General features: G+C 43.4%; 5 protein-coding genes and 2 long non-coding RNA genes across 12 annotated transcripts; 4 read left to right on the top strand and 3 right to left on the bottom strand.

The window, feature by feature from the left end:
• Positions 1-24,808: 24,808 nt before the first annotated feature.
• On the top strand, positions 24,809-38,339 carry LOC133262342 (uncharacterized). The gene is made up of 4 exons (XR_009741278.1): positions 24,809-25,128; positions 26,256-26,344; positions 34,948-36,452; positions 36,975-38,339. It is a non-coding gene; the product is annotated as an uncharacterized LOC133262342 (long non-coding RNA).
• Positions 38,340-54,698: 16,359 nt separating this feature from the next.
• On the bottom strand, positions 54,699-69,861 carry RBM38 (RNA binding motif protein 38). The gene is made up of 4 exons (XM_061441923.1): positions 69,486-69,861; positions 68,850-68,973; positions 68,203-68,257; positions 54,699-56,145 (listed from the first exon to the last, which is right to left on the bottom strand). Exons 1-4 carry the CDS (start codon positions 69,651-69,653, stop codon positions 55,845-55,847), a joined length of 648 nt encoding a protein of 215 aa, XP_061297907.1. The 5' UTR covers positions 69,654-69,861; the 3' UTR covers positions 54,699-55,844.
• On the top strand, positions 61,898-62,325 carry LOC133262599 (uncharacterized). Its single transcript, XR_009741359.1, has 2 exons — positions 61,898-61,999; positions 62,128-62,325. It is a non-coding gene; the product is annotated as an uncharacterized LOC133262599 (long non-coding RNA).
• An 11,091-nt stretch (positions 69,862-80,952) lies between the features above and the next one.
• RAE1 (ribonucleic acid export 1) lies at positions 80,953-90,884 on the bottom strand. Of its 2 annotated transcripts, XM_061442077.1 has the most exons (13): positions 90,830-90,884; positions 90,293-90,389; positions 89,796-89,900; positions 88,974-89,066; positions 88,460-88,546; positions 86,813-86,899; positions 86,476-86,547; positions 85,817-85,924; positions 85,369-85,475; positions 85,199-85,274; positions 84,472-84,666; positions 82,831-82,916; positions 80,953-80,965 (listed from the first exon to the last, which is right to left on the bottom strand). In XM_061442077.1, coding segments are annotated over exons 2-13 (1,107 nt in total). In that variant the 5' UTR covers positions 90,383-90,389; positions 90,830-90,884; the 3' UTR covers positions 80,953-80,964. The 2 variants fall into 2 exon arrangements, with proteins under 2 accessions (XP_061298061.1, XP_061298059.1); XM_061442075.1 differs by lacking the exon at positions 80,953-80,965 and having other exon boundaries at positions 81,614-82,916.
• A 1,155-nt stretch (positions 90,885-92,039) lies between these two features.
• SPO11 (SPO11 initiator of meiotic double strand breaks) lies at positions 92,040-133,698 on the bottom strand. Of its 4 annotated transcripts, none has more exons than XM_061441463.1 (14): positions 133,493-133,698; positions 105,952-106,069; positions 103,320-103,433; positions 100,382-100,470; positions 99,648-99,714; positions 99,325-99,433; positions 98,712-98,798; positions 97,337-97,373; positions 97,008-97,117; positions 95,994-96,093; positions 95,372-95,409; positions 93,363-93,439; positions 93,054-93,165; positions 92,040-92,419 (listed from the first exon to the last, which is right to left on the bottom strand). In XM_061441463.1, exons 2-14 carry the CDS (start codon positions 106,038-106,040, stop codon positions 92,300-92,302), a joined length of 1,149 nt encoding a protein of 382 aa, XP_061297447.1. In that variant the 5' UTR covers positions 106,041-106,069; positions 133,493-133,698; the 3' UTR covers positions 92,040-92,299. The 4 variants fall into 4 exon arrangements, with proteins under 4 accessions (XP_061297447.1, XP_061297448.1, XP_061297449.1 ...); XM_061441464.1 differs by lacking the exon at positions 133,493-133,698 and adding an exon at positions 106,231-106,328; XM_061441465.1 differs by lacking the exon at positions 98,712-98,798.
• LOC133262667 (foot protein 1 variant 1) lies at positions 106,117-107,433 on the top strand. The gene has a single exon (XM_061442070.1). The coding sequence runs from the start codon at positions 106,117-106,119 to the stop codon at positions 107,431-107,433; it is 1,317 nt and encodes a 438-aa protein (XP_061298054.1).
• A 163-nt stretch (positions 133,699-133,861) lies between the features above and the next one.
• Positions 133,862-180,850, top strand: BMP7 (bone morphogenetic protein 7). Of its 2 annotated transcripts, none has more exons than XM_061441248.1 (7): positions 133,862-134,372; positions 158,112-158,304; positions 169,203-169,351; positions 174,019-174,216; positions 175,977-176,053; positions 176,662-176,772; positions 178,023-180,850. In XM_061441248.1, the coding sequence occupies exons 1-7, from the start codon at positions 133,862-133,864 to the stop codon at positions 178,170-178,172; spliced, it is 1,389 nt and encodes a 462-aa protein (XP_061297232.1). In that variant the 3' UTR covers positions 178,173-180,850. The 2 variants fall into 2 exon arrangements, with proteins under 2 accessions (XP_061297232.1, XP_061297231.1); XM_061441247.1 differs by having other exon boundaries at positions 175,974-176,053.
• The last annotated feature ends 100,290 nt before the right edge of the window (positions 180,851-281,140 follow it).

The raw sequence follows: 281,140 nt of genomic DNA, 5'->3' as shown, positions 1-281,140 counted from the left end.
TTTTTTGTATTAGTTCAATAACAGAACAATACTCTGATATTATGGTTGTTTAGTTTCTGCCTTTTGTCACTTATTCAGCAACATCTACAGCAGTACTTTGTGCCCACCATTGATCTTGATAGGTAATTATAATTCATTCAGTGCCTATGATTTACACTCTTGAAAGTCTCCTCAAAGCTTTTGCTTGTGGGAAACTAACAGACTTACACCAGGCATATCTGTCGCTGCTAAAAGCTATTTGATGAGAGACTTTGAAAACAGCTTCTTAAAATACAGTATAAGAAAACTGCGAAAGTCAGAGTCTGTCTTCTTGAGACAGCTGCTGCACAGGAGCTCTGGCAGCTGTTTTTGCTGGGAGTGCTTTGGGTAAAAGACAAACATGGTCAAATTAGTGAGAACACTGAAGTTCAGTCCAGGATACTGCTTTAAATAGTTCACCCAGAAAAGGACAAAGCTTTCTTAGGGCAGCCCCTTCAGAATTCCAATTGCAGTAACAATTTTTAATAAGTGGATATCAAATGTAACGATTTTTCTGTGGTTTTGTTTTCACAACAGATTATTGGAATGTTCTGAGGTCAAATCCAGCCCTCCTAACTATGAAAAACTCACTAATGCAAAAATATATAGCTGAGAGCAGACCTTGATTAATATCATTGTTTTCCTATGCTGTGTTATTTTCTATTTGTGGCAATAGGTCACATAGCTGGGAAAAAAGGGTGATAACAAGATCCTAAAATTTAAAGGAAAATGTGTTCATTATTGGGCTTCTTTTACTGTGCGATGATGTTTACTTCTTGCCAGATACCTGCTATTGACCTTCTCTGGGCTATGGCAATATTGACCTAGAGAGCTAAGAGCTCCTATTAACAGTAGAATCACAGAATAGCAGGTTGGAAGGGACCTCAAGGGACTTCAAGGATAATTTGGTCCAACCTTTCATGGCAATAAAAGCCTAGACAAGGTGTCCCAGCACCCTGTCCAGCTGACTCTTGAAAGTGTCTGATGTTGGGGAATCCACCACTTCCCTGGGGAGATTATTCCAATGGCTGATTGTTCTCACTGTGAAACATTTTCATCTTGTGTCTAATCAGAATCTCCACGGGAGGGACTTGTGCCCATCACCCCTCGTCTTTCCCATGTGATTCCTTGTAAAAAGGGCGTCTCCATCTTCTTTGTAGCCACGCTTTTTACCCCTCAAATATGACAGGGGGAAAATGTGGAGGAGAAAAAATCAGTGTGCCTGATGCTGGGCATCCTTATTATTCTCTTCTTGTGCTCTCTCAAGTGTAATGATTGCCCAGCACCCAATTTTCTGGCTCAAATATTCCATGCTAGCTTGCCCCTGGTTCTCACATGCATCTTTCCTGCAGCGCCACTATTAACAGCCAGCGTAGTGCATACCTGACACTGTGAATATTCAGCCTTTCACTTGATCATTCCCATTCTCTCAATTCCCTTCAGCTGCCACAAAAGCTTTTACGGAAGTTTCAGTCTCCAGAAATGCCATATGTGTGAGTGTGACCCCCCGTCTGTTAATTAACATTTGCGGGCACAGACCAGTTCCTAATCATGTGGGTGCGCAGCCCACTTGTATGAAAGGGAACTTTTCAAATGTCAAAAGTAGACTTAATTCTGTGGATCATTTGTTGCGACCCCTTTGCAAATGCAGCCCCTCACTGTGGTTTTATGTTGGTCTATGTAAGGGTTAACACTGGCTTTGCACAGCCAGTCCCCTCACTGCCTCTGCTAAAGAAACATTAATTATAGAGAGCCCTGAGGATTCAGAGCTAAAACGGCTGAGTAGTATTGAAAACCAAGACAATAAAATAACTGGTTGGATTTGATCTCTAATAAATTACTATGTTCTGATGAAAAAATCCAGCGAGAGTGTGACAGTCAGATGGGGAGGTTGGCAGCAGAAGTTTTAAAAATAAATAGTCTTAAATTGCAGGAAATTACAGCAAGCGGCTCCTTGGAGTTCTTTTTCTCTGTGCATTGTATGTTGGAGAAGGCAGGCAGCCTGCTGGCAAGCTTCTGACCTTTTGTGTGCGAAGTAAAATATGCAGGTGCAATAGTGTGAACACACAACGGGTGACAGTGACTGAGCTGTGGGTCTGTGCGCTGAGGTCCCCACAGGGCTGCCAGGGGTGCTCCATTGAACTTGAGATAAGGACAGTGAAAGGCTATGGCTGTAAAGGATTACAGAATATGTTTCTTGCATATATACTCATGTTCAAAATCTGTACATCAGCTGATGGAAGGCTTGTTTTAAATTATCTTGCTGATAACTGATCTGATTCTTGTATTGTCCAATTCATATTTCAGTCTGGAGTAACTTCTGAGGGCAGTTGCTAGTTTAGCTCAATTACATTGCTGCAACCATGATCTAACTCCCAGTTCCTTTTCTGAAAGGAAATCCATACCTGCATGGTATCATAGAATCATAGAATAGTTAGGGTTGGAAAGGACCTTAAGATCATCCAGTTCCAACCCCCCTGCCATGGGCAGGGACACCTCACACTAAACCATGTCACCCAAGGCTCTGTCCAGCCTGGCCTTGAACACTGCCAGGGATGGAGCATTCACAACTTCCCCGGGCAACCCATTCCAGTGCCTCACCACCCTTACAGTAAAGAACTTCTTCCTTATATCCAATCTAAACTTCCCCTGTTTAAGTTTGAACCCGTTACCCCTTGTCGTGTCACTACAGTCCCTAAGGAAGAGTCCCTCCCCAGCATCCTTATAGGCCAGATACTGGAAGGCTGCTATGAGGTCTCCACGCAGCCTTCTCTTCTCCAGCCTGAACAGCCCCAACTTTCTCAGCCTGTCTTCATACAGGAGGTGCTCCAGCCCCCTGATCATCCTTGTGGCCTCCTCTGGACTTGTTCCAACAGTTCCATGTCCTTTTTATGTTGAGGACACCAGAACTGCACACAATGCTCCAGGTGAGGTCTCACAAGAGCAGAGTAGAGGGGCAGGATCACCTCCTTCGACCTGCTGGTCACGCTCCTTTTGATGCAGCCCAGGATACGGTTGGCTTTGTGGACTGCAAGTGCACGCTGCTGGCTCATGTTATGGACGTGACTACTTGTATGGACAATTACTACTTTTCAGTGTATTTGAAGAAAACCAGGGCAAATTTATACCAAGACATTTCAAAGCTCCTTTTACCACAGTAACTGAGAAGCTTGTAATCTTTTACATTATTTTCATCACAAAAAAGAAGCAACCTGTGAAATTGTGGAAGCATTGATGCCTTTTCTGTGTAGTTTTGGAGCTGATGAAGTGGAAGGCTGACTTACTGTCTAGAGAAGTTTATGGGAGGAAAAAGCCATGCCCAGCTGTAGCCTGCAGCATTTTTTCTCATTAAATCTTTGTCATAGCAAGCAAAATATAGGGATATCTTTGAGGGAAATAAAAGGTTAGCTGTTACTCTAATGCTTCCTTGCTTTCCTTACAGTTTTGCATGAGATGCTTTCTGCAAGGAGGGTAAGTTTTGTGTCGTTTTTACTTTGTAGAATCAGTGTTGTTCCGCCTATCCTGCCTCTTTTTTATGTGAAGGATATCGTGCTTTTTTTCCCCAAGACAAGTTTTAAAGATTAAACTGTACCAAATTAAACAAATTTATTGCATAGCTTGTATTAATACACCTGCACCCTAAAGAAACATTAGTTACTCCATTCTAATTGATATATGTCTAAAAAGAAAATGCATTCTCAGATAAGTTGTTGTTAAAGATGTAAGCATTTTAGGGCTATGTGCTAGTTGCTTAAATGAAGTAATTTCATTATTTATGTAACAGATAAGAATGTATCATTCGTTGGTTATGGTTTCTAAAATTCTTTCTTATGCGTTTCAGTCAAGTAGGATTTAAGCTTGTTCCTATAAAAGAAAGGGCAAATAACTGTATTTTACATTGTTAGAATTAATACAATAAGGCTTTCCAGCACTTCAGCAGAACAAGCATGAAGAATGCATTTTTAATGTATTCTTGTTTTAAAGGTGACTTGGGAAGCATTTTTGGAAGTTTTATTTATGACCTGAGGTCGTTCCTGTCTATGGGAGAATAGACAAACTCAGCTAGAGCAGGCTTTATTAGCATACCTGTTAATTTTGAATACCACAGTATGTTGTTTTTAATAGTTCATAGTTTTTGCTTTATGAAGGCTTTTAATATAACTATTTCTGAAATAACTCTACACATTACATATGGAAAACCTTACAAACAGCTGCTTTCTGCAAATATATTTGGGGAACTTTGTTCAAATGTCTTGCTTTTCCCTATTTCCCCATTGAGAGACCTTGCTGCACCAGGCTAGAAGGCTGGAGGTGAAGGAGGTGACTTTTTAAGACCAATCTTACAACAGCAAAGAAGCAGAGTGCCATCTCTGGCTGTCTAGATCTAGTCAGCAGGTCAGAGGTGGACCAGGCAGTGCCTGAGCTGGGAGCTTCCAAGAGGTATGACGTTTTGGTAGGGGAATGAAAGAGCACTGGTGAACTGTGGCAAGGTTCTGCACTGGGATTTAGTTCTGGCTTCCTACACAATTGAGCAGTGACACCTTTTAGTGTCTGCTTTCCTTTTTCACTTTTTTTTTGGGAATCCTTTATGCTTGCAAACCTATCTGAGCACGTGTTGGGTTTTATTGTAAATTCCTGAAGCAGCTAAGTAAATATGAATCAGAAATGACTAATTTTAAATGTAATAAAGCTGCTATAGATAGAAAGGTGACAGTAACATTGAGAATATCAACACTGTAGAAATGGGTACTCTCAATTCAGCCTCCCTTTGCAACAGAGGGTCAAAGAGTCCTGGGTCTCCCTGGAGAAAAGGAGTTGTTCCACTTGGATATTCAGGGTTTATCAGATCAATATTCACATAAACAACACTGAAGAGTTCCAGTCATTCAGTTCTCAGGGTTCGATGTAGTTGTTACTGCTCCAGTGTTTGTCAGTTGTTCAGGCATGAAAAATCACTAGTTTCTACTGTGGGGAAAAAAAAAACCCACCCTGTGCCACACACTTTCCCATCTTTATAAATCATAGAGGATGTCATAAGGAACTTACACAGGGAATTATGAATGTAAAGTTTTATCTACTGATAAATTACTGTTAGAACCACTTCTAGCTTCCGCGTTCTTATCAAAATATTGTTTTGAATAATTAAAGGCTATGGAAGTTTAAATAACCTATGTAGAGAAATCTGTATTCTTACCTAGTTTTTTCAGCTAAACCCAGTTCTAACTGTTATCTGCTGGTGGCACCATTACACCAGAAGAATTTCATATCCAAGTTTCAAACAGGAAAAATGACACAGAATACATCTTTCAACATGAGTTTAATGGGAGGAGGGAAGATTTTATTATTTCTTCATAGTCTGATGTCAGTTAGACTATTTAGCTTGTTGTTTGTCCTTCTCAACAACAGATGTTACTAAACCACGTGATTGCAGCAGATTTTGGACTGAGCATGCCAACACAGGTCAAACAGTTATCAAGGACAGGAAGAACAAACACTTGCGGAGCTGAATGAAGACACTGAGATTTTTATATGCAGGTGACGTTGCTGAAATCTGTCTGCTAAGAGCTGATGCCTCCTGGTTCTTGTGTCGGGACAGGACTTGCTCTTTCAGACCCAGACGAGTTTCAGGGTTGGTGACAGTCCTACACTGGTGAGCTTCAGAGAGGATCAGGTCAAAGAACTGCAGCACTGTATTGAAAAAAGGTTCACGGCCAAAGTATCTGGGAAGACAGACACTAGCAGCTGGCAAAGCTTTGCTTATCTCTACCCATATGTTAAAGTTGCTCGCCTTCAAGCTTTGAGAGCTGTTAACTCTGAAAGCACCACTCACTCCCATCCTCGATGCTCATCGCAGCCTTTAGACAGCAGCAGAGCCTGGACCTTGTCCCCACTAACAAAGCCTCCTGTGAATATGACATTTTGGTGCCATGGGGCCTTTGTGGGTGACTTATGAAGAAATGAGCTTAAAAAGGAACCTAATGGAGATGGAACAGGGAAGGAAATTGTCTGGCAGCATCACCTAAAGTGGGTGATCCTTTATTCAATCATACCCTCTGTTTTTCCTGCATCAGAAATATTTCTACATTGAGTTTTATTTCCCTTCTTTTTTTTTCTTTCAGGAATCTTGGCTAAATAAATAAAAAAAAATTGGAACTCGGTTCATCTTTCAAAAGGTGATGATTGTTCTGACGCTTGGCTTTCCTATTAAGTGGATAAGAACAAGACCCTTAATCTTATATTTCTCTCTAAATTTTGACAAGGGTTTGGTTTGTGGTATCTATTGATAAAATGCTTCCTGGAAGCTCTTAATTTGCTACAGAATGACTGAACACAGGTACATTAGCTTTTGTCTGTGGGGTAACCGCATCCATTGTTTTTTGTTGGCAGCTAAAATACAGCTGATTCTGTCTTTTTTTCACGAGCTTATGGCTGTGTGAAAAAATCTGTGGATTAAAAACAAGACCTCATTTTTTAAATGTATAGGTTGTGTTTGTATGTGCAGAGGGCTGCAGGGGGGTCGTTTTGTTTTTTATATAATGAATACTGTACATTCACAATCTTTTAATACGGCTTATATCCATTCTATATGTGGTATTTGTATATATGTGTATTTTATGCCCATAAATCTTTCTCCTACCTCAAGTTTAACTTCTAAAGACGATACTGCTTGCTGCAATTGCCCTGTTGTTAAAGTCAGTGAGGGTTTAAATGATTCTCTGGCTTAGGAAGTGCCAGCAGTGCTGCTTATAGCATGGAGGGGGTATTCCATTGTAGACTTGCATTGTATTTGTTTGTGATACTCCTCTGTGCAGATTGACTGTTGGCCACTGCTGGAAACAGGTTAGTGTGTGTGGTAGCTCCTCCTCCAGCAGGTGAATTCACAGTTAAATAGTTATTTTCTGTGTACTTTTCCATAGAAATAGATTACAGAAAGCGTATTGGGTGTACATGTGTATTTTGCAGGTGTTTGGGAGTTGTTAAGTTTCTGAGTCTGAATCTGCATTTTCGTTGTTTCTCCATTCCCTTTCTGACTTGGACAAAAATTTTAAGGTATGAAAATGCCTGACACAATATTTCCTGTTTTCTCTGTTTCACTGAGCTGTTCCTAATCCCTCAGGTAATTTCCTAGACATTTTCATCATTGATATATATTGATATGTAACTGTATGAGCCAATTGTATACCACAGTACACACTGCAGGTTGGCTTCTCCTGTGGCTAGGAGAGGCAATTGTTTCCAACACAGAGTGCTATTTCTCCATACCGGTTTCTTCCAACTTCAGTTTTTAGCTTAACGTCATGAAGATTGAAAACTTCCAGTAGTTACCCAAATTAATCTTCCTCCTCAAGAACACAGTGCTAATTAAGTGTGTAATAGATCCTATTAATTCTGTTTCTTACAAGGAACTAATTACTGTATTCTCCTTCCTTTACTCAAAAATGGGAGAATCACGCAACACTTCAGTTGGTTGTGAGTATCTTTATCCACGGCACAAGATCCTGTATGTTAGGATTAAATGAGAGAGAAAATTATGCAGTTTATGAATCCTCTTATAAACTCCAGTAATTTCCTCTCCCCCCCCCCCCCCCCCCTTTTAGAAAACACAAATTCATCCCATGTTGCCCTTCTCATGGTTAATGTTGCTTTATACTTGGGCAGAAGTAATTTGTGCAAGGCACATTGCTTATAGGACAGTGCCTAAAAATATTTCCAAAGGTCATTGCACATCAGACAGAAGGCAGCGCTTGTTCCAGCCACTCACTGAGAACTACGGGTCTTTGTTAATATTAATTGTGCATATTTTAAACAGGGCTTGTTTTAAAAATACATGGCACAAACATGCAGCAATGAGCATTTTGTAATCCCTGGGACTGGATAATGGGGGTCAGTTCTTCACTGATGATTTGAGGCATAAATGTTAGCTGTTCTTATTAACCTCAAGGTTTGTGAATTAGAGCTGTAGTGTGCATATGCTTCCAGAAAAGCAGGGTATGCTTCCATGCTCACTGTTTCCAAAAATACAAGTAGAATAAAAATAGTAATAAAGATGTATAAAGCACCAAGAAGATTCAGACCTAATCATTTGCACAAACATTCACCATGATTGTGCTTATAATAGTAACCATGTACACAGGACATGGGAAAAAATCTGCTGGGAGATCAAGCACATTCTCTAAGTGCTCAAAAGAAGCTGAGCTACTGCGGGGAGGTTTTGAGCTGCCGTGAGGAGGTGGACTTACAGGACAGCCTCTTGCTCCTCGTTGCCTGACCTGATGTCTACTGGCCCAAGGATACATCTCCTGGGAGGGCTCAGGCTCACAGTGGGGTTCGCTGCAGCTGCTGTCCCGGCCAGCCCTGCTCCCTCGGGTGGTACAGACAGCACGCAGAAGGCAGAGGTGGCAGCGTGCTCTGTGGGTGACGTTAGGATCCGGCTGGGTTGTCCCCACGGTGTTCTCTTCTTTCTGATGGGGGTGGTACAACTGGGAAAGGGCAAAGTGAAATGGAAAACTCGCTCCCAAAATGTGATACGAGCGGTCATCTTTTCTGACGCCTCTTCTTGTGAGCTCAGACAAAATCAAAAGACAGGTGGATATTACCTAGGAATTATGCTTTTATGGAAAAACACCATGATTCTGACACTTTTATATGTTTCCAGAGAAAAGGCTGCAATATTTGAAAGGCTGTATCAATACAAAAGAAAGAAACCACAATGCCTGCACATCATTCCCACCAAGGCCATCTCACTCTAGGATGCTTGGTTTGTTCTGTAATTTACCCTTAATAAGAAAATGTTGAAAAGTTCTGATTCTGGCTCTGCATCAAAGGCAGGGAAGCTGTACATGTACATCATTGTTTATGATGTGACACGGTGCTGCATGGCAATTTACAACCCACACTGGTGTTGCTGTTGAGTATTATTCACACAGATTTGGAAGAATGAATGGGGGAAGAATGAAGTGTGGTGAAAGTGACAGCATCGCGAGCCTCAGGGTGATGCTGTGCAGGTAAAATAATTTCAGAAATCCTTTAGATGTTACAATTATGAAGATAAATATTAGTTTTCTTTTGAAAGAAAGGTTGAGGTAGAACAGATGGGGGGGTGCCTATAAAATGGTTTGCAAGGAAGTAATGTGCACATATGGACATTTCCTGCTTTTACATCAATTTTATGGGTTTGTTGTTTTTTAAATAACTTATGAAATGGCCTTGAGTGGAATAATTGTCTTTATTAGTGTGGTATAAAGACAAGCATTTCCAGCATCTCAGAAGGGCTGTCTGCACTGCAACTCTCTTGTGTTGTATTTGACCACCCCATTTCATCTCTGCCCCACACATGCTTTTGGTTTTGAGAAAGTGAGATGCCACGATTTGAAAGAAGATTGAATGGCATCTTTTACTTGCCTTGTGTGCAACCTTTTCCACTTACAGAGGTTACATGTGACCACCTTCCCATGGTGGACAGTCGTTGGTCCTGCTTGCCCAGGGCACAGGTTTCCTCTCTCTTCCTCCAAGTACAATTGCAATTAATCAGCTCATTCCTACTCTCCCTACTGAGAATCAGATCCATGAAGCAGGTTTGGAAGGGGAGGCCATTGATAGGTTGAAGGCCAACGAGTATCTTCCTCCCTGGTCCCTCCCAGTATGCATCCATGCCGTCCCTTCACTGTGCACTCGATGTCCTCCACCTCTCTACTCCTGACAGATCCCCTGGGCTTTCCCTGTGAGAATCCCATTTTCCTCCCTGAGCATCCCCCTCCAAGCATCCTGTAGCTCTGCATATGATGTTCTGCTGCCTTTTCTTCAAGTAGCATTTGAACATATGTTTTATATGGAGATGCTGGTGGACAGCAACATCTGCTGCTCCCAGCCAGCTCATACCCTCTTATCTGGATTGTATTTACCTCATTGGCTGTGATCTGTGTCCTGTGTTTGCCCACTCTCTGTTCCTGTCAGGTCTTCATCTTCCACAAGTTACCCTTTAGGTAGTGATGATAGTTAAACCTCCCCTCCACCAGGCAGGTCTGAGCAGTGCAAGAAGGGCCCTCCTTGTCCATGCAGCTGCCAAAGAAGATGCAGTTTGTAATGATGCCTCAATCACCTGCCTGCTAGACAACAGCTGGAACCACCTATTTGTTTCAAGCAAGCTATTTGAGCAGCTTCCAGATGCGAATGGCTTTCAGCTGCTGACAACCTGTGGCCTGTGCAAACCTGGAGACATGTCATGGAAATGTGTATAAATATTCATGTGGGACTAACTAAACCAGAAGTGCAAGTATGGTTATCAGAGCTCTTGGGTCAATGTATTGCAGCCAGCCCTGTTGTGTTGGGTTGAGTGTGATGAATGCAGGGCAAATGTTTAAAAGTAACGTTGGTTTTGCATTAATGAGAAAAAAAACCTACCAAAGGTAATGGGGAACGTAAGAGCAGGATTAGTGCCTCTGCGTAATGGAGGCAGTTCTAGATCAGCATTACTGTCTGTTGTGGATGATGCACTGAAACTTGCTACTGAAGGAAAGGGGTTGCTGAGTTTAATCGTTCTGTTTGCATTTCTCTTCTGAACCTATGTATGAAGAATTCAAAGTTTCTCAGCAGATCTGCGCTAGAGCCTTAAGGGACACAAGAACCCAGTGATTGACTTTACTGTCTTAGCCTTTAAATTAATTAACTAATTTCAAGAAAAAGAAAGTGTCTGTTTTGGTCAAGACTTGATAATTTCCTACTGTTCTTGCACCCTGAAGCCTCAAAGCTTTGACATCAAAATAGAAACATTGTGACTTTAGACAGTCTCTTTAGACAAACTGCTTTACAAGTGAATTCTGTCAATGTGTCTGCATGGGATTATTGTTAAAAGATTTTGTTTGTAATGTGCTTTTACTTCCTTCAGATCCTGGGTAGCTGTGCTGAGAGGGGATGTTCAGATTAAAGTGCACAATGGGGTGATGAAGACTCTGTAACAACAAAGTCGATGGAAAAGGATGATGGTCCTCTGGAAACTATTCCTTGGTGGGAACCTTTAAGGTATGTAAGAAGCCAGTGATGCACATTTGCTTGTGTTTCTCCACCATATCAGTATGTTGTAGTATGTATCAGTATGTAACTTGCAGTAACATTCAAAATCTGTAAAATGTTTTAAATCAGTCTTGTAAAAGTAATCCATTTTGGGGAGACTGCTAAAGCTGTCTTTATACATCCCTCACCTCTTTTACCTCTACTGTCCAGAATGAAGTTCACTGTTAAGATTCACTAAAAAGTTGCTGGATTTAGGATAGCATAAAAATGTACAGAGCTGGACAGGGATTGAAAGACTGATTCCTGCAAGCTGTTGGAATACAACCAATTCTACTCATGACAGCTTCTGTGGGAAAAAATAACACTGTGGTTCGACTGTGGTCTGATTCTCATTTGCACTGGCTCTGCTATGTACTGCTGGGAATGGGTAGGATTCAGTCTTCAGTGGGACTGACCACATGAGAGATGTTTCTTGGGTATGTGTCAACAAGACAGACTCTATATAGTCATCTGCTTCACCTAAATCTGAAAATGATGATAGATTATTGGTGGTACCTCAATTCGCTTGCATAACTATCCACATAGACCGTGTATGCATATTCTTGTGGCGAAGAGGTCTTGTGAAAAATAAGTTAATGCGGTGCTTCAGATAAAGGATATTTGAGTTAGAAATTGTTGTCATAATAGTTACTCAAAAAGATTAAAATAGTCTGTAGCTTGGTATGATTAAAATATTAAAAGATACAGGTGTTGTTCACGAGCCATCAAAGAGTTTTCCATTGCCACTGTTTTATTAAACTGAAAAGGAAAAAAGAAAAAGAACAGAGCCATTTGCTAATCCCTTCCTTTGTTGCCTTATGGAAAATTTGGTATAAAGTAGCAATTTCCATATCATTTGAATAGCAGTTGCAAGCCATTGATGTTTAAAGTGAAATGTGCAGCTACTATAATCAACAAACCAGATGCAAATATCTTGTCTGTCTTTAAATGTAGCTCCCTCCTTGCCTTCTCAATTAGATTTAGAGTGGAAAACTCAATCAAATAATTAGAAACATAGAAGTGTTTCTTTCATTTCTTTCATAGTAATAGTTTCTTCAAGAGCAAGTTGGAGCAAGCTTGGCTACATGAAGTGGCAGGGTGAGGGGTGGTCCCTGCGGCATTGCAGCCAGCCCTCCCATCCTGGGCTGCAGAGGTGCCTCAGCCTGGGCTGCTTTGGAGGTGGGAAAGGGACAGTCTCCTACGTGACACCCTGTTTGCTAACCCTCTTCTGGGGACAGGAATGGCCTTTTAGTTCTGTTCATGCCCGGTGGCATCCCAGTGCAAGTCTCTGCATGTTTTTGTAAATAAGCAATAAAGAAAAATGGCATTTAGCGTTTAGATCCCAGAGCAGTGGTTTTGATTGTGCAGGGTACAGTGTAGCAGGTTACATAAAATCCCACTGAACTCCCTGAGCTCGGCCATCCCAGGCTTTGAGTGGCTGGAACCATTCCTCAGAGAGCTTTTTAACTCAAAAAAAAAAGCCTGTAGTGGTATGAAGAAAGAGTATACTTCATCCTTCACATTTCCAAATTGAACAATTCTCTGCTTGGTGTTTCTGAGCTGCTGGCATTAACGACTAGGGTTTTCCTTCAGAATGATTTCTGAGTGGAACAGCCCTTCTCAGGAAAGGGAAAACTTCTCAGGAAAAGACTTGGGTTTAATTTAAATTAAACTCCTGTTAGATAAATGAAATATGTAACAGCTTGGCTGTGCACCTGGGTTAAAGGGTCTTACCAGCTTCTGAAACATGAAATAGATGAGGCCTCCTACACAAATTGCTGATGGAATGAGAAACCCTGCTTTGCTTCTAAAGCACCTTCCTGGAAAAAAAGGCTGTATCTTTTTTAATTAGTATTTGTCCTAATCAGGCGATGTCTTGCGGAAAAGGATTTCCATCTTGTGGTCAGCTGTGGTACTAAAACACTCCTGGTAGGGTTTTTTGATAGCAAACCAAAATGCTTTTAGTAAGAAAGAGTACAAATCTGTTGTAGTTCTTGTGAAGGTAAATGTTGAAGACCTCACAGTCTGCTTGCATCCGTACTTGGGCGTATCTACTTATTAGGAGGTGAAAATGTTTCAGGGTTAGCCCCCTTCAGAAAGTCATCTTTGGGGCAAAACCTAATTAGAAAAGGAATATAAGCTATTCACAGGAGAATATTCAAATTTGGCAGATTATGCAGCATGTCAGGAGCTCTGCACAGGAGCCCAGACTCGGAATTATTTGTAGCCTTAGCAGAAAAGAGGCAATTACTCCTGAACTTCTGGGAAAATTTCTATCCAGGGCCAAATATCGTTGCTTGGATTGTTTTCTATTCCAGGATGACTCTTTGGCTTGGTGCAGCGTCATCATAACTTCATGCAGATATTTGTTCTTCAGGACAGATTCTGAAACTCATGCTCTAATCTCGAAATAGTAAAATGCTGCAGGGTTAAGTGCTGGGGTTCACTGGAAAATCCACTCGCTTCAGTGGGAAAGATTTTTTTAACGTATGAAAAACAAAACAAATTTGGAAAGGTCATTTTAAATATTGAGATCTGTGACTGGAGGGCAGAGCTGTGCGCTGGAGAGGTTTAGCGCTGCCGGCATGCAGGAACTGGTTAGGTTGTTTATCCGGTGCCCCTTAACTGACCTCTGTCGTACAAGCCAACAAACACAGGTGAGGCTGTCAAAAAGGAATAATTTGATTCTTATGTTGAATTATTATCTTATTTGTCCGGTTGCACACTGTGAGGCCACCACGGATTGCACTCAAGTTATTCTGACTTCAGTGAGAGCAGGACCAGCCCTGAATATTTATAAGGAGAGTTAAGTAAGATCTCAGATCAAAATTCTTACAGATGCATGTAGGAACTTTATAAGTTCTTTTTATTTTGAGGGCTTGTAACTAAAGGAGATGTTCCGTGTGTTCCTTAGTGGGTGCCAAAAAGCTTATTTTCAGAAGTGTTTGAGTCTCAAGGAAAATCAGTGACTGCTATATTTAATCTGCAGTCTATGCAGCTGCTGCCGAAATCAAACCATGTGCTTTTGTAGTAATAATAAGAAAAAAAAAACCCCTAAAAGATCAGCATTTATGTGGAGAATTGGGAACTATACATATGACTTACATGACACAGGAATGTACAACAAAACTGTCTGAGGTTGTGCTTTAAATGTTACTGTAAGGAGAGAAGAAAGTCAGAAAAAATTGTGGATTCTTTGCAGTATTTGGTAGTTTCCAGAAAAGCTTACTTCCAAAGTCTGCACATGGACCTTGTTCTACGCCTAACTGCAGTAGGTGGGAGTTTTTGCCATTGTCTCTACTGAAACAGGATCCGGTTTGGTTTTCTTATTCTTATGTGGAAATGTAAATCATAGAATCATAGAATGGTTTGGGTTGGAAAGATCATCCAGTTCCACTCCCCCTGCCATGGGCAGGGACACCTCACACTAAACCATCTCACCCAAGGCTCTGTACAACCTGGCCTTGAACACTGCCAGGGATGGAGCATTCACAGCTTCCCTGGGCAACCCATTCCAGTGCCTCACCACTCTTACAGTAAAGAACTTCTTTATATCTAACCTGAACTTCCTCTGTTTAAGTTTGAACCCATTCTCCTTTGTCCTGTCGCTGCATTCCCTGATGAAGAGCCCTCCAGCATCCTTGTAGGTCCCCTTCAGGTACTGGAAGGCTGCTATGAGGTCTCCACACAGCCTTCTCTTCTCCAGGCTGAACAGCCCTAAGTTTCTCAGCCTGTCTCAGACCTTAATCACAAAAACACTGAAGGAGAAAAATACTTAATTTTTTTATTTAAAAAAAAAAAGTAATCAGACTGCTGGTTAGTTAAAAGCATTAAAAATTTAAGGAAAAGCTTCCTTAAATCAATTATTTTGCTTTTAGATCTTCCTGGAGGATGCTGTGCTTATACCATTTATTTGAAGTGTGAGAACTTCATGTCTGATCAAACCATTCGCAACTCCCTGGGGAGCAAAGAGCAAAGCGCCAGCACTGCTCCGGGCCACTCTGAAGAAATAGAGTTTCTACACATTGCATTTCACCACAGGAAGTGAATGATGAGGAGAGACCAGGCAGAGAGGAGAGAGGCAGATACCTTGGCAATGAAGGGAGCAGCAGAGCCCTCCCAGGGTGGCTGTACAACAGCCGCTGGGGAAGGCAGGCTGGGCTGTCCGGCATCCCCAGCCAGCCCTGGTGACTGAGCTCCAGCAGACAATGTGGGATGTGAATTACACACCCAGTCCCTGGGGTCCTTCTCCCATTTTGGGCTATTCTGTGAATTGCAATATGTACATGGATGGGAGTTTTTTCTGTCAGAGTTTTGGGAGCTCATGCACCTTCCCTTTCCCATGGTAAAGCCAAATTTGAGGGGCTCTGCTGAGCCTGCTGGTGAAGATGCTGGCTGAGGGATGCACATCTTTTTTCTTCTATTTACTGGATTGCTTCCCTTCTCTGCTTTGAGTAATTATGTCCCTTGAAAAACTTTGCTTAATTTATCTAGTTCTTTGGACCTATAACGTTACCTGGTGCGCTGTATTTGTGTTGGTGTTTTATTGTCTGAAATTCATTGATAAATGTCCATTTGTATGTTTGGAGGTAAGGTTTGTGCACATGCTTGTGTTTCCATTTCAAAACGTTTGCCCTGCCCAAGTAACTTGTATGAGCTGTCATATACCCTGTGGTCCTAAGAGTGGGTGGGCACCATCCTCCCTGCTTTTGCCATTTCCAGCCTTGGAGGGGACTTTTTTGTACAAGTTTTCATTCCCATATCCTTATCTCTGAACTGTGACAAGAGAAGTAAGTTTGGGTGCTTTGGAGAGAGCTGGCTGACCAAATGGCCTGTTGTTTTTATACTTTCACTACTGGTTGCTAAGCTGCTAAGAAATGTCTGAAGGAAGCTGCCAAGCACACTTCTGGGGTGTTATTTTCCATACAAATGGCTCTAGGGTGACCAGAGTGTGGCTTCAAAGGACAGAGGTAGCAGCTCCCAAGGTCAGGAGCAGCAGGGAGGTATCCCAAGTAGGTACCAGCACGAGTCTTAAACTGGGAGGCACTTGTGACATGGGCTCTTCTGGGCATGGTCTATGCTGGGACACATTGTGGGGAGTTTCTCTTGCTTTGGAAGGGGCTTTCTTGGCTACCACTCTGCTTGGTTCCATTTGGATACCACATGGTGCCTCAGAGCAGGGGTTTCACCCACCCAAAACTTCGGTTGTTTCTGTGACCCAAATACAGTGTGGTTTTTTAACGGGGTTTTATGTTTTGCAGTTCTAAGCTGTGGGTGAATGCTGTGACACTAGGCTGCCAGCCTCCAACAGCAGCATCCCAGAAATACTGGTTAATCACTAGTTTATTCGCTTATGGCCTTAGGCAAACCTAAAATCATTAGCAGCCCATTTGTTGGGCTAATGACTCTTTTTTGCTAGATGTATAATTTAATATATGGTAACTTTCATGCTTAATTATGCTCTTCAAAGCTTCTTTTGAAGGAATTTCTTTTTCTCCATGCACATATATAACAGGGTTGGCGCTGGCTGGCTTTGATTGCATGCTACCCTGTTAAAATCTAGAGTTTATTCAAGAAGATTTTAATTTAGATATGGGTATTTCCTCCTTTCAATATTTTTATCTTTGAGTGCTTGAAAAATAACCGATGATGAATTACCAACATGTTTTAAGTGGCATCATTTTATGCCCCATTGTAGCTTGCTACATTGTTTTGGACAAGGCGTAAACCCAAAGTCCTGATCAATAGGGCCATTGTGGCAGCAGTTTCCAGATGAATGCGAGTCTTGATCTCAGTGTCCTGGCTGTGTTCCAGCCGGTTCACATTTTACTCAACGGCAAGTCCCACTTGTGTTCTCGCTAACCTCAGTGGGAACAGAGACAAACCACTGTAAAGTGCTGCTAATCCCACGTGCCATTTGCATGCAGCACTTGTAAAGCATTCTGGGATCAGTTTGGATGAAAAATGCTATGCACGTAAGATGTTTTTCACTGGCATCCCAAATCTGGTACTATATCAATGATAGAATATTATGACTTTGTCAATCAGGGTAATTTTTTTGAGCTAGGCAGCTGATTGAGAAGGATAATTAAAATGGATCTGATTTTCTTTCTGTGAGCTCTAGTGTCCCCTTCATGGAGATTAGAAATTACCCGGTACTGTTTTCAGCTCCGCAGAGCAAGCAATAGATAATCTCCTGCTTGGATATACTCACACTATTGCTATCCACTAATAGGATCGCCATGCAGTTTTGACTTAACAGGCACTGGGAGAGGATAATCCTGTTTATTCGGTCATCCAAAACACTGATGATCTGAGATAATCAGTGGGCTGAGAGCAGGGGAGGAGGAGGGGTGTGTGAGGTTCAATTGGTCGGATGCTTAGTGTCAGGGAATGGCTTGATCTCATTACTGCAGCCCCAACAGAGCTTGGGAGAGTACCGAAAACCTCCTCACAACACAAGCCGTGGAGAAGCCAACCTCTGTCTTTCTCAGAGTCTGATCCAGATGTTGTGCTCAACAATGTTCAATTGTTCTTTTTGTGACTGATTTAATATAGAAAAACTCAGATAAGAGTCTAAATGGCCACATGAGATACTTCATACAAAATGCCTTGTCTACCAGGTGGCAGTCCTTGCATGGTAAACGGATCATCCCCCCATTATTCACATTTGGAAAGTTAAACAAAGTTAGTATCTTGTACTTTGATCCAAATTTGCTAAAAGTACGACTAGTGCTATTTTTGCTAGACAGGAGACACTGCTTTTACATAGGACATTGGAATTGTATATGGCCACAGATCTCTGTGAATGTAGGAGCACATTCTGCAAATCTCTTTCCAAAACAGGTAATCTGCAAGACCCTTTCTCTAGTGATCTAGAGATATGCCTTGAAACTGGGGTGCACAGAATCTCTTGGGAGGGCATGCTAGGGAGCTTGCTTTCCCTGCTCTTGTGATCGCTAAAGTTTTCACTCTTCATATTATATCCTAATGACTTGCCCATTAATTTATTGGTTCGGGTTTCTGTGAAAGGCCCTATCTTCACTTCTGTTTTATCTTGGTCAACGTACATATTTATCAGATAATACTTTCCTATTGTAGATATTTTTGTATTTGTAACCTTTTACAACTGACATAAGCCATAGATTAAATTCGAATAGCAATTTTGACTTGTAAAGCATATTCTGTGGTCTCTGAGCTGTCATAGTCCAGCTGACAAGTTTATAGTTTGGGAAGCTAGTAGCAATAGCTGAGCAGTTGCTCACGAGTCTTTATAACCAATGCACTGTAACTAGGTGAAACTCCTCACCATGGTGACACTTGCAAATATTGAACGCACGTAAAATGATTCATGGGACCCAGTACGATGCTTACTGTAATTAATATTTTACAAGATACTAGCTTTATTTGACTTTCCAAATATGACATGGGGAGATGATCCAAAGGACAGAATGTGGCTCCGTAAAATTTATAGGCAGTCACATTTGTGTGCTTGGTTTTAGGAAGAAAAAATGAAAACAAATATGTATTGTTATCTCCTCTCCCTGCCGGCAGATGTTCAGGGACCTACAAGTGGCCCCTGTGGATTTGTGTGTGTGTATGTTGAATGATGAGCCTTCAGGGCGGTGTTCTTGCTCTCCTGCCTTCCTCCCTCCCTTTGTATTCAAACACAGTCAGTATTGCAGGGCTCTGGTCTTCCTGAAAGTTTCAGAATACCTTGTGCAGACAGCACCATGCTGTGGTACAGCTCTGGCAGAAGTGCACTGCATCCCTTGCTGTCTGCTGTAGGCAAGCACTGATGCACCCCAAGTGTCAGACCCGGCAGACTCAAGATTTAGCCATAATCTCCTGAAAAAAATGACATTTTGGGCAAGTAACACCAGATTCTTTACTAGAGCTGGCAGGAAATAATGGAGTGTGGCAGTTGCAGACCTCTGGGGCTCTGTGGATCTCTTCTAAAGAAACAGCAAGGGTGAACCAAGATTTACAAGCCTTCTGGCACTGGCTGTAAGTGGTTTTGTAACTACATGAAAAGCCTTGCAGGGTTTGCGGACTGGAAGTTTACTGATGGTGTTACTCAATGAGCTGGGGAGGTTTTGCTGGTGTTGGAACTTCCTGGATCAGCCCCATGGGAGCAGTAAAGCGGCACCGGCTTCATGTGCTCCGAGTCACTGCAGGAGAGAGGGGTGTCCCCTCTGCAAGCTGTGCACCCTGCTGGCTGCAGACCAGCCACGGCCTTGGGAGGCTCCGGGCAGCCCCTCTTGCAGGATGCTCCGCCGTTGTGGAGATGGCTGCCCCTCATCTTCCTTCCACCCAGCAGGGCCATGTGAGAACGGAGCACCCAGTGATGCCCGTTCGTTAGTGAGCAGTGCTGCCCAAAGCTGCCGTTGACGCAGAAAGCTGCTCTTGTGGCACCAGCCTTTGGCTGGAAATAAGCTGGCTGAAGATGACACCAGGTAGGTGATGCTCAAGATGTTGATCTGCGAATGCTGGGCTTCCAGGAGGTCCTCTTTAATGCTCCAGTGGTTTTTAATTCTCCAACGTTATGGAAATCCAAACAGCCATGGCAGCAAAATGTTCCCATAGAAAATAAGCCACAAGACTGTACTGAACTGGACTGCTGTGATGTGTTTATTCTGGATTTCCATGCACTTTTACTGGAATTCATTGCACCTAAAAAATATCAATCTACAGACCAGTAAAAAAAGTTTCACCTGACAGAGGAAGCATCAACCCATCTACCTACATGGTGGTCACACCAACCTTAGAAATGACTGTAACCAGGTACTTTCACTTTGGTTTATGTCCCAGCAATCTGAGACACCACATTCATAGCCATGACCTCTTACAGCAATGACACAATGACCAACAAGAAGGAGGCTTTTGACTGCATACACAGTATGGAGACCACTGAAGAAACACCATTTCTCAGTGCTTAGGTTTATATATAAATCTCCCTTCTACAAATAATAGTTTGTTTTGCAATTTTTCCAGTCATAACTATATATGAGCAAACATCAGCAGATCTTTTAAACTCGTGAGAATCCTTCTGTAAGAGGGAAAAACCAGCCCATCTTTACTCCTGTTTGTCACATGGCTCAAAGAAGTGCCCATTTGTGTGCGTCCAGCCCCTTTATATGAAACTGAGAGCAATGAAGATGCTGACAGCTTCTATTTGTCCATATGGAATCCTGCAGAGATGGCAGAGAAAACATCCAGCATTAATAATAAAATATACTCCTCTTCATGTTAACAAAAAAATACCTTTACAATGATGAAAAGATGTGGGTTCCCTCCAGTGTGGTTTTCTCTGCATGGTTGGTTTTTGCATTTCTTTCAGCTTGCTCCTTGTAATCCATTTCCAGTTGGGTTTTTTTCTTCCCAAGTCTAACATAAAGCCTGATGTTACAAATTTGGCCTGTGACAGCTTGAGGATCATGTTTATTTGTTTAGACAAAGTCTCTTTCCTTCCAAGTCTATTTTAAATACCATGGAAAGTCTCTTTGTCCTGAGGTTTTGTTTGTCATTGTTAGTTATTAAAAACCTTGCTCAAGGTCAGCAGTGACACAACCGTCCTTTGCAAAAGGCATCGTCCACAGTTCAGGGATGGCTTTGGGAGGCCCTGAGAGAACAAGGGAGAGGAGAGGAAGATCGAGAGGTAAGAACTTTTCCTAGGTGGTTTGAAAAGTTTCTTTTTCTTCTAAGAAGACTACTTGACCAGAAGTAACCACGAGGCAAGAGCTGAAGCATAAACTGTGCAACGCTCAGGCCTGGCTTGGCCCCATGTCAAGGGACAAACTTTGGTGGGCTGGGTTTTTTTCCCCCTGTCCTCATGGTTGGGAATGTGCCATGATTTAAAACCCCTGTAGCATTAGCTGCCCCATTACACAAAGCAGAAAGCTGAGTGACTGACCTCATCTGCTAGAACAAGTGTTTTAATGCTGTCCAAAGTTCGAATCAATCAAAAGGTCAAACTTGTTTAAGGCAGTGAGTGATAAGAGAGGGGATGGCTCATTCCCAGCCACTGGAATAGAGCCAGCCTGGCTGCAGGAAAAACTCCAGATAGCACATACCCTGGAGACCAGTGACAGCTCAGAAACAGAGGGCTGAGTCTCCCCAGTGGCTGGAGGGAATTCCCGTCAAATGCAATAGAAGCATTTAGGGACTGGTAAATAATAGGACCCCGGTGAATAGGACTTTAGGTAATTGTCCTGGCAAGCCTTGGTCAGAAGTCAAGCCATGGTTTCTCTAGTCCAGTGAGGTTTTCAGTCAGGTCATGGAATGGACAGTTAGAGGAAAATGTGATTTTCTAGCTGGAAGATTTGTTCCTTTTAAAGAAGGGAAGACCGAGGTTACGTTGGTAACTAAGTGTGCTCCCAGCACAGCAGCTCTCGGAAATGGCAGATCTCTGGTGGCCTCTCCATCAGCATGGGCAGCATGGTGGATAAAGAGAGACGTGCAAAACTTCTGGTCAGTATGAAAGGTTTGAGGACAGCTGATTCTAAAGAAAGAGGAGGACAGTTTACCTCCTTTGGGAGGGATAGGGAGGAAGAGGAAATTTGTACCTTGCTCAGCTGAGACGGGAACAGACCTTTTCCCCCACACCATCAAAGGCAGGTTTTCCCTTCCAGTGCTTGCTTCTGTGAGGGGGAGAACATGGTTTCTGTGGAAAACTTACCTTCTGGTGCTGTGTGGGGCTGCTCAGTAGCTCTTTGGAAAACTCTTTCCACAGGTTGAGCTGTTGCCTTCCCCAAGGATCTAATGGCTTAAAACAAAGGGGAAAAAAAGGAGGGGAAGCAGGCAGTGAGGTCTTCTTATGGTGTGCTCCTGCCATGTGAATTATGATGGGGGACATTGCTGGGGAGATAAAAATCCCATTAGCTTCCATAGCACATGGCCATGCCTTCATGGGCTTGCAAGGGATGGATTTTTTTATATATACTTTTTCTTTTGTGAGAGAAAGCTTTCTCCTAGGGCCAACTATAGAAAAATTCCCTGGCCTTTTTGGTGGGATTCCCTATTACTTACACAACCAGGATTTTCCGTGCTCCAGCTCTGGTGAGTGACCCATGCTTTCAACACATCCAGGGCCAAATGAGGATCTTTTGGCTCAGGGATGCATCTGTCCTGTTTTCTTGTACAGAAAAGATGTAAATAGTTCTATGGTGAAGAAAGATGATATTCAGGATAAGGAAAGGTGGCCCTGGCTACTGGCCTGGCATTAAGAAGAAGGATGGATTGAGGACCGAGTAACAGACCTGCTATATCACAGGACCACCATTGCTTATTAGATCTGATCTGAAGTGGGGGAAGAGGGAGGCTACAGCAGCTTGGGGCTGTGCTGGTGGATGAGCAGCAACTCATTTGTGTTATCATATCTAGCTGAAACTAAACAAGAACTGAAAGCAACTTTGCTCCCTCCGCTTGGTTCTGCAGAGGCACTAACACAGTGCAGAGAACCGGCATTTTGTGATGTTCTGGGCCTGCTTCTGTTGATGATGGCCTCTCAGCAGTGAGCAAGGCACCGGCCCCAGGTTTGCCAAGCCAGTGGCCACTGCACAGTGGCTGCATGGCAAAACCATTGACATGGTGATAAGAAATACAGGATCTCCCCTGGGAAAGCAGGAGGCATCAGAGGGCTGGGATGCAGGTGAAGACCAGGTGAAAGTTCCCTGCAGACCAGCTCCAGATTGCTCAACCCAGGTGGGCATCTGCACATCCTCCAGCCTCAGAGATTAGATCTGCTGTGCTTTTTACTAGCCTTCACCTTTGCTGTTGGCATAACCAGAAGCAGCAGCAGCAGTGTTGCAAAGAGAATGTTTTGTTGGTTTTTTTTTCTGAGCTCTGATTCATGAAACCAGATGCATCTGTGCTGGTTTTGAGCTCATTTGAATGTATGCAATGGACTTCTAGCTTTGAAAACTCATCAGTTACCAGGTGTCTTTTAAATTGCCTACCTTGTAAAATCATCGGTTGCCAGATGTCTTTTAAGTTGTAAACCTCTGTAGTCAGAGGTTAAAATTGTGTCAAAACAGTCACTGATAAGAGTTCATATTATACTTAAAAAACACTGTGATTTCTTCCAGCTCTTTCTCCTGAGAAGTTCTCTCATGGCAATTTTATGGCTCACAGAAGATTTGCTACCCACCCATCCCTATCGTTTCAGTCCCAGATTTAGTGATAAATGCTTTCACTAATTAACAGTTGCAGTGTCTCTGTACCTCTGTCTGGTAGATCTCTCATCTCTCTGACAATAGGAAAAAAAGGCCTATTGTAACTGGAAGAGTCGTGAGGGCTGTGTGCTGGTGGAAGGTACCTGCACCTGAACAGCCTGGATCCAAGTGCACATCTGGAGTTGTTTGTAAGCACGATTTTGCCCTGGACCTGGTTTTGAGCTCTAGGTAGCTGGAGGGGCAGGGATGCTTGCAGCGTTCCTAGGGTAATAAAGGGGGTTTGGCGCCATGTGGGGCTGGGAAGGAGCCATGGACGTCAAAAAGACGAGCAGGTTGAGCAGTGATTTCCTTTTTAACGCGGCCCTCAAGGGTCTCCTTCAGCCCCTGCGCTGTCTGCCAAAAGCTCATACTGAGTGACTATTTTGGGATAAAGCAACACCAAGTGCTACTTTGGAGATGTTTGGAGAGAAAAAAATCAGCTAATGAGGGCTGACATGCCGAAGATTAGAAAGAGCCATTCCAAACATCTGCCCTGACCTCGGAGGTGGGAGGCTTAATGGAGACATGGGTGTCCTGGGGCTGGGGTGCATTCTCCTGGGGTGGCTGGTGGGACGCAGCCCGCGCCGCGCTGCAGACAGCTCACCTCTTGTGAAGCCGTGTCTGACCTGTGAGCGCAGACCACCGGGGTAACTTGGCACTGCCTCTTTGCCTTGACAGAAGAAAAAGAAAGAGGAAAAAGCAGGCTCTGCGCTGCTGTGTGCTCAGGCTGGGAGCAGCCAAGCTCTGCATGCGGCTGGGGGTGGTAACTTCAGCAGTTGTCCCTGTGTACATCGGCCTGTCCCGGGATCGGAAGGTGCACGGGGGGAGCAGAACAGCAGAGCCGCAGCACTGCCCTCACCGCTTGGGACAGGCACTGCTGTGAGTTGCTCTGGGCTTCAGTTTCTGCCTTTGTTCTGATGTTGGCTTTTTTTCCCCTTTCTTTTCCTTTTTTTGTCATAGGACCAGCCCAGAACAGAATCACGGGATCAGTGTTTATCACGTTCCAAATAATCTATACCCTGTTTTTAGTGCTGACACTGTGTATGAAAGGCTATGTCACCGCTGCGCTCATGTTTCCATGTGACACTGAAGCTTACTGGTTTTTCCCATTTCATAACTAATAAGTGAAGTGAGCTTGACAGCCATGGTTTCAGCTTTGGCCCCTTGGTTCCCATGTCACAGATAGGCTCAGTTAGCAGCAAATTCTTGTCAGGAGAAGAGAATTACAGTTCAAGCTTGAAATGTGCTAGCGTCCAGTGCAAAGTTTTAAATTCTTGACCAAAGTTAGATAAAGCCAGCTGAAAGTGTGACGTTAGAAATACAGTATCTATTTATCCTCTCCTTCTGACCAAAAATACCTAGGGTGGAACTATGCGCCTTATTTGCATCTAAGCAGAGAACAGCTGAGCTCCTCTAAAGAGGCGAGTAAACAGCGCATCTTAAATATTCGATTTCCTAAAATCTGTGCTATTCTCCCTATACGTGTATGTATTACCTACATTTAAGAAATAGGAAAAAATGGTATGTTTGCACATATCTTTAAAGAAAAAAGAATGATTGGTTTTCAAGGTGCAGGAGAGCTTATTTATCTAGGAATTAGAAAACAATGTTAGCTCTCCCACAGTAGTCTTTAATAGCTCTGCATTCCAGCCTGAGTACAGATGGAGCTTTGATATTATCGCCGTTTTGCAGTGACTGTGTGCAGTATATCCTGCTGCTAATCCTATGGTGGAAATCAGCGCCTCTTATCACCTGGTGCCAAGACACAACCATTTGCCTGAACTTGACACAACTGATTTCAGCAACAGGATATGGTGTCGTGGGCTGGATTTGGACATATCCTACCTTGGTAAGTCAACACCAGGCCCCTTCTAGACTGGTGCTGTGTGCTGAAATCCTCCTTCTCCTCATCTAAAATTGCTCCTCCATTGCTGCCATTCTGGGCTGCCCTCCTGGGTCGCTTTCAGCTCAGCTATTTAGCCAAGCTCCATCTTTCTATGTTCACTGGGTACTGCTCCTCCCCTCCGGGCATGCAGAAAGAGGATTTGTTTTTAGACTATGGTTTAGTTATAGTTTCCAGCAGGATGAGCTGGATCTCGCATCACTGCTTGGGCAAGGCAGGAACAGCATGTGAAATACAGCAGCTTCTGGGGTCAAATGAGGAGCAAGTGCCTGGAGAGCTGGGAGCCCCAGGCTCTTTGCTGCAGCCCTGGGCTCCATCAGGGTGATGCTGTTTACTGAGTCTCCCTTCTGGCTGTGGAGCATGAGTGCTGTAATGGCTGAAGTCAGATGTAGAGTCCTGATGGTTTTGATCTCTATTAACTTTGGGCAGCCAGATTGTGTTCTTTGAGAGTTTTCTCTAAACTGAATGGAAGAACTTGTGGGTGGGGGAGAGAGGGCTTTTTGGTAATGGCTTGCTAAATTTATGGTAAATCTGAAGGTATCCTTAGCCTGACCTCTGGTACATAACATAAAGTATTGAATTTCGTGCACTTAACTCCCACAGTTTATCCAAGAACTGGCTGACCACAGTACTTTCCTAAGAAAAGAAATGCTTTCAAATGCAGCCATTTCAGCATGGTAGAGTTCCTAATTCTTATTCCTAAAGACATGCCAACAGATAGGAGTCACATAGATTTTCAAGAAGGCTCTTGGACAAATATCTCCTGACCAAGGCTCTCCCTGCCTTCCCCTTAACCCCATCTTTCTCCCCAGACCTCATTCTGTCTGCTTCTTGTCTCCTCTCCTGGTCATGCTGGAGGTTACAGACACATTAAATAAGCTAAAGTGGCAGAGGGGGAAGAGGTATCCATTTGGGGAATAAGAAAGGGGCAGGCTGAAAGTGAGGATCATTTAACGCAGCTCAGCAGCAATGGGGTTAATCTGACCCAGACTGGGTGGGAAACTGTCAACTCACAAGAGGTATTTCTTGTTCTGCACAGGTGTTTGCAATGATGTTACTTTGCCTTGCAGTAGTGCTGTGACACAAACCCTGTTGGGCTGGAGACTTCACCAGTGCAGACTGGAAAGCTGTCCCTACCCCAAAGAGGTGTCAGACTCCCAAGGTACTTACTTATCTTCACCCATTCATTTCCCTTTTTCTTTATTTCTTTTTCAGTACCCAGCCTCAAATACAATGACAAATGAATGATTTCATGTAACCTGAGATAGGGAGAACTGGGATAGATGTGTCGCCATCCGGCACTGACCTGCCTGGGATAATAGAAGATTGGGGGATCTGTGTGTGGGATGCACAGATTTGGAGAGCTGCAGCATGGCTTTTCTAAAGTGACACAGCCAAAGATATTCTAGAGATTATCCTCCAAAAACTCAATGGTCAAGGGCTAAATGACTTAAATAGCAGTCAAATGTCTGTTTACTATCAATCACTATTGCCAGTTGAACTGCATTAATGAAAGTTTTGTGATAAAAGCTGCCATATCATCCGGAACTGAGATACCAGACTAATGAGCTCCTGCAAGGCTGGAGGAAATGCTCCTTTGGGCAGCAAAAGAGACGATGTGTCGCTTTCCTGAATTAGGCTGAGTCAAACGGATGGTCAGGCTCTCCAGAGAGGAGCAATTTCTTTCACCTTTTGGTGTTAAAGGACTGCTTTATCCATGTGTCAGGAAAGATTCTGGCTACCTTGAGACAGTTTAGCGTCGAAGCAGATAAACCTTGCTGGCCATCTGCAGTGGCCTGGGCTGAAAGCCACTGCAGCAGCACAGGCAGTGCCATGGCTACCCTGAGGGGTAGCAGAGGGTGTTCACTGTACATCCCTCTGCTATAACAGCCTTCCTTCTTGGAGAAAATGGATTGAAAATTGTATTTAACATTGCTGATTACAGTTATTCCAGATTTATTACCTGTTTTTTTGTTCGCTGTTTGGCTGCCTGCTCCCCCTCCATCTGCCAGCCCTGTAATCCACCTCTTCTTATCTCGGCACAGTTTGCTCCACCTCTTGCTCATTTTCATTTTATTGCCTAGCTAATCTCATCCTCCTGCTTTTCCTGACACTGTTCCCCCCTCCCCATCTGTGGAGATTAAATCACTGCTCCTTTTGTTTAATGCCACTCAAAATTCCCTCATTCCACTCAGGCTTTGGGATGCTTCCAGGCACTTTGCTGTTGTTGCACACATCCGTTTTCCTGGCACAAAAAGGCCTGTCAGCATCTGATGGAAGCGTTAGTGAGTCCTCGCTTCAACCAGTTCTCAGAGATGTCCTGAATCCGAAATGGAGCTTAGTTCAGCCTGAAACATGCACAGTGCAGCAGAGGCAGCTGTATGTGTCCGGTCACCACAGGAACACCAGCAGGATGCTTATGACATGTCTGCAGTGGTGTCAGAGCCTGGCACTGGAATATTAGTTGAGAAAAATCCAGTTCAAAGGCATGGGTTAGAAAATCTCCAAGCTACCAAACGTGAAGATTTGGAAGTGGTTTCTCAGATTAGTAGGTGATGTGTCAGTGATGTATCACATCATCCCTATTTACAGCATCTAGAGGCATGCCAGTATTTATGGCCTCAACAGTCTCTTGCTTTAGTTCCTGCTGAGGATTTTAGGCTTGCAGTTGACACTGGCCTCCCTGCTGAAGGGTAGTAAGTGCATCCTGGTCTGGGGGCACAACTGCAGGTATGAGTGGGAGCACTGGGTGTTTCAAGCCACATGTTTCTGGCACCCTCCTGCCTTCCTGCAGCTATGAACAGTGCTGGAGACTCTCCTGCCCATACTCCCTCCACCTGTGTGACTGCGAGTCCACTGCCTACAGTGCTGCTAATGTCTGTCTCAGATTGGAACAGCAGAGCCTTTAGCCCCAGACAATGTCAGAATGGATTACAGCCGAGGGGCCAAGCCCATGGAAAGGACTCCTTGCAGCAGCCAGTCTGCTGTTCTTCCCTGCTGCAAGCATCCATGCATGTTTGTTGCCAGCAAGAACAAGTCCTAAAGTCCTGGTTCAAATAAATATCTCCTTCAAGTGTATGGGGGATACTCCTCTTAGTGAGGACCACTGCTGTTTGGCCCTAATCGCTGAGTCTGGTTATTTTTAATCTGCTTTTTATCTCTCGCCTCAATTCTCGATTGGCAGTGCCAGCCATGATGCATTTTCTGTATCTCCCCTCACTACTTCTATCCGCCAGCATGTTTTAAATAAGTCTAAAGAGTACAAGAGCTAAAAAAACAATCCAAATGGGCAGCTTAAGATAAAAGCCAGCAGCATGCGTTTAAAAATAGACTGGGCAGCCCTGCGAGAGGTGCCAAGTAAGTGGGTGCACGGGAGGGGAACAGCGCAGGCTGAAGAGGTTCTGTTTAAACAGGAGGTAAATAAGGGGCAGGGGGAGCTGCAGTTCATTTTGTTCACTTACGTGTTGCTCAGATAATGCAACGCATCTCCAGGCAGCTCTAAAAGTGGACACAGCTCTTGGGTTTCACCGGGTGACACTCAGGCGGCAGCTCTCCTTCAGAGCCTCCTGCGGAGCGCCCACGGGAGCAGTGCAAGTGCATACCAGCAAAATGGTATTTGGTGTTTCAGTACCAGCAGCAGCACCCAGGTCTCAGCACTGGTGCTTTAGGAGGAAGACTTTTGCAGGGAAGAATGTGCCTTTGTGTTACACCGAGGGTCCTGCTGCAGAAGAGGCTGCCTGTAAATCCTCTTCCCTGCTGTGGCTGACCTGTGAAAACAGCAATCGTCTGACTCTGACAATGCACTTAGTAACTCAGGATTAAAGTGCCGTGTCCAGCAAGTAATTTACAGAAGCAGAGGTTAGGATTGAAGCAGATTTAATACAGCACAATTGTCTTGAAAGTCTCCTTGGCATGTTAATGGTGTTTTTCTTCGCTCTACATATACATGAGATGCTGAAAGGATGTGTCATCCTGAGCAGAGGATAAAAGGGACAGAGAAAAGCATTCAAAGATCTTGTCCAAACTCCACGCTATTGCACAATTTTGTGAGCCACTGGCTTCCCTAGGATAGGGCATCATCCCACTAGGGCTGCACTAGTCACCATTCCTCTCTCAGTGCTCCAGGGTGAGTGTTAGTGTCTTTATCTCTCTTCTTATTCTCTCTCCTTCCTAGTTGAGCTCAGCTCACCTGTGAGAAAGGATGAATATTTGTTAACCTTCAGTGGCTGTGGCAATGATCAACCAGCCCTTCCCTGCTCCCAAGGAGACTGTGTTTGAATTGGGCATGTGTTGCTCACTGTCATGGAGAATTCTCCTTTTCTCTGCCAAATGAGTCTTCTCAGGCTGTCTCTGTTGTGTAAACAGCAAATTCAGGGGGGAAAGGACAGCAGTGCTCCTTGGCCAACCATGGTTGTGTTAGTTGTGTTCTCAAGTTGACAAGTAGCTGTGTTCTCATAAAGAAGGCAGCAGAGAGTGAAGCCTTCCTCCTGGGAATAGCGTTCCCCTGTAAAGTTGGTGCCTGTTGGGTGAACTGCTGTCTACAAGATTGATTAGCTTAGAAAGGAGATGGATAGAATACTTGGGAGAAATGAATCATAATGAATTGTTATATGTGAGGAGTGACAAGCTAAACTTATGCATGCTCTGGACTACTTGTTTTAGTCAGAATGAAAAACTGTCATGTATTTTGCTGTTGTTTTGTTTTCATTTCTGGATGTGGGGAAGTAAATCACTGTGGTTTGAGTTTGTAAGGTCTTGCAATTGTTGACTGCACAATGTTTAATCTCCCTCTTGAGTTCTTGAGCTGGTCTAGGAGCAGCAACTCCTCTGGAATCAATACATTTGCCCCTGCCTTCAACAAATGGGATTTTGACCTGTTCATAAGCATGAAACTTTTAAGCTAAAAGAGAAAAAAACCATGTGTTTTCCTGATACTATGAGTGGTAGTGTTCTATGACAGTTCTGATTGAGGTGTAGCACCCTCATCTAGGACAGTAGATTCGCCTCCCATGCCAAGGTGAGTCAAGGGAGCTGTTGGTAGCAAGATTCATCAGAACCTTCAAACTCCTGCACAGATTCCCAGAAGAATCTCTGGAGGTTTTCTATGGAATTAGTCCTGGCAAAAATAGCAGGCTAAGGGGTATGTAGGCATTGTAACCTTTGGAATACCTAGGAAATAATGATCAGCAAGCTACTCCTGGAAGATAGCTTCTGGAATCTGCATAAGATGAAGGACACTATGAAAAAGATGATCTTTGTGAGAATTTGTTCTTAATCCCCTTCAAGAATCATAACCCATCCATGGGTGAGCTGAAACCTATCCCAAACTGTTGTGCTCGATTTGGGCGTTTTTGGTGTGGTACCAAGGGTCGACTGGTTCAAGGTTGGAGGAGTTGTGAGCTGCAAACAGTAGGAGGATTTGAATCCACAGCCTTCCTTTTAGATAGATCAGTGGTTCCAGCAGAGTGAGTGGGACTGCTGCGGTGTTTAAGTTCTTTGCTGGATCGATGCCTCTGGAAGCATTTGGAGAGATTTGACAGATCTTTCTGTCTCTTGCAGGTTCACACTGGCGTTAGCCCAGCCATGACTGCGTGAGGCAGACCATTGTTTCTGTCACCGCTGGGAGAAGGCATTTTTCTCATCACAGAACAAAGAGCACTTCAGGGTTCAAAGACAAAAGGTACCAACTGACATTTAATATCACTACTAATTATATGTCAAAAACTAATAAAGGTTAGGGCTAAATTAGTGCATTTCTCCAGATGTTTTCACAGTTGCCCTGGCTGCAGCACAATGGGTTCTGTTCTGAGCTGTTAGGTACTCATACTGGCCTTTCTCACCTCCACTGATGTGGTTGCTCCTAGCACGATCAGATGCAGGCTCCCACTTACTAAGTGCTATGAAAGGCATCACTCTGACACAAAGTGGAAAATTCTCCTTGGGGTGCAGAGCTCTAACAGGAGGCAGGCAGTGGGGGTGACTGCTTATAGACCTGGCCCCATGCTTTGAGATGTGAATTCATATACAGTAACTTCTGTGAAAGCAGCTATTCTTGTTCCTGCCAAACTGCTCTGAAGACCCATACAATGACGTTAATTGTGAGCTACAAGCTGGCTCTTATCTCTGAATTGTTTTTCTCTAACAATTTTAAGAAGAGCTCAGCATGTTCTCAGTGGGAGCTGATAGATGCTGAGCACTTCTGAAATCCTGCCAACTTCATTTAGGTTCCTAAATGGGAGCTGAGTGCTTTTGAGCATATGATCCTAAGGGTGCATTTTATAACACTACAAGCTCTGTCCATATCACTTCTTTCCTCTTTTACTGTCCCCATCATGCTCCCAGCAGTGAAAATAACACTAACAGCACCAGGCTAGTCGAGGCTTGAGTGATGTCTCAGTTATTATGTCAGCTCAAGCGACACTGAACAGAATTAAATGACACAGTTAAAAGGCGAGTGCCTGTCTGCATCCTGTCTGCAGTAGGCTCCCCATCCTTGCTACTGGCAGTACAGATATAATTGAGATGGGATTTTATATATGTGTATGTATTTGAAAACAGAAAGGTAGTGAAAACTGCCTCATTTTTTAGTATTTCATCTTGCATTTCAGGCTGTACTTGACAATGCTCTAACTCCATTTTAGGATTCAAATTTTCTCCTAAGTAGATTCTTGGGGCAGATAAAAATGAATATATTTTAGTGATTGAATGGCAGAGGAGGAGGGAACACTGAAGCTTTTCCAATAGTTAGTGCATGGAAGGCATCTGTTTTGGTCCTGTGAGGCTAACATCCTCTCTTGGCAGTGAGTGGAAGAACCTGGGGGTCAGAAAATCTGGGGGGCCCATGTGCTGTGGACAAAAGTATGGCAATGAATTTAAACATGAGTGACTGGAGTGATGTTGGAGGGCCGGCTAAAAGCGATTAGCGTAGCGCTCTGGAATGTGGCCTTTCAATAGCCGCTCCAGAAGGATCTGCAGCCCCATTGACTTTTGCAGTGTCAGGAAAGAGCCCCTGCGCTCCAGCTTTTCCCAGTTGGAAAAGGTGAACGTGCAGGGCAATACGCACAGCAACCACAGAGCTCCCTGCTCTGCTCCCCACATGCCTGCTGGCTGCTTTCCTGGTGCTTTCCTTCACTCCAGAGAAATCTGATGCCCCAGAGATTCACAGGGCCACCAGGTCCTCCTGCATTGCCAGAAACCCCCTTGACGATATTCATCAATGTTAGTCCATAGCCTTGCTGTTTGTTTACCCTGGGCCAAAGCACTGAAAGCCACCTTTGGCTGTGATCTGGCTGTTGTTAGCTGTGCAGTCAGGTAGTGTGTCAGCGTGGGGTCTGGGTGTTCTGTTTCCACTGCTGCCTGGGTTTTGGTCTCTGGGAATGCACCCAGCAGGACTGAGCGTGTGTCTGCGGCCACATTCACTTGTTTCGTTTCCTTTTCTTTTCCTGTATCCCTCCCCCACCTTCTGATTTCTAGGTAGATAAATCAAAGTGTGGAATCAATTATTATAAAGCTCGCTGGAGTGCCTCGCTGATGTGAACACATACATTTTCAGTTGAGGTGGGAAAAGAATGTACTCATTCAAGCCCTCATCTAGGGCAGGGAATTCCCTAGCTTTTGTCTAAATATGGCATGCAAGAGCAGAGCACAGGCAACGCAATACTTCACTGAGTATTGTTTAAAAGGGTGCTTGGCACCGAGCAGCAAGTAGGATTCTTGTAAAAACATGGCACGAAGAGTTGTTTGACAGATTCTGACATAGCAAAGACTTTACAAGAGGCAGGAAAAAAAAAGAAAAGAGAAGGGAAAAAGAGAAACTGCAGAGTACATGAAGCCAAAAGCACACTCTCTGCCTAGGAGGAATGCAGAATAAAAGGCACTTAGGACTGAGTCATACCCTGCATGATATGTGGGTCTGATCCTATTAGTGATCAATGGCACTTAGTTAAAAACACACTCCTGAAAACACACTGCCTGTTGTCAGTCATTCAGGAGAGGTAATGAAGTAATGCGAGCTGGGGAAGAGACTGCTATGGGTTGAACCCACTGACCAAAGTCTCTGTCACAGACTTTCCTGGTTGAAGAGCCCCATTCTCTGCTGTCCTGATGTTGCTGTGCAGTGTTTCACCCTGCAGGTAGTAGCACTTCACTAACAGATCTTTGAATGCAGCGCTCAGTACCAAGGAATCCTGTGGTCTGGGTAGGTGTCTCCCTTTTTGCAGAGCTTACACTGAGCTGTGGGTTTGAATACCTATTGCAACAGTGAGCGACAATTCATGCCTGGAAGAAAACCCATCTCCCACCACCTCTGCCACATAGAATCATAGAATAGTTAGGGTTGGAAAGGAACTTAAGATCATCAAGTTCCAACCCCCCTTTCATAGGCAGGGACACCTCACACTAAACTGGTGACACTGTGAGTCTCTCAGAGCACAAAGGCCTTTACACATCTCAGCAATGGAGATTGACTCTATCACTGTCACCAGGCTCATACAGAGAAGGTCTCAGCTCAGCCTTCCCTGTCTGAAGTGAAGCCCTTCCCTGAATTCACCTTGAATGCAGCATCCATACTAGATGCATCACATCTGGAGCTTCCTCATATCGGGGATAAGACACTCTTCCTAGGTCGATTGGTTGGATGGTGTCTTGCAATGTAAACTAGAATGGCAGTCTGTAATTAGCATATAACCTCAGGCAGTTTTGTTGTTCCTGAAATGCAAGGACTAAATTTTGTTCTGCAATAGTGTCACTTAAGGTGAGTCCATTAGCTGCTCTGCGTTTGTACTAGTGTTACTGAAAGCTGTCTGGTATGGAATAGGAACAAGAAGGTCTCTATTGAGATGAGACCTGTGGGCATCTTCCAGGGAAACCAAAGGGAAGGCCATCACATATTTTACTGTGTCACCCATGAGCAAAGCAACAAAGTCCAAGAGTTTATGGGTCTTTTAGCAAAGCTCAGGAGAGAGCAAAGGCACACAAGCAGTCTCCCACCCTTTTTGAGCATTTCAGGTGATGTTATTAATTGTTGTGGAGCTGCTGCAAATATTTCTGAAAGCAAATATTTGATGTCCCCATCCACTAGAAAATAAGTGTAAGAACTGCCTGCCTGCCACTCACCTGGGCATCCCAACAAAACCAAGCCAGGCCTGAGGATAAATTGCAACGACTGCAGAGCTTTTGTTGTCAGCTTCTCTAGGAACAAGAGCTGGGATGGGAGAGCAAACAACACCTGCCTGGGAGGACCTGGGCTGAAAGGGGAGTGGAGGCTGGTGGGCAGAGGCTGTTTGTGCAGCCGTTGGTCTCCAGGGTGGAGCTGCTGGCAGAAGTGGGAGGAAGATGCTACCTCCATCAGCCCATGCTAATGCCATGCTAATGTAAGAGGCAGAATGGATGAGAGCCCTGCTTCCTGTACCCCAGCCAGTGATAGGTAGTGCTCTGCAGTGCCTGGCAGGAGGAAAGACTCTGGAGTGGACCTGCTCCTGGCTGCTGTGTGGGTCACACCAGGAGACACCTTGCAGGGATGGATGGTCCCTTATCTGGCAGAGGAGGCAGATCATTCACTGCTCACACCTCTACCCAAGGATGAATTTTGCTAGGGAAACCAGTAGCCCGAACTGGAAGCAGGGAAGATAGATGCGTTCTTTACGAGCTCTGGCTGGGCATAGGCAGGGCCCCAGTACCCAATGCCCAAGTGATCTGCATTTGGGTGCTGGGATTTTTCTTAATTTTCTTACTTTTCTTTTTTTTTTTTCCTTTTTCTGTTTTTAGCCTTTTAAAAACAAACTTCAGATCCATCACATGGAAGTGATCTCATCGCATTACAGATTCGCCTTCCTGGGAAACTAAACTTCTGGTGTAATCATGGGAAAGTCTCACCTTCCCTTTTTTAGTTTCCTTTAACCAAGTTTCTATTGAAATCGGCTTGGCAGGCTAACAACTCAGAAGCTAAGAGACAAAAGACAACTCTTCATTACTATTAGGATTTGTTTTAATCTTATGATTTGCTTACCAATCTCATGATTCTGGGGAGATGGCAAGTTGAGTTTTGAATACTTAATGACATATATCTAAATCTATAGAGAAGGTAGGTCCCCTCATAATATGTTTTACCAACACAGTAGTCTTTCTGTCCCACTGCCAACAGAAAAAGAAGCCCCCTAATTAATTATTGCTCCATCTTTTGTAGTCTTCTTTGAGCTGCAACAGTTTCTGTTCACTCATACTCTCATTCTAACTCTTACAAATCCTTTGCACAACTGGAAACCCGGCTTAGCAAATCCAATCTCGCCATAGTCAAGCGAGGAAGGACTTGGCTCCTCTTCAAAGGGAGCTTTTATCAAGTGTTTAGTGTGATGTGACAAAGCAGGGAAGTGTGCCATGGATGTGATGCTTCCAAATTCCCCCCTTCTACCGTGATTAAACTTAAGAGCAATTACCCAGGTTGATGAACCTGCCAATGTGCATCTTGTTTACAGCTCTGCTGAGTTTTTAACATGTTTTCCTGTTTTGGACTAGGACAGCACGCATCCACTTTATGCCCTGGATAAAATCCCATTTAAAACATAGAGTTTCTAATGTTTTGCCACTAGAACCATGGGAAGAAGAAAGCCTTTCCTGGGACGCCTTGGGACATCGCTGCTCATGTGCAGTCATGTTTGGGCCCCAGCAGACCTGCGAGGTCTTGCTGACAGAGGAGGAAAGCTTGGATGGGGCCAGGAGAAATGAAAAAGATTTATCCTGGGACTATTTTATTGTGCTTGGAACAGGCATGCACCGTTAGGTGTGAGCGGGCTCTAGATGCTGCTGTAAATCCCCGATGAAAGTTTCATGGCCTTTGCTGTTTCATTTTGCCCTGTTTTATTTTGTGTGTTTCCCTCTCATCCCTGGATTCCGCTTTATTCCTAATTTTGATAAATTTAGAACATCGGATCAAAGTCTTATTTGAAAAACAACAAAAACAAAACCCAACAGATTTTGGCAATAAATACTTTGCAAAACATACTTATTTTACCAATTTCCCAGTTGCCCAAAGCGGTCACTTTAAAAATGACTGCATCTGACTCATTTTACTTGAAAAAAATCTTCTTTCATTTTTCTCTCTTTTTTTCTTTTTTTCTTCACAAGAACCAGGACAATTTTCAGAGGAACTTTACCAGGAGGAATGCACACCAGCACCCACCAGCACCCTGTGAAATTTCCATGTTTGGTTTTGAAACTGTCAGGTTATGTGGAGAAAAACAAATATGTCGTGAATTTTCCAGTTCAGTAACTTTGTAGTTTGGTGTTCTTGCCTTGAAGTCAGGGCAGAATACACCTGGGGACAAGAGCTGCTCACCCTGGTCGTTCTGCCTCTGCCCTGTGTTTCATCCAGCTGGTCCCAGCCCATCGCTCTGTGCCCAAGCAGACAACTGTCTTCCTCCTCTTTCCTCCGGATAATCTTCCCTCCTTTTGTTGACTAAAATCATAGAATCACAGACTGGTTTGTGTTGGACAGGACCTTAAGATAGAATCATAGAGTCATAGAACAGTTAGGGTTGGAAAGGACCTTAAGATCATCCAGTTCCAACACCCCTGCCATGGGCAGGAACACCTCACACTAAACTATGACACCCAAGGCTCTGTCCAACCTGGCCTTGAACACCGCCAGGGATGGAGCATTCACAACTTCCCTGGGCAACCCATTCCAGTGCCTCACCACCCTTACAGTAATGAACTTCTTCCTTATATCTAACCTGAACTTCCCTTGCTTAAGTTTGAACCCCAAAATGACAGGAAACACTCTATTTCAGTTGCAGGACAAATCAAGATTATGACATGGCACTGGACCGTTCTTTGCCAAGGACTCACTGGTTGCCTGTGAAGCCATTTGTGGACAGTGGTGGGACACCAGGCCCAGCTCATGGTTGAAAATCACTCTGTGCCAGGACTCCAAATGAGGTACAGCGCTGCAGCCATGCTTGCTCCCAGAACTGACACAGTTCACATATGGCACGGTCCTGGATGCAAAAGCACCCTCTGCGCACTGAGGAGGGCTTTTCAGTGGGCCCGTGCTGAGGCAGCACCGGGTCAGCTCTTGGCTGCTTTGCCCACCTTGCATGCAGAGCAGAATGTTGGCTTAGCCTGGGTGGGATCTACCTTTGAGCACTTGGAAGTGGGAAGTGCCTGATTGCAGTCTGGGACACACTGCCAGGAAGCAGCGTTGGCCTTTGGCCAGCCCAAAACAGGGAGGTGGCAAAGCTGCCTTTGATGCCTCAACTCCTATGGAGTGGTAGCTCCTGGAGGGGTGGCCCTGCAGGCAGAGCCATGGTGAGGCTCTCTAACAAGCTGTTCCCGTTCCTGCTCGGTGTGGATGGGGCAGCCCATCGGCTCTCCGCTGTGCTGGAATATCAGCCAGCGCTGGTGCCTTGGCTCTGTTGTTTCAGGCCGCAATGGGTAATTTTTAATCCCTCTATTCAGAGTGTTTCAAGGAACAGGAGGAGAAACATACGGCATATGCTCACCTCGGCTGCCAGGAGGAGTGGGGGAGTGTGTCCCAGCAGCTGCTGGGGTAATGCTTGTCCTTCTGTCCACGACTGCATCCCAAAGATGTGCTCAGAGTGCTTGGGCATCACCCCCGTAAGCAGGCGGGCTCCACCAACTGAGCATGGCTTGGGGGGCAAAGTCCCTTCCTCCCCTCAGCAACCCCATGGGGTCAGGGCCTGTGGCAAGTGCAGTGTAGAGACTGGAGGAGGGACGTTTTCCTCTCCTGTGTCTCTCTCAAGCAGACCAGCTCCACAGCGGTACTGGGGCACTTCAAAGGTACAGGTTATCCCACAACAGTCACACTGCTGCAGAGGCTTTTGGGATACAGGTGCCTTCAGTGTCTGGAAATTGGTTGGGTTAAGGATTCATGTTTGACCACAGAGGGTCTATGGTGAGATCTGGGCTGAATGTAGCTGTGGCCTCAAAGCACATAAGATATCTGCAGCAGTAGTGAGTGGGGGCAGGATGCAGTGCTCAGCCACTAGAGACCTGGATCCTGTATCACCCAATGTCTTCCCTTGCCATCACATCTCCAGCACATCACTCCCTGATGTGCTGTCATTGCTCGCTGTCCTGGCCATCATCCTGACCCTACTTGCAGTAAATAAGAGCAGTGTTGGTGGCACTGGTGGACCTAACATCTCCGCCCTTCACTTGTTCTCTCCTGCATCCCTCCCCTGCCTACCCTGATTTCACTCTCGCTGCATTGCCTGCTCTGGGCACCATCTGGTGAATTTTGGGCTGTCTCATCTCACCAACTGTCATTTGTCCTGGCTGTGGTGTAAACGTGCTCACATTTTGCATCAAAGGACCCCTAAACCATTCACTTTGTGGACCAGCCGGCCTGTCGGAGAGGAGCCAAGCAGTTGGCACTCAAATAAGCAACAAGCATTAATGAAAGCATTACAGTGAGGTTAGTGCCTCATTAAAGTAATGCTAACGAACCGGCTGCCTTCCAGAAGTATGAATTTTTAACTAATGCTTCCTCCTTCTGATTTTATGTATAATTAAATCTTCCTAGGGAGGCAATATTCAGTTCTTCAGGCTGCTACAGCCTAAGCAAAGCCCAGTTCAGAGGATTTGCTCTGGAAATGCACTGGATCTGTTGGGATCAGTCTCTGGCCGCATCCTGCAGCCTCATCGTACACGGTGCACAATCTCTGTGTATCCACGCTGTACAGTAGTGGCAGCACCCTGGATTCATAGACACTGAAATGAAAAGCTGGGCACCTCCTGTTTGCTGCTAGTGCAAAGAGTCAGGGAGAGGGCCCATGCCATGCGGTCCATGGGCACTCGCTGCTCCACAAGCAGCATCTGAGCTTTGCTGGATGGAGACTGCTGGGTTTGGGGGCTGGGGACTGATGCATCTGCTCCTACGAAGCAGCAGAGATTTGTGCCGGAGGGGTTTTGCTCTGAGCCCTGCTTGAGCACCCTTAGGGCTGGCTCCACGAGGTGCTCCTGCCTCCCCATGCAGCCGGGGCAGACACCCGACTGCCCGCAGAGCCCCGCGGCTCCTTTGTAAAGCAAATCAGTTCTGCCTTGTGCAAGGAATGGCCTGTTCTTGGGCAGGCTTGGCAGCGCAGGGAGGAAAGCAGCTGCTGCAGGACTCACAGCCCCTTTTTACTTCATCTGCTTGGCTTTAGAAGTGCGTGACAGGCACGGGAGCGCCGGCGCTGCTGGGTACGCAGCCACTGGGGCATCTCGCTGGCCGGGGGCTGAAGCTCTTCCCCGCTCGTGTGAGCGCTCTGCCGGTCCTCCTCATACCTCCGACAGGCTTTTGTTCTCTTGCTCCCTCTGAAGCAAACTCGGAGGTTTCATTGTCGAAGGGCAGTGTCTGGAGGATGAATTCCTCCCTTTCACCTTGTCTGACGGGGAGGGTCAAGGGCAAACCTGGTGGTTTGAATGATAAATAATCACTTTCTTGAACGGAAACAACCACTCCAGATGGTTTCTGCTGCGTTTAGTAGCTGATTTGAATGGTCTGCAGGGGGAGAGGGTGTCATCAAAATGAATTTGGTATTACACCACGGGGTTACGTTTGGCTTATTGGAGAGACTGACTCAGAGCTCAAAGAAGCTGCAGGTTTGTGCTACGGCTGTTCCCCTGCTACTTCCTAGAGCTTATGGGTTACAGGGAGCTACACAAGCAATGACTGGGCTTTTGGGTGTGCATGCCTGGGGCTGGCAATGGCTCAGGGTGAAGGATGACCACAGCCTGGGGGAGTTCACGTCTCACTGATAACTATCCTCTTTGTTTCCGTGCAGAGTTTGCTCTTGCAAAGGCTTCAGCTCTGCAGACAAGCACTATCCTTGCTGCAGTGAAATTAATAGGGTGTCTAGGGGCAAAGGTAAAACTAAAGTACATAAGTAAATGTTTGCAGGATCAGGACCTTATTCAGGCATACATCAGGTAGCTCCAGCCAACAATAGAATTACCTAAGTATAAAATCCCATGTAAGCCAGTGAGATCAGCTCCAACCTGCTATGAATTTGCTTTTTGTTTCCATGCCAAGAATATATCACTTCTAACTGCTGCAATCAGGTCTGGTCCTTTTTATGTTTTTTTTTTAAGTGCTTTAGGCACATTTATTTCCCATCACCAGCAGATACGCACAGAGCCTGACCCTCCTTTTCTTGGGCATGTCCCAGCCTGCTTCACTCACAGTAAGTTGTCGCTATCAGGGAGCATTTTTTATTCCCTTGCCTTTTCTGTTGCTGCATTCAGTCAACAAAGGGACAGCAGCGACGATCCAAAACCGTTCTTTGTATTTGCCTGGGAACAGAGTCAACTATTTGTTGGTCTTTCGCTGGTGGGGAATTCTTTCTTTCTTAGCTGGTGACCGTTTAAACGGCTACTGGTACCTGTGGTGCAGCACATACTGGTGTTGCAGGATGTGTTCCAGATGGCACTGGGCAAACATGGAGCAGGAAGTGATGATGAACTGCATGCGGAAGGTATCAGATCAAACCAAAGGTCCTGGGTACAGTGGTCCCCACTGTTCCTCCCAGAGAACATGAAAACAGGCTGGTCATGGTATGTGCCTCAGTTTCCCCAGTTCTCAGCACACTGTTTTGAGATGGCCCTAAGACAATGTTTGCAGCAGTTGAGCCAGGATGAGACCAGTTCTTGCAAATGAGCTTGGGCAAAATACCTGGGAGAAGGAAGGCAGGGAGAGATGGGGGAGAGAGAAGGAAGCTGGAGGCTCTGTTAGAGTGAGGGCAAACTTATTAGTCCCTCCACCCCTAGGGCCATGCAGCAGCAGAGCAGGAAGTGAAGGCAGCTCCTGGACCAGGTCCCATTCCCTTCCCTGCCTGTTTCTCCAAGAACAGCCCATGAAAAGGCACTTGAAAGCCCAGGCAGAGCCTTCCCTGCCTGTTACACTGGGACACAGCAGTCCCCAGGTAATGCATTTCCCAAGTGACATTTAGGTCTTCCATTACTTCTGAAAATGGTCCAGACGGTCCCGATTGATGTGCTGTAGAAAAATGGTGCCTGTGACCTGCTTTGCTGTGACTGCCCTAGTTACTGGTGGTTTGGTTTTTTTTTAATAGGTTTTGCCTTCTCAGTCTTGTGTCTTGAAGCAGAAGCAAAACCCACCAGGTGACTGTAACTGCTGTTCCCACAGTTGTGCTTTCCTTGTGGCATAATCACAGCTCGGTATCTCAGGTATGCCAGAAATGGGAATCCTTCTCCCACACCACACAAGGGGCTGCTGGCTGGCACGGAAAACAAATCCCCCTGAGCTGCTGTCCTTTAGAAGCCATTATTTCAATAGACCTCAAAATGAAGAAGTGCTGGGGGGAAGCCAGGCGTCACTCGTGAGTGGCCACACTGGAGCACTTGGTGCTCGGCTGCCAGCATGCCTGTCCTAGTGCAGCGGCTCCCAAGTGGGGTCTGCAGCACAGCAGCCTCCTCTCTCCACTCTGGGCTGTTCCAGGGAATGTTTCGCAGTCCCATGAGGATTTCCACTTCCCCGTCCATTGGGGAAGGCAGTGATGTGCTGCTGCCCTTTACTGTTTCTGTCAGGGCTTAGTTTGGTTCAGCTCTGGAACAACCCCCAAGCCCTCTGAGGGAACACTCGGTGTCAAAGCATCTTCTTGCAGCCCTAGAGCAGTGCTTTCCTCCCACGTGTCCCCATGCTTTGGGCACTGGCGTGTGCTGGGGACATCCTGGTGTCATTAGAGCCATTTGTCACCCCTGGGTGCTCAGGGGCTGGGGTAGGAGTTGCTTCCCTGCCTGTGCCAGCCATAACCACTGCTGGTGCTGCAAAACACCCCCCCCCCACCACCACCACCACCCCCCGCAGCTGAACATCCCCGGGAGCCATATGGCATCGCTGAGGCTTTGATTGAATTGAACCAAACCCAAAGCAGCCCAGCAGGTTGGACTCCAAGCCACGGGGAGCTCCGAGGGGGGCCTGTCCTACCCTGCTTGGGGCATGCAGGCTGCCAGCTCGGGTGTTAATAACACACATTAGTGTCTGGATGGAGCTGCTGGGGGGGTCGGGGGTTTGCATACAGAGGATGGGTTTTCAGCCAAGTGATACAAGTGGAAGGCACAGCATCTCAGGGTGGTGTTTGAAGCAGCTGGCACACAGAAGGTGGAGCAGGGGGGGTTGGGACACACTGTGTTGGCTGTAAACCCAGGCCACAAAAGCCATGATTCAAACCTGTTCTTAGGACCATGACCGGCTCTGCAAAGCCACCATGAGCTGCAGGAGAGCCCTGACCTGAGCTCTGCTCTTTCAGGTGGGGATAAACAGTCCTGGAGCACATCAGTAGGAGAGGTGCATGTGGCTCCAGCCTGCTGGTGTCCACCAGAATCCCAAATCTACAGAGGCAAAAAGCCTTGCACCTCACTGCAGTACTTTGCAATGCTTTGAGTTTGCTATGGAAAATTGAGCAGTACAGGTTTGTTGGATCTCAAACACTGTATGGTCTGGTCTCCAGAGCAGAGCCATTCCCTGCTGTTGGCCGTGCCCAGCTCCCAGAGCTGCCCTGGTAGGACTGGGTACTTGTGAGCAGCATCTCCCCCCCCCAGGATGCACAAGCTGGAGGAGAGATGCATATCCTCCAGCGTGGAGCTATGGGGAGCCAGAGTAACTCACTGATTTCAGGGGACTGGCCAGAAAGGACAAGGTCGTGGTGAGGAGAATGGATGTTTCATATTGCAAAGGTTTCTGGAGGTTTGCTCTATAATTCTTATTATGTGGAAATGCCAGATTTCAGTGTTCACTCTACAGGAATAAAAGGGGTGGGAGAGGATAACAGAGTCTAATTGGTTTTTGGTTTGATTGAATTGGTTTTTAGTTGTGTACCCGTAATGTGATGTCATGAAAAAAAATCTAACCCTATAGAAACCCATTTTGAAATGAGTAACCCCAACATTATTTGTCATTGTCTAACAAGGATGTTGCAGTGTTGCTGGGACTTCCCTTCTCCCCAGCCCTCCTCACCTGAATACAATATTCTGATACAATTGATGGGGCACTTGGACTCTGATAGCATTTGCTTCCACCTTATTTCTGAGGCCATCCTCCTGTCACGTCACAGCTACATGAAGGTATGTAAGCTTTACTACCCCACTCTCTCCCTCCCATGAGGAGGATGGGAGCTGGACAATTCCTCCAGCTCCTCAGCAGAGGGGTTGAGGTGATCCGGCTCTGCACAAACCAGCTCTCACAGCTCAATGGGCTCTCACAGTGGTTTCATCTGCTTGCTGGGCTGAAAGTCGTGATCTTGGCTGTTGCAGCAGATGCTCTCTGGAAGTGCGCTGCAGTGAGATCTCTTTAAATAGCAATAGCAGAACTGTTGGGGTAACCTGTACATCTGAACCAGCCAAGGGGCTTTGCTTGGGCTTTCTACACCCAAACAGCTCTTAGGCCTGTGCCTTCTGCTTGTGCCTCACGGTGTGGAGAACACCCAGCATAGAGAGGCCACTTCTGCTAACAGGAAAGTTCGTGTTTGGTTCTGCTGTCAGTGGCCTTTAGCTTGGAGAGGAAGCTCCACTAAGCAGCTTGATTTGTAGCATTTTTACAGCAAAATAAAAGATGCCTGGAATTATTTGTTGGTCACCCAGCAAATGTTTTACTGCTGAAATGTTCCAGAGGCCATTTACAAAGTCTTGATTGATAAAAGTGCTGAAAACTTACAAACTTCCACTTGCCCTCCCCTCCCCATAGGCCCAGGCCTGGGATGGAAGATGGAGGTGATGGAGATGGAGCCTCCTCCTGCAAGGAGCCACAGAGGTCACCCAGGGCTGAAGAGTGGGGAGAAGCTCATTTGTTATGCAAATGTCTGCTTGAGCCTGGCGTAGACAGTGGAAAGCTCTTGAATTATTTTAAGCAGAGGACAAAAGTTCTTTCCCTCCCCCTATCAACTCGGATCCTTGTAAAAACAAAACAAACCAGAAACCTCTCTGTGAACCATCTGACAATGATCAGCGCTCGGCTTTCCTGGCAGGAGCGGGGCGGCCGGGCGTACGCAGGCGTGTGGAAATAGAACAATGAAGAAGAAAGCTGTATTGGCACCAGCCGGGCTTTATTTTGTCTTGATGGCAGCACAAAGTAATCGTCCCACAGCCTTATCTCTGTGAGCGCGCTGGGGCCGGGCGAGCGGCAGCGGGCTGAGGGGCCGGTCCTGGGTGACCAGCAGTGATGCTTTCCTGCTGCCTACCTGCAGTGAGGGTGGCTGTGGCTCAGCCCAGGCTCTCCAGGCAAGGGGGGGAGCAGGGGGGGCTGTGTTGGATGCACGGAGCACTTGCAGGTCAAGGAGGCAGCCTGGCCCATGCAGGGAAGCCGCCCGTGCGTGGTGGGGAGCTTCCTGCCCCAGTCGGCGGCTGGGCTTTGCATGAGCAGATGTGCGTTTGGTGCCTGCTAAGAAAACCCTGCTGGTATTTACACAGCAGGCAGGGCACAAAGCAGAGCCGCTGCTGTGCAGGGTGTGGGACGGTGCTGCCGCACACCACGCAGGTCCGTGTGCTCCTGGCTGCGCGACGAAGCGGTGCTGCCCGTGCTCTGCCCACCAGGAGCTGCAGCAAACCCTGGTTTCCAGACAGACCACACCTCTCCAGAGGAGTTTTCCCCTGAGCCAAGTTCTTCCGCAGCCTCTGCATCCCTGTGTCCCACAGTGCGGAAGCCCTGCTGGGCAGCTGAGCTCTGCCATGCAGAGGGCTGGTAAAACTGCGGATAAATCAGCTTTTACAAAGGGGCTTCAGACAGACCATTGCCTGCATCACTGGGTGCCAGCACCACACTGTCAGGACCCAGCCACTGATGGGGAATCATTCATGCAGCGCATGGCGTGTGGGGTCCCTTCTGGTGATTCCTGTGAGGGGCTTCCCTGCAGCCCCAAACCAAATACATCAGAGCAAGAGCTGCCCAGAGACACTTGGGTCGCTGAGGGAGGTGAGCAAGGCCAGGGAGGCTTGCGACAACCCTTGACAAACCTGAACACACCCCAAATGCCACATCCAGCCGGGCAGAGCTAAGTCCAAGCCAGTGTGGGCTCTGCTGACTCCTCAGCTTGGTGCCAGCTTCCATCCCAGGATCCCGTTGGCACACGTGGCATCCCTGCGAGATCGCAGCTCGCCTTGTCCCTGGCTCGGCTCTCTCCAGAGGCATGTGGTGTTATGTGGGCACTGGGTGCAGGGGCAGGGGATGAGCTGCTGTGCTGGTGGGTTCCCAGTGATATGCCATGGCCCCGCCTCACTGCCACCCATCCCACAGGAGCCTGTGAGTTGTGGGAGCGGAGGGAGAGCATGTGGCTCCCCACCATCACCTGCACAATGAGGTGGGAGCAAAAATGCTCATTCCAGGGCCATGAGTGAACCAGAGTGAGCTCAGCTGCTTTTATTGGCATCGTGAATAGAAGAATTAACATTGTGAATAAAAGAGCAAGTGTGGTGTGCCACTGCACCCCATCCCCAGAGCCAAACTGTGACTGCTGGGACTGAAGGTGACACTGAGCTGGGGAGGTCATGCAATGGAGGTGTGCAATGGTAACTGCAGGGCAGAGCAAAGGCCATGAGTCCCCTTGGCATGGCTAGGGATAGCAGCAGGGCATCCCCAGTAATCCCAGCGTGCCTCCACGGGGCTACCTGTTCCCAGCCAGGTGTGAGTTGTGATAGGAGCTCAGGTTTGTGCTATGGCAGTGTGTGGAGCATGTTTTCCTTTCTCTATAAAATGGTTCATTTCATTAGTGCCATTCCTGTGCTGCAAGTTCTCCACTGCAATTTCTCACTGCTTAACAGCAGTTGCTCTCATGGGCATTTTTGCAGCTGTTAGGAAAATCTGTGTGGGCATTACAGGGTTTGTTTTCTCTGGGGACTATTTTGAATCTTGTTTCCCATTAAAAAAAATAAAGACATCAGGTAGATATGAATTGAAACTGTGCAGGGTAATAGCATCACAAAACTCAATGCAAAATTAGGGAGAGGTGGGGTGAAATCTGTGAAAGCCTAAAGCTTGTTATGACCCTTGCTTGGCAGCATTGCCAAAGAGCCCAGGGACCAGGGCCAGAGCACTGCAATGGTGCCAGAGGGGTTAAAGAAGCAGGTTCACACTGCAAGGAGGGAGCTGGAGCTGGCTTTCTCAGGAGAGGATGCTGGCAGCAGGTCCCCCAGTCTTCTCCATGGCACCCAGCCTCAGAAAGCCACCTCGGTACCCAGCAAGGCAGACTGCAGCCCGGGCTGCAGCATCCCTGGGCATCAGGGGCTGGTGAAGGCATTGAGGGGGATGTTTCACTTTTATGCCCTGTTGGTTCCCAGCGTTGGAGAGGAGCTGTGCAGGGAGCTGTGCCCTCCCCCAGCCCCCGGCCTGGCACTGGGGCTCTCCGCTTTTGTTCCCAGGCTGGGGACTCGGCCAAGCAGTGTTCAACTGGAGCCAAAGAAGAGATGGCCAAGAGGGCAGGGTGCTCCCTGCAGCGAGCTGGGGACAAGGACAGGGGCCCTGAGCAGGGCCCTGCAGGAGCAGGGATACCCTGAGAGCAGAGGCAGAGTCTTGCTCAGCAGTGCTTGTGGTGTGATGTTGTGCTTGGTGCTGTGCTTCCCAGAAACCATGATGCCTGGGGACAGGAGCAGCTCTGCACGTGTCCTGTTTGATTTTAGGAACCCAGCCTTCCTGCAGGGGTGTTCGTGGCCAAAGCCGGGGCAGGAGGACGGAGGACGGCAGTGTGTGGGAAGTGCGGTGGCACAGCCCCTGGCCACTGTCATGGTGAGCTATTTTAAGACTTTTATCTTGTTGCCCTCTGACAAAAATGTGCTTTGGAGCAGAGCTGATCATGTGCAGCCTGGCACATGGGGGCTAGCGAGGGGTGATGCAGCTTATCCTCTGCGGGGGCAGGTAATGCAGAACCAGCGGGGCAGCAGCAGTGGGTGCTGTGGGTATGTGCTGTGGGAGATGGGCATCAACAGGCACGGGCCTGACCCAGCCAGCCCATCCAGCAGCTCCCAAAGGGGGCAGATAAAAGCCAGGTATCTGAGCCAAAACTCCAGCCCAGATCTGAATCAGGGGCATGCCAGGCTTTGCTGTGCTCTTGGCTTCCCAGCATCACCCAGCCCATGAGGCAGCCAAGGACGAACTTTGGCTGGGACCTTCCCTACCTCCAGTTTCTAAACGTTGGATCCTAAACAGGAGGATTTATCAGGTGAAAGATGCTGCCTGCTGTAGCTACCTTTCCCCATGGCTATGCCCCAGGGAGCATCTAGTGCAGAGGCAAGATGAGCATGGCAGAGTGCCTGCTCTATGGCTGCCACCACCACCAGCACCTCTGGTTCCCTGGAGAGGATGAGGGGATGCTGGGCTGGGGGGGGACACTGCATACAAACCCCCCTGATGTGAGGGCAACTCTGCAAGCACTCAAACCAGCAGCACCACCCCCAGCTCCTGCAAGCTGGGGTTGGTGTGAGTTATCACCCTTGGCCTCTTGGCTGCTGGGGCTGGAGATTAGGGAGCTGCTCCTTATCGGTTGCTGGCCCCGCACCCGGCCCTGCACCCATGGGGCTCCTCTTTCAGTCTTACTCACTAGAGAAATGAGTAAGCTTGTTGTAACCGTCACACTGTGATGCTCTTGGCCAGCAGGCTCAGGCTGCTCTTGGTTGTACTGGGGTGGGATTTTTCTTTTAAGCATCTTGGCACACAAACCTGCAGCAACCAGGATGAGCTGCAGACACCCGCAGGAGTTCAGTGCAGGAGCTCAGTGCCCTGCACGTACAGAGTTCACTGTGTCTGCCGAGGATGGAGGAGAAACCACTGTGTGTGTGTATGTTAATGTGTGTGCAAGAAGCGGGGAGGGGAAAGCCAGGTCCTCATTGTGCCAACAATCTGGCAGTGCCTCACTCATACAGAGACTCCCACATCTGCCCCCAAACCCACTGCCTGTGCACAGAGTGCTTGGCCCAGTCTCTGAACCTGGACCCAACTCCTGTGTCTGTCCATCCATCCATCCATCCATCCATCCACCTCCATCAATCCAACCACCCACCCATCCATCCATCCATCCATCCATCCACCCACCCATCTATCCACGTCCATCAATCCACCCACCCGTCCATCCATCCATCCATCCATCCATCCATCCATCCATCCATCCATCCACCCACCATCTATCCATCACCCACCCACCCATCCATCCATCCATCCGAGCAGGTCTCAGCCTGCTGGGATGCTCTGCAGTGACCATTTCTTGCAGTTTAGATGGCAGCTACAAGAAAACATTTGTGCACTCTCCATCTTTACCAGGCACATGACATGCACAGTGCCAATGGTATAAACATTTGGATTGAAGTTTTTGTTTGCTCTGTTGCGCTGGGTGGCTGCAGCGTGGGGCTGGGGCTGCTCCCGCAGGGAGAGGGGCCGAGGGCAGCCTTTACCCAAATCGATGGGATTGTTTTGTATTTTTCCATTCAAGCCCTCACAGAGGTGCTGGCAGGGCTGGAGCTTTCGTCCAGATTGCAGTTGCCCAGAATAGCTGTATTCTGGAGTGAGCAGACTGAGGCTGATTGAAGAGACCATGCGGGAATGCAGACAGACAGACAGAGAGACACCCACAGGCACAGTGCCCAAACTTGCTTGGCAGCAGTGGGCAAGAGGTGAGGGAACGTCACTGTGAGCTGCTCATCCCCTCCAGCAGGAGCCATGGACATCCCTGCGCTGTGCGTGCCCATCTCCCTGCCATGGCTCCCATCAGTGTGTGAGCTTTCCAGCCTGCTGAAACGCGACACAGTGCAGGACACCCTTTTGACCCAGTCTTGCTCATGCCTATCCCACCAATGCCTGGGCACAGCTCAAAGGCTGGGTTCTGCCCAACCTCATCCAGCCTCCCAGCAAACAGTCTGTGTTCATGCCATCTTACTGGGACAGAGATGGTGTTTTCCAGCCCTTAGGAAGTCAGGAAAAACAGTCCCAGATTTAGCCTGCAGGCAAGGGCCAACAGTAAGTGATGGGGATCCTGCAAAGCCTCAGTCAGCCCTTGAGTGCTTTACGGTGGACTCAGCAAACAGAAAGCCTGGAAAGGGAAAACAAAGCAGCACACGATGGGCAAGAGTTGAGGGAGCCCAGCACAGTTCTACTGGCACAAAATGTCTGAGCACCTGTAAAGTGGTCCTACCTGCTGTTAAATCTGGTTATATTGCTGTTACGTTCCTCATTTGAAGGTATTTTATAATCTGTGATTCGTCTGGCATCATCAGCAGCCAGGATTTATGAAATAAAATATCGGTTGAAATAAGGCATTCATGTGTATTCTTTCACACACACACACACACACACCCCATATGAAAATGCACAGCTGTTGATAGAAGACATGTTTTTCTACATACGTGTTTCCAATCAGATTTATATATAATAGAATTATATAAATATAAATGTTTTGTACATATAAAATTCACTGGAAACAGGAAACCAAATTAGTTTGCCTTGCTAAAGTGGCATGAAATAAAGAGTAGTGTGCACTGCTGAATATCAGGTAGGATATGGTTTTTGGATGGTTTTTCTTCCCCTGAGGGCTCATTCTACTGTGTTTAAGTCTAAAACCTGCTAATTTTAAAGCCAGCTCACAGAAAGCTAATGGTACAATTTCTTTCTTTCTTTTCACTTTCATTTTGCAAAGCTCAAGCTTTGCTTAATGTGCAAGCAAGTCAGCAGCTCATGTAAACTCAACCAGCTGATGCTACTGGAGAAAGCAAATGGCTTTTGGTATCTGCTGACCCCCTGGTGTTTACCTAGAGGTAGGGATTAAATGGGAGCCACTCAAGTGTGCTTAGTCTGATTTTAAAGGATCTTTTGAGTGTTAAACATGGAATAAAGTGCTTAGTGTTATTTCCAAAGCAGACATGTTCCTGGATGATTTACCAAAGGCCGCTGTCTTCAGCTTTATGTGGGTAAATGCTTTTAAAAGTTGGCTTCTGAGATGTGGGGGCTCATTGATTCGTTAGGACTTAATGATCAGTCTGCAGGAGCTGCTTCCTAAAGTGGGAGCTAAGCTCCTCTCTCAGTCCTTTAAATTATTTCACCTTATGCTCCTTTATCTCATTCCTGCTTAAAGATAGGTATGGTGGGTCTGAAAGATGCTGCAAAACATAAGGGCCCAGTAACACTAAGCATTTATGAAATAAAAGTTAAAATATCAGTTGAAGCAAGCATTCAAATGCAGTTTTGAATACTGCTTGTCTCTCCACTGCTGCACTGCCATAGTTTGGTTGTTGGGAGAAGGAAAAAATAGTGTTTATGCACATGTATTTTTATCTATAAGCTATATATGTGTGTTTAAGCACATCTGTATATAATTATATATTCAAATTATATATGAGTTAAATAGATCTACAAATAAATAAAGTTACTCACGTACAGGTATTTAGGGATCTCTAGAGAAAGGTGTGTACACCCTGTGCTCATGGGCAGCACTGCTCTGAGATCCTCCGTGGGCAGACACCCATGCCTGGGATTTAGCACTGAGACTGGGCACAGCCTGTACCCACTGCAGCTTGGTTCACCAGGGATGTGCTGTGCCTTTATTGCCCAGTTTCACCCTAAAACAGTGCAGCACTTTCAGAACAACAGTCTCTGACTTCTCCATTTCTGCCCTTCCCATCAACAACCTCTCCATCACCACCATCAGCCTCCCGAGCATGGGCACAGAGCTAATAAATCTGAGCCTTTAATTGCTCTCCCACACAGCATGGCCTTATCTGAGCCATCGTCCCTCTCGCTGCGCCTCATCACACCTTTGTGTTTCCAGGTTTGTGCTGCTGGAGTCAGCAAGAGGATAAACCCACAGCTATTTGCTTTGGGTTTAGTTACAAATCCCCCCCAACAACACGCTCCTGGTTGCGTGCTCTCATACAATGAGAGCCACCATGGCGAGGTGGCTCTGACTGGGAAGGATTTATCAACCCTCTGCTTTTATCTATTATCTCATGCAAGATCCCACTTTTTTGGTTGTTTATGTAGCTAAAACTATACAAAAATTCATGTGTGTGTGAAACAAAACCATAAATCCCATTGCTAAAGACATCAATAAGGGCCAATGGGGCTGCTAGTCCAAGATGCTGGTGCTGGACCACTGATGCTGGAGAAGCTCCAATCACCACTCACAGCTGGTTGCTATTCAGGTCACAAGCAGACCTGTCTCTGCTGCCTAAAGGAGATGGATTTATTCCCCTCTGTCCCCCTATAAGCTCAGGCAGTTTCCCGCAGCCCTCTGGCAGAATGGGGCCAGCACAGCATGGGCACAGTGGTATCAGCACCCGCAGGTCTATCAGGCTGAGCAGAAGCTTTTCCAGGAACTATCTAGTGCAACACATGATCGTGCTCCCGGGAGAAGGGCGATACGTGACAGGCATTCAGTGGGCTCCTGGCTGGTCAGTTGACTTTGTTATTGAAGCTATTTTAGTGATGGGTTTTAATCCCAGGCTTAAGTTTTTCTTTTTTCCCTTTTTTTCTCTCTCTCTGGACAAGGGAATCTCTGCACTGGCAGGATTCAGAGAGGCACAAAGGAGGGAAAAACAAGTTCCAGCCAGAAAAGAAGAAAAAACCCAAAGGTTGCTGTTAGCATTTGCTATAAGCAAGGGGGTATAAACATTTTGCTGTGAACTTTATTTTAAAGGGCAAGTGCCAACAGCAGCCCAGTCACCATGCAAATAAATCCTGCGCTCAGCCTTTCAACCGGAAAGTTCTGGCGCTGAGGCTCATTACCTGCAGGAGCTGGGGTGCCACTGCAGAGCCCTGTTGGGAGACTATGGGGTTCCCCACGTGTCTCCGCTAGATACCAGGGGGCAGTGGGGGCAGAGCACTGCAGAGACATGGGCTTGGTGCCCCACTGCCCGTTATCACAAGTGGCAGCAAAGCCCTCCCTCAGCTGTGCCTTTGTGCCAAGGGGACACCCTGGGGCACGGCAGTGCATGGGAAGGGCAGGAATATCACCCAAGACATCGCCTATCTACAGTGGGCAGGGGAGGAGGAGGATCTGGCACCAGACACGAAGCTCTGCAGGCAGCACAGGGCATGGGGCTGTCTCTCAGCTCTCTGTGGGCGGGAAGGGAGGTGATGCCAGACTGTGGCTGGGCTTGTCCAGACCCCAGCACTGGTTATTTGTGGTGATGCCGCCCCAGGGCAGCAAAGGGGCTGCATGTGCTCCAGCCCATGCAAAAACTCTCCCTGACAGCCCCAGTGTGATGGTTTCCTATGAAAAATACTTGAATTTGTCATGCAAATGACTGGCATGTGGGCACAGCTGCTGGGAGGAGGCCTGGCCTGGGTCAGCTGCCAGCATGGCTGTGGGGATGTGCCCAGGACAAGGTCTGGTCCCCCATGGCTGCTCCCACCCTTGGAACCTGCACCAAGCAGATGGTGCTGCCGGGGCTGCCCTGCCAAAACCATCCAGCTCTCACCACTCCTCCCTGCATCCCTGTGACTGCACATTGCCACACCACAGCTCTTACACCAGCATTGTGACTACCCACCTCATGCCCACCCAGGGCTCTCATTGCCCGGAGCAGTGCTGAGCTGCCTGGGGCAAGCATGCTCCATGCCAGAACAACGTAAGGCACAGGGTGCAGGTGTAAAAGGATGCTCTTACAGCTGCACTGCCAAGCAATGCAATGAAATAAGGAAGAAAACAACAGAAAACACTTTTAAGTAATTGCAAGTGATTTAAGCACTTGTCCTGTGCTACCCTGACCAGGAACCACTGCCTCTCAGCCGTGCTCATGCACTGCATTTAAATCTTGCCCTCTAACACAGCAACCCATCAGGCTCTTCCCACTATCCTAGCCTAGCACCAGGCCAAGGAAGCACTTGGGCTCCTTTTCAGGGGGCCACAAGCTTCTCCTGCCACCTGCCATTGCAACCTCACTTCCACCTGGGAAGCTGGATGGCGGATGTCATTGTGCTGCCTGGCCACAGTTTCAGTTGGGTTTGCAAACAGGAAGGCGGCAGGTTGAGCTGTTGTTCTGATGTGGTTGTGTCTTGAAACGAGCTCAGAGCAAAACCGAGTGGGATCTGGGAATGGCATTCAGCAGCAGCAGGCTGGGCATTGCTGCCTGCGCCCTCGCTTCCCGGCTGGTTTGGCCGCCCTTCAGGAAGTCAGAGTCAGCTAAATGGAAAATCATCATTCTTCTCATTTCAAAATGCACTGGACATGTGGCTTTTGTCAACAGCAAATTAATTTTTAGAAGCCTTGGTCTTCCTGTTAAGCAGGCCCTTGGTGAAAACAAAAAGCCAACGTTCGGCAGTGTTGGACCCAGGCAGAAGCACTGCCTGAGGATGGGCATCCCAACACCATGGAGCCAGCTGCTCCCAGCACTCACATCCACCTCCCAAGTTTTCCTTCCCCTGTCTTTTCCCTCTCAGAAAGACTCATGACAGGGAGAAAGAAGAATTGCTGAATGATCTCCGATGGTGCAGTACTTCAAAGGCCAGGCTGTGCTCCCTGCCAGCGCCGTGCTGGATGCGGCGCTCAGCTCTTACTCCTTTGGCAGCTCCACGGCTGTATCCAGATAGTAATTACTTAAAAAGGAAATAAATGTTACCCACAGGGCTATAAGCAAAACCCTGGGCAGGATGAACAGAGCCCCACCAGGATCTGCATGCTCACACAGTATGAGGAAGGGAGGAATGAGCCCTTTCCATTCATCAAAGCGGGGTGTTTACTCTGAGGCCTATCGATGACATTAGACCTGCCCACTGTACGCCTTTAAGTTCACAGGGCAGCTGATCAGACACAGTGCTGAACTGCGTTTGCTTTCACCCTACAGCACCCTGATCCCCAGGATGACTCCAGGCATCATCACTTTCAACAGCAATAAACGCAGGCACTTCCTGGCACCGGTTCTGCTGTAGCCTTTAGGGAGATGAACTAGAAAACAGGCAGGAGCAAATAGGATAATTTTATTTACTTTTAAAACTGATAGTTTGTAATGGTCAATATTTGAAAACCAAATTTCCAGATCAAGCTGGCTGGGTTAAGTCAAATGCAGCCACCTCACCAATGCAAAGGAGCCAGACCGGGCACTACTGGGCCCTTGAAGAGGAGCAGGCTCTGGCAGACCTCTATTCAATTCTGGAAAAAACCCTTCATCTAAGCAAATAAGAAGGAAAGTGATACCCTGAGGATTCTGGGATGAGACCAGATCTCAGCTGTCCTTGTTTCCACTGGAGCTGCATCAGGAGGGAGGTACTTTACAGCCTCTGCTCTACAAACACCATGCATGAGCAAGTGCCCCAGTGCTGGGTACGAGCACTGGGGACCACACTGCTCTGGTGCAATGCTCCAGGAGCTCAAAAACCCCCTTGGTGACTTGGGATGTGCAGAACAAGTAACAGCATATGGGACGTGCTGCAAGGGATGGGGGCACCCATAGAATGCTGGGTCAGGATGCACCACAGGACACACGCTCCCATGCGCCCTGGAATGCTCATGGGTGAAGGCCCAGCAGAGGCAATGGGAAAGCACTCCCTAATGGACTCCAGCCAAGCAAACATGGTACCATACAGTACTGGATAATTTTAAAAGTTAAAATAGTTTATTGCTGTTCTTTGTAGAAATGCACTTAACTTACATCATCCGTTCTCTTCCTTTTTTTGGCTGTTGGACTGGAGGCATAAAAAGGTTACGTTTACCCATTTGTTCAATGACCTAACACCTTTCTCTCTTTTGCATCACTCATGATATTCTCCTAAGTTTCACTGGCCAACAGCCCCAGATCTCTTTTACATAAATACTGTAAATGTCTCCATAGGTTGCAGCATTGTAACAAAAGATCTACCAAAGTAGACAAAATGTTCGGTATTCTTGGTTGGTTTTTTGCATTTAAAAATATACCTAAATTTGAGATAATCTTAACAGAGTAACAATTACAATAAGAAAATAGTACAGTGCGCTGACTAAAGGAATATTCTGCTCTCCTTCAAGCCAATATTCCCTTTTGCATGTTGAAGTGATTCAGCAATTACTTAAGAACTTTTACCTACATACAATAATTTAGTAAAATGAGAATTAAACAAGGCAGATACTACTCTTCTTCTGTCTGCAATTCACAGCTCATGCGAATAAAATCGCAATAAATATTAAAAAATAGTTTTTCTTTTTTTTTTCTTTTTCTTCTTTTCTGTAAGGCATCTCTGAGTATTACAAAGTTTTTGTACAACCAAAAAATAAGATTGCTTTTTTCCATGTTCTCCAAGTACCTCTGTACCTCAACAGTAAATAGGAGGATCGTAGGTTTGATGAGGAAGGGCAGGCTGATGGGATAGGGGTGGAAAGAAGACCATGGATGATGGAAGCAGACCAGCAGACCACGATGTGTGCAAGAATCTGTAGTTCTCCTGTGGAACATTTCAGTCACTTCCAGAACATCTTCAAGACAGTATCTGTCCAGATTGGGGTGGAAAAAGAAAATACAAACAAAAAACCTAACCAGAAGTCCATTTTTGTAAGCACAGTCAGACTGCAAGGGTTTGGGTTTGCCCTTAACACTATAAATAGCTTAGATATTGATATGCACCTACAGAAAGGGAATAAAGGGATAGGGTGATTTTTTTCCTTCCTTTTTCTGTTTTGATTCTTTTACCAGGTTTTTCTGTTGTTGCTTTTGTTGTCCCAGTCGTATCCTTCCATTGTAAGAGATTGTCCCAGGCAGCAGGGCCCTTATTGCATGCGGTCAGGCTGCAGCTGCTGGGGCTGGTACTGCACGAAGGCGGTGGCGGGTGCTGCAGGGTTGCTGGCGGTGATGGGGGGCTGGACCGTGCCTGTGTATCCGTATCCCACAAACCCGGCAGCGGGAGAGGCAGCGTAGGGATACTGATCGTAGGCAGCTGTGGTGTACTGGGAATAGGCTTGGCTGGCGGTGGTGTAGTCGATGTAGGGAGAAGTGATGGACTGCACGGGGGTAGGGATCACCACGCTGGGCTGGATGATAGCTTGGGGGTAAACATAGTGAGGCGTGAGTCTGTGGAGGCAACAGGAGAGAGTTAGCAAGGGGCTGGGCTCCCTCCAACCTGCATGTTCCCCTTTTTACTCCCCCAAATTCATGTGCATCAGCCACAAACACAGTGCTGCCCCCTGAGTGAGGGGTGCTGCTCAGGGTGGAGGGAATGAAAAGCAAAACACTCTTACACCGAAGGGTGGAAGTAGCGCAAGGTGAAGCATGGACTGCAAGAACGGACAACATCCTGGGCTCCGTGTCTTGTTCCTCCCACTATCCAGGCCACCAGTCCCCAAGATAAACTCCCTGGATGGCTGCGACACAGCCGCTGCCTGACTGGCTCACCAAATCTCCCTCGTCCCTGCCTATCCCTGCCTGCACTGGCAGCATAACTGCCTCCTACAGCCTCCAGGTCCATGCTCCCCACCACTACCCAAACCCTGGTGGAAGCTCCAGAGGACCCACAGCCCATGGGGCACTTCCAGGCACCAGGAACACTCCTCTGCTCATCCCACGTGGTGTGTCCCATCAGGGATGAACACTGTCCCTGCACCATAGCCATGGGCCTTCCAGCCTGCCAGCTGTTATCAGTGCTACACATTTAAGCCTGTTTCCATAACACTGAATGTTTAGGGCAATGCCACAGGGTGTTTGTTGTAAAACATAAGAGATTAATGCTCGTTTTCTTCCCTTCAATAACACTCACCAGTAGCGACTGTGCCAGCAGTCTCCAGTGCACCAGTGATGCTCGTGTGCCCATAAGCTTATACGTCCAGGCTCTGTGGCCAGCCAGCCCTGCCATTTCCTCTGCCTTTCAATGGAGCTCCTAAAGTGTTGCTTTTCATCAGCCAGTTTGCCCCTGCCCTGAGTGAGCTGTGCTGCTGAGAGGAACTGAGCACCACTGGTCAATTAAAGTCCACAGATCTGAAGATCATTAATGCAGGACTGCCCATTAATCTGGTTGATAAAAACTGCTAAAGAGAAGGAAAGGGAAAAGAAAAACCACCCAAAACCCCCAAAAAAGCAGCAAAATGAAAGAGCTGTATTTTCCAAAGGACCTCCAACAAGTCAGGCCTCAAACAAGATAAAACACTGTATTAACCAGAAGGTTTAGGTCCATCCACACAAATTGCCATAGGCCAGATGAAAACAAGCAATTGCACATCAATGCAGAGTGCAAATGGTATCTGCCTGCACAGCCCATAGCAGCACAGAGCTCCAACGTGCACAGGCTTGACACAGTTGGGGCTTGTTTAAGAAACAGGGGTGAGCAGACTGGTCCCAGCAAATGGCACGTGGTCACTGACAGATCAGAGCCACGTGCATCAAGAAGTGCACTTTGGGGAAAGGGTCCCTTTGGTGGCTGCTTGCTAAACCACATCAGACAACAGCACGAACCAGAACCCATCCTCTGGAGGGCTCGTTCCAGCCCGCCTCCAAACCCAGCTTGTTTTGGCAAACAGAAAACCCCAAGGTAACTGCAGAGCGCTCATGCAGATTCAGACGCTCCGGGGGTTTGTGTGTGGATGTGTGTGACAGCACAGTTTCAAACACAACCACTGCTAAAAGGCTCCCACAAGCTCTTCACAAGGCCTGTACGTGCCCACACTGCTCTTTAGAGCCAAGCTCAACTGCTACAGAGAGGGTATCTTGCCCACTCATCCATCTCTGGGGTTGGAAGCTCCAGGACTCTGGTGCTTATGGGGACTCACAGCAAGGGACCGGCCACTTCTGCTGGGTGGGTCACTGGCCACTGTCATTCCACCCAAGCGTCCATCCTAGGTCTCAGCTACCACATACAATATACTGGGTTTCACGTGGGGCTGGTCCCTCCAGTCCAGCCAAATGAGGCTATTCTCATTGGCTTTGCCAGCAGCACCAGATGGTTTAAGCTGTTCTTCAGGCAGGAGAAAGGCTCCTCAGAAACAAGTGTTCATCTGAACCAAGTTTTCTCTCCATTTCCCACTCACATACACACTATGGTTTTTCTTGAGGCAATTTGCATGATAAGAGAATTATTTTTCTCTTCCCTGCACACAGCAACACCACCTCTGAAGTCAGGGTCCTTAGATATAACAAGGCTAGCCCCAAAGGGGCAGCACCAAGGAGGATGGATGGTGGGAAGCAGCACCTCAGCCTTGGGCTGATTAAGTGCGAGACCATCTCCAGAGGCCAGAGCCATCCCTGGCATAGTACAGAGAGAGGGACCTTGCAGTCCTTCAGTCCATAAATGCACCATACCCAGTATCACCCTGTGACTAACAAGAATGAGATGAGGCAGCAGAGAGTGACTGGATCACTTTTGGCTTAGCTCTGATACAAGCTGAGGCTGCTACAACTGAATCAGAGCTAGAGCTTATGCATCAGTTCAGACCAAGGGCACCCATGTCCCCCACAGCAGGAAGCAGCAGCAGATGCCTCTGCTGAGGAGCTGGGCCTAATGCCGTGCTTGGTCACTTGGGGTTTGTTTCCTTTGTTTTGTTTTAAAGAACACAGAGGTGCAGTGCTGCTGTCTTGGCAGACCAGGGGCTGGGAAAAGGCTCTGCAGAGGCATTCCCTGGCATTAGCCCATGGAGCAATAGGAGTGGACCCCATGCACACCTCTTGCTCTACCCCCTTGTAAATCAGCAGCTCAGACAACAGCCTGCATCCCAGATTGGTGATGGGATGCTCTAGCTGCCTGTTGCCTCTCCCCATATGTAGTGTCCCACTGCTGGGTTCCTGCTACTCCAGGGCTTGATCAATTTAAAACCACCCCACAAACGCAACAAAGCCACACACACAGTCCTGACGCTCAGGATGAGCCAGCCACACAACACCCATCAGCAGGAGCAGAGGAGGGGCCTGAACTTCTCCTGCACACAGGCTTTCAGCCTGCGCCTGCAAAGCAACCAGCAGGATGGTCCAAGAGCCTCCAAGCAATCCAGCCTGAGCATCATCCTGTTTGAACAGCAATGCAGGCCACCCCCCAATGTCCCCTGCTGCCACCCAACTGCTCTTCAGAGCAAAGGGACACAGGGTGAGTGCATGCCCCCAGCTCATCCCTGAGAGACTCCACACACCAGCTTTGCTTTCATGTGTACAGCTCCTCCGGTGCAGCTCCTGTGGTGTATGCAAGAGCAAATCCATGATATCCTGCACTACTATTTCTTTTTCAGCACAGAAAAATTCCAGCTCTTCAATGCTACTTTGAATAAAAAGCACCATTAGCTAGGAATACAGTAAGTACTCCTCTACTGTATCCAGAAATACATCCCAGCCCAATACATACACATGTGCATATCACACACCATGGTTTACTGCACTAGAAAAATCACACTCGGCAACTGCAGAATGCACTTCTATGTAAAAGGGAAGGTTCTTTTGGCCTGTGGGGTGTCAACAATTTAGCCAGAAGTTTCTATCGAGATATTATGCAGTTGGGACTTCTGAATTAGGTGGACAGATGGCAACTCATGGATCAAAATGCACAATCCAAGGTAAGGTCACTTTGATGACTTGCAGCTACAGACAAAACAAAACAGTGCAGCGCAATAAAGTTCCCTGCAGGCTGTATTTAACATCCAGACTTAAAGTCCTTAAATATATTCCCCCCTGCCATAATTTCTGAAGATGATTTTTGGAGGTTTTTTTGAGTTGTTCTTCTAGAAAGCAGCAAACTCTAATCCGAATTTCTAGAGAATGAGTCACATCTGTGTGTTTTAAGATGCCTTTCCCTCCCTCCCTCCCTGCAGTTTTCCTCCATCCCCCACAACTGGCCCTGCCAGCCAGAGGAGAACTTCATCTAGAACATGCACAGTGTGAATGTAAAATGTCAACCAAGCCATCAACCATTGCCACCATACATCAGAGTCACTCCACGAGCAGATGTATGAGATGTTGTGATTAATCACAGGCAAAGGCCACCAAATGCAATCAGTGCAGACAAACCTAAGTCTAGAGCCAGCAGTGGCCGCAGCAGGGACTCGGGATGGGTGTTGCAGTGCAGGAGGGCAGATGGGATCACCACACTAGCCCACGTTCCTGACTATGAGGCACAATGGCAGCCAAAATTGAAAGACATAGAACAAAAGAGATGGTTACAGAGCCCCTGGCAGAGGAGACACGGGCTCAGCTTCTGCTCTTGCTGTGCAAAACACAAAGGACAGAGCAAAGCAGCAAGTTTTTGGTGCAGCCCTAAAACCTGTTCTCCCCATCACACTGCACTGGTGGAGCTGCTGGGGGTGAGCTGCAGGGCAGGGGAGGCTGGTGGGCAGCCAGGAAGAAGGGAACAGTCAGATGGCCATGTGTCCCACACCTCTTCCCAATGGCAAGGAAGAAGAACGAGCTAACCAGGCCCTCTCCCTCAACATCAGCTCTATCTGGTAGAGCTCATCTCAGAGGCACTTCATATATTTGATCTTTACCTATCAGATTTACAGCTAAAATGAGTTTTAGCTGCACTTTCTCAGCTCTTCCCCATCCTGCAGGGTTTCCTATGCATGAGCAGCTCTCGCAAGCTGTACAGGCCTGGGAGAGCAGCAAAGAGGAGTTCCTGACCCCCTTGATCTCTACCAGCCATGCTGGGAGCTGGTGTCATTGCTCCTGTAGATATAGGAGATAACTGCAACCCTCTGTCAAGAGACACAGCATCACACAAGCACTTGGGAAGCAAGGAGGAGCACAGAGCTCTTGGCAGTCTTGCAGAGATCAGGACACAAATGCCACTGCCACGACCAGGCTTTTATTCCTTAAAGGATAAAGGAACAGAGCCCTTTGTGTCTGCCAGCAAAGGCACAAATTCTGGCATTTGACTCCAGGAATTTGGCCTCCATTTCCACTAGAGTTTACCCATTAGCTGCTACAGGGACACCCACACTGCCACAACACGTGGTGCTGTGCTCCAGTTGGTAGGTGGTACTGCACAATGAGCTGAGCACAGCCAGAGCTGACCATGACAGCAACCTGACAACTACCTCTGGTCAAGCAACACCTCCCACCACAGCCTGGAGGAGAGATCTGAAGATGTATTTTGGAGTGGGTTCCAAGAGCACCAGACAGAAGCAGCTCTGGGAAGCATATCCCAGCAGCACTGGAGAGCAGCAGCAGACCAGGAGCTCTACACCTCAGAGCTGGTGATGCACAGACATATCCTGATGTGATTCTCACCCCAAGATGTCATTCCTGAAGGACACTCCCAAGCCAGCAAGCACTCACTTTGTGGAGCCATTTTAAGCAGTGGCAACATGCACCATAAGGGCCCCAGCCACAATGGCAGGCTGTAGGAACACGAGGAATTCAGGACCTGTTCTCAAATCCAGACATGATGAGGAGGAGCTACAGGCTGGAGCATGGCCAGGGCAGTCCCTGCCTGCCAACAAATGAGGAGATCACAGAGTTTATCCACCAGCAATTTGGTGTGGATCAGGACATTCATTGTGCCCCAACCACTCCACCATCCATCATCATTCACTGACATGGGCTGGGTTTCAACTACTGGTATGACAAACTTCCCAATCCTGAAGTGCTCCTACTAAAGCTGATTTAAACATGCATTGCAATGGCAATGACTTCTGCCTCACCAGCCAGCTCAAAGTAAGACAAGGATGAACCCTGCAACTCTATTGTACAGTGTTTATCCTCCCTACTACAGTATGATACAAACACAGAATAGCAAACGAACACCATCTCTGCTCATCTTGTAACTAATTTGCCTGTCTGTCTGCTGCTTACGCTCCTGTGGCCCTCTGAGGAGATTTACACAGCAGCCTATGCAAAGAGGTACACAGCTTAGCTTCCTGCTTCCCTGTTGGGACCAGACATCACCACACTTGTGGCAATTGCCAAGGATCAACCTGCCACAACAGACTGTCCCAGGCTGGAATCAGAAGAAGACAAAGTGAGTATGGTGCAGCATCCAGTGATAACTGGTTGCTGAGCCAATCAAAAACGTTGCTCGAGAAGCATTAATGCCAGCTGGAGGGTACAAGAGCAATCCATTATTTCAATTTTTTTTCATTTTGGCAGGAGAGAGAAAACTTAAGGAACTGGAGGAACTGCAGTAGTAAGAACCTATCATAGCCCAGCAACATCAGCATTTTAGTGTTGGTGCATCTTGACTTCACAATGCAACAAACTAATGGCCCATAGCAGAGGAAGGTGGATCCCACAAAAACAGAGTAAAAAGAAAGGCAATCAACACCTTCCCCATAGCCAGTGCAGGGGTGTGGGGGAAAATAAACCAACAACAAAACAAAAGTGTTTTAAAAAGAGGTTGCCAGCTACAGATGAGAGTACATCTTCTCACTAAGATCCAATCCTTTTTCTTAGCATAACCCAGCGCCCAAGATCAACATGCTGAGCTCTACCACGAGTTAACCAGGCTCAACAACTTACAGCTTTATCCTCTCCATCTGCTTTCCCCACACCCAAAGGAAAAAGGAAACAAAGAAAAAAGTTAATCCCAAACAAAGCATGTTGGGCCAGACCAAGAATAGTTTTGGAGAAGCAGGCTGAAAAACACTCAGGTAGCAGGAGATAACATCTGCCCGAAACAAGAGCCATCTGGCACTGAGGAAAAAGCCACATGGAAGTTAATCCGCAACTAGTCAGCTATCCAGAGGAGGAAAAACCCCTCCCCTTTCAAGTTATCAGCACAGCCAAACCAGAAATTAACTGACAGGAGAAACGGAAAATGCTTCACACCAGTACACTACAGGAGCCAGAGCCCTTCATCTGCAGTGTGAGAAACAAAGGACGATGCTGGATTCACCCTGTCCATGCAAGAGAAAAACCCAGGAAGCCCCAGGAATTCTACCTTAAACTAAGCTTTCCAATTTTCTTCTGTAATTTGGAGAAAACCAAAGGCTGCAGAAACATCTCTTGAAGTCTTCTCAACTACCCGACAACTTGTGGCATCATCTATATTAAATGGGCTACTTTCAACTGTTTTTTAACAGGTTTACTTTACACATGATCCCGTTCAGTGACTTTTAATTGAAACCGTCCACACATTTGATGTATGACAAATTCTCCTGGATAAACAAAGTATTTTGAAGTTGAATTATTTAGCTATAGAATAAGTGATGACATATCTATTTTTGACAGAAGAAAGCCTACACTGATGAAACAAGTGACTTCCCGGCCAACAAAGAAATTCCCTTTTAAGAGGTTCCGTGATGTCTACCGCCAGCTGTGCCTTTGTTGTTCTAGAGCATCTAAGACATCTCTCTCCACACCTTTCTGCAAGCAGGAATCCTAGGGTGGCTGCAAGCCTGCCCCTGGCATGGCTATCCCAGCCTCTGCTGCTTTGGCAAGAGCAGAGCCAGCAGCAGCTCAGCTACGATACAGGAGCGCTGAAATGCTCAAAGCTGGCAACAGGGAAATTGCAGGGGACAGCATGATCCTGTTTACAGGATTAAGAGACCAAGAAACAGGAGACTCAGTTTTAACTCCAAGGTCCACGACTTTCCATCTTTTGTGATCATGGAGTATATTTAGCTCTGGTATGTAGCTTGCTCCCATCCGTGGGGAACAAGTTCTTCATATAAGTCATATTTAGAAGTGACCCAGTGTCCTTGCTACCAAATTATCAGCACAACAACTGTCTAGCTCCCTCACTGGTGTCCTCAGCTCAGAGGCAGGCCAGCCAGAGCAACATTTATCATTCAAATTACTGGGCATGTGTTTAATACTGCAGAGTTAGGGACTGGTATGCCTGCAGCTGTGCAAAGGAAAGATGAGATCAAGTACAAGCCGGACCACTCTAAGAATTCAGACACATGCACCAATCTGCCACACTGGGACTATGTGGCACCAGCCAGACCAGAACAGGAGAATTTTGCATCTGCCACTCCCCAGCTCCTTTGGTCTCTGCTGCTATGGAGGCTGCTCTTGTACTGGCAAGGATGAAGAGCAAATCCACCGAGGGCAATGGAATCACACAGAGAAGGCAGCACAACTCGCGTGCTGTAAAAACAAAGCTAGAGCCAGCTCAGCCTGGCTCTTCACCACAGGCAGGCTTGTGCCCTGACTGCACTGGAGTGGCACATGGCACCCTTTACCCAGAGCCTGTCCCCTGCAAAAGGTCTACTACTGCCTTGAGCTTGATGCCCCTTACACAGCCAAGTGTAAGGTCAGTGTATCAGACCATGCTCTCCTTTCTTATTGTTCTATGGACCTATACTACATGCAGGACACGAGCAAATTGTGCCCCTAACCATAACACATTATACACCAAGCTGTTGGGTCTGACACCAGTGTTTGCCAGCTTGAGGCAGATATTCAGGAAGATTTCCAAAGCCACCTGATCTGCTTATAAATACACGTCTACTCTAAATAAATAAGTAAAAGAGCTCTTTCTGGATGACAACATTTGGTCTGAAGAGCAGTACCCATGCCCGAGAACTAGCAGCTGCAGCCATTTGGGAAATGGATTTGGATGTTTCTTAGGAAATTCCCCCCCACCCCCTGAAAAAAAAAGCTTTCATGTTACAGGCACACGACAAACAACAGGTGCCGGGAGCACATCCATCCCATGGGAGCTGCCTGGGGTCCAGGGCAGGCCAACTTTGAGCAAGTGGGAGCAGGGAATGCCAGCTGACAGGGGCTGAGCAGAGCACGGCCAGTGTGTGCCCTTTTATAAACATAACCACAGAAAAGATGAAAGTTTGTTTTATTTTTAACCCAATAGTGAAGGTTTAGGGGGGCGGGCAGACACAAAGGGACTTTCTTCACTTCCGAAATGCAGCAGCATCAACACATGAAATTTCAGAGATTTAACTCTTCCCAATGCTGCCCGACACCAGAATCAGGGGGCTGCTAAAACAAGCAGCTACGCAAGGATGGGCAGCAGGGTCTGTGGAGCAGCAATGGAAAGAGCTGGATCCTGCTACACGAGACAGCTGTATGTTTCCAAGGGCTCAGTCACTGGTAGATCTCCCACACAGATAGCTCCTCTGCTGAGGCACAGCCACAGGAATGCATCTGCCATACGCTGCTCATGTCCACAGCAGCAAGTACAGAGGAGAATGAGGGAATCCCTGCTCCCTGTACAGACTTAAACCTGTCTCCAGCACCAGATTCTCAGGGGAGAGGACCAAGACAGGGGCACAAAAACATTTGCCACATCACAATGTACTCCTGTTCGAGCAGTCTGCGCAGTTGCTCCTAGCAGCTGCCAAGAACTTTCAATATGTTTCTGAAGATTTCATAAAAGGGATGCTGCTGCAGTAATAAAGTAATGGTGTTTGGGGGGAGAGGGTCTCCCCCTTCTCTGGTCCCATAAACACAGCTCTGTGCTGGCCGGGAGCTGCAGGAGCACACCAGCATTACACCCTCCAAGCACAGCACACAGTTAGCTCCAGGCTGATGCTGCTTCCCTAAACTCAGAAGCCAGATCTCCAGCTCACCCTGACACAGACACATCCTTTGCCTTGCCTTACTATAAAGATCTCTGGTTACTACAATCTAGAGAATACTTTTCAAAGGAGGATTTACTACCGACTCCATGCTGTCTGCTGGGCGAGTGCCTCCCCTGCCAGGACAACAGGAGGAAGGAGAGAGGCTCTTCACGGTTTCTCTTTCTGTTCCACATACCCCAGGCAGTATTTACAGCCCCATTTGGGTGCCTGGGGCTGGGGGGGGGGGGGAGGGGGGTAGCCTTCAGTTTATAAATAATCCTCACTGATGGTTAAGTAATTTTCATAGTTTCCATTCATTTCATGTTTCGCCAAAACCTGCATTTTGTGGCTTGATAGCTGGAATATGGCTGGCTTTCCCCGATTTAACTACCTAGCAGTTGATGGGCTCATTCATTTCTTCCTTGCCAAGTCCAGCTTGCACACCTAGCACCCACGTCCCATAACAATCATCTTTTGGAAACCACATGCCAACCCCTGTGCACAAGCACTTTACAAAGACAGGAACTGCAGGAGGGAGAGCCTGGCAACATCTCAGTGGCAACGCCACTGAGAGCCATTGAGCTTGAGTTTGGTAGGGACCCACTCAGCATAGCGCAGAGCAAACTGACAGCAGCGATTCAGTGAAGCTTCCAAAGACAGACAGCCAGACCCTGATAAACTCTTCATCTACCCTCAAATCCCACAGAGGGCTGAGGAAATTGTGAGTTCAAGAAAATGCAAGAATGGAGCCTGGCAGGCTCTTAATTTTGAGACAAAGAGGAAACCTGGAGCCAAGCTCTACTGCTTGACTGAGCACCTGATGCTTTGCTCAGAAGCCAGAGCAGCCCCCGTCATGGTATTCAGGTGAACAGCTTTTTGCCCAACCCACGTTCCCAGTGACTGCGCTGCAGCAGTAACTGTGTGCAATGAAATTTTCATCTACTGATGCTTGCAAATGATGATATATAATCCCCTGCCTCCAGCCCTCCAGTCTCCTGGTTCCTGTCTCTTGGCAACTGATAAATAATTTATAGCGCTCTCTGCTGTATGTGCTAACTGTAGCTCCGCTGGTTTAATCTTGAAACCAATGCCTAAGATCTGGAACAGTAACTGTTTAGCTCACAAGGAACATGTAGTCAGTTGATCAACACTTCTCTGTATGTGAAACTAAAACCAAACTGTTCAAAACCTCTGTTTTCCTGAGCTGCACCCACAGGAACAGCAGATTATCTGCACTGGGGGCAGGCATGTGCTGGTGCTCCTGCCAACACAAGGAGTTTAACATGCTTCACCATTTTGCTCTTTTCTGTTCACATGCCTGGAAAAGCCTGAACAGGCTGGTTTTATCGTCCACTCTTGTGCACCCCTGTGCAATTTGGAAAGCCTCTGGGATTCACATCTCAAAGGCACCACTGCTGCTTACTTTGGGGGCTCAGGAAACTATTATAGCTCCCGTGAAAGGAGGGCTATTAAAAGGCAGCATCTTGCCTACATGGACTACTGTGCACACATGAGAAGAAAAAAAGAGACTCTTCATTTCATGACAGATGTTCTTCGGCTCTTTCCAACAGAGCCGTAACCACACATGAATACTGGCATGTTTGAACCATACACAACACGCGCACACTGGGTGTGCACTATTGTGGCAACACAGCCTCTCACATCCATAAACTCATTGGAATGAGATTACCCAGGCAGTTGGCAACTGCAGCCACGAGGGCAGAGGACTGAAAGTTTCTGTTTTGTTGCTAGCAGATTTTTTCTTTAGAAAAAAACCACCTACCCCAAAACCCATGGGCAGAGAGCAGGAAAGGGATGAAGTATTCCTGCTGACAAAGGCCAAAATCCCATCTATTTCTATGAGAGGCACACAAAACCCACAACAGAGCGGTGCTCAAAAGCTGTAAAAAATGCACCTTTCTAAATGCCCTTAGAAAATAATAATAAAAACCCCCTATCAATATTCACTTTCTGAAACGGTGTAAAAAAAGAACGGCATCAATCATTAAACAGTTAAATGAAGGCAGTATGACAGTCACTATTGTTCTCGTGAAGCACACTTGTCTTTTGCCGAGCAGCTGCCAGATCCTATTAGATGTATAAAAAGAGGACTTTTCTAACCGAGTAGGGATGGTATAAGCTATTGAAAACAGCAGACAAAAGCCCACTTTTGCAGACTATTCAAGCCTTGTATAACATCTGTCCAAAATCAATTTTTGACCTAATGTTACTTTCATTAAGTAACAGACTTTGTTTCTAATGCAATTTGTTTTCTAGGATAAAACTGTATCCTAAGCATTATTACGTGGGAAATGGCACGGAGGGAGTAGGAGATCTTATTTGAGACACATGAGAACAGAATTTGCTTAATTGTTTTGACACCTTAAGTACTATAATAGAGAAACTATTTTCCATTTATTTGAATTCTTGAAGTTGGCAAAGCAGCAAGTAATGCACTGGGTTTATTATGACTAAGATTTACTGAGGATAAAGGAGAATCTTTGGGAATTACATTAAAGCTGACAAAGGCACAAAACCTCCGAAATCTTCACCAGAAATGAAGTACTCTGAGCATTAACAACAGCTGCTGAAACTGTCCACTCTTGATGGCTAAAAGGCTTATTTCACGCATTTTAAAGCATGAGGAAGTTGATTCATGAATTTGATTTCAAACAGACTGTTAAGAACCATTTGCACTTACCCAAAGGGTCTCTGAATGAAGGCTGGATGTAGCTGCTGCACACCTATGGTAAAACCTAAAACATGTTCAGAAAAGAGAGAAATATTAATGAACGGCATCCACTGAACCATCTGCATTCAGCTCTTAATACACATGCATAATTCCACCTCGGACCACAGTACATGCATTTTATCTGCTATTCATGTGCGCAAATTTAGAGCCCCATTTAGAAGCAAGTTAATTTTAATACGTGTATGTGATACACAGGAGCAGCAGATGGGAATTCTGATTAAAGATGGGTGTGAAAGTGCTCTTATTGAACAGACAATGGGGTATCGTGCCTCATTTTACACACTGGGTACTGCGGTCATTAAACCAAAGAGCAGAAGATGAACTGGATTTTACTGTTAATATGGATGTAGTGAAGGGGTAACAGGAAAATGGACTCGTTTTAACTCAGTTATATGAACTTGGATGCATAACACTAGTGTAGCAGGTATGAGTAAGATGATATGGAAGAGATAACTGGACTGGACAGTGTCCTCAGTCAACAATCAGAACTACGAATGATAAGCACACATTGCCAGATCAGATGAACCCAGCCTGAGTAACTAGTTCCTTGTCTTACAAGTTATTCTAATAGAGATGGGATCTCCTGGGTGCCTCACCAGTTTGAATACTCCTTGGTTTTGCTCCCAAATAGGCCAGGTTCACATTCGCTTTCCTGCCATCAATGATGGGGTTTGGGTCTTTGCATGCTCTTTCAGCTGCAGCTCTGTCTGCCATAGTCACCTAGAGAGAAACACAGCCTTGTTTGTAGCACCAGCACTTTGTAAGCACTCCAGCAACAAGCACTACGTGGAGTTTATTTATTGTCCTATTTTGAATCGGGAGCTAAACTCCACTTGCTGCGGTCTCAAGACGGGAAGAGCTCCTGGTAACCTGATGGATAAGAGGGTTCCCCCCTCGCCAAGCTACCCCGTTGTGCTTACACCAGCCGGTCTCCCCCGCCTCCTCACTCGTGCTGTTCTACGGGGTTGGCGGCGCCCAGGGCTGAGGGGAGCGGGCAGGCGATGCACCGCAAGGCTGAGGCGGCACCGGCGGACGGAGATGCTGAAACCCGCGGCGCGGGGGGCTTCGGTCCGGGGACCCCCACCCCAGCCATTGTCCCGACACACGCACAGCCGCGACGGGACGGGCGGCAGCACCGAGCCGCTCACAGCGGGAACCGCCGCCAGCCCCTGCCCGGGGCCGGGAGCGGAGCGCGGCGGGGACACCGAGGCACGGCGCGGCGCGGCACTTACAAAGCCGTATCCCCGGGATTTGCCGGTCTGCCGGTCGGTGATCACCACCGCCTCCTCGATGTCCCCGAAGACCTCGAAGTACTTCCTGAGGGAGGAGTCGGTGGTGTGGTAGGGCAGCCCCCCGACGAAGATCTTGGTGAAGGTGGTGTCCTTCTGCACGGTGTGCATGGTGCCGGGCGCGGCCGGCCCCTGCCGGCATCCACCCCGCGCCGCCGGCCACGACAAGAAACCTCCCCCCGCGGCGGCCGAAGGGAGCGGAGTCGGAAGCTGGGTCCCGGGGGCCTACAGCCGGCTCATGGCCGCGCTTTGTGCCGGGAGCGCGGGCGGCCCCGCGCCCTCCCGCCCGCACCGGTGAGTAGCGGCCGCCCGCCGCCGCCGCCGCCCTTTGTAGGGCCGCGCCCGCCCCGCCCCGCCCCGCCGCCGCCGCGCAGGGGCGCTCGGGGCGCGTAGTCCGGCTCCGAGCCCGGCGGGGCGCTGCGGACGCGGCGGCCGTGGGGGGACTTGTGAGGGGCCCCCGGCGCTGCCCCTGGAGCAGCAGCGGAGCCGCCGCGCACCGCGGCCGCCTCGCCCCCCCGTGAGCATCGGGACCCTTGAGGGCATCGGAGCCGCCCCCGGGCCCCGCGGACCCCCGCGACAACGGGGGCAGCCCCTCGGGATGAGCCTGCCCCAGACTACAAGTCCCGGCGGCTCCCGGGAAGCGGCTACAAACGCCGCGGGCATACGGGGACGTGGGGGGAGGCGACGGTAGTGCTGCGGCGGGAGCCCGCCAAAGGAGCCCGCCTCGGGTGAGGGCTCTTTGCTCCCGCTTCCCGCTGTTGGGTTGCGAAACAATCTCAAGTGCAAACGTTGAATCCCTGCGGGTTCGGACCCAGGGACAAAGCCCTCAGGCAGTTTGCCAGCCCCTGTGGCAAAAGCACGTTAGGGAGCCAAGGCAGGAAGGAGGGTTGGTCTGGAACCAAGGCAATGAGGAGAAATCAGTGGTCCAAAAGTGTTTCCTCAGCAGGTCCCTAAGCCTCCTGCTTGTCCGCTGGCCACACAACATCTGTCTGTGCAGCCTGCCTCTGCGGGACAGGGATGTGTTATTCCCGTTTCCAGTGCAATGGGATTCTCTTCTGCTGTCCTCCCTTTGCATTTTGTTCCCTCTAAGGGAACAGGCAGCTTATACAAGGGAGGCTGTGAAATGCCCCTGCCTTTGATCTGATCTGAGCTCCAGCTTTCAGCCCTGACCTGGGAAAGCTGTGATTCACAGCTGGGAGTATTGTTCCTGTAATGCAGCCCCCCATCCAATTCATGTACCCCAGTCTATAACTGCAGGAAGACAAAAGCCGAAAAGCTACTTGGTGCCTCAGAATCCACTATCAGAGGCCATACCGATGGTGGAGTGTGCTTGCAATGCTTTAATCCCTTCCCTCCAACATGGGTTGGAGTCTGGGGTGTGGGAGGGGGTCCTGGAAATCACTTTTCATTCAGTTTCCATCTCCCAGATAGTCATCAGCCAGACCCTCAAGAACTGCCCCTGTGCCTTAGCTTTATCTTGCCTCTCCAGGCTTATCACTTTGCAGAGAAACAGAGAAGAGTTTTTTCCACATGATAGATGCAGAGGTAACGTTTTAGCAGAAAAGCCAGTGAGGTTCTAAATCACCATCTACTTTGGCTTCTACACAGCAGGTTCAGGCTCTGCAGACATTTTTCTTTCACAGAGCCCACAGAGAAAAGCCAGTTATTTCAAGAGAAAGGAATGCGTTAATGTCTGCGCTCCAGAGTTATTCATTAATATTTTTCTTGCACTGCTTCCATAGTTCTAAATACCCTGTGCTTTGTAAAAGAAGGAGAGAAAAAACAAACCCAAGGAAAGCCATTAAGTTTTTCATTCCTAAAGCACCATACTTCAAGACTAGGACACATTTCCATTGATTGCTGTGGGTGATGGAGCTGGGCCAGCAGCACCCAACATCACTGCAACATTAACAGCCTTCTGCAAAAGGGACAGTCACACGGGAATCCGCAGAGCTTTGTGTTATGCAGTGGGGTGTGTGTATGTGTGCAGGCACCGGCTGTCCCTGGTCCATACCAACAGCAAGCCCACAACACCCCTTTGGGGTCGGAATGCATCCAGAGGCCGGAGCCACCCCACCACCAGGTCATACCCCTTCTGTCTGCATGACTTCCACCACTGACTGCACATCAGCTGCTTCCTGGGCCTCCCGAGCTAATGACAACCCAGTTGGCATCCAGTCACTGTCCTTTCACAGAGCTTCATTCTGCTCCAAGTGATGACAAAGAGTCGAATTATCCAAACAGACCCCGGCTCTGCGAGGCAGGCAAGGCTCACAGAGCTCTCAGCAGCTAGCAGAGTATCTCAGTTCTCAATGCTTACACTGGTCGGGGTGGGAAAAATGACACATTCTTTTTTCCTCTTCAAACATGAGCCCCACATCTTTCAAAGGAGGAATCCCAGTTCCTCTTCTTTCCTAGAGGCAGGAACAGAAGTTCTGTTACAGGCAGAATGGAACAAGAAAGAAATCAGGGTAAGCCTGTATGAGGTGAGCATTGATGCTGGTGTGGCTGGGGGGGGAGTGTGCACTTGTTTTGCCACAACCAGGAAAGCAGGGTGGGAAATGACATCTCCTGTCTCATGATACAGCAATTACAAGCACAGAGTCTAATAAACTGATACCACAAACAGCAAGAAAGAGAAGAGAAAGCAAATAAGGATAACTGTATGGGAGTTGGTTTTGTTTGGATTTTTAACCCTTTCTTTTGCCTTATTGTTGTGATAAGCAGTCATCCTCCCCAAAACACCAACAGATTCAATCCAGCCGTCAGACCAAAACTGCAGGAGCTTGGCAGAGCTGGTTTGCTGATGCCTTCCTGTGCTTTTACTACAATGATAAGAGAGCTTGAAAATACCGCAGTCCAAGTTTCTCTGGCCAAAGAGAGCTCCTGCACACACAGATGTATCTCAAAGTATGAAGCTCCCTTGGAGAATGCTGGACAAGGCTCAGCACAAGTGAAAAAGAGAACATATATCTGATACTTGCTATTGTAGGGCTGTATTTAGTTCTTTTTGGCTATTAAGAAATAGAACTGCACTGGTCAATCAAGGAGGAGGCTGTGAGAAAAGTCGTCATTAGCAATGGTGTACAACCATTCATATTTTTAATGTATAGGATTTGTATTGCAAATCCAGACCATCTTATTCTTATACACATTGGGAAGATTAATGTTATGATAATTCAATACAGTTAAGAGAACTCACTGGCTCCTTACTTACTAATATATTCCTTGAGATCCAAACCTGATACACAAAGGCTCCTTCTGGTGAACTTCAGCAGCATTATCCAAGACATGAGATGGAGCAGCTGCAAATCACCAAACCAAGTGTCCTGGATTGCACTGAAAACCTTAGAGAAGGTGGCAAGACCAATACAGGTACAGAACAGTGTAGAAACGGTCCCTGTCTAAAGGAAGAAAACCAAGCTGTAGCAGAGGGAATTACACCTCTGTGAGCACAAGAACAGGACAGAGAGATGGGGAAAGAGTAGCAAATTCATTGCAGGGGAAAAGCTAACCCTGTTCTTTGCCCTTTGCAAAGCTGCAAAGTCTTTGTACTTGTCTCTCGCTAGGCAGGCAGGGGTAGAAGGCTATGGTGTTCTCTTTGTACACATGTTGAACATTTTCCTTTCTTCCCTTGGTCTTTGGGAGAATTGTGTTGAGACATCTCAGGTCTGATCTTAAAGCCATGGAAGAACCCCCCTCATTTCTTAGGGAACTGATGGGCTTTATTTTTAAAGTGGAGCAGGGCTACTGTGGAGCTCTGACCTTTTTTCGGTTTCTGCCGCTGCTTATCCAAGGCTTCATTGCTGCAGGGCAGCGCCCTTTGGTTTTGTCATGGATACCCGTGTACTGGTTATTGCAACAACAGTAGATGAAACATCCCTCTTAGAAGCAGTTAAATAAGTTAGCTGGAGAGCGAGGGACTTACTGTGGGAACTGCTTGGTTTGTTGGTTTTACTAATGCTCAGTCTGGATGCTGGCCACCAGCTAGGCTGTGAACACAACTGGAGCTGGGAGATCTTGAGGGAAGCTGCACTCAGTGGCATTTGGTTTAGGTTATAGCAGGAAATTCTGCATCTGGGCCCTTTGTCTCACATTATTTGCTTTGATGCCCTGCACACACCATGACCATTACTTAACTCAGAGCTGCTGCTGCAGCAAGAATTAAAAAATAAGAATTCTTCCTCTTTGGGCCACTTGTAAGTTATTTAAGTAGAGGATGTTCCTAATCAGGACTGCTCTTTGAATAGGACTTTGCTTCAGTAGGAATCTTCCAATAGGACTATTTCCTCTTCTGAAAAATTTCAGAACTGGGGATGCTGAGTAAGCAAAAAATTTCAGGCATTAATAATAATTTTTCTTTTTCTTTTTTTTTTTTTCAAATGTTTATTGAACTGTTAAGAAAACACCAGAAGGTTCCTAACAATCTCTGCCAGAGCTGTCAGGGCCAAATCCCATGACTTTTTCATGGGATCACATGTGACACTGGTAGCACAAACTGAGCAGAAACTGTCACTCCAACCAGTTAATAATCAGGACACAGAAGAACATTAAAGAAGACATCTCAGCTCTGGGACATACAATACATTTGTATGGGCATAACAAACACACCAGCTAAAGAAAAGTGAATTCAGAGCTGGAGAACATTGATAGCACCAGGGCTGACCTCAGGTGGGCCCTTTCTGTCCAGCTTCCCAACAGGTGAGCGTACCCAAGTCTCATCCATCTGGATTGCCTTCTTAACCCGGTACTTTCCTCTTCTCCAGGCTGCTGTATTTTAGACCTTACAAATATAGACTCTTTTGCCTTGTCACATCCAATGAGATAAACAAGCCATCTACTCTGATGTTACCCTTCCAATTTCTGACACTTTCAGAAGGTATTTAATGCCTGCAATGAACCTGGCCAAGTGCAGAATGCCATACACCAAAAAAACAGATGATCAGCATGGTATGTAATTAACTTCTTTAAAGGTTTAGTTAGAAACTGTTAGAGCCTTCCAGTTGCCATGTCTACTCTATTCAAACACAAGGCATCAAAAGATTCGTTGCAGTGGCTCTGAACAGGAAATGTACACAAATGAACTGTAAAGACATCAAAACAACAGATCAGCACTGGATACAAAAGCTTTATCCATGGAGCCTGGAAGGGTATTTAAAAACAGTTACCTGGACTGAAATCCAGTCAGAATGATTGCAGCTTCTACATGAAAGGCCTAAAATGTGGCTTTTACAAAGAACTCAGTTACTGCATGGCCACAGAAGGGCACAGTCGCAGCCTGCAAGGGTCGAAGCTTGCTTGGGTGATGCCAATCCTGTTCCTTACAGCACAACACCCACATCCAGTCAGCTGGAGTATTGCAGTCATTGCTGGTGGGGAAAGGCCATTGATAGCTCAACAGGCAATTGCCAGCAACATGAAGTCCCCAGCATTGCAGCAGGACAATGACATCAGCTGAACATGATGGCTGAAACAAAGGCAGGCTCTTTCCTGCTAAATCACATGGACCAGTTACTACACCATGCTTTTAGTTAGTGGAAAAGCACATAGAGAAGAGCAGAAGGAAGTAAAAAGGGGATGTATCACATGCAGTCTCACAAAGACAAAGAGGCTGATAGATCAGCCGATCTGTATTTTTGAAGTCAGCTCACAAGTGAAGCGTACGGATTGGTAGTAAATCAGGGAATCCATTCTGTTTCTTGGATGGTTTCCCTTTTGCCAAGGCCAGTCCTACCTCAAAGGACATTCTCATCAGCCTATCAAAAGAAAAAACAACTCTTGCCTCCTTACCAGAAGGGCAGCTTTGACAGCACTACCCGTGAAGTAATGGACATCCACGACGGATATCTAGTAAGAACAAGACAGTAGCAAGCAGGTTCTCAGATGACTCCGTGACAGGAATACTACTGTTGGTGAACTTTTCTGTAGGCCAAGCCATGTTCAGAATGGTTTGCAGAGTTCAATCATCTTTTCTTTCATTTCCCCGCCACTGCTGGCGGGACCACCAAAGAAAGGTGTTCAGGTGATGAACCGGATGCCATTGTAAAAGACACAGATCAGTATTATAGGATGACTTCAACTACATCGCACAGCCTATGGCTGATCAAAAGCTCGACAGGAGAAGGCTTCAGTGGAAAGGTTTTGCTAAGCTGTTTTCTCTTAACAGGTATTTCCCATCTGTGGTTTTGTGAAGAGCTGCAACAGTCCAGTGAGTGTGTTTCTGAAATGCTACTTGCTAATGTTTGAAGTCTGACAGCATGCGGCAGATGTAAAAGCTGTTCCTTACAAATCTATAGGTACTGTTCCAGAAATTAAAAGTTAATGCATGAACAATCAATTCCTGTCTGCATCCCTGCTGCTGCAGACCATGAATGAATGTTACACAGGAAAAGAGGATCTCCAGGGAAAAGAGCCAGGTATCTGCAGAAAACAACTACCTGTTAGTAAGTGATACCTGTCCTTTTGAGTCTATATAAATCTCACCCTGTGGTACAGCAGGAGCATGGCAGACAGCTGTCCTTCCAGAGAAAAAGGATTGTATTTTAAGCCTGGTTTTAGTCATTTGAGTATAGTTTGAGGTACTGCATTATCTCTGCACTTCACCAAGTACAATGTTCATGGTCTATTCTAAACAAAATACATCTCCCTTTGTTGTAGATTAGTTGTATTGCAGACTGCCAAAAGAAGGTGATTGAACTGGTTGACAGTGGCTCAGAAAAGGACCTCTGAACTTACACCCTTCTGGGAGATGGCACAAATGTGATGAAGTACCTTGGGAGGGTTTGGAGAAAATCCGTTACTTGAGTTTTGCTTCATGGCTTCCCAGGAACTGAACTTTATTGTTCTCCTTATCTGGTCCAGCAAAGCAAAGAATGCAGCACTAATGACCCGCATTTAAGAAACTTTAATGACAGAAAGCATTCAATATCAAACTACAAAGTTTGTTTGTTAATAGCCCATAAAGTAAGGAAGGGAGACTTAACTGACCCAGTTATTTAACATGCAGTTTACGTCATTTTCCTGTTGTCACAACAAACTCATTATTGGATCTCAGCATTGGATCTCACACTTCACTCGTATAAAGCAGATATACTGGACAGTAAAGGGTAAACTTTCCCTGTTCACAGTTAAGAGCATTGCCTTAATCTTTTATCTAGGCCTGCTTTTCAGTGGCACTTGATACAGGAGCTATACGAAACACTTCCTTGAATACATAAAGCCAGAGATTGAGTTACACATGATTGAAGATCTATGCCGCTAGTAAAACAAAAGCTCCTGTATTACCTGGCACATGCCTGCTAAATTATTGAAGCGTCTCTTCAAACTGAATATATTCACTGGATAATTAGTCAACAGAAGAAAACGGTCTCTCTTTACACAGCTAATGTTGACGGGCATTGTACCTTCTATGCACTGTAACAAAGAGTATTTGCAGAACTGATGCAACACAAACATTTGGAATGGCTCCGTCAGCATGCAAGTGGTCCTGCCGCACATGGTCCTCTTTGTGATACTGCCTCAGCCTTGTGTTACCTTACAAGCAAGTCCCGAACAGCCTGAATTCGTTTTTCCTCATGTAGCACTACCCCTGTTTCAGAAGCAGGTAAATGGTACAAATGAACAGAGGCTTGGTTTGCACTGGGGGGATGAAGGAGGTGTTTGCACACCTGTCACCAGCCCTGTGCTATGCCAGCCTGCACTGTGGCGGCAGGAGGGACCTCCCCGCATCACTGCCTCTTGTCATTCCTAAAGCCTGTAGCTGTGATATCCCCATCCACTCCAACAGCTGCATTCTCATGAGCTTGTTTCCCGCTGTGGATTCCTGGGAGCACAGGAATCCACGTGTACACAGAACATGTCACACCATGGAAATACCGGTTAGTGTCTGCCCACTGAAAGCATCTCAGCCAACCAGGTGATGTTGCTTTATTCTGACCTGGCAAGGGGAGAAGAGTAGCAGTTTCCATGCTTCAAATGGCTGTTCTATCGCTGAGAACAGTACAGTGGTCTCTGTAATGCCGGTATAAAAACCTAAGCTTATCTGGAAATAAGAATAGATGCCTTTCAGCTTTTTGTTTCAAACTATGCCTGTGCCCTGACACTAAGGGGACAGACAAGTTCTCTTAGGGACCCTTGACAGAATGGTGGCATTATATCATATTTACAGTTAAAGCTTTATTTTATTAACAAGATATAATGATTCTTATAGCACAGACTTTAGGATTAGAATGGCACACAATTTCTACAAGTAGAACCAATACAGTATAATACATAAGTAACATAATGGAGAATTTGTAATACAATGACTTATAATTTCTTATCACCTGGACCCTCTGCAGCTCAGGTCAGATCTTAATACATGGTTTCCTTTATCAATGTAACAATCTAGACTCAAAGATCATATAAAAGAATATGAGTCACTCACTTGATCCTCAAAGGAAGCAGAAGATGGTGTAATGGAAGCACCCCTGGCCACAGGGCATCATGGTCTCACTGTCCAGCAGCAGCTTGGGTCCAAGATGCCACTTAGGACCTGTAAGTGCTTGATTGTATAGACAGTGTGGTGTGTGCTGTTACGCTTCCCTGTTGTGTCCCCACCACGGGGCTGGCTGGGTGCCTGGGACCTTCAAGGCCAGTGAGGAAGGGAGGAATCGTCCTGGTGCCCGGGAGTCCTGAGGTGGGCAGGGAGGGGAAGAAGGAATCTGTTTGGTTTGTCTGCAGGGTTCACAGGACCTTCAGGACCTGATAGTGAGTTAAAGGGAGTGAATGCATGACCCGCTCGGCTGCAGAGGATGGCTGCTTGCCTTACAAAGTGCCTTTAGGCACACCAACCACATCCCTGGGGTCAGGAGCAGCGGGGGAACTGGTCACATATGCCCCAAGGACAAAACAGCTAGCTACCTGGGGTAAATAAGCGATTTAAAACCACACTCAAATCTTGTAATCCAAGACTATTTCTCTCTTTCATTATCTTGTGCATTTCCCAGCCTTGAAAATGAAAACTGCATTTCAAACTTCAGGAAAAAAAATACACTTGTTTTTACACTGCATATCACTGAGCCTACCTGTTTTGGAGTTATTTTAGTGAAGTGTTTTTACTGGCTTTTTTCTTTCTTCCTGCAAGAAATCCAACTTAGACAAAAACATAGCACTGCTTACCAGCTTTAAACCTATAGTCTTCTATGACAGCAGTATGAAAATTAGTCAAAGTTACTAAGATTTGTCTTAGAGGGGAAAATTACTAGAGCTCTAATAGCCCATAGTCCGGTTCATACAAAACTGACTCGGTTCCACTCGCGCCTAATCTTTAATTCCTTAAATGTCTGTTCTCCAAACATGCTACCAACACGTTTAACTGCTACCGAGGGCCCCAAAACTCGGGCCACCACACAGATGTCTGCAGGGAAAGCTTTGGTTATGAAGCCATCAACACTGCCATCCCCTGGCACAACAGGAGCTTTACAGCAACAGCTTTAAATTGCACGTGCGTACTGCAACTGCTGGGTAGAACATTTCACTAGGGAATTAATGTTATTCTCACTTTGTTCCATTCATTGGTTTGTGTTGCAGCAATAGATGATAATGCTCCATCCCTGGCAGTGTTCAAGGCCAGGTTGGACAATAGTTTGATTGGAGCTTCCCACATACCCTTAACCCCAGCTCTATCTCAAATCCATTCTCCTCTGGAGAATGACTCTAACCTGCTTTCCCAGCTGAAGAGCTAGGCTGGAGTACTCACCAAGCCAGCTATTGCATTTCATCTGACAGATGGTAAATTAAGATACTCTGCCTGCCTGGCTGCCATCGTGCAAACACGTCTGGCTTTCATTTGTGGAAGGCTTTAGCAGACAAGCTTTTTGTCAATCGCTTCATTTTCTGAAATACATTTTATTAAACCACTATACAAGACTACAGACAGGTGATACAGCAAGAGAAAGGTTAAGAGAACTGGAAATCTTTATGAAATGTCCCCATTTGGGGGCTTAGCTGAGTTCTTTATGCCAAAGATTATTTTTCTGCAATAAAACCACAAACATTGACAGCACTTTCCAAAAACTAATAAAGTTGTTCTATAACTCCAGCATTCCTATGGTTAGCTCTGGATATATGTTGGAATCTTACATTCTTCATTCTTTTCATTGTTTTGGACAGGTAAGTGCCATAGAATAGCAAGTTAATACATTTCCAGATCATGCACTAACACTTATTTGTGTGTGAGTAAGCTCTCACTGTGCTTGAAGGGATAGAGCTGCGTGTACTTTTTACACACGAATCTTGCAGTAAGTCCAGGGAAGAAAAGTTACCAATGCACTCTCTTAACTTGGGTAAGAAAACAAAACAAAGTTTGACTCTGTCCTCCCCATTGAATAGATCTAATGTGCTATGGTTGGATGCCAGGTGCCCACCAAGCCACTCTATCATCCCCCTCCTCAGCAGGACAAGGAGAGAGAAAGTAAGATGGAAACAGAATTGTGGCTAAAGACAAAGGCAGTTTAATAAAGCAAAAGAAAACAAAAGGTTTTATTCTTTACTTCCCATCAGCAGGCGATGTGTGGCCACTTCCTGGGAAGCAGGGCTGCAGCACACATAGCAGTTGCTCCGGAAGACAAACATCGTAAATAATGAATGCTCCCCCTTCCTCCTCCATCCTCTTAGCTTTTATTGCTGAGCAGATGTCCTATGGTATAGAATATCCCTTTGGCTGGTTGGGGTCAGCTCTCCTGGCTCTGTCCACCCCCAGCTTGCTCATGGGGGGGAATGCTGGAGCAGTGCTCAGCGATGGCCAAACCACTGCTGTGTTATCAACACCCTGCCTCCTACCAATTCACAGCATAGCACTGAGGGCTGCAATGGGAAACGTCAACTCCACCTCAGCCAGACCCAATATACGTGCACAGCATTGTAATGGAAAACACGCTCCTTCTGAAATTAGTCTGAATAACTCTAAAACATGACTGATAAAAAAAAAAAAAAAAAAAAATCGATTCCAACAGCAGAGTAAGTACTCTGCTCATTCATATAGAACTGTATTGCCAAACAAGAGACTTACCCAGTGCTCGCTTCATCATGAAAATAAACCTTGGCCAAACTTAATATCCGCTTCAGTAGGAGCGACTCCATTGGACCCAGCAGACATGTACTTGCTGAACTAGAGTGAATCTGTTTTCTAATCACTCATTCACACTGTTAAGTGTGTAAACAAAAGAAACACCAGGATTTCTTTTAAACAAGAAGCAGGTGCTACATCCCATCCTTCCCTGTTTACACCAGTGGGAGTTCTGCACCCAGGCGATGACTACGATTTTAATTTTTGCTATCAATGATCTTCACTTCATCTACAGCCTGCAACTGCTTGGTGCCATTTGACTGGGAAGTCTGGAAGAATGCACTAACAAGCAAAGGTTAGTGTTAACAATCACAACCTTTAAAAAAAATCAACCAAAAGATGATCAAACCCAAATGAAACATTTGCACAAATGACCAGCTATTGGTATAACTGCTGGGAACTCTTTCCTATCTTAAAGAAAACAAATAGCATATTAATGTGAAATCTAAAACCACATAAACCATAGAATTAGCAAGAAAATAAACATCTTGAGAAATAAACCCCAGAAAGCAGCATCCTTAAACGACAGCAAAGTGTGTTTCATGGACTCTCCTCAACTATACAACTGTGCCAAACAAAAATACACACCCAGCAACAACTGATGGAACACTTTAGAGAGAAGAGTCTTAAGTTAAAGGACCAGGTGGCTCTGGAGTTTGAAGACAGTACGATTCATTTCTACTAAAGACGAATTGTTAGGTGTTTGGCTGTTGAGATAGCAAGGAACTTGATTCATTCTTATAAAACAAAAGGCTTTTCATACCAGTCTTCTTCATTCTTTGACGCCAAACCAGGAATCATTCATAATGAAACAGCAACTGGAAAATGCATTAGATTTCCAGCTTGACCAGTGGAAGAAAAGTACTTTCAGAAAATGTATCTGAATTACAGTGAAAAGACAAGAAGCTGCTTTTAGAAGTGAAGCACACCACCTCCCCCGCGTTAATGTAACAGAACTTCAGAGTAAAAAAGCATTTAGTAAAAATTTTATTTGAAATGTAGCATGAACCCATAACCATAAGTGTTACAACATACAGTTTTACAGAGAATTTATTGTACAATATGACAGGTATTTCTATACATGCGCTCCCCCTGCTTTTATTTAGTCATTATATCAAATGAACAATAGTTAAAACAGGAATAACAAGCATTCACTTCTAAAAAGAAAACTTTGGCATGTATACAACTGGCTAGTTAGAAGTAAACAGTGGTAGATTCAAGTCAGAAAAAGACCCACTCATTTTGTTTCACAGCATTTTTGATCAGATGAAACTTACCAGCACTATTTTCTATTTAATACAAAAACGAGTACTTTTATTCAGTCCAGAGCCCCCTGTTAAGGGATGAAAACGTTTAAGCCTAAAAGGTGTCAGTTTTAAAACAGTTTAGGCCACACATATTTTGCACACATCGGTTTGGTCATGAACAAAACAAAACCTTTAATGGTTTGCTCACATTACTGAGCTATTATATACCACTTGGCACAACTGGCAATTTCTCCTTTGAACTACCATGAGTATCATTGGCTCAGAAGTCATGTCCACTGCTGGAGTGCAGGAAAAAAAAATGAAGTAAAACTTGCACTGTGCCCATCTTCTGTCTTGAGTTTCTGTCACTGTTGTTGGCCACTTACATACCTACCTAATTTATCAAAAAAATGAAGGAAAACAATTTGCAAGGCATTTCTTTCCAGCACACAGCAGACAATACTTCCACTTTAAAAACCAGAATGCAAAGAAAAACCCCCTGAATAATAACAAGCCCCCTTTGAGAAGAATTACTTGCAATTCTTTGAGTACTTACAAAAAAATACAGTATTTATACAACTTCTGCAGAACTGTAATTAACATATTTCAATGCAGTACTTATAAAATAAATCCATAGATACAAATGGTTGCACTTCTAAGCAGGAATATCTAACCCGGATTTAGGTTTTGTTGCAATTTCATTATTGCTGTGGAACAGACAGTGGTTCTATACACACTGGCATATCTAATCTGAAAAATGCTCTCCAGCATGTCAGAACACATTTAATGTAATTTTTACAGTTCCTGCTAAATGTTAGCGATTCCAAATTGACTGAACTGTGGTGCAGTAGGGCACAAATGGCAGAAGAGCAGTGGAGCAGAGGCAGGAATGGCAGCGTAACAGTACAGCAACACCAGTCAGACTCATACTCACTACTTCTTATTCCTCGGCTTTAACTCTTCTGCTGCATTTCGCAGAAAAATGTAGTTTTTCTTTTGTGGATTATAAAATTCATGACCCTAAAAAGAAGAAGAATCTGTATTTACTCTCTTCAAAGAAGAAATATCAGCATTACCTTAAAATGTTAAGTATATGAATAGCCCATTAGTTTGGTTTATTCAGATTTATCTTGAAGTCTTTAAGACCAGATACTGGTTGGTGTATTAGAAGCAATTTACTGTAACAGTTACAAGAATTGTACATATGAAGTAAAATTTAAGGGATATTTATCCATCTTTAAGGTATTAAAACCCCCACCTTTTCATATTAAAATAGCCACATATCTCTAAGCTCTACTTTACAGCTGCAACACAAGAGCTCAATATTATTTTTTAATGTCTTCTAGGCAGAGAAGAAACTAAAACTTTAACAGCCACCCTATTTCACTTGAATTTTTCTATCTTTTAAACAAACTAAGGTCAGTTTTTTTCCCCAAAGTGAAGCCCAAGTTCTACAGGCAACTGCAAAAACATCTGTTCCCCAATTGTGGATGCAAATATCCTATTTTGCATGTTGACATTATTTGCATATACATTACTCAATACGCATGTATCCAAATCAGGGAGAGCAAACACTAATAAAGCTATTAAAATCCAACACACAATTTGAAAATTACCAACTCTACTTGGCAGAAATGGTTCTAGAAAGGAAGTTTGGTACTTTGTACTTACTAATTTTACTACTCAATATTGATTTACAGATCTGAGAGATGCCTTGGTACATTCTACCAAGCACTTAGAACAGAATTCACCTGCTCTAGCATCTAACAAAGCTCTGCTACTTTGGGCAACATCCAGAAGACCAGATACAATGCAGTAAATGAAAAGTTTGCTCTCTGTGTGGCATGGAGTAGAGCTCATCTCTGCGTTCATGTCAAAAACATAAGGGATATTATCCTCAAATTTAAAAGCACTGGTTGTAAGAGGAAAGTAACACTCTTAATGGAAGTCGCCATTCAATTCAAATCAGTTACGTTTCAACATTGCTACTCCCACTTTAACTATTAAGAAACACTGATTTTCCATGCATTATGGTTTGTTGTGATTCTCTTGCATCTGTATGATTTATTGTTGAGTCAAGTTTATAACCGCCACCAGCAAGCCGCACTGAGCGGTACTGGAAATAGAGTATATGCCATCCAAAAACTGGCTTAAGTGTTTACGACCACAGTCACAGCTTCTTTTTGAAGTTAAACAGAATCTGCACAAGAAGCAAAGATGTGCATTTCAAAGTGATTTGTGGGAACCTGCTGGGTGCCACAGTGCCCCATGACACTCCCCACTGCAGAATGTGTGTGAGCAACCGGAATAACTTTTGCATCCTGTAATTTACTTTTCGCTCATCTACATTTGCAAAACAGCATTGTTTAGCAATCTTGTCTGACTGAAGCTATCACCCAAGGAATGCACTGCTGTGTTAGATTTCATTAGATGTCTAAAATGACCATTGTACATTTTCTTGCATGCTTGTGAAACTAGACTCAGCTACTATTTAAGGACAGTGAAAGCCCCATGTGAAATGGACAGTCTCAGCTGTCAACTGCAAGTATGGAATGCAAATCTAAACTTTACTTACCTTTGACCAATCGTAACTGGAAGCATATGCAAATATATTGCCATTATGGTTGAAGCAACAAGCAGATATTGGCTGGTCAAGTTGTTCTGATGTTTTTAGCTTTGTTCGTGCATCTTTATCCCAAAAGCTGAATCTACCATCGGATCCTACTGTTGCAAGAGTGCCATGGACAGGGTGAAATGCTATCCCATTTACCTGCAGAAGCAGAGAATTACTATGTAAAACACCATGCCTATGGACAGGTGATGAGAACACTCAACAGACATGCTGCATCCTAAAAAAGTAAATACACAGGGATTTTTCCAACTATAGGTTTTGTTGGGATTTTGGGGGGTTTTTTTTGGCTTTTGTTTGTTTTTTAACATTTTCAAATAGGTTCTGGGAAAGCAAACAAACAAAAAACACCAAAGCAATGAGGAAAGCATTACCTTTTTTGCAGCACTTAAAAATACAATGCATAATCCTATTACACAAATATATTAAGTACTGTTTCAAGTTAACAAGCGTCAAGTCCAACAAGATAACTGATGAACAGCTGATGTGGTACTTGCTTTAAGTGCAAAAATTTGTCTTTCCCCTTAAAGTATGACTGCTCTTTAAACATACATCTAAGATAACTTCAGATGAGGTAAAAGATCAAGGAGAATAAATAGTTCACAGCCAATTTTACATTAAGAGTGTATACTGCCCTGTAAAAATTATAAAGGAGTACACGCCGAATACTTACAGCATAAATATCCTGAGGTGCTGATGTGTTTGTTCCATTGGAACGATGACATTTAAAAGTGAAGTTGTCTTTTGCACTGGTAAGGAAATAATAATAATTTAAAAAAAGCTCTTTTTATCCTCACTGTAAGCTGAGCAATAAAGAACAGATGTTTTTTAAATGATACTTACGGATTTGGGGGGTTGATATAATGAATAGCTACTCTTCCTTCAATACTTCCAAGGGCAAATCCAGTAGGTTTGTTCACTTTGTCTTTAAAAATAGCAACACAGCGATGCTAAATTTGAGAAAGAAAGAGGATTTTAGACAGAGACTTGAGGGCCATATTTTCTGAATGCTATTTTCCATGGGGGCATGAAACATCACATGTACCAACACAAAGTAAAGCAAAAACACAAACTAGGTCAAGGAACAGGTCAATTCCTAAGGAGAATATGGGCCATGGTATTTACATTTCTAAATCATTATGAAGATCAGCCACAGATCAATAGCAAACCAGGCCATGTGCCATAATGAAGTAACTTGGTTTTGAAATATCATTCATTTTTACCAAAAAATGGCAAGCCCATTATTTTGACAATCTGTATAAATACACTCATAATAAATATTATCATTTACCTGGTGTTTAAGAGGAGATTCTATTCTTCTAAATTCAGAAGGTTGGTTCTCTAACTGATAAACTATCAAGCCCCTTTCTGCAGTGGCCACAGCAGCCATAGGATGCACCTGGATAAGGTTGTAAAAGAGGTTGGAAGAAAGCCACTTGTATTAATAGCATTCCAGAGAATTTGACTTACTATTTTGCAGAAATCCCTGAAGAAGATAAAAGAATTTGAATATTTTGGGGGAAGAAGGGGTGGAGGGAAAGTGGGAGAAAGAACTAAGTTAATCTGTAGATATATCTTCAAACAAAACACATGACTTTTTTCCTGCCATTGAGAAATTAAGCATACCAAAAATCTTCTAATATTAGCTGACTCCAGTGTTAACCACACTAGTGCTATACAAACTCAGACAGAAATAGGGGTAGGTCAGTGCTAGTTCCAAATTGGTTTTGTTATGCTAAAAGCATACTAATCATGTTTTGTATGATGCAAATACCCTTTTTCCAGAGCCTGACCAGGAATATCAGTGCCTGGTTTATTGCTAAAATCCCACAGAGGTCAAATACTAACATTTAGTAATTAGTACTGATTTACAGAAGCCTTAAAGACTGACAGTATATCCACACTCCCAGTCATATACCTTACACTAGTTTACCCTGTATCATGGCTTACCACATCTGCACAATAACATCTTTCAGGGAGCTGCAATGTCATCATGGGTGTTGGTGAACGGGTATCCCAAAACTGATGGAAACAGAAAAATGAACAAACTTATGCCTGGAATTGAGGATACACCATTTAAATTAGTTCAGTAAAGTGAATGCAATCAGTACCATGCTGTTTCATTCTTGACTATAGCCAGAATACTGCAGCTTTACATGAAGTGATGGTAGTTCCTTAATCTGCTTGGGGTTTTTATTAATGTTTATTAAAATACTCTCACTTCACATATTTTCATACATAGGTTACTAGCATGCTTTGTGTCCATGTGTTCAGGTAAAAATCATACCTTTAAAGTTTTATCCCAGCTTCCTGTCATCACACAGCTATAATTTGGTGCTTTAATCCAATGGATAGTCTTCACAGGCGCATCATGCTGAAGAAGAAAAGGGCAAACACACACACTCACTATGACAACAGTCCACATTTCTTGTTTATGCTCCTCTGATTTTGCATATATTTATACTTCCTATCCATTCAAGAAAAGTGATTCATTACTGTAGTCACAGCAGTCAGGGTAAGGGTTGGTCATGACCTTACTGTGTTGTTCAGTGCTCTAAGAACACCCACATAAAAAAAAAAACAACAACAAACCTCCTGACACAAAAAACTGTAATTAAGTCACCCTACATAGAAAGATTGTCACAGCAGGAATACAAAGTATGAACAGCAGGACTTTCACAGAGTCATAGAATAGTTAAGGTTGGAAAGGACTTTAAGATCATCTACTTCCAAGACCCCTGCCATGGGCAGGGACACCTCACACTAAACCATCTCACCCAAGGCTCCATCCAACCCAGCCTTGAACACTGCCAGGGATGGAGCATTCACAACTTCCTTGGGCAACCCATTCCAGTGCCTCACCCCCCTCACAGTAAAGAATTTCTTCCTTATATCCAGTCTAACTTCTCCTGTTTAAGTTTGAACCCATTACCCCTTGTCTTGTCACTACAGTCCCTAGTGAAGAGTCCCTCCTCAGCATCCTTGCAGGCCCCCTTCAGATACTGGCAGGCTGCTATGAGGTCTCCACGCAGCCTTCTCTTCTCCAGGCTGAACAGCCCCAACTTTCTCAGCCTATCTTCATAGCGGAAGTGCTCCAGTGCCTGATCATCCTCTTGGCCTCCTCTGGACTTGCTCCAACAGCTCCGTGTCCTTTTTATGTTGAGGACACCAGAACTGCACACAATACTCCAAGTAATGTCTCAAAAGAGCAGAGTAGAGGGGCAGGATCACCTCCTTCTACCTATTTACTTATAAAGGATATTATCCATTTTGCTAAAAATCAACACTTTGTAAGAAATAACATGCTGTATTAAAGTAATTAAAAAAAAAAATCCAGCTTCTGACAACAGCTACAGGAGAAAGGCCTATGTTAATTACACTGACATGCTACTTGATTTTAATATCAAGGCTGAGAATCTGAACATTATCACCTTAAATAAGATGCAAGAAGCAATCATTCAAAGGACTCTCTTCTTAAATTAGGTAACTGGTAACTCATTTTATCCCTAGAACTGCCAGAACTATGAACAGACATTAACATCTACATCTAGAATGTAAATTATAATTTCTGTTACTGCTGCAGCAAAAAGCTGGTATTTGTGAAAGTGAATTCAATGAGTTCTTAAGATTTTTTCCCCTCCTATAATGCAGAAGGGTGACTTAGTGAGATCAGTGCAGGAGTTCAAAGAGCTTTCTCAAGTAAAATAGAGGCTACAGCTACACAGGTTATTCAAATCACCTTGGCTGCAGGTCTCCCTATTCATGTACTCATCATTACCAAAAAATACAGAACACACCCTACAACCTCTTCTTCATATAGCATATCTACTTTAGAAGCACTAAACGTTAGCTTGATTTGCTAATAAAGGTAGCTTTTAATAAAAGAAGGAAAAAAAAAACCCAACCAAAACCTAGTAGTTTGAGGCTTGCTTACTTGTGCAATCTGGATAGCTTGATTACTGTTGAGATCCCACATTTTGGCAGTTTTATCACAGGAAGCAGTAAATACTTTACTCCCATCCTAAAAAACAAGAATAAGGCCAATAGATTAAATACCCCTATCATGCTACCATGCAATATTTATTAGAAAATTGTCAAGTCTTATTCTCTTCTAGTAATACCATAACATTAATGTAACATATACAGGGACTGCAAGACAAAGAAGAAACATAAAAATGAGAATTTATGTATGACTACGTTGTAAAAAAGAAAACTGTTAGCTGTTATCTAGCTTTAAATATATTCTTACTTTTAAACTCATTTATCCTTCTTACACCATGTTGGTGTATTTGATTAGGGCACGCTTAGCATGCATTTACTGTAACATAAATCTATACAGTAATTACAGGCTTCATCTACACATAGCACTCATGTCATCTGGAAACCCCATGCCATCTCACTTAGGGTTTAGGTAAAAACTGTTAATCTATTTTTAAATAGGAACATACATCACTCCAGCAGCCATCCAATACAGGCCCTGTGTGCATCTGCTGAGCCTTTGGAATTGTCTGTCCATTATCTTGAACTTCCCAGCAGCGAACCTGTAACAGGAGAAGCATATGCAAATGTAACGTAGTAACACGAAGGACTTAAAAAGACTTCTCTTGTTGAAGATCCCAGCCTTAGTTTACACAACAATAAATACAACACCAAACTTTTCTCAGATCTAGTGAAACCTTATTTTCTCTGATTATGTTAATTTTATCTGTACAGCCACAGCTCAACCCCACAACTTCAACTCCAGCTGAGAAGTACCTCATGATTACGTATCACCTCCCAGTGCTTTCCTGAAGAACATTTAACCCTCAGCTATGCAGGCTACTGGCCAACAGTCATAACAGTTAAAAAATGCTTCATGTTTGTCTAACCTCCCTGTTTGTCCCAGCTGGGATCTCACCCTTCAATCCAATAAAATTCAGTAAGGTTGTAGGAACTTCATTTTTTTGAGGCTGCACTGTCAAACCGGATGATTTACCGGTGTATTCACAGTTCTTTCACTGTGCAAAGCCAAACAAGTAGGGAAAATAAAAATAAAACTAATAAAAATCAAACAGGGAAAACACTATGTATTTCAAGCTGAAGCTTAAAACACACAGGCAGAGGAATGACTTATCAGAATATCACAACAGAGTTTCTCAGTTAAAGCAGTTTGGCTACATCAACCAGACATAAATTTTGCAGTGAGGAAGATTTTCAGGTGCTCTGACATAAGTTTTTAGGATTGCATTTTGCATTTTAGGCACCAGTGCTTCCACTTTATGAGTACTTACATCATTTGCCCATGATCCTGCAATGAGGAAATTACCCGGCAATGTTGGTGGACTAAATGCTAAACAAGATATGCTGTCATCAGGTGAAGATGTTACTTCAATATCCTAAAAAGGACAAAGCACAAAAAGAAATAAATAGCTTTAAACTGACAAAAGGGAGACTGAGATAAGACTCTGTGACAGTGGTGAGGCCCTGGCACAGGGTGCCTAGAGAAGCTGTGGCTGCCCCATCCCTGGCAGTGTTCAAGGCCAGGTTGTACGGGGCTTGTGGCAACCTGCCCTAGTGGAAGGTGTCCCTGTCTGTGGCAGGGGGTTGGAACTGGATGAACTTTAAGGTCCCTACCAACCCAAACCAGTCTGGGATTCTATGAAAGCCAAATCTGAAAACTGTGCACTGAGATCCTACTATTTCTATATGACTAATTAGTAGATACTGCTATGACACATTAAAACACAGCAGCAGAACAGCAGTTCCCACGGGGGGACAATACACATACCTTCATTGGATTATGGTTATCTGCAGTTGTACTGCCAAACATTCCGGTGCCTCCTGTACCAAACCCTGACGTTGATCCAAACAGGCTCATCCTTGCTCTGCAAACGAGAAGGCTTACTGAGACCAGCAAGGCCCTCAAGCATGCTTAAGGTGCCTCGCCACTAAACCAGCACAGCCCTCAGCCCGCCCGGCTGTACAAATACAAGCAAAGCAAACAATGACGCTTCTCACTGCGGTTGGACCCTGACACCTCCACCCCCCCATCCCCCCCCCACGCTCTGAGGGACCCCTGCTCGGGACCGCAAGAGCCACTCCCTCTGTGCCCCTCACCCACACGCCCCAGCCCCACATCTCTGCCTACATCCCGCCCGACGAGGCGGCGCGGATGCTGCGAGGACGCGCCATGTCGCGGTGGTCCCCGCTTCCCTGCCGGCAGCACCGGCCGGCGGCGGGCTCGGGCAGCGGCCGTTCAGGAGATCAGCTGGACCTGGGGCCGCCCATAAGCACGGAGCAGACCCGAGCGCCGGCCCGCACTCACCGGGGTGGCAGGCCCGCTCCGGCCCGCGGCTTAAACTGACGCGGCGCAACAGATACCGCGGCAGCGGCGCAGGGCAGGCCGCGGCTTTCTGCGCAGGCGCCGCCGTCAGTGGGCGGTAGCCGCGCCTGCGCCGTGGCCAGTCGATCGGGGCGGGCCGGGCACGGGGTGTTTGGGGGCGCTGTGGGTGGGCTCTGCGCGTCTCAGCACCCCCGCCGCGCTGCTGCAGGGCAGGTAGGAAGGGGTGAATTTCATGTTTCCCCCCTGCGCTGGGAGGAACGGGTCACCCGAGCGGCGGCGGCGGCTGTAGCCCTGCAGGAAACGGTGCAAACGGGGTGGAAGGAGGTGGTGTGTCAGGCGCGGCAGAGCGCGGCCAGGCCCGCCGCGGCGTGGGGACGCGCTGCCCGGTTCAGCTCGGAGGGTGTTCACCGCGGTAGGACGCTGCCCCGCCGGCTCTCTGCGGCCGGGATGCCCCGTGTTGCTCTGCAGCGCTGCGCCGACAGTCTTGGCCCTGCCCTGCCGTGCCGACGGGATCGGCCTTGCGTTCTTACCCCCGTTGTGCTCATGGACGGTATGAGGTACTAGCAGGTAGTAGCACCGCTGCTGTGCAGTCGATGAAAAGGAATTTTAATTCCTTTTGAATTTAATACTGCTGGAACAGTAGTAAATAAACCAACTGCATAAACCTGAAAATACTATAAGCATACTGTCAGCAACACCCATGCACGTGGCTGCGTAGGTCACTTTTGGAGTATTTAGTCTGCAGCCAGTCAGGTTTCCTCATCTAAAATTTGTTGCACGATTTAATCGCCACACTTTTCTGCTCCTTTGGACTGTTTTAGAGCCAACTAAAAAAATGAACAAGGGATTCTGTTACGATGTGCATCATTAACAGGATTGTTTATTAAGTTCTTAGCAACATTTGCTTGCTCTCTTGTTCATTGAAGACAAACAGTAATTTGGTTGCTGGAACATTTATAGCTGCTTGAGATATGCAGTAATGAAGAATTATCTTGACTTTTCTGTCAGAATTTACAGCGAACACAAAATGCCACAATCCTGTACTTAAAATAATTTACAAAAGGAGGCAATAAATTGTTAACAAAGCCTTTTACTCTCTTAAAAAGGTTGGTACAGCATCATCTTGTGCTGTAAGACATGAAGCAAAGCAATTCCTGATACCTTTTTTTTAAACTTAACATTTTATGGCCACAAAGAACATATTTCATTATCTTTCTATCTCTGTACCATTGCATTTGACATTGGTATATGGCAGAAGCCCCAGAACAGAAGCAACAGTAGTCTGTAAATCACAGTTTCTCTTACAGTTTAAAAGAGGAAAAAGAATAATAATCTAAATGCATAAATAATGAAACCTAGGAGGAAGCTGGCACATACTCCTTCCTCTGACATTTTTTCTAAGAGCAGTCAACAAAATAATACAGGAAAAACATTTCACTTGCAAACAAGCATTCATACCCATCCACCAAATTGCAGTTTGTTTGGTAAATAGACTCTGGAAAGGTAATCTGATGAAAGAGAAGTTAGAACTTGAATTTCAGCCTTCAGCTTAGATGCTTCCATAATTTCCAGCTAAAAAACCAAACCAAAACAACAAATTAATATGTGATGCTGCCCAGCCTCATCCAGGGGTAAGCAGTTAATAAGTAAGAATTACACTTGTTGGATGTGTAAAATCAGTATTACTGGAAATGGTGTTCCCAAATCCCTGTCACTGAGCTGAGATTCAGTTTATTGTATGTTTGTGTGTTCTGTAGTGTGCACCTCACAGTAACACAATTTCTAAGATTAGGATAACCGGCGATGAGAAGGTATGCAAGACCTTTTCTTCCTGTTTAACCATTTCACACAATGTATGCCTGAATTGAGATAGATGCTTCAAAAGCTACCGGCAAGATTAGAGATCGAGTAAGTAGCTGCTATAAGCATTCACCTACTTGTAAAGACATAATCTGTAATATTTAGGAGAGCCATAAAATTCCTTGTGATCATCAGAAGACTAATGGCAGGAAAGCTTTAAATACTGCCAGTTCTGGCCCACTGATTGAGAGAGACATCCCAGGGCATGGGATTTCCCTTTGAACGTGGCAAAACCTTGCTGGTTCTGCTAAACTGAGAGTTTGTCATCATATAGCAGGACAGGATTGCAGAGGGTAGGGTTTGCCCCCTGAGAGTAAGAAATAGGAAACAGTGGGTTTATACATACTTCTTTTTTCCATGTTGGCTGACAAGCAATGTAAGGTCTCTTCTGTATACTTGCTAACTTATTTTGATCTTGCTTTGTAAATGGAATCAGGACGTCTTTGCGTATATTTAATCTGAAAAGAAAATAAAGTTGTTAGATTTTCTGGTATACTTCAATATTTATTCCAACTTATTTCTTTATATTAAGCCAAAATAATGTATGACAAAAATAATGGATTTAAATGTTGGTTGTCTTTTAAGTCATTAAGTCAGATTGCGTTTTCTGTCTGTGAAACAGAAGAATACTATTTCTTTTGGGGAAATAACTAACCTCTGGAGATCAGATGGAAGGAGACCAAGCCATTTTATAGACGGAACGGTGAGATGATGGGCCTCAAAAGACATGGACTAAAATAAGAAAGGTCAACTGTAACATTCAGTGAGTTTTAGTTTAAATTATTTGAGCTAAAAGGGATACAATAAATAAGGGATAAAGATAAAAATAAGATACAAAAAATAAGCGATAAAAGGGACATGGAACTGTTGGAACAAGTCCAGAGAAGGGCCACGAGGATGATCAGGCACTGAAGCACCTCCTGTATGAAGGTAGGCTGAGAAAGTTGGGGCTGTTCAGCCTGGAGAAGAGAAGGCTGCGTGGAGACCTCATAGCAGCCTTCCAGTATCTGAAGGGGGCCCATAGGGATGCTGGGGAGGGACTCTTCATTAGGGACTGTAGTGACAGGACAAGGGGTAATGGGTTCAAACTTAAACAGGGGAAGTTTAGATTTGATATAAGGGAGAAATTCTTTCCTGTGAGGGTGGTGAGGCACTGGAATGGGTTGCCCAGGGAGGCTGTGAATGCTCCATCCCTGGTGGTGTTCAAGGCCAGGTTGGACGAAGCCTTGGGTGGCATAGTTTAGTGTAAGGTGTTCCTGCCCATGGCAGGGGTGTTGGAACTAGATGATCTTAAGGTGCTTTCCAACCCTAACTATTCTGTGATTCTATACCTGTATTCCAAGGTCATGGTCAGATTTATGAAAAAGATAAGTAGTTATTTTCACTGTCAGAATGGTGTATTAGAAGACACCTGAAGCTTACCGTATCTCCTCGCCAGAAACCATTCCTTCACTAAGATTTGCATCCTTCAGCCTATGGCAGATTCTAGACCCATTTCAGTCCCATTTAGGCTGGTCTAGTCTGAATAGCTTTGGTGTGGTTTTTACAGTTAATTTGAGACTGATTGCCAAAACAAACATAAAAATAAGCCTGGAGGAGCAATGACAATCAAATCTGGAAATTTCTGATGTTTTCTGCTGGAAAGTATGACATCATATAAAAATACCCCCCACAGATGGCCCAGTGTCATGGCTACAGTAAATATCTTAGGGAAAAGTGTAAAAACAAATAAGCGATTAATGATACTTCAGAATACTCCCCCATGCTCCCAATGGTTTGTGACTCCTACTTTCTGAGCCAGAAGTGGTGGTGGTGGTGTGTAACTTATTTTGGTGGGTTGCTTTTAGAATCCATGAAAACTTTTTGTCATCTATAGCACCCTACAGCAAACTATCACAGATTATATGTTGTATAAAGGAATACTTCCATTGTTTGAAATGAACTTGACATGTTCTAGTTTCATTTGATACACTTGTTGCTCTGAAACTGAACAAAATGAACTTACAAAGGAAGATGACAATTTAATTTAGTCCTGGAAGATGGTGTTTTATCAGTGTACACACCTTTGTAGGAGAGCTGAAGGTGTACCAAACAGTTCACTCAGTTCCTGTCCTTTGCCTTCCACATGGTCTTCCCATACCCTCATCTTTTAGCAAATCTTTAATAGCATAATGCCTTCTTGTTCCCTTTGCCTCTTTTTCTGCAGTGTTCCACACTAACACATAGATCCATAAGCAAATTCTCACCCCAGACCAAAACCTTTACCAACATAACATATTTTTGTGGAAAATCACCCATCTCACAAGCTATGTCCTCCTCCTCCCAAGGTCCCTCCAGTCTTCATTTCTCTTCTAAGGCAGAAACAAAGCAAACTGGAGAACACTTTTCTATTTGGAGTGCCTGAAAGCTGCTTTGTGCAGCAAGCAAAAACTGTAAAATACAGTTAAATGGTGAAATACAGTTAAGTGAAACACCTGTCATTTTCAGCCACTTTGTTTCAGAAAGAAGCATTTCTGCAGAGACACAAAGCCTAAAGGCTGTGTCTTTATATTGAAACAAAATGGTAAAAGGCATTCTAACCATATATGTAATAACATTTCATATGTTCTAGCTTCAAGGGTGGGCTACAAAACAATGTATTTGAAGTGGAAAAATTATACTCACCACAGATCCATATTTGTAGATGCACATTATTTCTACACCTGGGTTGCAGAGTACCAAATGTCAAGTGTCAGTTTATCTGCACACTAGGTGTGTGTAAGAATACTGCATTGAAAAAATTCAGTTTTATGGTGTAACTATTCTGGCTTTCTGATTGGTTCTTTATGGGTTACAGTTATTTTTAGACTATTTCAAAATAATCAGAATTTGAGCGTAATATGTCATCTTTATGCAGTTCAATGTTTCATGCTGCCTGTGTATAGTCAATTAAAACCCAAGGATAATCAGCTCTTTCACATGTTGTCCAACAGCTGTCACAGATGTGCCTATCTGTACTGTGTAACCCGTATCCCTTAGTACTATTGCTTTATTTGGTACAAGATTCCTATTAATATGTCAAAGCACAACAAATCATCACAAAGGGTAATGGTATATTCAGTGGGAATGTAAAGCCAGTACTGACATTTCAGTTAAACTCCTTCCATCCTCCTAAATATATTCTGCATAAATCAGGAACCTCCTGATTGTGTTGAATCTCTGTGCTCTCAGTGCCTTCCCATAAACGTGAGAAAAGACATTGTAAATAAATATTTTCTTTCATGTCATTGAACTTCTACAGATTTACCATGTGGATCTGCATCCATAAGGGTGAAAATAGGAATCTGAAAAGAATCCCATAGCTTTCTGACCAGAAGTCGTGTGTTAAGATCTGGTATACCTCTTCCCTAAGGAAACAAAATAAAAGCAGTCAGTTTTTATATTAATTAAAACAACACTGGAGTACATACATGTTGACATTTGTCATTTAAAAGCAAGCAAGCAAACAAATGTAATGGTGGCAGAAATATTTCTCCAGCAGCTATTTTACTCCTGGTGTGGCTCTGTGAGGAGGGGAGGAAGGTCAGGCTGGGGAGCGGAAAGGCAGATGTTCTAATGTTCTAACATTACAGGCACTGCAGAAGTATTATATGTTCCTCTGCTTAAGGAGTTAATTTGTAAGGTCAGGGAGTTGACATATAGATGTACCCCAGTATCTGCGTAAGCTGGTGTATGAAGGCCGCTTTTTTCTTCTCAAATACATTTATGACACTAGTGAAACAATATAAGACAAGTTCTTGCTATCACTGAACCTAACAGGACAAAATGTGGCACAGTATAAATGTTTATCTCTCTTAGGTGAGTGGATGTGGTTTTTTCCTCATTGTGGGACAGATTTGTCCCAGAACAAGGAGGTATTGCATTTTCCATTTACACATTTGTATTAATTCTTCAGGTTCTGTAACTTTTTCATTACAATCCCAAAATCAACCAGTTCTTTCACTTGTGTTTGCTAAACCTAGGATCCTCAAGGACAAAAGGTTACTCAACTGTTAAGCCTGTCTGGGACTGTGTGGGGCAGCTACTTTGCAGCAGCACATGACGTTGTTAAGCTGCTAAACTCTAAGATGATGTTTGGAGGAAAGAAGTCTTTAGAATGTGTGTCTTGTATTTCTATGAGGATAATAAAATTAAAAATAGTTAAATGTGTTTCATATTAATTTTATTAAAGTCTTTGGATGAAGTCGGAGCACCACTATAAATAATACTATTATTTAAATTCTTACATCTAGCTAGACGATATGAAATGTAAGATGCATACCGTAATCATTATACATGGGGACAATTTGTTGCAGAAGTCATCATCGAGGAGTCTCTGAAAAGTTGCATCTTTTTCTACAATTAACATAAATTTGGCATGTGAGATTAAATCTTTTCTGTTAAGGCTAGCTGCATGTAAAGTGATCCATCAAACCAATCAATTAGAACTAAATGCTCTAAAATACCAGTTCTGGAGCCAAAATCAGTGTTCATGACCCAATTTCAGAGCCAACAAGTAAAGAAAAAATTACCAGAACATTGTTTAACTTGGAATATTCTTTGTTTTTACTTTATTCTTTCCATCTACGAGAGTTCTTGCTCAAAGGATACTTTTAATTCCTTGAACATTAGATGGCACAGTGACTGCCTAAAACAACAAAAATGAGATTAATCATTTTAAATAGAGAGAATTATATATTTTAAAATAACAACATTACCTAATGAAGGACACAATTGCATCCTGAAACAGCCATTCATCTTCTACATATAAGATCAATTTTGACATATTCACCCCTTTATAAGCATATTCCACCATTCATATCCTGCTCTACTGTGTAGTTGTGTAAAAGTCCTTTTACAGCAAGATGCTATTCGGAAGTGTTTGTGCTACTGTCACAGAAGATTATTCATCATATGGTCATTGCAGAGAGAACAGAATTCGATTAATTTTTGACCATTGTAGCCAAAAAAAATGTCAACTTGGTGTAAAGTTTGCAAATTTAATACAGGCTTAAAACATTTAAGTATGCTCTTTGGAAGACAAATCCTTTCTTTTATTAAGATATATATATATAGGGTATATCTAGGTTATATAAAATCAGGTTAATATATATATTATGTATAAGATACATAAAATATGTATAATATATATATTAACCTTATTTTATAAGTATTTTGGAGTAACAATTTGAAGACATAGTAATGTTTCCTTTACACCTCATATTAGAATTGGCTCAATCTGGCAAGCATATGGATGAGAAAACAGGAACTGGAGGAAGAGCTTGGCAACAGAGTGGTATGTATTGAAGTGTGTGGCCTGTTTTTACTGCTGTCTCTCAGTCACCTCTCGTGCCAGGGTGAAGCAACTCAACAAATAAAAATATTATGAGCTGTAGAAGAGCATTAATAACAGGGAACTTTACACTCTGCTTAAAAAAAAAGAAAAAAGTAATAGGCAGCTAGGGTTATCTTTTCATTTTGAAATTACCCACTTAGGTTCACAATGAACACATTTCTCAGGAAACCATTACAACAGTCACCAAGCCTTAGTTCTGTTTCTGCTTTCATGTTCTGCACAAAGCTGTAGATCTTTCAGGACTAGATTAATTGAATCTCCTCTCCTCAAACCACTTTTGACTTGTTTTCTTACTCTGCCAATAATCAATCTATTGTGACAGAAATTAAGTATGTTCAAAGTGCCCAGACTTCTTTGATTCAGAGCACTCATTTGACAGAACACTGGGATATAAAGGCCAATATACACAATAGATACACCTTCCTCTGCAAGGCTCCTGTGGCAGAAGGTAGTGCAAAAAAGCATATCCAAAGGATATATTCCTGGTGAGCATATAGCTGAGCTTCAGAATTGCAATACAGTTGAGCAATTTGCCACAAGTACTGGTCTGTATAATAAATGCATACAGTAACCTGACCTACAAAAAGTGCAAGATATCATGCAAAGGTAGATGCTATGTATGATACGTACTGTTGTGCTGCAGGTACAATTCACTTTTGTACCATCTTCTTCAGTATAACTTAAATTACCAGCCACAAAACCTTTAGTTGTAGACAGCTGAAAAAAAGGGCAAGTTGTATACAGTAAATTGGAATACACCAAGCAATGCTATTGTCATCATGGACATAAAGGCATACTTATAATAAATTATGTTAACACCACCATTTTTAGATATGAAGGAATTCTTCTAAGGCATGAGATACAAGTAAATTTGAAAGGTTGTTTTTGTCTGATGTACCTTAAATTTTCACTTAACCCCCAAGTTAGCAAGTCATTAAAGTAAAGTGATGTCCTGCAGTCTGAAGTTTAAGCTCTGCCTTCACTAGATAACAGCAAAAGCCCCTGTGACATTAGCTGGCAGCTTGTCCCAAATTCTTTGGAGCAAGCAAACTATGAGTTTTCTCTGAAGAAAGAAACCTTTTGAGTGCTATGATAAACCATAATTAGGTTTCATTTGCACAAATGACACTTTATATTTTAACTATGCATTTCCTACTGATATCTTTTCTTGGTATTTCACCTTTCAGTTCAATCTATATGATCTGGAAATAATGATAAAAAACATTCATAATAATCCACTTACTACATGTAGACTTCTCCGAGGTATCCTAAGCATGCAAGAAATGTCATTGATTATGTTGTCCACAACACTTTGGCTACCAAACAGTAGTATATCTGAATAATATATATCTCTATCAAGACAAAATATTGGATTTCTTATTATAATACTGAAACGGCTGTAGGCTTATGAGAATTTTATTGAGAGCATAGATAATCAGATGAACCTAAAATATTTTACATACAGAAATCCATTATCCTACAGGTCTGCATCCTACAGGCTGTTTTTCACAATTAACAGTCTCAAAATACAACTTTATTTGAAATTACAGAAATGTAGCTTGTTACCTTTTAGTTGCATAAGTATTGCTCTGCACCATCTTGTAGATCATAGATAATATTTTGAGCATCAGAGCTGAAAAAACATGTTTGTACAAACTTTACCCATTTTCAGAAATGCATATACAATAATTGGTCTTTATATTGACTCATATTTGTGTCTGATAAAGAAAACTTTGAAACACATAATTTAATATGCTAATACAGGGAGACTGTAGTAACCTATTGACTCTATAGTTTCTAGCATAATTAGAAAAAAAAATATGATGGAGCTAAGTGAGGGAATGTATGCTCTGTTGTCCAGGCCAGGAAATTAAATGACTGGGTTAGAAAAAGAAATTAGCCTGTTGTCTGTATTCCAAGATTCCTTTACTAGCTAGCATTCTGAAGGGTGATGTTTTTACATTAAGACCTTTCACATATCCCTTAAACTGATATTCAGAGAGGGTAGAAACTGTAAGAACGCTGTATTCATTTCACTGTCACTCACTATAATTTAATAGAGAAAAGAAAAGCTGAAGGGATGGTCATAATATCAGGTTATATAGCATGAGGTGTACCTGCCCATGGCAGTGGGGTTGGAACTAGATGATCTTAAAGTCCTTTCCAACCCTAACTATTCTATGTACTTCTAAATCACAGTGAATAATGGGTTTATTGTATAGTTGGTTTGTTTTTTCTTTACAAAGCTTTGAACTAAAATACAAAAATTAAAAATCTGCTTTTGGACTTTTTTAACTTACCGAATTTTGGTGCTGATCTAGGGCAGTCACTTCTTATTTGTTTTGTAGTATAATGTGGTATCATCTGTAGACCTACAGAATCTTTAAATCTGACACATTGCAAACAAATACAATAAAACTGTAAACTTCCTGAGAATATGTAAATTGTTCTCTGCAAGGTAATTTAGACTCAGACCCCTCTCCTATAATCAAATTTGCCAGTGGTGTTTTCAGACTTGGTACAGAAACCATCAACTTGGGTGTAACTGCAGTGGCCAAAAGAAAAAGGTGGGCAGTAGTCATCATCTGCCAAAATGACTCATTCAAAACACTGTTGAAATACCCCCAGGATGAGCAATAGCTTCAGAATATGAAAGAGTTTCTCAAGAAGATGCCTCAAGACTGAATTTAAGCCTAAATTACGTAAATGTCCAGACAAAGGTAGAATTTTATATATGCTTGTAACTGTTCATGTGTCAGCATCAATTATTATTTAGCATGAACAAAGTAATAAATAACACGAAAAACTGTGACTCACTATTAGAACACAAATCAAATCTGACACTGACTTTTTCACATCAAATGTATGGAGAAGTGTTATTTCATATTTCAATAATATTGTTTTAATTTATGTTCTTAAATTATTATCAGAGTAACTCAAATGCATTCCATTATTAACTTTTGGAAACAAAAATGTGGTCCATCTTATTCTCTGAACAGTTTTTGATCTAAATGAGCTCCACTATTTCGTGCTTCACTATTTCATGTCTGAAGGTGTACATTTCACTAGAAGAAGCAGTTATTTTCTTAAGGAAATAACTTCATTATTTTACTTAAAATAATTTTAGTGCCTTATGCTATGGCAGTCCTATCTTTAAAGCATTATTTTCCAGTTCAGAGTTTTGTTGTACTTTTTAAAGAGTATTGGTGGTAAAATGGCTATAGTTTTACCTAAAACCACATCGTGTTTCTTTATTTATCAAAGCTTTTGCTCCGTGCATCCTTTAGGTGGCAGAACACACCACGGTGCACAAATGCAAAGAGAGCAATAACAAACAGAGTAGCATCTGCCTGCCAGCTTTACAGCAACTTTCTTGCCTTTGTGCTGCAACATTGCACATTCCCTACACTGTAACTGCACGGGGGGAAAACAGTAATCATACTGCCGGATTGCTCTCTCAGGTTAAATAAGGAGCACTCCTTTCAAAAAGCAGCATGCTTTAGAACCTGACCAGTATGGCTCTCACAGATGTTTCATAAAGGCAACTGCAAAGTGGCATTAGATTGGACATTCAGCAATTCTTCTTAGGATTGCATTTACCCTAGCAAAGTAGTTTCTATAAAATCTTCTTTCCATTACTTTCTAACTGACAACATTCCCAGGTAAACACCTCTCTCAGCATCTACAAATGTTTACAAGGAACTTGTCAAACATGAAATAATTTTCTGATTCTACTAGTTCCTGTGCAGCAGATTCCAGCTGTTTAGACTGAGTATAAAGAAGAAAAAAATTGCCCATCGACTGTATTATCTTCCATTTGTATTACATTTTGACATTATGTTTTTATTTTTGTCTATTTTTATTTTAATATTTTAAAGCTGCTGTATTAAAGGGTAATGTAGGTCACTATAAATGGAAATGCATATTTGAGATTACATTTCTTCACCATAAATAATGGTTCAGCTCTTTAAAATGTGATTGATGAGTCTTATTTTTAACATACTGTGATGTTAACTTGGTTTAATTTGAACGTTTCGCACACACACACACACCCTTCTGATGGCAAATAACATGTCACATTTGTTTTTCTAGCCTGGAATGCCATTTCCCTGAAGACTGCCAAAAATTGCAAAACTTTGTTACAGTATTTTAATTTTACAGACATCCCAGTGAAACATTTTTGTCAAACTATCAAGACACAAACTATTAAATTCCCTGGAACATATGAGCCTTTCAATTAACTGATTACCTGCAGGTCCCTCAGGTTTTCTGATTGACAGAAATTTATTGTTCTCATTAAATAAGTATTCCACCAAAGTGCTACACGTGGAAGGTTTGCTCTGCCTTCTCAACCTCAAATGTTCTTCATACAAGCACTTCTGCAACCTTATCAATCTAAATATCCATTAACCCTTTAACTGACATCTAAAGCTATTACAAGACAATAAATAGATTGTGTCTTCCTTTATCCTTTTGCTTCTGTATTACAGAAAACAACTAATGTCTCATTTTAGGTATTTTCAGTTTAAATGAGCTCTTTGGAACAATACTGTTCCACAAGCAACTTCTACAAATCATGAAGTGTGTTATATAGGAGGCCAGATTGTTTTTTTCTCTGATCCTGTCTAGATAAGCTGGTATAGGAGCTGAAATTTAGACAACAGATTAGAAACTTGGTTTGCTTTATTTGGCTGGTAATTAATTTAGAACACAACACAGGTAAGGAATACAACAGGAAAAGGTGAGATGCATCTTCTTTGAAGAACAAAAAGATAAGTTTAGCACCATCGTTTTAAGAAATAAGATACCATAAGGGAAATCAGAGAAAGAAAAAAGAAGGCACAGAAGGGGCATTGGAAGATGAAGTTGCTAGTAATTGTTTCCAGCCTAAACCAGATTTTTTCACTCTAAACAACTTAACATTTCTGGTTTCTACTGCTTCCACAAAATGGTTGTTTATAGGAATCCCCTTTCCTTTCTAACCCCTATTACAGTAGTTTTACATTCCCTTTTATGTTATGGTCTGCTATTACTTAATACATGATGCCTGTTCATGCAGAGTGGTTACTAAGCATTACTTCTTATTTGCCCATTACTTTTTAAGAAGTCAAATTATTTATTGATACTAATACTTACAGAACTATGTGTGATTAACTTTTCTGGAAGTTACATAATCAAATTTATATTCATAGCATTTATATTAATTTAATGCAGGACTTTAAAATATAGAATACTTACTCTATGTTTCTCCAATCTGATCGCCTAGCCACCGTGAGTACAGGTGCTCTGTTTTGGGCCAAGCTCTTAAGTACTTCTAGAATAACATTTTCTATTGCTTCAAGAACTTCAGCACTGAAACAAAGAAAAATAATGAAATGGATCATATGATATCTAGTTCTGCTTTGAATGTTGATCTTCTGTCCCCCATCCTACAAAAATAATGTAATACAAAACTGCTTCAAAGATATATCTGTTTCAAAATTGTGGAGGAACCCTTTTGGTTTTTTTTTAATTTTGCGTTGCTCAGTTTCCCTAAAATCTTTGACTTTCCATTCCTGATGCATGACTGAAGACACAATTAAAAGTACATTTCTATTCAATCCTGAAACCATCAAATTTTTCACCAGCTGAACTTTTAGACCAACTGGCTGGTTTGTAACTAATGATTAATGTTTTACTATAAATGATGTAATATTGGCTTTGGCTATGATTTGGGCTAAATTGTTTTTAAATGTTGTAGATTTAAAAAAATGTTCAAGAGTACAAACACTTCCTGTTGTACCATTGCATGTTAATCTTCTGATTTGCTGCCCTGAAAAAAAAAAAGTTAAGGGTTTTAATTATATGAAGGCTTAGTCTTGACAGATATAATGTGAAGAGAATAAACTCTATCTTTCCCCTAAAAAGACAAAGTAACCTTGTGGCAGATCCCTCACAGCAAAACTGTAGGCTGGTTTGAATGTTATGACAGATGCTTTTTATTTTCATAAGCAATCTGACTCCAGATGTCCTTAAAATTACAAGTGCACTGTATACCATCATAAGTTTAGGTAGAGATTAAAAGAATATACAAAACTTATTTTAGCTTAAAGTTTTAGCAGCAAAGTCCAATTTTTTCATTAATATGCTAGAAAAGATGAGTTAATACTGGTGCACACCACACAAAAGGAATTATCCTACTGGTACAAAATCAGCAAGAATTATTTTTAAAAGCCTGGCTATGAGTCTCCTTAAACAATACTGAAGTGTCATTAAAGCTCTCTTCTATCAATTGAATTTGTTTCTCCCATTTGTAGCTCTGCTTCCACTTGCTCCTCATTCTGCTGAAACTAGATTATCATTTTTCAAACGCAATTTCTGGAAAGTATTGAACTTTTATTTTAAAATGTTATTCCTAACAGTATCTGTGTAAAAATTCCCACTGGTATTACTAACATCTTTGTACAATAATATTAAAACCATTCAACAATCACAATGTAAAATTTTGTCTGTTTTTCAGATGAATAAACTTGGACACAAAGCGACTAATGGCTTTCCAAAGGTAAATCAGTGAAGCTTTTGCAGTGCTGATAATACAAGAAAGTGTAGTCATGCAGCCAATATGTAAAATTCATTTTCTACTGTATAACTTCATAATCAAGTCCAGGATTCCCTAACTTTCAGACTTGTCGTCTCTTCCTCCAAATTAAAATCCTACATCTCACTGCGATATTCAAAATAGAAATTTGATTAAGCACAGAGGAAATGGTTGCCTGGTGAGCAAAATGTGTAATGCAACAAGTGGTGAGAGTAAAATTGGTAAGCAAAGTTAGCTATGGTGCAAAATTAAAGTTCTGAAGACAATAAAAACGTGTATGGGCAGATGGATGGAAGAACATGCAGATAGGAAATCTAAAACATGTCATACCTTTGGTACTCATAAATATTTTACTTATTCATTTGGTTCTGTCCACTGTGAATGTCTCAATATTCCAGAGACTTTTCCAGTACTTTAAAGTTTGCTGTAGAATTTGAAAGTCCAGGTTTCTATTCCAATCCCAATTTCCTGTTCTGTTGGCCAACAGAAGTTGTAAATGTGGCAAAATAGGAGGAAAAGGACAGCAATTCTCCACGTAACCCCTGCTGATATTCTGTCTCTTTTTGCAGAGATTAACTGAATTTTAATAAGCAAACATACAACACTGGCCAAGTACGCCTGCTTAAAATTCACTCTGCTTTAGTTAACAGGGAAATCTGAGCAGAGAAGGGGTCACACTGCGTATCTCACAGGGTTTGCTGATCACTTCTAACAGGATGCAGCGTGAGCAGATACTTCTTTCTGTATAGCACAAGAAATGATCTTCAACATTAATAGCACAAAAGAGCAATATGATAGAACCCTTAGCACGCAAACAATACACACAACAGTTACACATAAAAATCTGCAATGCCATAAACCAGCACACTCCAAAACACAGAACTGCATGGTGCTAAAGACATGCAGTTCCCACATCTTGCCACAAAGAACAACATATATCTAAGTCATTATAATAATAATCATTATTCTTTTAACGTACTTTAAAAGATACTCCCAGTCTGTTCCACCCTCTGAGGCTGAGGCACTGTGTACAGAAAGAGTCTTTAAAGGAAATGAGAGCATTTTCTTAGTGAAGTTCACCATGTTTGTTTTGTCACTGTTTTCTGTGTTTCTGTCTGTAGCTACAGATGTTTTGGAGAGCTCTGAGGGAATGGAGATGCTGTTTGTGGTGCGAGCACCCTTTGTTTCTGTGTAGGGTAGCGTGTCTTCCACTGCTGCACAAGCCATGGTGCACTGCCTGCTGCAGTATTACCACAGAAAGAGAGCGCAGGTGCTATTTTCCATATCCTTTACCTAGGAATGTGGCTCTCATGGCTTGTTTCCCTGAGGCTCGCCTTGTTCCCAGCTGGTGCGTGAGTGGAACACACACTGTGGTCGTCCATGGAGGTTGGTGCAGGCCAGTCCAACTTGCCTGGAAGGGATGAAGCCGTGTTAAAAAGAGATTAATTAGGTTAGAAGATGATGTTCTGTGTGCTGGGCTCAACACTCATGATCAGAGCTCAAGCCAGAGAGAAAAAGCAGAAAATCTTTGTAGAAACCAAAGTCAAGATTTTCCTGCTCTTTCTGACTGACCAATGGCTCTTCCCGCCCTTCCTGACTGACCAATGGCTCTTCCCGCCCTTCCTGACTGACCAATGGCTCTTCCCGCCCTTCCTGACTGACCAATGGCTCTTCCCGCCCTTCCTGACTGACCAATGGCTCTTCCCGCCCTTCCTGACTGACCAATGGCTCTTCCCGCCCTTCCTGACTGACCAATGGCTCTTCCCGCCCACCCTGACTGACCAATGGCGCTTCCCACCCTTCCTGACTGACCAATGGCGCTTCCCGCCCTTCCTGACTGACCAATGGCTCTTCCCGCCCTTTCTGACTGACCAATGGTGCTTCCCGCCCTTCCTGACTGACCAATGGCTCTTCCCGCCCTTCCTGATTGACCAATGGCTCTTCCCGCCCACCCTGACTGACCAATGGCTCTTCCCGCCCACCCTGACTGACCAATGGCGCTTCCCGCCCTTCCTGACTGACCAATGGCTCTTCCCGCCCTTCCTGAATGACCAATGGCTCTTCCCGCCCTTCCTGAATGACCAATGGCTCTTCCCGCCCTTCCTGACTGACCAATGGCTCTTCCCACCCTTCCTGATTGACCAATGGCTCTTCCCGCCCTTCCTGAATGACCAATGGCTCTTCCCGCCCTTCCTGACTGACCAATGGCTCTTCCCACCCTTCCTGACTGACCAATGGCTCTTCCCGCCCTTCCTGAATGACCAATGGCTCTTCCCGCCCTTCCTGAATGACCAATGGTGCTTCCCGCCCTTCCTGACTGACCAATGGCTCTTCCCACCCTTCCTGACTGACCAATGGTGCTTCCCGCCCTTCCTGACTGACCAATGGCTCTTCCCACCCTTCCTGACTGACCAATGGTGCTTCCCGCCCTTCCTGACTGACCAGTGGCTCTTCCCGCCCTTCCTGACTGACCAATGGTGCTTCCCGCCCTTCCTGACTGATCAATGGCTCTTCCCGCCCTTTCTGACTGACCAATGGTGCTTCCCGCCCTTCCTGACTGACCAATGGCTCTTCCCGCCCTTTCTGACTGACCAATGGTGCTTCCCGCCCTTTCTGACTGACCAATGGCTCTCCCCGCTTTCACTAACAGAGAGGGGATGGCCCTGCCCACCCTGGCTGACCCCGCTGGTGACTGCACCTCACGGCTGTCTCTGGAGCTGCTGTGTGAGCAGATATTTAAGCACAAACTCCATAGCATCCAGGTTTCTGGAATAACCCGTGCCAGACTGGCTACAAAGTCGCTAAATGGCTCATCAAGACTTCCCTCATCTCAACGACCAGCCATTTTTGCCTTCCCTTACTATCAGATGTCTTTTCCTGTTCTAAGTAGAAAGCTGACAGCTCCAGTGCAACCCCACTGTTGAAAAGTCAGCTTCATTCCCTGAAACAGAATTTGGCTTCCATTGAGATTAAAGTTTTAACACTATTTTCATCATTTGCCTTCAGCAAAAAAATCCAAAGATTTACAATAGGCTTGGGATATGGTTTCAAATCTGTCTCAATACACTGTTAAAAACTTGTTTTCTGAACAAAAAACAAACCCCCAATTCTAAGAGCCATGAATCACTGGCTCCTAAGGAAGCTGAGATTTAAGAAGAATCCTAGAATCATAGGACAGTTAGGGTTGCAAAGGACCTTAAGATCATCCAGTTCCAAACCCCCTGCCATGGGCAGGGACACCTCTCACTAAACCATGTCACCCAAGGCCCCATCCAACCTGGTCTTGAACCCTGCCAGGGATGGAGCATTCACAACCTCCCTGGGCAACCCATTCCAGTGCCTCACCACCCTTACAGTAAAGAACTTCCTCCTTATAACCAACCTAAACTTACCCTGTTTAAGTTTTAACCCGTTACCCCTTGTCCTATCACTACAGTCCCTAATGAAGAGTCCCTCCCCAGCATCCCTATAGGCCCCCTTCAGATACTGGAAGGCTGCTATGAGGTCTCCACACAGCCTTCTCTTCTGAGGCTGAACAGCCCCAACTTTCTCAATCATCAAGAAAGAAATGCTAAATTTTATCAGGCTTACGGCTGAACCAGGACTTTTATGATTCATGTGGGGCTCCTGGCCAGAAGGCATCGCTTCAAACTGGAGGATACACAGCCAGAGGCAGGCTGTGGGTTGAAAAGAAACCCCCCACACGGTTATCAATTTGGTGCATTTTGTACCTGTTGTCCTTAGGTGTTTTCCTGAGGTGTCTTGTGCTTCACTGAAGCTTGTGCTTCACTGGGTTTTGAGCACAGAGTTCCTTCCCTGGTAGCTTGAGAGTGAAAAACTGCAAATCCTAGAAATCTAAACTGCCCTCACCCAGTTATTGCATGCCAAAGTGTGTTTCAACTCTGAACTATGTCACCGTAATTGCTTGACAGTGGTCATTCTGAGAAGGTTAGCAGTTACTTAGGAGATAAATATCTTAAGGCTTGTCCTTTCTAGAGGAAATTTTTTAAACCCCACTGTTGATAACATCACCTTTCATGCCCAGCAGTCAGTATTACTGGAAGCTGTGCTCTATTTAGCTCACAGCATTTCAAACCTTGTGATGCTTAGACTTGTTGCCAGTGAGTTAGATGATGCAGTGCTTAAAACGTTGGAGGCTGCTGGTTTCCCCTGCTGTTCCATTAGCTACTGCTGCTGAACCTTTCTTCTTTGGTACTCATAAAAGCAAGCCGTCCAAATCCAGCCTGGGTAGGTAATTAAAAAATCCATGCATTGATTTATTCAAGGAAAACCTCAGGCTATGATGATATGAACATAAGGTGCTTCAATTAACATGGCAAGCAAAAGAAAGGCAAATTAATGAATTGAGATTTCCAGATCTTTCATCTTAAGTCTTTGGCCTTTAGGTACCTTGAGATCACTCCAGAAATATTTATGTAAAATCTCTGTAGCTCTTTCCAACAATTTAACATCAAAATCAAGAGATTTTTGTTTGATACAGAACTGACAAAGTTACACATGCCCCTAGCAACAGATTGCAAACAAAACTATATACATCAACTTGTGAGAAGTTAATTTAATGAGTTGTTTCTTCTTCACAGCAGGAAACAGCAACTCTAAAAAAAAAGCACAGCTTAAATACTCAATGCTTATACCTGAGTTAACAAAACAGAGATTGAAAACCAAGCAACAATAACAAACTATATGCTTCAACCTTAACTCTGCACACATAACTGCAAATATGCACGTATACATAACCATGTAAATTAGTATGCAGACTACTACCAGTAAATGAACTACAATCAATAAATGAATGAGCAGGTTCACCTTCTAAAGCCCTCTTTATTTATTTATATATAAATATATGCCCCCTTTCTAAACTCTGCTTCAAAAAAAACCAAAAACACACCAAAACCAAACAACTGCATTTTTTACGTATATTAGCAGGCAAATTACTGGGAAAACAAATAAGGAACCATTATTAAATATTAAGATGGAAGGAAAAATGTGAAAAAGGCAGTATAACCGATGCAGTTACCTCTTATCTTGCTTCTACAAACATGCGTGGTAGAGGTCACCACAGATGGCAGAGAAAAGATTATTTCTCTGAAGCTGTTAAATTTAACACGATGATTTCACCAAGTAAAACAAGGATGATAGGTGATCTTTCAGATTTGTTTGCTTTGAAAGATACCCTGTTACCAAAACGTTCCCTTAAGATTGTCTCCATTATAAACATAGGCTCTCATCAGGGTACTTTGGAGGAAGTTGTGCTATGATATAGTCTGTATGAGCTGTCTGATGCCAATTTCAAAGTCTGTCTGTAACTGCTGAAGAACTTGTCTGGATCAAAACCTGTTGCTACCACTACATACTACAGAATAAAAGAGCTATACAGAACAAAAATGTGCATTTATCTCAGTGCCAAGATTTTAAATCGCTTGTTACTGATTTTTCATATATAAATAACTTCATTTGTAGGATAAATAATACATAAAATACATAAAAGCATAAGTATGCTTTTCCTTTCCCTCACTGCATACCTTATGAAAATATTTTTCTTCTTTTCATATGCAGTCTTTTACATTAAGATTTTATGATTGCCATAGTAAGTACTTCTCTCATGATGGTCCATCCTTAATTTTTTAATAGTCTGGTAGGCACGCCAGTGGACCTGATATGCCTATTTTCAATTAATGCCAAATACCATTTGAAATCCAGTCTTTCAGAAGCCTGAAAAAAAGGAACACCTCTGTAAGAGGCAATGATTTGTGCAATCATGGGTGTTTGGGCCAGGTAGGAGTGTTAAGGAGACAGATGGAGGCTTGAAAACTACAGCAGGAACAGGGGGAAAATCTCCCACTGGCCATTTAAGAGCTTCTTGGGACAATGCCTACTGTGTTCCAGCAAGCTTCAATTTCTTTCCAGCTTCCTTGCTTGTGATCTGGACAATCCTCGGAAGGACAGACCTTTTGTGAGCCAGCAGATTTTACTGTGAATACGTTAGGATGAAATAGGAGCCAGATCTATCACCTTCCAGTTACACGAAAAGTTACTGATCTTTTTCTAATGAGCAAAGCCTGGAGAAATAGGAGTTGAAAAGTCATTCGCTGCTAACAGCTAACAACTTCAAATGGGATATCTCCTTCTAACTAACATGGTTGGAAAAGAACAAACCCCAAACTAATATATATTTTCAGTTTACCTAGCTCTGGAGTGAGAAACACCGGTACAATATTTATTCTGTGGTGAGCCAAATCACTCTAAGAGGAAGTGGGGTTTTGTTACCATTCCTTTTTGTGTGTGTTTTATCTTTCAGCCAAAAATAAACTCTAACAGGCCCTTCTTAAGAGGAAAAGTAACTTTCATCTAACCTCTGTCACAATGATTTTCAGATCTAACATTTTCTAATGCCATTAGGGGCAGTTATGCATTTTGGGTGGCAGTGCAAAACAGGGTTTTGAGACAAAGAAACACTAAGTAAATTTAATAGAAGAATGCTTTTCCCAACTAGCATAAATGCCCCATGCACTCTGGTTCATTGACAATAATTAACCCGCAAACAGGCAGCATTACATGACTGAACATTCAAAGACATAATTTTTACATGCTGAGAAGTTTGAGCTTGCTCACTACTATCTTAGCCACTATTTCTCATTCCTAAACTGGTCTCACACTAAGCCAGAACACTCGTTCAGCCTGATGAAAAAAAAATGGTTGTAGCAGCTCTAAGGCTTGGCAAAGTTAGACAAAAAATGAGAATGGGATTTTATAAGGGAAAGCTGGGCATTCTACTAGTTTTATTATCCTTTTGGTGAGCATGCTGTAGGGGAACATAGAGAAAATATTTTGAAACATCCAAGACTCCATGTATAATAGAATCACAGAATGGTTTGGGTTGGAAGGAACCTTAAAGCTCATCCAGTTCCAACCCCCTGCCACTACAGCAGGTTGCTCCAAGCCCTGTCCAGCCTGGCCTTGAACTCTGCCAGGGATGGGGCAGCCACAGCTTCTCTGGGCAACTTGTTCCAGTGTTGCCCTGCCCTTATCATAAAACATTTCTCATTTTATCTAGTCTAAATCTACCTGCTTTTAGTTAAAATTATTACCCCTTGTCCTATCACTAAAGAGCCTGTCTCCATCTTTCTTATAATCTCCCTTTAAGTATCGAAAGGCCACTCTAAGGTCTCGCCACTGCCTTCTCTTCTCCATGTTGAACAATCCCAACTCTCTCAGCCTGTCTTCATAGGACAGTCCTCCAGCCCCCTGGTCATTTTTGTGGCACTCCTCTGGACCTGCTCCAACACGTCCATGTCTTTCTTGTAGTGAGTGGAAGTGACTGCTGAAAATAAAACAAAGAAATAGTCTTGCTTTTGAAGAACCTACAGGTCTCTCACATACGAATAATAAATATATTATGGACAAAATGTTAAGCTCTTTCTCTGCTGTCTTCTAGATCAAGATCCCAAGGCAGCTGAATAATAAAAGAGGTCAGGCAAATATGTGGCTCCTCTCTCTGCACCTAATGCCTGTCTATTTCTAAGAGAAATAAACACCTATCATTTACCTATTACCCCATTTTTCATTGCTAGGAATGGGAATCACATTAAAATCTGGGCTGAAGTGCTTATATAGCAGCTAAATAAACAATAAGTCTAGGGGACTATGGGTGAGTTACAGCCAATTCCCTCCACTCTCTCTGGCATCTCCCAGAAATCAGCTGCTTTTATTGTCTGTATGGTAAAAATCTGACCAAACCCACATGCCAACAGTGGTAAGTTCTCAAGTACCACAGAAACAGTAACTACATCTAACAAATTGATTTGTAAACATCTATATACGTGTAAAAATCCAAATCTGGTTTTAACTTAACATCAAATAAACATGGTATTAGGAAAAATTCTGATTAAAAAAATGTATTAAAGGGCAAATATGTTGAAACAAACAAATGGAAGGCATTTGTGCTAAAACATAACTGGAAAGCAGGAATGTCTTCTATTCCATGTTCATGTGACAGCTTGAACATTGCAGTCCTGGAAACAGCTGCACCATTTCTTCTGGATTTCAAGAGGTAAAATGTCTTGTTTATTTTCTGTTTTCCTTTTGTTGGCAACATCCTAGAAAGCATGAAAACTCAGGTGTGATTTTGCTCTTTAAACCCAAAAATGCCAGCTGCTGTACATTAAAAATACTTGAGCCAAAATCTGTTCTTTCATTTATATGACTGCTACACTAGTGCTGTCATGGCCCCAGATTTATGCCAACAGGTAAAACCTGGGATGGACTTTGGACCTTTGTTATTAACTATTTAATAATGCCTGGGGACAATGAAGTAAGAGAATGACGTAGGAATCTATTATGACACTGAGTACTGTGGGCTATATAAATCATAAAAAGGGTGGGGCAGTTGATTAACAGACTCCTTCATTTTTGGAAGCCTAGATTAACATCAACTTTATGTCATCCTTTAAAATGCATTTGATGATTTTAATTAAGCTACTAATGTTAATTGGTCCACACCACAAAAATACCAGGGGCACTGTGATGTAGTTTTGGGTAAATGTCAACCTTTGCTTTTGAGGGTCCTAAGGCTCAGTATAAAGCATAAATAAACAAAAGTATAAATCAAAAAATTGCATAGATGTCTTATCTTGGTTTGCTCCTTTTTTCTGAAAAAATCATGATTCAAATATAAACATGAATCCAGCCCAAAATATGTCTTACAGAATAGTTGTATGAGTAGTTCTGGATGTAGCGAGATTATTAACTGGCCTTCAGTGAAGTCTTCTCTGCGTTGCCTTTCCAGGATATATTTTTAGTCCATTCTATCATTTTTCGAAGTCTTTCTGTATATTTATAGGCCACTCTTTTCTCTGTACTCAGAGGAAACTCAAACGTGTCAGCTGGATGTCACTGCTGTAAACCATCTCCTCTATTTGGGCATTAAAGAACTGAATAGAATGAATTTATACTATTCTCTAAAGACAAAATCTTCTGGCACAAGGAGAAGTTTGTAGCTGGGGACTAAGGGCTTTTCTACATTGGAAAATTGACTGGAAATGCTATTGCAGAATAAGCTATTCTGCAACAACTTACTGTCTGACCCACAATTTTTCCAGACTAGAATATCCACAGAGGGAGCTATTATGGATAGTTTATTCAGAAATAGATATTGCGGTCTCTTTTCCCACACAAATAAATGCATGGTGTCCATGTATATCTGTAGTAAGGAAAAAGCTTCTGTTTTTTAATGGAAGAATACTTTTTGTCTGATATATAGCATGTGGTGAAATGGAACTTTCAATCAGATCATGATGCAATTGATTAAGATCCTTTATTTAATTTACTAATAAAAGATATATTCTCGTAATTTACTATGATTACTTACATGCTAAGAACATCTCTACATCTGCAAGGCTACGTCCATTACAGGATATTGCATCAGCTTAACAAAATCATTTAAAAAAACCCATATCTAATTAAGTCAGTGCAAAAATATTAACAAAATTACTTGCGGTAGTCTCTGATTGACGGATCTCACATTTCAGTCATCAGCCTTCTGATAACATCATACATGCTGTTAGAAAGAAATATACAACAGTTCCACAAAGAAATATACAACAATTCCGCTTCTGCAAAAGCCAAGCTTTTTTGGTGTCAGCACGTTAATTTTAATAAACAATAAATAAATAATAAATTGCTTTCAGAAGTACCTTTCCTAGGTTAAGAACTGCTGTTTGTGCCTTAGGAGCAGGTGGATGACAGGTCTAGCACTTGTTACCAGAGAGTTCCTTTCTGAAAATCTGATGTACCGTTAATTTATTATGTCAATGTTTTCCTGCACGTCCTCTACTCTGTAATGTGAAAGGGTCTCTCATGCATTGAGCTGGAATGTTTCCATGTTTGGATCCACTCATGAGGACTTCTGAGTGCCAGAAATGCAAGATTGGAACCCTAACATGTCAAGGAGAAGAAATACAAAATAACTGGTGTAGAAATGGCATTGCAACTGTCATCCATCTATTAGTTCTAAGAAAACAATATTTAAAGCTTTCTCTATAAATTAAGTTGAAGGGTTTCTTCCAGCCATTTAATAAAGTTTGATACTTCATCGGAAAGTAAACTAACATGCTCATCCACCAATCCAGATTCTTGCTTCGTGTGGAGAGCTGGATGAGATCATATCCTCAGCAAAATTATAGAATGCTAAGAAGCAAATCAGGAAAGCCAATTCCTAACCCTCATTTTAACGACAGGGTGCCTCACATTAGTGATGTAATGTAAGCAAGTAATAGGTGTTGCTGAACAGCTGCTATTACACTATATTGGTTCTTCTCTTAAGGATTCAAGTAGGAGAGAACTGTTCCTTTAAGTTTTAAGTTAATTAAATGTTTTTCTAGGTATTTCAGCCATATTATAATGGTCAAGACATCAAAATCTTCATTTTGACTTAAAATATTTTTTTTTTTAATATTCTATTGAGATGAGTCAATTTCCCTAGAACATGCTTATTCTATAGAGACTACATTTGCTGGAACGAATATTTGCTTTCATATATTATATATTAATTATATCTTATATATTTACTCTGAAAAACTGGGGCTGTTCAGCCTGGAAAAGAGAAGGCTGTGTAGAGACCTCAGAGCAGCCTTCCAGTATCTGAAGGGGGCCTATAAGGATGCTGGAGGGGGCCTCTTCATCAGGGACTCCAGAACAGGACAAAGGGTAAAGTTCAGGTTAGATATAAGGAAGAAGCTCTTTACTGTGAGTGGGGTGAGGCACTGGAATGGGTTGCCCAAGGAAGTTGTGAATGTTCCATCCCTGGTAGTGTTCAAGGCCAGGCTGGACAAAGCCTTAGGTGACATGGTTTAGTGCTAGGTGTCCCTGCCTATGGCGGGGGGGTTGAAACTGGATGATCGTAAGGCCCTTTCCAACCCAAACCATTCTATGTTCTATGATTCCAGCAACCTGGATTTACCATATTATACTGTGACTTGCAAAAACAATAGTAAGAAAAACAAAATGTTGCCTTTGGGATACCTTAAAAATATTTTGAGTTTCTACAGTTTTCAATAACTCTTGATTAAAAAGATTTACAATCTAAAAAAAAATTTCATATATATATTCATATACATTATATTTTCTGACAGAGAAAGGCAAAACTATACAAAGGCATTTTTGCCAACAAACCCACAAAAGAATTGGCAAAGGAAAATAAATACTCAGACTCACACATATTAGCAGTAAAATGTTAATACGAGTAATTAACCCGAGGAAGACAATTGCACCACATTAGTTGTCTGGAAGGATCCAGATCCCTACAGATTTGTATTGGGATTACTGACCCACTACTGAATATAGGCACTTCTGGCCTGGCATTTGGAAGTAATTCTGACAGTTCTAAGAAGCGCTGTGCTGACGGTATTTTTTTCTGGGAATCATGGCTCTACCCATGGGAGCTGATGGGAATCAGATTGTCCACTCATACTGACAAAATGAATGGCAACAAGAACAATTTTGTATAATCTCCTTGGGGAGAAAAAGGCAAAAGGATTCCCAGGGAGCCCTGAGAAAAAAGAAATGAGGTTTCATTCTGGTGCAGCAATCCATTACAAGCTTATTACCTAAATCCTTTCATGTCACTGTTACACTGGAAAGAACCAAAAGGGTGGCTAATAAGAAGAAAATGATAACTAGAAGTTGGAAAGCCAAAGTAGACAACTGTCAGGATAGAACTGGAAGAAACAGAAGAAAGGACAAAATAGGAGAATTCAGTATAAACAACAGACGGAATTATGGATCAAAACATAATTTTTTTCTGCTGTAACAGTATTTCAAAATACTGAAATGTATTTCGAAATTTGAAGGCATAGCCTTCAAACTCAGAATCTGGAGGTCTGAAAGATGCCTGACCAAAAGGTTTTCATAACACTTCTGATATCAGTAGTGTGCATCTCTCAGGAACTTATTTTGCATTCATATTGTACTTATTCTCCTTGTGCAGAGATAAAAACAATGCAACACAAACCAGTGAGGAAACTGTACTCAGATGGATTTAATCACTGACAATGTAGAATTAGAAAAAAAAACCAAATCAATAATTTACATGATGCAAATGCCAGTACTTATAGATTCAAGCTGATTTCCAATCCTAGTGCAAACCTTCTCCCTTCATAAATTAAACGGTGCCTGGTTTACAAGATAAGTTCTGGCAGAATATATAGTCATCATCCTCATTCAATATTAATTCTCTACTATTATGGGGCAACAGTAACAGTCTTGATTTTTTTCTGTGTTACACATCATTCAGTCTTCTGATGGAGAGTTAAAACTGAAAGTAAACGTTGAAATGTTTTGTATGATGCACTTGCAATAAATATATTAAATGATATACTGAGGTCAGTCATGCTAATAAAAATATTTTCTGCTGTTTGAGAAATGATTATCAAGAACTGTTTTTCAGTTTTCATAGCTGCAAAATTGCCAAATGGACTTGATATTTGAGAAATATTTCTGTTTAGCACAAACGCTTATTTTTATTATCATTCTAAAAAGAAAAAAACTCCAAGTTTTACCAGCTGACTTCCTAGGTAAAAGCCTTGCCTATAAATGCAGGGAGGCAGATTGGTGCTAACGATATGTAAAGTTCATATTTGTACTCCATTCTTTCTCACATCATTACTGGCAAGATTAGCAATAGTATATTTACATTGATTTATTCTAGCTATTTACAGTCCCCAGGGCATAGATGCAGAAGTTACTCATCCATAGAAAAACCTGTCATGCTCCCCTTTTTTCTAGTCATGCCCTTATCTATGTGGTACTAGAGAGATGGCGTTTTTGTCAATGGACTCTTCTGCACAGAAGTCAACTTCTCTAAAGCAAAGTGTAATGGAAAAAATATGTCTTTGTGCAGAGATGGGAAAGGTGACCTGAAGATGACAGTGAGGGAAAGGCTGAAGTTCTTAAACCCTTTCTTTCACTGAACTGCATGAGCACAACATGCTCCCAGACGTCTGTGTACCCCCACACAACTTGGCATGCAAAAGGGCAATCAGCAGTGGTGGAACCACACAGGGACTCTGTAGTGACATAGGACACAGTCAAACAGATGGGCCTGATTATACTGTGCCCAGTTTTAGCTCCCCAGATCAAAAGCAGTGAGGAGGTCCAGTGGAGGGCTACTGAGACAATCAAGGTGAAGAGCACATGCCCTAAATGGAGAGACTGAAGGTGATGTGCTTGCTTAGCCTGGGGAGAAACAGGCCAAGGACTGAGCTCTGCCTGAATGGTAGTTACAGAGGCCATAGCCAAGTTCTTCTTGGTAGGTAGTGTCGTATGACAGAACGAGGAGCAATGGCCATAAATTACAGCGTGGAAGGAACAGTTGAAAAATGAGGAAAAAATGTTACTCATTTTTCAGGCATTCTTTGAAAAACAAAACCAAAACCCCCCACAACAACTACAAAAACAACACCCCAGTATGACTACAGTTGGAAATCATAATGCAAAACTAAAAATTGACATCCTCTGGTTCCTTACTGTGTCAGATATCTCCTACCTTCTATATCACACGTATTTTATCACATATGTATGTTATGTATATTACCTGTATGCTACATTTTTGTTTAAAATCCATTGTATGCTATTGGTACTTGACAGAATGCTATTTATTTTTGGTGAGGAATGAGTTCTTTTTGTACAAGCAAAACCCAAGCAAATTAAAAAGTGCTTAATCTCCTTTTTGTAATGAATTCATTGAATTGTTTGTGCATCAGTACATCATGTTGCCCAGTGGGATAAAGAAAAGAGTTGGAGAGAAACATACCCACACCTCCTTGACTCCTATTGTCATGGACTAGGGAAGAAAAAAAAAGGGGGGGTGGGGGGGAGTAAAAAAAAGAGAGAAATGAGGTTCACAGGAAAATGGGAAAAAGCAAAACCAAAACCACATAGGAGCCTGAACCAAGGAGAAGGGAACACAGTGCCCAGGATGTTTGCAGGATGATATCTGGGGCAGAGAGTAAGAGCAGGAAAACAGGGTGGGAACAAACACACAGGAAGAAGAATGGAATGACACAAACAGGTGACAATTCCAGGCAAGACCCTCTTGTCTTGTTTTGGATGATACAGGTGTCAAGATTCGGAAGGAATTTTGGCCATCTGAACTTGGCTGGAAGCTACACATTCCCTCTGTTCCTTTTGTCCCCCATACCTGTCAGCTCTGCAATCAAATGAGAAAAAAAAATAAATCAGTGTTTAAATTCCTTAACATTTGGGCGTACACAGGCAGGTTTTACCTCCCTTATACTCCCTGCAGTCCCACTGATATTTCAGCCCGTGGGAATCTGAGATCATAGTTTGGCCCCAAGGCAATTCAATGTATAGAAGTACATTAAGGAGATATATCATCTTTTCTCACCACTGGAGGGAACTTTTTTTTGCCCTAGCTTGAAAAAGAACTTGGGTGTGATTAAGATAAAATAGATTATGGAGAATTTGATATAGGTGTGAATGCCTCCAGATATTTAATCAATGGGGAAGCAGTGGAACAGGTTTGGGCAGCCTACAGGTTGATGACCTGTTCTGATAAAACCTGGCTGGACTATAGAAGTCATTCAATATCCATCCTTGCTGCAGTTTCTCATGGCCAGTTAGCTACATGGAGTACAGATTCCCGATTTTATTAGAGTTTAACTTGTCACCCTCACACAGGTTATTGCATTAGAATACAAGAAAGTAATCTGAAAGGAACATTAACGTTTTACGTATCATAAAAACCCCGAAACCATTATATACATCTAGATTGGGATGGAGAGGAGGAAACTGTAGGAAATATTGGCTAGGAGTCCTACTATATGCATCGACATGAAATCTTGGCTGCCCACTGTATGAGCTAAAATGTTGGATAGTAACAGAGCTCTAGAGAAGATTGAACCCTGGGGCTTACTGCTAGGCAATGATGGATTTAATTAGCAGGGTGTGTCTAGAGGGAATGAGGATTCTTCTCAGGACATGCCTACACTTGAAACTGTGAGGGTTTTGTGCATCTCTGTTAAATGGTTTGAAAAAACTATTGTAAGATCAATGCACACACACCTTCTCAAAATACCGTCCTGCCCTTAAGATACTCTTATTTTCAATCACTGCAGTTGTTCATGCAACAACAGCATACTCTTTATGAGCTTAATTTCTCATCTTTATATTTCTTTACGAGTTTAATTTCCCATCTGTTCAAACTGCTTTCATGTTTTCTGCTATTTCCCACATGTTCGGTACTGAATCATTTCACACCTTTCCAAACAGCATAAAAACCTGGCAGATTAGTACGCAACTGAGACAAAACTGCACAGTGAAAATGCTAATGCTATGGTTTTGCCTATGATCAGCAGACTACATTAAATAGCACATTTCCATTTATGCAACAGAAGGGTTTGTTAGTCAATAAATCCATGCAATCTCAGAGGAAAGAATTAATCTTACATAATTGGAGTTTTGTTTCAGGAAATTAATTTATACTAGGAGATTCAGTTTCTTAATTGAAAAGATTTAGTGTGTTTGTGTTCCACTTAGCAGTTTTATTTGTTCTTTAATTTGCAGGAGTCCATACTAGGAAATAATTTAACAGAAATGCCAAGAGGAAAGGGATGTGCATACCAGGTTTGTGTGTTGACAAGAAACAGGGTCTCCTGAGCTATGCTACTAGTCGTGACTCTTAAAGACCTCAGAAAATCTCTGAACATTTACGTGTTAGTTGCCCTGTCTGTCAAATGGAAATTGAGCACTTGGTTATCTCACATAACTGCTGTTAGTGTTGGTATCCATAGAACGTGCAGTTGGTAAGTGCACTACTAGTATTACGAATATAACAAAATCAAAGAAAGCAGGATAAGATTTCATGGATGGGAAACACTGCCTTAACAAGAGTCTTTTTCAAATGTCTTTCTCTTCTGACAAAAGATGAGGAAATTACTGGTAAATGCATTAAATTGTATTGGGGGGGGGGAACCTGCCATCTTTATATTCTGCCAAGAGAAGAAAACCAGCATTGAGCTGTACTATGTACAAAAATGTTTGTGTAGTGAGAGTGATCCTGTATCAAGCTTGTGTCCCAGTGTGGGAATTCCATTCGCAAAAGAACTGCAGGGATTGTTCTGTCAAGAGCATCTAAGCCCACAGACCCTCCAGCCTTTCCCAGGAACTCTTGCTGCTTACCTTTACTCTTTCTGGCTGTAAAGCCTGAAAATTGTTCACAGAAGAGCAACAGGATCAGACTTCCCCTCTCACATTTTGTTGCAGAAAAAGAAGAGAGTTTGATCCAGTTCTCTAAAAAACACTTCAGACTGAATTAGACCACAAACAAATCCATATTACACACAAAATATACGCTCACAAACACCATCTTCCTAGCTCCTGGAATTGTTTAAAGCTGCTATCTGCAACCAAATATAGCCAAATATCTTTAAGACCTCATACAAATGATACTGAAACTATCATTTCCTTGACTTAAAAAAGTTTTCCACACGTCTGATTTCAGCTTCCACTGAAAACTGCTGTGGGGAACCACCACCCATGGACGCACAGGCCTATACACATGCACATATTTCATCCACCCCACCACTACCAGTTCCAGGTCATGCTGATTAACACTTTTCACATAAACAAACTTCTTATTTCAAATGTTAATGCCTGCTTAGTGCAAGGTGAAAGTCTATCCAACGACAGAATCCTTTAAGAGTGTTAATTAAACAGAACAATAATAATCCACTGGTGATTTATAGCAGGTGGATTACTAGACCATAGTGGTTGGTCCGATAGGCATTTATTGCCTACTTAACCATGTAAGTATAACAAAAAAAAAAAAAATCATTCTGGTACAAAAGGTGATGAATGTTTCTGCTAAAACAGTCCATTAAGATGATTCATTAACATTACAAAGAGGTCTGCAGCCTGTGTGCCACTTGGAGCCTTTAAGAGTCTGGGAAAGCGAGAGGCATTACCATAGGAAATGCTTTATGCTAAATGTGTGCTGATAGAATCTAAGGTCCACTTTCTGCAGATAACATCACTTTTTACATTTTGCACTACAAGGTCTAAGGATGCTTTGTACTTCTCAGTTCCCCAGCTAGAGAATGTATCTTCCTACCGGAGAAGCGCGGGAGGAGAGAAGTAATAAAAGTCACAGTGCTCTGGCATACATTGGAGTCCCTCATGCTTCCCTTTGAACTGATGTTACTGGAATGCTGAACCGCTGGTTACACCACTGCAGGATGACATGGGAGTCATGAGTTATAGTCACAACAGCTACGACTTTATTAAATGCACACCAAATAAAGCTAGTATAATGATCTTTTCAGGTCAAATAACAGCAGATTCCTGCTGTGTAACAGCAAGGCAGTATACCAGCTATATCTAATACATGGAATTCTATAAGGGTTAAATCAGCGTGTAAATGTATTTGAAATTCCAAAATTAAGACTTCAGTATTTTCCTAACACATTATTGCCTGAAAAGTGGAACTAATGAAGTATGCTTTTTTTTTTATGGATTTATGTTGCATCTTACACCTTCCTATTGGAATAAGCCTGGCTGTCCTCTGCCATTTCACTCTGCAGTGCCTCCAGCCCCCTGCATCCTTCCAGCCTCTTGTCTCCCCCCAAGAACAAGCAGTATCTTATTCTCTGGGGAGTACCACAGCATGCCTTGGCATCTTTCCCCCAGCCATCCCTTGACTTTTTTGATTTGGCAGCTAAAGACAGCAGTGCTTTCACCAGAGAATATCAGAGAAATGTGCAAATCAGTTGAATGCCTTGCTGTTGTCAAGCACAAAGACCTGCTGAATTCTCCCTTCTTCCGCAATGGAAGAATTAATGAGGATTCCTTCTCCTACTTGGGTGCTAATGCTTGCAAAACAGGTAAGGACATAGTATCTCCAAGACATCTGTGTAACCTGCAACAAATGTGTCTGCAGATTGGAAACTGGGTCAGACAAATAATAAGATTGTGTAAGTAGTTTCCCCAGGGAACCAGACTAAGAGGTGTGATAGGATCTCCACTGACCAGAAGTCAGGAGGATCTTGTTTATATATTTCATCTAAAGTAGAGCATCACCCAGTGCTTCCCAAATTACAGGAAGTGTGTGCAGCACCTGTTCAGACTACCTGTGTTGGCTCAAAACAAGCTAGACCAGGTGCTAGGAGCAGAACAAGAAACTTGCACCAGAGCTAATAAATTCTGCATCTCAGTAGGTGAATTAGCCTAGCTAGACCAAATCCTGGGCTGGAGATTACTCAGATAGCATTGCTGTCTCTGCATGGCATTCATTTCCACTTCTAGACACTTCAACTGCTCAGAAATGAATGTCAAAAGTGAAACATCGCAGATACAGAATCTGTACAAGGAAAGGGAGCTGAGAGGCACATGTGACGTCAAACATAACTACCCCCAGAATTGTTCAATATCATTTAGCTGCCTGGGGAACTGGGCAAGCCACATACAACATCTGATGCATAATATATTTCCTTTCTATTTTTCTAGGAAAATAAGGCATTGACTGCATACGTAATCTATAACAATGCTTTATTACAAGGCATGCTGAACTGGACTGACTTCACCTACAGTAATGGGATAACTGTTTTCAAGTAGGGCCATTAACCCAGTAATCAACTTTCCAATAACCAGTTGCAGAAATGGTAAACATCTTTAAAATTAAGTATGCTGATGAATGAATCGAGAGTGCTGAGGCATAGAGATAATGTGCTGTTGAAACACATGTGCTCCACCTCTACATATGCCTTTAGATTTCCCTAAAACACTTGGAAGTCTCAGTTCTTAGTCAATAATGCCTGAGGGTGCACAACATTTGGAAGTGTGTTTGTGGTAGGATCAGGCCTGGGTGTAAGACAGACAGCAGGGAGGAAGGAATACAAAATAGTGGGAGGTTGGCAGGAATACAGGCTAAACCAGAAAGAGAAGCTGAACATGTGTGTCCAGTGGAGCTTGATGACATTCAGAATGGGACTGGGAACTAGGATGAAAGGCTTAGACTGACAGATCCATGGTTGGTTTACAAGTGCTTTTTGGCATCAGAAAACACCAACTTGCAAAACTAATATTTTTTTTTAAAGTAATATATTGATTTCCATGGCAATAGAATTAGGCAGGTTAAGGTACTTCCATGAGAAAAATCTCTTCAGAACGAGAACGGAGCAGAAATGTGAATGTTACTTCATTCACTCCCAAAGAAGGAAAACTCCCCAGATCTATGTAAGCACCTTACCAAAACGCAGCAGAGTATCTGCCTATTCTCTATACAGATAGTTCCCTTTGTTTAAAAAGCCAAAAGTCCCTTGGCCTAAGAGAGATGGAGCGATGGAACACCCTGGTGACCAAGTCGCACCTCTGACAGACAGGACTCCAAGAGAGCATTTTTTAAACTCACTTCAGAACCCAAATTTGAGTCTGACAAAAATAATGTTGAAAACATTATGTCTGCTCCAAATCCCATAAAGCATTACTTGGATATGGCCCAAGTAAATACCCCAGCCACTGGATGTTGGTTATTCTGGGATGTCTCATTCTTTCTATTCAAGTTTTGTTTTTTAAATCATTCTGTGACAAATCTAAAACAAATGCCAAAACCCCTAATTTTTTTTTTTTAATATACAAGATTTTTTTTTTTCCCCGTTTCTGGACAAGTCTCATTCTTGTCAATTCATTTCTTCTAACTTGATCCAAGCTGCTGGCCTTCAGGGGAGTGGAGACTTTCAGTTCTTGCATAGGGAAAATTTATTTGATTTGTGCATTCTATATTGTCCTATGTCACAGATGTTTAAAGCGTGACATAAAGTGTGCTTCACAAGCATTTGGGGCCCATAAACTGCTTTGACAAGGATTCAAGAAGATAAATAAGACAAATTGCTCTGATATGACATAAAGAACTGGCTGCTGCCAATGTCTGTGAATCAGAAAATTTTCAAGATCTCTCTCTGCTTTATACCAATATACCCGTGTCCTACTGTTGTTAGCATAGGTTGAAAGCTTGCAGTACGCTTTTATTTGCACTGGGATAAATAACGACTAACGTTAGTAAAATCTAAGAGAATCGCAAGATTGGTTGAAAGACAGGAAGAAGAATAGTTTGGCTTAGGAGATTCATGTTTAACCAGAATCATCACTTCAAAAAGAAAGCAATTTTACATCAGTCAAAGTCAATATAAAGTTTATGTCATTACTTCTTCCTCTTCTTTATACTAATGGAATCACATGAAAACTAGGAAAAAATTACCCTCCTTGACACTGTTGTTCTTCATGGTTAACAGTTATCACGTCTAATAAGACCCGTAAACATGACAGTATCTAGTCAAAACATTAAATAAAATCTGGTTTATACAGCATTAAACACAGAAATCCATTTGCTTGCTTATCCTGACAGATTAATTCCCATAAAAGTCTGTAGATAAATTCAGAAAAGAAAGTGTTTTTTCAACTTATCCACCTGGAATTCTCAAACAGACTCTCTGAGGCAGCAAATTTTAGTCTGATGCAGTGAGTTGGGTTTGTTGGTTTTTTTTCACCTGCCAGAAATTTTCAGTGAAAAAAATCCTCAAAGGTGGATTTTTGAGGAAAGATGTGACAAAATTAATACTGTGCCTTCCTGCTACCACGTTACACGCTTACCATATTTAATCCTGAAAACTGGAGCTACAGAACTCTGTGCAATGCTTACAGGCATACAAATCAGAAAAATAAAATCACATCAGTGGAGAACATTGGCACGTGCTTATGGACCTCAATTAAGCTGCCCTGAAAAGGCGTTTTCAGGAAAGGCCAGGTCAAGTCTCAGCTGCTCCTTCTCCAAACCTTCCTTTAACAGAAGCATTTTCTCCATCCCTAGCACAACACCACAGCTTGCAGCAAAGAGACTAATTCAGCTCTGCATTTTATTAGCTCCCTTGATGTCCAAACTGCTCTTCCATACATACCAAATATAGTAAACAGTAAATGCTCAGCTTTTTGTTCTTGCCTCAAGGCTTAGAAACAACTTGCAAATCCTCTCAATTCATTTTACGTCCCCATTCCTTCCATTAGACTTGCTAACAGTACCTTCTACAAAGATTCTTTTGTTTCTACTGGAAGTCTCTTAAAGATTTGACATTTCTCTTTCTCAGTATCCTGTCACAGGGCACTAGACCCTCATCCTGCACTTACCCAAATCCTTCCTTTTACCAAGACACACTGATACCTTCCACAAAGGCAGGCTGCAGACACTATCCGTAATCAAGAAACAAAAGCCCAAAGCTGTGAGCTGCTGAGCACTTCCCAGAAATGGCAAAGTGCCCTCAGACCCCCACTGCATCTTGTGAAGGTGTTTTGAATCTTGTGGCTGTTACTTTTGTCCATGATTCAGCCTTCACTCAGAATATGTGTTCCTGTCTTAATGGACGTTCTCTCTTCTTCCATGATCTCTTCTATCTGCTTCCAAATGAAACAGCAGTCCATGGTTTAAGTCAGAAATACCTCTAGTAAATCAGATGCTAGAACACAAACTGCAGCTTCTTTCAGAAGAAACTGGCATTTCTATTTGCAAAGTCAGTGTAATTGCCAAATCATCCAAATTATGGACTTCTGCCGCCTGACCTATTGTCACTTCCCTGTTACATACAATGAAGATGCTCTGGAAATAAGTTTTTGTTAAAGTGGAAGGTCTGTTGTGCTATTCTTCTTATGTACTCAGGACACAGAAATAGGGACAGAAATAATCAGGAAGTGATTCATAATCTCCATAGCTCTTAACTGCATGAGGACACTGTCTACACTACACATATCTGTACTGAGTGTCCTACATCTGGAAGAAAAAGAGCTTGGTCCTTAGTGGTTTCAGTTTGTCACTGTATCTCCAATTTCTCTAGAAATTAAACAACCGAAACCTTTCCCTTGCTTGTGACAAACACACATGTCCTGGTTTCATGACAACACGTTATTCATAAAGATGGTTTTTAACCCCCAAAACAAATGTGAGGATCTTACTGTAACGTAAAAACCTGAACTTCTCTGGACTTTACATTTTTATTTTCATATGAGCTTAACAGATAACAACTAATCTCCTCAAACAAATTTAAGCTTTTATATGGGACTCATAAGAGTCTATTTTATAGCCCCTTGATTTAAGTAAACAAACAAACAAACTGCTTCCTTCTGCTCTTTTCCCGGCAATCCAAATATTTAGAACTCTTTATAGGATGTTAATTGTGGAAATTCATGCTTTTAAATTATTCTTTTTGGGTGCCTTGAACAACAAAAACAGATTCGCTCTTGTGGTCAGACCACCAAAGCGGAGCAAAGTGCGGTAACTCTGAGAGTTTCTGCCCCATGTTCTGCTCTGCTTGTCCTTTTGAAAGGGGTCTCAATGAGGAGCCTTGTTGAGACCTCCACTGGTGCCACTGTTTATAGAGGGGGTCATTAGGAACAGTTTAGTCAGAACAAAAGGGGTTTTGTTTCTATTGTCCCACTAGCAGTTTGACAATGCCTTAACTGAAAAATTATCTTAATAGTCTAACAGTATATATTTGCCTATGGGGCTCAGACAACTGCAGAAAAGGCTTTGGATGAATGCTGAAAAGATGCACTTTACAAAGCAAACTCAGTGCAAGCTCAGCACTATTTAGGAAGCAAAAGATTTCCAACTGAAAACTTAGAAGTCCCAGTCTCAGAAAGATAAACTCTGACAGGGCTGCACTTATGACTAAAGGATCCTCCACTAAAAGAGCAGCAGGAATACCAACCACTCCATATGCTATCACGGGAGAGTGCCAGGTTAGACCCCTGGCTGGTATAAATAAGCATACCTCCAGCTACCCATACGGTGCTATGCCAATTTACACCAGCAGAGGAAACAGTCCCTTCACATTATTTTAAAATCCTCCAGCACAAACCTCTGATTAAGGATTTTCTGCTGCTAAAGCTCTAGGAGATTGCTTGTAATGTGGCAAACCTCCTCCCTCGGTCAGACCGGGAGCTGGGATGTTCCTCAAACCATGGAGAACTGCGGCCAAACCATGCTACTCTGTGCAACTTGGGAAGGGATTTTTGTGGCCAGGGCTTTAGAGAATCAAATGAGTCTCCAACTTCCATCTTATTTCAGACTGGTTCAGAAACGCTGCTATAAATCACTGCAGATATAAAGAAAGTTATTTTAGAGGCAGAACCAGAGACCGAAAATGCACATTGTATCTCTGCAGCCCCACGCAGCTCGACACTGGCAGCTCAGAACTTCCAATTTGAGTGGCTCTATTATGTATTCAAAATAAACTCTGTTAAAAGAATTGTTCCTATGGAAAGGAAATATAAGTAGAAGCTTGAGACCATATTAAGATAATGTTGGACCATATTCTGCTTCCTGCTCATTTAAATGCACAAGATAAGCCTCAAAAGCAGAGAAACTGCAGGGTGCAGCTGTTGTATATAATCCTGCTTCCAACAGACCTGTAAAACTCCGTCTCCAAAGATCTCTTTGCTCCAGCAACATAAGTTTTATGATTCAGGGGCATGGTACATATGGTTTAGCATACACACCCCAATTTTCCATGCAACCTCCCCTGTTAGGATTACTAATACTTGTGGCATGAGTAGTTTGTACAGCAGCTGTGCAAGGGTTATGCAAGCATTTATGTACACATTGGAATAAAGGCTCAAAATAATGGTTCTTTTGAGGTATTACTCTGCACCTGCCTGGAGAGAAAAAGTAAAGCCATCCAAATTTGTCCCATTACATTTTATAGGTCAGAATCAGTTATTGTTGTTCCCTTTGAAAATAATAAAATAGGTTTTATATGCTTTTTGTACATGGCTGAATGTAAAAATACCAAACATCTCTACCTTTAGTGAATGCCAACAGCGGAAAACTAAAAAATACTCTGCAATACGTAAATATATATTAATAAGAAGAATACTGTATGTCTGATGATGGACTACATAAGTAAAGATGATTGTATATTATAAGAAAACTTTACAACTAAGAGGACTTTCAGAGGCACATTTCCAAGACGCTGCAGCACAACTTTGATCTGCTCTCAACAGTAACATGTAAACGTATTCTCAGTGCAGTTTTTCCACAAATAGAAGCCTAAGATTTCAGATATTCAGATTACAATGGTACCAATGAAGTAAATGCTTGGGTTTGTGCCACAAGCTTCAACCAAATCGAGTGTGCACAGAATAATTTAATAGCACAAAATTAAATTCAGTTTTGTTTGGGCTGCTCTGGCAATGTATGGACCTAAAAGTGGTCCCACATCAACCAGTATTCATGTGCATGTATCTGTGCTACAGAAATATATTACTTACATAAAGGCATTATTAATATATAGCAGAGTATGCACACATACACATGCTCCTACCAACACACAATTACATACAAACACACATGTATAAAATATAACACAGGTCTATATTCAAGCCACATATAGATTTGTAATTAATATAATACTACAAATGCTTCAATGATATGAACTCATTTCTAACGTTCTCTGGAGTAAACAGTAATAAGGAATCCCCACAGAGATCCAGTTTTATAAAAGGGCAAGGGGTTGGAACTGGATGATCTTTAAGGTCTCTTCCAACCAAAACCGTTCCATGATTCTATGAAAGTGAAGTCCTTTGACATGCTGAGCAGTGAAGAACTGAACTTTATTCACCTTACTCAGCTGACAGACATTAGGTTCAGCACGGCAGTCCCGTCTCATAAACCCAAAGATCATTTTCTATTTCAGTTATCACTAGCATCTCCAGGTGCTTTCAAACCCCAAACCACAGATTTCATTTCTGACTCTCCTCTGACCGGCAGCAATGAGAATCAATACTTAATTTTTATAATATAATCAGTATAGTCCAAACCAGCACAGTTCAATCCAGATCTGTTCAAGTTCCTGGATTAGAGCTAATGGCTTACCCATAATGCGATTACTTTCACATTCATGAATATGTTCTCATTAATAATACTGAGGAGATGAATAGAAACTTTTGATAAAAATGATCCAATATAGCACAGTTAAACATGTCAGCTAATTACACAGTCTTATACAAATAATAATGCTATTATTTCTGTTATATAAGGGCTTTGCATGCACAGGGCCCAGAGGAACAGTTCAAAATTCCCCAAACACATGCTATTTTAGTGGGAATATTTGGAAGAAGAAAAAGGTTTGCCATAATTTAGGACTCGCACTTTGGTCAAGACAAATGAGAGAAGATGCAAAACAGAATGGAAAAGAAATATGGTTAAAGTTAAAAAGAGGACATCAAAGTAGGAAGGCGAGGAGCTTGAAACTGACTCAGCAGAAAAGAGGAAAAAATGCTTTGTGTCTGATTTTCAGGAAGTCATGAAAGGAGCTTTTGAGCAGAACCCACACTTTCTAGTGTCCATCTGATAAAATTGAATGCAAATGACCAAATTCTGCCCCTGGCATGTGCTTACCATGGGTCCATGATGATGATAGCAGCACATCCAAATTCATCAAGCACAAACCTGCACATTTTTGTCCATTTCATGTTTTCAAATCAGACACTTTATCTCCTAAATATGTGCTTCCAACTACACTGACTTCCACCCAAACAAACACAGTGGCAGGAATTGGAACAAAAAATCAGGTAAGAGCATACACACAAAACTCAGAGATCAAAAAGTTGACTCAGTTGGTCATGTGGCTTGCATAGAACCTCAGAAATATTGGGAGTTTGTTTTTTATATAAGTTATCTGAAGCAGCAAGTGCCAGCAAACAGGGATTACTTCATCACAAGCATTTAGTTTTCCTTTGCAAGAAGGAGAGGACAGGCAAGAGAGGCAGAGATGAGTAAGAGGAAAAACTGGTTTCTTAATTGATCCAGGAAGGAGGAGGAAAAAGACAATGACATGAAGGTGCCAATATTTCAGCAACCTGAGTGGAACTGATCCTACAGGAAGCAGGACGGGGTTTACACAGCAGGCAAGAAAGGGAAAGACACTGTCCATGAGAAAGGCAATCCAGTTTGTACCTTTTCTGTTTGAAAGGTAACCAAAACTGAAACCCAGAGGACTGAACCACTGCAGTTTGAGCTGCACTATCCTTTACTGTACACAGCAGAATAAAGGCTGCTCTTTGTTGTGTCCCAAAGCAAGCTGGAGTCAAGAGCTGAACACCTCACATTCAAAAAAAACCACATTCTTTTTTAACAGCTTCCCTACCTCATCACACACTCATTAAGCATTTTTCTTGGGCTGTTTACACACAAGTGGTACCCCACTGCAAACTACCATATACTTATTTAATGCTGTACCTGGTGGAACAGCATCAGAAAAAGCTGCTATAAAAGAATAAACTCTTGCAACTATTCCTGTGAAAGCACAGGATACAGTTGTAACATTGCTCCCTCTTTAAGAGAGCATATCCTGTGATAAATAAGGATGTATCTAAACTCGGATGTACCCAAACTTGGATGTATCCAACCCCAGACCACTTAAACAGACAAACCAAGAAAGAAACACATTCAAACATCACTTTTTCAAGAAATCTGTCAAATCAAGAGGTTTTAAGGTTTTCTTTTCATCTGGTGCTTCTCCAACAACACATAAAATCATAGAATCACATACAGCTTCAACAGCAGTTACCAAAGGTGTTAACAAGTCAGGATCCACACCTCCCAAACTATCTTTTCTTTCTCTCAAAGACTGATGTCATTCCAAAGCACGACACTGAAATTCAGTCAGTTTTCAAATGTGAGCTACAAGCTATTCAGGTGTAGGTAATTCAGGCTGCAGACACCCACTCTTCAGTCCATTCTTCCTTACACGTTTTCAATCTCACTGTCCATGCCCTGCTGCTGCTTGAGGTAGTACCAGCACTCAAAACTGGGGAAAAACAAACTGCCTCCGAGGAGCAAAGAACAAAGTGAAATCACCTTATCTGCCACTGAAAGGGAGAGCGGAGGGATACTGAATCATCTGCCTGCCCTTGCACCACCAGTTCAAGCCGACCCAAGGCAGCCCAGCCCAGACACCCTCTCCTTGCCCCCAGCTGCACATTCCTGTGGCCTCCCTAGTTCCAGCGCAGTGTAGTCAGTCAGAACGAGGCACTGACCCAGCAGCAAATTAATTCAGCAAAACCAAATTCATAAATGGTTAAAAAAAACAGACTACTTTTAAAAGTCATGTTCCTGACCTGTGTGTGGCTGCAAGCGTTAGCACCGGCCTTGGGGAGGGGTGAGGCTGAACAGCTGAAGGTCCAGGCTAGGGTGGGATGAGAGGAAAACATCTCTCTCAGGAGGAGCCTGGCTTTAGATCAGCTTAAATTGATCTAGAAACCACACCTTTGGCAGGAGAGAAATTTAGGCAAATACTTGTCCCGGTAAGAGCAAGTTAATGCTGCTCCTCAGGAAGCACAAAAGGTGCTGGAGTTTGATCTTAACTGGGCATCCACAGTGCAACTGCTCAGGTCCCGTGTTTTCCTTGGTGGGGAGCAAGGGGAAGGCAACTACAGGGCTGGCATCTGAGCACCCCCTTTAGCACCAGTGAGTTTAGCAAGTGTTCTCATGTTACCCAAGGTGGATGTGGTTTCACAACCTCTCTTCCCCCCACCACTCTCCCCGAGCTTGAGACATTTCTAATCATGTGTTTGGACTGAGCTAGGAGTTTAATGCTGGTTCTACTACTATTTCAATAGCTCTGTGAGTCACTTTGATGTCATGCCTCAGTTTCCCTGTTATTAAGAGGTGCACATGCATGCATGCAAACACAGTAAAAGCGTGTTTCCCATGCAGCTTTCCTGACTAGTTATCTGCTGTTCACACAAGGATTTTAAGCAAAAAGAGCTAAAAGAAGTGCTGAATATCAGTTTCCAGCACAGATGCAGGATCTGGTGCTGAACTGTACTGGATATTGCTGGTCTGAGAACATCAGATGAACATCTAACCAAAAAACCAATGCTGGCCTCCTTTATCCCCTGCCCCTCTTCTTCCTCCTTTGCCTAAGGAACGAATCTTAATGCCAGCATAAACTTAGTGTATGTATATGTAGTTTCTGAAATTACCTCAGGCTGAATTCAGTGACCCAGAAAAATGCTTCCATCCTGCTTTCCCCTTGCTTTCCAAGTAAGATTTGGGAAGCAGTAGTCTACATTTGTTATCTGAGGTTATTACTGTTATTTACTGTTGCAGTAGACATCTACTTGGACTAATCAGGACTGGGGCTCCATTAATGTGCATGGTACACTCACTGAGTTAAGTTGCTGCCTTAAAGAGTTGACAGTATTCACAAAGGTGTGTACCAGACAGCAGGAGGAAGGGGGGAGGCAAGAGAGCAGGACAATGTGATGGCAACAACCAGCCGCGTGCACGGGCTGATGGTTCCAATCCCAGTAAAAGTTGCTGGTTTTGTAACTCTTCTGTAGTAACCCCCCCCGCCCCCCGCATTTTTCGTGCATTCACTCGCTTTGCTGCCGGCTGGAAAAAGTGACCCGGGGCTCTGCGCGCACGGACATACGTGCCTACTTGCGTTCATGTATCAGCATCACAGCCTAAATAATTCAGTGCTGCTGGTTTTGTCCGGGGCAGTCTCTCCCCATCTACACTTATTCAAAATAAGGTGGAAGTGGAGGAAAGCAGCCTGCCTGCTCGTGCAGACTGAGGGCAGACTCGCATCTCGCCACCCTCTGGGAATTTGGGCCCCTTCCTTATACATAAACCACCCTCCCTCCTGGGGTGTCTTCTCCTTAATTACGTTCGCGTTAATTTAAGCACTTGGGACCGGCTCAGCCTCTCCCCCAAGCCGGAGCAGCCTCCGCAAACATCCTGCAAAGCAACCTGATCAGATGTTCCTCCTCTAGGCAGTTACACGGATTTTCTCTCCCAAGCGGTTTGGAGCGGGCGAGCGAGAGCGCTTGGGTTTTCCAGCCTGCTCCTCCCACCAGAGACAACCTCCCGCTGCCTCTCCGCCGAGCAGCACTGCTCACACGGCTCCGCCGCGGCTTGCGGGACGCGGGCACAGCGCACCGCTCCCGCTGCCGCCGCCGCTGGGGGAAGCGCTTCGGGCCGCCGCCGCTCCGTCCATGGGCCGGGGCCGTTAGGCAGCCCCCGCCGCCGGGCCATGCGCGGGCTGCGCCGCCTCCGCGGGGGCTGCCGGCCGCCGCAGTGAGCGCGGGGCCGCGCCGTCCGTCCGCGCCCGCTACGCGCATGCTGGTGGGGCGCGTCCCGCGGCGGGGCAGCCCCGCGCCCCCCGCGCCGCCCCTCCGCAGCCGCCGCCGAGCCGCGATGCCGGCGGCGGGGCGCGGGCAGCCCGCCTCCTGGCTGCTGGTGCTGGGCGCCGCCGCGCCCGCCCTCTGGCTGCGCTGCGTCCTCGCCGACTTCACGGTGGACAACGAGGTGCACTCCAGCTTCATCCACCGGCGGCTGCGCGGCCCCGAGCGCCGCGAGATGCAGCGGGAGATCCTCTCCATCCTCGGCCTGCCGCACCGGCCGCGGCCCCACCTCCACGGCAAGCACAACTCGGCCCCCATGTTCATGCTGGACCTTTACAATGCCATGTCCGTGGAGGAGGGGGCTGCGGGGGCCGCCGCTGAGGAGGGCGAGGGCTTCTCTTACCCCTACAAGCCCATCTTCAGCACCCAGGGGCCGCCCCTGGCCAGCCTGCAGGACAGCAACTTCCTCACTGAAGCCGACATGGTCATGAGCTTCGTCAACTTGGGTGAGTGCCTGCCCGCTGGACACCGGCTGACGAGTGGGGAACCACGCTATGGGAGGCTGGAGCAGGGCCCTGGCCACCAAGGGGAAGGAAGGGGCTGGTGGCCCTGGCAGGGAGCTCTTACCGCATTGGGTTGGATGGGTGGCAGCCCACTTGGGCAAGGAAGGGCAGGTAGCGGCCCTTGGAGGCGTTAGTTAAACGGCACCAGCGTGAAGAGGGCTCCGGCTCCCCATCACAGCATTTGGACAGCCACAAGCTCTCCATCCCACACACCACCACACTTAAGTTTGTTGTCTTCTTCCTTTTATAGTTTCTTGCCGCACCTCAGAAATTGGATTTGCAGGTAGGAGTTGAGCAGGTCTGTCCTGCATCCCGTACAGCCGGGGAGGCCATGATACCCAGGCAGGACTGTGGGTCCCAGCATGGCACCCATCTGGGATGCACGGTCACCAGGGCTGCCTAGATGGATAGTTCCCTGCAGCATCCCAGCACCATGTTCCTTTGGCCGAAGGGGCTGAGCTGCTTGCACATGTTTTCCTAATTGCTTGAGAGGGGTTCCACAGTAAATCCTTATTTACTCCTGCAGCTTTTTCTGTTGACCCCAGCTTATGCAGCTAACTCGCCTCTTTTCACAAGCACATGTGGATGGGTTTATGCAAATGATACCAAAGTTGGCATGCTTTGTACGCAGCTCGCTAGGCCTTTTTAATTGGATGCCACGGCCCAATCTGATTTCCATTTTCTTGCTGTAGATTGCACACCCATGTGGACTGACTTGGCTGGATTTGAGTAAAACATTGTCAGGATGAGCATTCTATTTTAAATACATAATTACAGACCTGGTTCACTCTAGCAATTTTTAGACCTCCTCATGTGCAGCTCTGAAACCACCACGTGTACAGATTGGGTGCCTGCAAGTTCAAGAGAGAATCTGAATAGTATTTCCAAAACAAGATCAACTCAATCTTTGTTCCAAACAAAGGGGCATGTAAAGAGCAAGAGGAGCCCATCTCTGGCATACAACCCACTAGGGATCATCCCCATTGCCAGTAAATCCATTGACACCTTTATGGATGTCCCTGTTCTGGACGCTTCCACTGTCCGGAACTACAGAGGCAACAAAGATTAAATCACCACCTAAATCACCACCTCTCTAATCCCAGCACTTTAACTAACTTGAAAAGACCAGTAGCTGTAAAGGCTCTGTGACACACGTTAATAATTGTTAGACACGGTAGCCATCCCGGCACAATTCTTGCATGATAGGGAGACACAGGACGCTGTGGGAGATCTCTAGTTTGCATGAGCTGCACCTCCTTATTAACGACCATCAGCTTCACCGTGGGAAGCTCTGAATTACATCTGGCCTGGGGGCTGTTGTGCTCCTTGAGAGCCTGGTGCTTTCCTTTTGGAATTACAGTGTTTGTCTAATCGCTGCTAGATACTTAAGCTGATCAGCAATGATACATTTAAAATCAAATATTTGAGCAGCCAAAAGCACCAATGGAAGTCAAATATTTGACTTTAGAGATAAGAGTGATCTTGCTAACATTGTTCTCTGTGGTTCTTGGGTCCTACACCATGTACAGCCAGAGTGCAGGGAGAGTCCCAAACAGAAGACAAAGGCTCTTGAAATAATGATAGCGAAATTCACACTTCTCTTTCTGTTTTGATATAGAGGAGAGAACCTTTATGAAACATGTAAGTATCTAACTGAAGGGAGTTTAGCCCTGGGGAGGAAGCTCTGCTCCACGGATGTAGTTATTTACTGCACAACTTGCATCAGTGAAACAGCAGCACTCCTGTCCCATGCGCCCTCTGTAACGAAAAGTCACCTTTGCAGCCCGTGGAGGTTTTATAGGAGTGGAATCGATCCATGAACTGTAAAATAAAAATTATGTTTTGGATGTGTCTGTTTCAAAGTGAGAACATTTTACAGAGCAGGTTTTACCTGTCTAAGCTCTACGTAATCAATAATCGACATCCCAATGCGATGTGATGACTGTAGTGGATATATTCATTCATTTCGACCTGCTGGGTTTTGTAGTCAGCTTAGAAATTCAAAAGTGTTCTTTATGTAAAATATCATGTTATCGAATTCCTGTCAGCATGGTCAATGAGTAGTAAGAGCACAGGCAAAATCCAGCAGTTTTAAGGAGGACAGGTGGAATTATTACCAGGAAGGCACATTTTGGAGGTTTATCTGTACTGTTTTGTTCCCTTGTCAGCCGTGCATGCCAGGACGAGTTTAAAAAGGACACAGATCTATAATAGCTTTCTTCATCACTATGCACACCTTTCATCCCATTATAGTCATCGGTCTTTCATCTTTATAGGACAAAGACAGGCTTGTTTATGTACGTTCTAATGAATTAGACCAGCCACTCACTCCCGTATATAGTCAAATACAACACCTGCTTTGATATATACAGTTTTCTATGACATTCAGGGAGAATTAGAAGATCTGTTGCAGAACTGATATTTTTTTGGAGACTTTCTACAATGATCCCTTTTAAAGCAGAGCTGAATTCCTAAATGTAGACTGTACTAAACTGTGTCCTACTTTTGTAAGAGATACTCTGTGAGCATTGCATTTCACAGGTAGGCTTTTATTACTATACTAGAGCCGTCACAATGAGGAAGTGTCGCAGCATAATAAAGCTTCATCTTAGAGTGGAGGAAGTAAAAGTGAGTAAAGAAATGATACTTTTAAATTTCCATAAACAAAACATGTTAATTCCAGGCTTTCAAATGCTAATCTACAAACCCACTTCTTTTTTTTCTTTTTTTGCTTTATTCATACTCTTTGTCTATTGATTTTCTAGGAGAATATGAATAATAAGGTTTACACTGCAAGATTTACTGGGTTATGTAGTAAAAAGTCCCCAACACGCCCCCCCCCCCCCCCCCAGTGATTCCTATTGAGATGCTGTGTATACTTGTTCCAGAGAATTTATACTGGGTATTGGTAGGGAGGAACCAGAATACAGGTGCTCCGTTTCAGGGCTGTGTTGCATGGAGCTTTGTACTAAGCATGTAATGTTACTGTAAATTCTCGACAATTAATTAGATTTAGATTTATAACCAGTTAATTTGCAGGCTGCATTTTGTCTTAGCTTACACCTGTGCTAAGATGGTTGGGGAATGGATTTGTGTCAAGAATGAAGTTACATGTACATTAAAAGAGAATGTAGCCACAGTTGTCTTAAGTTAGTCAGTTAATTACTGGCTAATTTGATAAAATTTATCGCTGTAATTTCAGTATTTGGAATTTCCTTCCAGATCCTGTCCAAAGCACAGTTTACAAATGGATCCATTTTAGGAACTGAAAAAACGCAATGCATTTTTTGCACAAGTTGAAATTCAAGTTTATAAACTGCAGCTAAGGAGTAAACATCCTCTAGATTTCTTAGAGGCTCTCTTCTAAAAATAATTGAGTTGTTCTTATGTGGGTAATCTTGCCTTGGTAAACAGACTCGCTGAGGATGTTTTTAAAGAGAGTCGGCACAAGTGATATGCAATTTGTTAATTTGTCTCGTGGTTGATTATAAAATGAACAACATTCTTTAATCCTGGCAAAAAAATAAGGGGGGGGGGGGAATTAGTCATTCTTGGAGCACATGAAAGTGGCTTTTGTTAATGTAAATCAAGAAACTGAAGAGCCCCCAAGTTTCCTTTTATTTCATACCATCTGGCTATCCTTTTTGTTGACAAGTGTTTGGCATAGAGAACCATCTCTTTGCCCTTTAATAACAGCCTTTAACACTGTAGGGTATTAGAAAAAGATTCTATAACAGTTAAAAAATTTCCTTCGGGGAATACTTTATAAAGTGAGCACGGGCTGCAGGCATTTGCAGCTGTAACCTGGCTTGTGTTAAAATTTGGAAGGGGCTGCCTCGCATTCCAGCTCACTACAGGCCTTCATTGGTGTACAGCCAAAGGTTAATATAGATGTCACACAGTTTTTCTTTGGAGAGCCTCAGATATAAGAGTATGCGTACAGCTGTGTTTTTAGTAACCCTTTCATAATCACTTCTTTTAAACCTCATTTTCCTGCTTATATAAATCAAAGATTTTCAAGGATATTTGACCTGGATTTGAACTTATTTGATCTTCACATATTTCCCACTTGAAACAAAGCAGATTAAATGTTAGCCCTGGATGCCTGGTCACGATCACATGGTTTGTCCATACGTTAGGCCAAACCCTCGGCTTTTTTTACCTCTCTCCTCCACCTCGTGCTGTTATAAGCTCTCAAGCCCGAACAGGTACATCCTGTAATTGTTTTGGATATGCATGGATGTATGTAACACTTAGTGGTATAAGATCAGCTAAGGTAGAAAGCTTGAAGCAAACAAAAGGTATGCAGTGCAATGACCATGCAGCAAGTAACCAGAAGCTATTCCTTGAAAGTCCGGAGCTAACCTAGAGAGAAATTGATTCATTTCCTAATTTTCAGGTGCAGCATGACAGAACGGAACAGGAACTATTTATCTCTGCCACAGAGGTCTGGTGAGAGCAGAGAATGGAGCATCCCAGATGTCCTCATGCAAGGACAAAGGACATGGAAATGCCCCCATCCACTTCTGTGTGGTGGATTTATCCCAGAGCAGGGTCTTTCCTCTGTTCCCACACAGCCTGTCCTGGGGAGGTGAAGCCCCCTCCGGGAATTGTGAGCATTTAAAAGCCAAAACACAACAGCTTGTAAAGTGCTTTGAAGGAGACAAGCCTTGATGGCCAGACCTTGTGATGCTTGTAAGGGGAGTTAGGCACAAGTGAAGCGTACAGGACCTGCTCCCACCCGGGCGCTGCTTGCAGTGGTTTTACTTGAGACTGAGTGTGTGTGTGCATCTCCGCCCCCGCCCCCGGCACTCCTGCTGCAAAGGAGCTTTAATGGCCTCAGGGCAGGCAGCATGAAACCAGGAGTTAGGTTTTCATCTGTAAATAAGCTTGAAACGCGTTTTTGGGTAAGGGGGGAGAGATGTGTGAGAGGAGGTTACACAAGTGTTTGGAAACATAAATTAAAATACAGATTATAACTATTAAAGCCTAGTCAGAGCTGTTGACAAGCTCCTTTTAAATAGGACACTGCAATGTTTTAGTTTAATACATTCTGGCAGTGTCACCGGGGTTAAGGCTAATACTGGGATGTGTGGATCCTGTCATGTTATTGTCAGGAGGAATGCAGGGATTAGGTTTAAAAGTGGTGGTGGGTGAGTGGTGCAGCTGTGTACACTTATTATAAAAGATTTAAGTCCCACTGGTAAAATCAATATATTAAATTGCAAAAGCCTCTGTTTTTAATTAGTTTAAATCAAATATACTGTTAGTGCCGTTATGGCTTCTATCCTTGAATCAAGTGAGGAAATGCTAATATTTATATGGAAACTGTTAATTTCTTGTTAAAATGATAACACGTTTAGTTTTATGCCTCTAAATTGTTCTAACTGGATGAATACCAGTGAGAAGTTACAACGATGGATGAAGTCATCTGAGCAAGAACACAAGTAAGCAAATTTTGATAGCATGCCAGATAAAGAGACTACCTGTTGATACACAGCATTAAGAGACCGTGATATTGTAAGCCCTTTTTCAGTGGTACAGTCCTCCTCTCTGGGGCATTCATCAAAATACTTAGGTGAATTAACTCCATATATTATAGATATAAAAATATATGCCATTATATGCATATATTTCTTCTCTAAAGGGAAGGAACTTGAAATGAGTGAGCTGTTTAAATTAGTAGCAGGATGAAGATTTTCATTCTGCAACTGTTTGAAGTAAATGGGACTACTCAAGAGGACTAACCACATGGATAAAGTTCCATGCACGAATGTGTTTGGAACGTGGAAACCCAAGAGAAAGTTCTTGGCTTGGTCTTCATTGGTGTTAATTGTCAAATTTCTACTGAAGCTGGCCCTATGGTCTCATTTATACAACCGTACATCCAAAGTAATTCCCATAAACTCCCTCTTGATTTACAATAGCACAGTTGAGAACAGAATTGGGCCAAAGAAATGCCTGTGTTGAAATTATGAGCATTCAGTAGTAGAACTGCTAGAGCTTCACACAGTTTTCTTCCCTAACCTTTGAATTGTTTTTGAGGGAGGTTTCCTTCGCTGCAAATAATCAAAACATGATCTAGCTCCTATTAGTCACTCCTTATCATTATTAGCCCAATCCATGTTGTTGAAGTACAACTGAATTCCCATCTTTGCAACAAACAGAATTTAACAAATAATGTTTGACAAAAATGTGAATCTGATATTTCTTAATACAAGACATATTTCTTATGGAGAAACTTCAGTGTTGAAAGATTCCTGGTATCAAAATATCTGAATCACAGTACAAATAAACAGCGTGTTGTAAAGACTGCGGGGCCAAATTCCATGCTGGAGTGATTCCACTGAAGTCAGTGGAGTTGTGCCAGGAGATAAACTGCCATCTAGATTTTTTGGTGTACATGTGAAAACCAGGAGTGTTTAAGGTTTTGTCAGTAAACATCTTTGCTATGAAAAAGATCACAGGTAGCAAAGTTTAAACTGACTGTAATTCAGATACCTCTCTTGGAAATCTTTATTTTGTTGAAAAAAACTACAGTTTGCTGAGGCCCTTTTTATTTGAGTGTATGTTCCACAATTCCATTGTTTCTACCTAAATTTACCTGATTTACAGCAGGTAACGTGAGAGCCATTCTTGGGTGCAAGCCCCACAGTGCTGTGCCTTGCATGTTCTTTTACACATTTGTGTTATCTACATCTTGAAGTCAGTGAAAATCCTTTAGTGATCCGGATTGAGTGGATTGAATTAATGGCAACTCTGAGACTACAGGTTTTAGTGTAATGGCTTTATTGTTTTGGAACCAAGATGCTTACAATCCAGTTCCTGTGCAAACATGTTTAACGTGTGTTAATGTGTTTCCAAACCAGACCCTCTCCGCAAAATTCTGCTTTTCATTAATTGACATCAGTAGCATAGTACAGTATTTCAAAGCACTGGCCAAATATAAACTGTGTTTCTAATTTCCTTACTTTCCTGTGTTTGGAATGCCAATGTTAATTTGTTCCCATGGAAGAGTGAGAGCTGCCAACCACAGTTTTATATAAATGGCTTTACAGTGCAGGGCTGCCAATATTAAATAATACTTAGGAATTTTCATGACATCTTGCATTTAATGCTTATGTGTGTACGTGTGAGAGAAATAGAGGTACATGGGATGCTGAACAGCACAAGCATTAATGATCAAGGCAAATGTTTGAAGAAATTTATCCTTTGAGCATCTGTTACTTCATGTTTCTTCTCATTTAGGGTTTTTAGATTGTCTGTCAGGTATTACATAGCATATTCCTTGTGCTTAGGAAAAAAAACTATTTTGCAGTGAATTTTGTTGCTAACTGTCTAAACAGTTCTCCCCACCTAATAATTCTAGTTAGTTATTAATAGATGAGCAGAAGGGCTTTTGTTTAGGTTGTTATTCTGATCATTATGGACTAGATTGTAAGAATGTGGTATTACTCAGCATGATAAAATGCAAAAGTAAGAAAAAAACCAGCCACAACTAAGGAATAAGGGAATGAAGAGATTTTCTTTAAACTGCCAACAGATACTTTCTTCTTTAAAACGAGTAGCTAGATAAAATCATTTGCTTTCTTTAAGTCAAGCATGATCATAGTTACTTTAGTATATTGTCTTTGTATATGAAACAAATGTTCCCTTTAAACAAATCTGTTTGATGATGGTGAAAACAAGGTCTGTTTATGGATCTCTCCTTTTATTCCTGGAGGATATTCAAAACACAAACTGTTCACGTTTTGGTAGATTCCTCCTAATGAGTGCTATGGTTTATCTCTCTATTTTCCTGTTTTATTGGAACAGGTGCTGTGTCTGCCATCTGTGCCAGCCCTGTGCTATACCAACAAACAAAGTGCTGTTTTGGTTCACTGGGTTTAGAAGTCTCCTGAGAGTAAAGAAATGAAAGAGAAAGAATTTAGAAAGTGCCTAGTGAAGGAAAGGCACTTCACGTAATGCGCTTTGTCACTCAAGTCTTCCCGTAAATTACCTTAAACTATTTCTAAACTGCTTGAAAAATTTTCTCGGTAGAGTATTAAGTTTCCGTTGCATCTCGGAGGTCCCATGCTGTTCTTTAGCATCTTTATCCCTCTGCAGTAGCTTCCAAGTTCGACTCTTTTGTTGTCACTTTGAATTAAATTCTACAAGAGCAAAAATTCTCTTTTTTGCCTTGCCTGAAAACAGAATTGTAAATTTCCAGTCTCGCACTGTTTCTGATTCCGCCTCATTTAAAAGATACTGCAAATACTGCTAACAGCCATCCGAGTTTAAACAAGATTATGTTGTAATTAGACAGACAAACTCATAATTATTTAAGGGCTAAACCACCACTACCAAACCTTTCAGGTTCATTTTGACAGTGTTTATCCAGTGTATCTGGAAAGGCTTACAATTAAAGTGCCTGAAGGGTGGGGATGAGATTTTTCAGCATGCAGTCAGTGCTATCGGGTCCACCTGGCCTGGGAAACTATGCAGGCTTTGTAGTAGAGCAAATCCTTTAACTTAGATCTTCATGGCAAGCTCTTAAAAGCTACTTTCCTTTTGAAAAAGAAAAGGGGAGGAGGAGAGGGAAGGCACCACTTCCCCTTAAATAATAATTAAAACAAGCAAGTGCCTTCTTAGGCTCTTTACGATGAGGGAACACTATTGCACTGATGGGGCCGATGATCCTGCAGTGCATCATAGAATCATAGAATAATAATTAGGGTTGGAAAGGACCTTAAGATCATCTGATCATTTTATAGTTGTGCTTATTGTGCACAACTGCTTTTCAGATGAGCAGAAAGGTTCCTGTCATCGGGCTGCAGCTCCCAGTGCTCAGTTCCACCTCGGCACAAACCCACTGGTGTCACCATGCCATATGCTCAGCTGGAGCAGCCTGGCACCAGGCCACCCAGCAGTGAAGTCACCCGCTGAGGGGCTGGCACAGCATCTGCACCACGTCTGGGGGGCTGTAAATCAGGTTGAGCTTTGACTCTGTTACTACAGCCACTGGGTCAAATCCTGTCTTCAGGCACCTCGTTTCGCTGGCACCGGTGGGGCTGCCTCCGTCCTCTGATCTTACCAATTGTTTTTCCCACAGCACAGGGGCAGTAAAACTTTTTAAAAGAGACCAGAAGAACCCTGGGAGAACTACTAAAAAATGCTCATAAAATAATACTGCATCAGTAGTGGGGAGTTATAATTCCAATGGAGAGACATGTTTCTTACCGAGTAAGGATTAGGAACAGGGCTGGTAGTATTTCACTGCTTGTGTATCTGAAACACCCATTGACTTTAATGAGCCCTTCAGCACCCCAAGGGAATGTAAATTCAGCTTTATCATTTAAATGGAAGATTAAAAATTACTGTAATTTAGAAATTCTGAATTCTGGTGCTTACAACTTAGTAGGGTTTGAAAACTATCAATTTTTTAACAGTTTATTTATATGAGCCAAGTATTTATAATGCCATGAATGATAATCATTGACCACTAACAGGAATCAGCTCCTAATTCTATCTCTCTTCTACCCACGTCCAATGCTAGCAAGCTGCTCCTTCCCTGATTCTCAAGGTTAAAACTCACTGCTTCTATTGCTAAAAATATTCTGAACGTTTTAATCTTGGTACTTTCATTTGTTTATTACTGTGCAGTCATTATAATCCCACAGGGACTTTTCAGATGTTAATAAAGAGTACTGCACATCACTTTTCCTGAAGCTTGTGTGGCACTATAAACATCATGCTGAGTTTAAGTTCCCCTTTCTGACCATATCCTTAAAAAATCCAGCATTTGTTAAGAGAAAGGAGGGGATATTTTTTCCCTGTTTTTTTAGCAAAAAGGAAAAAAAAAAAGAGGTAACTTTAGCCTCGCAATCTACCGGCTACATAACGGAGTTGAGGCAGGGAAAAAACAGAACTGCTAGAGATTGGTTGTTTCCTTTTGGAGGAAACAATAAATGTGCCCACTTGTATTTTAACAACATTACTACTGGGCCCCCTCATTACACAAATATACTTGTAATAAACTGCAGAAGAGCTGAGAAAGAATCATTCTTCACAGATCTTTCTCTTCAGCGCAAAAAGAAGCTTTTGAGTAACCACTCTCCTAAATCTTGGCCCAAATCTGAAGATGAAGATATTTCAGCACTATGGGATGAATCATTTGTCTCCTGAGGCAGGTGAATCAGACATGTCATGTAAAACTTCTGCCACTGGCGTGAATGCAGCTTTGACCTCTGAATACAATAGTTCCTGCAACTCGGTGGCATGCATTATAATCAAATTACAAGAATGCTAGACTCCACATCCACAGCCATCTCTAAGTGTTACGCTACATTACGTTTACCTGACACAGGGAATACAGAAATACCTGGAAGAATCCAGAATGGTGCAGAAAAAATGTTCAAGCAAACTGCAAATCCTGTTTTAGAAAACAGTACCTGACATTTTGCTCAATAGTCCACAACTGTGAGATGAGAGCTGTGTCACTGAAAATATATATACTGTCTATACCATGCTGAAAGCCTTTCCTCGCTATATTAGCAGTTGTAGTCCAACAAGAGAGTAGTGACTGGTAGACAGTACAGACCGAGATGGAGAGGAGCCATGTGTGTTCCTGCTCTTGAGAGGCACTGTCCTCAACTCCATACTCTCATTTCTGGGCTATTTTTAACAGTTGCACGCAACAGGACGTGCGCTGTGTTCCCTTCATTCATACCAAACCGATGTGAGGACACGAGGGTGTATTACAACAGCTCTTCTTTTACCCCAGAACTGCAATTGCAAAATTGCATTTGAAGACACAAAACCCAAAACAAAACAGAAAATGCTGTTGTTAGGGGCTGACTCAGGAGGCCTGGATGGCCCAACCCTAGTGAGAGGCTCAGTGTCAGGAATCCAGCCCTGCGATCCACACTGTGGTATGCAGGGTAGGTGCAGCTGATGTCACCGATGGGCTTATCTTGTACCAAGAGAAAAATTCCTCTTGTATAATAGGGATTGTGGGTGGGAATTAAACTGAAAAGAAAGCAGCTCTTCACCTTCAGGTGCTGTTAAGCCTGGGGCATTGGCCAGCAACATTTGAAGTGCAGAGGGGACACACACACACACTCTATGCATGCATATATGTAAATATATAAGTATATAAATATTCTCCCCTGTGAGGGTGCTGAGGCGCTGGCACAGGGTGCCCAGAGAATCTACGGTTGCCCTGTCCCCGGCAGTGCTCAAGGCCAGGTTGGACGTGGCTTGGAGCAAGCTGCTCTAGTGGAAGGTGTCCCTGCCCATGGCAGGTATTGGAGCTGGATGAGCTTAAGGTCCCTTCAACCCAAACCAGTCTGGGATTCTTCTTGATGACATTTCTGAAATAACAGTTTAAACTTGCCATCACTCTTAAGACACCGGCATTTTACGTCTACCTCAGGAATATACGTGGATATCATCAACTTGGAGAGCTTAACTATTCATAGTTCTCAGGCCCATATACCGAGTTATTACAGGAATAAACAGTCCCCTGCCTGTTTCTCAATAAAAATAAAAGTGTTGCATAGCAAGCATTCCTAGAAAGCAAAACGATCTTATGCGTAAGCTATGAGTCCCATCACAGGCAAAGGACAGGGAGAGGATGTGCAGTGGTTGGCAGCAGTGGTCATTTCTGGTCAATGACCTCCTCTGTGATTCCTGTGTTTCAGGCCCAGGAAGCTGTGCTCAGTGCCCCACCTGACCCCAACTATTTGGGCAGCACAGAGGAAACATGATCATCTCGAGGGCAAATGAGAAACAGGTCACAAAGTCACACTTCAACGAGGAAGGGCACTCTGGAGTATCTTTTTAAGCAGAAATTGAGGTCTGTGATCATTATTGTCTAAAAGGTTTCCTCCCATCCCTTCAAACACTCTATTTCTATCTAAATCCGTGGCCTAGAAACCATGTTAATATCACAGCACCTCCCACATACAGACCACCTGAAACACGTGATAGACGGAGCAGCCTGGATGCGAAAGGAGCTCTGCTCTTGCAGGGATTTGCCCTCCAGGGCAGGTGGACCTTTCCCCTGAATAGTTTGTTACCCCCTCATCTCCCTACACTTGCCTGACCAAGAAAGGTGCAGATGTTGTTGCACAGACAAGCTCAAAGGTCCAGCCAGTTGTGGCCTTGTGGCGCACCTTGGAGCGTATACATTCCAAGCTGAAATTCTGCTGATTGCAATGAAAGACTGAGATTCTTATCTGATGGTCACTTGCGTGATATCGACCAGTTATTTTGTAATATCCCACAAGTTACTTTCTCAACCAGACCATAATCTGGGATTTCAGCTGGGAAATCCAGCGAGTCATCCCTGGATCCAGCATTCAAACCTGGAAAACTGGTTCTTGAATTATTTTCCTTTTATCACAGTAAAGCACAAAAAAGGCTTGATTCCCTGTGCCTGCGACTCCTGCCGTGTTCCTCCCAGACACCCTGTGCAGGTGTAGACCCACACTCTGGAATATTTGGGGGGGATGCTGGAATTGTTGTGGCAATATAATATTAAAGGAGGATTAATTAGATTTATGGTATTTGTTTGGGCAGCTATTCAGTAGATGAAAGAAAGTCTAATGCAAATGAAATGAATAAGCCTGAAGAGGTGAATGCGCAGTCACTTCTCCACCTGCGTCCCTTAGCACGGCCGGTGCAGAAATGAACACTTCCCTTTGACAAAAATGAGGCATTTGAAGATTCCATCAGCTGCACTTTCTCTTTCAAGTGTTGCCAGTAGATGCACAACGTATACATGTGCTTTTACAAGACTTTTATTTTGAACTCAAGATGTGAATCTGTGGCATTAAGGAAAGCAGAACAATCCTTTATTTAGCTGCACCTGCACCTTAATGCCTAATGAGTTTAGTCTGATGGAATCCAGACCTCAGGAAGGATTATAAATTCTCATTTAATTTCATTTACTTCTAAAATACCTAAAACCAGCTGTACCAGTCCAGAATCCAGTCCTTCTTTCTATATCAGTTTTACAAATGTTGTTGAATCTTTTGCTGTATTAAGTAACTTTATGCTATATAATAATACTGCAGTAGTAATAAGGAACAGAAGGCAACTTGAAAAACTTATGTAGTGGAAGATAATTAGCAGCATATAAGCTTGAAAAGCATCAGTTTACAAGCACAACTTTCATAAAGTTCTTCATGCTATGATTCTATGATTCTATGTTCTAGAAGAAAGGTTAGTTAAAAATAGGAGCTAAGTTGGTAGGCAACATCCAGTATCCTGTCAGTGTAAGGCAGGAGTCTGGCCTTGGCAGTGGGAATGTACACCCTCTCCAGGGCATTAGTGGTACACTTAGCCATTTCTGTCTGGTTTGTATAAACGCGTCAGAGACGCTTGGGCAGAGACCTCCCCAAGATGACTGACGCAGGCTGTTTATTGTGAACAATATCTAATTTATCAAATACATTTGAAGCCGCCTTAGTTTGCCCCAGTTTAGTTACTGGAATGCAAGAGCATAATCTGATGCCATTTCATCTCTCCATGATCAACCCATAGCATCAAAGAGTTACTGTATTAAGATCTGTTTTTCTTTGCATGTCCTCTGCACATGCCTTCTTGCAGATCAAGCTGCCTGTGCACCCTTCCACACTGCCAGTCGCTACCGGGCTGTCTTCCTTTATCTGTGGTTATGTTAGCACTGGCTAAAATCACTTGACGGAAATTTTGTTGCCTTCCTCCTGACCTGGAATTTGGTCCAAGCTGAAGAAGAACTGGTTCACACTTAGAAGCTTTCGAGAATAACCTGCATCCTCTTATTCCAAAATCTGCATTTCATCCCAAAGAGCCCATTTTAGGTTTCCTGTAGCAGTCTCTCACACCGCCCTGAACACACATTATTTCTGAGGAGATCTGTTCAGCCACTTGTCTCCCCTTCCTTGGGCCTGGGGATGTGTTTCCATCTGCTCAGTGCTGTGTGTACAACCAGACAGGGCAGACTGCTGGTTTTTGCATCAGTGAGTTTTTGAGAGGCCTCCAGCAGGTTGCAGGAAACACCTTGGGCCCCATTTGTCTTCTGGTTGGACTGGGGGATTATTTTTCTCCATGAACCATGTTGTCCTAACTTTTTCCCCTCTTTATGCTCTGCAGCCTCCTCCCCTTGGAGGTGCCGATCAGCCTGCTTTCTCCTATAGACCAGTACTGACCTTCTCTGTGCTATGATGCCACCTTGGTCTCCTCATCCATTCATTCTGACCCTCCTCCGTGATTCCTCCCCCTCCTCCCCTGGCTGCCACTATCTCCTTGACCCTTGGGTGCCCTAGCAAAATGTGTTACTTGAAGTTCACACCTAACTTGGGCACAGCTTCCCTGTCAAGTTGGCCCCATCACCAGATACAACTCACTGATTTCAGAGCTCCAGGAGAGCAGCCTTCAAGTCCCCTGAATTACAAAAAGAGAGAGCAGTGTAACGTAGCAGTCATCTCTGTCCAAAGAGGGAAAGGAAAACATATTCCTGCATCTTCACGTACCTCCTACAGCTGCAGCCAGAGGATTTAGGGTTTAGGGGATGTTTTAGCAACATGCCTCTGCTCTTAGGCTGTGTTATTCCATGCTATCCATTACAATACAGGGAAAAGAAAGCAGGAGCAATGATCAGCTTCTCCCTGTCATTCTGCTCACTCCTCAGTTTGACTACAGGGACATTCCTAGAGGAGGGTGTAGAGAAGAGCTGAGATTGCCTTTGGTGGGCAGGAAGCTTTGCAGCTGCCTTAGCCTACTTTGTGCAGCCCATGGTGCCGTCAGGGAGCTGTATGAGTTCCCGGCTTGGAGCTGCTGTCCAGGGACACCCCCATCTTCCAGGTACACAGGGACACGCAACAGCCCCAGTCTGTCGAGGGTAAATACTAGCCTCAGTTAACCCAGCTCCTGGTGAAAGCATGGGACATTTTGTGATGGCCACAGCACTGGCCAGTTGGGAGGACATAGGAGGAGCCAAGGTTTGCAGCGTCACCACAGTCCTCAGCTTGCCTCCCCGTCTTGCTGGAAAAATGCCACCTCAAGGAGCTGGGAAAGGGAGAGCTGCTGAGGGGAAATGCCCAGGTCAGCACTGCCCTGGGACCCCCATTAAAAAGGGGCAGAGAAACAAGATCTGAGAGGCTGATGGGGGATATTTCCTTATATTGGTTTCCTGGAAGATGCAGGTAGAAATAGAAAGAGTCTGTCTAAAGGAACCGCTTCATGGAACTCCCATTTATTAACAGCAATCCTAAGTGCGTTAGAGCAGCTACAGATGGATCGCAGCACCATGCGTTGCTGTGTTTCATGTGCTAAGGCTGTGAATAAGGTATTCTGAAGAAACACAACTCTTCCCTGCTTATTTAACTTTGCTTTCCCCAGATACACATACAGACACTGCAAACTCAGCATCAGGATTCACGCCACGACCAGTCTGTTTACTATTAGGAGAGTTTCATGTTCACAGAGCAGTCCCACGTGTAAATTTTTCACAATACCTTTCAGCTAGTCTGGCTCTGATTTCAGCAGAGAAACCACAGCGTAAATGGGTACCAATCAGGGTGCACTCGGAAAAGAAAATGGATTACCTGTGCATAACCTGCTTAGATATTTCATGGATGTTATTTAAGGAGAAATAGAGTTTTTTTACCATCCAGTATGGCCTTAAAGTGCCTGCAAAGAAATCCTGGCAGGGGAACGTCTCCAGATGCAGGAAGCAGCATGCACGCTTCTCCCTGTCTTTTCCCTCCCAATTATTATGTTTCCCTTTTGCCATCTCTCATCCTAAGGAATTTTAACTTAAAAGTCTCCTGGGTGACACATGGGGCAAGAGGATGTGGTGACTCGCAGCATCCTCTCATCCCCACACCGCATTCTTTGGCAGCATGGGTTGCAGGGAAGCAGGTGGCTCCTCATTGCTCTCCAAAGCCCTGCCTGAAGCTGGTGCAACATTAACCCTAACGCTGGAAGAACATCAGAAAGTGCCCAGGCATTTTGTTAGAGAAATACCCATTTCTGTCCTTGCTAGCTGAAGTTTAACTTGGTCAGGAAGAACTTGCTGCTGCTTCGGAGATAATTAAACCCATCTTCCCTCAGCCTGCTGTTTGTACACGCACAATGATACCATTGTTCAGAGTCATGCAACACATATGCTGACATTAAAGTGTTTAATCTTGTAGTACAGTATTCCATTATTTTTTGGACATCTGTACACGATAGAAAGGGTACGTATTAAGGGATTTGTTGACAAAGAAATGGCTAATGCTGATACATGTGTGGACTGAAAGGATCTTTCCAAGTTGTGTTCAGCAGCAGGGAGAGTGCTCCTTCCCAGGCCCGAGCCTGGCACAGATGTGATATGCACTGTTGCTATTACCACTTTTCAATTTATAACAAGGAGTCAGTGTTTAGAAGAATTTTGGAAGCTCCCTGTCGGGTTTGTGGCTAGGTGGTCTTGCTGGCAACACCACCTTCATGCTGAAAGCTGAAAAAATGAAGTGATGCTAAAGGAGGAATATTAACTCCAGAGGGCTTTCTTCCTTTCCCCTTTCGCAGCAGAAATGCTTAGCCAGATTGCTTTGCAGAGTGAGCACTAAAGGATTTTGAACACCCCTGTTTCTAACTTATGGGGTTGCAGTCAGGATTTATGGAGTCTGGTTTTCATCTAATTTGAAATGAATGCATTAGTTCTGGTTTCTGCCCATGGATGGGGCAGGACTTTGCCCTGCCTCACACTGAATTTACCATGCAAAAAATAGCTTCTCACCTTCGCTTCCCTTCACCTGGCTGTAAAACGGGTACCTGAGCACTGAGCATTTTGGTGTAGGTTCCCTTCTGATGAGTGCTGTTTTGGCTCAGAGCAGCCCCTTCTGCAAAGGGCAGATGGGGACAATACTGGTTATGAGATGCATTAATGACTTATAGAAAAACAGACTATTTTTTAAGTTAGCTTATCTCACAGACCAAAATCAGGGGTACATTTGTTTTTTCTTAGGTTTCTCCAAAAACCTGCAGTAAGTTTTAGATGAGTTGGAAAGCTCCAACCATCCCATGTAAAGAATCCCTCCAAATACTGTTTTTGTCACTCTTAAAAAAACAATCCCATCACACAGCCCAGGACATTTGCTCTACTCCATTTATAGGTCTCCCAATTTATACTCTTTTAACTGTTTCTTCAAATATTTCCTTAACTGCTGCTTTAGCTGCCTAATGTCAGCAAGTAAATCTTGTAGCTGAGAGGATGGAGCAAGTGAAAACCAATCACAGTACTTCTCAAATTCTTGCCATTATAAATTTCCTGCCACTGCCCCTGTTACTATTGCTGTCAAGCTCAGTGAGGAGGGAAACGTGTGGCCTGGCATGACATTATGGCAATCTTTATTATACTCCCTCTTTTCCTCAGAAAAATATAAGGAATGACCTTGCACTTCTTGGTCAATAGGGAATCCCACTGAGACTCCGCTGTGGAGACTGCTGGATCCTTCCCATAATTGGTTTCCTCCATCTTGAACCTCACTAAAATAAGGAGAAATGGCCTGTATTTTACAAGTGAAATGGTGTTATCCACCAATTTAGAGACAAAGAAATGCAATTTATAGAGAGAATACTTAATGCCCACTAATTAGAATCCCATCAAGAGGTCTCCAGTTTGGCATCCTGAAAGTTTACAGCTGAGTTTCACAACCTTCTCAAGCCCCAAGTCCAGGGGGTGGCCCTGCCCTCCCCTCTCCTATGCTGGGAGGTGCCTGGTCCTCCTGCCACTGCTGCTCTTGAGTGAGCTGGATAAGGATGGGATCCACCTGAAAAGTCATCTCCTAAAGGGAAAACTGTTTTCCAGTTGAACACATTTCCTGACACCCCATTGGGGTGGACCTCCCCTTCGAAAGCAGTAACATACATAGCCTGAAAATGCTCTTGGACCTGATGGTCCTAGGGCAGCTGGTTTCCAGGAGTCTCATGCTCTACATTGAAATGATGCAAGAGAGTTTCTGAAGTTTTGGCTTCGATCTCAAGGGGTGGTGATGGAGGGAGTTAGAGGTGAATTTTCTTGGAAAAATCAAACAAGGTTTAGCACTGCTGGCTGTCGGTGGTGTAACCATCCATGGGAACACTAACGCTAACATCTACCCACTGGCATGCTGACGAAATCATGCTCATTTTCTGTAGCTCTGCAGCTATCGGAGAGAAAGCAGATAAAGCTTTTCCTACCCACTAAACTCACCTACATGGCTTCTTCAGGCCCTGGGGCCAGCAGGCACAGGTAGGCTCTGAAAACCTGTTAGACCTTAATACTGGAGTGTGGCTGGGTTGTTTTTGGCATCCAAATCCTGAGGGGTTACTTAGGCAACTGCTGATGGCTCTGCAGCCTCCTGCCTTGCTGAGAGGCTGAGGCGAGGGAGTGTTGTCTTTTGGAATCTATTTTCCTTTCACTTATCTTTCAGTCTCAGGAATTCAGGACCTTTAATCTATTTGAGATTAAAGTCCTTTACAAATCCCTTCTGGCCTTTTTTGGGAGTAAAGAAGTTACAGACACCCTACTGCACATTCCTTGCGGTGCTTTTTTTCATGGTAAACGAGAAACAAGTAGCACTGTATTGTTGTGAGCACTACAATAAACGAGAGAACTACTCTTGAAGTGCTTTATAAAAACAATTAACATATTGTCAGGTGGAAACGTTAACAGGAAAATTTTAGTTTTTGCTTGTTTAAATATTCAAAATATATTCCAAGTGTGCCAGGGAGGAGGAGGCAGAATTACCAAAGCTTTCCCAGTTTGGCAGCCTGAGCACAAACCTATTCATCTGGTGTTTACTTTGCTTGTGAAAAAGAGATTTTTTTACATCTTCAGAAAAAAAAAAAGATCATAAAAATACTTAGGTAGCTAGATTGGCAAAAGTGAGGCCTCCCATGAAATCCATTTAAATGAGTGGAAATATTTCCATTGACTTCCCTGGGGTCTGGATTAGCTCTTTAACATGTTTGTAATAATTATTTTTTAACACAGTCATTTTTGCTTGACACGTGGAGTTAGTGATTGACATTGTGCTACTGCACTCAGTACTAAGGCTAAAGCAGTCTGGTTTCTTTGGTGTGTGTAGAGTGTACCGTAATATTTGCTGTCATGTGTCATGCCTTGCCCACCATCAATCTGTATTATAAAACCAGTGTTCACAGAATGAGCTCAGGTTGGCTTTTCACTTACCAGGAGTAATTTACAAAGAAGCTGAAAATAGTTGGGGCTCTTGTTTCTGGTCTCAACATATTTTGCTGTGAAAATGACCAAATGTGGCACCCGTTCAAGTTTCCCAGGTTTATGCTGACGTGTCATTTGCTTTAGAAGTTTGGGTACCCTAGGGTGTGAAACTAGGCTCACAAGCTTTTCTATCCAGCAATACTTTTCTAGTACCGGTTTCAACTGTATTGCTCTGAGTTCTAGATGTCAACAATTACACTTTTTCATCTCTGCATTTGAATGTTTTCAAGTTTTGTATCTGAAGAGCACACGTTAGGACATGTCAAAACAAGTACCAAGTATTTGTTGACATTTTATCTCCAGCTTTCCCATATTTTTGGATCTGATACTTGGCTATTTCACACCTGAATGCATGTATCCATCCTGTTTTCTTTTAACCATCCCCGTTGTTGCACAACTATACCATCCTGCCTCCTCTTGCATCACCATAATGCCACAACAGAGTCGGTTTGGGGAGACAAAAGACTTCAGAGAGATGAGAGCCATATCTGCATCAGATAGATGAGAGCAGTCTGTGCAGCAGTCAGATTGTGGATAGATAGTCGAGGCCAGACTTTCAAAGATGCTGAGTTTACTTGCATACTTGCAACAGAGGTGTGGCGAATTTACTGATAACCACTAACCTAAGATATGTGCTTGTTTTGGTTGGAGCACCTTAATTATCCCTCACACTTTTTAGTGTCTTATTTTTGCATGAATCCATTCTCCGCCTCCATCCCACAGCTCTCAAGCCCCATCGTCTCAACCTTTCCTTTCCCAAAGGACTGTGCCAAAGGGAGTGTCTGATGATCCTCATCTACCATAGCTACAGTTAACTGCCATACTCACCATGCCCAAGAGTTATTTTGCACCAGCAGATTTTGAGCCATGTGTTAAATAAGGTCAAAATTTGTCTGTGGTGTTTGTGCCTCCAAAATGCAATGCCACTTCTAGACATGAGGAGAGGCACGAATTTACACTTGTATCGCCTGTGAGTGACTTTGGATTGTTTCTTTAGGGGAGGAAATCCACTGTTTTCCCAAGCTAAGGCACACATTCTGTTTCGTAGCAGTTATTTTTCAGGGGTGTTCTTCCATTTCATATTTTACAACCTTTGATTGCACATCCAGAGCTTTGGTTTCCTCTCCAAGCAGCTGTCTTGCCAAAGCATTTGAATTGTGACAGTTTCTGAGCTGGAATTTCCAATGTTTGAAATTAGGAACTGGGCTCATACCAGTCACATTCATTAAAAGCCTTTGGGTAGTAGTGATTTGTAAGAAGTATGAACCTGGGATAAACATGAGTTCAAATTCTTTACTTAGAAGGGCTATTAAGTATACCCGGCAAATACTCATACTGCTTGATGACTTTTAGGGGAGCATTTAACACATAATGGCTGACAAACAGCTGAAATTAAGTCCTTCAAGAATGACCAAAAGGTTCTCATTATGGTATGTTGTGTCAATGGGGATCATGGATTTTATAGATCTTTAGCAGAGAAACTACAGTTGTATTCGAAGAGCTGGAGCAAATCTCTCGACTGTTTGGGTGAACATTTAAAAAGCCACTCTCCCTCTCCTTTTTTCTCCTAAAACACCACCTCCCTCTCCCCCCATTCAAACTCCTCAGGTAATTAATTGGAAATGACCCAGTTGCAGTGTTGTCAAAGGTCTGACTAACACCCATCAAACCCAGGAAACTCGGGCTTCTTGAGCACTCCCCTGCTTACCTTGTGCTGTTGTGCTGAAGGTATTACTGGGGTCTACAAAAAACACATGATCATATGTACTGTACCATATGTTCACAAATACCAGCACACAGCAGCATGAATTAAGGATAGGATTTCAGCCTTCATAATGAAGAGTCTTGCTTTTATGAGTACGAGTCAGACCCTTAACATTATTTTAACATAGATTTTGGTGTTTAATTATGTAATAAGATTTACTGCAGTCATCTAACAGATGTTGATTCAGGGTCAGTGTTTCTCATAAATTAGTTCTGAAAGGATTTGTTACTTCTGGGTCAGCAGATAGGTCCAGAGTGCAAAGAAAAAGGGGAAAAACAATAAACAGAGTTGAAGGGTTTCTTGGGATTCTTTCTTCAGTTACATATCCACATATTTTCATGATCTTGATGACTATAGCCACAGGAATGTTTGCTTTAACACTAAAGATGGCTCAGGCCAAAACCCTATATCCAAACATCTGCAAAGCATGGGAAAGTTCAAACTTCAGGGCTTTCTATTTTATGACCTTGGCCGTTAATTTTTCATACTAATAATGACACATTTTTCCTAGGGCTCTGCATTGGGAATCCCTGTGAACTCCAGCAGCACCTGAAAAGTTTCATCTTCATGTGTTTGTTGTCAGACTTTGTGTATCAAGTGCAGCTAAAGGCCGGTGTTGGCCGATGTAGTTGTCATCACATACATACCCTGAAAAGGTGCACCCGCCTTCCTTTGAAAATTCAGCCTTCCCATGTCTTTGGAAGCAGATCACACTGGTGCATCCTACTGCTAGACCTCTCTGTAATACACCCTGCTGGTGATCTTATCTGCAATATAACTAAAACCACACGACATTATAGTCATTCTTCAATAGTTGTGGTTAAAGGAACTACACCATATTAAAATACTTTTTCCTCCTCTGTATAATTTAGGTACAGGCAAATTCCTTTGAGGCTGAAATCGTACTCTTTATATCTTACTCTACTGAGACTACTTTGGAGGAAAGGGATTGAGGCACATTCTGTAGTGTTTCTAGGACTTACAGGGCAGTTTTAGCTTGCCAGGTGTTTTACAAATCCTCGTGAATATTCACAATATTCCTCTGCTTCAGGGTACGAGAGACTGAGTGATCTTCTCCAGGTTGTATGAGATGTTCTAGGTAGAAGTGCAACAACTTTGTTCATTCAGTGCACGCTAAGACTGCTGAACCTATAAAACCATTTGCTGAACTTAATTGCCTTTGCCTTGGAAAGTTTAGGGGGTTCATACCTAAAAAACTCCACTATGATGAATCCCAGCTATTAGAAAGAGCTCCGAAGTATTTCCCTGAACAGCAATCACACAGTGGCAAACTGCGAGTCCTGGACTCCTTGCAGGAGTAATGTGTGAGAGGAGGGAGAGCCTGTGGCCAGCCACTGAGCCCCGGCCAGCGTGTGAGCACTTGGACACAGCCCGGATCCCGGAGCTCCCCACGCTCCATCCCTGCCACAGGGGAGGCCCTCACGAGTGCTGATGTACATTTGTGCTGTGCAGCGCTATAAATCTAAATAGCACTTTCCAGACTTAGGCTTGAAACTCCTTTTTTTCAGGAGTAATTCCATTTAAGTCAATGGATTTACACAATGGATTTACCGCTGCCAGAAGAGAATCAGGCCTGTAGAAGGACACATTCTTTGCCAAGAAAATCTCAGAGCTAACTACTTGAATTGTGCAGTTGAGCTGCAGGGAGGTCAAGTGGACAGATGACAGGACTGGGACATATGGGAAGTCCCTGGTTCAGACCTCAGCTCTTAAAATGTGAGGTGGAGTGACCTCTGGTGAGTCAGTTCATCTCCTTATGCCTCTGTTTCCCCATCTTCCTTTGTCTGACTTGCCTATTTAATTTGGAATTTGTTCCAAGAAGGGTGCTTCGCTTCATGTGCTGGGACAGGGCACTGACACCTCACCTCTCCCATGCTGAAGGACAGTCAAGTCTTTCTTTCCTCACAACACTGACCCTCAGCATCTACAAGCGGTGTTACACACGACCATCAGCTGCCCGTCAGAAGACAGGAGACTGTCACTTGGTGGGATAACGCAACCATCCTAACACTGTCTTGGAGGACTCTGGCACTTTCTGTTATTTCACAGTCAGGGTTGGGAGGTGGAAGAAGGTCCTTATCTGAACATTTGCTTCACAGCTCTGATCACTAGAGATGCTTTAAAATGAAAGCTTTGACCCTGCAGAGTGGGGCTGTGAGCTTGTGATGAATTCAGCTGACACCAAATGTGGGTCACTGGCATGAAAAGCATCAGGGGCTGGAATTTCTATATACTTGTGTGTGGGTATGCGTGTGCAATTTTCAGAAGCAGAGTCAGGCCAGGAACCAGCACTCCTGAAAAGCCCCATCTGTTTCTTTCAGCTCCTTCCCACAGCAGCTTGGTCATTATCGGTGGCAAATGTCCAGAGTCACTTGTCAAGCATGAAGCTGCCAAAAATCATTAAAGCACAATGGTCACCCACACCCCATACCAGCCAGCTGGAAAACTGTTTCAAAGAGAGTCTGATAAACACATATATGCTTATAATAGCCCAGAGAGAATCATGTGTTTCCTACATGCTTTAAGGAACCGAACAGCAGCATGAGATGCTGCAATCAGATATTCTTGCCCTTTCCTGTTGTGGCAACTCGCAAGCTTGTTTGATGGCGAGGGGAAAGGGAACAAAGCAGGTGGCTAATGGGCTGTTTTTCTGTTTCAGTGGAGCATGACAGAGAGTTTCACCATCAGCGCTGCCACTACCGAGAGTTCAGGTTTGATCTCTCCAGAATCCCAGAGGGGGAAGCGGTGACGGCTGCCGAGTTTAGGATATACAAGGATTACATCCGCGAGCGCTTCGATAATGAAACGTTCCAGATTAGTGTCTACCAAGTACTCCAGGAGCACCAGGGAAGGTGAGTGACCCACAGGGAAATCCCAGTGAAACTCAAGCACGGTATGTTCCTTCAGAGAGATGTGTCCAATACTCCTAGAAATACTGGTGCCATCAGGAAAAGTGTCTCAAGAGCTTGGTTTAGGCATCAGTGTTATACAGTGAAATCTCAGTCAATGCTAACGCATAGCTGCCAAGCATGATCACCCCGAGGGCATGGGGGTACCCAGAGAGCATCCTCAATGCTTCCCTGGGAGCACTCAGTAGCTGAGGAGCCAACAAGCCTGGCTATAAGCTAGTGCAGGAAAAGATCATAAACTCAGAGTGTTTCAAGGTTTCTGGAAGACCTACCCTCTTCCTCCTGCTGCTTATGGATTCCAAGGTGGTGAAACCACATCCGAATGCTTCCTTTCTAATTGTAGCTTAATTACTAGCCTTTATTACCAGCGGCATTCGAGATCCCTAATTAACAAAGACAGATGACACCATGCTTTTTATATTGACTGATTGTTTTGCATGTGCAAAACTACAAGATGAGCTATTAAATCCATTCCAAGCAATTATTAATATATGCCAAGCTCCCTGACAGATCCTCCAGGGAACTTGAATAAGAACATATGTTCAATTTTCTCATCTGTTTTTAGTTCCAATTAATCAGCAATCCCCAACCATTTATCAAAGGCAGTTACTCTCATTTGCACATATTTCTTTTATGTACAGATCCTACCAGAAGTGTGATAGTATTTCTTTACATGAAAAGTATTTACAGTCACATGCTAGTCATAAGTTATTCTTTAGCACTGCTAAACATGGGGTAATAATACTAAAGCCCTAATTTAGGTTTATGAAAAGAGAACCACTAGGGATTTAAAGTGAGAAAGTCCAAAAGGGTAAGAAAAAAACAGTGTAATCGGGACTCTGGCTTCATATTTTTATAAGACCTAATAAAAATGCAGAAAAATGATGGGAAACCTTATCAAGTTCTTTAAATGGTGAGCATTTCTACCGGCTTTGCTGTATGGTAAAAGTGTTCAACCACTGGTGTGTTTTCTCCAACATCCTAATTTTCTGGCTTAAAACTCAAGGTTTCCTTGGCCTTTCTAATTAAATGATTATTTGCAGGGTTTGGGGACTATGCTAATATTAAGCTATTTTTAATCAAACAATGATAATTTAAACTATCCATTTTAACCAGACTTTCTTAGAGGAGAAGACAAGCCACAAATGTGCACAGGACCCATTAGCTACCCTGCTTACCATAAGCATTTAAGTTTATTCCATCTTAGACTCTTCCAGAGATAGAAGCCTCCCTTTGCTGCATTTTGGGAGTTATTTAGGTACAAGTATGCAGGGATGACTTTTCACTCTTGAGAAGAGCCGAAACAAGAGATGTATTAGCAGATGAAGAGGCCCTAACCAGAGTGTTGGGGCATTACAGGGGAAGTTTAGATTGGATATAAGAAGGAAATTCTTTCCTGTTAGGGTGGTGAGGCACTGGAATGGGTTGCCCAGGGAGGTTGTGAATGCTCCATCCCTGGCAGTGTTCAAGGCCAGGTTGGACAAGGCCTTGGGTGATATGATTTAGCATAAGTTGTCCCTGCCCACGGCAAGGGGGGGTTGGAACTAGATGATCTTAAGGTCCTTTCCAACCCTAACGATTCTATGATTTTATGATTAGGGAATTGACAGAAACCTGCTGTTAGAGTAAACGTTCTTCATCAGATGTCAGGGAAGTCCAGATCCTGATGAGTGAGGTAGGTGCCCGCTAGCAATCTTATTGTCAGAATTAGGATGATATTTAGTGTCTTAATTTTACAATGATACAGCTGCAGGTTTGTTATCACTATGTTTAGAGAGGCTGCAACATACCCACTGGAGCCAGTTACGTGGGGAGCAGTAAATGTTTCTGCAAACTGTCTCCTTCACAAATTCTTATTCCTAAAGGAAAAAAGGTATGCAAAGGGCTGGCGTAAACATGAAACACTGGCTGGAAGAGGTGAGAAATCTTGCTAATTATACAGATGTTCCAGCTACAAGATTAGATGCAATTTCACTGCATCATATTCACCACAGGTACACTTGTTTTTAACGAGTGTTCATGCATATTCACCCTTTGCATACATTTTTGGCACAGGCAGTGAAGAGTTTTGAAGAGTTTGCCCTGAAAAAAATACTCCTGTTGGTTTGGACTGACCAAAGGTAAAAATATTGTCACTAACATTTGTAAAAATATTTGCTCTTTTTCTGCATTTTTCCACTGACATTTTCCAACCGGCTCTGTCACAGACCAGTCATCCAAGGCAGTGTGTCATTGGGCAAGTGGAGAAAGAAAACAAACTCTCTCCGACGTTGATCAAAAAACACCCATTCACTTTGATGCTTCCTTGGCTGTTTGTCTCATCCTGAGCAGGCTGGAAAGTCAGACCCATCTGACGTTGTTAGCAACAAGAGCAAAACAAAGCCAAACCCTCCCCCCCACACAGGCAAGAAAACCTTTGCTTGTGTTTGGCTTTGTAGATTCTTTTCCCTAAAGCATGGCAGGTACAATGGACAATAAAAACCCAAATGGCTTCCCTTTTCCCTGTGCTTTTATGATAGTACAAGAGCAGTGGGATCTCCCAGGAGACTGCTGGAATTGCCTTTTGGGATCTGGAACACCAGGTACTCTCCAGTCCTGAGCACCTCCTGCTTAAGTTCACCAAGGGACAGAAGCTTGGTGCCAGGCTCCCCCGAGACAGCTGCAGCATCATCTGTCCTTTGTAACACATCAACACACAGCAGCGATCAGGACAGCTTCTAGGGACATGAAACCAGCACGGGATGCAGCTGGAAAGAACAAGCTGAGGCTGACTGGATCTGTTTTCCTTTGAGAGTGAAGAGACTATCTGATACACTGAAGGCTTGATTTTCAGTTAAACCTCAGATGAGCCTCCAGTTTGGAGGGTGTGATGGTGTGCCCTCAGTTCAAATAAAACATGAGTACGAGCAGTTCAACAATTAACGACTTGCTTTACGAGTTCAGACAGGTTGGCAGGTATCTAACCAGCAACAGCTCTTGTCTGCAATTTATTGTCAGTGAAAAACACAGGCATCGGTTTTTCCAGGCAAACAGCTGCACCCACAGCACATTATTCCTGAAATCCTGCCCCTCAGTAGTACTGACATTTAAACACAGAGTGGAAGTTCTCCTCCATCTGCCTGCTGAGTCGTGGGCAGACAGACACCTAACAGCCTTGCCCTGACCTTTGCAGCAGAAGGGATGCCATTCTGGACTTTGACTGATAGACATTATATCTCTGTCAGACTGACGATGTTATTACAGATGTTTATGGGGAATCAGAATAAATAATCAAATACTCTTTCTGGCCTTTCCAAATCTATGAATTCATTGCAAGGTGAGCTTGTCAAACTGGCCAACATCTCCTTTATAAAAAGGCATGTATGGTATTCCTTAGGCACACAGCATCTCAGATCTAAACTTTACGCAAACAAGTACATTCATGAACAAAAATGTTCCTTATATCATAAACACTGTGCAAACAGTTGCTGTTTTGACTAATATAACATGTCTCAAAGCTTTCATGTGCATAACAAAGTTCAGTGACTCATGTTCAACTTCTGTTTGGTCTTCATGGTCTCACCCAAAAGGCTGGGAGAGAGTTTTATAAAGCCAGTGAGCGGCTTGAGAAGGGTGCGGAGCAGCAGGACATCAAGTCCCTGTTTGTGGTCACTAATCTCGCTAGTGGGAACTAAAGGTTGTCATCAGGGATCTGGATGCTGCTCAGACCTCCAACTCCTCCCTCCTGGGTGCTGCAGGAGAGCAAAGCAGATTCCAGTACTAGGGAGTGCACGTCACAGGGCACAAGGCTTGCTACAAGGTGGTGAAGGTCATTTATCTTAGTCACCTATGTAGGGAATGTTAAAATAAAGCTTATAGATATGAGCCTGAGAAAAATGATTGAACTTTTACAACACAATCATGGAACAGTTTGTGAACTAATTTGCAAAGGAAATACCTGTTGCCTTCAGACTCTCCCTATTGTTGTGAGCAATGGCCAAAGCAAGAATTTCAAGGGGACTTAAGTGCTGAAGAGGTGTACAGGTATGCAGTGGGATTTCTAACAGCAGCCAAGCAGGTTGGATACCTAACTCCTATTGCAATGGATTGAACTTGTGTGTTTTCAGGAAGTTCCCATGGGGGTTTGGGGTAGATTATCAGTCAGGGCATCATCCGCAATGTATTAACCTGAAGCTGCAGAAAAGATGTAGGTTGCATAGCTCCCTTCAACACAGAGCTCGATCCTGCCCATCTGTCTGCACCTTTAGAAGCTAAAATACCTTGGCCCAGAGTTACATCTCTGATTTCATTGGACCCAGCACTTGCACTGTGGAGTAAATCCCAACCCCTTTGAAGTTGATGGGAGTTCTGTTACTGGGAGAATAAAGCCAGGTACTTGACCAGCCTTTGGTAATTGAAATGTAGTTGCTACGTGTTCACTTTATGGCCATTATGGATTTCACAGGCTTCAAAGGCAGTGGATGGTTTGAATGCTCATGTTACCAGCCCTACAGAAAAATAAGATCTTGCATGATGCATTCCTGGGTTTGACTTGCAGCTGGAACGCTTTAGTTTGTGCTTCAGACTACACCACTTCTGCACCCAGATCAAACCTGAGCCCTTTCCAGACCCCCTTTTCCCATTGATTGGAGTCTGTTTCCATGTTGTGGGTTGAAACATGTAATTCTAGTAACGAAGGCTTAGGCCCACCCGGCCCGTGAAGCAGATGTGCCACTCTTTTGGAGCTTTTTTAAGTACCAGGGTGATCTTTCCAGGGATGGTGCTTCAGAGAAGGGCACAGTTTGTTTTAATGTTGTGGCCCAGCACCGTGACAGTATCTGCAAGTACTGACACCATAGAGAAAGGTGCTGACAATAGCTTTGATTTTTATTTTTATGGTGACTTCTCTGCAAGTCAGTTGGTGACTGTGCTCAGCTCTTAGCAAGTAGGGCACTTTAGTTCTTTAAGAGCAGAGCTGCATCTAGTTATCCCTTTCAGACCATTCCTAAAAGCCACTACAGCCTGCAAAACCTCTGACAAATCTTGAACTCACTTAGCAAGGCACAACTCTTCACAGGCACTTGAGTAGCTGCAGGAGGCATTTTGCATAGCCCAGTGGGCTCTTGCTCAGCTAAGTGATGCACTAATGAACAGCGATTCAATGCTGAATAGAAACAGCTGGATATAAAGTGTCAGAGAGATGTATATAACCTCATTTCTCTCAGCACTGCTTTACAAGAGGCTTCATATTTAGGAAACATGTTGCATCGCTCTGTAACAAACTCCCATTGCCCTCTTAATCAGTCTTTGAAGCCTAGATCTTACCCTTCTCAAACACTATCTAAGAAAGGGAACACCAGAATTAAGAGTTTGGTGAAATTTTACAGTGAATGTAATTTCTCCCAAGATTCACCAAAACTCAGAGATCTCTTTCAGCAGCAGCACAGCCAATTTTCAGACCAGTCCCTGGAAACCACCTCCAGCAAACTCTATTCCTGCTGTGGCCATCCCTTCACCTGGAGGAGACTCCAGGCTGTGCCTGGCTGGTGGCTCCTCCTGTGGGCATGGGGAAGGCTTTTATCAGTGGGGAGGGAGAGGGAAGGATAAGCAGGATCCCAGGCAGGGAAGGGAAGGTGTGGGAGGAGGGCTGCACCAGGTCTGTGTACTGAGGGTGTTGCAAACGTGCCAGGGAGAGGCCCAGGGAGATCCTGGGGCCCTCTCAAAGTAGGAAAGTCTGAAAAATATTTTCCTAAGCTTGTCTTTGGACAGCTGCAGCCAGCTTTGAGCAATGACACCAAGCGAGCTGGAATCTGGACACTGCGGCTTTCTAATCCAAACAGATGTCTTCTAACCCTGCATCTCCTCTCACCCTCCCAAGATGCCCTTTCTGCCTTCTCCTACCTCCACCTGTTCAAACCTGGATGTGAACTGCCCCTATTCCCCCATGCCAACTCTGCCCGTGGGCTGCCTGGCAGTAAACTTGCTATCTTGCACCCCGATGGCCCCTCTAGGGTTAGAACACCAGTCAAGAGAATAGGATTATGCTCCTGGTTTACTGGCTGTGGTTTATATGTCAAGTCAGTAAGACATTTAACATACCCGTGCCTCGGGTTTCCCAATTTAAAACAGAAGCAGGAGGGTTGACCCATGTCTATAAAGCTGTTGCAAGTTATCACAGTATGGTTATTGTTTGAAATATCATTAAATCTGTAATTCCTCAATCTAGCAGGTAGGGATTAGAGCAGTGCAGCTGCTGGCCAGCCTCGGTGTGCTCTTTGGGCCTGCACAGTACCTGAATTTGGGGATGACAGGGGACTTGCAGGACCTGCTGGCAGTGGCCCTGGGCTGGCTGCTCCAGGACACAGCCAGGGCTGCAAGTCTGCTCCCAGCCCAGAGTGCCAGCACATCACAGAAATCAGCTTGTCTTGCAGTGTAAGGAAAGCTGCAGTCACCTTTGCTGCTGCCGCTGCCTGTCCTTCGTCCCATTTATTTTTATCCCACTTGGAAGTGCTCATTAGTGTTTACTACCACTTGTCAAACAGCAGCTTGAAATAACAGAGCTGATGAGGGGGATGGGGAAGTGAGTGAAGAACACGCACACAAAAGTAGGGGCTGTTTGGTAAAAAGACTACTCTAGGGCAGCATAGACCTCATAGGTTTATAAATGCAGAGTTTCATCTCCTGTTCTCTCTTGCTACTGAAGAGCTGCCAACTCATATTTCCACCAAGTCTCTCTTCCATGATCTTCCTCATACCCCAACTTGTCAAGGCGGATGATAGGGGAGATGCTGCACTTATTTTTAGATACCTTTCTAGTGTTTATGGCTTCAAAATAAAGTATATCCTAGAGGCTGAAAAAAAATACCCCAGTAAAAAGCAAAGAGCCCATGTTTCATGGTTGTTCATCCTTTCTCTTACTTTAGAATTATCACATTGCAATGTGGTAACTCTTCCTCACTGTTTCCTTTCAGGGTACTTTTACTTGCCTTTTCTGCATTTTGTTTCCCCTTGTTTTTCCACTCATCCCCACATTCCAGTCTTTCTCTCTTCCACTAATCACCTGTGATTCCTTTTCTTGCCTCACTCATGCCATCAGCCCTCCATGGCCCTTTTAGTAGCTTGAGCCCTTCCACTTCCATAGCTCCAGACACACATGCATAGTCCACAACCACCCTCACTGCAATGCTTCTCACTCACCTTTGAGTCTAGAAAACAGTAAGTTCTCTAGGGCAGATTCACAGACCTCACAGCAGTTACATGACCTGTAGACAAGTTTTTGGGAGTGCTTTCTAGTGGAGGTGATTCTCCTTTCTGGTATCCAGTGCCAGACACTACCAGAGCTATTGGTAGGCAAGTGCTAACTTCCTGTCCTCATCTTAGGCTCCACTGATAGCCTGATGCCAGAGAAAACTGAGCTGAAAGCCCTGAGCTTTCATTGTTGCTGAAAGCTTTGACGCTCCCGCTGATGTCGGTACTTTGAGCGCTGAGCCATTTTGATGTGGTCTCAACAAAACATACTTGTGGTCTGGATCCAGACTTCATAATTTGTGTAACTCTAATCTCAACATTAACATTTCCATGTCCCAGCTTAATTTTCTGTAAAATGAGGATCATGTGCATTTTGCTATCTCTTGGTCTGCTAAGCAGTTTGGTATAGTTCCTCACGTGCTCTGAAGTTCTCAAATGAAGGGACTGAATGCACAGCCAAGGAACCAAAGGGCTTTTCTGCCTCCTGGTTGCAGAGCCATTACTGAGTCCCTCCAAGAACATTCTAAATATGCACACAGTTGTTAGGTAAGGGACCAGCGAGTGCGATGTGCACTAGAAACCTCCTCCCTTTGTGCTCAGATCTTTATCTCAAAGCTAAAACCCAAACCAGCCATATTAGTTAGACTTAACTAGTACTATCCCATATGACACGTTATTAGATGGAAACTCTCAGAGCACATTTGAAGTCTGAGCAGAGTAATGTTTCTCTGCCATTTTTGTCGTGTCTAACAATGATGTCTAAAGGGCTTGCTGCCTATTAGCTAGTGATTTAACATCGAGCATTTCATGTAAGGAGAGGTTGTTCTTTTTAAAAGAACAAGAGGTTTCTTTTCATTGGAACAGGCGCCACAATCTCAGGAGCCTCTGCTTGCAGCTTCAGTCAGGTTCTGCATCCTATTCCTGGCCACTGCTGGTGGGCCAGTGTGGAAAGTGCTAATCCAGGAGTGCTTGAACTTCTCGAGAGAGCATCTGACATGTGGTCTTTTTGGGTCCAAATGTTCCAAGTGTGTGTGGGAAGGACGTTTCCCTTTAGTGGGTCCCTTTGATCTCTCTCACTTCAAGCTTCCCCTCCAGGCCTATTGTTTGCACATTGCTGTAACTACAGGAAAACAAATGCATTATACAATTTCCCAGACTGACTCACCCTGGTACTTGATGCCTCATGTTGTCTGGTTACCCTGATTGCATCATGTCAGCATGGGAAGCTTAAAGTCTGTTTTTTCTGAGTAATAATGCTGCATTTGAGCAGTAGCTAAAACCAAAAAAAATACAGTTATCATTATTGCTATTATCTTCAACCTGCAAACTACAAGCAAGAAAAACCATGCGAGCCAAGTCTCTATGAACTAAACCTTGTGTGAATCATGAGTTCCAGTCAGGGGCCATGCTTAAATGATGCAGTATGCGAATATAAAAACTCTTTACTTCTGGAAACTTGGACTCAGCCATTGGAATGGGCCAATCCGTACTACTCCCTCGTCCCTGGCTCCTCTGGGATGCGTTTTGTTCAGCGTGTTGTAAACAGGGAAGGATGGGAGGTGTCCACGAGGCTGTGTCATGCACTGTGGGAACCAGGCCATTGCTTCTGGGTGGGGATGAAACCCCAGGAAATTTGTCCCCTGCTTACAGTTCAAGCATCTTATGTTCTTGTAGCTGATGTCTGTGGAGGGAGGGGGTTATCCGTCCTCAGCTGTCCTAGGTGCACCCAGCAAAGCTGACTGAGCTTCAGGCAGCAGATGGGTTGAGCCTCTCCATTGCTGCAGCACAGCCCCTTCCTGAGCCACCCACTTCAGCTGCCCAAACTTCTACTGAAATACTCGCCATACACAAGAAAGAGTTGCAGCACATTCCATTCTGATGTAGGGCTTCTTCCACAAACCCAAACTCTGCTTAAAAGAATGCAAAACTCCCTTTCCTCCCGTGCCTTCCTCCATGGCAGGGACATGATTGTGATTCCTCCCTCCACCGAGCATTATAATCCTGTATCTGCAAAACATCTCTTGCAAGCATCAGACCTTGCTTCCTCTTTGTGAAACAGCTGACAGAAAGCCAGTGCTTTTCCTCGGGCTGCCACATGCAACACGCAACACTAACTGCACCCTCAGCAGCATTTGCTCTATCTACGTATCCAGCTGTGTGGCATCCACAGGTATGGTGCATTGGTGAGGAAATGGCAGAATCCTCTTAATGCACCCTGGATGATGTGCTCACCATGAGCTTCTGATTTCAGAAGTTTAATTTCATGTAAGCAATTGCAAAGCCAAAAGCAGTGGCATCTATTAGTTGATGGAGGGAAGACATCGTCTCTTACATGCTCTGGGCCACTAAGGTTGAAAGGGAAGCTAGATAGTAAAAAACATTGCAATAAAACTCCATTTCTGTTTTGAGTCAGCTGTGTGGGATAAAAGCCTGTAATTTCTTGGTATCTCACAGGACAGAGAATCACTAAAAGCTACAAGACAAAAGCCTCTATGCTGACAGCGCTTCTCACATTCATTTTTGATTACTGGATATTTCGTGCAAACAAGAGGCATTGTGTAAACTAAGTTAAATATATCTATTTGCACTGACAAATCAATAGAGACAAAATTACTAAGGCCTTCTTTAAGCTTTGAGGACATGATTAAAGGGTTTTCCAAGGCGAGTTCTTCATTCAAAAGGATATAATTACACTTAAAGAAGTTATCATGTTTGTGCGCTGTCAGTACAAAAGCAGCTCTTACGGGACTTGTCTAGACACTTCCACCGTGTTTCTTTGTTCTTCTTGTAAAGTCATTTTTTTATGCAGCAACTGCACCAGTATCCAATTTTTTTAATCCAAGTTCTAGGTCTTTCTTAATTTCTGACACAGGAAGTTTCCTTCCTTTGCAGAACCTGTGCTTTCTCAGATTTTCATTTTACAGAACTCTGCCAGGCGGTGTTTGGTAAATCCAGGCTGATTTCACCCTTTTCAGACACATGAAATCCTCTCTAATTTTGGATCGTTCTCATTTTCTGGTATTAGGTTCTTCAACAAGAATAACTCGGCAGCGGCCTTTCAAAAAAGTGAAGCAATGAACTGAAAGCAAATTGCCACCCAAAGTAACGCAGACCTATGACTGCGCAGAGGGTTATTGCCTCAATGCATTATCTGTAACCTCAGACGAACACATTAAAAAAGCCATTACATATGTTAATATATGCACTCTCGTGTTCCAGCTGGCTTGCACCAATGCTACAATTATGCATAAAAGTCAGGAAATGATGTGTGGAAAGGATAATGAGCAGCATTGTCTGCCCAATTACCAAGTTTGCATATGCAGACAATAATTTTGCGAAGCTGTGCCTGGCAAGCGCTTTTCCGAAGTTGTGTCAGCAGCTCTAAGGTTAACTGTAACAGCAGAGTAACCCAAACCCACCTCAACTCGGCTTCAACCCATCCTCCCTTTTTTGAAGGGAAGTGCTTCATCTGAAGGTGATTAGACGGGAAAACGTGCCAGCCCAGCTCTGGTGGAATCTGCCTATCGCCAGAAGGCTTAAAGCATGTATGTGGATGCCTATAGACTCTCCAGAGGAAAGCGAGGGTAACTGGGAATTACACTGTTGTTTTTCAGGGATTCAGATTTGTTCCTGCTTGATTCTCGGACGATCTGGGCTGCAGAAGAAGGGTGGCTGGTGTTTGACATTACTGCAACCAGTAATCACTGGGTGGTGAATCCCCAACACAACCTTGGCCTGCAGCTGTCCGTGGAAGGCATTGATGGTGAGTGCCAGACACCAACATCAATCAGTGAGTCTCTGTTTCAGGTACACGATTCCCAGCCAGGGGAAGCCTTAAACATTCAGTACTCTTTCCTTTGAGCAGAATTTATTGAACATGTGCTTCCTGAAGTTGCCTAAAATGGAGATGGTAATTCAAATAATGCATAAACAAATTTCAGATGAAGGATGTACTCAAATGCTGTAACAGACTGGTAACCTGCCTGCAGTCATTTCAGTATTAGCCGTGCACACCTCCCTGTCGAGGTACATATACTCTGCTAATTTGCAAGTAGTGCAGTCCAGTGGAGGAGAGAGGAATAAGCTTTGGTATGTGCAGAAAGACAACCAAGGTGTAAAAGACTGGTGTTAATTGGCACAAAAGGACTTTTAAATTCAGAAAACAGCTAGGAACCATTTTAATTTCCTTTGCAGTAGAAAGGACTAGTAAAGTCATGTCTGGTCGAGACTCCAGGGTCTCCAGAGTGCTTATGGTAAAAACCTGTGAGGTGTGGGATTAGGTGGGAAGTTCTGGCTCTGAAACATCTCCAGAAAAGATGTGTTTAGAATTAGGCAGGGAATTCTGCTAACTAGGTCTTAACTAAAAAGTCATGTTTGTCTTAAAGTTAAAATGTTCACTTGGAGGCTTGTACAAGGAAACCAAGTTAGCCTGGATCTTCTGGGGTTTCGTAGGACCCGAGACCACCCGAAACTGCCTGGCTGCCATACAGGAGACATTAAGCAAAACCCTGTTCAAAACTATTGTATATACTCCAAATGTAGTTATCTAAGGACATGTTTTTATCCTCCAGATATTCATCAATGCTGTTGGGGTTTAGGCAACACTCTGAACTTTTCCAGTATGTGGTATTTTGCATGAGGACCGTGCAAAGCAGTTTTGAAACAGGCACCTTACAGTGTCCATTTACACAAAAGATGATTTTACTTATGTGAGACCTGCACACCGAAAAGTGTGCAGGGTTTGTTTTAACCTGCCCTTTCTGAGTGATCAGTGAATGCAGAAACCCAAACACAGACACAAAGCAGGAGCTTCACCATGGAAGTTACTAGTTCCCACCCCAATGACAGATGCCTTTTGCCATCTTTGTTCAAAGATTCAAATTCAACCTGATTTACAAGTTAAGATTAACTCTTAAAACAGTAAAGCAAGTTAACAGCCAAGACAAGCTTAACCTGTTTTCAAACACTTGTCCTTATTTTTAGTTTCTAGCTTGCCTCCTAAATGAAATACTCGGAAGTGCAGAAGTTGTGTCCATGATCATGGCACATTTACTCAGCTGTGGTTCATATACAGGGAAGCCATTAAGACCCAAGCGCAGAGCCCACATGATAGCTGAAAGTAGGCTTAATATCTCTAACCACCATGGGTACGCTACAGTATCACACACTTTTCTACTGATAAAGCCTTATCACACTCTGTCCTCCCCATCCTCACCTAGTGATCTTACAGCAAAAGTCAGTCCTGGTTTTCAGCATTAAGGAGGAAGGCAGCTGATTTATGTATCTGTTACAGATTTCTGTAGAGACTTTTCAAGATCCTGCATCCAAGGAAATGCTGCAACTTTGCATATACTCTTACAGTAACTCTGGCTGCTCTCCTGGAGCTATTAGAAATGGACCCTTAAAAGCATGCAGCCAGATCTATCATAGAGAAAGCTTTCAAAGACAGACTCCCAGGTTCAGTCTCATCTGTTACTTGACTCAATGAAAATTAGGAATCTGATTATTTTTACTGCACTCCTGAGAAATCTAGCTGAGTTTGGATGTGGTTTCAACCCTTTGAAAAGTAACTTGCTGCTTTCTCAAAGCAAATTAACAAAATACTTTAATCAGCCTGCCATTACAGTTAGAAAAGCCAGCTGCAGTGTTTAAAAGGTAAATAGAGAGATATAAGACCCAGTTGTGTGCTTGTCTTCTGTAACCGAGTCCCTTGGCAGCACACGTTTGTGCTCATGTTTCTCCACCGTACACTTGAAATTTTCTTTCAATTTTTGAATGGCAAGGATGTGTCCTTCCTTGCTCCCCAAGTTTCCCTTTGGATTTAGACCAACTGTGTGTCTGAGAGCTGCTTTTACACCTGGACTGCATATGAAAATCACATGCTGCAGACACAGCAGGATTCTGATGCAACACTGTACACTTGGACAATCCCCAGAGCTTGAAGTGAATTAGGTAAAAAAAAACACCCCAACTTCTCTTTGTGTCTGTCATTACACAGAGATCTGTAATCACAGAGCCAATACAGTCTATTTAAGAAAAATTCTGACATTGCAAGCACTGTCCAGATGAAATTATGCAAAATAAATTAAATGATCGTTGTATTTCTTTATAATCTTGCCAACTAAGTCTATCAACAAGTAGACCTAGGCTGGAACCAAAGGGTATTTGTTTACTCTTAGAAAATGGGGATCAGCTCAAGCAGCAAGTTAAAGGACAGTCACCTTCAGTGAGCTCTGAGCCCAGCACCCAGGAACACCCCTGCCTGCTGAGGTTCACTTAGTTTTTAACTTAAGATCTTAAGTTTGACAGTATTAAAAAAGCAGCTTCATAAAAGCAGATAAAGCTGCACCCTCTGGTTCAAGTGTACATCTTTAGTTCTTTTGGGAGAAGTTTATCATTGTCTCATGGTGACTACACGTGTCCTTGTGTTTAACCTTGCTTTCTGGATGTATAGGAAAGTTAAAGTGGGTTTTCCCCATCTTTATTAAAAAGAAATATGCTACTTTGCATACAGAGCATTACACTGCCACCATACTGGTCCTGAAGATGACATGCTGATGCTGCACACAAGGAATTAATTGGTCAGATGCTACTTATCACTGCACTAATACAAATCCATTAAACATATCAGTCAGGTCCCCTCACTCCATACTGCTGCCCTACTCCCTAGAGGCACGGTAAAGGTAAAATGAGTTACACTAGAAAAACCACAGCCATAGATGTACTTGCTAGTTTAAACAGCTTTGGGAAGCAGAAAGGCTTTGAAGGGCAAGAAAAAGCCCGAGGAGCAGCACTCAGTGAGCAATAACTCCTGCAGCTGAGCGTGTTCTCAGGAAATAAGGCTTCGATCTGGCAAAGCCTGAGCACAAGTGGAACTACTTACCTGTTTAGCATCGGCTACTTGCTTAAGCACTTTGTGGGCTCTGCCTCCAATGTTTAAAATGAAAACTGTTTGGACAAGCTTCCGGAAAGCAGCTTAAGCAGAAGGTGAAGTTGTTGATACATGTCCACATATAAATGTACCTACGTGGGTTTTTACGTGTGCTATTTTTGCCCAAGCTTAACTGGTGCCCCATCCTGAGATTAGTTTTGCTTTATCTAGTTTGCAAGGCCTGGCCATGCCGGGCACTTGTCCTGCTGCCAAGCTCCCATTAAAACACCTCTTGAAACAGTCCTCTCCACACATCCCATGTGCTGCAGCTTGGGACTTGCTCACTGGGCTGCACACGTGTAGAAAGAACTTCAGCCAAGGCCAGTTCATTTCTTGGCCTTGAGCTTTGACCACAACCCCCTTTTTCTGGGTCTGTCACACCGATCTTTTGACCACATACAAGAGCAAAGATGGAAACACTCCTATAAAGACACTACTTTATAAATAAGCCTTGGCATTTACTCATCTTAAAACCAGCAGTTACAGACTATTACCTAGAAATATTGCAGGTTATCAGGTTCTTTTCACGTAGTTGTGAGAAACAGGTAAAATAAGGACTTTTTTATTTTATCAGGAGTCTGTAGAGCTCCTCCCCTGCTTTCCCTGGCCAGGCTGCCTTTCAGGGCTTCTCTAGGAAAGAATCAGCTCTCCTTTGGCATATTTGTTTTATGGCTGACAAGGCCCAGTCCTGCCCTCAGCAAAAGGATCACAAAAGCCATTAACATAACTTCGACTTAGCAGCAGTACTCAGTTGCTTGGAACAGGATAATTCTGGATATCACCCCTGCATTTCACAACAGCACCCAGAGAGAAATATTGAGTTTCCCCCTGCCATCCCCCCCTCCTTGCAGTTTTTGTAAAGAACTGATTTCATTCTGCAGATAAACCACCTAATCATCTTTTACCAAAAATCAAATTGCTGTAAAAGTCCATGATGATGGAAACATGAATAGCAATCAATAGCTTTGCAACACAATTATCAAGTACAGTGGTGCTGAGATACAGCAATAAGCAAAACGTCTCTAAACATCTGATGTATTTGTTTCTCTCAGCTACAGTGTATCTGGAGCTCTGTCAACGTTTTAAAAGAGGCATTTTTATTTTAAGTTAATAACCTTCCAGTGGGAATTTAGTGTTCCTATGGGCTGAGTTTATGGCTCCTTTAATAGGATCACTTCAAATTATGGGTTGGTGAACTTAAAGAAACCCCTCTAAAGAATGCAGGAAAAGTTAATGCTAAGTGGATTTAGGGTAAAATAATTATATGTAGGACTATTTTATGTAACTTTTACATGGAGATATAAAATGAAGTTAGCTGCGCTGAGCTGCTTTTGTCAGAAGCAGCTTTGCCGACCAAGCCCAGGCCCTTTGTGGATTGTCACATGCTGGGAATCACCTTTACCAACCAGAGAGCAGCTCTTCTCCTTGCTACCCTTACTATGTCTGCTCGAAATGAAAAGTTACTGCAGGCTCTCTTACCACTCCATTCTGTTATTAAGGGCAAAGCATCAATCCCAAACTGGCGGGTCTTATTGGAAGGCATGGCCCGCAGAACAAGCAGCCATTCACAGTAGCCTTTTTCAAAGCCACCGAGGTCCATCTCCGCAGTATTCGCTCCACAGGAGGGAAGCAAAGGAGCCAGAATCGATCAAAACCACCAAAGAACCAGGAAGCTTTCCGGGTGTCAAACATGGCAGGTACAGCATGGGTTGTTATGTCTGTTATGATGATCTGTTTGTTGTCTCTCTGGTCTACTGCTAGTGTTCAGCTGCAGGTTTGAAACTACTTGGATTAGGGATTATTGCAAAAAAACTTAGAAAAATAATATTTCTTTGAAACAATGTTAAACTGAGAGATTTCTTAATCCAGTCATTTTTAAAAAGGCACCTAACCAGAAAATCTCCTTTTCGGCCGCATGAAAAAGATTCTCATTCCGAAATGTAAGATAATTACACTAAAGCAATGAGTAGGTGATCGAAATAAGGTATTTCAGTGGATCTGAATCAAAATGCTGTAGATTTGCAGAGTTTGTGATTTTAAGTTTAGCCTCCAAAATGTTTAGTAGCCCCAAAACTTTTGCATGAAGAGGAAGCTCCATTGGTTGCTCAGGATAACTGCAGCTATTCTGGGGAGAATCCTAATATGGAAGAAAACTCCATCAGGCATTTGAAATAGAAATGTGGCTTAATTATGAGATGCCTCGGAATAATGGGCCCTTGGTGACCTTCCCAGCAGGAACCACAGCACAGGGCTAGCGCTGCTGAGGGCAGTAGCAAATTCCAGCTGTATTCCTCTGAGTGCTTCACTGAATGGAGGGAAAGCTTGCAAGAGGTGGAAGGAAGAGGACAACACAGGGCACAATATCATCTTATGTGATTCACCTTTGCCTTGAGTTGCTTGGGGTTACCTGCAAGGCTACGGGAGAACTCTCTCCCATCAGTTTTGTTGCAGCTTCCCTATATTTAATCAGGCCATTCCCATCCTAGAACTAACAGCATTTTCTTGCAGCCCTGGCAGTAGGTAACCCTTCTCTGACCTGCCCAGTTGTCTGTTTTTCTGCAACTCTCACCTGAAATCAAAGAGTTTCTTAAACTGGTTTTCCATCACTTACGTTTCCAAGCTCCGGGTCCTGCAGTTCCCCAAGCATAGATGGTCTGAAGTTTGAGCATGAGTTTTTATCACCCATTTTCTTTATCAATACAATTTTTAAAGCAGACAAAAGACTTCCTGGTTTCTACAAGTAGGTTAAAAAGTCCCGTGACCAGTGTCCTGCTTCAGGCTTGGGGACCCCGCATTGAGTTAGCTTCCAACAAGAAGAGTGGAAGCAGCATTTCCAGTACTTCTGCTTGGATCTCCAGCTACAAGTCCCCACAATAGTCATGGTTGTTCAGATCCACGACTCAGACCCATGCTTTAGTCTTTGATTTCAGTACTGTCACCCATTTAGAGAAGTCTATAATCTGGATCCAGGTGCACTGGCCAGAAGAACAGACTCCATGTTATCTTAATGTCATGTGGCTTTTGTAGACCTGAAGGTGCAACTATCACACAGGTGATTCATTGACAGGAATTTAGGAAATAGGTAAAGGGTGCCTTTCCCTATTGCTTCTTTCATAGATTCTCTGTTTATACAGTAGGCAATAATCAGCTGCTCTTTGCTACTATGAGGTCAGAGAAAGCCCAGAAAGGAAAAAAGGCAAAAAAAAACAAACAAACAAACAACTATTTTCCCAGGCCGTTTTTGGCTTTGCACAGGAAGTCAGAGGGGGGCATTTCCTACCTTCACTGCTACTGAACCCAGCCATTATTCTGTGAGTAAACCCAAAAACATTAAAGAAAGAAGCAAGCCACAAGTGCATCAGCTGAGCAGTGGTGCCTCCCTCCCTGGCAGGGCTCTGCTGAGGGCTGTGGGTGCTGGGGCAGCCCAGGCTCACAGCCACCCATTCTCCCCAAGCAGAGAACAGCAGCAGTGACCAGCGACAAGCCTGCAAGAAACACGAGCTCTACGTCAGCTTCAGGGACCTAGGGTGGCAGGTAAGGGCTGTGTGCGATCGGGGTGGGAGCTGGGTGCCTTTGCACATCAGTTAGAGGTGCAATAGTGAGCTCCAGCCCTGAGGGAAGAAATGGTGCATTGCCTTTAGCATGCTTAAGAAGTGCTTCTGCAAAGTTAGGGTATACAAATATTTAGAGCGAGACTGGCTGGAAGCTGGACGCACTTCAGTCCTTTTGAGAAACTGTGGCCCTGAACTTCCTGCGTCAGTGCTGAACACACATAGGGCTCTCCAGTTTGACCTAGCAGTTCTTTTAGACCTGGTTAAGGACATTTTAGTTCCTGAAAGCCTGTACCTGCACTTCAGTGATGAGTGAAGTGATCCATGTGGTCAGCCAGGAGGACACTGCTAAATGGATAAGCAACTAAATCCTGAAGTTTAGCTACTCTATGGACACATTTGCAAAGTGGGATACATCCCTCCAGGAATCCACCTGCTTTTTCTGAAAGGCCAATGTACCAGGTTTTTATTTTGCCAGTCACTGTAATTATATGTAGATGTATGAGCTGACAGGTTTATGTGCTGGTTTACTTCTTGTTTCACTGCACACTATTTCTGTCTTCACAATCTCACATCTTCAATTCCACCAAGGACTGGATCATCGCTCCAGAGGGCTATGCTGCGTATTACTGTGAAGGAGAATGTGCTTTCCCGCTGAATTCGTACATGAATGCTACAAACCATGCCATTGTACAGACACTGGTAGGTGCACTGTAGCTGCTAGTGCAGAGCTGTATCTGATAGGTGCTACTCAGAAATAAGTTTATACACAAAAGAAATCTGTAAGCTTCCAAGAGAAGGAAGGTCTGCATTAGCTCGCTAAGATGCCTGCAGCATTTGGCTCAACGTGTCTAGCCAAGTGGCCTGAATTAATAGTTGGCTAGGAATTACCCTGTCTTTGCCACAAGCATTGACATGCTCTCTTTAGTTTAAAAGGGCCCTATGATAGACATCTTAATGGTATAGTCCCACTGCACAGGAAGAGGAGGATACAAGACCTATTGTGAGCATCTCTTGGAAAAACTCTGTAAGGATCCACTGAATGCTGCTGCAAGAAGGAGATCTGGGGGGGCAGATTGAAGAAGGGGTCAGTGAATCCCAAAATCACACAGCCCAGCTGCTCTGTGGGTGTATTTGTTTTACGAAATTGTGCAAGGATGTCCAGATGGGAGCCCCGAGCGAGCGTGATCTCATGAGACAGCGCCTGTGCTCAGGGGGGGTCACCCAGCCCCAGCTGTGTCACCAAAGCCAGTGCACCACAACTCTTGGCTGGGGCTACAAGATACACGCTGGTCCCAAGTACCCTGGCTATGCAGCACCGCCAGCTGACCAGTGTGGACACCCTCCCCTACCCAGCTTGGGTGCCCGGCACACATCTGCAGGGCACAAGGAGGCTCACTGCACCTTCTCATCTACACCCCATATCCTGTGTTTATCTAAGGACAGCACTGCCAAAAGTAATAGGAAATGTAGATGCTTCTGGTTTCCCAAAAGAAGAACTATCTATATGTTTTTCTCCTGATAGAATGGTTTTATTTGCCTCCCCCCCCACCCTCTCCTCAGAGATCCCACAGCAGGGAGCACAGGGCACCCAGAGCCCTTGTCCCCAGCCACAGGGACCCCTACCTGGGGCTGATGGGATTTGTCAAAAAGCCTCACCCACGTGTCCTGCAGAGTTTCTCGGAACCGGTACAGTGCTGGAGAGCTCTGACAAATGGGAATTCTCTAATGAAAACCTGCCCCATTGAAAGATTTCCAGCTAGATCTGACTTGGGTGCGTGCGTCAGCGTCCCGACACGCAGGGGACATCTCGAGATGTTTGTACACAAAGCCAGGTGTTCAAAACATGTCTGAGTGAGTGCATGGGACACAGAAGGATGCCTGGGAAAGAGAACCATAAGGGAAGAGAGGGGAAAAATGAATCTTAACGTGCCTCTACTTTCTTTCCCCAGGTTCACTTTATAAACCCAGAGACTGTGCCGAAACCCTGCTGTGCTCCTACACAACTCAATGCCATCTCCGTGCTCTATTTTGATGACAGCTCCAATGTTATCTTAAAAAAATACAGGAACATGGTGGTGCGAGCCTGTGGCTGTCATTAGATTTGTAGGAAAGAAAAAAAAACAGGAAAAACAAAAAGAAAAAACCAAGTTATTTGTAAAGAGTGGTTTTGTATGGCTGTGTGGGGGAGGGGAAAAGGTTAGCACCCCAGCAATGGGTTTATAAAAATCCCAAACAGTTTTTAGGACCAGGCTTCTGAAAGTTCAGACAATGGAACGGTTTCTGGATCTTAAGTGGCATTTGAACACATTTTGTTTGAGTTTATTACAGACAATGAGCTTGTAAACTGAAACAAGCCAGAGAAACCATTTAAAACCAAATCTGCCTACAAAATTGGCTCCTGCAAGACATACTTCTGCAAATGAGTCTTTCTGAAGATTGCAAACTCACCAGTGTTGATTGCAAGTTAAACCACAATAATCTATCCAAGGTGAGAATGTGCTGTGACTAATAAGCGTGTGTAGTTCCTGTATCACAGTTTGCAATAAAATAAGTGAACAAAATATACCTGGAGTGAACAGGTATTTTGTTAGAGAATTATTACTTCCATCCCTCTGTTTGCTTCAATTTCATAAGCAAACCCAAAGATTAATTACATGCAACTGCCAATTTTAAACTATAGCAGCAGAAACTGTATCTGGATTGATGCAAATTCAAAGCCAGATCAGTCTAAGAAAAAAAGACAATTTTCTAATTGGCAAGCAAAAGAACTGTACAAAATAATCCCAAAGAGCAAGACTTTTTTGGGTATACTTTTCTTTTTGTCAACAGGGAAGGAAATTTCCTCTAGCAACCAGAAAGAATTTGGATTTGCTATGAACTTGAAGCAGGAGAGCAGCAGAATGTTAAGAAACAGTGGTTATACCTAACATTTTGCTGGGGTATCCTGAGCAACTGGGGAGCTGTGTGAGCCAGCTAAAGATCCTGCTCCTGTTTGTAACTGAAATTGGCTTCACTGACAGAACAAACTGTAATGCTTTTTCAAAAGCATGGAGGCTCAAGTGCAGAAGGTGCCATGAGCTGGGCCATAGAGCCAGCAGCACACAGGCTCAGCTAGGAGCCAGCTAGGAAACCTGGCTTCCAGGGTCAGTGGTTACGATAAAGCCCCTGCTCTGTTTTTGGCTTCACCTTAAAAAAACCCTTTCAAGAGCCACATGGAGCTGGAACAAGGAGCATGAAAACATCCCCTCAAGGCTTTTCTTTTTCCTTCTTTTAAAGTCACAGGTTACACAAACATCACACTTAGGTAATTAAAACTCAGTTAAAGTCCTTGTGAAGAAGAATGCAAAGTAGCAGTAACCAATCACAAACCAGTTCACCACTTGGCATGTGCTGCGATCACAAAAGTAGGATTGGGATAAATGTCACGGAGAGATGAAAATTCTGACCAATAAAACACCAGCTCTAAATCTCCAAGCGTCAAAAACCTAAACCTCCAACAGATGGGTCCAGAACACAATAAATGCCTGGAGATGGTTCTCTCTGTTCAGTGAGTGGACAGGGCAGTGCAGCCGCAGCAGGATCTTGGCTTCATGTCTTGCCTTAGAGGAGAGTTAGAGAAGATAAATGAATGCAACCACCCAATTCTGGAAATCACTCTGCTCTTCTTCCTTTAAGTCACAGATCAAATCCAGACCAGATGCCTCACTTTAAAAAGAATAAGCAAAGGAAGGAAAAAAAATTACTATCTATGAAATAATTTGGAAACTTGTTTCTGCTGGTCTAATCTCATTTAAGTCAGTTGGTGTTTTCCCAGCAGTTTTCTCAGTAGCAGGATTAGGCTCATGAGAAAGTGGAATTCTCTCCAAGACATCGGTAGGTTTTGGACCAGAGCCTTGGTGAGCAGTCGCCACATTGCCAGATACACCCAGCTTCCAATCCAGGCTACTCAAACATCTGCAGGACCAGCCTGGCTGTGGGATGCACACTCTGCAAGCACGATGCCAGCAAACTTCCCAACTGCCCCAGTGTGGGACTTTGAGCAATAGTTACAGGCAGCCATATGGCAGGACAACAGCTGAAGGAGCCAAAAGACCATCTCTCCCTGGAGCGTGCAGGCAAGACCATCTACAATAAAGAGCCAAAACTGCCTTGGTGCATCTCTTATTTAGAGTGAGGTACTGAAATCACACAGATTGGAAGTGTCTTTTGACATTGTATACGTATATACACCAGTGCTTCTGTAAACCTTCTAAAGGAAGTTAAGGTGCTGCGTTGAAAGTTAAAAGCTAATCATGCCTAAACTTCCAATATTTAGTAGTCAAGGATTAGTTTTTCTTGCGGGTGTTTCAGTGTTGGTGGTCACTGCATTGGCGTATTGCATTTTTAACTTGGACCACAGTATCTTGCTGTATAGGATTCATATATTAAATATTATGTGGGGATTGTTTCTGTTTTGGTTTTTGTTTTTAAACATAATAACAGGATTTCTGTTGCTAGGCTCAACATCAGCTTCACTGTTTGTACATTTTTATGTAAATAGTTGTCACAAGCGGAAGAAGAATTATTTATTTCCATCTCCGAATTCCTTTTCAATCACATCCAGGAAAAATGAATCTCAGTTCCTAAACACATTTGTTTCCTTATTTAAGAAGATATTTATTAACAGTTGGCAAAAATGCATACACATTTCTGGTTCTTTTCGTAGAGCAGTTGTCAGAAGCCTTTTGTACAAACTAGTAAAATAAATCATTCCAACTTTACAAAAGATATCCCAACAGCATTGTGTATCTGTGTGGTTATTACTATATTCAAAAATGCTTCTTGGCTGGGCAGTATTTAATCTTGAGCCTCTGTTTTCATGTAGAGCAGTCTCTATGTATGGGCAAAACTGGCACATGTGGCTATTTGGTGTGACTCCTTCAGTCCAAATACAACAGAGAGGGAAGAATACAAAAAAATATGAATATGTTTTGCAGTCTGCACTGCAAAGATCCACGATTGAATTATAGTGCAGCTGTCAGCAGCTGTTTCAAAGAAGCAGGGGGTAAATTAGTTCTGTTTACTGCTAACATAGTTCAGAGATTTAGTCATCCCAATAAAATTATAGAGGCACAAGAAAGGAAGAAAGAAACTCCAAAGGAACATCAGCCAAGAAGCTGACATTTTCTGATTTAGATTGTTTTAGCATATTTCAGAGATGCTGCTGGCATGAGGTTTCCTACTGTGGATACCACACTGCATTGCTATGGAGGCAGCTGAAAAAAATAATGGTCTAAATCCCCATATTAACTAAACATTCTATCTTCGGGGCATAACAGCAATTTCGGGGTTCTTGGTTACTTTGAACTGTGAGCAGAGTTGTGCCAGTTTATGTGGATGTATTTGCTGATCCAGAGGCTTAAATCATCAGCATTTTGGAGTTAAACTACCATCTTTCACAAGCAATTACAAATTCATAAGTAATTTTGCTTCATGCACAGAACTGAAGTTCAGCAAAGCATCAGTGGAAAGACTTTTACTGACCTAAACTGATGCCTACTCAGCTTTTGTATGCCTAAACTAATTCTACAAGGAGGATCCTCTGGTATTTCTCAGTATGGTCCCTGTTCTCTGCATTTAGACCCCGTGTAAGTCTGAGGTGGTTCCAGCTAGGGGAGGAAAATCGCATTTAAAAGCAATCACCCAGCTTTACAGTGCCAGTCTTGCAGCCAACAGAAACTTCACCACTAACTTCAACACATCTAGCCTTATAGCATGAAATACCGGTTGGTTTCCAGCTCTGCCACAAACACACAACTTGCTGGATATGCTTTGGAGCAGCTTTCCCAGCCTGGGAGCCAAAACTTCGTTCCTGAGCTGATTGCAGCCTCCCCTCATTCCGCGCTGCTACTGTGGCTTTGCCTCCTCATCTACTGTTCTGGAAGAGGAATTCTTGACATCAATATGTATGCTGCCATAAACTGGCAGGGCCATAAAACTAGCGAACCAGCTTCAAAATGGTTAGATTTATCTCAGTAATGACATTTTAAAGCACATTTAAAACACTTTATAGATCAGTTATTTTAACTTCTTTTAAGGCCAAACTTTGAGGATGTTATGTTTGCTTAATTGAGCTGTTTCAGAACTGTTCCAGTACTGACAACCCTTTTGTCCCTATGCAAGAAACTGCCTCCATTGCTGCCAACGTTTATATAATAAAAAGATAATGATTTAAGTAAGCCTTAGTGTAATTTTAAGATTCCTGATTTTTATGGAAGTGTCAGCTGTAAAGCCTAAAACCAGAGAGGGAGAATGGAGCTCACACAAGCACAGCTCAGCAGCATTGCCAAGGACTGTGGGATTTCATCTGCTGCTCTATTCAATCCCGTCAGCTCTGCAGGCAATGGGAACAGACAGTTTCTGGGTAAGTCAAACCGAAAAGGCTCATCTTTTGAGGTCTGAATTTGTGTCCTCCATCCATTTCCATCCAAATACCTTTCCTTCTGACCTCCACTGCTGCCACAAACACATGATTCTCTGTATTCAGCTGTGCCTTTGGAGAGAAACCCCGCCCAATTAAGCTAAAAGGAGCCTGTTTGAAGTTTTTATTTATCAGGTAATGATTGACAAGACCTTGAGGCAAAAACTAGGAGTACTTTATGCTACAGTCATTTATTACCCAAGTACAAAAGCTACACAAATGGCCACTTCGAGTTACTCTGTTTTAAATAAAAACATCTATTCCCTTTTTCTGCTTAATGCAATAGAATTTGTATTCCTAAACCAGAAACTAAGAAGTTTTGGATAACACACATTTAATGCACTGATTTGTTTCCTAGCCTGCACACTGGTTTGCCTGGGGTCAGGCAGAAGGAGCAGACTTTTAATGCTTTAAGGGTTATTTTGATATTGTGAGGTTTGCCACTTTGGGACAAATCTGCTGTTTTTTCCAATTAATAGAATCCCGATGTTTGAATTAATTCCATAAATGAAGACAACACAGTCTTTAGACAGCTTGAGTTCGGTTTTATATTAAAAAGGAAAACCAAGTCAGAGCCAGATTCATCAACTTCACATTTTTTTCCTCCATCTGGGAAAAGTACTGGGAGACCCAAGGGAGAAAATGGGGGCTTCAGCCCCCATCCCATGAACCCTTAGAAAGGTAGCTTTGCACTTGACTAATATTTGCAGGCACTGTTAAGCATTTAACCATTTGCAGGATAAAGATCTACGTGGGGCTGCCTGAATTAACCTCACCCTCAAAGAATGAGCTTGCTTGTCTGCAGTAAAACCCAACCCAGGCCAGTCAGCAGTAATCGGGAATGGAGCGTTTGTGTCTGGAACTGGGAGGGGGCAAGTCCTGTATTCACTACAACATCCATGGGCTTGCCCCTAATTAAAAACATGCTCTTACCCTTTCTGAATGGGAAGCTGAAGTGACTCCTAAGTTAGCAGCTCTGTGCTGCTGATAACTTTGGGCTAATAGTCTTATTTTAAGCAGCTCTTAAGAAAAAGGAGGGGGAGATGCCAGGACCTCGGCAGAACTGTTGTGCTTCAGTGTGTCACCACCAGGACTTCACATTGATGCTAGATTTCCAAAGCAGGTTTGAGGTGATGCTGTGGCCGTGAGGCACAAAAACCCACAGTGGCATTGCGAACCTTCAGCCTGGCTCCCCACCTTTCCTCCTTTGCATGATCTTTCCATTAAGGTCTAGAGCAGGCAATGGCCCTGGTAGTGGCCAGACATTAATGGTGACACCAGCAAGGTGACCTTTGGCTTGGCTAATGAAGGCAAACTGTTGCAGGCTGCTGGATTTATTCCTGCTTTATTTGTTGCTGCTGTGTCAGGTGCTTCATATAAAATATGTGGAAGCAGAGACATTCAGTGTCTGGATTCAGTTATGAAGGGTCAGAGCCCAAGGATATCATTTCTCAGGTCCCAACAATTTAAGCCATTTTGCTCAGCGTTCGTGACAAGCTGTAGACAAGAGCAGAGAGGTCGATGGCTCTACATCTGTCTGCCCAGAGCGCAAGTATTAGTCAGCCTCTTTAAAGATAATTGGACAATTGCTTAATGAGAACAAATTCCTCATTTTAGCTTCTATCTTTGACTATATAGCAAGCATACAAAGAATGGAACACAAACCAACACTAAGCTGGTCCAAACCTGACATATTAAGAGGTTTGCTTCCAATTTGTTTATTAATTCTTCAGTGATCTACTGCCACTGCTGGCCTGTATTTGGCTCCTGAAGCCAGAATCTAACTTTTAAATCCACTGACCTGAGTTGTTCTCCCTTAATGTGGAATGATGTGGCTGGACTGCAGCTTTAGGACTTGGTTAATTACTCCAAGGTTGCATATCATAAAACTTGAAAGCTCAGTTTTGCAGTGGACAGCAAGTAAGGGTAGGGCCAGGCATCTGTGAGAAGAAAGTGTGCAGCTACTCACTTTGCAACTGTGCAATCAGGTGTTGAAATCCATCTTGCAGGGCTCCCCTGAAAAGCCAGCCAGTGGTTTTGGAGAGAAGGAACATGACACTCAGAGGCTGGGCCACCATCGCCTTAGAGCAGCTTTAATCAAGAGATCTTTTTCCTAACAGCAAAGCAGACATTTTTTTCTTGTTTAAATTAGAGAAATGCACAACTGATTCCAAGTTCAGCCCATCAGTTGTTTTGGTTTCACATGACTACTGAGAAATCAACTGTAAAAGCCGGTGCAGTTATATACACACATACCATGCACAGAACTATAAATACTGGCAGGGAGTCTGGTTTAAGAAGCTGCAGTTAACATTGTGTCAGAACAGCCCTTGGAACCCCCATTTCCAGAAAATTTTATTGCAGGAGGTGGGGAGAGAATAAATCCGATTTTGCTGGAACACTGCCTACAACTTCGCAGCCATAAAGCCTTTATTTATGGCTGTTACACAGCATGAAGGATTCAATTTGTCCTTTGTTATGAATTTCAGTGGATCATGTAACTGTGTATTTCCAGATATTTTTCAAAAGTTGGTATAAGGAATATATATAAGGAATAAACAAAGCTCTTCCTAGTCCATACTAGTGGGGATGAGTTTAGACCACACTTGATAGCAACAGTTATGTTACTTTTAATCAAAGTCCTGCAATTTCATCCACAGAAAAGGATGAGACAAGGTGGTAAAGGACTTCATGAGGGTGGTGTGCTTGGCCATGAAGTCTAAGCTCCAAGGCGAGGTAACCCCCACCACCTCAATCATTCAGTCATGATCGTGCAACCATTTCAGCCTTCAGTCAGCAATGGCAGCCAGCTCCCTCCAAGAGCTGCTGGAGGGACTTCTGCTCAGATGCAATAGGTTCCAGCTTCACAGGAGTAGGTGGAAAAGCATAACCAGCTCAAGGCACAGACTTTATCAGCTCTTCCCAGCTTTGAGATTTCCTGCTTCTGCCAGCAGCTGAGAACAAGATGCTCAACAAAAGAAAAACATCACAACCCAGGAGAGATGCATGTCTTCAGTGACACACTGCGCTTTGCAGCCTGATTCCTCTGCAGTGGCAATGTGGAGTTGCAATGACAATCCTATTAATTAGCACTTGCAAAGCACTCTATCTTCAAAGCAATTTTATTGGTATTATTTTAAAAGGAAGAAGTTTGCATTTTGCATTCATTTATTTCATGTTTCTCATCTGGCTCAAGAACAAGCCTTGGGAAACCTGTTATTTGGAAAAGGTTAAGAGATGGAGACTCCTTCCTGGGAGCTGTGGGAGACTGACAGCAAATTAAGCTTGCAGGTCAAATATGTTCTCCAGATGGGAGTGACAGTTTGAGGAAGCAGATCTGGTTTTCTGTTGCAGCACCTCTCAGAAAATGAAAACACATCTCCGCCAACACTGCAGGATACTGGAGGTGCTTTTGCTTCATTTCCAGACCATGTGTCATGCATATGCTGATGTCTCCTCAGAGGTGTCCTCCTTCCCTTTGTGAAAAGGGTTTAGAAGACCAGATTCACCTCCCTGTTCTTGAAAGATGCTCAGGAAGTGGAGAGCTAGAACGAATCATGAGGATTGTCATTGGCTAGGTTAGTCCCTGGCTGATCAATCAAACACAGGATAAATACTCACCTTGTAAGAGAATGGCACAGATAACTCTGCAGCCCTTTACCACACCACAAGTAAGACAACAACCTTCTTCTGCAGATACATTGGGACAAATTAAATTTCTTCAGCACAAAATGCCAAAGAACTGTGTAAGCTACAGGCTTTCAAGAGGAGACCCGGGATGCTGATGTTCCTACAACAAGAGCACTTGCTAGACAAAGACATGAGCATAGTATGCTGCATCTTGTGGCAGAATGGCTCCTCTTTATTATGAGGGCAACTGTTTTTCAAGTAGGGCTCTGAGGCTGAAAGTAATACTTCCTATTTCTCATTGACAAAGCAAGCATTAATGAGCTTTGCTGTTCCCACTGCTTCTTGATGGCAGCAGGATATAGTTCCCTCATCAGTGGGGAGGGAAAGCAGTAAACTTGACCACAAGCTATCAATCCTCTAAAGCCTTTATTAAAACTGGTGACATCAAGGATCACGCTGTTAGGGAATGAGTCTTGCAGTGTTGTTTGGAAGAGAAGGGATTTCAGATGACATGGACACAAGCAAGGAGGGATACTTCCAAGACAGGTTGATGGGGACCCGCTTATAGTACTGGATGGTTGCAGAGAGGAGGACCAAATACTGGGGAGGCAGGCACAGACAGTTCTTCCAGCACTTGCAAGTGAGCTAGCTCCAACAATTCTGATGTTTATTTTCCAGCACTAATTTCAAGCCATCTTCCTGAACTGCCCAATTTTTTCTAGCTGTTAGCCTGCTTTGGCAAGTCCTCACCACTGCTGTGCTTTGGATACCCTTGCAGCCATGTACGTATATGGGTTCACATGTTTCTAATACATACAATTAAGAAAACCAAGGTAACTTGACTACTGCTCTAAGAACTGGGGAGTTGAACCTCCCCAGCTTCAAGCAAAGCCTAGAAAGTAGCAGAGGGAGATGGGAGAAAGAAAAAAGTGGAATAAGCACATTATTTTTTTTCCCAGGCAACAGATTTCTTTGGATCAAACAGAGTATTTCTGCTGATGGGGCTAACCTCAAGTTACACACCTACGGAGAAAGGTGGAACATATGCAGCATCTCTTTTGTTAGGTCTCCAAAACACTTCCACATCACTTCTTTGCATACATGTGCAGGTACCGCAAACAGAAGCGATTTGGCCCTCACTGGTCCTGAACCTGCATCTGTTAGGGCTCCCTGGATCTAGAGCTAGGTGAGAACAGCATTTCATTTGATTTAGCTTTCACATCTCTGAAAAATGAGAAACAACCCTATACATATGTTACCACAAAAAACTGTTACTATCCAAATCTCTCTTTATTGTAGAGATTCTGAATTCAGCTAGATTTCAATCAGGTTTCATCACTTTACAGGAAACACAAAACTTCCTATATACGCTATGGTCACAAACACATCCCGGACATGACCTGTTGCGTGTTCAACAGCTCTTTCCTGCAATCATCAATGTGGTCACAGAATATCAGAGAGATTGCATTTACTGCTCAAGACTTCAAAAAGGTGATTTTGGTTCATTTACTGTCAGTGTGACAGTAGTGACCTCAAGGGCTTGTTCTAGCCTCAAGATCCACCAGTTTTGCCAACCTGTAGTTGAAATTATATGGGTTAATTGGAGAGGGGAATGGCAAACCTCTCCACCTCTGTTCCCTGCCTCTCAAGGATGAGCAACTTGCCAGAGGTTACACACATTCACAGAAGAGTTCACATTTAATCAACATTTGTCCCTCCCTCCCTTCTCTACATACGAGAGTGTTCTGGGAACAATAACAGTTACTCAACAATGCAGAAAAATAGAGAGCTACAGCTCTTCCCTCTTCAGTCAGATTAAGCAGAGGCCTTTTCTGTGCTGTGATGACTGGTAAACACTGTGCCCTATACTTTAGGTCTTCGTTGCTGGTGTCTACCTTAATTGCTGCTTCCCATTTGCTTTGGCCTCTTCTCAAAGCAAGCAGCACACATAATTGCACACCGAGGGAGATGTCTGCCTCTGATCTGTCTGACCAGTTTCTCCCAGAAGTAATTTCTAAGTGCCTCTGTTGGTAGTAGACAACCAGCAAATGAGGACAGCTTTGGGATTCAGCTACCTTCCCCAAAATGAAGGATTTCCCCGTTCAATAGGATGTTGTCACATTTGGTTGCTGAAACTGTTTATTGTGCTGCTAGTAGTTGACCAAGATGAAGCTCAACTGCTGCTTGAAGTTGTACTCACTGAGGCCACCTCATCTTTGAGGGGAAGCTGCCATATCCCTTCTCAACTGTTAACTTGCATAAAGCAGACACAAGCAATGCAGAGCTTGGTCAGGCAGCACTGGTGTGCACCTCTAGGGACAGCCCACCCTGCACACACAGGGCTGCATGCCTCAGTGCCAACACCCTGTGTTTCTCACACTATCCTGTCTTCTTTCACCTCTATCCAGCCTCCTCGGCTCAGGGGAAACTCCAATATATTCACAGTCACTCAACAATTTAAGGATGAGGTGCTTCTGGCAAGCACCCAAACCCCCAGAGCTGCCTGGCAATACAACCAGCTGGTGCCCACAGCAGCAGCCAAGCTCATACTTCTGCCCTCTGCATTTACTTCCTCCATTTGCTTGATTGCATTAACATGAAGAGCAACATCAGAAAGCTTGTGGTGATGGGACTGGAATTTCTCAGCTGAGTTTACTTTAACACATCTAGAATACTAGATAGCCACTGAACTATATATAGAGCTACAGCTACATCTCTCAGAAGGAGAAAACCACCCCAGCCCTATACTTCCTAAAGCCACAAGGCCACAAAGATAGATTAACTGAATTACTGTCATTACCTAAATTGCTAGCTAAGGAAGAAACTTCTAAGCACCATGCATTGCTCTAGCAGTTTGACTATAGGAACCACTGTAATTACAAAGTATTTTAAATCATGCCAGTAAAACAAGATCTGGAAATGGAAAATACTGTGCTAGTCACTGCATCTGGAAATTAATGGTTGGCATGGAAATGCATGGAACTGGTTACTCATGCTAAGCAGTGGGCATGGTGAAGTCATGTCCACCACCACTCCTGACTACCTTTGACTACAGGCAAAGGTTATTTCCACAGGCTCACCCACACTTCTGGCAGCCTCCAAGCCCTGCTCCTCACAGGGAGAGCTGGCGTCACTGTGAAGGGAATCTCAGATCACAACATCCTCAAGTGCCAAGAAAGGTGTGATATGCAGAGGCCAAGGGGCAATGCAAGGCACATCAGCCCTGCTTCAGGCATTAAGTAAGTGCCCTTTGCTCTGCTGGATGGCTTGCCTAGACATGTGGTGGATTCCTCGTAAGGACCAATGCTTGGGCTCATGGTGACCCACACTCAGAGACCATCCATCCAGTATATTTTTCATCCCCCTCAAAAGCCTCGAGACCAATGCAGAGCTATATTTCTACTGAAAATACACACATACAACAGGTTTCTGTGATGGCTACAGGAAGCCCAAGAGTCAACATTGCCAAAAACATCCATCTTGAGTGAATGCTGTCATTCTCTATTGCATGACCAAAGCAACACTTAGGTAATGCAGAAAGAGGCATTTTAGTGATCAATTTGGAATAAAAAATTTTAAGAACGTCTTACTGAAAACTTTGAGAAAAGTTTGTAATCAAGTAATTTCCATTAAAAAGGGGAAAAATAAAATAAAACCTCCCAAATCTTTATACTAACTTCCAGATTCAGCATACACACCCCAGGTTCTACAGGCAAGAATGGCCTTTCTCCCCAGTCTCCATGAGAGGAAACAGCTGGGGATATACATCAGAGAGACAAAGCAGAGATTCATCCACATACATCACACCCAGTGTGCTACAGCCCTGATAGACAAGGAGAAGCTTCCTTCCCCACCGCCGCTCGCCCCAGTTGCAGGTGCGTGCACCAACAGGACTCAGCTCGCCCTTATGGTCTGTGCTTTTCCACTGCGCAACATCCCAAGGACCAATCTCCAAATACCATCAGCTTGGAGAGTGACTGCCCTTATCTGTTGCAGAGCAGCTGCTGTGGACTCCTGTCTAGAAGATCAAAGGAAACCGCATCCCAATAAGCCAGCATTACTCAGAAAGCTGGAATCAGCTCGCTCTGGGACAAAGCTCACCACATCCCACCCAGGGCTGGGGCACAGACCAGCAGTATCACTCCAGACAGAACTTCAGGCTGAGCTCTCTCTTGTCTCAAGAGCAAGAACAAATTAGCAAAGGCAGAACACCACCTCCTATGCTTATTTCTGTACCCCCTATTCCAAGCAATGCTTTTGGTTCCCTACACGGGTAAAGCAACACCCACTCTTTTTTAGAGAACAAGCTCAAGCTACAGCAATTCAGAAGTTCAGGATCATTTGTCTGTAGGGTAGGAGGAACTTGCATTAACTTTCCCCCTACTTTGTATTGTACTGAGCCATGGCAGTGAGCAGAGGAGAGAAGGTAGCAGCAGAACAAGGCACAAAACACAAAGCTGTCAGATAGGTTTTGCTAGCCAGAGGAAGTAAGGCAACTGCCTAACTTTCCTCTGTACATAACTGGTCCCAATCCTGGTCATGACCAGGAAGAAAGAGAAACCAGAGCAAATCAAGCACTTGAATAGTAACTAAAATAACATTACTCTAAAAACACTGCACAGAAACTCTTCTCACAAGATTCACACACTATTTTACACTGCAGTCTGCTCAGTGATCAGTCCAACATCCCAGTGCCTCTGCTTCCAGACTCATAACCAGGTTGGCTTATTTGTTGGAGACCAACAGATGAAGGTGGAGGAGGCTGCTCATCTGCTGTGTCCCACAAAGGGTGGCAGCTCTGCCCCAGCCTGGGCTCCTCCAAACCATGCTTCTGGCCACTCTGACCCCACATCAACCACAATGCTATATTATTCAGTCATTCTAAACAACTGTATGTATCACTTTACTTAGGACTATAAAAGATAAATCTTACCTCTCCAGTACCAAAGGTCATCTTTTTCATTTCCCCTTTGCAAAGTCTTCTCAAGAGAAGCAGGCTGCAACATACAGGTAACACCAACACCTTGTCCTTCCAGGAACAGGAGAGCTCGCACTTTCCTGAAGTCACCAAAGCACTAGAAACCATAAGACTTTTCATCTCCTCAGGATAAACCCTAACCAGACCTCCAGCATCAAGACCTCAGCTCAATTTCTCAGTAACTGGTTCAGTCCTTTCTAGAAGCTTCTGGTTTTCACCTCATTTGGTGATAATTTACCCATCAGGTTTTCTTAATCACAAGGCATCCTTTCCTCCTACCCAGGTGGTATAGCTTAAGTGTGGAGGAGCCTGTATCTACCCTTCTTACAGGATACAACTAAAAAGCTCACTAACAAAGCAATCATTCATTTACTAAGTGCACACCGGTGTTCACCGATTAATTGTGTTGTGGTGTTACACAGCCTTTCAGAGACTCCTTTGCCAGCCGCAAGAAGCTACCTGTATGCCTGACCCCACTGTGGGGTCTGGGAGAAACCTGCCTCTGTCCTGCCTTCCTCTTCCCAGTGGCTCTCAGTGTGAGGCCTGCCCTATCCATCACCAGCAATGAGGGGAAGGCAGGCCAGGCATGCCTCTGAGCAGGGGACTTGGGCTGCGTTCTTGTGGCCAGTTGGGCAGCTGGGCTGTTTCTAGTGAGACCATGGGTTCCCTGGAAAGCCTGATGTAAAAAAGGTATATGCTTCACATCCCATGGCTGGTCTGTAATAAGGATTGCTCCCAAGATAGTCCTTTCCCAAGCTTGTCCACAAAGTTGGGGCCCCCACATCTGCAGAAGGGTTGGGAGCCTTGCCCACATGTGTGGATGTGCATGTATGGTCTCAGATGCCCAAGGCTGCTCACAAGGAGGTTTGGTAGAGGCACAGAAACCTTTTTTCCCCTTGTACATTCTTTGAAAAAGCAATTGTAGGCTGTGTATCTTTCCCCCAGTTCTTTTCCCAAGCACTTCCGCATCTTCCTCTAGAGCCATAGCTTGTATGATTAGCATCGCTTTAATGTGGTCTTTGTTATTTTTGCATCTGGGTTCCACATTTAGGAATTCAGCACTTTGTGATGCAGTGGGGATAGAGTGACAGTGGGCTGAGCTGCTTAACTGGTTGTTTACCAGTTCCCCTGTTTTCTGCATATAGGTTTACCCCCAGTTTAAATTGGCAGGCAGTGCTTCCCACACTTGCAAGGCTGTGTTTTAACAGTGAATTTGAGTCTAAGGGTTGCATTAAACCACACAATGTCTTAACAGAGCCCTTACTGTATTTCAAATGATTAACACGTCTGAGTATTTCAGAGCGTACTACAGAACTTTGATAATTGTTACACTCATTTCTGTACTTCAAACAAGACATAACAGTATGATATGGAAGAAGATGGGTCTGGAGTCCTGATGTCTTTCATCATCCGCTCCATAACTCTGGGCAGGAGGTGTCACCCATCACTGTCTCAGTTCCCCTGCCTGTAAAATTTCTTGGTGGCAGAATTGTTAAATGAATTGATATGATGAGATGGGTTGTAAAGCAGACAAAGCTATGGCACTGCATGCAGAAGGGCACAATTTATGCCAAGGAGCTTGGCAAGGGGTAATCACACTCAGTGAACAGATAGGCACGAGAGCAAGCACTCAGCAGCCACAGGTCCTGTCTGGTCCAGCTGTCCCACACCAGTAACTGGACTGCTTGGGATGGGCCACATCCAAAGCAGTAACAACTGGGAAAACACATACCGAGTCAAAAACTGGGAAAACACATAGCGAGTCAAAAACTGGGAAGTGCTGGGCCACCATCCACCTGCCCTCACATGGGCAATGAAATTGCTTTCTCTCTGCTACTTTGTTGAATGGAAAATTTGCCCTTTCCAGATATTTGTGATGTGTCACATCTCACAGCCTGATCTGCCAGCTGAGGATTTTATAGTCCTATTAGGGAGAAGAAGGGAGTGAGCTGATTCCATGGTTGTGGAGAAATAATTAAGAGGTTTTGTTGAGTAAGATGCAGGAAACAAAAAAACGGCAATGGCCGAGTGCCTTAATTGAAATATATTTCAGATTTTCTGTTTTATCAATAAAAGCACCTCTGAAATAAGAAAAGTCTATGAAAAAGGTGTTGTATAAATAATGCACAGATGTCAGACGAGGGGAAGACTTATTTTAGATTTACACTTTCATCGAAATTTGAAGGAAAGCTGTGTGAAGTATTTTCAAAAACATACCCTTTTTGATCAGAATTTTATGTTAAAATGTAATTGCCATTTTTCAGTCTGTTCTCCATAAAAAAAGCAAAGTTCAATTTCCCCAAACCTGCAGCTTCCAGAAACCGGGTTTAAGCATTAGACAGCTCCCAGAAGCCAGTGGCTGTTTGCAGGAGGAACGTGGAGAGATGGCAGGAGCTGGATCTGCTGATGGGAAAGGCGAACACAGCAGCTATGTTAAACTTGGGTCAGTTTAAAAACAAAGCATGTATTCGGCTGACTTTGGGAATTGAAGAAGATTTTGGCTCACTCCTTAATTGTTTAAGGGATTCATTCATTCATAGAAAACAGTGGGTCTGCATGGGTCAATGAGTTAGGAAACAGGGGTATCCCCGCTGGCTGCAAGCGCAGCTCTAACGGATGGAGCTGGAGCGCCTGAAGCAGTGCCAAGAAAGGGCCGAGTATTTGGCAAAATTAATAACAAAGAGGGCTAAAGAGACTGTGGATTGGTGCTGGGAATAGCTGAGGATCCAGTGGGACTTCTCTGTCACTCCTTTCCACGTTTGCAGGAGAGTGATGTGGGGCCGACCTAAATCATCCGCATGGCTTGCCACTGCCTCATCCATGCTCCAGAGTTCACATTTCTCAAAGAAAGTTGATTCTACTTTGAAAGCTTGTCTTGTTTTCTCTAATTCAATCCGGAAAACGTTCATATTAATACCAACAGATACCTCCCACACGCAAATCAGAAAAATTAAAGGGCATTGCAAAAGTGACTGTTTCCAGTGGTCAGATTAGCTGCAGACGGAAGCAATTCGAGATGCATTAAAAATAACAGGCTGTAATTGTCCAGAGGCATTGTCTCACAGCGCAACACTTCTCTTTGGCTCTTCAGAGAGATTTCCTGGAATTTTTTCAACTGCTTTTCTGCTTGAAATATATGCTACATTTCGGATCTTTCCTTTCCATGTCACAAGAGAATGAGCTAAAAGTTCATCAACAGCCTATGGCAACATCTCAGCGGAGAAAGTTGAAGTCATTTCTTAATGCCATTTCTTATTAGCTATCATTATTTTGCAAATGCTGCAAGTACAAGAGTGCAGGAGGTCTGCTGTTAATCATTACAAACCTTGGTTTCTCCCTGCCTAGCAGTTAAACCTTCAGAATCATTTCAGTTCTTTAAAATATACAGAAAACTGGCTTCCCCCAGACCCTTGGGTGTTCTAGTGCATAATACCGTGAACTTAGTTCTCAACCAGCTTTCTTTAGTTAGTTAGTTAGTTAGATCTTCTATTTAAAGATAAGTTCCATCCCACCCTTCTGCAATCTGGTTATGATTACTGGTTACTGCCACCCGCAGACTGATAAACTTATAACAGCTGCATTGCAGGAAATCACCTCCAATTCAACCCTGATGTTGTATGGATGTCTTTAGTTAGCTTAAATAGGCTTTTAACATTCATTTTTTTGTGTGCAAAACACCTATCATTAATTTTGACTCGAGAGATCAAACAGTTAACAATGTGTTGATCCTAGCTTACTTTCAAGTGATGTATTGTATCATTTCTGAGAGTTATGAGGGGTTGATATTTTCTTTTACTAATGCATCAAAGTCGATAAGTGAACGGGGCAAACTCGCGTCCTGGGAAAGGAAGCCATTAACAGCTCTGCTCGGAAGGTTCTGAGGGACACATTGCGTCATAGCCCTTGAGTTTATTGAATGTTAACTCTTCTTTTTTTTTTTTTTTTCCCTTAACCAAAGGAAATGAGTTTTTATAATCCTCTGCTTTGAGCTGCATCCTCAGTGGGGTAATGAAAAATGACCTATGCCATTTGATAGTACACTACTTTGCACACAATAGATCTTCACAAGAGCAAGCACAATGCTACTCCGGCTTTTGCTTTTTCTTCTTGTTGAAATGCACAATGAATTTATTTATTGCTGATCTAAAAGGCACTAGAACAGAACGGGCACAGCAGGGGAATTGCCCGAGTTTAACTTGGCATCATAAGAAAGCAGTCCCAGAGAAAACGACCAATGTTCAGACCTGGGAGAGCAGAACATTTTTATAAGGAGGATCTTGAAATGATGGGTTCACGCACATGCAGAGAGCAAGGCAGATTGGTTCCAAGAACAAGGCATCTGCTTCCTTGAAAACTTTTTTTTTTGGCAGAATTTGTATGCGAGTTGGGCATGTTGAGTGATTTATGGGGCCATTAAACATACACTAAATCAATCTCTATTAGGGAAAAAAAAAAAAGAAGCACCACATACTTAAGAAAGGCCCTCGAGCTAGATTTCTGAACCCAAGGTCTGATGTTGCAAGGCAAATGGTCATTGGTAATTTGGAGATGTAACATGAACTCAGTCAGTCAATTCGGATATGATAGTTTTTAATGTTCCATGAATCCAGCAAAATGTGTATCCAATTAACTACTACTAAAAGACCTTATTTATAAAATAATACTTTTGCGGTCAGGTTGCACTTTTTCCGCTCATTTCTGTACACAGTTCAGGTTGCAGATTGTGTGTGTATGATTAATAAAGACAAACATCCGTTTTGTGCTGGCTGCTATTGGCACCGTGGCACTGGGCTGGGCAGCAGCACTGCAAAAAGCAGTTTTGTTCCCATTATCACAGTGTTAGGCTGGGAACGGAGGTAGGAGAAGGGTTTCCTGCTGGATCTAAGCAGCAAGAATTAGAGTAAGAGGTTGTCCTTTGATAGGGATCTCTCTGAGGGGAAGATACAAGTGTTGGAAACACTGAGTTGGCAAAAACCTCAACTATTTACTTAGTGCTGTTTTGGAGCTAAATAAATTAGTAGGTGATACAAATGTGTCCTTCAGACCACAGGAAAAACTTCCTCCTTTGAAAACATCTGAGTTATTTAAAGGCCATGTGCAGAATGTATGCATCCCACTAAAGTCCCTTTTCCAATGTAATTTCATTTTAAGCCCATGCAGTGGGCAGGCATTCAGAAATGCAGGCAAAAAGAGGTTTCATGAACTCCCCCAAGAATTGGCTATGCAAAAATCATAACATTCAAGTGGAAACAGGCCAAAAGTATTTTGTGAATAGAGCATTAAGATATTTTCTTCTTGACATGCTTAGGGATGGAAAATCTGTATCAAAGCCCCGCAGCTTGTCAGAAAAAATTGCATATGTATGGACACACACACATAAATGCATGACAGAGTGACCTGTAAAGTTTCTGACACACTACGAGATGAGATGGTGGACACTGAGGAATGCTTTGCGAATCCAAGAGCATTTCTCACCCAAGTCCAGCTTTTTATTTCCAGCTTTTCTCCGGTAATGTTTTCAGTTACATTTTTTTCTCATTTCAAAACAAAAATACTCTAAGTGTGAAACATCTGAGTTTCAAAAATGGAAAAAGAACTTGAAAAAGAAGCAAAACAAAGTGCTTGGCGAAAACAGAAAGAAAAGGCAAAGGAGTGAGACTGCAACAGAAGCTGACATGGATACAAGAGAGGACATGTAAGTGATGAGGCTATCTTTGATTTGCATGACAGCCCTGTCCCTCCGCTGGAAACCCATGAGCTCCACCAGAGCCCATCCCCTTCTGGAGCATAGGGGTCACCTGAAGGAGTTGTCTGGAGCAGAGAATTAGTTTTGTGTGGAATAGAGGCAATGGGATTTAAGTTTTGGATCCCACTCTCATGCTAGAGGATTCGAGAGTGGTGACAGCTGAAGACAATATAACAAATCTAAACCAGGTAACTACTATGGCAATACAGCCTGATTACAAGGAAAACAGGTCAACACTGGATTTCTCCCAAGTACAGGCAGGTAATATAGACTCTTTTCTAGTATTTTGGTAATCAAGTGCATGCGCACGAGACCCCCATTTCTAGAAAGTTCTTTCTGGGAGAAGTAGATCTCCTCCAGCGGTTTCTGTCTAAAAACCAGTGAAACTGCAATAACATCAAGGTTTGATAAAAGATACACTAGAAACATGAATCACAGGCATGCGCACGAGGGTCCTCCTAAAACTGTGGCTGACAACAACGGACAATGGGAAGGACAGCGCTGTGTGTCCTTGGCTCGCCACCAGCAGAACCCACTGCACAAGCTAATACTCATTAGAGCGAGCAGAGCCTGCACACATTACCCCAGGAGCCTTTGCTATTTGAAGGGAATTGAAAATAATTGAAAAGAAGACACTTGTCTGGAAAGTGTTCCTTGCCAGCTTCGCTTCCGATGTGAACGAGGCTCTGGGGAATACGTCACGCACATATGCCTCTGTCTTCCCAAGACCTCTTAACTTTTCAACCCACTGGCTACGTTTATTCGCGTTTGATAGCAGGGATTTTCAAGCACTGCATGAGGGGTGCTGTTGGTGAAACACCCCGGGATGCTCCGTGCTTGCTGGACGCTATCATCCCCATAGGAGTGCACCCTTAAGAACACTGCAGCCAGGCAGGTGCTGCTCAGAGCACATCTTGCTGGTGGACAAAAGCCCGGGAGAGGCAAAGAGCCCTTAGCTCAGGGACTCACAGCCTCTGCCCTACACAGGGGCAACATCTACAACTACGGGGTCTCTCTGCACTCCAGCTTTGGTGCTGCTGCAGTTCAGGCTATCCCAGGATTTTCTCCAAAGCCACAGTTTCCCTCCTCTCCTGCTTACACAGCTGGTGAAATATCCAGAACCTGCCTTGCACATCCTCCTTGGCTTTTCTCCTCTTTTTCATTTGCATTAAAAACCAAAACAAAACCAAAAAAAAAAACCCAAAACAAAACCCTTTTCTGCCTTCCACAGCAAATGAAAACCAAAATAAACAGAGAAGCAACTGCCTTCCCTCCTCCCTCCCCAAACCCTCCAGGCAGCTTGGAGGTAGAATGCCCTTTCTAATTTCATTGACAGTGCTGTTGATATATAGGGTAATTTTATCTTAACAACCTGTAACAAAGGATAAGACAGTAGTCATCTTACATTCCAGACAGTAGGAGATGTTTACTCATTCTCCCAGCAGACTCTCTCATCATTCATCTAGACTTTATTAGGATGCCAGGAAATGGGAAACCTATAATTTAAGAAATGTATCACACAGGGAAACTTCTTCTGTTTGGTAAATAAAAGGTAGCTGAGGATTTGAGGTTAATTTGCTTTTTAAAAGATGTTCTCACCAGTTTTCTTGTTCCTTCCCAAAACTTTTATCTTGAGTTAAAAGTTTTACAGAGTACGATACCGAGCAAAAACATCACTGAACACCTCAAGAAGAACCAGGATGTGTCCTACTAAATCCAGGACTGAGCACACACACCTTTGCTCCAGGATGCTACACAGCCAGTTTGCAGGCTGTGCTGGCAGCAGTGGCTGCAGCACACAGCAGCCTCCGAAGCACAAGTGTGTCTATTGTGAGGAATATTTTTGTCTTTAGAGGTACCGCATTGTCCAGGATCACAACGTGCTCTGAGCAACCTCTTTTCTTGGGTCTGAGAGAAGGGGAAGGGAGAAGAGAGCACATATTTTGTGGCAAACATTCTTATGGGCTTTTGCTTCTGAAGCATTACACATGAGTGTGTATTCTTGTTTACGTAGCTCAACTTGAATGCCTGGCTTTGATTTGAGGACAAACTGCCCCATAAACTCATAAATGTCTGAATTTAACCTTCACCTTTCCCCCTTAACCTTCACTTTTGCTTTTCCCTTCATAATGGGTGACATTCTCTCAGCCAGGTTTAATAAAATACGTGCTACTGAGAGTGAGCTTGGTTGTGAGCACAGTCTGAGGCAGGGAAGGATGAAGTGTGATGCTGGTAAGTGCAGGGGAGAAAATTCCTTCTAACATAAGGTGCTAGGAAAGAATTTTTGCTGCTTAAGAGCAGCTTCTCAGAGGCCAGAAAACTATTAGCAAATGGATAAATCTGGTCACGGCTCTACCCATCAACCACAATTTGGCTTCTCTCTCTGACAAGTTAAACAAACACCCCAAAATCATCAAAACCAAGTGCTTTAAGTGCCGTTGCTTATGGATCACGGTTCCTGTCACACCATCAATCCGTACTGATTGCAGTGCTGTTTCAAGAGTTGATCAGCGTGTCCCTAGGCACAGCATGCTCATCCTGAAAGGAAGCAGTCACCAATTTTGGATATCCATCAAAGGAACATTTTTCCTTTAAGTTGTGCTTCAGTCTCTCTACCCTCCAGTTGTCAGCCAGGAGCATGGCTTTCTCTGGCATACTTCTGACAGCTGCCACTGTTGTTGTGTGGGCCTCATAGACTTCACTCATGCTTAGATTTGGCTGTGTGGTTTTGAGGCTTCTCACCCTACAGCAGTCTCCCAAAGAGTGTGGTCTTTGTCATCTTCCAAGTAGCCATTTAAACGAGAGTTGAAGTCAAGGTTATGTGGTACCACAATCCTTTGAAGAGCTTCTCTGCTTGCTATGTAAAGCAAACCCAAAAAGACCACTGATGTACTTACTAGTTCAAATTCATCTTTGCTGTGAACTCCACCTAATCCAGCAGAGTCATTAGAGGGGTGAATGTGGTCAGATCTGTGATTATTAAAAGGATGGATAAAGACCTCTCATATTTGGACATATCTGATCACAAAAGTTAATTTGGCACAGGAGAAGAGAGGCTATTTTTTTCTCTTTGTATTTACACAAAAGGTCCCTTTAGATATGGACTGCACCAGTTGCAGCTTGCTGGAGGCAGTAATGGAAGGAGGGAATTTATCCTGTATATTTTTTCCCTGACAGGAAATCTTGTTTTTGAATGCAGTCATCGTAGGGTAGAAAGAGCAGGAGGAGGCAACTGAGAGGATAAAAGGCGTGACTCTAATGACATTAAAATCTGTGAGCTCTAACTAATGCAACCTTCAAACTCACATCAATGTCACCATGGTGACAAAGCCTCAGACTTCGTAAATTTTTTCCTCTTCTCATTTGGGTGAGCTCTGGTACCCTGTTAAATACAGCCAGAGCCTTTTAAAGAATCACTGGATGCATCTGATCAATTAGGAGATTTCCTTATAATAACACTCATTCGATACGGGGAGAAACCACATCTCAACTTGCCTTCCTGCCTCCAAACATTAAAGACGTGAATTTTGGAGTTAAAATTAGGTGCCTATATGAGCCTCACTTGCATAAGTATGATTTCTAGCACAAGAATTCCAGTTGGGAAGCCTGTGGTAACCATGATAGGTTAATAAACCCCACGATTCTATTTGTCTCAAGGCTGTGAATCCAAAGTCAGTGACTTAGACATGTGGCTGTAACTAGTGGTTGATTTAATACTGTTCCAGTGATGAACTGGAACTTGAGTAAGGTCGCTTGGGTTTGCATAGCCTCAAGCCATTATCCTTTTGAGACAGAGTTAGCTGGTGTACATACTTGTCTGTGCACATACACATGAACTTACATTTCAGTTGAAGCACATCCCAGTACTCCATAGCTATCGCCAGCTCAGGACTGTCGGGAGACCAGTGTAAAACCTCCCAGTGGTTCATTTCCCTGCAAGCTGTTTATCCCTCCAAGCAGCCCTCTGGGTAGGAGCCTCCACAGGACAACCTTGACACTGAAGCCCTACAAGTTCAGAAAGCAGCAGGAAGAAGCACCCTTCGCTCTAGCCTACTTTCTAGGTAACACACCTTCTTGCCCAAAAGGACGTTTATCTGCACCAACTTCAGCTGTACAGCTCCAGGGAAACCATGAGCTTCCACACAACCATAGCCAGTTTCCCTTGATAACCACCACACACTGCACACTACATAGCTTAACACTTCCAGCCCTTCTCTAAATAGTAGTAGTGGTCACTGCATCGCAAAAGAAAGTGCTGCTCACCAAGATTAAACATGTCTGTGTACATGTGTGCTGAAGTTACATCCAGACACTGGAAACTGGGTTTTGTACCAGAGGACAGCTGCCTTTATACCTCTCCCCTCCTCAGAGGGGAGTGCATGGAGCGGATCAGAGCAGAAAGGTTTATGCCTGAGCAAAGCAAATCCCTTGCACTGAGCCATGGATCTACTGCAGAGCATCAGATGACTCAAGCAGGTGCTTCCCCATCTTTTACCTTCCTTGAGCCCAGAGCAGAGACAGGTGGGAACATCCTCTTCCCACTGCTCATAGTGAATTCTAAATAGCCTACCAATGTGCAATGAGCAGGACCTGATGCCACAACAGCACAAATGTTTGTCTCTCTGGCTCTTATCAGTGTGATGCTCCCTCTTGCATTTCCTCCACTGTTTGGCTGCTCTCCAGCCTGTGAGGTTTAACAACAGAATCATTTCAAACAGCACTATCACTGCACCCAGCAGCAAACAAAAATAGCATTTCAATATCTGACTGGAAAGTTCTCTTTAAATGTATATGATGCCACCCAAACTTGAGATACACAGCAGGTTCTTCTGTGAAATCTAACCAGGTTTGGGCCTCAGTGTCAACCAGATATGCCTCGCTCAGCATTTCCCAGCTACTAAAATGTCACGGGCCTGAATATTCCAAGATTTACTGCTGCAGAAACTCTCCAGTGTCACCTTTCTCCCATTTTATAGTTCAGCCATAATCTTAAATTCAGCTGAATACAAAGGGCTGCCTGTAGACAGCTAATCCTAAAGACAGAGCTTTGTGTGAAACTTGGAGGGAAAAAAGGAAAAAGAAAGAAATCACTGAGAGGGATTGGCAGGAAGCAAAAATATTTCTGGCTAATTTTTGCTGGTATTCTTCAGCCCTGGTTAAGAGATGAGCTAAAAAGTTCCTCCTTTGCTCTGGCCCATTCTCACACCATGTACTCACCGAAGCTGATAACAACAGATATCACAAACTCACACTGGGATGGGAAGTCCTGTGCTTCACCAGCTGCAGGCACAGGAGGCTGATGGCTGGTGTCAGAATGGTTTTTCTTTCACACATGTAAGGATTATCCAGCAGATCAGTGGTGAAATCCAAGTCTGATAATACTGCAGTAATGCTAACAATTACACAGCAAAACCAGTCTGTAACCCAAGTCCTGTTGGACTTAAAGACTTCTTGTTGTAGCCAGGGAGGTGCTAGGTTTGGGTATACCCTGGTAAGCTGAGCAGTTCTGACTGTCCCAGGTCTCCTCATGTGCTGGGGATCTGCTCCTACTGAGCCACAATACCTTGGAGCTGGAGCAATGTAAGCCCAAGCTGCTCAGTGTTTTGCAGAGTTTCCAGCTGTGTTGACCTTAGTTTATATGGGCTGGGATCCAACTCTTTCTCAGGCTGATGTAGCCTAAGGTACATCAGGACTTTCCACAAGGGTCAGCTGAGTGACTCTGAGTACTGCGGCACCTTGAAACACATCTGCCGCTGTGCCTTTGCTAAACAGAGAAAAACTGCCCTCAGGCACTGGTGTATTCCCACAGGTGCTGGGAGACAGGAGATGGGGGATCATTATAACCTTAAACAATTTTGTAAGCACCTTTGCATTTCACATAGTACCGAAAGCAGCATGCTCCCTAAATGTGGGGCTATCCTGTGCACATGAAGTCAGTGACCTCTGTTCCCTTGTGAGAAACCCACCAAACAAGGAATATCGCCATAAGAGAGTGCACTGCATATTCTTCCTGGCTGTACAGAATTGCCTCCCAGCATTGCTGCCCACCTAGGAAATTAAGATGTGAAAGACCACAAAACCAAGCCAAAATAGTTGGAAGCTAAATAAATACAATAAATGTATAAACACTCATGAATAAACAATAAATGGTGCTTTTCTCTCCTTTTATATTACTACAGTGTGTGTACCTATAAAAAATAGTTTTTCCTCTCAGGTAAGTTAAATAAAAATAAGTGGAGAATTAAATAATAAAAATTGGTGAGATTTTTTTAGTATTATTTAGTATTTTTTAGGGGGGATTACGAATGTCACCCATATTATAGATGCTGAGAGGAAAGCAGAACTGCCTTTGAGCTTTCTGGTTTTACCTCATAGTGTGCATATGAGCTTTACACATAGAATAGTTAGGGTTGGAAAGGACCTTAAGATCATTCAGTTTCACCCCCCCGCCATGGGCAGGGACACCTCACACTAGACCATGTCACCCAAGGCTCATGAAGCAAAAAAGACTTTCCAATAGAGCAGGAATCCTACATTTGCTAAGCACTCAACACTCTCAGCCTCCGGGATCCTAGGGAAACTTACAGACATGGTTCAGGATGACTCCAGTCTCCTTTTGATGCTTACAACTCAATTTTGCAATCACTATCCAGGACGCCTCGTGAAACCAAAGACCAGGGATGATCAGGCTTTTACTGGGAGACTTTCTACTTGCTGCACACTGCAGGACGCTGTTTTACAGTCGGTGCCTCTTTGATATATGACACATGGTGCTGTGTGGGTGCTTACCTGCTAAAACTGTTTTCATTTGTCCTGTTTCTTTCTTGTCTGCATGTGGTTTGTGTCTATGTATACTTTGCTAATCTCTCATGGCATTTTTTAAGTAGCCAAACCGTTCATGTCTGTGCTATTTTTGGTACGCTGTGACTTATTGATACCTTGCAATGAAAAGAATCCAAATTACAGATGAAAAAATACATCCCTTGCTTTTAGTTATAATCAACCCTTTCAGCACAGAAAAATTACAAATATTAATAAACAACACAGAGCTCTTTAAATATTATACAAGGTCATTATACAAAGCACTTCCAATTGGCCTCCTGATGAGAGAGTAAATGAGTGCTTTTTGCAATATTTATCTAAATGTATCAAAGTAACAGGCAAACCTGAGATTAAAACCTCTGAGGCAGAATCTGCAAATTGTATGATATTAAATCAATAATAACAACAGCATATTTCAACATCCTTCAACACAAAAAAGCTTAGCAGCCCATGCTGAAGACAAGGAGTTAAGACACAGTACCAGATTCCCAGGAAACAAATACCTTACCCAGGAGTCAGCTGAGCTGCACTCATTTATATCCCATGAGAATCTGCTTCAATTAAAACACTTGGTCAATGTTATATTATATAGAGGAAACAGGAAAAGATGCTAAACGCTGATTTTGTAATTTATCCATCACACTGTTTCCCCAGTGTGAATTTGCCTGGAAATGGGCAATGCTGCCTGCTGCCCTGGGGCCAGGAGAGATGGAACAACAGCAGCAGCATGTGTGACTTGAGAAAAATCATTAATTGTTGAATATGGCTTTAACTTCTAAAGGGAATCAACCTTACCTCCATGCAAGCAGCAACTTACACAGTTTTATACACGTTGTAGACATTCCTGTCCAGGTAGGACCTGTGAGGACCACTGATGAGCTCTAACACTATAGGATGGCTGCTCTGAACAGCTCACAGCACAGGCTGTCTCTGATGTGGACCAGATTACACCTAACTAAGCCCTAATACAGTACCTCACTCAACTGTGGAGACTGAAGCTGCTGTGGTTTAGGGAGGAGCAGGGAGGTAGGGAAGGAGGAATGATAAATGGGAGAGACTCAATTAGCAAATGCTGAAGCACCTTGATGGGAATTAGAGCTCCCTCTGGCTGCTGGTGACCCATGTGCATGATGGGAACCAAATTAGGGAGACTGGGGGGACAGAAGGACTTAGTGGTAATTGTGGATATCTCTGGAGAATTTCCTCCTTCCCAAATGAGTAGTTGGTGTCAGGTGCCCTTTTCGTGGGAAAAGAGAACTGCCTCTGGTGGAAAAACTGTACTGATGAAGGTTTTTATGGTGTTAACAATGAAGCAAGAAGGGAGCTCACCAAGACCAGGACATGTGGTAGATGCAGATGTCCAGACTGAATGTGCACATTGTGGGAGCAGCAGCTCCTCCTCTTCCAGCCCCTACCTGCACTAACACCGAGGTGTGGAGATGCTGGTGGCAGTGGGAAAAGCACTGCAGAAATACCCACAAAATCCCACAATCCCCACAGAGCCCTGACTGGAGGCGCCAGCAACACCAAAGGCAGGAGAAGCAAAATGATTTCCCAATCCTGATTTTTCTGCAGCCTTTATTCACAGGAACAGGCTGGTGCCAAGCCATGGTGCTGCATATCAGGGAAGGACTGGTGTGAACATCTGTTATTGGAACAGGGAAAAGTGCTGTGGGTGCTCCCAGTTCCCTCATGGCCCCATGCACAATGTGGTGGTCCAGCAAAGCCTGAGCACTGCACAGCGAGACCCTGTGCCAGGGCTGCAGGGATGGACAGCTTACACCAGCGCCACTGGAAGAGCTCTGCTAAGCCCTGGCCTCAGGAAATACTGATTTCCAGGAATAAAAGTCTCTTTTATCTCAAAGACCGGTCCTTCCCAATGGTTTAAACTGAGAGGACCACATAATCCTGTTTTTCTGTGGGGATGTTTGTAACCCGGGGACAATGCGTAATTCCACTGCAATCACTTCAAAATTCTTGGAGGGGAATCAAGCGATGCTGTTATTTGTTATTACCAACAGAAAAACTGGTAAGGAGCATCCCAAAGGGCTGAGTAAGAAGGGGAGGATCACAGTGCCTCACACAGCTCCCACTCCTGCTCCTCCTTACATCGCCCTGTGTTTCAGAAAGTCAAGCAGGGATAAATGTTTGTATCTCCTGTTGTTGTGATTCAAGTATCTTCCCCAGGGTGCAAGTCTTTACCTCCCTTGAGCTTTTCAAACCCAAAATTGCTTCTTCTGAATGCCAGAGCTAGACCTAAATATTAGAGACAGCATATTTGGGGCAGCAGAATGAACGTTTCACTATTGACTATGGAATCATTGTGGATGAACGTAGTAAAAAGCTGCCTTTTCTTCAACTCACAGGTACAATCTCACTGTCAGTATTATCAATGGAGGTTGGTCTGCTTAGGTAAAATCATTTCACCCATTAGGCTTAAGTGGTTTTTCACTGCCTTGACAAATTGAATTGAGCCAAACAGTTCTTACCTCCTGGACCTATTACTGAAATGGAATAATATCACACCATTCACAAAGTGAGGTCACAAGAGTTTTGTTACTGTACTTGCTGCTGTCAAAGCATAGCTGCAATAGAAAGGCTCCCTTAAGGCTCTTTGAGCTCAGTGAGCCTTGTCCTGGGGGATGCTACCTGCCTGTCCCTGTGCCACCCCACACATGGACCCTTTAGCCAGCACTTGCCACGGAGATCTCCGAGAAGCCAGCAGGTAAATCAGCTCCTGTGCCAGAGCCAGAAGCGTTCCTGGTCCCTGAAGAACCCCAACACCCTCCTCCTTCCCTGTGAAACTCTGGGAAGAGCAGAAAGCCTGGGGAGCTTTGTCCTCAACCCCCCCATCCTCAACTATGCTCCGGCCACAGCCATTTAATTACCCATTCCTGCCGGATTTACTTGGAACCTCCTTGCGGGCTCAGCGATGGGCCTGCTGACCTCTGCCGGCAGAGAAATCCCTGCAACACCGCATGACAACGGAATAGCCGAGATAACGATAGAATCAGTCATAGAGTAACGGCACGGTACATGGGAGATGGCTTGCAAATTGATCAGGACAAGGGGGGCTTGCTTGGGCACTTGCTTTGTGGGAGCAGGTGGAAAGCCAGGAGCTGCTGGGGAAAACTAGGGAAAACATAAAAATGTCAAGGTCTTAGCTGGAGGGGTGAGAAAGGAGCGCGGCAGAGCTTAGAAATACAAGCAAATCAAGGCACCTCTCTGTTCCTGGTCCCATACCAACCTCTCCCACTGCAGTGCCCGCTGCCTCTGCCCTGTGACCCAGCCACGCACACTGCTCCCAGCAATACTGCTTAAAAACCAAACACAGTCTGGATTCTCTTAAAAAGTGCTCACTGAGCTCCTTAGCTGGCATCAGAGCTAGGTCTGTTTGCACTAGCAGGTCCCAGTAAGTTATACCACAACCATAAAGCTGCCCCAAGCTGTGGTGTGGAGTGAGGCCACTCATGGGAGACAAGGGACAGGCAGGTGCATGGCTGAGCATGAACAAGCTGTCTAGGGTAAGCCCTGCTCTTGGAAAACCAAACTTAGGAACGCACAAGGTGCAGACGCTGACATCGGCCTCTGCACATCCTCTGCATCAGGCCCGAGTGTCTGGTTTGATGCACAAGGCCAAAGCACCAGTTTCATAACATACCCGCACTGCCAGGGAAGAACCTGTGTAAGCACTGCCAGACCGGCAGCTTTTAGCCAAGTGTGCTTGCTACTTTCCTTATAAGAACATTTTCCAGCTGGTCCACTTTGCCAGCCCGAGTTAACTTCTGTGACAGTTCTATACCACACACAATACTGGAGTGGAAACTGTTACTGTGCTTCTAAACTGGACGGGAGCTGCATGTGCCAATTATATCACGTAGAAATGGTACATCAAACTTGGCATACAGCAGGCCTCCTGCATTAACAGAGGATAGCCAGAACCAATTATGGAACCAATAACTTAGCTAGCCACACCATAAATGGTACTGCTTGAAGTAAAAAACCCCACCATATTTAATCACCTTTTATACAGATGAGGTATTCCTTTTCCTTCGCCATCCAACTCACACAATATCTCACGTCATTCAGGACATCAATCTGGTCCACAGGTCCTCTCCTTTAGGCTGTTCGTCACTCCAGCTACCTTATGTTTTCATTTATATATCTATTTTTTCTGTTGAGAATATGCTGTCAGTGCTCTCCTCCCAGTTGAGAGAATCACTGAGCCACTCCTGATCTGTCGCTTTGGCCTCTCTGGCATCATCTGCCTTCAAATAGGAACCCACAAACATTTCACCTCGTTGAAATGCATTACCTAGGTAAATGTTTGTCTGTGCTTACTGCGCAAGATGCTCTAGATGCCAATATTACTTTCTGATTGCATTGTTTCTGGTAAGAAAGAGAATAGGAGGGTGAGGAGGGCTTGCTCTGGGGCTTCGCTGCTGGTTCTGTGGCTGTAGAATCTATCAGGGCCTGGGGGAAGCCAGGGTGGTCTGAGGAGGCAACGCAGCCACAGCGACAGCACTTTGCAAGGCCAGTGCTCACCCTATGGACATCTCCTCGGAGTCATCTGTATTTAATGCACTTAACAAAGGCTTAAACAACTGAGGTCGTTGTTTCAGAAGCTGTATGCAGTGCGTGCCATGGCAGAAGGGAATAGGGCAGGGGAGGGAGGGCTCGGGCCAGGCAGGACTTCCCGGTGGCTGCGTGCAGGGGGAGCTCACGCTGCACTGTTCGCGCTTCCCTCCAGCCCCACATGCTCGCTTCTCCGCTCGCTTCCGGGCATTCTGCATGGTTTCGCAATAGAAGTAGCGCGATCTATTGTGTAACTGCCCGGCTACTCGCAGAAACTACAAAAGCTCGAGTAAATACGACGAACAAACACAGATCAGCCCGATCCGGGTAAGGGCCAGGCCATCTCAAGCCCTGTGCTGTCAATTGCTATTATTTTGGGATGAGCGACGTCGAGCCTGAGGCCCCTTTTGGTGTGCCCGCAGCAGCTGGTGACAAGCAGCGCCCAGTGACGGTGACCCTGTGTGAGGATGTCGGCAGTGCAACAGAGGCTCTTGCTGCAGCACTTGGCTGCGACTATCTTCCTCACATAGGCGGGCAGGGATTGCCTGAGAGTTCAGATCCCATTGCATGATCTGCTTTTATCCTTTGCTCTTAGCTTCACGTTTTAGAACAAAATGAAAGTTCAGTTTCAAAGACATGCAGCTCAAACCTTCCTTTGAACACAAGAGTGTCTTCGCACTGGCATGCCTACATGCCATATGAGCATGATCATGAAAGGATCTTCTGCTGGGTTTTCTCTTCCCCTATTTTAACAGCAGTGACTGGTTAGCACTTTCTCAGGGAGAAACACGGCCTTGTTCACACAGAAATAGTTCCTTGGGGTTGGCAAATATAACATAAATACTGGAGAGGGCTCCTACAAGCTACTCCTGCGTTAACGGAATAATAGCAGCAAGGACCAGTTATCTCTCCCAATACCTTTTCAAACACATCCTGTAGAAGAGTAACTGCTACAGTGGGTGCTGATTTAGCATTCCTAAATTATTAACATTCCTATTTTAACATCACAGAAGCTTAATTGCTGAGCAAGTATAAACAAGGAGTTCCAGTTACAAAACTCTCTTACACACAGGATTCTTCTCCATTTTTTTAATTATGTTTTATTGCTTTCATTTTGCAAATGGCAAAAACACAATGGCTCCCATTATGAAGTTATGCACTGTAGTTTACTCCATGGAATGTTTTGTGATAGTCTTTATGAGATCTCTAGCAGATCTCTGATCTACTGCATGACAACACTTTATAAACCTCTGCTCTGTTTAGAGCGTTTGCAGTATCTCACCACAGCACAACAGGCTAACACATATTCAGGTCTGCTGCATCAAAAATGCCTTTACTTGCTCATTTCATGAGATTATCTCAGTTTCCCAGCCTGGGCTGATCCAAACCCACTCCACCCAGTCCCAGCACACACGAAGATTATTCCAGGCCTGGGGCAGAAGGAGCTGAAGATGCTCAGTGTGAGCTGTCGTGATTATGCTCCATGCCAGCAGCACTGTGATACCAGCTTCATGGTGGGGACAAGTGCACAGGAAAGAGTCCTTGGGCCCAATTCTGCCCCACTGAAGCCATATCTCATCTCTATCAGAAGCTGTTGGTTTCCTGCTGTGCTGAATAGCAGGAGCTGAAATGGGATCCTCTTTTCAAACCCAGCACAAGGCAGTTCCCATGGTCCACTGATTTACTGCTCTCCAGAGGTGTAAGCGACATGAAGCTGCATGAGGCAGCTGCTGTGTGTGCCAACTCCAGCTACCCCTGCCACCACTCAGTGCTGTGCTCTGGGTGCCAGGGCCAGCCTGGCTATTTTTCCCTGTAACCACATGCCTGGCAGGGCAGAGAAAGGGGTCAAATCTCAGCAGCAGCCATGGTGAAGCCTTCTGCACAGGGAAGGACCCTGTGTTGTTCCCGCTGCACCCACCTGTGGATCATCTGGTTCTCTCCATCCTCCACAAATAAGGCAAAACCCACCACAAGGACCTTTGCTTTCAAACATGCTCAGTTTTCCCTCCAATTCATTCACATCCTTAGTTGAGCTTTTCCTCCACATTTCCAAAGCTCAGCGTAACTTTGTAACAACAGGCTTCCCCTCTTCCTCTTATCCCAGTATCAGCCCTGATTGCTTCTGCTGCCTCTGCCACCCGTGCTGTACTTCTCCCTGTTTTCACACTATTCCAGTTGCCTGGAATAACCTTCTTATCAAAATGCAACAAGCTGTTTCCAGCTCCTTTACAAACCCTATGAATATCCACCTGTTCCCTAGACAGTAACCATATGCCTCTGTATTTGTTCTGGAGCGTGGGAGGCTGCTTTGCACTATTTGGGCAAGATCCAGCTCCTACTGAAATCAAGGAAAAACTTCCTATTGATTCCATAGCCCTTGTACCAAAGACTCAGCCTGTAAATTTAATGGGATGCTTTCTGCATGTTTCAATTGCTGCTGCACATCGCACACATTTAGGACTCTACTGAATAGCCAGTAACGATTATCACTTAATTGCAATGATAGAACACCAGCCAAAGAGATAAAGCTAGTATTGCTATCTCAGAAGGGCAGCAGAAAATCACTGCATAAAGCCCCTTTATCTGGCAGTATTTAAACACAGTGTGCAAGGAATTATAGGCACCTAACGATACAGATTTCAGCTGAGGATAAATCCTCCCAAGTCCAGCTCTCCGCAGTGATTTGAGCACAGGAAGTCTCTCTGTATCAGATGAAATCTGTCAACACTATTTGTGCAGAATCATAAACATAATAAATCTTGCCAACTCCTCTGTGAACTGGCTATTTATTGCACTCATCTCCAAGGCTTTTTGATACCAGAGCTGGAGGCTGCAAACATAAATACTGAAATGATGTGTTGCATATGCTGTAGCTTAATTTACTACATTTGATTTGAGGCTTAATTTTGGATGACCCTCAGCTTCTAGCCTATGGGTCTCCCTGCACAGCCTGAGAGATAACACAGTGATCCAACAAGCCACATGTCAGCCTCTGTACACCCATGTGAGTCACAGTGATGGCGTGTGCATGCGAGTACAGCTGGACTATCTACTTCCCCAGCCAGCACTGGACCAGCATGAAGAGCAACAGCAAAAAACCCAACAAAGAACAACATCCTGGCAATTCATGTGAGCTGGCTGAGTGAGAAGATGGGCAAAACATGTCCCATCCTCATCATCTGTTACTGGTGGTGGCAGGAGACCTTACAATGTGGGAGTCTGTTTGCAATGCAAGAGCCGTGTCCAGGATCTCACTTCAACCCCAGTATCAAGCCTGGCAGCTGCTTTGATGTACTGGGAACTAGATCCAGGTAAAATCTGTTTATTCACTCAAAATGCCATTTCTGCAATATCAAACAAAGAAATCTTTCCCAGGTGAGTGTCCCACAGCCAGGGAAATGATTCCCCTTCCCTGTACATCAGTGGTTAGAGCAGGACGTGAGGCTGGGGAAGATCCAGCCTCAGAGTGCTGGAGGGGATGTTGAAACCTGTCTTTTATCATCTCCCCAAATTCAGTGACCACTTAAGGGAGAGGTTTAGGGGAACAGTTCCAACATGAGTTGTTGGGACTCCTGGAAAAGGCACAAATAATCTTATGAGAGAGCTGATTTCTAAGGTCCAGGGATTGTGTGTGTTGTTCATTTGTTTTCAAAACAGCACAGCAAAGATCAGAACTGAACACAGCGTTTCTGCATGTCTCTTACCTTGAACTTAGAAGCAGACAAGAACACGTTGCATCTCCACCTGTGGGTTAGTGACCCCCAGCACTAGCGTTGTATTTTTTGTTCCTTTTTTATTTGTACCAGATTCTGCATGAAAACCTTGTCTCAAACAGTAAAATTTCAGCAAGAACAGAAATGCTAACCCAGTTCCACTGAGAAAATAAATGTATTCACTCTGGTTTTATCCGAAAAACCTTTTTTTCTCCCTAGTCTCCCACAGTTTCTTATTGCTGCTCATAACCTGAATAAAATGAGTTACAAAGCCTAGCTGATGTATAGAGAAGCAACCTCCCTGAGTGTGCTTCATGAAATGTACTGTCTCTGCCAGTGTATGCAGTGAGCTTTGACTCAAATGCACCAATTTTTGTAGCATATTCAGAAGTGAGATCCGTGCTGTGGGAGGTCAGAGTTCCTGGTGCAGGGTTCCTGGTGCAGCCATAGCTGCCATTCAAACATGAGACAATATTACCATATATATTATGCCCACAGGAGCTCATAGGAAGGACTTCGTATGAAGTCATTTGCAAAGTACTGTGTCTACTTACATGACGCATCCAACTGTAAGTTACACATCAGCTAAGGAAATTGGGAAGGATGACACAAGTTGAACTTGTCCTTACATCCTGGGGATCCCGAAAAGCAATGGTCTGCTTGATAAACCTGAAAGAAGAACAGGTAACTTCATCCAACAGCTTTTTTGGGGAATTGGTCTGCACACTTCTTGAAGTGAATTTATTTTTCATGTGAAAAGCTGCCTGGAATCTTTCTTGCTTGAAACACCGGGAGATATTTCAGCAAAGCAGGAGAAGATTACCTGAGCGGGCATGGGGCATTCATGCTGCCCAGCTTTTCCAAAAGTCACTCATGAGTTTGGGTGCTCAATCTGAAACATCTGAAAGAGGCTGCGTGTGCATAACATAGAGATAGGATGCGCTGGTTTGGATAAGACACAAAGTGACTTGAACTTTCATTGCAACTGAAATCAAATTTGACATCACATTTAAACATTTAGTTAATTTATATGGGGAAAAAAATCTAAAACAAAAGTCCATGTTACTGTAATCTTTTCCCTTAGGCATGAGGGAGAATCAAAACCTCCAACCAAAGCAGACAGTGATGAAGTTTAGCTGTATGATACTTAAACCTCCAGCTCTAATAGTCAGGGATCTCTGCACTTGTATGCCTGAAAAGCATAGGCCAGTCAGGAGAAATGCCAGCTGGCTTGTACATGGTGCACGACTGGCTTGTGCATCTGGGCTGAACAAATAATTATCAGCTTGGCTTCCGCAGAGCATCCAAAGGAAATTATTAACTGCAGTAGAAAAATCAATGTGGCGGATTTGTATGCAGGGCTGAGATTTCCCCCAAATCTATCCTGCACCCCATCCCATTCAGCACATCAGTTCATTCAGTACATCAAGAACTGCCAGACTTCGCCAATTATTCATTTTATATACATATACCTGTATTAACATACATGTATAAACCTCCCCTCTAGCTGTAATAAAGTGGTTAAGGAGAATGTAAACCATCACAGATACAACACAAGATTCACTATAAACTCTGAAAAAGGATGTATAGTACCTCAATATGTCTTTTATTAGTTTTCTAAAGTGAATATATGGCAACCCTGTTGTTTCTAAACAGAAAAGAGTAAGATATTTATCTTAGGTAATTGGTGCAATTGGTAACTTAAAAGACAGTCTAGTGAAGAATGGTTTACTTGTTTTCTCTGACAATTTCCAAGTTACAAGAGCCCAGTCTCTATTTTACCTTTTAATAGAGCTATTAATTACTTTTTGATCTACATTAGATCTTCCTGAAAGTTCAAAATATTAGATCTAAACTAATGAGCCTCCCAAAGACTTTCTGTAATCAGTTCAGTCCTGCCTGTGGTCACAGCAGAGGACTGGGAGCCAGGAATTCTAAAAGTCTTAATTGGAGCTCTGCCAGTAATTTGCTGAATTACAATTAGTTTAAATCTTTCAAGTTGTGCTTACTTTTTGAGTCCCAACAGTATTGAGCAGCCTTATGGAAGACACTAAGGCTGAAACTGAGCCCTGTAGGAACAGGCGCAGATCGGGCCACTGACCTAACTGGCATCAGGATTTCACACGCAGGACTAGTTTGGAAGTGTTCTGCTCTCTGAACAGCACAGGTGCTCTCTGCTGGCTCCTTCAGCAGCACTGTGATACCCCAGGAAGCTGAGCTGCATCTTTCTATCTCAGAAATGAACATATTTCACCTTTGTAAAGCCTCTGAATTTATAAAATACTGGAGGAGTTTTTCATTCCCTAAGACACAAAAAGACCACAAACTATCGACATTTTCATCATTTTTAAAAATAAAAATTAATTTAGTACAAAAGGGGAAGGTTTCACAGACTAATTGCCCTTTTGGTCCCAGGTTTTCTCTCTAAACAAAGACTCTCTCGTTCAGTTGCATAAATCACATCTTAAACTCTCTCCCTTTTAAAACTCTCACTAACCTCCTTCCCATTGTTGTTTCCCTACTTTTTCCCCCTGCAAATACTCCTGACAGCCAAAGGGCTGTTCCTGGGCTCAGACCACGTGAAAAAACATCAGCTCCAAGGAAGATTGTTAGACAGGAGGAATTGTCTTCCTCTGTCAGAAGACAGATGTGTGAGGACACATTCACAATCAGGTATATGCCCACAGAGCACAGAAGAGATGCATCCCCCCTCTCCTGGACCAAAGGATATGCACAGCATCTAAACCTCATGCCCTGAACTTGGGTTTAGGATTCATTTGGTGCCCCCAGGTAAGATGTTGATGTCACTTTGCCAACAAATCTAAAACTGAGCTCCCCTACAGACCTGTGTGTCACATCAAACCAGCAGATGAGCGCTTGAGACGGATTACAGATGAATACACTGACAACTCTGCAGCTTTGTTTTGTACAGTTCTGTCAATTCCCAGTGTCTGCGGACTGGTGGCAAAGAAAATGCATTTAACAAGAAGAAGAAGACATTAAACATCAAACACCCCTTTGCTTCTGACAATTAATTGAGAAGAAAACCTCATAATCAGTTGCAGATTCGTCTCTGTGTAGCTAGCGTGACTCTGCTCAATTATCACACTGTAGGCCAGAGCAAGGAGTTTGGTTCTCATTTTTGTGTTTCTTCAGGATGGGGAGGCAGCGGACAGAGCTGAAAGGTTAAAGGTGGCAGGAGGAGATCGCCAAGGTGTCACCATCTCTGTATTAGCCATAAATAATAGAAACCAGTGTGGTCTTTGGTTTATAGACCAGCTTTAAACCCACACTGTATCTGGGGCTGTCACTGAGGTGCTGGGAATACGTGTACAGAAAGCTGCGCTGCCACAGGGCAGGTCTGCGCCTTCTCCAAACAGCGTAGGGGCTGTTGGTGGGAGAAGACATCTCAAGAACATTCCAGTAAGAAGAAGCTGCCCCTGCTTTCCAGCCCCTAAAAAGTCCCAGTGCCAGTCAGTTTCCTTTGGTCTCTAATAGAGGAAAAAAAGCCCTATGTGAAAAATCACAGCCATCTATTGACTGTCTTGCAATTGCAGTGTCCTCTCCCATGTCAGTGGGTAACTGCCCTCACCCCCTGCCAGCCACACATTGCTGCTTTCCTACTCATCTGAGTTTGCAAAGGCTTATTTCCAAGGTAACTTGGATGATTTTGGGTGCTGTGGTTGAGTCAGTCATAACAGTCTTGGAGGGATGTGCTCTCTGAGAGTATAGCCAGAATCACTTGTGAGGTGTTTCACCATTGCCCTCAGTTCAGTTGTGCCTTACACAGCACAACAGAGACATTAAGAAGACTACAAAATATTGCTAAAGTTCAGGCTTGTTGATTGCCCCATGGTAACAGCAAAACCCTGTTAACAGTTCATAGCACTGACAGACCAAGCACAGCCCTACATCAGTCAGCCCCTATTGCTTTAAGACCGTAATGTAAAAATGGATAAAACAGATCAGCTGATCAGAGAAAGTTAGACCTAACCTACATTGCCCCTAGAGTGAAATAAAGGTGTCAGTATTCCTGACCTTCCTCCCATCTGAATTTGTTCCTTTATGTTCCAGAATTAATCGTGCTGAAAAAGGGGTCCCTGGTGCACGCAGAAATTACTGGCACTGGAAATGATTCAGGAGAGCTCTGGAACTGGGCCGAGGAGCAGTGGGAAGCAGTGGGCTGAGCATTTCCAGGGCAGATTCTGAAGACACTTGGCTGGATCCCAAGTGACAAAGAAAAGGCAGATGTGCCCTGCCCTCCCCGACACCTTGGCACTTCCCTCAGTCTATAGGTTACATTTATCATCACCTGAAAGCAAAAAAAAAAAGCCTTAAAAGTAAGCATGCAAATGTGTGCTAATCTCTTAGGACAGCACATACATAAAAGCAAGTGTTTATATAAATGATACCCCTCACTTCAGGCTGAATTTAATCATCAAAGGAGAAAAAGCACATTTTGTTTGGTCTTTTACTAGTCAAAAATGGCTGGTATTTAATAAGCCCTGGAGCCAGATCTCAGTAGGACAGGCTTTTTTATGGGCCAGAGGCACCTACCATACCGTCCCTTTCCACATACAGCCACTGACCTATGTCCAGCTGATTTGAATTTACTTCCTAAATCTGATGCTTCATCCAGTTAGATCAAAAAAAAAAAGAAAAAGCATGGAGAGAAACATGGCATTTCTAGACCCCAGTTCTTGGTGTCACTACACATTACTGATAATTTAGGAATGCTACAGAACCTCTCAAGTTTAAAGTACTTTCATGGTTCCAATGGAGAGCTAAAACAGATGGGGTTTCAGCATGACCTTTCAACCTACCAGACACTGTTGACCCAGATTATAGTTCAACAAAGCAGCTCCTGGATTCATGTTACATTTTGGGAGAAACAACAGGGTTACAGTGAGAATGGATACGCTGCTCAGAGGCAGCGCTGATGGCTGGCTCAGAGAGCCATGCGATGGGAACGGAATGGAAGCCCTACTCCCCATCCAGGTCCCTTTATGCCAAAGTAGGTGCTCAGTGCTTGGAGAGAGCCTCTGCTATCTGTCATAAAATGTTGGAAAAGAATCCAGGAATGGGAGGAAAAACAGATGGGAGGTTTCACTGGGAAGTAAAGGTCAAAAATCAGTAAAAAGGGAGAAGCACTGCAGTTGAAAACCTGCATTTCCCAAGTTCAGGCTTCCACATTAGAAAGCCAGAGCTAAAGACTTTCTGGTGATGTTCAGAAGAGGCCAGAGAGGTTTTACCACAGCAGTGGCTGTATTCCAGCAGTAGGTGAAGAGATTGCCACAGCCCACCCCAATCAGTGTGCCCACCCAGGCTCCAAAACCATAAGCCAGGCTTGTCTGTCTGAGCTGAGCCAGTTGGGAACTGGAGAGGGACCAAGCACTGTGGTATCCTATTGAAACTGATGAAGTTACTGTCAATGTGCTATTATTGTAGCCATTACAGTGCTAAAATTAGTGCTTCTATTTTTTTTATTTATATACTTTTTAGCAAGCTGCTTGTTTTCAGGAGCTCTGCAAATATAAAGAGTTCCATAAGTGCTAAGAGCAAGCTTGTGAAATAGTCTCACTGGAATACAAAACCACTTGAAAATAGTGTTTTGTTACATTTCCCTATGAACTCAACAATAGACTATGCAGACCATTTTGCTAAAACACTGGACTTATTTTATTTACAACGTATCTTACCATAAGCAAATCTAGGAAAACTCCTCCATAATACCTACTTAACTTTTCTCAATTCCAGATGCAGCGAGAAATCCGGATTCTCACAAAGTGTTTCCGAAATGCTATTGCCCTGCCGAAAGCCTCTTCAATCTCTTTGCCCCCCATGATAAAACGTCCATGATCCAAACCTTAATTAGCTCTGCTTGTAACAACAAAACCAGAAAAACAACCCTTATGTCCTCCGAGTGGAGATCAGCTGCATGAGAAGGACCGGGCTCATCTTAATCCCCAAAAGACTGACATGTGTCCTAATTGTGAAATCTGCACAGCGCTTTTCAAAGCAGCTTTCTGTAACGGCTGCCCACGTCTATTGCCTTCGCCCCATGAACTGACAGCAGCCAGAGCCACTGGTGGGGGCAGCTCCTCACCCCTCCAGTCCAGCACAAAGCTGTCAGGGCAGAAGTGGGGAATTTCCTAATACATCATCCCAGGAGCACTTGATGCTGTATAGGTAGGAGCTTATCACCTGGTCACTGTTCTGTAACTGAAATAGGATGATGATGTGCTGGTAACTTGCCAGGATTCTGTGTTGCAACATCTTACAGATTATACCATATGATAAAGGTGCTGCGTTTAATGAGTTTTGTCAACTCAGTTATCGCTCTCACATCGCACAAAGCAAGTTTTGGGCTGGCCTTTGCAGCTATGCAGCCCCTTTCATCCAAAACTTTCAAAGTGATTTGTCCGCATTAATCAAGTTTCAAAGCTGCCTTGTGGAATATCTATTTAGGTTCCAAAAAAAGCATTAAAAATGGCTGTAGTGATCCCAACCAAAGTTCTTTAGCAAGAGCATGTACACGTACTATTCCTGGATATGGTAGGTGTGGATGGATTTTTCTTCACTGAATTTTGAACCTACATAAACTTTCAACATTCCCAATGTCTTCTATAGAGAGTTTTATAGATTAAATATGCCATGTGTTAAAAAGAATCTCCATTTCCTTACTCTGAATCTGCCATCTGCTCATTTCAATACCCCCTTACTGCCTTCTTGGAAGAGACATTCCCTGCTCACCTTCTCCATGCCAGCCAGGCTTTGGAAATGTCTTTTTTCCATCCTTTCTTCTTAAAACAGAAAGACCAGACACACAGTGGTGTTTAAATCCCTGACTGCTCTGTAGGCACCAAACTGCCACTGAAACCAAAGTTAAGAACCTAAAACTGCAGAACTGACTCAAAAGGGTCTGCCATCCAATACCCACACTGCCACAAGGCACTTGTCCCAGATTCCCCTTCCTTCAGACAACAGATACCTTCACAGAAATAAGATATTATATGGCAAAGCAATAAGCTATTGAGGTTGTGTGATGAGAATTAATGAGTTTGACACTAACTGCTAGATGTGTTGGTGCTCCAGGTTTAAACTGCCCTGTTACCAAGGGACATGGAAGGATGGGGAGAGGCAGAGATTAGCATTCAAAAATAAAAGAGGTTGATAATTAGATGGCTATGAATATACACAGGTACTCTTTGCTCATCTTCTCACACCACTTATTTCCTGGGTTTAATTACTTTAAAAACTCTCATTTTAAAAGATCATTATTTCTTTAATCAATCTTCTTCTTGCACCCCAAATGGAGGTTTTATGTTACAGCAATGACTGCAAGTCCAAAGGAGACAGATTTTCTGTCCCCACCCATGAAGAACAGTTGATTCACTTAAAACCATGCCAAGGCCATATGCAAATCATCCTAATAGGAGCAGCTGCTGGCCTCACAGCCCAGGGGATAAACACAAGTTGTGTTCATGCTGCTGCCCCAACACACATCCTCAGAATCACTTTAGGGGGGTGAAATCACAGGCTCTGTGAGCTTGCTGCAGCTGTGGTGGGTAATTGTAAAGGAGATGTGTGCTGTGGATGCAGCTCAAGCTGCAGGAGCGAAGATGAAGCCTGCATAGGAAAATACTTAGGAAAATGTGTCTGAGCTCTCCTACAGCAAACTGGCATTGTCCTCGGGCAGCTGTGCCAGTCTGCAGCACATTAGGGATTGGCCCATGTTTTCTGTTGAGAAAACAACCTTCCATCTGGATTTCATCCTCTTAAGCCCCATGAGTGCATGTTATTTGTATATATTCTGTAAATGACAGAATGTTTGATACAGTTTTAGAATAAGCAAGAAGCTCCAATGGGAAATATGAATATATTCGATTTATATTCGACAATATAAAAATATGGTTTTGGATAAATTGAACTAATGAGTCCAGGAGCACTACTTGCCTGAAATAAGTAAATATATTGGAGAGGAGTAGACTGGCTGTCTGTAGGTGATTTTTCACAGAAAGATAACAGACAAAGGAAGGAAAACTTGTTTTGAAGCCGGTCTACATCTGATCAGTGTTTAATATGAAAAGAATTATGACAAAGAGGAGGGGGCATGGAGAAAGTAATTCTGATCGTCAGGGCTAGCTGCAGCCAGGACAACTGCTCAGGCTTGCAGCAGTGGAGCCACACACTCACCTACCCCAGCTGGTAGGTAGTGATCTACTCCTACAAGAGCTAGCTGCAGCACTTCCCCACAGTCTTTCCATCGCTGAAATGCTACAAAAGGACTACAGATTCTGGCCTGAAGTCTCCATATTTGAGGCTGAATTAAACATTCCACTTTGGGTGCAATTTTCAATCCCCTCAAATGCTTGAGAAGAGAACAAACATTCAAACATTCCTGGGTTTTTTTCTTTTTCCTCCTTAAAATTCCTGCCTTCGGCTCATTTTAGGAGTGTCTTCTGACCACCACGCCAGGCTTCATCCAAGCCTCAGGGCTCTGAAGAGTTTTGCCCAATTTCAGACTTTGCAATGAATGTTTTGCCAGACGTACATTCAACTTCAGAAGATGCAAACCGTTTCTACTTCCAATTCAATGGTCATCAATCAAAGAAATCCTCTTCCCACCTCAAGAAATTACATTGTTTAAATGGAATAAAACTGGTTTTAATTAATAATGGAGTATGAAACATATATAATTTACAACAAGGAGCCTGGGGAAAAACAATACTGCTGCTGTCAAAGTGTTTTAGCAAGATGATCAATGACATCAAAATATCAGTTGCAGCAACTTGGCTTGTTCTAGACTGCAACCAGGAAAAATAAAAAGGCTCCACCTACTCGCCAGTGAAAAAAATGCATCTCTTGAGAGAGCTCCTTCAACTTTCAGTCCTTCTGGACTTTATGCAATATTTTGTGGCTTTTCCTAGCACAGTTTTTATGATGTTGTCAATGAGATCTCCATGTGCCATCAATACCAGAAATAAAATGAAATGGTTAGAGCACAGACATTCTGGAAAATCAAACCAAATAATAAATAAAAAATGCACTGGAAAAAAATCATAACAGATCTTAATTAAGAGCCTACTTTTATTATAGCAAAGGCAAATCATTAACAGCTTGTGTTCAAACTTCTATCAATGTTTGCTTTTCAACCAGTCGAGGAGTGTAGCTAACAAAATACCCTGTGTGGCCATGCACAAGATAATCGCCAGCTTAATTGGACCTAAGTGCGTCAGCATCTTCTAGCTCAATACCAACAAAAGTCCACCAAAAAAGTAGCCACATAATTCACCATCTAAACATTAGCTCTTCCCTTAGCATGAATCAGAGGATCCTATAATTGCTCCCAAGCGGCAAAACCACAAGCGTGGAAGTAAATGAACTATGATAAGGGTCTCTCATATTAAAAGAATCATAAAAGCCTGAACACAAAGCCTAGCAAGAAGTGCCCTTCTCCACATGGCACAGCTTTGAGCAGTCTGCATTCACCCCCTGGGTGCCGCCTGTGCTCTTCTACATGCTGGAGTTCAGCCACTTCGTGACAATATTCCAGACATAAAATTAACACTTCTGAAAGCTTTTAGGGATCAAAGGTTGCCCCCTTCGCAAGTTTTTTCATACCGAGGACATGATGAAGTAGTCTGGCTCTAGTTGGAAAAATAGTTCAAATGGCACTCAAAGGGGTTGTCGTAAGAGGAGGTGGCTGGGAAACAGGGACCAAGGTTGGCATCAGCCTCGCAGATCAGTCTGCTTTGCCCTGCCCTGGGTACCCAAGAAGTCGTTGCAGAATATGCCTCTGCCTTTCATCTCCAGGGTACGTTGTCTGCTAACGCTCTTAGTGACCTCGTGGATGGAGCCCCAAATACAGGAGAAACTTTTTGTTCTGCAGTTAACTCAGACTGCAAACATTACATGAAGTAATGAGAAACTTGTTGACTAGCTCATAGTCCTCCACCAGAAGTGAGCCAGAGAGTCCCAGCTCAGAGGCAATCAGCCTTCCCTGGGTGAACCAAAGGGCAGCATCCTCCCTGGGAGTGACAGAAAGTCAGCCTTTAAGCTGTGCAGACAGACAATGATTTTTTTATAGGTGACACATCCAGAGCTAATGGCAGTTTCTCAGTTCCTGTGACAAAATGGGACTGTTGCTGTTCTGTCTCTGCTGGTGATGGTGAAGATAGCTGTGCTGCCGCTGGCTGCAGCTGTTGGGAGTGTTGCATTTCTGTTCTCTTTGCCGTGGGAATTAGGTACTCAGCACAGCATTTGCAAGACCCTAAATGACTTACCATCAAAGTTGTGTTTTCAGTGATTTTCAAGGTGTTTCAAAGACCTTCCTGACATCATGTGCCTAATCTCTTTAGGTGCTATCAAAAATGCTGCTTTCACCGGGGATGGCTGACTAAACAGAAGTCTCAACATTCATGTCATAAATATCTCGAGACAAGTCTGTTGATTCAGTGAAATGTGTGGTTGGCTCCTATTGTAAATGCATTCACAGAAAACCTCACAGTGTGCTGCTGCTTGGGATTACTTGTGAGCAAAATAAATGACAAGAATTTTGGTGTTTTTTTTTAAATAACATTTTGATACATTACAAAGTGGCTTTTCTTTTAATTTTACACCACATCGTTTAGGATGACATGAAGCAACATAATTTGTTAAGACAAGATATATAAAAATAAATAAATAAAAAGGGATTAAAAGGAAAGCCAGCTCTGGAAGTTTGTTAGTTGGAAAAGGCTATAATTTAAACCAGAAATGTCTGGATTAGATTATTCTGACAAGCTAAAAGGAGGCAGAATTTTGCCAAGCATTTACAAAGCAGAAACGAAATGGAGGGAAAGCAGTGTCTTCAAACAGAGAGGGTAGCTCTCAAAACCATCTATTTCGGGATTTGAATCCAGATCTGATAATGGCTTGGTAGCTCTGAGCAAGCTACGAACCTTTACAGTTTCAGACTCACTGATGAGCTAGGCCATGAACCAGCAGGAAAGCCATATCCCTCTGCAGGAGACTCAAATCTTTAACCATCCAAGGGCAGGGGGCATGATGTTCACATTTAAGATGATCTTCCCACTGAATAAAATCTCAGACATTGGAAGGCAAACCCAGACATTGACCACTTCTAGGAAATGTGAAAATCTTTAAGCCCCACAAATCTCTCCACTGTAACATGCAAACCACAGCAGCGATGGGGCAGATATACTTCATAGGAAACGCAAACCAGCATCTCTGAAGCCAACCAATCAACCAGAAATCAAACTAACTCAAGCAGAGTTAGTTTAATTCTAGCAAAGTCAAACTTTTCCAACCAAGAGAAAGAGATCCAGCTTATCTGACAGCTCAGGGGGCAACTTATTTAAGAGAGTGCCAAGTCCCAGTTGTTCAGCTGAAGGCTGTGGTGCAGCGGCTGACCTGGAGACCTCCACCGCACAGCTGAACTGGCTGAGATCTGTTTGGCAGAGTTGTAGGTTGGTATCCCAACCACTTTTTCCTGAAGTTTTCCCAAATTTCAACATGATGGGTGGAAGTATCACTGGAACAGACATTTTACAGGCAGAATTTCCCACTGGAAACCTTTTTAAAAATAAAATTAATTATAATATGAGGTTTGTGGTGTACTTTGAAGAAAAACAGTGTTATTAAAACAATACTCATCTAATACAAATAATTACTGTAATAAAACTTAAAGGATTATATGATTATATTTACGTTATTGTATTACTTTATGTCTCTAAGTATCCTACACATATTATAAAAAGTAAGTACTACAGAAGGACAATCATTTCTGGGTATTAGCAGGCCTGCTAACACCTTTGGGCTAGCTGTCAGAGAAAACAAAAATGACTTTCCAGAGCCCTAAAAGTTTAAAGACCCAGTCTGTCAGAATGACACCCTTATATAATGACACACTTATATAATCTGTGTTTACAGATAAATGGCAGCAGAATCCTGGCACTGCTGGTTTAACTAGCTGTGCATAAATACAATAATGCCAAAAACCAGCCCTGTGTTGTGAACAGTCACAGGTCTAACCTCCCAAGCACCACTTTGGAAGATTCAGTCCTAACTGTCCTCCTAGTCAGGAGACCTTGGTTGTTTATTCTCAGGCAAAAAGCAGAAGCCTCACTTGCTGAGATTTTCATGTCATGTGTTTGAAAGTCTTGAGATATATTGAACATGAGACTCAGCTGACTGCTTGTGCCCTCTGGCTCAGGCATTGCCTCCTCACTTTACAGCTTGCTCACAGATAGATTTCAATTGGTAATATTCAAAATTTCCAAATGGAAAATAGCTTCTGGTATGTGAATATGGCCAAATCACAGGACAATTTTATTCACACCAGTTGTTGCCATGCAGCGTGAAATTACAGCTCGTATTACCCCATACCATGGCTTGCAGAAATTTGGACCAAAACTTGAAAAATATTAATGTGTATGCAAATGCAGTCTTGCACATAAATCAAGCACCCACACTTAATCTGTGCTTTGGCTTTATGAAATGATAGATCAAAGCAGAACAAATGAGAAGATGGAACCCAAATTAACACATTAACTGAAACAGAGCATGCTCAGATCCTGGAAACCACTCTCTGTCTGGGTGTCACATATCCAATTACATTCCTCGTAACTCAAATGACAGAACAGACTGAGAGAAGCTAGGATGCCTATTCCTACTCATCACCAGCTACTCATAGTAATTTTTTTCAGAGTACTAGTAATTATCCTTAAAGGGAGAACAATTAAAATCCCGTGTAATTGGAAGTCTGGTTATGATTACTGATGAGTCAAATTGCTTTGGAAAACGAACACAGAACTGTTTGGAGCTCCATTGGCATTTTATTAATCATGTCATTAAAATGGGTACATAAAATGGGTGCAGCTATACAGTGGGATTTTCAAAAGCTCTCAGCACTAGCCACACTGCTGCTGGTAAAGCTCGTAGGAATTTTATTCCTTGAGTGTAATAGGAACAGAGTTATGCCAGAACTGAGCATTTTTATAGCATCCAAACCTTATAGTTTGTAAGCAGCCAATTCTCTTGACATTCTTTAATTCTTTCTGCTGATCCCATAATCCTAACATTATTTTTCCGTTGGCAGTCCCAGGACTGGAGATGCTGCAAGGCCTTGAGTCCTGGGGATATGGGACAGAAGGGCTCTTCCCATCTTCCTCCCCTCGCGGATGAGACCCGTTAGCAGCCGAGGCTTTGCGTCATGGAGGGAGGACTTGGCCTAAGCCTTGATGCTGAACTTGTTGCCGGGGGTAGCGTGCACGAGACTTGGCCTTACAGAGCTTAAGAGTAGTGGAGCAATTTGGAGCAGATGGTTAGCATCAGAGAGCTGTTTAAAGAAACAGTGTTGAGAGTAGAGAGCTGAAAAATAACATAACAGGAGATTTATTTGTGGTCTTTGGTTCAGGGCTGTCTAAGAAATACAAGCAGTGGTTGGTACTTTTCAGTTTGTCACAGATAACATGGAACCTTGAGCCAAACAGATCTTGACTTTTTTGCTTTGCAAAACCATAGCCCAATCTGATAAGAGTAGGTCTAAGCAAAGCATGACCCCCTTACACCATTCCTTTGATGTGGCTCCACCAGGCACCAAATCTCCAGCATGGTTTCTTAAGAAAAAGAGGGAATGTACCTCAAAAGGCAAAACTTCAGAGATAAACCCTTTCCAGTATTTTGCTTCTGAATCAATTTGCAAACATTGGAAGATTGGACTGGACCATGCTGGAAATATGGGCAATCATTTGTGTAAATCAAAGATAAAGAACAAGCAGTAGGAACACAGGCTTAGTTGTCTACTCTGCCCATTTATTTCACCAACTCTAGATGCATGGACAATGTGCTTTAGCAAAGCAAACAATGCCAGCAGGCTAGGAAAGATACACTATTAGCAAGATCTCCTAACAGCACAGATAACTTGAAAACTGTGACTTTAAAGTAAATTCTGTCGTTTGGTTTTTGTGCGACAAAAATCTTCATTCTAAGAACCCGCTTACCTAGATATGAATTATACCAGTCACACAAAGGGTCTTAAAAAGGTATCAAAAGTTCTCAAACTCCAAAGACTACACTGAAATGCTGTGCTAAACATTGAAAAGACTCACTGAATACGATGCTAAGATCTTAATTTTAATTTTGTAATTAAAAAAAAAATCTACTTATAATCCTCTTGAAAAGTGATCCCCTTGGTATGAATTGTCTTAATGCTTTACATCTGAAGGAAGCAAGGTAAGACAGTACTATACTGCATTTTCTTCTATCTGAGGGAAGCTGGAAATAATCTGGAGAAAAGATTATTTCCAACTTTCCAGCTCTTTTTCTATAATTAACAGGATGTAAGACATAACAAACAGAGGCTGAAGAAAACCACAAACTCTCCATATGGGGTTCAGTTCCTGTTTACTAGTATCCTGTTTACAGCACAGGCTTTGATGGTCAGATAATCAGGCCTCTCATGTTCCCAGAATGACCACACTTATTCTGTACTTATTTAAGGCTGGGAAGACTTTTTAATAAAAAAATATGTCGAGGAAACAAAGCAGAGAGAGATTATAACAATATGCATCACTACGGAAATACCAGACCCATTGTTACAGAATAGAAAATTACCAAATACTCTTTTGTGTGAAAATAGAAGGACGATGTGAATTGCCAGTTCAAAGGGAAGCGAGGAACAAAGCCCTTTCCCTCCTGCCCTTGTCCATGTCTTGGTCATCTAACTCCTCAGGTGGAAGAAAGAGAAATACCCATTCCCAGGCATCCCTGCCTATGGTTCTGTTGTTGTCCAAGGGCTCCTCTCAGGGCAGGAGGCAGGTGCTGCTTTTCAGCCTGCCCTTCTCAGCTCCAGGATGGGGCTGAGGAAGGAGGACAAGGGGGGTTAGGTGTAGGTTTGGCTGCTGCTTTGATTGTGCCTTTCCTCTTTAACAGTTCAGAGCATGTGCAGGTCTGGCACAGACTGAGGATGAACCTGAATGGCACTAGAATAGCAAAAATCAAACTGATCTTAGACTTGGCAGAACCAATTCCTGCCTTCTTGTGCCCAGCTCTGTTCTGTCTGAGATCTTTCTGCAGCACACGCAGGACACCCTCCTGTTTCTGCTATGCCTCTATGTAGCGCTGCCTCCCAGGCAGCAATTGCTTCCTAACTGCCAAGAATTGGATAGCAGTTTGTTGTGACAGTGCTGAAAAACCTGAACTGCAACAGTGCCAGGGACAAACCTGTGCTGATCGAAGAGGACTGGGTCCTGCTAGGCTGGAGCAGGATCATGTGCCGCTCTGGTCTGGGCAGAGGGACTGCATCCTATGGCATGGGACATATATATATACCCCCGATACCGTTTCCCTTCCCCATGAGGTGTGTGTCTGGCATGTGAACATGCTTGGGTCCAAATGAGACTTATGGAATGACTCCCAGACTACCTTGGTACATTAGTCTGATGCACTGACTCTACAGCATGATTCATTTAATCCTCTTAGCAGAGCTTGAGAGCCAAGGATTCAAACAGACAGTTTCTAGGGGTAAGAAGCAATAACATAATTCTTATGATTATAAAATAATTAACTAAGTTGGAGAATAGGTGAACTATTTATTAAAAAAATATTTTAATGACTAAAAACTTGCTGTCTTTATCCCTCAGACACTGGGGCTTTCTACCTTGAAGCTGCATCCAAACAACACCAGTGGAGTTTTGCAGCAGGAATGGCAAAATCCTGTAAACTTTTTTTTTGTTTTGTTTTGTTTATTTTTATTTTTTTTGTAGTCTCAAATAATAAAAACTTGGCAATATCAGCCACTTTTTGTGATAATCTTGTGCCCTCAGGCACAAAGAGTTGGAGAGGTTCCTTTCCAGTTTTTACCTGAACTGGAACCAACACTCTATGGACAAGTTCTGAATTTGGGCAAACCACAGAAGCTTGGAGTCAACATAGCAGTCTTGATATCTCTTGCTATGAGGTCATCTTCTGTGGCGTACTTGACAACAAAGTATGCATTTGTCTTTACAAACAGCTTCTTCCATTTTCTTTGTAATAGACAACTGCTAGAAACGTAATTCCATTTGGCACAAACCTTTTAAATTCTTAACAAAAACATAATGTCAAACACCAATAATTTGTTAATTTTTTGCGACATTGCTGGTCACATATGAAGTACACAGAACGTACAGAAGTGGGAGTTTATTTTTTCTTTAGTTGAGAAGAGAGTTTAGGAGAGGGAAGGCCTGCTGTAGAAGAGCTTCATATTTTCATTTCTTCTTTAGAATGTCTGTCATAAGAGCAGTGATTTAGGGAAATTACACTTAACAATCAAGATTTTCTCATCAGTTTGTATGTGCTAAGAGAAGTTGCAAGTTTTTAAGTAAATAAAATTAAGAATGACTGCTAGATACTCACTGTGAAAACATATTGTACAACAGCTTTTATCTCCAAAAGGACTGAGGTTTTGTTATAAATAAAACTGCTGAAATTATGCATTGCAAATAAATGAAGTTCTGTTTATTTAGATTTTTTGTTCTGGTAATTTTTTCATGAATAGCTTTTCATTTTGCTTTTGAATCTGTTCAGTGTCTGAAATGGCTTACATCCAAAACCACATTGCTACACCAGATTTACTGATGTCATATATTTGCTTTATATATTGAAAGTATACGGACAGCTCATCAGCAAGTTTGTGGAGTTAAGCTATTCACATCATCTGACAGTCTTTGTCAGATATGGTGTATCTCTGTCAATATATGGTTCTGCCTGTATCAGCTAAAATCAGGTGAATTTATAGGCTATCACGCTTCCTGCCTCCTAGTAACACTGTTAGGACATTTCCCCAAAGAGCATCACTCATATCTTACGAAAGAAGAGGAAAGTCCCTGTGACTCACATAGAAACACCTTAATTGGTGTAGTTTGAAAGGCATCCTAGCCAGGATATGCTTCCTAGGGGACATGGTCTCCTGGGAAAAGGTCAATGCCTACAAATTTATTGGAAAAGATGGAAAACAGGTGGAAACTTTTTCAGTGCTATTGTTTGGGTATGTAAATTATCTTAGTGCTGCTGAAGAGGGTGAGACTAAAACCTTCAAACACAGTTAATTAATAATCTTAATATGGTTTGCACCATAAATATACCTGCCCTTTAACAGAAGAACAAAGAGGTGTTTGGAGAGGCATCATGGGTGTGGGAGATTTTAATCTTGTTTAGCCTGAGGTTTATCTGAAGAACTCTCCTTGGCCAAGATCTCCTCTCAATGTCTCCTGATTCATACCAGTGTAAATGAGGAGAGAATCTGGCCCAAAAATGTTATCAGGTTGTAATTATGATGATATTAAAACAGCCCATTTCACTCAGTAATTATACCATATAGATGGAAGTTTAACTCCATCCTTACTCTGAGATGTTCTGCTTCTAGGTGATGCCTGTGGCACATTCATATTCATTCTCAGTTCCTTATGGTGGCACCCAATATTCCTTACAACAGATGACTTTAAGTCATGCTATGGACATCCCATTTGAAGCAGACAATGGACAAGGTATAACTCAGAGAAGTAGTTTTTCAGTAAGAGTTAATAAGGCTGGGTTTGAACCTATTACTGAGAGGCAGCAAGCTCCACAACCAAATAGCATTCCCAAGAGTCTTTCAGCCTGCAGGAAAATAATTTAATTCCATGCAATTCCTTCCCAACCATGAGAAGGTCTCAACAATGTGTTGGTCAAACACTGGCATTGGTTCAGCTCAAGGTTTGTCTGATAGGGGAAATGCTCATGGTAATAATTTCACTAACTTCTTGACTCAAGGGTGCTTGCTACCTTGTAGAAGGAGCTCAGTGCCATGTTCATTAGCCAGTTGCTGCTCACAGCACCTTAATTAAGTGTCCATCATTCATCAGAGTAACATGACTTACTTGACACTTCTGCAAGATAACAAGAGATCTAACAATAAAGCCGAATTCTGACTCCCTTGTCACAACCAGGCAAAGATCCTTCCTGCACCACAGACACACCACATCTGAAAAACCTGTTGTCATTAGAACAATGCTATGAGCTGTTGTGAAATACAGTTGATTTTGGAGTATTATATTCTGGGGGACTGGAAGTATGCTAAACATCTCATTTCTTTTTAAAGGACAAACGTTTTGACTTTGTTGAGCTGAATTCCATAGAATTCATCTTACAAGTTCAGTCATCTGCCAGCCAAAGGCCATGAGACTTTCAGCAGAGAGTGAAGATTCATCATTGTTTTATTATTATTGAACATCCTTTATGCTGATCATAAATCAGTTTAACAACATCTGTTACTGGAAGAGTCCAACAATCATGGTATTGCACAAACACATACACCACCCTCTGCCTCCCTTTCAGCTTAGTGTGCTATCTACAGCCTTGGACAATAAACTCCCCTTACTGTGAGCTTCCAGAAGTACAGAAGTCTTCAGTGTTCTGAGGGACCAAAAGACCAGCTCGTCAGATCAGAAAGTCATAATGGAGCCATGATTTTCTCAGTAAAACTGCTCTCTCTCCAAGAAAATCCTTCTCATGGCACCTTGCTGAGAAGATTTTCCTATTCTCTTCAGTAATCAAAGAGCAGTAAATATTAAGTAGACTTGGTCAATACTTTTTAATGTGGTTTCTTTTTATTGTTGGAATATGCTGCTTTGCCCAAACAGATACAGTCAGGAGGGGTGGGACTGCTTCAGTAGAATTTTTTCATTTCAATTATTCTCCTAAAAACAATGGTTTTTGAAATGGTCAAAGAAGCTTTCTTCGGCATTTTCAGAACTGGGAAAAAAATGTTCTTTATTTGAAGCAGCTTTTTCGATTTCAAATATAAGTTGACTTACCATGAAAAGAAATTCTGAACATGAGTGGTTTTCTGGTGTGGTATGGGAAAATATTTGAAATTTTTAAAGTTCTCAATGTACAATGAACCTATTTTCTGGCGAGTTACAAGACTAGCTTTATACTGTATATACTCAGAGATTAGTTGACAGAACCATGTTTTATAGACTATAACACCAGAATAAAATCTAATCTACTTAACTATGAGAGCTAATGAAAGTAATTGCATAAAAATGAAATTAGTGTCAAAATGTCCACTGAATTGAAAGGGGTAGGTTTGCACATATCACATCCAGCATTTCCTCAGGAGCAGATCTTGCAAAGATTTACTGTGATGAATCTAATCTGATTCTACTCTTACTGTCATTTATGGCTCCTCCCTTACAACTTGTCCCAGTCTTTATCTCTGAAAAGGCCAAAGATATAAAGACAATTGTGTTAAATTATTTCCAAAGCACTGGGGTTAGAACTCAAAAATGAGCCATTTTGATTGAGAGTGTGGTCAAGAACAGAAAGTAGGAAAAAGAAAAAGCAAAAGGCCCACATCTCTCTCCTAAGTGAGTGTGTTTAAAACACGGAATCATAGAATAGTACGGGTTGGGAACACTGACATCCCAACCTCTGCTCATCACTGATGTATAAATGGCTCATTCAAGGAGTGAAAATATGCCTTTCTAGTAAAGTATTAACCCTGCTAGAAGATGGTTTACAAAAGAGAAGTGGTCAGTCTTAAACCCTCTTTCACTCAAATAAGACTTCTTCAACACATGCAATCCTGCTCCATTGGTAGAAACTCTTAAACCATACATAATATCTCCTAGGTAACTGTAGTACTAGATGAGAGCTGTTTTATTAGTTTCCTAATTAAATTTCACAAACTTCATAGTAGTGACAGATTCTTGGTTATCTCTGCCGCAGAAATTCAGATGGGATGCCAGAGGGAAAGGATGGGGCTGTTCGTTTTATTGCATGCCAAGATTCTGTGCTACCGGTTACACTTGACAATCTCTATCTGAAGCAGTTAAGAGCTATAAAGAATTCATTAAAAGGGCTGAGATTTATTAGAGGCACCTCAAGCTCATTAAGGATGCTGATGAAATGTGAAACCCTTGAATCCACACACCATCTAAGAAGCGCTCAACTGTAGCCTATTAAATTTTGGAAGACAGGGGAATTAATGCGAGTTGTTTTTTTTTTTAGTTAAAAGAATAATCAATATAACTTTTTTAATTTCCATTATCATTGCTAAAAATGGTAACTTTCAGCTGCATATCCCCTCCCCATCACCCCTTCCTTTCATGAAGGGCAAAATGACAGCAAAATTTGGGTGTTACGGAGAGAAGATGGGAGGAAGATAAGAAATATAAGAAACTGATTTAAACTGGGGGAAAAGCAATAAAAACAGAAAGAGAGAATAAGACTCAAATAGCAATTGCTGTGGAAAAACCAACAAACCCAACTTCCCCCTTGAGGTGAAATACTGGAATTACTAGAAGTAGTGAAAATGCCATTCCCCCCCCCCCCCCCCCCCCCATCCTCTGCAGGGATTTCACCCACTTAAACATTTTCAGTTACACTGAAAACTCAGAGGCTTTAGGCTGAATCTTTCTTCTTTTTTTTTCCTCCTCCCCCCAACTGAATGTTTTTGTTACTTTGGTGTTTGTTTTTTTTTCCATGAAAAACAGTGTTTTTTTCACTTTCTGCAAAATTATTTTTGTTGCTAGAAAAACATTTACTTCTCAAAATATCAGATGTAATTACCTGCTTGAAAGGAAAGAAAGGAAAGGAAGAAAAGGCTAAGAAAATACGGGAAATGTGGAAAGACTTCATTTTAGTCTATCTCCAGACCTGAGCAGGCTCAGCTCATCCTTCCTGCACGTTGGTCAGCTCAGTCAATAAGGCAGATCAAGCCTCAAAGGGCTTTTCAAAGGAGATAGATAAAAAAAATAAAGCTGTTTTCTTCTAAACCAAGTATGGGCTGAGTTTAGCGCAATGATGACCTCCAGTCCAGCTTGGTGTGAGATATTTTCTACTGGGTCTTAAAAATGTAGCTTTGCCTTAGATGTTCTTTCCTCTGCGTATAAAGACACAGATGCCAAAGGCACAGGGAGTTTCTGTGGCCAAATGAAGTTAATTTTGTGCACAAGGCATCCCCCCAGGGAGGGATTATAGCCCAGATAATAAGAGAGCTTCCCTAACGAGTATGCATGTGAGAAAAGGCAGAGGTGCTCTGCAGCATGTGGGTGACACACACAGAGCCAAGCCTGTACGTGCAGCTCTGCTGCGCACCAGCAGGCGACATGAGCAGTCACTGGAGATGTGAATGCAAATGACATTCGCTTCTGTGAATACCAAATATCTGTCTTTTCTCTATTCTGTATATCTCAGGATGCAAATACGCCTGAGAAAATTAAACTTCACAACTAGATGGAGATTGAAATCTGGAGTTCCCACAGATTCAGAGCTGTCCTCATTCAGACAGTTCTAGAGATACACCCAGGCCATACTGAAATAAACCATGAACTTATGCTGTAATAGGAGACATTTCAACACAAACCTTACCAAACAAGTCAAGAGAATATCAGAATACATTACCTTATTTTCCCAGCTCCCCCTGCTTTTATGTTGAAATACATGCCTATTCCTCTAAATTTATGTAAATTCTACTTTTTTTCCAAATAAAGATTTCATAGTGAATAGCAAACACAACTAACATCTAAACCAGCATCAGCAGAACAAATTACCTCCCTGGCCAACACTTAACACGTCAAAACCTAATTTAGGAGGTATTACTCCAGACTGTCAGCAGCAACCACAGTGGAGTTGTTTGTGTCTTGCACACACAGATTCTACATCATTGTTTCAGAGAAGGAGCCCCATCCATATAACCTATAGAGCAAAAGTAGGGCTGACCTAATAAAGATCAACATCAAGACAAACCCAGAAAACATTTGTAGACAAAGATAAATTCATACTATGAAGCAGAAAAAGTTTATGTCTGAGATGTCCCTCAGTAAGGCCACTGCAATCACACAGCACCAGTGAGACTGTGCACATACAGAATGATGCAAAGAGACAGTGCCAAATAAAAACAAGTGGGTTTTGGTTTTTTTTCCAGTTCTAGTGAATAAGACTTACCTGAGTTAGATAAAGCAGGAAAGCCCCACTTTGAACTTAAAACCTACCTAAAAAGGGGATGGATTTATACTGAGTGGATTATTGTTTTCAGGTGCTGAGATATATGTCCTGCCCCTCTCCATGCTTTCAGGGAAACTTAGTTGACCTGCCCTGTTTTCAGGCAATGCAGAGACTCCCTGGTACCCATCAGCAAACTGTTTAAAGGAGAGATTGAGCAGGAGCCAATCAATACCCAACATAGTAAATGGTGTGAATCACTCCACAGCTGATACAAACAACCTGCTGCCCAACTGGTATAAGAAACAGTACGTGGCCCTACAATCGCATAACACAGAGTTGCAGAGGTAGGTTACCCAAAGTTGTGGTACAGTCCGGATCCTGTATTTATTAGTGCAGATGCTAATAAATTCCTAAAAGCAACTGCTCCTGGAGCAAGGATTTATGTAACAATTCACTGCAAAGGGGCCCTTTCCAACTATTATGCAAAAGTCAGTGACAAAAGTCAACCCAAAGAATATAATTTTCTAATTCTGTGCTTAAATGGCAGCAGAACCTTGAGTCCTCGCACTGCGGTGTGGGTAGCTGAGATACGTAGCAGTTTATGCATTTTCTCATGCCTTTTTATGTGTGTATGCCTTTCTTAGAAAGAGTGTGACAGAAAAGGTACTTGTTCATCTCCCCATGTCTCACTGATGAAGAAAAACTGTGGCAGTACATTAAAGACTAAGCTGGGTTACACTGGGGACTCAGCAGCTCTTGAGCAATCAGGAAAACTGTTTGTGGTTTTATGCCTTCAAGTAATATCAGCACCCAAACTTTAATACTCTTCTCTAAAAAGGAGTGGAACTTCTAACCTCTGTACTCACTCCTCTTTGAGGTTCAAGATATTCATCCTCTGCGACCACCTGTGTAAAACTGCCTATGAGTTATAGTTGTGCTTCACTCACAAAAATAGACATCTGCCTTTGTCCTGCTTTTATGTTTAGCAATATTAGTAATTTAGGTGAAGACACTGTTACACCAGCATGGATTAGTTACACAATCGCCTCTTGCAGAGGGTGTGGGAAGCTTATTACATCCTTACAAGAGAGAGCAAAAAGATAGAGTTGCTTTTTTTAATACAGAAGACTCCCAAACAGTAGTGAATACAGCCAACCTTGGAGCCCACCAAGCAAGCAGGTGAAACTATATTAATGTGAACATTTACTACAACAAGTCTTTTTTTTTGCCCTCAAGACATCTCTGCTCATTCAAAATGTGCAGCTATAAATCAAATTAGATCAAATAGAACTGTCTGAAAGGAAGCCACACAACAATCAGTTTTGAATTTTCCCACCCCTCTCCCATAAAAAGACAGTACAGTATTACAGAAAGTTAATATGTACATCTAACCCATTATATCTGGTTTGAAACTGTATAAAATGACATCTGATAGCAGCTTGTATGGACAAGCTCTCATTAAATGTAATTACTCAACAAGGTCTATCCTAAATCAGTTAATGATCAGCAACAGACAAAAATTTACTAGTATTCTCTGACTTTGCATATTATGGGAATAGTTTTTCATATTACAAAGTTCATATCATTCCTACTTATGCTTCGATTTACTACTTATGAAGTGAATGTGGGATCTGATTACGTTAATTGTGCATGTTGTCAGATTGTCACTTTTCTCCTTTTTAATTGCCTCCCGTCTCTTTCATTATCCCCGACAAGCCACATTTTCAGCCCAGCATCCAGTTCTGCATGCCTGGTTTTCCCATATGCAGTGCTACAAGACTGGTTACTCTCAGGGTTTCCACAAACTGCACGATCCTGTTGGGGAGGCTGGGACTCCAGCTGAAGACGTGTGCTCACTGCGAGCATACCCAACTGTTTGTGTTTCCTGCCGCTAAATTAGAAATTGCTGGGACACATAAAGGGCAGCATTTCTGATAATCTGTGCATGATTATCTATGCTATTAAAGACATTATAGATATCTATTGCATCGACTAGTTGGTGGAATTAATTCCTCATACGTGGATTTCTCCTGCACTGCCTCAGCTGTTCTGATTCAAAACAGTATAAAAATCTCAGGACTCTGTACAGTGATTCACTGGGTGGTTTTACATGCTCAGTGGATGCTTAGAGCTGCTCTTTCCAAACTGCAGCACAGCTTTTCCCTACTCTGAGGAGCACTGTGTGTGTTTTACTGTGAGCTTGCTCCTCAATGGGCAGAGCTGAGCATCAACAGGCACAAGAAGACCTAGGGAAGCATTTCACCCCATGGGGTCCTCCCTTCCTCCTAACACCTGAACTGAACCCCCAAACTACACAGAAAGAGTTCCACCAGTGACTGAATTTCACTCTTACTCAACACCATCTTAGGATTCTTGAGACCTCCTTGATTTCTACAAAACACCATAATCTGCCTGGGAGCTAACGAAGGGGTTAATTAGTTAGGTAGTCCCCTTACACCCCCGCTGTATTCATTTGTTTTAGGTGAAGTTACACCTAGTTTTAAACTGCCACTGTAGGAGAGTCCCAACTTGTTTTGCTATCAGTTGGCTTTGATAATTTGCCAAGGAGCTAATCCTGCCTGACATGCAACTCACAAGATACACCTCACCTGTGCTTTATCAAAGCAGTTAACCTCCGCTTTAAAAGCAGTAACTGTAATCCTGCCAATGGCTGTGGCAGCCGCCTGGAAAACACGTTTTGTAAATGATTCTGCATGTGGTTTTTCTTCCTTCAGGAGTTTTGTCTCTCACATTACAGCTCTTGCTGTGTTTATGGAGTCACCTTCTGTCCTAGAAATTTGCCATGTTGCGATGCAGGCTCCCGGCGGCTGCGGGACTTGGAAGGGAATAGTTCATTGCTAACACAAACACATTTGCTGACAGTGTAATTACTCCCTTCCCCAGATTTTTTCCTTGTTTTCTTAAATGCAGGACACCTACTGTCACAATAGCAATATATCACTAGCCTGTAGCACAGCTTTCTTTCCCCTGTAAAGTGTTAATGAAGTTCCTGTCCTTGTTCCTGCAGTAATTGTAAAAGCATGTTGTATAATATACTAGCCACACTTTATTAAAATACTGGCCACACTTTATTAAAACCTAACAATCTGATCCTGTGCTCCCCGCTAAGGAGAGAGCTAACTCTAATTTCATTTGGAGTTCATTTCATCATGCTCAGATCACACACTTGGTTTTAATTCTTCCAGGGCCTGATCTGAAGACAATGTGCCGAGTTGCAGCATTCAGCTGGTTCATATTTGACTGTGGCCACATCTGCATGACTTTGTCACTCGAGGCCTCATCCTGGAAGGTGCTCAGAGTGCACAGATCTTGCTGTGAGTCCTCTCATTCCCACTGGTGTCTAAGGGGAAACCGAGGCAGCTCCGAGCTGCTCTGGGTGGGTGTCCCTGTGCATGTGAGTGGCTCCGGGGTGGGTTGGGGAGGTCCGTGTGGACCCGCTCTGAGCTGTCTTGGGACATCAGTGACCCCCGGAGCTTGCAAGGCCCTGGCCACAGTGTGACTCAGCATGGCAGTGATCTACAGGGGACAATGGAGGAGGTGGTGGCAGCTAATTATTTGGCAATTATTTTTGTTGAATTCTTCTTCCAAGGGACAAGGGAGGGGGGTGGGACTCGAGTGTCTGCATTTTCCTTTTCCTCATTTTTAATGATCTTAACATGTGAGTCTTGCACAGGCAGAGGTGGGATGAGGTGATGAAATCCAAGGGCCACTTGGGGTTGGTTTTGCTCCCATTGCAGGTGCCATGGTAGGATAGTGCACAAGCATCAGGAGCAGTTGTACGTAGAATATTCATCCAGGGGTCTTGAATGAGGTTGGTTCAATCATCACCATTTTACCTGCAGAGAAACTGAGCACGTGCTGCCCTCTCTGGTGTTACAGACCTGGGGGTGGCAGTTCCATAAGCAACCTGGGACTTATTTTGGGTGAGTCTCTGTTCAGGGTAACTACAGATCTAGTGTTCCCAGGATTGCTGTTATCCATATAATTTCCTCTCTGTGAAAAGCATGACTTCTTCATTCTCTCTTACGTCTTTCTACCCATAAGCTCATCACAGAGTGTGGAAGCACATGTGTGTCTGTGTACAGACAATACCTTACTATTTATGAGAAGATGCACTGCAAAGCACAGTACTATATTATTTCTTAGATGGGATAATGCTAGAGGTAACCAAGCCATCAAACTCTTGCACAAGGAGACTCTTGTTTGAAATACCAGTAGAAGAGAGCATGAGTGGAGGCTAAAGATGTAACACGCAGAATGAAATAGTGTGAACAGAAGAAGAAAAGGTCCATACAAAGCATGTGAGGCAGAACCCTTGGCCTCTTATCTGGAGGAGCCACCTCTACAAATAATGCACAGTGTGCTCTTATGTCTTCTCTGATGACAACGCTCTTTGATTTTCTGAAGGAAACATTATTGAAAAATATGTGGCTCTTTCTGCGTGTGATTAAACCATTAAAAGAATGGCCACAGTATACAGGATCACTCAAAATGTCATGGCAGACGAGCACCCAAATACTTCTTTGGCAGAAAGTGATTAGCTCAGCTGGATTTCCTGGTTAAATACAAGGTTAGATAAATACTTGAATAAACTTCTTTCAGCAAGGATGGGATTAAGGAGAATGTCTTATTCTTGTGCTGACAAAGTTTTGCTGGTTGCAGACTGATTGTATCTTTTAGATTATTATTTTCCATTTTCGGTGATTCACAAGGAGAGAGATTCCACCAATGTTTGTACTGCTCCTATCATCACGAAGGGGATTCCAGTTGCCCCAACCCATGTTGGGAGGTGGTGGGTAAGGAGCGGTGTGGTTCAGGTATTCTCTGGTGCTGTTTTGGGGGCATGGCCCCCAGGAGAGCAGCAAGGAGTGCCAGCAGCCCTGGGTACTGCTAGACCTTTTCTGGCATTATACTGCCTCCTCCTTTCTCCAATCTGTGTTGGAGGGATGCCATGCTGTGGAGCCGGGAGCCAAACATCCCACCAATGGTGCTTCATATTTTCCAGGCCATGAGAAACCTCACTATTCTAATGACTTTCTTATTTTAGCTCCTACCAAGGTAGTGTTATGGCACACAGCAGATACAAAGGCTTCGGAGTCCACTGAAGCAGTATCATGCCTTCAGCCAGCAGTGGACTTGAGCTGCATCCTGTGTAGTTAAAAACTATGGCTAGCATCTGATTTTAAACTAGGAGTCCTGCCATGGCTAAGAAAAGGCCAAAGGTTTTTTTGTTCTTGCTTAGTGGAATGAGAAAGATTCACCTAACACTTGCGTTTTCCTGCACACCCACTGCAAATACGACTGTAAGTACTTGTGTCAATACTTGTGCAGCAATAGTTTGGGGCCAGAGCTAACTCTGGCTTGTGAGGGAGGAAACGTTAATGTCAAGTAGGAATGAATTCTAGGTCTGTGTTTTCTGTTTAGATGTAACAGGGACTGCTACAATTATGGAGAGCCCAGAGGAAGTATTTCTTGGATTTGCATCTAGTTCAGCTACTTACTTAGGTGTGAAGAAGGTATAATGCAATTTACTTTTTAGTTTGTCTGGGAAGGTTTGTGTGGTTAATGAGCATTCACAAATGGACACCACCATAAAAAAGCTCAACGCTACTTATCACTGTTCTCTAATTCCAAAAGTCCTGACAGTGTGGGACATGAGACAGCTCCATATTTCCACTCCTGTTCTTTTAATTAAAAGGTTAGGAATCTACAGTAAGACCTTCAAATGAAAAATACCATAAAATGAGAATGCTGGCAAGGCTCAGGTCCGTTTAGATCTGTTCATAGAAAACCCGAGACTGGCACATTGTCCTGGTTTAGGAGGTATTGTAGCTTCAGCATGTAAGGATTTATTCGGTATTCAAGGCAGGGAAATGGCACAGAATGAAGCCTAGAATCTAAGTGTGAAATAAAAAACACTGACATAAAAATAGAAGGCGCAATAGTCTTCCACATTGCATCTTTGGAAAAGATTAATTTGTTTGGCTGCTATTGTGAAAGCTCAGATACAGCACATGGCTCCAGCGCCAACTTCTGAACTCCATGGAGCCACAAAAGGGCTGGGTGGTGAATAACTTTGAACAGCAAAACATCAAACCAGCCTCAACTTGAATTGGAGAAACATCCTAAACCAAACCCAAACAATGCTGCTGAGTGAATGATTCAGGGGATTGGTACGACCCTCCACATTCTATGTAGAGCAACGGGAAGGCTGATAATAAAGCCCAGTAGAATTACCTCTTCCCAAGCCAGAGCAAAAAGACAAATGAAAAAGGAGACATATTTGTCCCTGGTTAGGCCTAATTAAAATCACCCTCTTTGAAGCAGGTATGCATTGCTCTCCCTATTTCCTGAATGAAAGTCTTGACCAGGATATTTAAGTTTCTGGCACACATTGTTATAATTGATTATATTTATCCATGGCATTTACTGCGTGGGAGAACTCACTTTGATGGCTTCTGTTCTCATAGTTCCTCAGCAATTTATGCACTGGCAGTGGTGCTGCATGGCCTTTTCCTATGCATCAAAGTCATGCCAGCTACTGTGCATCATCAAGGGGGGACTTAATATCACAGAACCATAGAATGGTTGGGGTTGGAAAGGACCTTAAGATCATCTAGCTCCTGCCACAGACAGGAACACCTCATGCTAGACCAGGTTGCTTGGCTTGACAGATGAAAATCCTCCAAAAGACAGAATCCTTGAAAAGCCCCAATTTCTATCTCCCATCCTGCTCTGCGAGTAAATCCACAGCAACTAGTTACACAGACATGATTCTGTTGTTTCCATTTTAAATGAGCTGAGTCCCCCACCTTCTCCTCCCATCTACAGTGTGTATCTGTATTTCCTTTGTTTGGAAAGCAGAATGCATGGACATTCAAAGGTCAAGGTCTGGTATGGAGTTGGGATCCAGCCATCCATAGCATACCGGTTAGACCAGACAGAAGAGGATCTCACCAGCCTGTGCCTGGCCATGACCTATGGGTGTCCAGCAATTCTTCTGACCTGCTTTGGGCTGCCTGACAATGAAACTGCTGTGCTTGGTCTGTATCCAGCAGTGAGTTCAAAAAGCTTTTATGCTCCACCTGAGTCCCCTGAATTACTCACAGCCTGACAATGGGAGAATCATGCAAGGGATGAAATGTCTTCCTTATATAAGATTCAGAAAGGTAAAGAACCTGGCAGTTGACTCCTTCGCTTTCTGGGTCCATGCAGTAGCCAGCAGCCTGCAGATCCCAGGTGAAGGTAAATGCTTGGCTGGAAGAGTATTTACTTACATCTGACAGTACTGATATGGAACAACTTTTTTCATAAAGTGCCTTGGGATGTTAGATTAAATGGAACATGTTGCAAGAAAGCACAAATAGCATTCACAACAGTGCTAATAATAGCAGTACCTGGAGACGCTACTCCCATAAATAGAGACCAGCATGTGATAACTCCATGCATTTAAATCAGATCACCAGTATATTTTTGCCTTAAGCAAACATGATATAATGAATATTTTATCACTATAGGTGCTTGCAAGCATAGGTCATGTGTAAGAGCGTTTAGGAAGATGTGCAGCATTTCCCCACTGTCAGGTACAACACACTGGATTACCAAGTCACCTGGAGGAAGGCAGAGAAAACAATTACCTCCTCCCTGTTTTCTTAACTGGAAATCTAATCGAGTCCTCCTGATTGCTATCGCATTGTGAAGTTACGAAAGGTAATGAAACGGCTCACTTGGGAAGTAACCTTGTACATTAGCCTTTTTTTAATCCCAGGTTAGAGAGAAGTCTGCTCTGGCTGATCACGAGATTCAGACCCAGAAGATCACTATTTACACCCCTGCTATTCTTACTCTTCTCTCCAGCCCTTCTTTTAACCTCTCTGGTCTGCCAGCTCCTTAGTGAAGTGTGGTGGGTACCTATACCGCTTTCACTTGCAATGGTGCAGTACACACTTTTCTGTGTGAATACTATATGGTTCCCTGTGGCTCATTCAGAAACCAAAATTACAAGCTGCTGAAGAGGACAGAGCAGCAAATAGGATTTGATCTAAATGACAGACCTGGAAAGAACACAGATGAGTGAGATGAAGGCAGATTTAAATACACCTTAATATCCCAAATTTTACTGACTATAGAAAAGGAAAAAGATTTGGCAAAAAATAGTAGAAAAGGGACTCAGATGCTTTTGGGCATTGACAGATCAGTTTGTTCTCCCAGAGTCCTTAATTTCCAGGTAAGACATCCTGCCATCACACCACAGGGTTTCCTTGGGGCTACCAGTGCTGCAGGTAACATGCCAGCTGAGGAGACATTCTCCTCCTAGAAATTCTATCAGGGTTTTCCTAGGTCTAGTGATGGCACACTTGGCAGGCAAGTGATGGAAAGAACTATTTTGGCCTTAAAACTTCTCCAACTTCTGCACTACTTCACGGTATTGCTATCTTCAGACCTTAAACTCTTCTTACTTGAAGGGTGACTACCACAGCACAATGGAGGAAGAAAGAACTAAGATTTATTTGACCAAGGTCTCAAGTTCTTTTGCATTAAGAAGTCCCAATCCATGTAAATACTATGGGTATTTTGTCTTCCCCACTGCCTTACTTTTCCTCTTTGTGTGCAGTTTTTCCTTTCTTGTTTCCACGTCTTCACCTTCCCATCTTTCTTGCACCCTTCTCTTTCTTATTCATGTTTCTCTTTGGGCTTTACTTTCCGTTACCCATCTGACCCCATTGCACTTCTGCCCTCCACAACAATCCAAACTCTCAAACAAGTCCTTAATCCTTTCCTAATCTGAGGCATGCAATAATTAGCTGGAAATAATATTTTTGCTGCCCTGTGTTAGCACAGTAACATGGAAACCTCCATCTTTGCTCTGCTGGGAGAGCAGTCACCAGCAGTATGGTCACACTGGGGAAGGGCCAGATTTATGGCTTAGCGGCTGCAATCCAGAGGGTGGATGAAAACTCTTCTGGGAAGTGGGGAAACAAGAAGAAATCTACCTTCTTCAAGATGGGTTCAAGGTTCCTTTCTTCTTTTTGAGATCCCACCTCAGAGGAGAGCCTAAAGAGGTTGCTTTGCTCATTTCACATACTTTACCACTTGAAAGTTATGTGGTACTGGAGCTCAGAAGTGGGTCAAGGGTTCTCAGCTGGGATGGGAGGTGTGTGAGGCGATCACTGCTCCCAGGCACTGGTATTACAGAAGCTGGGCACCCCTGCAGAAACAGCGTGAGTTGAAACCACACCATCTGCACAGCTCAGTGACGCACTTCTTGGTCTTTTCGCTAAGATCAAGCGTGGAAGAGGCCAATTCACTCCATTCAAAACCACTTTCTCAGGAAGGGACGGGGAACTTTCACAGGGACCAAAGCTTTGACATCACTTAAACAGTGCATTTGCTTAAAAACAGAAACACAGTCTCTATGTTTGTATTCCCTTGTTAGAGTCTTTTCCTTAATGCTACATACTGACTCATTAACAAATTAACATGTTTTGATTCCACTGTGAAAGTCTTGAGATAATTATTACAGCTATGGTCCTGGGGCTGAAGAACTGTGGTTCTCAAAAGCTTTTATAGACTACAAATTGGATGCTTTTCATACAGGTTATCTAATTTTAATTACGATTTCCCCTCTGGCAATTCTTTCTTTGCTTTGAAGTTGCTGGAGTTTTGTCATCCTTGGGGAGTGAGCAGTTTCAGATTATCATCATGTCAGATTTTATGTCCACAGAAACACTTTTTCAACAGTTCTTTTACGTGACACAAGCTTTCATCTCTGCAAATTTTATTGGTCTGAAAAGTAAGACAAGCAACTTGAGTATAAGTGATGTCCTACTTGCAATGTGAAAAAAAATTCACTCTAAACATATACATTAGCCACTAAAATAAACAGCAATTACTAGCCTCACAGAGGCACTGCAGAATGTAAAAATATGACATTATTTTCAATGAACTATTTTGTTTTTTCAGTTGAGCTTTTATCCTTTTCTACCAACATTTTTTATGCCTGAGCCATAAAGAGCTGGGAACAGGAGAAGGGGGCAGCAAAGGAGTACTGAAATGAACAGATATGTCTTAGAAGAAGCTCCAATCAAGGTATAACATTTGCCCACCAATTTGCATTCTCCAAGCCCTGACAAGACACCCCTGAGCATCAGCATTAGTTTTGACCATTAGGCTGGTGCTGGGTGCATTTCACAAGAGTAATTGCATAACACTTAGCGTTCTGCTTTCATCAGGAACAGATATGGTCCCTCCCTCTGCTGCATTAGATGTTTGCTGCCCATATATAACATGTAATCTCTTGCACTTTATTGCCAAGACGTTTGTTGATGTTTGTCAAAGCCAAGGAAAAGAAGGATTTAGCGCATAAGCAACTCCTTATGAAGGGCTGATTTGTTTGTGTTTCAAGCCTCAGGCACTATGTCCAAGGGACAAGATATTAAATTCAAAGCATATCAACTACGTTTGTGTGAGTGATTTTTCTTGTCAGAAATGTTATTGAAGAAGCCATTTGGGTTTGCACAGCCAATAGCAGTGCTGACATTATAAGGCACTGCCTCACAAGTTTGATGGGCTGCTAACATGTTTACTCCTGTAACGCTCTCACAGCTGAAGCCACAGTGAAACAACCAGTAAATCAAGGATCCTTAAAGTGTTCTGAGTATTTAAACCTTCAGCTTGCATAGTTCTAAGGCACTATTGAGATACAAGAGCAAATAGCTAATAAAAACAAACGAATTAACACAAAGCTTGAGAGGTTTGCTAGTGAACAAGAAAACAATGTGTATGGGGCAGTGGAAGACATATGCAGGTTTCTTCTCTCGTCTTTGACATTCCTCAGCTAGCAAACCAGTATCAGCCCAAGCAGAATCAAGAAGTGACTATGAGAAAAAAAGTACATGCAAATATCAGTGCTACTGGAATAATTGTCTTCATGGGGATTTCTAATAATATAAGATTATATGAAAATTTCAGATTTTACTTCCCTTTCATCCCCCCCCCCCCGACCCTTTCCTCATATAGGAGATCTTGGATCCTGTTCACAGGAGCTAAACCAAGCATTTTCAATTGAAGAAGATCAGAGGAAATAGCTTGAGTTGATTGAAATCCCTTTTAAATTGCCAAGGCCTCTTAAAGTAACTCAAATTCAGGTTGCAGCTTCTTCAACCATTTAAGGTTCATGGGCAGAAACCCTGCATTTTTTGCCCACATAAACAGGATCTATGTTTTCCTGAAATGCTGCTCCATTGCACCCATTGTTCCCAGCTCTGTCCCTGACAGCTGACAGGGAAACAATGCAGGAGTTACTGTGAAGGAGCCCTGGTTTTGGAGACCAGATGGGGCTGCAGAAGCAGCTCTTTGTCCTTACAGAAGTGTGTGGAGTCTCACAGCCCAGGAACCTCCAGCCAAAGAAAAGTCACAGGTTTCTTAAAGGGAGCAGAAGAAAGAAGTCTGGGCTGGCCACAGTGACTCCAAGCACATGGACACAGCTGCAGACATTGGTCAGCGGTCTGCTGCTCAAGCAGCAGCAGGAAACAACCAGCTCTAAGAGGAAACCAAATGCCAGCCCAGCTCTTGGGTTTGCCTGCTCCCAAGCACTGCCGGCTTCAAGAGGCGCCAGTCAGCAGGGAACTCCCCGTGCCATCCGAGCTTCGGTTTTTATTACCCCAGCTATTAGGCAGCATTTAGCAACATGGATTTTACATCACTGACACATCAGGTCAGCAGATTCCAATTGTTTCACGACATTGCTAAAGCATTGTGAACACACCGAGCATGTCACACGCACCCATAGACACCAGGCTTATGGTGCATAGCCTCCTGGCTCCGTCCTTTGCCATGAGAACCTCTGTGCTGATGGGCTTGTTGCTTGCAGCAGTGGTTGGGATGATGGATCCCCAGCCAACGCCCCCTGCAGCAAGGGAACCACCAAAACCTTGGCCAAATACAGATTCCTTGCTATGTCTGCTCATTGTTGTGTCAGCCACTGGTGTCCAAAAAAAGGGAAAACCCAGGGTTTTCCTCATAATTCCCCATAAAGTGCCCCTGCAGTCAAGCTACCAAGAACTGCATGACCCTTTGGCACTCGGGTTGGCCAAAGTGGTCTCAAATTAACAGGATGTCCCATCAATGAAAAAAAGGTTAAAAAGAAAAAGATGGAGGTGGCCTCTTTTGGTCCTTCTCATTTTGACACTATTTAGGTAACTGCTGACATCAGAAGAGTTATTCTGGATTTATTCCTGTAGCTCAAATTACAATTGGCTTGTGATATTTCATGATAAAGGAGGTCATACAGAAGAAAAAAAGTCTTCATGGCCACCAATGATTCAAGGAATTGCCTAATTTTCAGAAAGGCAAAGTGGAAGAATAGGTCTTGGGGCTGCAAACAGTCACTAGAAAAGCAGGTTGAGTTACTTTGGGCTAAATCTGCCTAAAAAGGTGTCAAATCTATGAGAATTTGAGGTAGCCAACATGCTGCAGTTCTTTGAAATAAATGTTACTTCCCTTTCACCAGCCGGTTCCAGTGTCATAAGAGCTGGTTTCCCTCTAAAAAGTGTCTGGGAGAAGGTCTGACAGTGCCTGACGTGCACTTCCAAAGGGAGATTAGCGCTTTCAAACATCAAAGTAGAGCTCACTGTTAAACTATGCAAGGATATCAAAATTTTCATGACAAGGATTTAAATGATATAGGTTCTTTGCAGTTTTGACCACACTGTCCTCCTTTAACCCTTTCCTCTGACCAGGCTGTTCCAACCAGGCAGAAATCCATCCGATTTCAAGCTCCAGACAGCTCAAAAACCATTGTCTTTCTCCATCCCTCCCAAGGAAGATCCACAACCCTGTGGGAACACTCCTGGTCTTGTGGCCTTGCGACCCCCAAGGGAGGGCCGTGACAGACTCCCAGCTCTCCATTTCCACCATTCTGGAGCTAGTCCCATCATTTTGCTTCTCCCTGAGGTAGGGATATGATGGTTTTCTAAGGAACATCCTCAGCCCTCAGCATACACTTCCTCACAGAGGCCTCCAACATATTTGCTGGTACTAAACATCCCTCATTATGAACCCCAACTAACTGTATGCATGCCAAGACCCACAGCTACATCAAAATCACACAGCAGTAAAAAAACCCCTTGTACCATCCTTCAACATCTATATCCAGACCAGTGTCCTCCCTTTTCCGTCCCTTGCACACTTACTGCCACTGAAGCAAAGAGGGGGAAAAATCCTGTAAAGTCAATCTTCACTGCGTTTGTTCATTAAAATACGGTCAGCCTACTTGAGAGTTTTGCTTGGAACAAAGGGACTGTTAGAGAATTAGTCACAGCCTGGGAGGCAGGAGAGGGCATTGTTTTACGGAGACAAGAAAGTCTTTGGAGAGCAGATGATTCTAATTTACCTTCTTGACTTTATTCAGTCACTTTCAAATAGATTTTTCTTCGTGTGGACTGCAATGTTTACAGCTGTAAAGAGAAGAAAGGTTCACTTTTCACCCCCAGAAAAGAGCAAGGCTAAGAAATAAATCCTAGATAATTCTGCTTCTCCCTTGATTAACAAAGATTTCAGCTCAGGTGACCATCTCCAGGGAGCACCAACTATCATTACAAACACACTGTGAAGATCCAAGTGGGGTGTTTTTGCGCTTCGCATACAATGAAAAAGATATCTATTTCAAAATTGAAATTAAATTCTTCTTATTTAGATATTTAATTGAATTATATTATTAAAAATTAGTCAATTTAAAATGCTTATGTATGAAGCTATCTCAATTTCCTTCCATTTTATAAGTTTATGTTTTGTTCTCAGATACATAATTTTGAGGGAGAGCACTTGAATTTTTCTATTTGTCTATTTGGAAGATTTTGTTGGTTTTTTTTAACACATCCCAGAAAGATTTCAGGGTGAGTAAATCAGTTTTTGATCAGTCCTAGTTAAAAAAGCGCTTCTGAGACATCTTCAGGATCAAATTTATGTCCTAAAATTGAACTCTGAAAGGGGCAGTGGGAAAGAAAAAAAGTCACCTAATTTATTCTTTTTCATTTATTAAAACTGTGATATGAAACATTCCTGTATTTACAGATGTACATGTTTATTTAATGTACATTCTCCTTAGTTTCTTTTGTTGGATTTTTTTATTTTGCCTTGAAAGATAGTAACAACAGAGAAACTCACTGAACGGTGACCTCTCATAATCTCACTTCTTAACAAGAGGAAAGCTGAGCAAGCAGAAGGAAAGGTGTTTTATTCTGGGTTTTCAAAGCTTTGTTTTGACAACCTCCTGCATAACCCAGATGCCTGAAGAAACGTTGGAATAAGAGAGGTCTTTGCTGAAATGCAACAGTTACAATTTAAATTATTCTTTGCTTACCCAAACATTTTATGCAGATCTGTAAGACCTTCCCAGAGATAAATCCCACACCTTTCATTTTCATAAGTTTTAAAATTAAGGAATTAAGTAAATCTTTCTGCTTTAGAACTTCAGAGAAGGAAGAAAAGGCAAAAACCAATTTGTGAGGCGTGTTCCCCTTAATACACATGTAAATAGATTTCTCTCTCCCCCACAAAAAATATATCCCTCATGCAAACACTTATTGGATCCGTTCTTCATCTATTTCCAATCACAAAAGACACCACTCCTCCCAATAGCGATCAAAGGCATGAACACAGCAACTATAACAATTGCTACCATGGAGAAACAGTTTAATGAAAACATGTGAATATATTTTTAGAGTCTCATAATACAACTTCTCAACTGGAAATGAGGGAAAACAGCATCTCATGACCATGGGTTTGATCTAGCCAACCAAAAAATGCTCTGCAGAGCAAAATTTGAGGACCATTGTGTCACACTTTAATCCATTAGAAACCAGTTAACCAAATGTAACAAATTAAGGCAAGTCAATTTAAAAGGGCAAAAATATCACTACTTGTTAGTGTATTACTGATAGACTACTCAGTGATGAGCCAAATAAGCACATACACAATCACCTTAGTTTCCACTAATGTCATTCAAATTAGATTTTTCAAGGGATGTTGCAAACCAGTCTGAAATATTGGCTTGTGCTTCTTCTTCTGAAAGGACTGAAGAAGCAGATGAATGCAATTCATGGTATTTTGTAAAAATTTAGGGAACAGACTGGCCGATCCCCACTTTTTTTGTCATTTGGAAACGAAGAACTATACATTTTTCTGAGTTTCCACCTTTATACCTGTGATCCACCTCAGCTGTGCTTGAACCCTTCTTAATCAAATCTGACAGAAGGTCAGATAAACAGCAATTTAAATTTCTTCATGTTTTTTGTGTAAACAGTTGGGCAGGAGCAGAAGAGAGGTCCCTGCAAACACCTGAACTCAACAACAAGAAAAACTTCATCTGGAGCTTCCCCTTTTTAGGTACAAAATTAAATCAACCATGAAAGATGAACCCAGAAGAAAAACCCTTGTGAGTTCTGGTGCTCATGCAGCATTTTGTGTTTTTCTTCAGTTTTCCCACAATCACAGCAGCTGGTATTTCTGCCTCAGCTACAGAACTAATTACCTGGCCCTAGTACCCTCATTGGGTGTTTCCAGGAGACACAGCCATGAGAGGCAAAAGCAGAGAACTGTTCTGCTGCCCTTGCTGGCTGGAACAGTTTGGCTTTTGGGGGTTATGATAAAGGTCCTCAAAAACGTACCTTAAAGTAATAAAAAAGAAATTGGAAACTATGAACTTGATGCAAAAGTCAGCAGTGTCAATATTAACTACACCAGGTTTGTTCCTGCTATGAGCTACCGATGGGACAAATGCTGTGGTTGTTCTCACAAATGAGCTTATTGGGCTCACACAGTGAGCATCTAGATTTAGCTTGGGAATGATTTGAAACTGGTGTAATTGCTACTTCTGCGGTGTGATCCCGAACCCAAGTGTTTCATATGCCCATTCTTCCCAAAGAAAACATAACTGGAACTTTTACACTACACCAGACATTTAAAAATCACAATGCCCTTCATTTAGAAGAATTTTAAATATGTGTATATATATAGATATAGATATACATCATTGCAGACTGCTTTTTGACCAATATTTAACAAATAGTGGCTTGCTCTTTCCATACTGTACGCGCTGGGGCACATGCCGAGGAAGGCCCTTCTGACATCAAAACATTACTCAAGAAAATTCCTTTCAACAGCAGGTACTTTACTGACCTAGATTAAGTTGCTTGAGACGTCAAAGCCCTGAAAAAAAAAAAAAAACCAAAGAAGCTAAAATTGGCCTAAATGACTTCAGGCATAAAATCTGACCAAAGGAATTATGTCAGATGCTATAAACAGAGAGGAAAGCATGTAGGAAATATGAGGGATCAAAGGGAAAATCAAGATGGTGTTTTTGTTTTCTACCAACTAAAATAGATGCTCCTACATATTCTGATGTGGAAGGAAGCAAGGGCTGCTGGCTGCCACACAGCTGACTGCAGAATGCTTTAAGAATGTTTTAAAAAGGAAAACCAAAATTGTGTTGACTGGAACACTCCATGTGACCCCCAAGCCTCTCAATAACATGAATTACAAATTTACTCTGGCTTTTCAGGGCTTTTTGGAAGGAAGACTTTGGCCAGCAGACTCTCTGTGCAGAAAGGCATGTAATTCCCAGGGAGGTGCCAGGATGGGGCTGACCTACCCCACAGTCCATGTGCTGCTGGGATAGGTGCTACCTTCCAGAATTCCTATGGGTGCACCTCTTGCCTTCATCTGATGGGTAGGATAGGGAGAAGGATGAGTAAAGGGCAAATACTGAAAGAGAAACTGGTTAAATATCTCGTACTTCTAATCTGAATTTTGAGTTAAATCATACATTCACAACAGTGAAAATTTTCCTTACTGAAATCCATGCTGGTTTTTGACCTTAAAAACCTACATCTGACCAAGCACCAAAATAATGGCCTGACTTTATAGGTGTTGAGCAGCTGAAGTACATTAGCCTCTTCCAAGCAAACTGGAAATGCTCTCTGCTGGTTCACAAAAGCTTGTACTTCAGTGGTCAGGTGTCGAATCCAATCCCTTCACTTACGCAGGGAGGGACTTTCCTGTCCTGCAGATTCACATCGAAGCACTTGAGAAAGGTCACATTCACTCTGTCCTCACGTGGTTGGAGGGCTGCAGCAGTGTAGATGGATCTGGGGCCACAGACCTGACTCCAGACAGCTTTATTTTGAGACAGCCAGGACAAACGTGAAATAGCATTTGTGCTGGCACCTCTGCTGGGAATTCGGAGTCAAATCAAACATTGAAAGAGGTCCAGATAAGAAATGATATAGCTTTTAGAATATGCAAAATATATTACTTTCTGAAATGTAAAGTTCATTTTTTGGATGTAATTTGCCAGCAGATCCACTATAGAGCTATGCCTGCAGTTTTCCCAAATGGGCATTTTAACACAGATTTGCCAGTTGAGCTTTTTAATTGGTTATTCATGATGAAAATGTTACACTGAGCTAAGAGTGCCCCACAAGATGGATATTTAGAAACCCAGTTATTTTTGTAATGGACATAAATAATCCCCTCGACAGTACTCTGGAAAACTCTCTCAGCTTGGTTAGCTGGCTCTCCAAGTCTTGCCACCACAGGATACAGAGACTGAACAGGAAAACAATGAAACTGTATATGCCTCGGAATAAAAGGAGCATCATTCTTTCTACAAAGCAAAACTCCAGAAATCTGTAGAAAGCAACAGAGAAAAATCTAACAGCATATAAACTACCATGTGAAATCAGGGCTCCTTGAATTGCTCCAGACTGAATCTGGAGCCTGGGGTACACCTTTGTCAGTGGAGACCCTTTTGTTCATGAGGTTCAGTTGTGAAGTTTCTGGGTAGAAACGAGTAGCTATTAAAGCTCTGGTTGGTATGAAGCCTGTGAACACATGCAGGAGACGTGGAAGAGCTGTGAACCAGCCCAGTGCTGGCTGGCTGCAAGGGCAATGCCAGGAGCTTGAAGCAATGATGTGGTTCCCTCCAGCTCTCAGCACTTGCCTCTCAACTTACTTCACATTGTCGCCTTTAGAAAGTTTACTGCACAAAGGACAGAGCATGGGAGCATCTCTGCACTGCATTCTGAATAACAATATGTGTAGATCTTTATATGACCCAGTTTTTTCCCAAGAAAACTCAAATGTGAATGCAAGGAGCATCATACTCTGTTCAAGAGATGGGTAATCTATGGATGATGGGCTTAAAGTCCCCTGCATAGGTACAGTGATGGCAAAGCAGGGCTCATCGGAGCCAGCCTTTGGATCACCAAAATAACCCTTACAACAGCCACTCACAAACCTCAGCCTCAGGAGCATTAGGATTTCTGCTTTTCAGTTTCCAGCTGCTGAGCTCATTTCTGACTCTTGCAGAGTCACAGTGCTGTTCCCATTAAAAAAAAAACAAATGGATTCACTTAAACTGAAACATAAAATCCATCCCTTGACATCGTTGCTTGTGCTGCCCTCTTTGACTGAATTATATCCCAGCCTCCTCACAGTCCTTAAGGAAGTGCTTAAAGCCTGAGTCTGTGTAACACCCACTGTGAGGAAGGGGTCACCCAAACTCCTATCTCCTACTGCTCAATTTAGTTAAGAACAAAAAGCCCGTGCTCATATTCCAACACATGTTTCTGCTTTTAGATCTCTGGGAACTTTCTGTATCATTTTCTTTAAACTGTTCTCAGAGCAAATGTCAGTGCATTCCACGTCCAGAGAGGTCCTTATCACCATCACGGACCTGCGTGCTGGGGGAGAGCCTGCAGTGCTGGGAGCGGGTGACTGTGCAGGGCTGCCCCAGAGCCAGCATGCAGGGCCAGGGTTAATTACATCTGAAGCCTGCCTGGCTTTGTTCCTAGCTCCACTAGCACAATAGCAGTTTTAGAGAAAGGTAATAACTACCCAGGCAATGATGGCAGGACTGTGCCAAGTAGTTGCTCTGAGAACTTGCAAAGGGATGACCTGCAGCCCTGGCACGTGCCAGCAAACCAGCAGAGAAATCTCTCCCCAAGCCTTCATTACAGGCATCCCGCATCCTGCAGCACTGTTTTAGCTGTGCTATTATCACACCTTCATTTGCTGCTTTAGTACACTCAACATCTAGACAAGAGCAAGTTTTCCCCTGCATAAGTTTCAATACTTAGACGTGTGAATGTGTGTGAAACAGCAATTTATTTAGTACTAGCCTTACAGAAAATATGACAGAAAAGAAAAAGTTGCTACCTGTTGATGCTGCAGACCAATATGGCCTCATTTTTTCCTAGCGGTTTTCTGTCTCTATTCACCTGCTGTCTGGAAATTGCCTCTGGGATAGAACAGTCTTTTTGTTGTATGTGTTGTCCAGCCCTCACAAAACAGTTTCTAAGTATTATAATAAATGGTCCAGTTCCAAATAACTGATTTGGAATCTAGATCCTTTCAGGAGCCAGGACATCATTGATCTGATTTTATGTTGCTACAAATGGGCAAGTTGGTTCAGACACTGCTATAGTCTGATGGCACTGAAGCAGCCTTGTATAATTTAGGGCCGCCTAAAGCCTCCATACTCAGTTTTCTTCCACTTCTGCCCCGAGCATGGACACAACACTTGTTTTAATGGACATGCAAGCATCAGCAGCTCCTTTGTCTGAAGCAGTAGCCCGTCCTTTTGGTGTCACTGGAATAGCATGAAGACAACATAAACAGGGATAGGAAAATATTCTCTAGTATTCTGCATTATAAAGCTTCCATTAAAATTAATGAAAATGAGATATAAAAGTTCCAGAAGCAAATTGACACCTTGAAAATTTAAAATACCCAAAGCACAGGAGAAAACATTTTTTTTTAAAGGAGATTTAATGAACCCTGACAGTTATTTGTACGATGTTTGTTATGTGGCATCACTAAGACTTTTCTATTGATGAAGGTTAGATGAAAGTGTTTTGACAGCTTTCACTAGAGGGATGATATTTAATATAGAACAGTTTGCAAAACAGTATCAGGACCTGGGAATACCTTTTTGGTTAGTCATGGTGACCTCCAGCCCTGTGAAGGAAAAAACAAAAACCCAACCAACAACAAAAAACCTAACAAAAATCCCATCCTAAATTCTGCAATTTCTGGTTTTAGCAACTCATCTCATGAAGGAAAAATGACCTGAGACTTTTAAATAGCCCTTTTAGGCAAAATGGTGTCCAAGCACTAACTTTCATGGATTACATGAACTCAGGTCTTGAAACTGAGAAAGCCTAGAAGGGAATCTGAGCAGGCTGGCTTTTCAGAGGAGAATAGTTAGCAAAATCCACAAACCTCTGATGTTAAGATAGACTCGAATCTCACGTTTGCATCCCACCTAGTGTCATCCCTATCCCTGCACAGCAAAACAATGCAGAGCACAAGTAGCGTCACCTGAACTCCCAGCTACTGAGATTGGGGGCTCTCCAAAAAACTCATTTGTTCTCCTCTCCTGGAGGGCTTCACCCTCAACTCCCAGGATGAAGAAACTCTAATAGTAATTGCATTGGAAGAGAGCAAAATGAACATAAAAAAAGGATACAGGAGAATTGCACTACTGTTCTCTGGTCAAAACCTCCTGCAGATAAAGTTCTCCACTTACAAAGATTAATACTACAACATTCATGCTGCTTTCTACTAAGTGTGGGATTTTGCCTTCTTACTTGGAGGCAGCTTCTGTGGGTTTCTCAACAGTCTGCATATTATTTTGCTTCTAGGAAGTCTGTTCCTATATAAGAGAAAGGCCTGACAACACAGAAGTTATAGACATACATCTTCTATTAACCCAAGTGGGAACAGTTTGTCCACATTTTGTCATGCAGGGAACACAGGGGTGTGTTTGTGTTTATGTGTGTTTGGAGGAATTCCATGGAACATAGAGGCAGTTTCAAAGCTGTTCTCTTTTGGATTTTTTCAACCCAAAATATCTACTTCATAAAATTGCTTTATAACAAACTCAAGATCTTTCACCCAAATATGCAGCTAAACCTTTAAAAGAATTTTACATTTCCCCATGGAAAAGAAAAAAACCCATTATATTTCCTGAAGAAATATTGTGAAAGAAAATTCTTAGAAGAATTAATTGTTAGCTGAAAGTACAGATTTCTGCCAACCAGAAATGTCTATGACAACCTGCACATGCTAGCTCAAATCTTCCATACAGTTCATTTTTGGTGCTTTCCAAAATCCAGCCGACTTTCCTGGTTTCACCAGAAAAGGTGAAAAGGCTTTCTTTTACTTCTTTTCACCAGAAAAGGAGCAGGCTTTCTCCCACAGGGTGCACAGCCTTTGTGTATGAAAGGTTCCCACCTCAGCTCATGCTACCCCAAACTTTCTGGGGACAGAAGTGGAGCGGGGAGCTGAGCTCCTCATCTGGTCCCGACTGCTGCCAGCGCACTGGCACCCAGCACTGCTCTGCAGCCTCTGTGTGCTCTCCCAGATTTCATTCTTCACACACTCCAGCAACATTAAAGATGACAAGACATATGAAAAACAAAGTAAGAATAACAATAGCAATCAAACTTGTGAAAGATCAGGAGGCGACAGTTTCAGAAATATTAATAACTCTAGGCTTGTTTTATGTTATAGTTCAGCTCTATCTTACAGAATCTGGGAGAAAGGATTTGTTGGAAGGAGTAAAGGACTAACAACATTTAGAAAAAATATATATTTGTCATTGGGAGCTACTCTTCAACTTCAAAGTGTCTTTAGTCTCTTAAAAGGATTTACATTTGAGCTGAAGGGAATTTAGGTAATGGGCAGCTCTGAGAGACATAGCCTCTAGCACAGTTTTCACATATCACACAGCTAAAGAAACAATTCCTATTGAGTTTCACATGATGATTTATCATCTCTGCAGTACCCAAGCTTCTCACTGGCTCTTTAACATTCACTACACACTTTGTGAAACTATGTGGAAAATGATATAATTGACAAATGGTTCCCCCAGTCCTGCCTGGAAATCACACTATGCCTGTAGCCTCTTCCAAACCAAAATACAAATGAAGTAATTCCCAGTTTCCCATGAAGATGCATCAATGGTGTTAATGCCATTTTCCAAGCATGGGAGTCCAGACATGGGGAATATTGGACCTGGAGTAAACCACAGAGATTTTAGGACAGTCTATGTTCCAAGGAAGGAAGGAAACCACCATTTTCCTAAATGGGATGCCTGGGTCAGAGTCCAGGCTTTTACCAGCTAAACTACTTAGCATAAGGCTAAGATATTAAAGAGGATCTCAGACTAAAATGCGGACTCAAACTTATCCATACATTGGGTAAAATCTGTATCATGACACAGGTCCCCAGCCTCACATCCAGATTCTTCATCTTGGCTTGCAGTATACAAATCTCCTCATAAGCACTATAAAACCAAATAGTACTATATACCAAGCCCAAGAATCTGCTTCTAGAAACACCCTCTTTAAGGTATTTTACTTCTGAATGGAGCATTTTTAACCAAATAGGGACAGAGGGCCCGAGTTTCATTTTAGACAGTGGCAGATGCTGACCCGTGTGAATTCAGGATATCTTCACTACTTCAAAGACTTTACTCCAGATTTACAACCCTGAATATAAAATTAGAATCATTGTGATTTGTGGCTAATCATTCCACCTCTGAGTGCTTTTGTGGAATGATGTCGTTCTTCTGCCTCACAGAGTTTACACATCAGATAAAAGGTGCTATAAAAATACATTTTAGAAGATTTACTGCTGTAATACACAATTTTCTGCCAACTCTTCTCACCTCATCTAAGCAAAAGATTGCCCTGAGAGAAGTCTCTTTCCTTGGAGATGCTCACTGTTTTAGTTTAACCTGAAGACAGGTGAATGATGTTAGTTTTATCCCAGTCTTACTGGTCACTGGGATTTTTCTGCTGGACCACAGGGGGGTCTTTTAGCACCCATAAACTGCACTGTAGTAATGCCTGTGTGCCTGCTTCTGCCTCATGGTAATTTGGAGTGATTTTTATCTCCCATCCCTACTGTTGCCCACCTTTCACATGGGAAGATCCTAACTTAGTTTGACTTTCCTTATTATCTCGTGTGCCCCGCCACAGTGGTCTTAAATGCTTTCCAAGCTCAAGTGAAGGCTCATTATGCAAAGCAAGGTGAGAATAAAATACAAAGTAGACACATTTTTTCCTCATTTTCACTGGTTCCTTGGTCATCCTGACTAATTTCAGAGCTTTTCATGGTTCTGAGGAGGGACAGAAGCATACTTTCCAGGGAATTCAAAATGCAATGAATTCTTAATAACAGAGCCAAACTGCAACAGAAGTTACCAGCCCCTGATTTCTCCTGAGGAAATACTGAAGGCAGCTTTTTCCCAGCTACTGTTTTCGCTAGCACCCATCATTTCTTTTTTTTGTGAGGCACTCTGAACACCACCACCACCCCAGGAGCTTTAATGTGACAGAAATGCTTAAGTGTTTGAATATTGTAGATTAATTCCTGTGGTTTAATACCAGATTAAAAATAAATGTGCTGTTTGTGGTGTGTGTGACAAAGGCTGGTTTGAGTCTTTCTCAGCTCTTTTGTTTCTTGTTGCTTGCAGATAGCACTTAAGAAAACACATTCCCAGTGGCCCCATGGACTAAAATATCCTTTTGAAATTGAGGATTCCCCTCCTCCTTTTTACCCTGGGGCAAATCTAAGTGATAATGTGAAATACCTGCACAGAAACTGGCATCCTTGCTCTCACTAAAATGCGTATTGCACCTGAGGGCACAACAGAGGTGTGTGTGTAACGCAGAGCACTTTGGCAGGGATTTGAGGTTTCAGACTCCCCACATCATGTGATGATAGCTATTGATTCACGCTAAGGTAAAATTAACTCTCTAAACTCCAGAATGACATCTCTCTGATGTCTCACCATGACACTAATTCCAGGTTTGGGAACAGAAGCAGATGGAGAGGGTGCACAGAGAGTCTTCCGAGCTCATCTCCTGGCCAGCAGCAGTCTGTAAAGTGGGAGAGGGCCTCTTACCAACATCCTTGGAGACAGCGCTTAGCTTTCATCTGGAAGAGCCTAAAATACAATTGAATTTGCATCTGGACCTTGTTCTGTCAGTGTCAGGGTGCAAACAGGCTCAGCGCTCTGCCAGCAGTTAGAGACCAAGGAATGCATCGCCTTTGGGAGACATTGCTGTGACGGCAAAACTGCTGGTGTGAACGTGGCTATTCTGAGGGGAAAAAAACCTGTTTGGCAGGTTTTTCCCAGGCCTGAGCCCTCCACTGCACCAGGAGGAAGGGAGAACGCCTGTGCTGGCTGGGCATTCACGCCAGCCCTCACTGCAGCGGCTCCTGACACAGGTTTGGGTTAGCTCTGATAAAGAATAAACCTGCATGGGCTGAAAATTGAGAAAGGATAGTAACGGGAATCGTGGGCAAGGTCTACCCTCTAAACCGGTGCTGCTGGTCCAGTTCCCTTACTCAAAATCTGTAAGGGCCTGACAGAAATAATCTTTGGGACTATGTAAGACTACTGCAATACAAGAAAGATTTCTGCTGCCTTTTAGCCTCCTTTTTATTTCAACTGCCAAAAGCATCCCCCACTGGCTATAATGGAAATGGAACCAGGTATGAATTCAGAGATGGGGCTTCATGTGTTACAGCCCATCCTTTTGCACAGAAATCACTGTCTCTTTTAGAGACACTGGTGTGCTAGGATTTGCAAGACCTTCCCCTAACCATCTGAGCATAATCTGAATAAGAAAGTATTAAATGTCTGTGAAAGATAAGATCTTATTCCAAAGATCGCTGAAGCACAGTCTGTTAACTCCAATGGATTTTGAACGACCTCTTTGTGGAAAGAGGTCTGAAGCCAGGGATCCCATGAAAATACCAAATCCAACAAGAGAAAAAGGGGGATTTCAGAAGTAGTTGGATTCCTTGAAGCGATTCTTCATTTTCGCCAGTGGCCTAATTCAAAGAGACAGTAAGAACAGTGCAATATCACGGCAAGTGAAAGACAGGCACAAACCAGGAAGGGGGTAGGAGCAACATGAGGGAAAAGTAGGCTGGAGTGGGAAACCCAACCAGGGTCATAGGGCAGAAAGGCAGAACCTGAAACCAGATTTAACTTAAAGTTGTTCCCTCTCCTGCTTGCTTTCACACTCTCTGTTTCCTGCTTAACCCTGACTGCAGAGAGAGAGCAATTTGCAGAATTTCTCTTTCCCTTGATTTCACCCAAAGGACTTGGGAAAGGTAGATGCCAGTCCTGGATGTCTATGCTAAAACCGGGGGATGTTTTATGGGAACATTGCCCACAGTGATGCAGCGTTTTCTGTGAACAAAACACTAAGAAGCATTTCCTTTTCTTTTACAACATAAGACTGCTTCAAATGCTGCTCAGATAGCAGAATCTTCATAACCCAAGTCAACTGGTCTTTTTTTTTTACTTTAAGAAATTAGTTATAATTATGACAAGATGCAGTATTGTGTCTCTGTGACTTTCATATCCAACTTCAGTGTTTCTAATGTAGCTTCGGAGTTATTCGTTCCCCCCACCCACCAAGAAGCAAAGGCAAAGATGATTTAGAAATCTTTAGGACTGCTTACATTTGGAATGTTCATGGGAAAACGGCTTTGAAATGAAAATACATTTTAACAAGAATGTTATTGTTTAGTTCTGTTCTGCTAAACATGACTTAAATACACTCAGATTGTGTCTTTATTTATGGATTTGATTGGCAATTTAGGAAACTGCCATTGGTTATTTGAATAGGGTGTTTATTTAGTGTTACAGTTTTGGGTCAGCTCCCCTCAAAGGAAACTTCAAACATATAGAATGGCAAACTTGACAAATCATGTCAACACTTGGAATGGGACACTGCTTTCCATTAACTCTTAGGTAAACTAAATATATCTGCCACGGACATTTTTTGTTAAGTGGTTATCAACATCTGTGCTCTACCAAGTAATTCTGATTGCCCTCCTTTCTCTCATTTTCATTAAAAAAAAAACACAAACCCAAAACAGTAAAATTAAGCTCGAAAAAAAGACAGAAGAAATGCACTCATTTGGAGGGCAGAAGATGCAAGGTCAGGTTTGAAAGGTATTTGCCCATGTAAATCCAACATAGTGAGAACAAGGAGGATAACTCTTCCCTGAATTTGAGTTCAGAGGGATTAAAGGACAGTTTCACCTAGTTTGTTGTAATCAGCCACAATCTGGCATACACACCACTTACATACTTCTGCAAAATCTGCTGGCTGACTCGATTTAGCTTTCAAAATGTGTCCTTAACCTATCTGCCTGGCCTCACCCTGCTGTTGCATCACCATTGACTCCTCCGCTTGTACTGGAAAAGAAAATGATGGCTGCAGTTTGTAGTCAGAGTGTATCGTATTCTCTGGGAACAGAGGGAGGAAAACACTTAATTCCTGAACCCTGAATGTGGGTTACGCACCCGTGGTGCGAAAGCGATGCTGAGCTGCTGAGCCCTGCAACAGATATTTTGCACACACCTTGGCAGGATACCCAAGACTCTTGGGCAACCCAGAGTAAAGCAAGGCTACTGAGGACTCTAGGGGCTTTCAGGGCTAAGCAGTAGTTGAAATGGAAGGATAATTTTGGTTATATACATATATATACACACTCCTGTACAGTCAAGTCTAGCAAGTCATTCATCTGACCAAGTGCAAATGTTTGTCTTAAGCTGAATAGCTCCCTACCTGCACTGAGTGACTGAGGTAGAGCTTGAAGCCCATCTGAATGTACCAACATCAAATGTGTTTTCTAGATTTGGGTCCTGGTTATTGCACCAGCAGGAAAAGGCTGGCTGGTGAGTCTCTCAAAACTGATAGGAAGTATCTACATTTACTAAGTCAAAGAGAGTCACTGCATTAATATAAATGGGCTCTGAACCAAGTCTTAAGTGATTTAACTGAACAGCACTGATCTTCAAAGCAGATATGCTTGTTGAACTCAAAAGCTACAAACAAAGCATTGTATCATACGGTTTATTTGACAATCACAATTCCTCTTCTCCCACACTTAACCTCGGGAGAACTTTTGATATCTTTGGACATTTTGTTGGAGACCTTACTAACCTAAGTGTCCAACTTCTGGATCACACCATCTCAAAGTTAATCCCAGTTTATCTGGGAATCTCAGCTGGAGGTTTCCCAAGAGCCTCTTTGAAACCTCTGTGGTTTTCCAGCTCCATCTGACTCAGACAATCTTTCAAACTGCCTTTTACAGCATTTAGGTACTTTCCGCATCTGGCCTTGAACCTGGAAGTGTGTGAGGCTCAGACTCAGTAAAACATAAACTGAACTTTTATGAACCCTATAAACAGAGAATAAAATAAAGTATAAAATCTCTATTGGTTTGCAAATTGGCCTGGCTCTTTTATTTGTTTATTCATTCATTCATTACCTTTGCATTAAAACAACAAAAATGATTTTAAGTTCAGTAACTTCCTGAGAAACATGGAAAACCAAACCACTGGTTTGGTTTTGAACCTGACATTTAATTCTTAACACCCAGGACACACCACTGCAGACGTTCTCAATATTGCTTAGTTAAGCCATATTCCTGTATTTTTCAAAAAGCCGTTTTCCCCTGCTTTTGTCAGGGTTTCCATAAATGATCAGAATGATAATGCAGGCAAATTCTCCAGTACCATGGACAAAATAATGGATTTTTAGGTTCTCATAGTGGTCTCTAGACAGCTGCGGATATCTACTGTACTTGTAAATGGTATGTACGTGCTTTGACAAGCTCTACATACAGCTTCCACTTTTGCTCACCATTAGTAAGTATATATGAACAATTGTCCATATGTAAACATTTTAAGCCTTTCTACAATAAAGTCTTTCAAAGCGCAGCAGATACTGTACTTTTCCCCCCTGAAATCTCTCTCTGCCAATACAGCTGTCATCTCCAGATCTTCAGGTTTCACGAGGTTTGAATCAGGCCTCCCCAAAGATTTTGTCTTTTTTCTAAACTCTCTACCCCTCACCTTATCATTAACCTTTTAAAGTCTGACCTCTACACACACAGTTTCTTCTGGTGAACAGTTTTCATTCATTTACGTTGTTTGTTTTTGCACAGAAACCCACTCTACCATTCTACAGATAATTTGCTTTTCCTTCTCTGTATATACAAAGTGGGATGTAAAACTGCAAGGCAACGGCTCTGCCCTTCCCAAAATTTTTTTCCCATAGAAAAACCCAAAAGGGCTCTCAATCCAAACAGCAGTGTGTCATTCACTCTCAGTACAAAGACATCTGCATTCAAAATGAATTTGCAGGAAACGGGGCACCCGATGTCCTGGCAAACATCCCCTGTTGAAGTTTAGCTGGAAGTTTCCAGCCCTTTCCAAGGATGAAATAGAATTCAAAATATCCAATGATTTTCACAAGGATGTAAAGACAACCATTATGCAAATGTTAAAAAGTCCCGAAAGGAATTGCCGGCAGTACTTAGAGAAGCTGATGAAGTGTAGAAACTGTGGAGGCTTTTCCTTGCTCCCCAGTGGCTGGCTGAGCTCCTTACAGCACTGGGGTTTCAGCGAGGAGTAGGATTGCAGCAGAAATCACCTGCTTTATAGCTGGGAAAAGGACTTGGCGTGCCCAAAAGGAGAAATAAAGCAGTCCCAAGAGTGCTACAGCACGCCTGTGCCTGCGGAGCTGCGTATTGCTCAGTTTTGTAGCCAAGGCCTTAGGGATCCATCTGAAAATCTTCCTTGATATTTAAAACAGCAGCAAACTAACCCTGAAATGTTGGTACAACTAGCTCTAATACATCAGAAACATTTCTCATGGACAGGTTATAAAGAACAGGAACATTCTGCAAACAAACTAATCTTAGCACATGCAAAACATGTTTCAGTACAAAAACTGGGGGCACCAAACTGTGGCCACGAAATTCCATTTTGATTCAAAATGACATCTCCTAAGAACTATCACAACTGACCATAACAAACACAAGACAGTAAAATAAATAATGCTATTTCTAGGAAGGAATTTATAGTCCTGAAGTCATTTAAGAACAGAAAGGAGGTCAGGAAGAAGGATCACATTATAAAATGAAAGCTATTCTGACCTAATGAATAGCAAGGAGACATTTTGGCCACCTCCTAGGGAGCACTGATTATGGCCACTCAGCAACCTCTCTAGGTGGTGGTTAAAACATCTTGTTTCTATTCATTAGTTCAGCGGTGTATTCATTCCACAACAGAGAGAGTTTACAAACCCCTCCCTCCTCCCCTGCTGTACCCCTGGTTTGCAAATATATCATCCACAAGAAAAAAAATCTGGAATTGCACATCAACATGCCTAAATCCTCATTTCTGCTTTCTTCCCCATTCCCCTTCCATGATATTCTGTACTTATACATAACACCCACTCTTCAGAAACTGCAACAAAGCCACTGTGTCTCAGAGGAGTGAGGTTAGAGACTGTTTCCCCAGTTGCAGGAGCAGAAAAGGAATGTGAGTGCAAAGCAGAGACACTCAGTGTGTTGGTGATGTGTCCTGCTGTAATGCATCAGTCAGGGCCTATAAGCAGATCACTAGCAAGACTAAAGCAGGATCAATGTGTGCACTTGGGGTGGCTGAGAAGCATTGCAGCCATGCAGGAGAATGATGTATTCCTTGGAAACTGCTATTCTGTGTCTGTTAAAGTCGTTATATGTGTATAGCAGGGAACGAATTGTATGCATTGCTGCTAAGTCTTCTGATACAAAGGACACCCTGACCCACTGGTCTGCCCTTCCAATCTCCTCAATCTCCTAACGCTTCTTACAGATTCATCCAGTGCATCCTAACAGTGCCCTGGGGTAGGTGTTGCCCCTGCTCCCTTCCCTTCTCTTCCAAATAAACCTCCCTGCCTTGATGGCTATAAATCTTTTCATTTCCAGCCCAGAAGTGTCCTGGCTAGCTCCTGCTCAGTAGCTCTTGCACCAAAATTTGTCATTTAGCTTAAATTTTATCTTCCCCAGTCAAACCAAGAGAGAACAACCCCATCTCTGTTTTGCATTCATAGTGCTAACAGTCCAAGCTCCTCAGGTCCCTCCTGCAAATAAAGGTTCTCACTTCCTATTAATAGCTCTGATCCGGTACAAATTCATCTTCCCTGCATCCAGAACATCAGAAAGGTACACATCATTCACAACTGACACAAAGAGGTGGCAGCCTCCACCCCTCCATCATGCACACCCCAGGACCCACCAGCTACAGGATTTCCCTGGGAAGAATGCAGACAGGCGCCAGGCAGCAGGGCTCTGTTGGGAGTTTCCCCAGCCCCTCACTTGCATCTTTAGAGATGTTAAACGTGGCCTTTGAAAACCTGCCCTGCACAGGGTTGTCTCCAGTTTCACAGAGATTCTGGGAACAACATCGCTGCACCTTATTCTAGTCACACTGGTGTGTGCTGCGCTGTATAATAGCTGCTGTTGTAGATTTAGTGCAAACGCAGGCAGATGCAGTATTTGTATAAAAACAAAACTGTGTTCTAAACAGCACGTGTGACACCTCAAGTTTGTAGCTTAAATGGAGGCAAAGAAGCAAACATGTTATAAAGTCCATGTGCCTGACTCGTATCACCACTGAAAATATACTGTTTCCCTGACTGAAAGCAGAAGATTTCTCTCAAGCCAGCAGGAAGAAAAAAATCGGCCTCTGTGAGACCATTGCAAGCACATTTCCACAAGGTCAAGAGCCATTTCTGTGGGCAGTACCACCTGCCTGTCATGATAAATAATTTTTGTTCTGATTTGTGAAGTTTGCTGCCATGGGAATGAGCCCATTTGCTCCTTAATGTATGTAAGATGTGCAGCACGACACACAATCTGCAACAAACAGACAGGGTCCAATAGCTTATACATCTGTCCTCAATATTTCATTCCCTAGAGATGTCAGTTTTTCAAGTGCAAGGTTACCAGCAGTACTGATCCCTGACCAATACTTTACTTTAAGCTCTAAGCACTAAAGAAACATTTGTACTTACACAGAGGACTTCTCTCCAGCAGTAAGACCACGTCTTGTCACTGAAAAAAAAAAAATGCAATCAATGCTCTTGCTTTTAAAACAGATGTTCCAAACCCATGCAAATATTGTGAAATCTTGCTATTTCGCACATCTGTATGGTCATGCAGATTCTTCAAACCAAGATTGTTTTACTGAATGAGTAATATCTGCCACAATACTTTTGTAAAGAAAATATTTGTAGGTATAAGGCTGTGGATCATGTGTCGGAGAAGCCAGGCTGGTTATGAATTTGGCTGGGTGCACCCAAAAGAGAGCATCAGCAAAGCCCTGAGGAGTGTGTTCAAGAGGTTTTGATGAATCCATAGTGCCAGCTCAGACTTCTCCCCTCATGCTGGTTACTGCTAAAATTGCAGGTAAGCACACCAGTAGGGCTGAATGTCTGTGAAAATGTCAACATTAATGTGCAAAATCACTGTGTGAAAAACTATTTAGAAAACCCAGGCAAACAACAACACACATTGAAAAATGCTGTGGTTTTATACCATTAAAAATATGTGGGCTGGATTAACAAATTATAGTCACCCTTATGGTTGTATGGGTGTTTTGTGAGTGGGTTTTAAGACATATTATCATACTGCTATAAAGAAGGAAAAAGAAATGCCACAGCTGCTCTCTGCCTTACAGCATCTATTCTGCACATGGGAATACGGCTGCTGTCTCGCTGGGTGCTAAAATGCCTAAAAAGACACCCGCACCAGAAATCTCTGAGACTCACCCAAGATTATGTACAAAGGTCCATCTGCTCCCATCTTAAGCAAAGTTACTTACCACGAGGATGTCGGAGAAGGAAGGTTTGGAAAACCTAAGCAGAAATATCCCAAGTATTGCATCTGCTTGTGCAACCTGGCAGCATTTTCCAAACGCAAATCCTCTTAACAACAGTCTCAGACAGTTTTTGAGGTTTGGGAACTGTGTTTGCCACTGTTCCCTGAAGATCAGCAACACCATCAAACAGGTGAAGCAATCCTCATTGTACGGGGCAACCAAAATACATGGTTGTTAGTTTATAGCGTGTTGCTAGTTTTTGGAACTGTGGCTTTCCCTGGAACAGGTTTATACAGGGAGATGTGGTGGTGTCCAACAGTGTGCAACTTGCCTGCCATACCCTGATGTCCCAGCACTGGGGTCTTCCAGGGAAGACAGATAAGCACATGCTGAGTGAGATGCTGCAGCAGGTGCTGGTTAACACTTGTTAAACTGTTCCCACTCACTGATTCCCTGATTCTCTCCATCCCAAAGACTTCCTTAAAATTCTTACTGAAAACTCATTCCTGGCACATGATTTTCACTCTGGGGAAATCTGCATGATTTTATCAAGCCAATAATATTTTTGAACACATGTAGTAATTTTATATTTGTGCCAACCTTTGTCCCAGCAACATCCCATAGTGCCTGTGCCTCCCTGCAGGTAGCACAAGTCATCACGAGAGCCATCCTATTTGAACACACCACCACTTGCTCACATTCTCCTCCTCCTTTCCCTCCCCCAGACATTCTTTGACATGATTAGTGGCTAAATCAGATTCTTTAATTGAAAGAAATATAACTGAACTTTCTTCTGTTGGGAATTTGCCAGAGGCCACATCATAAGCAATGTCAAAGAATATTGGAAATTATATAGACCTCTGACATTTGTGTTTAGCGATTCAGCATGCCCCAGGTGGTTTGTTTGGGATCGGAATTTGTCACTGCTGTGAGGAGATAGTCTTTGGTGGTTGGGGCTTAAGGATTGCTACAAAGAGATATAATAAGATATGTTTAAACAAGTCACTGGAATGCAATGCTTTAATCTCCTACAATGTTTTGCACAGCCATGTCCAGAAGGATTTCTTTATGAGAGACACTGAAGCATTGTCTTATTCTCTCTGAGACAGCAGCAATTAAAAAATACCCATTTTCTAGAACACCTTGCAGCTCAGGTAGGAAATACTGAAATGTAACCAACTTATTTAGTATTCGCATCCTTCCTTTGTCTTTACATCCCATCTTCTAAATACATATACAATTGGCAGTTATTCACTGAACCTTCTGCCACAACTGTACAAAACCCAAATTATTTATGGGATCCCACAAGCAGGCTTCATGTTGCACTTTTCAGATAAGATTTCCATCTTCTAGTGTATTTGTCTTCTCAAAGAATCACTTGTCTGGAATGACACTTCAGAGGTCACCTAATCCGTCCCTGTGCCCTGAGGATTCTCATGCACAGTACAGCCTTCTTGTAGCATCAGAACTCTGCAGTGTGTATTTCAAACTGAACTGCTTGAAGTTTAAACCAACCTCGTTTCATTTTCATTTTTACCTCTTTGATGTTTTCAAATTTCCCAGAAACATCCAACTCACGTCCTCCAGAGTCTGCAAATAATTCCGCATAGAGAATCCCCCACTGTCCAGAGACCCTGCCTATGTGAGAACCACCACAGACCCCAACACTTCAGGATTTGTAGTCACTGCACATCTAAACCATGGTACTCATTACACTTAGGATTACTGTAAAGCCAAGCACTTTACAAATGTAAAAATATTAAGTTCCTTCCATGTTGCATGAAACTCACTTCACAAATCCATGCACATTTTTGACAGAAAATGTATTTCCCAATAGTCATGATTTTGAGAGCAACAATTTGCTATTCTTGTGCTTCTGTCTTTTGGGGCTTCTACTGTCAACTTCAAAAGAATCACTGTTAATTGTTAAAATTTATTTCCAACTACGTTTGATCTATTGCTGTATGTTGAATTGATTTATCGAGTTACTGCTCTCCCTTTGCATCTCAGGATTTTGCTGACAGGCACAATGCTTCCATTTCCCCAAGAGAAATGGAGTTGCTCTGAGGATACAAAAAGTCTTTTTCTACACAGCAGCTAAGGACCACCAACTTCCTGGTACTGGTGAAAACCTCTGACACATCTTATTCCCTCTATCATGATAAAGAGGAATAAATCTTTGCGATAGAGATGTGAATACTCCGTGGAAAATGCACGGATGCATACCCTCACCCAATGCACACATGCAAAGAAAAATAAATAAGGGATTAAATATTTTGAAAGTTTTGCTAAAGTATTTGCAGTATTACCTTTTCTATCTGCATATGCATTTGCAAAATGGAGCAACAGGTGGAGCATGTCCTGAGCTTGAGATCAACAACTCCCCTTGCAACAGGCAGGTCTCGCTGCCAGCAAGACAGCTCTGTTTGTTCACAGCATCCTTGAGTTAGCCACCTCCGTGTAAGTCTCCAGCATTTTGTCCCCGACTGCCCTGAGCATGTGACTATTTGTAGTTTTGCTGGGGGGTCACCTCCCACAAGTACCCAGTTTTTGTCAATCTTCAGGATTGTCATTGGATAAAGGTTTCAAATTCTAATCATCTGGGGCTGTACCTAGCTACAGCTGGGGTTATTCTGTCTTGTGAAAGCACTCTGGCTTGATTTGGCATAAACCACTTAAACTGCACTTAAACTGCCCTAAAATCATGACAGCAGTCCTTAGAAAGAAGTATTCTGGGGAGTCTTTTATGACACTTTGGTGACTTTGTATATATGTTATCTGCACTTATATAAATCTTTTCCTTACACCAGTCAAACCACTCGTGACTGAAATACAAAACAGAGCTATTACCAGTTTTCTTGCAGGCAACATCCCATAAAGTTTTCAAGACAAATTTAAACAGTTGCAGATTTAAACACTGCAGATTACTCATGTAGTTGACACCTTTCACTTTCTATCAAACAAATATTTATTAAAGTACACACAGCGGCAAAAAAAGAGGACATTTTTTTCCCTGCCCTGATCAGATGGAGGGAGGATGGAGTAGATATGAGGTGCTTTAGGAAAACATCTGCAGAGACAAATTTCTTGCACAAGAACATAGACAATGTTGCAAAGTCAACACAAAATGGAGAGCAGACAGCAGAAAAAAGGGTCGCACATTTTTTACATGCACTGCACTAGTGGAATTATGCACAGAGGTGGCTTTGACATACAGCTGGTGTGAGCAGCACCGGCAAACACAGAGGGGGCACCACTGTCATCAAGATCCTGGAATAACTGGGGAGTTCATGGTGCTGGATAAGGCCATAAGGAACAAGGAATGAAGAACTAAGTGTAACCTGGCTGCTTACAAGTCAAAACTTTGGCAGGGGCACACTGTGAACACTCAGTCCTGGAGCACTGGCATTTGGGGGCTCCACAGAGCAGCAAGCTGGCATAGTCAGGAACAGGACCCTAGAAACAGTTCATGTCCTGCAGTGCCACGCAGTATCCCAGCCTCCCTCTGTTAGCTTTAGACTCCTTTGTTGTCTTGTCCTATTACCCCTAAGCCTGAAAATATCTAAAGATTAACGTCTGCAATCGCAAGCAATAAATGCAAATAAAAGCATACAGCGGCCCTGAGCCCTGGCTGTTTCTGACTGCGGTCTTGCCCTTCCAAAGGATGACTACACATGCCGAGATGCCAGTCCCTTAAAACCACAATGTCCCCAGGACCCCAGACCTCGATCTCTGCCCTTGTCCACTGTTATACTCCTCACACAGCGAACACGGCCTTATGGTGTGAGCCTTGCAGCGCCAAGTGCGGAGGACAGCTGGGTGACAAGGATAGCTGTGGACAGGGGCAGTGGCTGTGCCCAAGGGATGTATCCATTTAAAAGACAAAAATCTACAGCTTATGCTTGAGATCACTACAGTGGCATCTGGTAAAATGCAGAGCCGTGTTGATGCTTGTTGTTTGTTTTGGTTTGAGCCCCCATACCTTGTTTCAACGATTAACAAATGTTGGACATGAATACACCCAGGTGGGAACAGCCAATAATGGCACTATGTGCCAGTTTACAAAATAACAGCTGGGTTGTATCTCCTGCCAAAATTCAGATTATTTTTAAGTAAAGGAAAGCATTTTACAAGTCTTCTTCAGCCCAGATTGAAATACCCCTGACACCATATAGAGTTGTTGAAATACTTGTCCTGACTCTTCTGTTTAAATGGAAAACTGATTGTGGAGTTGGAAGCGGAAATGAAAGCATGACAATGAAAGCTATCCCAGAGCAGGATGGGGCTGACCACAATCAGATAGGGAGAACATCCTACATCACAGCCCCAACATCACTGCCAGCTATAGTCTCCTGTCCCAGTAAGGAGCGGGGCACTTGCAAGGACCTCCTGTATGAGCTCAAGACATGGCTTTTCTCCTCCAGTGTGGCATACATCAAAGTAGCTTTGGGCTGTGCTTGGATACCTTCAGAGAAAATCCCAAAGGGAGTACTCACAGTGATGCTCCTCTATTTTGTGCAAAAAGGTGGTTCCACCACAGATGAAGAGTCTTTACAGAAGCCTGCGTGGGAAGCAAGTGGATTTGTTCATCCCTTAATGTGACCACAAAGCTGGAATTAGACTTGCAGCAAGCTCGTGAGAAACAAACTCAAGCCCTGCATCCCTGTCAGGCAGCATTTGATTAGGAACACCTCAAAAAGGTGGCAAAGCCCCATTGTGCTTCAGTTTCAGGTGTAGTAGCACTCTGGGCATCCCAGCTGGGCCCTTCCAGCCTGCTTCCCCTTTCTTTTGCTCTTCATACAGAGCATACCTACAACAGAAGTAGGTAGGTTGGGAGCATGTACATTTTGTACATATTCACCCCGTAATACACAGATCATTAACACAGATTTAGGTGCAAGATTAAGCTGGCAAAGAAACTCCTATTGTCTTTCATAGTTGTTCGTCTGTAGTTATTTATTTAACCAATTATTTAGGTACAAATGCTGCTGAAGATGCCTATAAAAGACTGCATGTTGGAAAACCCTGCTGGAATCATGCCTGTTGAACAGTCAAATGCTGTGAAGAGGAAGAGTCAGACCTGACCTTATCATAAGTAAATACATGAAAGGCCCCAGTAATGCAGCTTTAATTGTGTCCTGCTTCAGCACTAGAGGGAAATGCAGCAGCCTCATCATCACTCACACACACCACGTCTGCAACTTCTGAGCACTGCAAATACTGAAAGCGTATCTCTGCTGCTCTGAATAGACAGCAGAGAAACACCTAGCATTTGTCTTTACTTCTGCCTTGGGAACAGGAGATTTTGTTTGCCACAAGGCTGCATTTTATTTCAAAATCACCTGACAAACAGGATTGCTGCTGCATGCTATCAAAATGGTATGCAAAAGCAAGATCTTCAAAGCACAACTTAAATAACTTTAGTCTTGAAAGAGAATGGGAGGGAAACTAATTTAAGCATTTTGCTACTCATGAAGTGTTTAATTTCTGAAATAGAGTGCTTGGCATTAATATGGCCTATTGGAGGCCACAGCTCTTGGCTCCCTGCATGTCCCTCGAAGGGCACACTCTTCTCAGATTGCTGGTACTAACTTTTTGGAAGATGGCATTTGTTGCTCTGAATGCTTTGTGGAGCTACTGTAGCTGGAGGGGCAAGAGGCATTTTTTCCTTTGTTTGTAATGCTTCCACAATCCTAAATAAGCATTGTCTATAGCACTGTCTGTATTGCCATGTCTTGTTCCCACCCACTTACATGGCTTAAGATCCTTCACTTCAGAGTAGTATCTTCAGCAGCCAAGAAACTTTAATCTTCATATAAAATGAGGGCCACAAATCACAGTCTAAATTCAAACTAAACTCAGCAAGTATATGCTCCAGACCTACTTTCTGTGTAGACAATAGATAGTCTTTGCTGAATTATAGCAATGGGGCCTGATCCTGCAAGGTGCTGAAAGTCACAAAAAGCAGAGGGGGCTGAGGACTCTCAGGGGCCTTGGTACGTTGTGCTGCTCAGTCTCAGCATAAAAAGGATAGTAATGGACAATTTAGCTTTGCCTTTAGGAGTTTTATTTTGCCTCCTCCACTCCCTGACCCTCTAAAAAGGCTTCTCACCGGGCTGGCTATTTCTCCAGATCTTGTTTTAATTATTTAAGTTAAGCGAGAATAGTTTTTGTCATTCCTTTTTGTGGAACACTCTGTACTTGGGGGGCCTCAGCTGGATATCCTGGGTTATGCAACCAATGGTTAAAGCTATTGTTTTCAGAAAGAAATTGCATGAAGCTCATTAAATGCACTCTGATCAGGGGAGGCGGGACACATCTTTAAAACTGCATTTGGATCCAATCCTATTGTCCTAGATAGGGCTGCCTTCCCTCATTCCTGATTTAGTCTTAAAGAAACTATTGTTTAGCCTTAATTAATTTCATATTGGGCTGTATTATCACATTGAAGCTGGCATTTGGTTGCAGATGCCTTCAGCTGGAGAAGTGCTTTAAACCAGAAGAGGGCAGCAATTTCCCTGACAAGACTCAAAACGCAGCACAGTGGTTTATTTAAAACAGGTTTGACAAGGTCTGAACAATCCAAAGGGCACTAGATTCGCTGCAGTGCAAGCTAGAAATGGAAAAAGAAAAACATGCATGCAAGAAAAAGGTTTGTCATTCATTACCCACCTATTCAAACCACAGGTGTATAAATACTTCAGGCTTTATTGGCCTCTTGACTTAGATAGTGTTGAGCATTTGTTACCAGTCTTAGACACTATAGCCACTACGATGGACTACAGCCTGCATTCATAAAGGAAGGAACAAGCATGTCACTCGTCTTTCTCTCCAAACCCCATGATTTATGTACATAAGCAGAATTGGTACTGGAAGTTCTTGTTCTTCAACACATCAAAGTGGACCAAAAACTAGCCTTCAGTCAGGAGCCATCCTACAAGCCAAACTAATTCCTGATGCAATTTTACTTCAGTTTTGCCTACTGTGAAACTCTTGCAGAAAGGTCTGATGATGACAAAAGATTCTGCCCTTGCTCCTAACCTCTCTGCCTCGGTAATATTTACCCTCTCCATTAACAAGCACTATTAATGGCACAAGCCGTTAACTAGCACTATTCTGAACAGATTGTTTAATGGTTTAACATGGAAGCAGAAGCAGAGTATTCCCGAAATTTCCCTGTAACCATATTGCCTTCCCATTGCTAAGTAAGGGAAGATAACCAAATAATCTACACTGTGTGACAGGTAATGCACAGCTGGTGACAGCAGACCAGGGCTCACCACGGGGCAGCCTGAACTGCTGAGTGGTTTTAGAGGAAATCTCAGTGGCACCGTGTTACCTGTTGCTTTTGGCTGTTCAGAACTGGACCAACAGCCCCCAGGCTGGTCCCATCCAGGCTTCTCCATCCCTAGATCCCTCCCCAAAGGCACTGCAGGGAGGAGGACATCCCTCGGCTCCTTCCAAGGACATCTCCTTTTCCTGAGATGCCTGAAATGAAGGAAACCAGCGGTAAGTGTGTGATGGCCGCAACACACTGAAAAGTTGTAACAGCTACAAGGTGGCTGAGAATGTTTTGTGTTTTTTCTCCCAAATAATTGGTTTTCTTGATTTTATTTTGTTTCATTTCTTCATGCCTAGTTTTCTCCTCCAATGAGCTGTTCAAGGACTTGGTTTACTGCAAAGAGCAGTAAAGAAAAGTATAAAGTATATATATAGTATATATAGTATAGATAAAGTATAAGAAAAAACAAAACCAAGCCTGGGGATACTTGGGCTAACGCAGAAACATGCTAGAGGGTTCTTTGGAGAAAAGAGGGATCTGGGGAATCCTGGCAGCTCTTTCTCAGCATACATTTTCCCTTCCAAAAAGCAAATGAAAGGCAAGTGCCAGGGCGAAACAGGGTGCGTGCTGCTAATGCCAGAGAGGCCAAGAAATCTTGAGGGTTTTTCACTGAGATGTGAGGCAGTTCCATGTTAGCACACAGGTACTGAGCAGCTTGTTCACTGCTCTGCCTACCTCTGCTTAAATAGATGTGGCAGATCCTTCTCTGGTGTAAACTGGTGATGAAATCATTCCCTTGATAGCAGTGTCAATTTTTAATGCATTTTTGTTAAAATGCTTTAAAGGTATTGGATACTGATTTTTCTTGTGTGAACAGAAACCAAAAAGGGCTGATAAACTCAAATACCTCCAGGAAAAAATCAAAATAACTAGGTCTTATGGAAAGAGATTAATACACCTTAAACAAGAATACTCTATCCCTTCTACAGAATGACCTATCTGACCATTTTTAATACGTCTTTATCTTCATTAATGGGGTTTAGCAAATAGTCTGAGAAACTGTTTTGGTATACATGGGATCTCAGTTCTAGCTATTTAGTATTAGTCACTTGTAATATAACTTTAGGCATGCTATTTTCTTATTAGGAACTGAACTGTTAAACAGGAATCCAGAAAAATAAGTTATCTGGAAGAAAGGTTTTGGATATAGAATTTGAATTGTAGGTTTTTCTAATGTCTATAAACACTCCTCTAAGAAATTGAAGATCCTTGTAACCTGCAAACTGTGGAATTACAAACCCATACAAACTGGTTTAGTATGTGAATAACATTGCTATTCACAATACTGTTCACTATTACTTTCATTTTTAAATGCCACCTCTAATAATTTTTCTCCCATCATAACATTGCCCTGTCATCGCTTCCCTTCCCTTCCTCCAGGCAAACGTTGATGTAGGAAATGCAGGGAAGATTTTGTGCTGAGAAACGGGCAATTTTCAAGGGGTTTTTAATGGCATCTTTTTTCCTCCTGATCCTTTGTTCTGCCTTTGACCTTTGCGATATCCTTCTCCATAGCTTTACTTCAGGGAAGTATTAAAAAAATTGAAGTTTAAAAGAAAAAGCTTCTTAAGGGCATATGTATATACATACCATGGGCTATCACTGCAGCTGAGGTTCTTGCCTCATAAGTTTCTAATGAAAACAGGTAACCAAATTTCCATGATAAACCCTGAGAACAGTTTAAATGTCGCACGTTTTAACAGCATGTTAAGAGTCAGCATTTAGTATTACAGGGGAAAAGTAAAGCAACATAATTACTTCCTTCACACTTTTATCATCTGCAAGAGTAAAAACTAGCTTTCAGACAGACGCCCAACATGAACACTAACTTCCAGGATGTTGGGGATTTGCTGATTCTGATAGCAAGCTTGTGTGTGGAAGTCTTCAAAGAAAAGCAAGTTAACATTTCACCTCAGGAACAATAGGGAAAGAGCCATCTCTAGGTGAGACAATTGGTTTAATGACTTGTTTCTAAAGTTTCCTTATTTGGAGCTTTTATGATCTCTGTTACAATAACCCAAGTAGCACGAAAATGATGTTTATCAGCCAAATCAGCTGCAGAGGTAGCAGTAAGGGAGAAATGGAGAAGATGATGTGCTTTGAACAGGTTGTTCACATCTGCTATGAGCCTTCCCAGAGTACTTCCCTGGAGGCTTGCTCTTCCTAGAACTGCTTCTAAAGCCATGTCTATGGTTGGAGTCTCTCCATAGCCACTTCTAGAATCACTGTTATTGAAAAGATAAAGCAAAAAGAGAAGCCAGAGAAGCTCACATAACAGCATTATGGATTGGGAATAATCTTCAATGTTTTAGCTGTTACACTGGATGAGCAAATTAGTGGTTGCTCAAAAAAAAACCCAACAAACCAAAAACCCCAACAAATCAAAAACCCCAACCAACCAAACAGAAAAACCCCAACCATCCCTATCCCGTTTTCTTCTGACCTGGGAGCCAGGCAGCGGGTTCATCAGGACGTACGGACTCTGCCGATGGCACGTCGGGGCTCTGGGGTGAGCCCCGGCCGCGGGCAGGACCCGGGGCACCGCGGAGCTCCCTGGCCCCGCTCCGCCATCGGCTCCCAGCCTTTGAACACACCACCGCTACCTTGTAATTAACAGCAGCAGTCACTCGGGGTGTTCTCAAACAAATGAGGCCGGCAAGGAGGGGTGATGCCGAGGTGTTTTCCCTTGGGGGGAGAGGCGCGGGAGCTGCCAGGTAGCGGAGAGAGGCGGGCAGCTGCCGGGGAGCGCGGCCTGAAGCCGTCGCCCTGAGCCGGGCTGTAAAGCGGGACGGACTCAGCGGGAGCTGCCCCCACCCCGAGCCGAGCGCACCGGGACAGCGAGTCCCGGGGCAGGAGGGCTCCAGCGCTCGCCGGGCCGGTTTGCAGCCATGGTTCGGCTGCCCCGTTGCAGCCTGGGCACAGGAGGAAGGACACCTTCCCCAGGGCGCCCGAGTTCAGCCCCTGAGCCCTTGCAGGCTGTTTTGCACCTATCAAATTTACCAGGCTTTTTGGCAGCAAAATCTGTAAGCAGAGACGGGGCTATTTCAGAAACAATGCTCACCAAAACACTGCGGCAATAGGCAGCCAAATAATCTTTATGAATTTTGTAGCTATAAGAAAGAAAAGCAGGAAAAAAAAAAAAACAACAACCCTCCAGCCCCAAGCAGCCCAAAATCTGGGCTGTGCAGTTGCTGTGGAGCTTTTCTCCTCCCCCTCTCCCTGCCCTGAAAAGGAGAGAGAACATACATGGTGACATGAAACACTTCAGAGAAAAGCAAACAAATATTGGCTTCTCTGGAGAATCAGAAACATAATGATACTATAATGCTAGCAGTTTATTTTTCACTGCCTCTGGCTGCTTGGCAGAATGTCACAATAAAATCATCTAGGCATGAGAGATTAACTGATGTCTATTTTGCTATAAGGCTCCGCACTCTTCCCACTGAAGGACTTTTACACCTGCTGAGGAACGCTGCTTCCCGATCGCCATCAAGCCGTGGCACCAGGAGGGAACCCCACAGCCTTTGATCAAGTTAGAGCACGGGGATTCCTCAGCCAGCTCCTGGAACACCAGCTGGGCGGCCGACAAGCGCCAAGCACCAAGCTGAGCTCTAGCTGCAAAGATCTTCATCTACACCACCAGAGCAGTAAACAGAAACTCATGGTGGAGGGGCACACGAGGGCTTAAATCGCACCGCAATCTGTGCACAGACTCATCGCGTCCTTGGGCTGGGGAAAACTGTGTTGTGGTACAAACCCTGGGCTTGGCTGAAGACAGTGAAAATTCCCCCTCTGAGCTGGGGTTTCACTTCATACACTTCAAAGCAATGGAACATGTCAGTTTGGGCATTGAGAGCTTTTTGGAACAGGTGGATCTGCTGTCAGCACAGCCACGTGCCTCTACACAGCCCAAAATAACTGCTTAAATATGGTACTTTTCTCCCTAAGTATAAACAGGCAGCAGGGGCATCCCTGATAAATGATTTTTTGCCTCTGAATTGTTTCCTGATAGGCAAGCAAATGTACATTTAGTTCTGGTAAAATGCATTAACACTGGGAAGAACAAGGGAGACAAACAGTATGAATAGATCCATCAATCAGGCGTCCTGTCCCATCCCCCAAAGCTTTTACTTAACTTTAAAAGCAGTAGCACAGCCTGTGTCTGAAGCTCACTCTCCGCTTATTTCAAGCCCAAGCATTGAAATTTTATGGGCCTATACCAAGAACTGTTTCTGTAAACTTTTCCCCAGAAGAACATTGAAACCATTTGCGTCATTTTAACTGGCTGGCTGCAGAGCAGCTTTTTAAAATCTACACTAAATTAAAAAATAATAATAATAAAGAAGAAGAGGAAAACCCACTGCAAAACTGACTCACTGAAATGAGTTAACTTTCCCCCCAGGCAAACCAGCACTTGCACCCGTTTTGGTGGCATCACTGCTTTTGCCACATCCTGAGATTTCGGTTTCTAGGATCACTAAAGCACTCTGGCATCGCAGCACAAAGCCCACAGCTGGAAGAGCCACATACTCAAGTATTCACACGGAAATCTGGAAGAAATCATGTCCCCATTTAAACAAGAAAGATATTATTTATACCAGCCATTATTTAACAGCAGAAAAAACACTTGTACGAAGTGGGAAAAAAACGTGTTTCTCAAAGTCCCTGAAGCTCATCAGGTCCCACTCGCTTCAGAGGGAAATCAGAAGGATCTGTCCTGTTGCAAATGGTGGTCAGGATCTGCAGGAATCAGTGCCACAACTGAGCCAAACATCATCTGAAAAGCACATTAGGTGTAATATTTATGGACCAGATTTTTCACAATTTTTTTTTTGTTCTGGATGGCAGCTTCTGGGTGCTTTAAATACCTGTAACAAACATACTCCTCAACAGCACTCACTGGCACTAATCCCCACCATGAAGGCCCATATAGCCTGTGTCCCAGAGCATGGGAGCTGCTGTGCCACCCCACAGCCCTCCTGCTGCCCACAGCCCCACCTCAAGTACAGCTTGGGCTTCTGGAGTTCATATGACAACACATCCTCGCATAAACTGGGCTTGCACACAGGAACTGGGTGGAGAAGCTGTGATTTTACTCAGATATGAAGTTAAAAGCACATTTTTGTCTCAGCCCATCTGACTACCAGTGCCTTCTGCTCCTTCAACCCTCTCATGTATTACATACACTTCTTATAATCTTGCCTTCTTGCCTGTGGGGCATGAACAGCGCTTTGCTCTTGCTTCACATAGCACCTAACACAGTGGTATAAATAACCAAAATGAATGAATCAGTGCCACAAACAGTCCCTGTCTGCAGGAATCTGCTGAATCAGCAGTGCTTCCCAGGGGATGTGCATTGTGCAAAGGCTCCAAAAAATGTGGAGTGGCCAAGTGTGAGGATGCCCTTACAGATGCTGCCACACAGATGTTTTGAGCTATGTTACTCAAGAGTTGACCTTGGGAAAGCAGTATCTTCCTGCTTCAGTGGATTTCCAGGGCTGTGGGCAATCTGCCCCCAGCCTGCCTTAAGAGTCTGTGCCCACTAGGTTATCCCTTTGGATGCATCCAGCAGAGACAGAGATGTGGCTGGCACCAACCCCGAAGGCTTTAATTTCCCAGCCTGAGGCCATACTCATTTACAGCTTGGGAGAGGCCTTCAGCTGAGATGCAGAACAAGGGTTGAATTTACTCCTCTGTCCCCTAGCAAAGAGGTCTCTCTGTGCATCCTCTCTGCCACATCTCCTGCCAGAAGTGAGCAAGTGCACAGACAGGACTGGTGTGCACCAATCCCATGAAAGGCAGTGGGAACTGAAAACCCAACTGTCCTTGCTGCCTCGGGAGATCTCTGTGTCATCTCATGTCTTCATTATAGGCAAAAATATAGGGAAAAATAAAATGTTAAAAGAAATTTACCAATTCCACCGAAATTGGCTCAAGTTTTCCGTAAGTACCTCCTTTCTTGGCTGTTCTTTATTTTACCCTGTGCACAGCCAAACCTCTTCTCAAAGCCCAGCAGGGATCCTAGGGCTGCCCTCACAGTAGGTGTGTGCAGGGCCAGAGGAACCAGCCTGTCCCAATGACACAAGGAAGCTGAGGATTGGGCCCTGCAGAGCTCTCATTTCTGCTCTGTTTTAACACAGGTTGTCCTGGGATACTAACAGCATTTCCAATGTATGCAAAAAAAAAACAAAAACAACAAAAAAAACCCACAGGAGAAAACCGAGAGAAAAGCCTAGACACAGAACAGAGCCCAACGACAAGCTTATTTGTCTCTCTCTGCAGTGTAAGCCTTCTTTAGGACAGAATCCCTAAGCCATGGCTTGTAAAAAGCTGTTTGTTTTGTACTGACCTTCTCCTTTTATGTAACATGATAGGCATGCTTCGTGGGTACTGAATGCAGCTAAACATATGTCGTCAGCTGTGCGTTGCTGCCCCTTCTATTAAAATGGATTTTGGTAGCATATGTGGGAATAGGCTTGCCACAGACACTCAAGGGAAATGAAGGAATACAGGGCAATTAGCAAGAGCAATCCCCAGACCTCTCCGCTAAGCCTCCATAGGAAGTACAAAGACTTATCTCATGGGCATGGAAACAATTAAGGTCAACAAGTAATCGTGGAAAAGGAAACTTTAAAAACAAGAACATGGTAAATGACCTAGTAAACACCACTTTTGCCCCCCTCACAGACTTAGGACGCATTTCATCTGGGGTTCATATGCACAATCTAGCTGGCTTTTGCCTCCCCAGCCCCCCTCACATAATGACTTCCCTTTGCAATTTCCTGGAGGAAGTTGCTGGAGTGATCTTTTAGTGATAAAAATAAGCCATAGTGATTCTTAATTTTCAGTCAAAGAATTCTCCTAATCTCCTAATTAAGGACCAAATGGCAGCAGTGTCCCTTAGAAAGCATCAATGGGACAAGCAGCCTTTGCAGAAGAAAGCAGTTGTTCTGGAAGAGAAGCATCTTATGGATCATTTGGCCAGATGGATAATATCCTGCATCTGATTCTTTTGCAGAGGTGCTTGCAGAGGTGCATGAAGAAATGCTGCACTTGAGAAGAGAGTTCCTTCACAATTATTTTCTTTTTTACAGGTCATTAGAGAGTAGACACTGTTGCATCCTTTCTCACAACTTTAGAAGCAGTAATTGAATACTGACGCGGCAGCCGTAATTGGTAATCCATGCTCTGTCACTCATTTTCTCACTTCCCTCTCTAGCGGGCAGGAAAGAATTTCTGAGAGTTATGATGACACCAATGAGTTCTCCAGGGTTTTGCGTATTTGTTTTCCTCAGTTATACTTAACATATGGTACTTGCATGTCCTCTTCACGAACACTTGAGAGCTAACCTGGAACACAGCACCCAAGCGACTGCTGCCAGCTTCTAGCTCCTGACTTACATATGTAACAAGCAGCATCATGTCAATCTAAAACACAGTTCTTTGCCCAGTCAATAAAGCTGCAATCTGATGTGGGAGCCTCCCCCCAGCATGTACAGAGGAGGGAAAAGGGAAGTTTGGGAAGGCCACCAGTTGTCCCAGAGATGAGGCACGTCTAAGTGACACATGAAACCTGTCTGAGTTCAACTACATGTGATAACAAAAGATCTTGTCTTTACGATTAGACAGACACAGCTTTTTCAGTTCATTGCCTGTATTTATACACTGGCCAGACCAATAGGGGGGTCTGTGCCTCGTTATATATTTTGTAGCTGAAGACAAAATACAATTCATAACGGAGTCTGGAACCTGAGTCCCTGTGTGACAACAAGCCATGTTTATTTGCTCCTTTCTTTCTTTCATCATCTTCACAATTTAGTTCAACCCTTAATACAGCAGTTTGAGCTGTGAGGAAAATGGAGATAAGATCGTATTGAACAAGTGTAATAATTTTGCAGTATCAGGCAAAAACCCCTTTAACCCCAGATTTACTGGACTTGACTACTATTAGTGCATCATCAGACTGAAAGGATGCAATTAAGAAAAGGTAGGAAACTGGCTTTGTGCAAGTATCTCCTGCTTCTTTGTTTGCCTGCTTACCACATCATAATC

The sequence above is a fragment of the Pezoporus flaviventris genome, unplaced genomic scaffold (genome assembly GCF_033815535.1).
Source record: "Pezoporus flaviventris isolate CSIRO_AGI_PZ_B2104156 unplaced genomic scaffold, CSIRO_AGI_Pfla_v1 ptg000213l, whole genome shotgun sequence".
NCBI lineage: Eukaryota > Metazoa > Chordata > Aves > Psittaciformes > Psittacidae > Pezoporus > Pezoporus flaviventris.
The sequence above is the reverse complement of the archived record's forward strand: the minus strand, read 5'-3'. Positions and strand labels throughout refer to the sequence as shown.

Bases quoted from the DNA above. Each gene is read 5' to 3' on its own strand.
- RBM38 (XM_061441923.1), bottom strand. From the start codon at position 69,653: ATGCACACCGTGCAGAAGGACACCACCTTCACCAAGATCTTCGTCGGG. The intron at 68,974-69,485 runs GTAAGTGCCGCG...GTTTCTCTCTAG, and splicing joins AATCCCGGGGATACGGCTTT to GTGACTATGGCAGACAGAGC. The intron at 68,258-68,849 runs GTGAGGCACCCA...AACATGTTTTAG, and splicing joins ACCAAGGAGTATTCAAACTG to GTTTTACCATAGGTGTGCAG.
- SPO11 (XM_061441463.1), bottom strand. From the start codon at position 106,040: ATGGACGACCACAGTGTGTGTTCCACTCACGCACCAGCTGGGAACAAG. The intron at 97,374-98,711 runs GTACGTATCATA...TTGTTGTTTTAG, and splicing joins ATTGTACCTGCAGCACAACA to GCAGTCACTGTGCCATCTAA. The intron at 93,166-93,362 runs GTTAGTTATTTC...TTTTCTTTTCAG, and splicing joins CTTCCATCTGATCTCCAGAG to ATTAAATATACGCAAAGACG.
- RAE1 (XM_061442077.1), bottom strand. From the start codon at position 90,382: ATGAGCCTGTTTGGATCAACGTCAGGGTTTGGTACAGGAGGCACCGGA. The intron at 85,925-86,475 runs GTAAGCCATGAT...AACCTTATCCAG, and splicing joins GATGTTATTGTGCAGATGTG to GTGCATCCTATGGCTGCTGT. The intron at 85,476-85,816 runs GTAAATGATAAT...TCTCAAATTTAG, and splicing joins AATCTCCTCTTAAACACCAG to CATCGCTGTGTTGCTATTTT.
- BMP7 (XM_061441247.1), top strand. From the start codon at position 133,862: ATGCTGGTGGGGCGCGTCCCGCGGCGGGGCAGCCCCGCGCCCCCCGCG. The intron at 169,352-174,018 runs GTGAGTGCCAGA...TCTGTTATTAAG, and splicing joins GTCCGTGGAAGGCATTGATG to GGCAAAGCATCAATCCCAAA. The intron at 174,217-175,973 runs GTACAGCATGGG...ATTCTCCCCAAG, and splicing joins CCGGGTGTCAAACATGGCAG to CAGAGAACAGCAGCAGTGAC.
- LOC133262667 (XM_061442070.1), top strand. From the start codon at position 106,117: ATGATGTTCTGTGTGCTGGGCTCAACACTCATGATCAGAGCTCAAGCC.